The 240,011-nt window shown below is 38.9% G+C and overlaps 5 protein-coding genes, 1 non-coding gene and 2 pseudogenes across 31 annotated transcripts; 7 read left to right on the top strand and 1 right to left on the bottom strand.

Annotated features, from left to right (window-relative positions):
• Positions 1-13,657: 13,657 nt before the first annotated feature.
• On the top strand, positions 13,658-79,814 carry ARID4A (AT-rich interaction domain 4A). Of its 10 annotated transcripts, none has more exons than XM_036435287.2 (25): positions 13,658-13,790; positions 14,914-14,971; positions 16,865-16,975; positions 17,818-17,883; positions 18,832-18,922; positions 28,081-28,160; positions 28,245-28,339; positions 30,103-30,239; positions 34,809-34,884; positions 35,759-35,835; positions 36,720-36,886; positions 52,004-52,076; positions 53,003-53,097; positions 53,245-53,342; positions 53,862-54,093; positions 56,591-56,841; positions 59,695-59,892; positions 60,746-60,810; positions 64,045-64,133; positions 65,202-65,343; positions 67,251-68,387; positions 68,677-68,781; positions 73,463-73,654; positions 74,236-74,382; positions 77,969-79,814. In XM_036435287.2, the coding sequence occupies exons 2-25, from the start codon at positions 14,966-14,968 to the stop codon at positions 78,070-78,072; spliced, it is 3,834 nt and encodes a 1,277-aa protein (XP_036291180.1). In that variant the 5' UTR covers positions 13,658-13,790; positions 14,914-14,965; the 3' UTR covers positions 78,073-79,814. The 10 variants fall into 10 exon arrangements, 9 of the variants coding, with proteins under 9 accessions (XP_036291180.1, XP_045436111.1, XP_045436134.1 ...); XM_045580155.1 differs by having other exon boundaries at positions 13,711-13,790; positions 30,103-30,235; positions 34,805-34,884; XM_045580158.1 differs by lacking the exon at positions 13,658-13,790 and adding an exon at positions 14,652-14,766.
• LOC118709885 lies at positions 19,339-19,446 on the top strand. The gene has a single exon (XR_004985182.1). It is a non-coding gene; the product is annotated as a U6 spliceosomal RNA (small nuclear RNA).
• On the top strand, positions 25,374-27,734 carry LOC118730124 (annotated as a pseudogene).
• A 5,966-nt stretch (positions 79,815-85,780) lies between the features above and the next one.
• On the top strand, positions 85,781-87,274 carry LOC118717402 (annotated as a pseudogene).
• Positions 87,275-87,309: 35 nt separating this feature from the next.
• On the top strand, positions 87,310-88,241 carry LOC118717417 (FUN14 domain-containing protein 2). Its single transcript, XM_036435467.2, has one exon. It carries the CDS (start codon positions 87,357-87,359, stop codon positions 87,798-87,800), a length of 444 nt encoding a protein of 147 aa, XP_036291360.1. The 5' UTR covers positions 87,310-87,356; the 3' UTR covers positions 87,801-88,241.
• Positions 88,242-90,298: 2,057 nt separating this feature from the next.
• TOMM20L (translocase of outer mitochondrial membrane 20 like) lies at positions 90,299-98,953 on the top strand. Of its 2 annotated transcripts, none has more exons than XM_036435460.2 (5): positions 90,299-90,567; positions 90,714-90,757; positions 92,032-92,113; positions 97,696-97,838; positions 98,783-98,953. In XM_036435460.2, the coding sequence occupies exons 1-5, from the start codon at positions 90,432-90,434 to the stop codon at positions 98,834-98,836; spliced, it is 459 nt and encodes a 152-aa protein (XP_036291353.1). In that variant the 5' UTR covers positions 90,299-90,431; the 3' UTR covers positions 98,837-98,953. The 2 variants fall into 2 exon arrangements, with proteins under 2 accessions (XP_036291353.1, XP_045436078.1); XM_045580122.1 differs by adding an exon at positions 92,294-92,376 and having other exon boundaries at positions 97,696-98,953.
• Positions 98,954-98,999: 46 nt separating this feature from the next.
• On the bottom strand, positions 99,000-109,658 carry TIMM9 (translocase of inner mitochondrial membrane 9). Of its 7 annotated transcripts, XM_036435488.2 has the most exons (6): positions 109,377-109,647; positions 108,074-108,103; positions 106,518-106,606; positions 101,776-101,840; positions 100,418-100,513; positions 99,000-99,420 (listed from the first exon to the last, which is right to left on the bottom strand). In XM_036435488.2, exons 4-6 carry the CDS (start codon positions 101,812-101,814, stop codon positions 99,286-99,288), a joined length of 270 nt encoding a protein of 89 aa, XP_036291381.1. In that variant the 5' UTR covers positions 101,815-101,840; positions 106,518-106,606; positions 108,074-108,103; positions 109,377-109,647; the 3' UTR covers positions 99,000-99,285. The 7 variants fall into 7 exon arrangements, with proteins under 7 accessions (XP_036291381.1, XP_036291409.1, XP_045436098.1 ...); XM_036435516.2 differs by lacking the exon at positions 106,518-106,606 and having other exon boundaries at positions 109,377-109,658; XM_045580142.1 differs by lacking the exon at positions 108,074-108,103 and having other exon boundaries at positions 106,518-106,599; positions 109,377-109,648.
• Positions 109,659-110,039: 381 nt separating this feature from the next.
• KIAA0586 (KIAA0586 ortholog) lies at positions 110,040-205,467 on the top strand. Of its 10 annotated transcripts, none has more exons than XM_045580097.1 (31): positions 110,040-110,153; positions 110,623-110,914; positions 111,865-111,935; positions 115,969-116,038; positions 117,002-117,071; positions 119,386-119,560; positions 120,324-120,545; positions 122,546-122,696; positions 124,752-124,919; positions 126,594-126,717; positions 128,481-128,613; positions 129,540-129,757; positions 130,183-130,255; positions 133,038-133,262; positions 134,157-134,331; positions 137,818-138,012; positions 140,925-141,112; positions 143,317-143,427; positions 145,218-145,295; positions 145,511-145,704; positions 148,064-148,182; positions 150,277-150,476; positions 152,961-153,117; positions 153,478-153,697; positions 154,856-155,091; positions 157,690-157,766; positions 159,780-159,914; positions 163,128-163,293; positions 175,868-176,022; positions 181,677-181,785; positions 205,139-205,467. In XM_045580097.1, the coding sequence occupies exons 2-31, from the start codon at positions 110,716-110,718 to the stop codon at positions 205,279-205,281; spliced, it is 4,557 nt and encodes a 1,518-aa protein (XP_045436053.1). In that variant the 5' UTR covers positions 110,040-110,153; positions 110,623-110,715; the 3' UTR covers positions 205,282-205,467. The 10 variants fall into 10 exon arrangements, 9 of the variants coding, with proteins under 9 accessions (XP_045436053.1, XP_045436058.1, XP_036291068.1 ...); XM_045580102.1 differs by having other exon boundaries at positions 110,041-110,192; positions 128,505-128,613; XM_036435175.2 differs by having other exon boundaries at positions 110,041-110,192; positions 157,699-157,766.
• The last annotated feature ends 34,544 nt before the right edge of the window (positions 205,468-240,011 follow it).

Below are 240,011 nucleotides of genomic sequence, written 5' to 3'. Positions count from 1 at the left end.
TGCCAGCAGCCAATGTACAATACATGCCCTTGACCGGAATCGAACCTGGGACCTTTCAGTCCGCAGACTGACGCTCTACCACTGAGCCAAACCGGCTTCGGCAATAAGCAATGGGAAAGATTTTAAAGGAAGGAAAATGGGTGCCACCATCAATTGAATGAAAGACAAATGGAAAACCGAAAAGTCATCAGTAAAATGTTGCATCAACAGCACGAAACAGTCTTTTTTTTTGTATCAAATTGTGACTGGCAATGAAAAATGGATTTATTTTGAGGATCCTAAATGCTTGATCCAGGTCCACCATCAACATCCACTGCAAGGCCAAATAACTTCAAAAGAAGACAATGATCTGCGTTTGGTGGGATCAGGAAGGTGTGGTGTATTATGAGCTTTTAAAACTATGTGAAACCATTAATACTGATTGCTACCAACAACAAATAACCAATTTGAACCATGCTTTGATCATGAAATGACCAGAATGTGCCAGAAGACACGACAAAGTAAATTTGCTTCATGATGATGCACCATCACACACTTTAAACCAGATGAAGACACATTAAAGATCTTGCCTGGGAAGTATTAACCCACCCACTGAATTCACCAGACCTTGCTCTTTCAGATTACTACTTGTTCCGATCGATGGCACACACACTTTCTGAGAAGCACTTGAAAACATACGAAGAGGTGGAAAATTGGGTTTCTGAATGGTTTGCCTCAAAACAAGAAAAGTTCTATTGGGACGGTATCCACAAATGACCTGCAAGATGGGGGAAATGTTTAGCTAGAGATGGACATTACTTTGAATAAAGCACTTCTGATGTTTCTCTTGAAATTACTGTGTTGTCTTTGATTGCAAAATCCGCCATTATTAACCGGTACACCTAGTAAAGACAATAACCTGCTATCTTTAGGAGACTGACTGGTTTGTGAGTAAGCAGGAATCAAGTGAAAGCAGTAAAGAATCAATGCAAACATTTGGATGCCTACAATGTATCACATTGTCAGAAAAAGTACTTTAAAAGGTAACTAAAAAAACAATTACTTCCCCAATGGGAAAAACAGGCATTTTTAAAGGTACAATAGAAATATGTATTATATATACATATACTATATATGCATACTTAACTACAAATGTGTGCTTTGGGAAGGGGGGAAAGATAAATGACAAGATAGGGAATTTGGACAGTTTCCTGAAGATCTGGTAGGATGAGCTCTCTAATTGAAACCAAGTAAAAAGCAATAATTGAAACCAAGTAAAAAGACTAAATCTTTATAAACAGAATTTAGAAGACAGTGGGACTACATCCATTTGGTTCAAAGACCACCTACGAAAGAATCCTCCATAGATTGAATTCACTAGGTCTGAAGTGAATATGTATTTTGAACAAGTAGCCCAAGGAAATGCTTATGAATACACTAAAATTTGAGATTCACCGATTTGGACCCACGTTATTAAAAGGAGATTATGGCAACAGAAACAATTATTTAAAGGGTTTCAACAGATGAAGTTTCTGTTATAAATCAAAATGGAGGATGAAACTGTAGGTCATGATTAGTATTTAGGAAATCTGAATTTTTAAAGAAATACATGTCTCAGAAATGGGAGCACATTCTGAGATGATGAAAAGGGAAAGTATCTGTTAAAAACTTTATAGTAGATGGTTTCAAATATCTTATAAATCAGCATCTGTTCTCTGAAAATTTCCAAAATGCTAGCAAGCCAATAAGGAAGAAATTATATAAGAAATCACATAAGTAGTCAGAGATTTAAAAAATTCCTTATTTTAGTGACAGTTCAAAAAAGAGAAAAATAGCTGACTTAAGGCTGGCTAGGCTAATTCGGTCAAAGAAAATTTTATAGAAATGCTTGGTTCTATGACTGCAAAATCCCCTCAACACAAGATTTCCTTAACAGCAATAGGAGGGGATCAAAGTTTACATTGAAAGTTATATTGTACTGACACATTCTCTTAGCTAATTAGTTTAGTTCATAAAACAAAAACATGACAATTCATCATTTATAACTAAATGTTCTGTTTAATCACTACTTTAATGGCAAGAGTCTTTAAATCATTTACTGCAACCTTTCCTCAAAAGACGTTCTATATTTACAACTTAGTCCATTTCTATTCAAATCATCACTTGACATTTCATCTGTCCCTACTGAAAACAGTAAATGTGGCCAAATGCAGTTTTACATATTTGTAGAGAAAAGTGTACTAGAAATGAACATATTCTTCCTTCACAGGCTATGCAATGATTCATTCACAAACTGAAACATGTTTGATATGGAAAGCCTAAAGGCAAGCTACAGCGTTAGCAAGTCATACGCTAATTATTTCTAACAAGAGTTTCTTTTCCTGGCAACTCTTTCTTTCATAAAACAAAGCCAAATGAAGCTGACAAATATCTTCAAATGTAGACAGGATGTGCCATTCCTACCCCCAATCTCGATATTTGGACAGCTTCCAAACGGAATTTCAGGAGAGATGCTTTAAACATGAAACTCAGGCTCTTTCCCCTAAATGGAAATCTGACAAAACAGGAAGTACTTGGCAGCATAGAGAAGCAAGTTTTGTGGCTTACATATTTACTGGTAGCAGACTAATTCTCTGTGACAGAGTAATAAAATGCAGAACTTCACATTTGAGAGGAAAACAAAAAATATGCGGTGGTTACCAACGTTCCCTTACATTTTAAAGGCCTCAAAGACATCACATGACATATAGAGGAGTAAGAAACAGGAAGATAGCTTTTCTTTTTGTTATGTTTCTTCATATAAACCCCCCCTTCCCAGTCCTAAGCCATCAAAATTACACAAATACTGAAAGCAGTTTTATGACTACATATATAAAGACTAAGAAATACAAAGATTAAAAAAACAAACAAACCTGGTTTGGTTTGTGGGAAGTACTTAGGGGAATTTTTTTTGTTTGTGCTTGCCATAAGATTTGAGGAAAACCTAACTAAAAAATAAAAATGAATATAAATTTCTAAGTGGTACATTAGGATTAGCAGATTCAGTAACACACTACCAAATATACCATAAGCCAACCAAAGGCGGGGGGAAAGAATCCTTCCCCTATGACATCCTCTAGCTACCCTCCTCCACTTATAGAAACTTCACTACAGTGAAATGAATCAATGAACCTGCTATTATTTCAAATATCTGTTTTATTAGCCAATGAAAGCATTTACAACACTTGTTAAATAAAACACTGAAGTAGGTAGGATATAGTCAGGCAGAGTAATGTATCCCAGGTCACAACCAATGAAAGCAGGCTTATGATTATAGCACAGTAAATGTTTTCAAATACAGTGTGCAATCCGACATCACACTGACATACTGTTAAAGTTCTGAGAATGATTAAGCCGAGCACATAATTACTGTTAGCTCTATGCCTGCCTACTATGAGCCAGGTATTTTAACTTATCTCCCTATTTCGTACCATTCCCATTTCTTCTAGAGGCCAAGACCCTATCAATAGTATAGTAAAAAAAGATAAATAAATGTTTTTATAACATCTCTCACCCAGTTCCTATTCTCAGAGTATCCTTAATTTCCTGCCTAGGGACATTATGGCACCATGATAAAAAAATGTACTTGTACACTGAGAGTATGAGTTCAATAACTAATTGAGCCAGTTATTGGCAGCAAATGTACTTTGAGTTCTAGCCAAACTTCACAAATCTAGACCACTAGTGATAAAGATTAGTGATCTATGAAAAACCACTTACTATCAGAAAAACAATCCCTTTGGTAGTTAGACATACTATTTTTTTAAAAAGGGACACACATGCCAAAACCAGTGTGGCTCAGTGGATAGAGCATTGGCCTGTGGACTGAAAGGTCCCAGGTTCAATTCTGGTCAAGGGCATGTACCTTGGTTGCGAGCACATCCCCGGTGGGGGGTGTGCAAGAGGCAGCTGATCAGTGATTCTCTCATCGATGTTTCTAACTCTCTATCCCTCTCTCTTCTTCTCTGTAAAAAATCAATAAAATATATATTTAATAAATAAATAAATAAATAAATAAATAAAAAGGGACACACACACACACACACACGAAAATTCTTGACCTGTGGATAGTAGCCATTATGTTCTACTCCTTACATGTTCTTGAATCCGACCCAATTCCTAAAGTCTCAAGTGATCTCATTTTTAGTAACTGACCAGGCAAGATGTTCCTGGTGTACAAACACTGACAAAGCACATTTTCGCTTGCACACATTTGTCCACTGAATATCATCTTTTAGCTTGCTATACCTTTTAAAACTTTCACTCCATATATACAGGGCCTACGAAGTGCCAAGGCCTGGGATGGGTTTTAAACCTACAAAGATGAATAAGGTATAGTTATCTGCCTGTAAGAATGCCATCAGTAAAGAACATGTAAAAAAAAATGGTTTAAAAAAATGAACAAAATTGAAATGCAACATAGAAAGTGGCAGGAATCTTATAAGAGGAAATATAAAATTCATAGGGACAGATTACCACAGTTACAAAGGTATCATGGAAAGCTTCACTTAAAAAGTAGCGTTTGACCAGGTGTTAATAGGGCAATATTCCAGATAGTGGGAAAAGTATGAGTGAAAACTAATAGCTGGACCCATCCAGACTGGCTCAATTGAGTGTAGCCCTGGGCACCTAAAGGTCCCTGACAGGCCAAATACCTGGGTTGTGGGTTCAATCCCTGGTTGGGGCACGTATGGAGAGCAACATTTTCACTTACATTTGCACACATAAAACTGATCAACATTTTTCTCTCCCCTTCTTCCTATCTTCAAGCATATCTTTGGATTGAGGATTAAAAAAATTAAAAAAAAAGAGCTGGGTAAACACAAAGTGTGTGGAGGGGAGACATGATAGCCTTCATGTGACAAGAGCAAATAATACCTAAAGAGAAGTAAAGTATGAAGAGAGGTTGTGATGACTTTTGGAAAGCTACTGAATGGGAGGCAGAGTCTAGATGCTTTATTTCTGCACATAAATATAATAAAGTATTCTTCTGAAATGTTCTTTGACACACTATTTAACATCTTTATACACACTAACCACAACAATAGTTAATATCTGAGTGCTTCCTAAATACTTGGCATCATTCTAAACACTTCACATGTCTAGTTCATTTAATACTAATCCCAATCCTACCAGGTCAGTTATATTATTATCCCCATTTTACAGATGAAACAGAGAGGTTAAGAAATCTGCTCTAAACTACCCCTTCCAATAAAAACCTGACCACACCCACACATTCTAAAGCTGGAAGTATCTTCTTTGCTATCCCTGAATGACTTTTAAAGCTATCATTCTAATGGATAAGATTTATATCCTGTAAGTAAATGAGAGTTCCCAGAGAAAAGGGGTTAATGTAAGAGAAGCAATTAAAACATACACATATCAGTCATTACAAACTAATGCTGAAATTAATGCACCAATGTTGTATGTTTCTGAATGTATTACTTTTTCCTCAACTTATAAATAGGTTATATCTTTGTAACTCAAAATTAGCATTATGATGGGGAAACTTTTTTATACCTAATTATTTAAATGAGGTAAGAGTCTTAATATAAGTGATAAAGTAGCCCAAAGTTCATAAGGCCATATACTAACCTCAAAAATTTGGTTTTATAAAAACAGATAAAAAAGCCAAATAAAAAAGAAGAAAAAAAAAGTGTTTTGTTTTTTCCCCCTAAAACAAAATTGTAATATTTTCCTTGCTAAATAGCAGAAAACATTTTTTAAAGCCCTAGAAAAAAAGGGGGTGGGGGGAAGGATCATGAGATATTAAATTGGTTAAATTAGGCTCTTTAAAAAAAAAAATATGGTTTATTGATTTCAGAGAGGAAGGAATATAAGAGAAATACCAATGATGAGAGAGAATCATTGATTAGTTGCCTCCTGCATGCCACCCACTTGGGATTGAGCCTACCATATGCCCTGACCAGGAATCAAAAAGTGACCTCCTGGTTCATAGGTTGACACAACCACTTAGGCATGCCAGCTGGCTAGGCTCTTCCTTTTGAAGAACACTCAAAGTTAGTCTACTCCATATTTTCACGTCTAATTGCCAAAGTCCTTCCTTAAATTGAACACTTAAATTTCATCTGTTAAAAGTGCTTCCCAAAAAATAAGACAACAACATACTAAGATGTCATATATTCAAAGAATATTGACTAAACATTCATGTTTCACAGAATTACGTTTCTTTTCTATATTTTGTTAAAATAAAAATAAAACACACCAAACTTAGTCCACGGAGGAAGAGAAAAGATCCGTCAACTCATGTATCTGAATAGCTTTTTAAAAAAGTATCCACATATTTTACAAGATGCTCATTTAACACTACTGTTGTTTTCAATCATGAAAAACTAACCTTTTAATTAAGTTTGAGAATCACCTGGTTTCTCTGCACTTATTTTACTATTAATCTACTTTAACTTTTGTAGTTGACTTTCAAACTCAGAAATAAGAAAGCTCTGATAAAACAACCAAAGTCTAAAGACTAAAACTGAAAGTCAAAGTTCAGAAAGCAGTATCAAGGTCCATCATATATCTTGACCCAATTAGGAATCTCATAGGCATTTTGAGAAAAGGAAGAATAGATGCTTACTGAATAATCCAAGCTCAAACTTGCATGTTTAAAAATTATTTCATCTTTCTTACCAACCAGTAGTCTCTCCTGACTTTCCAAATTAGTTAATGGTACAATCTACTCCTTGCTCTTTAAAATCTTGAGTGTTTTTTCTTCCTTCTTTACTTGTATAATAATTACAGATCAAATGCTGTCAACTCTTTCTCTTGCTCACCGGTTCCTTCCTATTTCTCCAGGTTTTAGTCTAGTTTCATTTTAGGTTGACACAACTGTAACATTATTTTAATTGTCTCCCTTCCTCCAATTCTTGTGTTATTTCTTTAGTTACCTTGGACACTGTATCCAAATAATTTTCTAATAATACATTTTATGTACACCTTAGCCTTCTGTGTCTGTTAAAAAAAAAACCTTCAACAAAAATAACTAAAATTAGCGCCGAAACTGGTTTGGCTCAGTGGTAGAGCGTCCGTCTGCGGACTGAAAGGTCCCAGGTTCGATTTTGGTCAAGGGCATGTACATTGGTTGTGGGCACATCCTCAGTAGGGGGTGTGCAAGAGGCAGCTGGTCGATGTTTCTCGCTCATCGACATTTCTGGCTCTCAATCCCTCTCTCTTCCTCTCTATAAAAATCAATAAAATATATATATTTAAAAACCTAAAAATCAAAAGGGAAGTCTGCATGGAAAAATATCTGCAGCAAATTACTACTAAAAAGTATTTTTTTTAAATATATTTTTATTGATTTATCACAGAGAGGAAGAAGGATAGAGAGCTAAGAAATATCGGCCAGCTGCCTCCTGCACCCCCCCATCAGGGATGTGCCCGTAACCAATGCACATGCCCTTGACTAGAATCGATCCTGGGACCTTTCAGTCCACAGACTGGCTTCTATCCACTGAGCCAAACCGGTTTCGGTGTAAATAGTATTTAATACACTCAAAAGATATTAAAAAAAAAAAAAATCAAGGCTCTATTACATAAAGGGACAGAAGTCTTAAATAGACTAATAATCAGTAAGTAAAAATCAAACCTCACTAGTTAACAACAAAAACATTACAAAGAAAAAGAGAATTTAACAGACTTTTCACCTATTAAATTAGCAAAAACGATTATAATTATAGACTACCCAAAGCTGACAACTAAACTCACAGGGATGGTGAGTAAATTAAAGCTCTTATGGAAAAGAACATGGCAATCTTTCAAGAGTCTTAAAAATATTCATACAATGACCTTTTAAATCAATCCTGAAAGTCAAAAGACAGAAAATATTGTATGCACATAGATGATAATTAGAGCACAATCTTGAAGAACTAGAAACCTAAATATAGACAGGCAACAGAAAAATAAAGTTAAAAGTAAAATAATTTGATGGAATATTTTCAGATATTAAAATTATTACAGAGACTGCATAGTCATGTTGAATGTTAAAGGAAAAACTGAAATAAAAAGTATTCTAAGACTACAGAAGAATATGTGTACAGACCAGGAAAAAAACAACAAAAAACTTTTAGAATTAAATGTTGGGGTAGGATTAAATATGATTCATTTTGGTTTCATTTTGATTTGTAAAATTTGAAAATAAAACAAAAATTAATCACTTTCTGCCCACAACCCAGCTTTCAATGCTCTATACAGGTTCCAAAACCTGTAGAGAGGACAAAAGCACCTGATATAATTCTGATGGCCTCAAACAATTTTCCCAATGTAATCTTCAGCCAGCCATCTTCTCCAAAGTGGTTTACTCACTGTTCCAAATATAGCTTTCCTGACATAATTGTATTCTCAGTCACAACCTCCCATCCACTTAGAATGTCTTCTTCCTTTTTTCTACTTTAATATATTAAATCTCACTAACTTTGAGAAGTCTTCAACAACTAAGTAAATTTCTTTCTGTTCAGTATTATCAATTTTTCCTCTTATAAGCAATTAGATTGACTGAACTGCCATGTTTTAAATCTTTAAAAAGTTTATCTAAATTGAATCTTCTGAAATAACCACTTTTTACTTAGCTTTCACATGTTTAATTTTCTTTCGTTTACTGAAAGTAAACTTCTCACCATGTAGAAATGCCACTAGGTAACCTACATCAGCTTGAATCCAAATCCTAAAATATGCTGTCATTCTAGTTTGAATTATAAATGAAAGAAAACTAGTATCAATGATTCCATGTGTCCATAAAATCACCAGTAACATCTAATAGGGCAAAAGATCAGATAGAAATTGAAAAGGTTACTTTGGTAACAAATAAGCAAATTTTGTAAAACACCACACTCATTAGGAATCATCAAGCAGATTCATTCAACACAGTAATGTTCTACTTCTCTAGATAAGACATTTACAGAAACAACTGTACAGTGAAACAAATCCGACACTTTTCAAACGAAAATCTGTAACAGTAACATGACTGATCTTGATTACTAAAGAATAGTTAAGTGAAATTGCTTACCAGAAACATAATTTTCAACAGGTAGCAAATCTAGGTATTTAAAAACTGGAATGCCTTCCTTCATTTTTCCACAAAATGAAGCTAGAAGACAAAGCCCACATACTCAGAACACAGAAAGTTTTAAAATTTCCATTAAACACACCCACAAAATATTTCTTAACTTCTAAACATTTTTAAGGACAAGATCTCATTTACTTTACCACTTAAAAAAAAATCATGAAAATATTCAGTATTCTGTGATTAAGAATCCAGAAATGAAATCTATGTGAATGGGTAAACAAATCCATTGGATGTTCTAAATTTGTGATTTCAGTCTTAAATACAGTGGGAAGATAATTATATAGCCTCATTGAAACCCCTGGCCAAAAAAATATAACATTTTGCTTTCACAAAAGCTTTTCATCAATAGAAACATAATTAAAAAGTTGACAATTGTGATTTTATAGAAAACATTATTTTATTAATTGGGGCCTGTTGAAATAGGTTAAAAACACACACAATTCCATTACAATTTTCTTTCATTCATACCTAAGAGATAGTCTAGTGACTATTTAGTTAGTTGCCTTCCATTAAGAGATCATAAAATCTTTTTTTTAAATGGAGAAAACAAAATCCTGAATAACTGTTCTTAAGAGTTCTCTAAATCCACATATTAGCAATTACAAATAAATTCAGTATTAAATAAAAAATTTGGAGCATCAAAATTTTTTTGAAGGTTAAGATAGCGTCAGAAGAACATCATGAAAGAATTACTGTTAAAGAAAACCTAAATTAGCTTATTTTACATATTTTGTATACAAAAGTGCATAGAGATTCATAAGAAATAATAACAGAGCATCTATCATGTTTCTGATAGGCAAACACAAGAGTGATTAAAACCTCTGTTGCTTCCCTGTGGAAATACTGTCTCAAACCCAGAAGAGCCAAACAACTGCTAAGTATTGTAAATGTTATGAGAGGCATGCAAAGGGTCCTTCCTTGTAAGGGTACAAAATCACCAAGAGCATAGCATAAGGATGGATAACTTTAGAAAATATAGTATTCTGCTTTCACAAAGGGAAAAGTTACAGGAAACTCTAAAATAGTTCAACTCAACTAACTATAACATAAAAATAATTAGTTAAACTCAACTAAATATACCAAAACAACTTGTTTGTTTTAGCAACCTCTAAATGTCACTTCTGTGTAGCAAAATGTTTCACTGCACACTTAATTTTTAGAGTAAAAAATAAATTAGCTTTAAGAAATTATTCCTAAGGTCCAGCAAAAATTCTCAATTTTACTACATATGTGACTTAAGACTGTAATAATTATACTTGAATAAACAGAAACCCAGGAGAGAAAATTAAAAAAAAAAAATAAAGCTAAAGAAAAAAACAAAATGTAATAAAAAGCAAAAGGACGACCAAAAAATAATCTAAGTGCAGGAAGAGCAAATGCTTTTTGATGGACAGCTGTTCAAGGATTAAAGGCATTAAATACACAATCCCTTTGGTCTTGTATTTCCACTTCCGGGAATTTATTCTAAAGAAATAATCAGGGATATGAAGGGAAATCTTGATGCCTAGAAATTTTAGTCCCAGATGTTAGTTCTTAGCCAAAATCTTGTTACACACACACACACACACACACACACCCCTGGCTATTCAGACACATTGCTGAAATAGGAAACAAGAGATCAGGTTACATGAATTATTGTGCACCTACCTTGCAGAACACTATGCAGCCTTAAAAATGCTTTAAGGTCATCATATTTTCTGTTCCCAATGCTTTCTATAAAGAAAAGAATATGGGTGACAAAATGAGTATGACTGAAACGATTCTTTTTTTTTTTTTATAAATATATTTTATCGATTTTTTACAGAGAGGAAGAGAGAGGGATAGAGAGCTAGAAACATCGATGAGAGAGAATCATCGACCAGCTGCCTCTTGCACACCTCCCACTGGGGATGTGCCCGCAACCAAGGTACATGCCCTTGACCGGAATCGAACCTGGGACCTTTCGGTCTGCAGGCCGACTCTCTATCCATTGAGCCAAACCGGTTTCGGCTGAAATGATTCTTATTTTGTAAAACAAAACCAATGAAAAAGTGAAGTTCCTTGTATAGTATAAACTGTAATTACCTTTTGGTGGAGGGAATACAAAGATCGTGGTGCTCTTCCTTTGGCTTTTCAGTAATTTCCAAATGCCCACTATGTGTTAAGATGTGGAGAGTAACAGCTGAAAGTTGTGTAGTGAAATTTGAGGTGATTACAGCATAGTGTTATAATTTCCTTAAGGAAGAAAGAAAATCACTTGTAAATCATAAAACAATTCATATTAGTCCATGATAAAAATATTAAGTACTTAAAAATCCGGAAATGAGAATCACATGACGGATAGACAAATTCATAAGTATGTCCTAACTTTGATGTTTCATTCTAAAATACCACACCAGAAAAAATTAAAAATAAAATATCACACCTGCCGAAACCGGTTTGGCTCAGTGGATAGAGCATCAGCCTGTGAACTGAGAGGTCCCGGGTTCGATTCCGGTCAAGGCATGTATAATACATTGGTTGCGGGCACATCCCCAGTAGGAGGTGTGCAGGAGGCAGCTGATCGATGTTTCTCTCTCATCGATGTTTCTAACGCTCTATCTCTCACCTTTCCTCTCTGTGAAAAATCAATAAAATATATTTTAAAAATAAATAAAAAAATATCACACCTAATAGCTAATTGTACAGACTCATTTGAACCGTTGACCAAACAAAACAGTTTTCAACTACCATTCTTACATTTTGCTATTTATGGTTTGTGGGGAGGTTTTGGTCCATAGAAAAATTTTCCAGGCAGCCCCCCCAATTTTAAACATTTTTTCAGACATTAAGACTCCCCTCAGTAACATTTCAGGATATCTGTCACGGAGAGGTCCTGCTATATCTTCAGACCAACTGCCAACAATACCCAATAAATTATTAAAACTGAACTATGGTATTCAAAACAGGGGCGGTATCATCACGATCATATAAGAAGCTATCCAGATCGGTGCCACTGGGGCACTCAACAGAAACACCAACATCTATTTCACTTTCTTAGCAATTTCGAGCGAAACCACTGTGCTGGGTGAAACCCTGAGTCGGCTTTCTTCGAACTGCTCTCTGGAGTAAATTTAGTCAACGTGGATTAAGGACGATATTTCCCACTTCCCTAATGATGCCATTCCTCATGACAGCTCGCCATTGAATAGTCCACCACTTTCAAATGTGTTCTTGCTTCATTTAAAATTTTCCAGGCAGCCTCCCCCCCCCAATTTTAAACATTTTTACAGACATTAAGACTCCCATTTTTACAGACATTAATCTCCGAAACGGAGATTTTGCTAAGCGACCAAGACCAATGGCTGCCCTGCACAAGGCCCCCTCCGCAGGCCCTTTGATCCGAGGTGTTTTCTGATCCTGCAAAAAACCGCCGCTGCCGTTTCCTTCCGAAGAGCAGCCTGAGCCTCGTGCAGCAGCTGCCGGCGCCGGGGCAGATCGAGCACGTGAATTCCCCGCATTCCGACCCGAGTGCCTCCTCGCGCGCCGGGCACGCGGAAACACCTGTCCCCGTGCACCCTGTCTTGTGTGTCTAAGAACCTGACCTTCCCCCGTCCTCACTAGGGAGGCGCCCAGAGCCAGGAGCACTTGGCCGAGAGTATGACAGCTCCCCGAAACACGCGTCCCCAAGGGAGGAGCGGTTCGGGGAGCAGCAGAGCCCAGAAAGCCCATCCAGCTCTCCGGAGGAGTCCAAGGACCAGCCCAGAGAAAGACTTCCCCCTCCGCCTCCTGGCGGCGGGAGAGGAAGCCTCGCCCCCTTTCCTCCCGCCTTCTACTTCCCACTCCGCGGCGGCGGCGGGGAGCACTTAGCCATGGCTGCCCTGGCCCCTCCACTTCCGGTGCCGGCGCCGCTAGAGCCGCGCCATCCCCCAGGCGATCGGACCACCGCGGCTTCCAACTGACCTTTTTAAACAGACTTGCGACTCCTCCGACCTTCACCAGGTGTTGTCTCTGGGGAGAACCGCGGACGGGGTACCGCACCGAAAAGAATCTACGGCAGAAAGACTTCGCTGTCCTCTCGCCAGAAACATGAAATGCGATAGACCCGCGGCCACCGCTGCCCAGACAAAATGGCGCCGAGAAGTCGGTTTCGCGCATGCGCCTTTGGGCAGGCCCTGCCCCGCCCCCCCCCCCCCCCCCCCCCCGCAAGTCTCGGCCGCAGCTCGGGTTTCGGTTTCCATGGGACACTCTGCTGCCAATCCTCGCGCGGAACCGCTCTTCCTGACCCCCTCCATGTACCAATCGGTGCTCAGTCAGGCACATCCGGAGTCCTTTCAGCCAATCCGGTGGCGGCCCTGGCTTACTCAATCCCTGGTGCTCCAGTAACGTTAGACCTCGGGGACGGCCAATCAGAAGTGGCAGATGTCCTACCTGCTGTTTTTCGCACCAATCCGTGAAGTTTCAGAGCTCCATCCAATGAGGACGGCAAGGGGGGGAGCGCCAATCGGAAGCTCTTGGGCGTCATGAGCAGCCAATGAGAGTCCGTGTAGGAGCGAGTCTGCTCAACAGCTTGTTATTTGGTGGCTTGTGGCAGTAAATTGGGAGAGTGGGGAACCGGGCGCGGAACTGCCGCCGCCGCCGCGGCCGGGAGTGGTGCTGCCCAGCCGGGGGCCCCGGCGGCCCGAGGGGCGGAGGACTCTGGCACTGACAGCGCGCACTTGACCCGCAGTTGGTAGGTGGGGAGGAGGGACGTGGGGGGTACCCAGCAGCATAGCAGCTGCCGCCGCCGCCGCCGCCGCCGCCCGGGGTCCCGGTGCAGTTAGGAGCTTTGGAGGTGGCGAGCGGGGTGCGGGCTAGCGGTGCGGCGGGCGCTTGGGGAAGGGGCGCGTCGCGGAGCAGCGACAGCAAGTGCGGGAACCGCCGCCGCCTCGGCCGCTGCCCCGGGAAAATGGCTGTGGGGCTGGCCGCGCCGCTAAGTTTGCTCCAAGCGCCGTCCAGAGCGGACTGCTTTCGGGAAGCCGGCCCCCACCCAACTCCGCGGCGCGTCCTTCCCCATGGAGTCGGCGGCCGGACCCGGGGACCCGGGGGGGCCGGGGGCAGGTACCCCTCCGGCCGGGCGGTACAAAAAGTTAAGGCGGGCGCGGGGAGGAGCTCCCCTCCCCTCCCACACTGTCCGGGCCGCCTCCCTCCTCCTCTCCGCCCCCTCGGCCCCCTCCTCCTCGTCCTCCTCCGCGGGGATCCCCGCACCCTCGCGCCTCCCGCTGAAGGAAGGCCTCGGCTCCTTGCCCCGTTTCGGTGAAGAAGCGCTTCTTTTTTTTTTTCCCCCTTACTGACATGGTGCAGAGCGGAGGAAGGAGAGCAATGGCGCCGTGACACTCCGCTGCCGCCACCGCGGGCCGGGGCGGGCCGAGGGGGGCCGAGCGGCGGGGGCGGGGCGCGGGCCGAAGTCGGGTATCCGGCGGGCGGCCGCGCCTATCGGGGACTCCGGTCAGCCCCGCACGGCGCCCCGCCGTCCTCTTCCCGAGCGATCGGTGCTCGGGATCGAGTTGAGCTTTTTTCGGGTCAAAGTAGCGATCGAGGCGGGGGTGGCGCGGAGGGCCGCTGGCGAAGTCCCGGGCGGAGCGGGCGCCGGCCGGCGGGGCTCTCGCTGCCCCGCTGCGCTCCGGCGTCCCAGTGACCCTCCGGGGGACCTTCCCATCCCGCGGTCGGTGGAGGCTCCTGCCCCTCCCCGCTGGCGTTTGTTTACTTTCTTTCCCTGGGTCGTTCCCCCTCCGTGTGTGTGTGTGTGTGTGTGTGTGTGTGTGTGTGTAGACTGATTTCTGGCTTGTCTTTCTCTCCTCCCCGCGCGGCTCTAGCGACGGGAGGACGGAGCTGGTGGAGCTGGAACCCCATAGGTCACCAGTGAAAATGAAGGTAAGTGGAGTCAGCACCAGCTCTGAACCTCGTGCCCAGGACACGCTGCCTGTCCGGAGGCCAGTGCTGTGGAATGTCATTATTATTATTATTTTTTACCTATTGGCCACTCAAGAATTGATTTCTCAACCAGGGCAGCACTTTCTGAAAAAGGAGGACGTGTTGAATGGGTGAGAAATGATCATTTGTGGTCTCAACGCAGTCCGCTCGGCCCATCTCTGAAGCAGCAGCAGCAGCACTTGCGAAAGGCTGCTGCAGCCTTTTCCATTGTTGTCCATGGGGCTAGTATTTTTAAACATTTCCTGTGTTGGCAGCGACCTTTGCAGAAGTAAAGCTTTTTTTGTCCTGCTTTGGTTCTTTGGGGATTTTTGGGGGAAGTTTTTATTCTTCCTCAGTGCCAGTGTGGATTTTTCTAAGGAAAAAAAAAAAATAGGTGGATTGTGGAAGGGAGGTATCATTTTTGTTGGAGGTGGAGTGAAATTTTGTGGCTAAAATACTTGAAGTTGAACCAAAGCTAATAGTTTTCGTTCAGTCGTTATAATAAGTAATTTTAAGCATGTAGCTAACAAAAAAAAAAGACGTATATATTCTTCTGAAGACGACTGATATTGCAAACATCATATGTGATGTTTAAAGGAGAAGAAGGGGATAGCAGTCTGGTGCTGTAGCATTGGATGTTTCAGGTCAGACACTTAGGTACTTGCTAAAAGTATTCTTTTTCAGTTTGCATTACTTGAAAATACACTAACTTTAAGAGGTTCTTGATTTCTTAGTCATTTACTATTTCAGTGTATTAAGCCCTGAAATACAGCATTTTCCTACAGTTTCTCTTACCATATCTTCTTAAAATGACGTTTAATGTTACTTTTTTTTTTTTTAAGGTTACATATAACTTAATATTACTTGGGAAAGCTTACTGGAAAATTAAAATCATTTCCTACTTACAAGTGTGTCTCTTAAGTGTGTGTACACTGTAACTTTTGCTCTTGGCAATGTTGAATCAAACTTGTATGCTTACCTTTTGGAAAAAAAATAGGAAAAATGATAGATTGAAGTAGCAATCACTGTTATTGTCAAGATTAAAATGAATTATAAAATTACATTTCTCACCTATATTATACTAATATAACTCTCAATCTTCTGTTATTCTTTCTAACATACCAAGTAAACTATTGACTTCATAATTGAATTTAATGACTACCTATCTTAGGCCATTGGCTAAAAGTAGATATTTCTAAGTAAAGCTTTTTTATATGCGTGTACCCAAAAGACTACTGTGATAAACTGGTATGCCATCGGTTTATATCTCTGCATTCATCAGACTTAAACCTCTAAAATACAGCTTTTAGCCAATGATTTTTTTCAAATAATGCTTTCCTTATCAAAAGGATTGGCTTCATTTCTTATCTGCACAATTATACTGAACTTGAAAAGATGTTGCCTTTATTTAGCTATATTAATAAGCATATAATTATGTATTGTTGGTATTGATTTTAATAGCATTATCTTTTCATTTGAAAACAAAATTTTCCCGAGACCATAATTTAGTAACAAAGTATTATGAGACTTAATATGCATATATATTTTTTTCTTATTTTTAATTTCTTAAATAAATTTCAGAATTGTTGAAACATTTTGTATCTGGAGGAAAAAATGGTATATTCTAACTGATACTTCCCTGTTTAAATTTAAATGTTTTATGTTATCAGGATATAGTTTATAAAATAAAAGACTGTTAATAAAGTGTTTGCTTTGGGGTATTTTTCAGTTATCACTGTGCTAATAAATAGTGTTACTGTTTTTATTACTTTAAACACAGAACCTTTTAGTGAGACTTGAGATTCGAGTAGGGGAAACAGTAGTGAAATTCACATTTTATGTTCCTTCCATCAGGCGGCTGATGAGCCTGCCTACCTGACAGTGGGAACTGATGTCAGTGCCAAGTACCGAGGTGCCTTCTGTGAGGCAAAAATTAAGACCGTGAAAAGACTGGTGAAAGTTAAGGTAATTTTTTTTTCCTTTTTATGTAACAGCATTACTAACTCTAGATTGAAAATGGTTGGGGAGGAAGGGCATACTTCAAATCAACATTTCATTTATTGAATCATTACTTTGTACAAACACTGTTATACGTAAAACTATAAGCACATTAAGGTTTGAGCAATAACTCAAAATGAGAAGTTATTTCAAAGAGCTTCTATGAAAATACCATGTTCATGATACTTTCTATCATTTGGATGTTTCCTGTTTGTGGCATCATGTTTACTTAGGCTGTAATTTTTTTTTTCATGATGTTCACATTGAGGCAATTTCAAGTGATTATGAGTAATAATACAGTGGGAATTGTGTTTTCAAGATAGCATAAAAATGATCTAGGAAATTTATTTTTAAGATGCTTTTATGACCATAAAAAAACAACATATTATTTGTGTACAATATTTGGAAATATAGAATGTACCTAAGGATTAATACCTATAGTTTACCTCTTAGAAATCCTACTATTAACATTTTTTTGTTTCCTTATGTAATTTTCCTATATAAATGTTTTTAATAATCTTAGTTATAGTTCATTAATTCAGTAAACATTTATTAAGTGCCTATAATATGCATTGACATTTGCTAACTGCTGGGCCTATAGTGATGATGGAGGACTAGAGCCTTCAAGGAGCTCACAGTTAATGAGAGAGACAATAAACATAAATACAAGACAATGTAATAAGTATTATAACAGAAGTAACCACAGGATGCTAAGAGAGCATAGACTAAAGACATTGTTGTTAGAGTATCACCATAAATGTATCGTTTTGAAACTAACGTATGAATTACTGGGCAAAAATATTTTTCAGGTACTCCTGAAACAGGACAATACTACACAGTTGGTGCAAGATGACCAAATAAAAGGTCCTTTAAGAGTATGTATGTTCTACATTTTAAAATATGAAATGATGACTAATTAATTCACACTAACTTATTGAATTTTACATTTGTAGATATAATTTAAAATTTTTAGAATGTTAGAGAACAAAATACAAATGTGATGCTATATAGTTAGTATAAATTATGATAATTCAGTGGCTATGTCCTTAATTTAAGAATGTTAAACATCTTATGGGAGCGTAACTTTTAACATATATAAACATGAGTTTTCAGCCCCCCCCCCCTTTTAATTCTTGTATTTAATGCTTCATTTTGTTTTTTAGGTGGATATATGTATTTAGCTTGCTAAGTAATATACTAATATAACTCTCAATCTTCTGTTATTCTTTCTAACATACCAAGTAAACTATTGACTTCATAATTGAATTTAATAACTACCTATATTAAGTTTTTCATTCATTTCTGGCCATTTGTTTGTATAATCTTTGTTCTGTCAGAATAATATTTTAGTTAATATCTGATATGCAAAGGCTTGGAAGCTGAAAGGTCAACTGGTCCATCTCTCTCTCTCTCTTTAAGTGAAATTTTTATCTAAAAGGTCCTTAAATACAAATGCTGAATCCAGTATTTCTATGAAAGAAATTGAAGCTATTTTTGCTGTGTTGTATGGTTTTTCGGTTCTTACACTCCACAGTTTTCTTAAAGACGTGTTATAGTAAAAAAGTTCTGGTTCTCTTCCTGTATCCTGCAAATTATTTTCTCTTTCTGAGCCACAATTCTCAATGTGTAAAATAGGGGCAATAATAACTTTCTTACATATGACAAAAGGGAGCTCCAATTGCATGGAAAATGTATGAGCACTATTAATGATAAAGATCTAAGCCAATATAAGGTAGAATTATTCTAAGAAGTATTTTTTTACCCAGGTGGTAGTGATTTGGTTTGTTTACATTTGGAAATGAATTTTTCATTTTGTGTTTTAGGTTGGAGCTATTGTTGAAATAAGGACATCCGATGGATCCTTTCAGGAAGCTAGTATCAGCAAGTTGACAGATGCTAGTTGGTATACTGTAGGTAAGTAGTTAAGTAATAATTTAATCCATAGGATTGGATTTGTAGGTTGCATATACCTCTATTTTGTAAATACACTGAATCATTATGTGGCAGAGAAATAAATATTCTTTCTTGTCATTTATCTCTTACAGTAACTTGGCTTTTATAGCTATTTCACCCAAGATTATATGTTCCATATTTTGTTCCATAAGAAAAGTCAATACAACTGAGAATTATAAATAATCAGACTTTTTAACTTTCTGTAATCACAATTAGGATTGCATAATTGCAATCTTTTTTTTGTGTGTGTGTGTGTGTTGCTACCTGTTTTGTATAAGAGTAGTATAGATGTTAATCATGGGAGAGTAGATTCAAGCCTAGGTAATCATAGTTTAATTTTTAAAATATGATACAGTGAGGGTAAGGAAGATATATGTGTGCTAGCTTTGGCAGCACATATACTAAAATTGGAATGATACAGAGAAGATTAGCATGGCCACTGTGCAAGGATGACACGCAAAAAACGAAGAAAAAGATATGTTATTAGTAATATGAATGCACTTTAGCATTCCATACATAACCTTATACTGGTTTTAAAAATTTTAGTGAATAGCAAGTGTCATAATACAAGTAAATTAAAACCTAAATGTAGTGCTTAGATAGTTGCTGTCATTATGTTGATGAGAATGTCAGTAATTAAAATTCCTAAATTTTCTCTCAGTACTTCCAAACTGTACAGTCATGTGGATAACTTCCTTGGTTTTACATGAACATCTATGTCATTGTTTTTTTATGTTAAGTCTTGGTACAAATAGTATAATGACAGTGATGTGGTTTCCTTGTAGAAGAGAAATAGCCCTTAGATTTAATTAGTTGCTTCGGGTAAAAATATTTATCTGCAAGTTGTTCAAAGCTGTGAAGAACATGCTTTGGTTAACAGTTGTACTTCTTGTCCCCTCTCCTACCCTTGTGGCTTCTATTAGTACTAGTAGCAATTTACTGAACCTGACTGGTACTATACTGCTCTTTCCTACCATTTTTATTCTTGGATTTCCTAGAAGTTGGTATTGGTTCACAGTGGTTTCTTATTCTGAACTACGTATTTTTAGGAAGCTTGGTTGTGGCTATTGGTAGATGTTAGAGGTTTAAAAACTAAGCTAATGTTTGCTCTTAGAGATTAAGTAAATACAGTTTTGCTATATTAAATAAGGCAGTGACAAAAATTATAGGAGTTGATGTGTGCAGAATCATGGTAAATTGTATGATGCATGTTCAAATACTAATACTTCATTCTATTTGGTGTCCAATATCAAGAGTATTGCATTCATAGTACTTGTTTGGTTTTATTGATATAATGCTCACACTTTTGCAGAAGCAGTACTCTCCAGGTTTTCACATTCTTGATTTCTAGACCCTAGAATAATCCTTCAATTGGGAATAGCAACCTCTATCCTTTATGTGAAAGGCATTTTAGCATTTCTAAAAACTAGTTGCTATTGAGCATTCTCTATAGTGATTTTCCCATTGGCAATTACAGCATTCTTGTTCTCAAAAGAGTTTAGAATTATAATTACATATAATTCATGTATTGCAATTACTAGTGTACATATGAATCACTTAGTGCTTGTTTAAAAATTGAGCTTTAAGGACTCCAAGTCTTTCTAATTTAGTAGATCAGGAGGTGGCAACCCAAGAATCGTTTTTTTTATATGCATAATGGCTGAATCTAATGTAGCCAGTACATAGGAAAACAAACCACACTTGGAGAAACAGACTTATTCAGGAGAAAAATTAAAAATATTTAAGATCTTTGTATGTGTGAAATGAGATAATTATCTAAAATATTTAAGGCATGAAGAGGCACTATTCACTTAATTGTACTCAATATAGCACTCTACTATAAAGAATGTTTAGGTATTGAAGGATGTAAACTATTGATACATAAAGGATAATTTGAATATAATGAGCTTAATCCATTGTATGCCTTAAGCGTCTGTAAACACAATTAAAGACCTTCCCCACACGCTGCTTGTCTATTTAAAAAAAAAAGTTTTCCCTATGTGGCAGCCCTGACCAACTTTGAAATAATTTTTCCTGAGAATTTTCAGCTGAAAATATTCAAGAAAACCCCAATTGTGAGTAACATGTTTACTTTTATAACATTCATTGCAAATTGATTTTTTAAATTAAATTCAAAATGTGGCGTGTGGGGATGGTTTCGTTTTGGACATGTGGTAGTCAACTAGTTAAGAGAGGCAAAATGAAATGATCTCTTACAGATCATGCCCTTTCTATATTTTTCTTTGATTAAGTATCTACAACCTATTTAATTGCTCTTTTCTGAAAATTTACTTGATTTCTAGTTCATAGGAAAGTGCTGTATAGGTAGAAACAGAAAGTTATACAAAGTATGAATGTTCTTCATTACTATTTATGAGGTCTTGAATTTATGTCAGAGTATTAAAAATCGAAACAAGGCCTAACTGGTTTGGCTCAGTGGATAGAGCATCGGCCTGCGGACTGAAAGGTCCCAGGTTCAATTCCAGTCAAGGGCATGTACCTTGGTTGCAGGCACATCTCCAGTGGGAGGTGTGCAGAGGCAGCTGATTGATGTTTCTTTCTCATTGATGTTTCTAACTCTCTATCCCTCTCCCTTTCTGTAAAAAATCAATAAAATATATCTTAAAACAAAACAAAAAAATCAAAATAAAGGAGGATACCCTACTGCTGGTTTGGATCAGACAGGAGCAATGAGTCAGTGATAGTAACAGATATTAACTTTTCCTGTTATAGCTTAATAACCAATTTCGAAAGAGGTTATAGATCTACTATAACACAATTTTCAAAATCTAATACTACTTTGCCTTCTAATGGTGAACAATAAATAGCTCCAGCTTATGGATTTTTTTGTTTTTTGACCCTTGGAAATACTTCATATCATAAAACAGTGCTACCTAGCATAGTTTATTCATTTGACAGTTCTTTTCCTCGCATTAAAGATAAGGAATTTGTAATGTGTGGAATTGTGTTGTTATATTATGTCATTTCAGGATATCAAAATTTGGAATAGAATTCATATCTACATTTTTTAATATTGCCAATAACTCCTGGTAAATACAACACCTTAATAAGATATTCTAAAGCTACTCCTCTTTTGCTTTTTTTGGGTATGAAAATAACTCATTGATTTGAAAAATAAGGAAAAAAAATTGCTGTTAAATTTAGTAACTTACATATAAAATGTACATATACATTATGTATCAAATTTAACACTAAAACCTATTTGATCATTTATATATTTGTGACAAATTATTTTTTAAGATTCTTAATCTTTTTTCATGCCTTATAGTTATTCTGCACATACATCATATCAGATCTCCATCAGATGGATTTCTAGTTTAGATTAAACTGGTGAATGGACTGGCATTTCTTTTGGAATGTGCTGAAGGCTTATAAGACTTTTAATATAGTTAAAGCCTCTTCTGACAAATGTTATAACCGAAATCAACCACAAAATGTTTTCAAAACTAGGTGGTTATTCCATTGACTAGAAAACTGTAAAAAATGTACTAAACAAAAAATCTCCTATTCAGTCCTGTGATAGGCTTTAACCCATTGTTTAAATGGCCTTTCATGAGACTTAAAATTCCCATATTTTAATCTAATTAGACATTTGAATGTTAATTTCTCAAGTTTATAGATTTCTGAAGTTTAGTTTTGTTTTTGTTTTTTTTAAGAATATATTTTATTGATTTTTTACAGAGAGTAAGGGAGAGATATAGAGAGTTAGAAATGTCGATGAGAGAGAAACATCCACCAGCTGCCTCTTGCACACCCCCTACTGGGGATGTGCCCGCAACCAACGTACATGCCTTTGACTGTAATCAAACCTGGGACCTTTCAGTCCGCAGACCGACGCTCTACCGCTGAGCCAAACCGGTTTCGGAATTCCTGAAGTTTTTGACCATAATTGTTGAAGGACTCAACAAATGATTTTATGAATAACAGAACTATTGACTTTTCCTGGGGTATGCATCTATTTTTAACTTTATAAAGTTTTTACTCCATATGTGAAATATTTTGTTAATCATAACAGCAATACACAGACATAATAATACTTATTTTTCCAAAGCCAGAATTCGTTCATTTTATACCTCTGCTTCATACCTATTTACTATGCATTTTGATCCCTTTTGACTAAATTGTAGCTCATTGATTAACTTTCTGATTCTCAATTTCTTTATCTATAAAAGGAAGGTAATAATTCCTTCTTATAGTGGCTGCTGTGATGGTCAGGACATGGTAGAAACTTAAGTGATAGTTACATAGTGAGTAAATAAAGTTAACTTACTGTTATTTTCTTACTATTTTCCAGCAGCTGGCAGTGTTAGGATAGACTACTATGTATTAAGTAGTTAGATTAGATCCTGGTTGGCTTTTGTTTCTTTGAATTCTAACAGTTTAGGATTAGGCTTTGTATATTTGTTTGCATTGGTATTATTTTGCCTAGAATGAGTAAAGTTAATTGAGAGATTCTCAGCTTTATCCTTTTTCTCAAATTAGGTTTTAGTATTTATAATATAATAACAGATAATACTTTTGTTATATCCTATTGCACTCAATGAATAATCTATTTAAATGCAAGTATAAGAAATTTCGTAGAATTACTAACTTCTAATAGCCTTACGTGGTTTTTTTTTCTCTTGGCTTGCTATAGTATACATCTTAAACTGAAAGAAGCTGAGTTTAAGTATACCATTTACTTATTCACTTATCAAAATGCCAAAGTCACTTTTCAATTCCTACAAATTTTGTGTTCTTTTAAATGATTCTTAGAAGTTATAGAGAAAACTTCTTATAGGTAGAACTTTCATGATTTTGATAATCAGGATATCATGATTAATAGGTCTACCTTGCTGTTGGGTTTTCTAATTGCCTTTCAGAAAAATCTTGAGAAATCACATGGCTTAACAGACTTGTTAAAGTACTCAAATACACAGTTTTTCATAGTTTTATGAATTAAAAGGAAAGTCTTAATACTGTTTCTCTTTGTTTACTTGAAGTGGGAAGGGTCCTATGTAAAGCTGTGAAATTGCTCCATAATCTGCTGTTTAGAAGTTTCTTTGGTTCTTACATTATTTCTACTGATGGTAAATAAAATATGATGGGTGAAATGAACGTTTTTCCCCAAAAATCTGATTTATTGAAAAACAAAAATTAATTATGTTAAACTTGAAATTTCTCATAAAAAGATTTTGACTTGGGCTGTCATTGATTTTAATGATAAAATGGTGAAAGGTTTTGTGGCCTAAATTTAATATTAATTGAACTTACAGTCTCATTTTCCTTCCTTACACCTCCACTTAAATGTGTGTGTCCAGTGTTACCACCTTTGTAATGTAGGCATTAAGGAAAATTGGAACTTTAAGATTTTATTCTTTAGTATCTTATGGATTTTAATATTAATGTGAAGCATTTTTTAAAATTTGGTATGATAAGTTTATGATTTTTGTTGTTGTTTTTTAAAGTATTTTATTGATTTTTTACAGAGAGGAAGGGAAAGGGATGAGAGCTAGAAACATCAATGAGAGAGAAACATCGAGCAGCTGCCTCCTGAACAACCCCTACCAGGGATGTGCCTGCAACCAATGTACATGCCCTTGACCGGAATCGAACCTGGGACCCTTCAGTCCACAGGCTGACACTCTATCCACTGAGCCAAACCGGTTTCAGCATGATTTTGAATTTATAAAGAACAGTGGTTTATTATTAGACTTGACCCCTTATAAATCATAATTTTGATACAAATGTTTGTTTAGAGCACTGTTAAGAATAGATTAATGATGTAATTGTTGGAAGATGCTGTTTTATCCTGTCATTCTGTCTGCCTGCAAGTGGTCATTAATTTCTGCATCACTGACAGTGTATAAACCAGCTATTTTGTGGGATCATTATGGTTCTTTGAATATGTACTTCAGGAGCTGTTAATTATCTCTGTATTGTCTCCTGCATGTAAGAAAATCTAAGCTAAATGTCTTTAGTCTAAGAAAAAGATCTGAATGTGGTAGATAAATAGTGAAGAAGTAGAGTGCTCTTACATAATTGAATTTCTGGCATGAAAAATTAAGTTTATGATTTGAAGGCAAAGTACTAATAAAACAACCTTAAAAAAAAAAAAAAAGGCAGGGATAGCCTGGTCCGGTAGCTTAGTTGGATAAAGCATCATCCTGATATGCCAAAGTTGCGGGTTCCATTCCAGGTCAGAATACATATGAGAATTAACAAATGAAATCTTAAATAAGTGGAACAACAAATCAATGTTTCTCTCTCCCTCTCTTTTTTCTCCTCTATCTCTAAAATCAATTTTAAAAATTTAAATGCAGGATTGTAATTATATAGATAACAAAGTAAAGTATCTATTATTAAATTAAGGTAGTGCAAAATTTTATTAACACTAACCTATTTTGTTAGAATGGAAAAACATCAAGCAGCTTTTTGGCTGCTTCTCGAATCTGTCTGGTTCAGCCTCCTCGCCTCTACTGCAGTCTCCGCCATGTCCACAGGGTGATCCAGAAGACCTATATGGTGTCTGGCTCTGGCTCCAGGGTCTTTAGCAGCTGCTCATACTCCCGTGGGCCTGCCACCCACATCATTTCCTTGGCGTTTTCCTGGGTGGGCAGCAGCTGCCGGGGTTGCCTGGGGTTATGACGGGGCTGAGAGTATGGGGAGCATCATAGTTGTCTAAGTGAACCAGAGCCTGCTGACTCCTCTGAAGCTGGAGGTGGACCCTAATATCTAAGCCGTGTGCAACCAGAGGAGCAGATCAACATCCTCAACAAGTTTGCTTGAAGCCTGGAGCAGTAGAGTAAGATTCTGGAGACCAAATGGAACCTTCTTCAGCAACGGTATACAACTCACATGGACATTGTTTTTGAGAGCTACATCAACAACCTTCAGCAGCAGCTGGTTCGGGAGGAAGAGTTTGGCAACATGCAGGGACTGGTGGAGAACTGGAGGAATAAGTATGAGGATGAGATCAACAAGCACACAGAGATAGAGAATGATTTTTTCCTTACCAAGGAGGTAAGCTTACATGGATGAAGCTTACATGAACAAGGTAGAGCTGGAATCCTGCATGGATGGGCCGACCCTGCCTGATGAGATCAACTTCTACAAGCAACTGTATGAAGAGGAGATTCATAAACTGCAGTCCTAGATCTCTGACACATCTGTGATGCTGTCTGTGGACAACAATTGCTCTCTGGACCTTGATGGAATCATTGTTGAGGTCAACACCCAGTATGAGGACATTGCCAACCGAAGCTGGGCTGAGGCTGAGTTTATGTACCAGATCAAACATAAGGAAATGTTGGCTGGGAAGCATGGGGGTGACCTGCGCTGCACGAAGACCTAGATTTTTGAGCTGAACCAGAACATCAGCGACTCGTGGCTGAGATTGAGGGCCTCAAAGGCCAGAGGGCTTCCCTGAAGGCCGCCATCGCTGATGCCGAGCAGTGTGGGGAGCTGACCATTAAGGATGCTCAGTCCAAAGTGGCTGAGCTGGAGGCTGCTCTTGAGAAACACCAAGCAAGACGTGGCTTGGAAGATGCACAAGTACGAGGAGCTCATGAATGTCAAGCTAGCCCTGAATGTGGAGATCACCATCTACCACAAGCTTCTGGAGGGCAAGGAGAACCAGTTGAAATCTGGAATGCAGAACATGAGCACCCACACCAAGACTACCAGCGGCTACTCAGGCTGATGAACACATCTTATGGAAACCTCAACTATGGTCTGGGCTTCCAGGCCAACTTGGCTCTGGCGGGAGCTCTACCTTCTTCAGCTGCACCAGCTCCTCCAAGACGATGGTGGTTAAGAAGATTGAGACCCATGATGGAAAGCTGGTGTCTGAATCATCTGATGTCCTTCCTAAGTGAATGACTACCAGGGTCTCTCTTGTCCTCCTAGCCTTGGGAAAGGGGCTGTGCAGGGGAGCAGCAGGCACAGGAAGCCCTGAGGCTCAGCCCCAGGCCTAGCTCTCCCTTGAGGTGGGGGAGTTTACTTCCTGGGGGACCCCCTCTTTCCCATGCTCCCAACTAAAAGCCAATCAAGTTTTCCCCAAAAAAATAAAGCCATAGCTGATTCTGCAAACCCTAAAAAAACACATACAATGGAAAAACATCTAAAATTATGAAAAGCAGGTTTAAATCTTAATAATTTTTGTGTGTGTGTGTGTATATATATGTTTACCTGTTCATATGTTATTTTCATAAGTGTACATCCATTTGCTGATATGTCTATACATTTTAAGTGTCTGAAGTAAGGACTCCATTTTATATTTTATTTTATTCATAATAGCTGGACAATCAGGTGTCTTCTGAGAACATTTTCTTTTTATAAGCTTTGTAAGTTTTAGATATTAAAATCAGTACATTTCTGCAAAATGAAACCTATAAAATTATGAAGATAATATAGCTACTTATATGGTAAACGTTAGTTTATTAATTGTTAAATTCTTTGTCCCCATTTCCTTAAAGTGTTTATAAGAAGTGTGATTTTTAAAAATTATAAAGTAAAAACTTTTATGAAAAGTTCCATGTGATTTTGACTTATTTTTGAGAATTTAAAAAAAATTTCAGCCTTTTGATGTTTTCCTTGTTTCAACCTATATGTCTAAACTTCTTACATCCTCTTCTACCAAATAAAAAAGTTGAATCTTATGACTTTAGAATCTACTATGGTAGGTTATCATACAAATAACTAGAAGTAAATAATACAACATCATTATCAGAAGTCAGTTTCTTGAAATTAGAGGTACTCCATTGATAACTTGGAAAAAAAAAAAAACATAACAGGCTAATAACACTCGGTTTTGTAAACCAGGTTTTCATTCATTCTTCTAGGAGTAAAAGCAATTTAATATTTGTGTTTTGACTACACTGCTAATGGTTTAAAAAGGTGACTGGAGACAGTTTAAGCAGTTGGGGACAGCCATTTAACTTGTTTGGTAACTATAAAATGAAAAATGTGCTATGTACATTTTAAAGGGTTTTGAAAAAAATAACAAATTAAGGTTCTTGCAAATATTGTATTTAACCTGAGATAAATAGCAACGATAGCATTCTGTGCAGTTATATTTTATTTGTGAGCATAAATTTTCTCTCTTTTGCTTATTATAGTGTTTGATGATGGTGATGAGAGGACATTGAGACGCACCTCACTTTGCTTAAAAGGAGAGAGACATTTTGCTGAGAGTGAGGTAAGGTGACATGGACTTTTGCAGTTGAACAAAGTATACTCATGTAGAGAAAAATGTGACTTAATTTGTTTGTTTCTTATCCAGACACTTGATCAGCTTCCATTAACAAATCCAGAGCATTTTGGAACTCCAGTAATTGCAAAGAAGACGAACAGAGGAAGGAGGTCCTCTCTTCCTATGTGAGTGTTAACATATACAGTAACATTATAGTAATTATAACATTAAATGACTTTTCTAGGATGGGTAAATTTGTTTGGGTAACCTTTTCATAGCATCTGTATTATGTTAGATATCTATCCTGTGCCAACTTTGTTCTTAATTCTTCCCATTACTTTGTCAGTAATTATCACACTCCTTTTTCAAAGAGGTTATTTTTGTTTTGAATTACATTGCCAAATTCCATAATTGATACAATAATTTTCTTAATTTTAGTGAGACTATGTAATTGTTTGACCTTTTTATTTCAAAAACATTTCAAACTTAAACATTTTAATTTATCTTTCCTTCCTGCTCCCACTCAGGCATACCACACTATTGTCTGTGTCCATGGGCTATGCCTATATGCATACTAGTGGCCCGGCACACGAAATTCACGCACGGGAGGGGGTGTCCCTCAGCTCAGCCTGCACCCTCTCCAATCTGGAACCTCTCTGGGGGTTGTCTAGAGGGATCAGGCCTAAACTGGTGGATGAACAGTCCTCTCACAATCCAGGACCACTGGCTCCTAACTGCTTACCTGCCTGCCTGCCTGATCGCCCCTAACCACTCTGCATGCCAACCTGTTTGCCCCCAATACTTGCCAGCCTTCTCACCCTCAACTGTCCCCCCTGCTTCCCAGCCTGCTCGCCCCCAACTGCCCTCCCCTCTTGGCCTGATTGTCTCTAACTGCCTCTGCCTTGGCCCTGGTACCATGGCTTTGTTTGGAAGGACATCTGGAAGGTCTCCCAGTCTATTATAATTAGCATTTACCTTTTTATTAGTATAGATAAGCTCTTTGGTTAATCTCCTCTAGCTTTCCCCACCCCTCTCAAACTTAAAATTTTAAAGAATATTACAATAAACCTTAATATATTCATAATCTAGTTTCACTAATTGTTAACATTTTTGCCACATCTGCATTGTCATTTTCTCTTTTTATAGATACATATTATAATGTTTTAATTAATAACTTTAATTGGTTGAACTATTTAAGAGGAAGTTGCAAGTGTCATGACCTTTTACCTCTTAAATACTTTACCTAGGACAGAACAAGGATATTTTCTTATATAACCAAAGTATGATTATCAGGATCAGAAATTTAACAGTATAGAATGCTATCTTTGCCTTTATAGCATTCCGTAATTCCAGGATGCAATCTAAGATCATGCATTGCATTTAATTTATATGGTTCTCAAGTCTCTTTTAATCTGGAAAAGTTCCTCATCCCCCTCCCCCCCTTTTTTTGTGTCTTTTCATGACATTTGATACTTTTGAAAAGTACAAGCTAGTCTACTAGTTCTTTGCTATGGGTTTATGTTATTGTTTAGTTATCTAGATAGGTCATCTAAATTACCCCTCAGATCTGTTTTCATAATCTGTCAGAAAATTATAGAGTTCTATTATCTGGCATACATAAAAAAATAGAAGGGACTCTTTTTAAAAATGTGTTTGGCACAGTAAGTTCTTCATGGTGACATAATTAGGCTTTTCTGTCCCAGTGGGTGGCTGGCAGGAGAGCTTAAGTTTGTGTCCTCATTGATCTGGTGAAGTGGACTCAGAGTTACGGTGGACATCTCAGGACAACTACTGTGGGGCTTGGAAGTGTCTAGCTCTTCAATTCAAATAAGAATAAAAAGGGGTAATACAGATTAGAAATTGAGCTGTACGTATTAAATTCACACCTCTCTGACTATATTCAAAGTGGTTTATCTTAAGATTATGATAAAATTATTTCGACTTTTAGTAATGAAGATGAAAAGGAGGAAGAAACTACTGAAGATGAAGATGAAGATAAGAGACGTCTCAATGATGAATTATTAGGAAAAGTTGTAAGTGTGATATCTACTTCTGAGAAGACCGAATGGTATCCTGCTTTGGTAAGTAAGGTTTCTTTCCAAAATTAATCAGCCATTTAACATACTTGTTTTACATGGGGTTTTTTTAAAGCATTTAAGATATTTTTAAAGTATTACACAAATTTAATTTGGACTTCATTGCAAAATTGAGCAATCATGCTCAGATCCCACATACTTCGCTGTCTCTTTTTATTTCCTCTCTTTAATTTTAATTCTTTGTAACCAATCATTAATTGCAGTGGTACTTTTTTTTCTGCCAATGGCCATTTGGATATTTATCACATCATTCGTGGGCCATGCAAAATTATCAACTTAAAAATTAGCCTGGTATATTTGGTCAAACATGTAATTAACTCATTTCTAATGCCTTGGCAGGACCAAACCAAGTGATTTCAAGGGTCTTTTGTGGGCCAAACATTCCCCACCTCTGATTTATTGGAATCTGTCAATTCTTCCTTGAAAACAATGTTAGTGGAGTTTCTTTTTACCCTGTTCCCATTGCCACTTTATACCTGACCTATGGTAAGCTACCTCCTAAGTTCCTTTAACTTGATTATTGAATTTTTAAAATTAATTTTCTAGAAGTAACTTTTTCAGAGATTTAATTATGATAGTCTCATTCTTTAAAAAAACACACGAAACTTTCTTTAAAAAAATTTTTTTTTATTGATTTCAGAGAGGAAGAGAGAGAGATTGTAACATCATGAGAGAATCATTGATCGGTTGCCTCCTAGATGCCCCTGACCAGGGTTCGAGCCCACTTGTGCCTTTGACTGGAATCGATTGTGTGACCCTTCAGTCCACAGGACGACACTCTATCCACTGAGCCAAACTAGCCAGGGCAAAACACACAAAACTTTCACTGGCTGTGCCTGATGGATCAATTCTGCTTTCTTAAATGTTTAAGGCCATCCCTACCTCTTGATTTGTTCCCATTCCCAGTGTAAGCTCTCTACTCAGGTTCTTTCTCAATTTCTCCCTTCCTAAATCACTTCAATCCTCCTAGTCTTCTTAAGTCATTAGTATTTACTGAGGATCTGCAGTGAGGTCAGGTTTGTTCTAAGTTCCTTAGAAGAATGAGAAGTATGAGATTTGCAAAACATTGCCCTCAAGCATCTTACTAAACACATAGTAATGGAAAATTATATAGTAATTTAAAAAAAATTTTGGGCAGACACAGGTCAGGGAGTTACTGGAGAAAAGAAAGTACACTTAGACTTTGGAAATTCATGTCTTAGTAGATAGGATAGTAGAGAAAACTAATATTTGCTTATTCAGGGAAGAAGTGAAAAGAATGGATGGGCAGGAGATTTATTTCATGAGAGGAATCAACAGTATTTGGAAATACCTGTCTCTTCTTTCTCCTCTTCCTATTTCTCTATTCTTAAATAAGTCTTAAGGTCGAACTCAAGTCCTACCTTTTCTGTAATCTCCCCTAAACACTAACATAAATACGCCCTTTTTCTCTGAATTTTGATATTACTTATATTTAATTATTTTGGCACAAAAATGTGTCCCAAATTAAATTAGAATCCTTTAAAAAGCTGAGGCCATTTTTTTTTAAGGGTTTTTTGTGCATATAAATGCATTACTCAATCCCATATAAATGCATTACTCAATCCTGTATAAGGATTTACCATATAGGGGAAAAGTCTGAAAATCCTTTGAATCATTCATTGTGCAGGCAGATAAGTAAATAGGGTTAGATCCGGAATATTCAGGTCATAATTTGCCAAGAGACTTAGAAAAGTAACTATTCAATAGATTTATCCTTTTTCTGGTGATGTACAAAATAAAAGATGAGGAAGATACCAATCTACATTTGGTGATTTTATAGTCTTAATGCAGAAAATGATTTAAGTAACTATACTGATAGTATATGTTTAATATTATAACTTCTTGTCTTGAGAGGTTATATTTATTTAAAGGAAATCCAGAAAGCCATCATAAAGAAGGTACTTTTGAGCTGGGCCTTGAAGGATTTAGAGTTAGTAAGCAGAGCTTCGTTAAAGGATTTAAAGGATACAAGATAATTAAAAGCAGAAAAGCAAGAGGTTTGTTCATGGAACTGTTTAATCTGGGAATTCATTTTGGCTAAATGTTATATGTGAGTAGGGGAATAACAGGAAATAGATTGAGAACATACCCTGGCTGGGTAGCTCAGTTTACTGTAATGTCATCCTGTACACCAAAAGGTTGTGGGTTCAATTCCCAATCAGAGCCCATACCTAGGTTTTGGGTTTGATCCCCAATCAAGGCATGTATGGGAGGCAACCCATTGATGTTTCTCCCTCTCTCTCCCCCTTCTTCTTTCTCAAAATCAATGAAAGCATATCCTTGAGTGAAGATTAAGTTAAAATTAAAAAGATTGGGAAGATAATTTGGATATAGACCAGAAGAGTCTTTAAAAGTTCATCTAAGAAATTTGGACATAATTCTGCACAGTATTTTGCAGAAGAGTGACAGTATTTGAGCTGTGTTTGTAGGAATATTAACAAGGAAGTGGTATGTTGGATGGATTACTGTTAGAAAGACTGGAGGTGGCAGGAACCAATTTGGAGGCCATTAGAATGATTCACAAATGAAGTAATTAAGCTTTGGGCTATGCCTACTCATCCTTCAAGACTCACTTGAATCCTTTGCTGTTACACCTTTTCCATCTCCAGGTTTGGTTGATTCTTCTTCCTAGATGCTTTCGTATTATCCTGAGCCTAGTGGTATCACTGTACTTACCCTCCATTGTGTTCTTTTGTGTATCTTGACCCTTTATTACATAGTTAGCTCTTTGAAGGTAGACACAAATATATTACTATTTTTAAATATTCACCTCTCCTATCTTTTAAAAAAATGTTTTTATTGATCTTTTCTCAGAGAGAGAGGAACAGAGAAACATCAGTTGGTTTTCTCCCATAGTGGAGATCAAACCAGCAACTTTTTGGTGCATGGGATGCTGCTCAGCCAACTGAGCCACACCGGCCAGGGCACAAATATGTTATTACTGTAATAATTACCAGCACCTAACAAACATTTACTTTCTTTTGATATTAAGACAGTTTATTTGACTGCCAAGAATTTTTAATTATCTGGTTATATGTTATTTAATATAATAGCCAATGTGGCTATTAAAGTTTAAATGTAACAATTAAAATGAAATAGAATTAAAAATTTAATCTTTAAGTTGCACTAGTCACATTTTAAGTGATCAGCCCCATGTGGCTCATCGCTACTTATTGGTCAGATATGGAAGATTTTAAAAAAATTTATTTTCTTTCTTATTGATTAAGGTATTACATATGTGTCCTTATACCCCTTTGTTCCCCCAATTCTCCTCCCCCCCACAGATATAGATTTTCATCATTGAATAAGTTTTGTGGATAGTGCTAGATTATAGGAGAGGGGCTAGCTAGGGGTAATAATGAGCAGGTACATGTCAGTAATTTATTGGTAGAGATTAATATTTTAAAAAATGTGAAATGCTATAAAGTACACAGAGACTAGTTATTTACATTTGTTATTTTTTAAGAAATTAAAAAGTTCTTTACTTAGATTTTCTCAGATTTGAGTTAATTACTAAAAGTTGTACATGCCCCAGTAAGAAAGGGAATTTAGATAGGTGCTTATTTCAAAATAGATCCTGATTCAAGTATATTTTTAAAAATTAACTTGCCATGTTTTTATCATATATCATACGTAGTTTATTAATAATTCAATAATTGAGTTATTTAGCTTAGAGTAAGTCCAACACTTTTAAATATTTTGGTGGTCACATTATAATTTATATTTCATTAATCATTTTATAATTAATTAGAGATGTGGTTATATTGAAAGTAAATTAATTAGAAGGTGGCCAGCGGGGTCAGGACTGGGCAAGATGGTCCAAACACATCCTAGAGCCAACCTCCTGCAGTCCCTCCATGGCTGGCAGCACCTAGGGCAGCACGGGGCTCGAAGGGTGTCTGCGGAGTGAGCGGAGTCCCTCTGGCAGGTGGGATCCCTTTGCCTGGCATGCAGGGATTGGGCCAAAACCAGCAGTCTGGAATCCCTTGAGGGATCTAGGAGTGCTAGAGGGCACTCTGCAAAGTTGCTATCACTTGGCAGTTCCTGTGTTGAGTGTCTGCCCTCTGGTGGTCAGTGCACGTCATAGCTACTGGTCCATCTTTTAGGCTTTTATATATATAGGTGACTGGATAAAATAAAATATCTAGAAAACTAATATGTTAAAGAAAAACTATAAGGTTATCTTCTTCTTCTTTTATAAGTAAGTAATAATGGAAGGTATTGATAATGAAGCTCTTTCTTATAAAATACTAGAGGTCTGATGGCAGCATTGGCTTCCCTCTAGCACCCAGGACCAGGGCTTCCCTTCGACTGTCAGCAGGCACCCGAGACCTGAGAATCCCTCTGGCCACCGGCAGGCATCCAGGACTCGGGCTTCCCTGTAGCCCCAGCTTTGTCTGGAAGGTTGTCCAGAAGGACATCCAGTTTAATTAGCATATTATGCTTTTATTATTATAGATAATCCACTTGAGAATATATTCTGTTTTTGAGCAAGGATAATAGGAATCAATGTGTTCTTATTTTTTATTTTAGGTAGTATCTCCCAGTTGTAACGATGACATCACAGTGAGAAAAGACCAGTGTTTAGTTCGATCATTTATCGATTCTAAATTGTGAGTAATGAATCACTTCATACATTGGGAGAAAAAAAATGGAATCACAGTGATAGAAAAGTTTTTAAAAGTTTTTAAAAGTTTAATCACTTCATGAAATGAATTTTTACTTATGTTTTGACTTTATAATATAGGTTATTTTTTACTTAAAAACTATAAAACCTGAATATGTGAGAATAATAGTAATAGTATTTTAAATAAATCATGATATTTTCTCTTTAATTGTAAAAATTCCATAATTTCTATGTACTATTACATGTTATGAACTATGAAATAGTCTTTAAGTAAAATTTATTTACCAGAATAATTATCTTGGCTTTTTTCTGATTAAAAGTCAGATTTTTAGAAACTTTTCTTAACTTCAGCTCTGCTTTGTATCCATAAAAAGATGTAAAATTAAAAAAAAATATGAGTTATAATCTGAAAAATTTAGTGCCATAATATATCTCACAGTGATAAACATAATTTAATACTACCTTCTATTACATTTCTGTTTACTAACCCAAATAGTAAGTTTAAGAAATAATGAAAATCAAAATAGACATTTTTGTCTTCATAAGGAAAACATCATGCTGATAGAGAGTACCTTATGCTGTGTGTAGGAGAGTTGCATAGCTTGAAATATTACAAATGTGAGGCTCTCATTAATATACTTTGAGTATGTGACTCATCAGAATTAAGACACCAGCTTTGCATATGTTACCTCTTACTCTTTATTAAGGATTAAGATATATATGATCCTTTTAAAACATTTTTTGTGCAAAGTAATTACGATTTTAAGGTTTATATTTTTTCTATATATTAACAAGGACTATTTAAATGATGATTTTTATTTAATAATGACTCCTTCCCTTTTCTTCTTTTCTATAATTAGTTATTCTATAGCAAGAAAGGATATCAAGGAAGTGGACATTCTCAATTTGCCTGAATCTGAGCTCTCTGCTAAACCAGGTAAGATAAGGATGAATCAGTGCATTATTTCATGATGTGGCTGTAAGTGGCTAAACAGACTAAAGCAAGACAGACTAATTCTCTGGTGCCTTTTTAACTGTTTAGAGTTAATATCCAGTCTTTTTTTTTTTAAAACCACCATTTTTTTTTATAAGGTTAATTTCTTTTTTTAAGATATATTTTTATTGATTTTTACAGAGAGGAAGAGTGAGGGATAGAGAGTTAGAAACATCAATGAGAGAGAATCATCGATTAACTGCCTCTTGCACACTCCCTACCGGGGATGTGCCCGCAACCAAGGTACATGCCCCTGACCGGAATCAAACCAGGGACCTTTCAGTCCCACAGGCCAACGCACTATCCACTGAGCCAAACCGGTTTCGGCTCCACTCTTATTTGGTGGCTATTTTTTGAATGTCTAGACATTTATAATTTTTAGATGAGGATTACTTTTCATCTTTTACCATTAAGATTTCTTAACAGTACTTTCTAGAGTAATAAACATTAATATGACATTGTAAGTTATAAAAGGTATTCGAGTGTATTGTATTATTTTGTGTGTGTGTGTGTGTGTGTGTGTGTATTGTTTTCAGAGAGGGAGAGAGAGAGAGATAGAAACATCAGTGATGAGAGAATCATTGATTGGCTGCACACCCCCTATTGGGGATCGAGCCTGCTACCCAGGCATGTGCCTTTGACTAGAATCGAACCTGGGGCCCTTCAGTCCGCAGGCCGATTCTCTATCCACTGAGCCAAACCAGGTAGGGCTGTATTGTGTTGTTTTATAAGTTGAATTTGAACCCAGATCTTTTGACTGAATATTAGCCTTTCAGTCATGTTATGCTGATTCTATAACAATTGCTAAAGTGTGTTTTAAATCTTAGGGCTACAGAAAGCAACCATCTTCTTAAAAACTAGAGTTGTTCCTGATAATTGGAAAATGGATATAAGTGAAATCCTTGAGTCATCTAGCAGTGATGATGAAGATGGCCCCCGTGAAGAAAATGAGGAAGAGAAGGAAAAGGAGGCCAAAAAGGAAGAAGAAGAAGTGGTAAGTGAAATTTTGTATTTGTAACACATAAAAACATTTTAATATAGAGGCCTAGTGCATGAGATTTGTTCATGGGGGGAAAGGGGTCCTTCAGCCCGGCCTGTGCCCTCTCGCAGCCTGGGGCTCTCGCATCCCGGGACCCTTTACTCCTTATCACCCGCCTGCAGTGGAGGCAAGAAAGGCTTCTGCCACCCCTGCTGTGCTGGACAGCCATGAGCCAGGCTTCTGGCTGAGTGGCACTCCCCCTGTGGGAGCTCCTGCATTGAGTATCTGCCTCCTGGTGGTCGTTGTGCATAGATTTGTGAATTGGGCTTTTATTATATAGGATACTCTAAAGCAGAGGTTCTCAACCTTCCTAATGCCGCGACCCTATGGGTTTAGGCTCTACAGCAGCAGGGTTGCCTATGACCATGGGAAAACACAGATATTTACATTATGGTTCATAACAGTAGCGAAATTACAGTTATGAAGTAGCAATGAAAATAATTTTGTGGTTGGGGGTCACCACAACATGAGGAACTGTATTAAAGGGTCACAGCATTAGGAAGGTTGAGAACCACTGCTCTAAAGTAAAAGTTATACTTTTGTATTTTTCCCCTCTGTTTAGAGTAGGGTTGGGGAACCTTTTTTCTGTCAAAGGCCATTTGGGTAGTTACAATATCATTTGCAGGCCATACAAGATTATCAACTTAAAGATTAGCCTGCTTATTTGGTGAGACATTTAATTAACTCACCCCTAATGCCTTAGCAGGGCCTAAGAGATTTCAACAGCCTTATTATGGCCTGCGGGCCCAACATTCTGGTTTAGAGTCTCTATTACTTGTTTCTGTCTTCTGGTTCATCTTGATTTAGGGGAGAGGGTTTGTTTGTTTTTTGGCTTCTAGCTTAGTGAGCAAATCAAGACTAATTTTTACCCAGTAAGAGATTACAAAAAAGAACTCTTCAGGTAAATCAAGGGCAGATTTTATTTTTACTTTACTACCTTTCCCAAACAACCAAGAAGTAAAGAAATGTGTGTAGGAGTTACGTGTGTTAACTCATTTAAATGTTTCTATGTGGAGTAACTGGTGTTATCCTATTTTAAAGCAGAGAAAAGTGATGGTCGTAAAGTTAAATAACTTTTCAAGGTGACCCAGGTTAAATGTGGAGAACTAGGATTCGAACCTAAGTCTGGTCTGTCTTAACTTCGAAAACATGACCTCTTTCAGCAATTTAACGGTATCTCTAGGGTAATGGGCATAAAAAAATTCTATCCAAACTGAAAGAAAATTTCTTTTGGCAGTTTGACCGGTCATAGAAAAGATTAATATTATATTTTTGAAGTGCTGATGGCTTTTTTTGTAATTTAATATGTCATTTAGAGTATATAATTGTAGGAAATCATTCATGGAATTCCACATAATTATTTACATGACACTATTTATTCAGAAGTGTTTTATCAAGTGGGATAAATTGTCTAGTGTATTTTTGGTTATTATGAGGTAAAGAGTTTGGGGATAGACAAAGAGAATGAGTTTACTGAAAAGGAAGACCTTCTTTGAGCATGAAAAATATTTGTTTGAAAAATGTGGAATGCTTATTTCTGTTTTATATTTACAAATATGAATTTATGAAATAAAATTAGTACACTTGTATGTGATGAAGAGCATACAACATTTCTCTCCTTTCACTTCTCTGCAGTATTTGGTTTTTTGCACTCTGAAATCAGAATGGCGGTTCATACTTAGAGGCTGCCTACATAGTTGCCATAGTAACATGCTGTTGGTTTTAAGTGAGCATGCTCGGAAAGACAGGAAGGTTTAGCAGAGGCTTGGCAGGTTGCCAATGGAGGTTTGCCAGATGCTTTGAAATGGGCTGTCTTTCTTTTCCTTTCATGTAATGTCTGATTTTTATGTGGAAGAGAATGTAAGTAGTGCTGTATAACCCTGCGGATGCTATGCCCTAAGAGGGAAAGCAAATATTTGCAAGTCAGACTGAAAAATGTTCAGACACTGTACTGATTAAGTAGAAGGGGAATCTAACCATATTGCATTTGAAAGAAAATGCAGCATATAGGTAAGATTTTTTTTTTATATTTAGTTACCATTTTTATTGCCAAAAACGAGGTTAAATAGGAATTGGTGATGTGGCTGATATGGTAGGACTCGTAACCGAGCGTAATTGTTTTTTGTAAAAGAGACAGTAGGAGTCTATTTTTAGAATATCAGAGGATGAAGGCTATTTTTCTGAAACATAAAATAGATTTTGAAATGAAAATGAAGAGGTAGTTTGGCAGAATTAAGAATTTAAAGTCTAAATATTAAATGTGATTTTTGTATTTTATCTGTATTTATAGATTATATGTTTTCAGGATAAATAGGCCACATTTTCAGGGTGTGAACTGTTGCAGTCAGGTTTTGATATTTTTTCTACAATAAATTATTAAGTTAGTGTCTTGTATTGCCAATTATTGAAAAAAGATTAGCCTATTTTTGCTAGTACTTTTAATTGGTATTCCTTTCAGAATGCATTTTCCCTATTCCCCACCCCCCAAAATACCCTGAAATTTTAAACAAAGAGGGGAAAAAGAGCTCTGTTGTAAGATTGGAGAGGATAGCTTTAAAATAGTAAGTAGTGCTCTTATTACAGCTATTAATTTCATAAAATTCATAATGTTTTATTTAAGCTCTGAGTAAATATTAGTAAAAAAGAATGAAGAGCAGAGGCTCTGTCACCTATTGTTTGCAGGTAATAAGTAAAGAAATTAAAAAGGTAAGGACTTTTGTAAGGCTAGCATCTTCTTATAATGTATTATTTAAGTTATGAACCTGCTAAAATTAAGTGAACCAAGATGCTTTTCATGTACTAAAGAAAGCAAAATGTAGGCACTGATTTATATGATTATCATTTAAAATTATTTTTCAAATGGTCATTTTCATAACATACTTTATTGAATTCATTGATAGAAAGTAATTCCTCTTTTTCTCTGGCTATATAGGCAGATTTTCTTGAGTGAGATTTTGATTGCTTTAGAAAAAAAATCAGCTGCAGTTTTGCTCTTGGATTTAAGATTTAGTTGCTGAATCATTCTAACTGGTCTGAACAGTAATTTTAAAAATTGGTATATTGATAAACTGAAAAGCAGTGAATCTATATGTAGCAAAGGGGAAAAAATGGGTATGCTATAAAATGAATTAAAATCTGATAAGCTAGGGCCTACCTGGCTTAGTCATTACAGGCCTTTACTACATAAGTAAGGCTAAGCTGTTGTATTACATTACAGATCATATTTTTCCCCGAAATGCAATTATGGTATGCTTTTTATGAACATTTAATGTTGCTTTCCAATGATCAAAAAGATCTTCTATGACATTCTGTAAACCACTACAATAATACTTCAGCCTCTCATTTGGTGTTTGTAAATTTTATGCAGTAGAATCATACAAGTGTTAGATACTTCTGCAGTGTTCATGGGCAGTGGACATTGTTTTTATATTTCATGCTTTGAGTGTCCTAATACAGCCTTGATAAGGAAACTTGAGATTCCATGACTTTACCATTACTTAAAATTATTTGAATTCCTAAGCATTGGTAGTTTAGGATTCTAGTACGAGAAATATATTTTATACTATCCTGGATGGAAAAAGACTTGAGTGTTTGACAGGAAGTAGATGATACCTATCTTGATGGCTTTAAATTTTAACTCACTGGTAAGTAGAGAATATTTTTGAGGATATTACTTAAATGTCTTTTGCTTAAGAAAGTTTTATATTAAAAATATATTACTGGATTTCCTTTTGAGCTTTGAAATTACTTGGATCTCCATGTAAACATAAAATAATGATGTCAGTTATTTATTTACTCCTGACATATTCACTTTGGATGAATATAGGAGAGTTTTCTAAGCATAAAGTAAATAGGTGATTGCTTAGAAGACTAAATATAAGGGGGAATTTGGTCAGTCTTAGATTCTTTATCCTTTTGGTTTGTTATAGGTAGGCTTATGTGTTGAACCCCTTCAAAAATCTTTTCTGGTTTCACATTTAGTAAAGAAAATTAGAATTAAGTGAATTTTTATAAGAAATGTTCATTTTTGGCTGAAACCAGTTTGGCTCAATGGATAGAGCATCGGCCTGCGGACTGAAAGGTTCCAGGTACAATTCCAGTCAAGGGCATGTACCTTGGTTGCGGGCACATCCCCAGTAGGAGGTGTGCAAGAGGCGGCTGATGGATGTTTCTCTCTCATCGATGTTTCTAACTCTCTGTCTCTCTCTTTCTCTCTGTAAAAATATCAATAAAAAATATATTTTAAAAAGTGTTCATTTATGTTTAGAAGTATTGGTACCCATTTTTCTGATCTTTGCATTATCTAGTGATCACTGTTACATTTAATGCGTAGAATTATATTCCACTATTATTAAATCATAAATGCTTGAATTTTTTATTCATGGAAATTGGAAAGTATTTTAATGTTCTCAGTTTATTCTTGGAGACTTAGTGATTTTTAAAGTAAGATTGTTTACTTAATCCTCACAACAGGATTTTTTATGACTGAGAAAACTTAGATGACAGGTTCTTCACAGAGTTTTAAGAATATTTTCTCTCTTCCTCTAGATTTAAGGTCTATGAAAGCAGTGGTTGTTAAGGTTTTGTTTTGTTCCCTTTTCCCACCAATATAAACATCCACCATCTAGGAACACAGAGCTTGGCACACAGTAAACCTTCATTTAATAGTTTGTGAAAAAATGAATGAGATGTGGGATACCCAATTATCCTAACATATTTCTGTTTGAAAGAAAGTGTTGAAAGATTTGTTGTAAGGTTCTAGAAAGTTCACTTGGAAGGAAACATGGGATAGGTATCTCATTATAGGTTTCCTTTTTTTTTTTATCCTCACCTGAGGATATGTTTATTGATTTTTAGAGAGAGGTGGGGGAGAAGAGAGAAACAAACATCCATGTGAGAGAAAAACATCCATCAACTTCCATACACGTCCCAACTGGGAATTGAACCTCCAACCTTTTGGTGTATGGGATGATGCTCCAACCAACTGAGCCACCTGGCCAGAGCCATAATTTATTTCTTTTATCAGACAGTGCACTCTTTAAGCAATCTCATGTCCTTATTGTGAGTTTATAATTTTTTTTTGGCTTAAGCTAGTTTGAAATAGTTTTCTGTCACTTGCAATAAAAGTTCTTAAATAATGCTCCTCTTTCATATCTTTTTTTTTTTTTAAATATATATTTTATTGATTTTTTTACAGAGGAGAAGAGAGAGGGACAGAGAGTTAGAAACATCGATGAGAGAGAATCATCGATCAGCTGCCTCCTGCACATCGCCCACTGGGGATCTGCCTGCAGCCAAGGTACATGCCCTTGACCGGAATCAAACCTGGGACCCTTCAGTCCGCAGGCCGACACTCTATCCACTGAGGAGCCAAACCGGTTTTGGCCTCTTGTATATCTTGCTTCCACTTATTTCAGTATCTATTGACTAGTCTTTTCCTTCCTGTACCCCTTCAACTCCAATCCATTATCCATAGACATCTTCCTAAAACTTAAATGGTTAAGCTGGGAACCCTTTAATGGCTTTTAGCAGCTAAAGGCTGAAGTTTAGATCTTTTACATTAACCTTTTATAAGTCTGGCCCTTCATGCATGCCCACCTTTTTATTTTCTCCTCCACCATTTTCCTGCAATAGGGAACTTTTTATAGCTTCTCTCACAACCTCTTATGTGTTGCTCAGAAGCTGCTTGTTGTCATGTGTATTACGTTGAGTATCACCTTTGTGCTTCCCATTTGCTTTATTTATATTAAATATAATAGGAAAGTAAAATGAAAGTTTAAAAAACTCAGAAAACAATAAACTATGATTTAAAGGATTCAGTGGAACAAAGAGAGCTCTGGCTAAATTACAGTGGTTGAGTATGACTTATAAATGTTATGTGCATTAACCTTAGTAAGTTCTGGTATTTATTTCAGTTTTTTAAAAAAGCCAGTGAAGTTATTATTTTATGTTTCAAATTTAAAATGTATTCAAAAAAGCATAAGCTGCTACTGGCATTACGTTACTCTTCCAATCCACAGAGCTGTACTTCTTGCAGTGCTCCCAGAGTGGAGCTTTTAGGGCACACGTGTCAAACACAAGGCCCGCGGGCCAAATCCTTGATAGCATGTGAGTTGGTTAACAGCACTGTTAAGGAAAAGATTGTTCCACTCATTTTAAATTCACATTTCTGGTTAACATTGTCAGTTTATGACTGTTCAGTAAACCATTCGGCCCGCGATTTAGGCTGGATTTTAGATTTTGGCCCCTTCTCTGATTGAGTTCGACACCCCTATTTTAGGGTGTTGTCTTAATACCCTCATTTCCCTAACAGAGAGATCTGCCCATGTTAAAGGAGTCCAAGCTCAGCCTCCTTTTCTTGTTAAAGTAATGGGGCATTACAGAGAGATCAAGGGATTATATGAATTGAGGATGTGAGAGAATGTGTGATGGAGTTCCAGGGGTGGAGTGAGAAGGGGAGTAATAGAGAGGAGCAGAGGAGGTGCTGTAGACAGCAGCATGAAGGGTAAACAAAGCTACTGTTGTCCAAAATAACGTTAATTCATAGAAACAGTATTTTGGTATTGAAAAATAAGCATGTATACTAGAATACAAAAAAATGGGGGGGGTGTTATATAATCATTTAATAACTTATTAAGGATACTTGTAGGGGTTCATGAGAGGTGAGATACCCATCAACAAAAAATGTGTACTTCAAACCAATGGACACAAAACTCTGGGGAGGGAGGGGATGTATGAGAGGGAGGGAGGGGGACAAAAAAATAAAAATAAATGTGTACTTCACATACAATACATAGCACAGGGAAACTACAAAGATCAAGTTCAGTTATATCCTTTCCTAATCTGTTATGTGCTAAGAAACTACCCTGACCCCTTCAGTAGAGCTGTGTATAAGTTATATTGGTCTGGGGGCCTTTGTGTAAAGTGTATCATCTTTTACTAAAGTATTTTGATAATTTGGACACTTTCTGTTCACCTTCCTAATTTGTGTTCTGAAGAGTAGAGTTGCTAAGTAAATTAATATCTCAGCAAAAACAAGCTATTACCTTATTAAAAACAAAACAAAACGTGTTCATCTTCCATTTCAAGAAAATGCTTAAAGTTTCTACTTCTCTAGAATTTGTGCCTTTTGTGAGTGAATGATCATTCATTTTTGTCATTAATGTATTTGGGAAAAGAATGAAGTAAATGCTACCCTGTTTCCCCAAAAATAAGACAATATCTTATATTAATTTTTTCTCCCAAAGTTGTGCTAGGTCTTATTTTCGGAGGATGTCTTATTTTTTGGAAAACACGGTAGCAAGTGATTTATGAAACCACCACCTGTGGCCATTCTTGTTTTTCTCTCTATTCTCTGACTCCTGTTACTTTTGTATTATTATTAACTAGAGGCCAGGTGCACAAAATTCGTGCACGGGATGGGGAGGTGTCCCTCGGCCCAGCCTGCACCCTCTCCACACCTAACCTGAATGTCAGACACTGGTGATAAATTGTAAGTAAAATAGGCAATAGGCATGTTTGTAGCATCATAGAACTTACTGATCATTTCTAGTGTTTTGGAACTTTGAGGACTACAACTATGAGTAACTTAACCTAGACTTAAATTAAAAAAATATCAGTATTTCTCTCTCTTTCGTTCAGGGGAGGGGTCACCTTTCCATCATCAGGTGGCAAGACTAATTCAGCATTGATCCTCCTTCTTGTGGACTGCTGTATTAGCTTGCCTTTCCCTTCCAGTCATCAAACTCATTCTTGGCAGAGAACTTTTAAAAACATAAATCTGACCTAAATCTTTTTTAGCTCTCTCAGACCTCACAGCTACCCAGAGTATCCAGTTCTGATTCTCAGCATATATCATCACAAAGTCTTTTCCTCATCACAGTCTCTGCCTTTGCCAGGCTTGAGTTTATGCTGTTTGCTTCTAGCTCCTGGGCTGTCTGCTCATCACATTTGGAGGCTTTTTCTAATATTACCACCATCAGTCCATCCCCAGCAGAATCATTCATTCCCTCCTGTATTTCTTTTCTTTTCTTCTTTTTTTTATTAAGTTATTATATGTGTATTTCTTTATATATTTTACAACACATATAACATTGTATTGAATTGATTTGTTTTACATTTTGATACTCCCTGCCAGACTCAGGGGCAAAATAGAAGATAGCCTGTTTTCTTATCTAATCAAGTACTTTAGAATATTCCCTGACTCATGGTAACTGTCAACAGATGCTTGAACTGAATTTGAAGATACAGAAAATCTTCATAATCTAAAAAATTCATAATCTAGTATTGTAGGTAAATAGATAGCATAACTCTCTGTACTATTCAGTAGTATATATTGATGCCAACTAAGATTGTAAATTTCTTGGAATGATGATCATTGCCATGTCTCTTCTATATCCTTAAGCCCCTTCCCTGCCATTTTACTGGGAGCATAATTACTCTTCACATGTTTGACTAAATGAAGAGAAGAAGGCCCATCAGTAGTCTGGTGGACTCCCTGCCTCCCATCTTTACAACCCTCTCCACTCTAAAACCCCCCATCGAGGAGGAGGGAGATGCTATAGCAAATACCAGCCCCCAAGCAAAAGCCATGAAGGCAGGTTCTTCTAGTTCGAGATGCTTCCTAGCATATGTAGTCTACTTCAAAGTGACTAACAACACAGCTAGTTTCAAAAACAGATTGGGAAAAATTGCTTATTATAAGAGAATAAGCAATTTTAATTTTTGCAAAAGCAATTAGGTAACTTTAAAACTTGCTTCATAGCCTCATCTTTGTGTGTGTGGAAAGTAAATTTCATTTCAAGCAGGCATTTGTTTATAAGTAAAATTATTCATTTACATCTTGTTTTTACACCTGATAATTGCACCTAAACTTAAAAGTTATGGCCATGGTTTCTTATGGAACTTAATATACTTTTGGACATTGACATCCACTGACTTTTAAATCATGTGCATGTAATTCACTAATTTTTACCTATAAAACTACAATATATTCTTGCCCATTGTGGCTCAGTGGTTGAGTGTCGACCTATGTACTAGGAAGTCACTGTTCAATTCCAGGTTAGGGCACATGCCTGGATTGCAGGCTTCATCCCAAGCAGGGGGGGCATGCAGGAGGTAGCAGATTGATGTTGGTTTTTCTCTCTCATCAATAAAAACATATAGGTAGTCCTCAGGTTATGTGGTTAGTCGCCATCTCCCATTTATTAAAAAAAAAAAAGATCCATCATTTTGATGCATGTCATATGTGCTTTATGTTTTTTATTATTTACTTATCACAAGTAAAGGTCAGGAATTGTTTTAAGTTTTTTTTAGTTTCATTTCATTACTGCTGTGTATGCGCTCCATGTGAGTGATGTGGGTGCTTATGTAGGTGGGTTCTGACTTACGGCAAAAATCACGTTACATCGCACTGTAAGGATGGATCTCCGATGTAACCCAAGGACCTACTGTGTGTGTGTGTGTGTGTGTGTGTGTGTGCGCGCGCGCGCCTAAGTGACTGTTATGACTGAGTGACCTGAATGACCAGTTGCTGTGACATGCACTGACCACCAGAGGGGCAGACTCTCAATGCAGGAGTTGCCCCTGGTGGTCAGTGCACTTTCACAGAGGGGGTGCGACTCAGTCAGAAGCTGAGCTCACAGCTGGCAAGCACGCAGGAGCCTCTCCCAACTCTGAGGCAGCAGCAGCAAGCACAACAGGTCGGGATGAGTGTGAGAGACATGGCATCTGCCCCTGCTCGGGCTCCTCCCTGGTCACCTGCCACCTGTCACAGTGCTACATCCCTCTGGGGATGTCCAACTGCCAGTTTAGGCCCAATCCCTGCAGGCCAGGCAGGCATGCAGACTGGTTAGGGCCTAAATCCACAGTCAGACATCCCCCAAGGGGTCCAGATTGCAGAGGGTGCAGGCCAGGCTGAGGGACAACCCCCTCTTCTTACCCCCCCATCCCACCCTGCCTCCCCCAAACCCGGCTACAAATCTGTGCACTGGGCCTCTAGTTTTAAAATATAAAGATTCTTATTTTTGTTTCGTTAATCCTTACCCAAGGATATTTTTCCATTGATTGTTAGAGAGAGTGGACAGGAGTGGGAGAGACATAGAGAAACATCGATGTGAGGGAAACACATCGATTGCCTCCTGCTCACACCCTATCAGGGCTAGGGATCAAGCCTGCAGTTGAGGTACATGTCCTTGATCAAATGAAACCTGAAACCCTTCAGTCCACAGGCCAATGCTCTATCCACTGATCTAAACCAGCTAGAGCTAAAAAGAAAATTCTATCTATACTAGTGAAAGTGTAATATGTTAATTAGACTGGACAGCTGAATGACCTTCCAGATGAAGCTGTGGCAGCAGGGCTGAGGTAAAGGCTGTTAGGGGCAATCAGGCAGGCTGGCAGAGTGGTTAGGAGCCATTAAGCAGGCAGGTGAGCAATTAGGGGCAATCAGGCAGGCAGAGTGGTTAGGGGTGATCAGGCAGGTAGGCAGGCAGGTGAGCAGTTAGGAGCCAGCAGTCCCACATTACGAGAGGGATGTCCGACTGTCATTTAGGCCAGCAGGATCGGGCCTAAACTGGCAGTCGGACATCTCCTGAGGGGTCCCAGATTGTGAGAGAGTGCAGGATGGGCTGAGCCCCTCCCCCCTCCATGCATGAATTTCGTGCACTGGGCCTTTAGTATTCTCAGTAACTAAGAATTTATCAAATGGTTGATAACAACCTTAATAAATACCTAATCTGCAGTTGATGGCTTTGTTTTGTTTACTTGTTTTGGAAGAAACTTTGATTACAAATTAGTGCCTTTTTAAAAAATGGTTTTTACATATTCTGGTCTAGGGGCCCAGTGTACGAATTCATGCACCTTGAAAGGAACTGTGGGTTGAGAGGCTGTGGTGGACAGGGCCAGGTCTCGGCCCATCTACCACACACCCGACTAGCCCCTCCCACCCCGGCCCTCCCCCCCAGTCCCATGTCTGCTGACAACCCCACTCCTGCTCTTCGGCTCCCACATGTTGATGCCGCCAGCCCTGCTTGCACTGCTGATGGTACAGAGTGAGCTGGCGACGGCAGCAGGTGCAAGCGGTGGCTGCTGCCCTATCGCCCCTCAGGAGCAGAGGGAGTTGAAGAAGCCTTGAGGGGTTATGGGGGCTGGTGCCAGTGGCGGCAGCAGATACATACAAGCACTGGGTGAGACCACAGTGTATGGGAGCAAAGAATTTTTAGTAACCACCAGAGGCTCGCCCTAATGACAGCAATTGGCGCCCCACCTTGGTCTGGCTCACCTGCTCACCATCCTGCCACAGCCCACATCCTCCATGTTCCACACTCTGCTATTTGCTGCTGATGCCCACCATGTTCTGACCATACCCCCTGGTGATCAGTGCACATAGCGATCGGTTCGGTTGTTCTGCCACTAGGTCTATTTGCATATTAGGGCGAGATATATATATATATATATATATATGTATATGTATATGTATATGTATATGTATATGTATATGTATGTATATGATGGTTTTATTTGAATTCTGTATAATCATAAATACTGGAAATGAGTTGTTAGCCTGAGGAGAGAATATTGTGATTACAAAGCCCAAGCAAAGCATAGAGCCAGTCTGGCCTAAAGTGTTTTTGTTTCCCCCCCCGCCCCATACTGAAAGTCCTTAAAATTAACATCTGAAATGATTCTTGGCTACTAGATTTCTTTTTTCCTTGAGTTAACTCATTGGCAGGTTTCCCCCCCCCCCCCCCGTTACAGTTAACATTCAGTATTATTTTGTATTAGTTTCATGTGTACAGCATAGTGTTAGGCAGTTGTATTAATAATTTTGCAAAAGCAAGATGTTGTAATTCACATGGGGAAAAATACTATTTTTTTTGGTATATATATTTCTTTTGTAAAATTTACTTTTTACCCTGGCCAATGTTGCTCAATGGATAGAGTGTCAGCCCAAGTACCAAAGGGTTGCAGTTTCACTTCCTGGTCAAGGACATGTATTTGGATTGCAGATTTGATTCCTGGCCACATCTGGGCAATTGTAGGAGTCAGCCAATCAATGTGTGTGTCTCACATCAATGTTTTCTTCCCCTCCCTTTCTCTCTAAAAAAAAAATAAATAAATGGAAAAAATATCTTCAGATGAGGATTAGCAAAATAAAACAATTTATTTTTCAATTACAGTTGACATACAGTATTAAGAACTGCCAATGCTGATTTGAGCATTTATTATTTTTATTATTTTAAAGTTTATTGATTTTTTTTTACACAGAGGAAGGGAAAGGGAAAGGTTTCGGCGATTTGAGCATTTATTAATGACTCCTATTAACTTTGTAAATTGCTATTTTGAGGCTTAGTAGAATTTTGACTTGTTTCTTTATATTGGGTCGGCAGCTAAGTAATTGCGGATTTTTTAAAGAAAATCAAAGACAATTTTTTTATGGAACTAAATAACTTTATTCTGTAATGTATTGCCCATTTTGATCAATGACCTTTTGCCATCTTTCAGACAGCATCATAATTCCACGTTCAAAAAACTTCTGGTTTTTATTAGCAAAAAACTGAATCAGGTACGATTTGACATCATCATCATTATTGAAATTTTTACCATTCAAGGAGTTTTGTAAAGATCGAAACAAAAAGTAATCAGATGGTGCAAGGTCAGGACTATATGGTGGATGTGGCAAAACATCCCAACCAAGCTCCATTAATTTTTGCCGAGTGACCAAAGATGTGTGTGGCCTTGCATTGTCATGATGGAATACAACACCTTTTCGATTTGTCAATTCGGACCACTTTTCTTTAACTGCATTGTTTAATTTCGTTAGTTGTTCAATGTAGACATCAGAATTGATCGTTTGGTTGGGTGGTAAGAGTTCAAAGTAGACAATTCCTTTGTAATCCCACCAAACTGATAACAAAACCTTCTTTTGATGAATATCAGCTTTTGATGTTGTTTGAGTTGGTTCACCTGGCCTGCTCCACGATCTTTTCCGCTTGATATTGTTGTAAACAACCCATTTTTCATCGCCAGTTATCAGTCGTTTTAAAAATGGATCATTTTCATTACGTTTCTTTAGCAAATCGCAGCTGCTAATGCGTTGCGTTAACTGTGATTCTTTCAGTTCGTGAGGAACCCATGTATCGAGTTTTTGAACATAGCCAAGTTGTTTTAAGTGATTTTCAATGCATGTATGTGATACATGAAGCTTCTCTGCAATCTCACGTGTTGTACTGTGACAGTCCAAATTGATTATTGCTTTGATTAGGGCGTCATCAACTTCAACTGGACGACCAGAGTGTTTTTCATCTTTGAGTGAAAAATCACCAGAACGAAATTTGGCAAACCAATTTTGACACTGCCGTTCTTTTAAGGCTTTGTCACCATAAACAGCACATAACTTTTTATGAGCTTGGGATGCGTTTTTCCCTTTGCGGAAATAAAAAAGCAAAATATGACAAAAATGTTCCTTTTGATTTTCCATTTTTCAACGAACGCCAAACGAAAACTACAAAACAGATCAAAAAACTTTTTTTACTGATTAACAGCTGAATAGCCAACTATCAAATAACAAAATGTGTTTTACATTTGTACTACGTCTGCAAACCTAAAAATTCAACTGAAGCCATATGTGTGTGAAACCCGCAATTACTTAGCTGCCGACCCAATATTTGATAAAACTGAAAGAACTCCAATTTATAAATCTTTCTGAATGAATTTTAAATAAGAATGTTCCCACCAAAACCGGTTTGGCTCAGTGGATGGAGCGTTGGCTTGAGGACTGAAAGGTCCCAGGTTTGATTCCAGTCAAGGGCATGTACCATGGTTGTGGGCACATCCCCAGTAGGGAGTGTGTAGGAGTCAGCTGATCGATGTTTCTAGCTCTCTCTCCCTCTCTGTAAAAAATCAATAAAATAAAAATAAAAATGTTCTGAAATACTAGTTTACAAGTAGCCTATCTGAAAAGGGAATATTTTATTGAAACTCATAACCAGTTGTTTTACTAGAGCCAAAAACCTAAGCTGCATAAGAAGAAATGATTAATTTATATAATTAGTAAAAAGTTACACTTTAATAGGTATTTGTAGAAATAGTTGCTTTATCAAGAATGTTTCCATTCATTCCTCTACACCATTTCTCAATGAATGAGCAATTTTTTATTTAGTTTTCTTTCATAAAAAAATGTTCATTGTCTTATTTTCAGGGGTCACAAAGTCAATACAGATGCTAGGCAAATCAGAAAAGCAGGCCAGTGTGATAAGAGGGGAGGATAGAGTCAGGGGCAAAACAATTTATATGACTCATTTAAAGGCTTAAAAAAAATTTTTTATCCTCACCCAAGGGTATGTTTTTATTGATTTGAGAGAGAGGGAGAAACATTAATCTGTTCCTTCTGTAACTGTCTCGATGGATGATGGAGCCGTGACCTTTTGTTGCACCAAAAGATGCTCCAATCAACTGAGCCGCCTGGCCAGGGCAAGGCATTTAAAGTTTTTACAAATATGGTGCTTCCAAACAGAAAATTTTTGCAATGTAATTTTGCAACCTTTGGGTTATATTCATTCAGCAATAACAAAATTTTGATGTTTTTGTGTGGGTTGTTTTTATAATAAATACATTTGTAATTAGTGTGCTCATCTATCAATATATTTGTTACAGGTCACATGATATTATAATAGATTAAAAACAAAACAAAAACCAAGTGAGTTGAAAACACTCTGAGCCCATTTCATTCTTGAGCCTTTTTCTCATGGCTAATTTCTCATGACTAATTCTTAGTCCTTATGGTAATAATACTCAGGGTAGGGTTAGAGTGATAAATGGCATGAAGGGTAGAGATTGATATTTTTTAAATTCTTTTATTTTGAGGGTAAATAATTATATTTTGACAGTTGCGTCAAATCAACTCTATCAAAATATGACTTAAAATCTGGCATTGTAGGATTTTGAGGAAATCCCTATTTCTGCCTTCATTAAAATTTTATCCCCTTACATTGAGTTCACAAAACAACAAAAAGAAGTCGTGTATTTCATCCTACTCATTGTTCTACATATTTGTATATTTTACCTTTACAGCCTGAGGAAGAACTTGATCCTGAAGAGAGGGACAACTTCCTCCAACAGCTTTATAAGTTTATGGAAGACAGAGGTACTTTCATGCTCATTCATTAAAAGAAGTCATTCCTTTTACACTTTTAAATTCTAGGTTTATACATTGTTTTTGTTAGAATCATGGATATATATGGATTTGGATTTAAAGTAATACCTGACAGTAATTAAGTACTTGGTAATAAAAACAATGTTCAAATCTATTTTGAGCAGAAATATATAGGAAAATAGTTTTGATACAATTGGTTTTAGTTTCCTTGGGACTTGTAAAACCAAAACATATAATATTTCGGTAATAAAAAGTTAACAGACATAATGTTAATCTACATACCCATTAACTAACTAATACTGTCTTTGTGGCAAGTAAACTAGCCTGATCCTTGTTCTCAACAAATTAAACGTAATAGGAGATCAGTTCCTATCTAATAGAATAGGATTTCTATTTAGAAGTTAAAAAAAATAAAAGTTTTAGAGTTAGAAGAAATAGAACCCTCAGAAATCATCATAATTCTTGAAGTAACATTAGTTCTGAGAAACCCTTAGGTAAGTTGTCCTGCATACACTGTGGCCTTCAGAAATCATCATTAGGATCACTGCTAACAGTTTTAACATTTGTGTTAAAACAGAGAAAATGGAATCATGGCCTAAAATATACCCTTTACATTGTGTGTATTCTTGCCCAACCTTTTTGAACCAACAACACTATTGGCTACACCTTGTAGTCCTAAGGTTTAATTTAGTTTTACCAATTCAGTGGTAATTAGAGAGGTGATTTTATTATTTGTGGAAGTAAATCTAAGGACTACCACAAGAATATAAACATTTTGTGTTGTCTTACTTAAAAAATTAAGGTTTTTAAATATATCCACTGATTAATGAAATTTGGGAAATTAGAAATTGATAGCTTTTTTACCTTAGTTTTTTCCATTTGATTAAACATTATTTCTACCCTCCATAAAAAAATAGGTACTCCAATCAACAAACCACCTGTTTTGGGCTATAAAGATCTCAATCTCTTCAAACTCTTTAGACTGGTTTATCATCAGGGTGGATGTGACAAAGTAAGTAAGGAAATGAAGACGTTAAATTACCTAATGTTTCACTGTTTTATGTACTTTAGATGATAAAGCACATTTTTGTAACATAGAATATTACTATAAAGATGATCTCCTTTGCAAATGTTAACAAATAAAAACTTAATTTTCCAGATTGATAGTGGTGCTGTATGGAAGCAAATTTATATGGACCTTGGAATTCCTATTTTGAATTCAGCTGCTTCCTACAATGTAAAAACTGCCTATAGAAAGTAAGTAGCATAGTTTACTCATCAAATAATACATATTTACAGGGAATATTTTTCATTTATTTGGTTAACAAATAAAAACATTAAGGTTGGAGAAAGTGTATAAAAAGTTTAGGTTAATAGATTGTGATTGAAAGTTATTTCAGTGCACCAAGTCTGCTATGCTCCATTTTTTGTGTTGTCCTAATTTCCTTTCCAAAATCAGGGATGTAGGCAGCATTTATCTTCTAAAATGATGGTAAATGTTATGGAGCTGAATCTTTTGGGTGAATAACTTTCAGATCAAAACCACAATGACTATGTTCAGTTATCACAAGCTTATATTTTTTAGGAATTTTATTTTATGATCAATGTTTCTGTTTATAATTCTTTTTAAAACACCAATTATTTAGTAATATAGAAAAAGTACTTTACAAAAAGAAAGGCTTGACTTTTACTTTTTAAAAATGTGTGTTTAATAATACAGTAGTCAAGTTAAAAGTAAAGACTAAGATTTATCAAAGAGAAATACTGTTTGTTTAGGTATCTCTATGGTTTTGAAGAGTACTGCCGTTCTGCAAATATTCAGTTCAGAACTATTCACCACCATGAACCAAAAGTAAAAGAGGAAAAAAAAGACTTAGAAGAATCAATGGAAGAGACTCTAAAACTAGACCAAGAAATGCCTTTAGTAGAAGTAAAGAGTGAACCCGAGGAAAATATTGATTCAAACAGTGAAAGTGAAAGAGAAGAAATAGAATTAAAATCTCTACGTGTAAGTACTTAAACTATTTGGTTTATTTAAAAAATTATTTAACATTTTTTATTATGGACTCATTCAGATACATACAAAAATACTCTAATGAACCTAATTTATTTTCCAGTATTTAGTTATGTGTGTTAGCCTGGCTAATCTAGCTATCTCTCTCTAAATATATCACTTATTATCTCTTCTACCTGAGAAATCATTTCTCCTGTTGTTTTCTGTTTTTGTTTAAGTCATTCTCATCTGAGGTCAAATATTTATTGCACATTCCCTCTAATGTTGCTCTTTTTATATGTAACATTTATTCTGTTTAGTATATCTTGTTTCGTTTACCCCTCTCTGCACTAGAATCACACTTCAGGAGAGCAGGGACTAGTGTCTACTCTATTCATTGACAGTTCCCAGACATCTAGAATAGTGCCTGACACAAAATGAGGACTTATTTAATAGTTGTTGCATGAATGAATCTCCTCTTGACAACGCCTGTGCTCCCAACCAGGTGGAGTCTTTTCTCTGTGTTACTCGATAGCATATTGTACAGTGCTTGTGGCCATTTTTTTAATCTGCCTTGTTTTCTAGTCATGTGTACACTGGATTTATCTTCTAACTCTACTCTTCCTCTCCATAACTATAAGTCTTCTATAAGAATTGTCACCTACTGTTTTGGTCATTGATGAATGATGTCTACATAATAGTATTTATTAAAATTTAGGAGAAAGAAAATTTATCACACTATCAAAGTTCAGTTACTATAATACATCTTACTTTTTAGTGAAATCATATCGATGAAAGAGGAGGTTGAAATCACCTTCTCTTTTATTTAACCAGAAACTATTTTCTAAAACTGTCTATTCTGACGGTCATCTAGTAAATGGAATTTTCTAGTGAATTTTAGGAAACATCCAAATTGGTTTGTCTCTCTTCATTTTTTTAATTTTTGAAAATTGTGGCAAGAATGTGTGTTAAGAAATTGTGGTAAATACACATAACAAAATTTATAACCAATATTAAGTTCAGTAGCATTAACTACACGTTTTTGTACAACCATCATCTTCATATCATGTAAAGCATTTATATTGTATTGTATTGTATTGTATTGTATTGTATTGTATTGTATTGTAGAGTCCTGTACTGTAGATGTACCATAAATTTACTTCCTAGAGATTTTTCCCAATTTTTTACTATTATAAGAAGAGCTGCAGTAAATGTGCTTGTAAAAATGTCCTAATGTAGCTGAATATAGAGAGCAGATTTGTGAAACTTGGATTTCAGGGACAAAAGTATATAGACCTAAATTTTAATAGATAATAACTTTCATTCATACATACAAATATTTAAAGGGCATCTGCTATGTGCCAGGCACTGTATAGATCTGAGAATACAAAAGTGAGTATTATCAAGTCCCTGACCTTATGGAATGTAAATTTTAGTTCTTTGTTAAAAGAAAAATAAATTTTTTATTTCTACCTTTGAAGTTTAATACATAGTCAAGAACTAAGGGAAATATTTGTTATACTGAGATATTAATTGTAAAGTGTTTCAGTGGTCCCTAAATTGTTGGTATCTTTTATCCTCACTTTATTCCAAGTAGAGGGGAATCCTGCCAGTGTGCAAAGGTTGACTTGAAGAAGAATTTAGGAAATAATTAAATAGCTCACCAGTTTCATGTTCAGTTGAGTATGCAACAAGAGGTGGAGTAAAAGCTACTGGGGCAGAACAATACAATGCAGGCCCAGTGAACTCTTCAGATATTCATTCAAAGAAATCAGCTCACTTCTGGCCATTGAAGCAAGTCAGTCCTTTTTAAAATGTAGCCATACATAGCTATAGTGAAAATATAAATTTCATTAAAAAACAAACAAAGAATTAGAGACCACAGAGCTTTTTAAAAGTCCATATATAAGTTAGGGGGTTGGTTTATTATTATCAACTTATCTCATTGACATTTAGATGCTGCTTTAAAAACTTCTATTGTAGTCAAGAAACACTAAAAGTGAGATAAATATTGTAATGAACAAAGAACATTTTTAAAAATATATATTTTATTGATTTTTTTTTTACAGAGAAGAAGAGAGAGGGATATAGAGTTAGAAACATTAATGGGAGAGAATCATTGATCAGCTGCCTCCTGCCTACCCCCCACTGGAGATGTGCCTGTAACCAAGGCACATGCCCCTGACCGGAATGGAACCCAGGACCCTTCAGTCCGCAGGCCGATGCTCTATCCACTGAGCCAAACCAGTTTCGGCCATTTTTCTTTTTTAAGTAATCTGTAGCTAAGGATCACTGTAGTCCTGGACATAATTAAGTAATTTACATGAGGTATTATTTTATTTTCAAGAAGAAGAGAAGTATATAGGAGTTTCGTTGTCACTGTTATTGCTCAAGCTAGAGAGATTAGTCATTGCTATGAATGTTTAAAAGCCAACAAACACATTTTCTGTTGTCCAGTTCCTGTCCCCTTTGTAGTGATAGCTATTTTAAAGCTTCTGTACTTTCTATTTAGGGACGAAGGAGAATTGCTCGAGATGCAAATTCTATTAAAAAGGAAATTGAAGAAGAGAAAACAGAAGATAAATTAAAAGATAATGATACAGAAAGTAAGGATGTGAATGATGACTATGAAACTGCAGAGAAAAAAGAAAATGAGCTACTACTGGGGAGAAAAAATACACCAAAGCAAAAGGAGAAGAAAATTAAAAAGCAGGAGGATTCTGACAGAGACTCAGATGAAGAGGAAGAGAAAAACCAAGAGAGGTACAATATCTTATATTTGTTCTCCAGAAGCACCTGTCTGGGGCACGGCAGTGCTCCGTTCCTGCTTAGATATTCAGGTTTGAGGGAATGTTTTCTTATTGGGACTTCCATTCCTCTTGTCTAATGAAGGTGAAACACATTGTGAAGATGATGTGTATCGCCTTTCGGAATTGGAGAATATACTGGTCGCACCATTTTAATAGCACTTGTGCCCTAAACAGTGGCCTCAAAGAAGGCTGCGCCACCCAGTCAAAAGAAAGGTCCTGCAGTTGACAGCAGGGAAGGGAGCTGGAGAAAAATGGAGGAAGTGGACAAGAGGAAACAGCGACAGCAAAAATTCCATTTTAAAAAAGGTACAATGTGGGAAAGCTAACAAACACATGGGTGCACAATACTAGCAGATGTTTCTGTGTGTTAGCTTTATCTAAGACATTTTTCTTTTTCAAGTTATTGTATTAGATTAAGTGGCATGCACCCCTTATTCTTGTTTGGAAAATACATTCTTGCCCCACATCACACCAATAAATTTCAGCCTTTTAATGTCCATCCTGTTTGCTGTTGAGTGAAAACTGTGTTTTCCCCCCCCGTGTATTATATACATGTATGGACTGAATTGACTTAAAAATTACCAATTAGGCAGTTCAGCTAGATCAAAGTAATATCCGACGGTGTTTAGTTGGCCATTTCTGTGTTGTCAAATAGATTTACTAATTTTTATATACTACTAAAAAAAAATTCAGCAACAACAGCATAACACACTTGTAATATAAGCTCGCCTCCATAGTTATTTTTTCATTTATTACATTATATGATGCTGAGTTTTCTAGAAATTTGAATTGTCGAGTAAAATTTGGGAAAAGTAGCCTGCTGTGTTCAACTGGTGGCTGACATCCATCTGAAAGTTAACTGTGGACAAATATTTAGGAAAATAGGAATGACTGCTGAGCGAAGAGGTAATTTTATGATTCAGTACAAATAAGTATGGGAGCTATCACAAATGTGTGTGAATTAGATTAGTGAATAAGGAAAGTTCTGTAGTGAAATATAATTAGGATTAAGAAAAGTGGAAGGAAGTAATTGGAGTCGAGTATTATTGTGTATAATGGTATTTCAAATATTTGGACAAAAATTTAAGCAAGGGTGAACAACTTAAAAAGTGGGGTTTAATTATAGTTTGAAGTTTTGTTAATAAGCAATATAATGTAATATAATGTATAATTAATATAATATCAATATGTATATAAATATATATATATATCCCTATATAAAAGCCTGAGTGACTTGATAGCTATAATGCTCATTGACCACCAGGAGCAGATGCTCAACATAGGAGCTGACGAGTGACAGCAGCTTTGCAGAGTGCCTGCCCTCTTGCTCTCCAGGACCCCTCAGGAGATGTCAGACTGCCAGTTGATCCCCACAGGCCAGGCTGAGGGACCCCACCAGCCAGAGGGACCCCACTCTCTCTGCAAACACCCTTCAAGCTTCAGTGCCACCCCAGGTGTTGCTGACCAGGGAGGGACCATGGGAAGTTGGCTCCAGGGCATGTCCAGCCGCCCAGTCCTGCCCCATGGACCACTTTCTAATTAATTTCCTATCAATGCAAAAATCCGTGCACCAGGCCTCTAGTATAATACAGAAAACACACAATACATATATAAAATATAAATGAGACATATTTTAGAGAAAATTTCAGACATAAATGAAGAACAGTATTTCTTTTTATAAAATTAAATTTGAATATGCAAATCTATATTCTCATTTTGTAGCAGGAATCATGGAAATGGGAGACATATCTGTAGAAATTTGTTTTAAGTAGTTTCTCTCATGGTGTTTGAAATTACCCTTTCAGACTGTAATTGGAAGGTGCCCTTGGAGGAAAAACATTCTCAAGGCAATGGGTTGTCAAAGCTATTTCATGTTAACTGCCCAGTGGTCCTCAAAATAATGCTCTATGTTTATTATAGAGCACAATGCCTTCTCTTAAGCACTTAATAATACTCTTGTGACACTAGAATGGCCTTTGATGCAGATCTCTTTGGAATCCTTGCAGTATTAACACAGGATGATTATTTGTAAAAATATTATTGGACCTCCCAATTTGAATCTCCTTTTACCCGATTATCAAAACAAAGAAAAGCTAATGGGAGATGAATAAAAACAGAAAATATACTGTTTGCACCATTTTAATAGCACTTGTGCTCTAAAGACAAAGATACACATAGCTTTGTTCTCCTCGTGCTATCCCACAGTTTCAATTAGTGACCTGATATTCAAGTATCTATTGTTTCTTTGTTAGGATAGGGAAACCAAAAAATAAAATATAAACTAGTTTAAAAGATCTGGTTACTAAGGTAGATGGCTCTTTTTATTATTTTATCCACCAAAAAGTAGTCTTGCTAAGAACAATTCTAAGTTGAGTAGAAAGCAATAGTAATGTAGATTTAAAAAATTTAGTTGCAGGAAGTTACAGACTACTTTTAGATAATTTTTGAATATAAAGTGACATTTGAGTGTGAATTCCAAAGGCTTTTAGAGCATATTCTTATTTTGTTTAACAAAAGTGATTTATTTGACTCCACATCATCATTTAATTATATTATTGATTGGCCTTTAAAAAGTCTGGATTTACTTTTGGTACAGTGCACCTTTACATAATAAATAAATTCCTTAGTAAGTAGTCCGTTAAAAATCTTCTCCTTCTCCTCCTTCTTCTCCTCCTCCACTGACATGCTATTAAGGTAATATTTAGGTTGTGACTATTGCATATGTTGGATTTTTTTTTTTTTTTTTACATATATTAGTTCTCCATTAAGCTATTAGTAGCATTATCAATGTTACAATTTACTGCAGGGAAGAAACTGAAAGCAAATGTGACTCTGAAGGAGAGGAAGATGAGGAAGATATGGAACCCTGCCTAACAGGAACCAAAGTAAAAGTAAAATATGGACGGGGGAAAACGCAGAAAATCTATGAAGCCAGTATTAAAAGCACTGAAATTGATGATGGAGAAGTTTTATATTTGGTACATTACTATGGTTGGAATGTGAGGTAAGCAAGAAATGTATTTTCTTTCTATTGAAATTTCTTTTCAGAGATTCAAAAAGTTCAAATTAATGTTGTGAAGAGTCATTGCAAATGGTATATGTATATTTACAAAGCACATCTTGTACCCTAATTTTCCAAGATTTCTACTGTTTTACATTCCCATTGTTTTACTAGCCAATGCCTCCAGCCAAAGTTGCCTAGATCATACCTGTAGTTGAACAAGTTGCATATATTACTCATTTGTAGTGAGGAAGAATGTGCAGCATGGAGAGCTGTGAGGCGATTCTGTAAGAGGGTGTTAGATGAAAGCCCAGAGTACCACCTTTGGGGAGAGCCATAGCCCAGGATTCTCTGAGAAAATCCTGCAGGTTTGGGCGAAGAACCAGGCCCATAGCTCCCAACAGTACAAATGGGTTTGTTTATTACATTTATTGGAAATCAAAACTACATTAGGCATTGTAGTAATTCTAAATTGATTACTTTAGAAAAGTGTTAGGAAGGTCTTAGATTTGAACCTCTATTAGGTGATTTGGGGAAGTGTTTTAAGGAAATGGTGCTTTCCTCTAGAGTAGAAGCTGTAAAGACATAGGGCTAATTCTATGATCGGTCATCATAATAAATGTTATCCATAAGAAGGGAAGACTAAACCATTGTTAATGCTGAAATTGGTAAAGAGTCTGTAGTCAGTCAGGAAAAAAAGGAGGTTTGGTCATTTTTGTGGGTTGAACAATGTTCCCGTTTTTTCTGTGTTTACATACCCTTATGGGGGTGGTTTTGTTTTTGGCTTGATTCATCACAGTCATGTTGCAAAACTTACCTGATGTTGATGTTCTGTGAAATTGTTCATGTTCAACAGGAGAACAATGCAATCTAGCTGTATGCCAGATCACCTCTGTAGCAATACCAAGGTCCACCTGATTGCTAGTTTTCTTTCTCCTTTAGAAGGCTTGTGTGTTTAATCTCTCTGCTTGGTCTGTATTCGTTTGGAACCAGAGTGCTCTTACAATAATGCTTGGCACTTAGCAAATGCACAAGTAAATGTTAACTTTTTTTTTTTTTTTTTTTTTTTTTTTTAGTGAGTTAGGTTTCTTTTATCTCACATCATTTTAAATAAGTTTGGGTTTATCATATATAAAATATTATTCAAGTATGGGTTTATTGCATATAAACCTTTTTTTTCCCCCCCTCAAACCAGCTTGTGTATTTCACATTTCTACAAACATTAGAAACAAACCTAGTCTACCTCACTGTTGTATGTACTTGTTGTTCATGGGGAAAGCCTACATTTACCAACTTTGATTCGCTATCTTTGCAGTTATTGCATATTGAAGTCTTCTTTTTTCCTCAGATTCTATTCACTTCAGTCATCTACTCTTATTTATTGTCTTTGTATGTCTGTTCTTCTGTTCTGCTTTCTAGAATTTTCCCTTACTATGATCTCTCTCTTTCAATTGTTTAATGTTTTACTGTATGACCATTCTCACAGACATTTTATTATATGCTGGCATTATTCCTAACTAGTTAAGTCTTTAAATAGTTACTTAACTGGTTACTCACAAGGTTCATGTTTTTCACTGCCCCTTCATACCCCTAAAAGCTGTTATAATTCTAGTGTGCTCATTGACGTAGAGCCACTGTAGTTCCTAGAGAATCTGGTTGGATTTCTAAAATAGGATGGCATGTGAAACTATGAGGGAAATACTAGTCTGAGTTGAGAAACTCTTGGACCACCTTTGGTTGGCATTATTAATGCTGGAAGTGCCTATGTGGCATAGGGTGGTGACCAGAACCTGCTGTCTTCCAGGACAGGCCTGTGCTTGCTGGTTGTCTCATATGTCCTGTGGAATTTTAGAGTTGGGCAGAGACACTTACTTTTTCTTTGTTAGCCCATAACCAGACATATAACCCTTTTAGTATATTTACCAGACTATACTTGGTTTTAGTATTTATCTGTCTTTCAAATCAGACTGCGAGTTGCATAATTGCAAGAGCCTTCCTGCTTTTCTCTATTAGTCTGTACACGAGAGGCCCAGTGCATGAAAATACATGCCCTGGAGTATGTGTGTGTGGGGGGGTCCTCAGCCCGGCTTGCTCCCCTCTCTCAGTCTGGGAGCCCTCAGAGGCAGGAGGCAACACAGTGATCAGGGGAAGGTGACGCCCATCATACCTCTGCTGCTGCCACTGTTGGCAGCGTAAGCCTCGGCCCTGGTTACCTGAGCCCTAAGCGGCTGGGCAGCTGCTATCTGAGGCTTGCCTGTGCCTTGGGCCAGCCCTGGGCAGCTGGGACCTGAAAGAACTGGGCACCTCCATCCTGTGGCTATAGGCACTGCCATCTTTGAGAATGTGGCAGTCAATGAACATATTCCCTCCTATTGACCATGTGTACCACCATCTTTGTGAGGGTGTGACAGTCAATTAGTATATTCCCTCTTTTATTAGATAGGATATTTCCTCATATATACTACCTGGCATGCTAGGTAGGTCCTCAGTAAATGTCCAAATAAATGTATACTTCTAAGTAAGGTCATAATGTACAGATACTTAGCCTGGTAAATGAAGATATGGGATTGGTTCAGGAGAGATTGTTTTCAAACCATAATATAGGTAGTCATGATGCCATATCAACCATAACTTGTGGATATTGGAATCATGTCCTTGCTTTGTATGGTAACTGGGTTGCAAAATGAGGGTATGGTTTCTGTTAACATGACGTAGTTCAAAGCAAGAACTGCCTGTAGTTTTTTGCTTCAGTGTTCAGATTTTGGATTGTGATAGAGTTCTATAAATATCTATATATTTTCATTATGTAAGAACTGTTATTTAATTCTAGAAAGTTTAATTTTTTATTTTGCCCCTGATTAGTAACATGGGCTGACTAATGTTAAAAAGTGTTGCCAATATTAGGGAAAAAGTACGGGTGAAATGAGTTTTCAACTTGAACTAAATAGAATAAACTTATATGAAGGAAATATCGCTAAAAAAAATTCAGTTTTGGAGGTGACATAGTTCAAAATAAAATTTTTTTTTTAATATATTTTTTATTGATTTTATACAGAGAGGAAGGGAGGGAGATAGAGAGTTAGAAACATCGATGAGAGAGAGTCATCGATCAGCTGCCTCTTGCACACCCCCTACTGGGGATATGCCCGCAACCAAGGTACATGCCCTTGACCGGAATTGAACCCGGGTCCCTTCAGTCCCCAAGCCGACGCTCTATCCATTGAGCCAAACCGGTCCCGGCTCAAAATAAAATTTTGTTAGACATACTAGAGGCTGGAGAGAGTTCTGTGAGGAAAAGAGTTAAAAAGGACTTCATAAATGAATCTGGAACTAATCATGTTACAAGTTTGAATTTACTTGACTTATCTTTAAATTATTTGGTCAGTAAAATGAATTCCAGTGCATAAAGTTCAGGTCTGTGGGAGCTGTGGAAAACAAAACAGTTCAAACAGTCTTAAATCTATTTGGAGTTTGCTTGCCTAGCTCTCTTGTCTTATCCTATTAATGGCAGGTATACAGACCATTTAGTACTGTAGCTGGCATATGTTACCAACAAACCAGCCCCTATGCCCTTCACATTTCTGCCAACACTACCCTGTTTCCCCAAAAATAAGACAGTGTCTTATATTAATTTTTGCTCCCAAAGATGCGCTAGGTCTTATTTTCAGGGGCTGTCTTATTTTTCCATGAAGAAGAATATGGTACACATTTATTGTTGAATGAAATAAAGGAAATTTATTACCTGTATATGGTACGGTAGTACGGTAGTTGTCAACACAAACCAGACAAACTGTGAATCCTACAGTATCAAGAATTTACTCATTTATTCAATGACAATCATGACATCATCTTCTGGAACATCATCATAACAATCCAATTCCTGAATTTCCTGGTGAATTTCTTGTGACTCCATTTCTTTCAGAATCAGTGGACCAAATCTGTCATGTTTAGCCTGGGGGGGGTCCTTATTTTCAGGGGGATACCTTATATTTCACTCAGAAGGAAACCTGTAAGTAGGTCTTATTTTCGGAGGATGTCTTATTTTCGGGGAAACACGGTAGAAGCAAAGTCTTCAGTTTATCCCACTTTGCTTTATTTGATGAATATATTTCAAATAAGTTATTATTCTGAATTTTTAAAATATATTCTTTATTTTAAGGTATGATGAATGGGTGAAAGCTGACAGGATAATCTGGCCTTTGGACAAAGGTGGACCAAAGAAAAAACAGAAGAAAAAAACTAAAGTAAGATCATAGATCATATCCTTTATGATAGGCACAGGAATTACTCATATTGTGTGTTTATAAATTTGTTTCCCCACTGTAATAATCATATTGATTCTTTTAAATTAATTGTGATTTTCTCTGTTATAACCCAGAAGCTAAAAATGCAAACACATTAACATGTTGTTTCAGGAAAGGAGAAAAACCAGAGACTCCTAGGACATAGGCATTAAACTCAAATGCCTATATCTGCTATCTGGAAAAGGGATAAAGTAGGACTGATAGTGACCAATAGAAGGACATGTTCCTCATCTAGAGAGGGTAGTACTAACCCTTTTGCAATGGGATCCAGTCAGGGTTGCCAGACTTAAGGATTTTCAACAATAGTACTTTTTAAAATGTAAAATCTGACTTAAAAAAAAAAAATTTACTCCAGGATATATTTTATTGATATTTTAGAGAGAGAGAGGAAGAGGGAGAAAGAAACATGGATGTGAGAGAGAAACATTGATCAGTTGCCTCCTGAACACACCCTGACTGGGGATTGAACCCACAGCCTAGGTATGTACCCTGACCAGGAATCAAATCTACAACATTTTTGGTATACAGGACAACACTTCAACCAACTGAACCACCTGCACAGCTTGAAATCGATTTTTAAATTTTGGAAGTTAACACTAAGTTTTAAAACGTATACTTGTTGGACAGTTGTATCCTTATCCAAACACTGAATTTTCTATCTTTGCTGTGGAGATTCGACTAAAGTTTGTTTTATGGTAGATATTTCTTCTTTTTTTCAGGGAATAGCAAAAAAGAAGGGAGGGAGGTTCCTGAGTAGTTGTATAGCTTTCTAATGCACCAACTCTGACCTTCACAATACAATTGCAGTGTTAGATATTATTGACCATCATATTCATATAATTATAAAATATGGTAGAGAACAATTTGTTTTTAATTATTTGATAAGCACAGATTAGGAAATTAACGTATAAAATAGCTAAACTTTTTGAGTTTTATTTTCCTTGCTGTAGAATGTTCATTTTTCATGAGGAATGTGCTCCTCTCATACTTTTTGTTGTTATTATCCAGAATAAAGAAGACAGTGAAAAAGATGAAAAGAGGGATGAAGAGAGACACAAGTCAAAACGGGGACGACCTCCTTTAAAATCTACCCTTTCATCAAGCATGCCATATGGTTTGTCTAAGATTCCAAACAGTGACGGAAAATCAGGTATAAGAATTGCTTGCAGCAATATGGCAGTCAGCTCACCTTTGTCAAATGGGATGGAAGGTGCTCAGTTTTGAGGAGGACTGATTTTTAAGAAAAAAATATATAAATTAAAAAATGTTGGTTGTCTGAGAGTCATAGAAGATCATCTAAGTTTCTAATTTCATATGCAATTTAAACTAAATTTGATTTGAAGAAAATATTTACTTTAGTATATCATGGTTTCTTAAAACCTAGTGATAGTTTAATTTAAGCATACCTTTTCTTGTCAATATCTTAGAAATACTCTTAATAGAGGATAGGTTGAAAAGATGTGCATCCTACTATGTGCTGCACTATCCTTCAAAGCTTACACCATGTTTCCTGTAATGCAGTGCTATCCCCTAGAATCTTTCAGCAAAGCTGAGACTTTGTTCAAAGAGCACACACTAAAGTGGTATAGACATGTTTTGTGATGAGTGTAGGTGAACATATTTTATTCTGCTTTTACCTTTCCCCCCACTTTTCTATCTTTATGTTTTTCTGTATAACTTAAGAAACATTAAATAGTTGCCTTATATATAAAAATGCTCGTGCCTTCAAGAAAGAGCTATTTTGAACCTACAGTTTTACTGTTAGCCTGTAGAATGCTTGTGTGCCAGTTAGGAAAGGGCATTCTTCCTTCTCTGTACTGCCATCTGCTGGAAGATTGCCATATTAAACAAATGCAACATGTCCACAGAGTGAAAGATCTAAGGTGATATGAGCTGTGCAGTGCATAACCTATAAAACTATAGATAGTAGTCTTGCTAAACTACTTACAAAAGAGGTTATTTTTTTAAAAATTAATCCTCACCCAGCATATTTTCTCTGTTGGTTTTAGAGAGTGGAAAGGAGGGAGAAGGAGAGAGAGAGAGAGAGAGAGAGAGAGAGAGAGAGAGAGAGAGAGAGAAACATCAATGTGAGAAACACATTGATTGGTTGCCTCTTGCACATGCCCCTGACGGGTTGGGGATTGAATCTGCAATCCAGGTACGTCCCCATGACTAGGAATTCAATCTGCAACCCTTCATAATGTGGCTGACGCTCTAACCACGAAGCCACACCATAAGTCTATAATGTATAATATATTTTAACATGAGAACAAATGAATTCTAAATTCTGTATATGGTAAAATCACAAAATAAAACTAGGTATCTTTTTATTTACAAAATACATTTAAGTTTGCCTTTTTGATCTTCTTTACAATATAAACACCATGTGGACAGAATTTTTATATTTTACAGCTCCTATACCAGTGGTCAGCAAACATTAGTCAACAGAGTTCAAACCGCGGTTTGCTGACCACTGTTCCTATATAGTCTTAAAACTATTTTTAAAATTATCTGACTTAGAATGATTTCTTTGTCTCTTAATCAAAATAGTACTTAAATTTTGAGAATTCACATTGCTCATTTTGTATGTCTTTCTTTCCAGAATTATTTTTGGTAGAATGATTAGAGTGTAGGTGAACATATTTTATTCCTAAGGACATAAAATGGCCATCACATTTATTAATCACTACCTACATTAGATCTCAGATCAAACCACTTTGTCATTTCATATCTCAAGTGTCAGTTCTTTGAATTTTCAAAGGAGTATCATAGCCTAAGCATGATAATAGTGCAAATTGCAAAATAGCTCTTTTACAGAATTAAGATAGTAATATTTTCTATGTCATGTATTTTTACATGGAGTTTAACTTGAAACACTTCTCCACACACGTTTTTGGCACAAGTATATGATTTATTTTATATCAGAAATTTTTGTAGGAAGGTATTTAGAGGTACATGAGTAAGGTTTGTGTGTGTTTTTTTGTCTTTGGCAGAATTTTTATTACAAAATTACATTGGTAATTAAAATAGAAACTTTTCTAATATTTCTTCTTGCAGACTCTTGTTCATCTGATAGTGAAACAGAAGACCTTTTAGAAAAGAATTTGATGAATGAAGAACTTTCTCCTGATATTAAAGAAGAACTAGAAAAAAACGAAAATTTAAATGATGATAAACTAGATGAAGAAAATCCAAAGATTGCTGCACATGTATTAAAGGAAAACGATAGGACTCAAATGCAGCCTTTTGAGACTTTGAAATTAGATATTGAAGAGAATGAACAAATAGTACAGATTTTTGGAAATAAAGTGGAACAAACAGAAGAAGTTAAGAAAGAGGCAGAAAAGTCCCCTAAAGGAAAAGGGAGACGAAGCAAGACAAAAGATCTTTCTTTAGAAATTATCAAGATTTCATCATTTAGTCAAGATGAAGCAGGAAATGAATCTCATATAGAAACTCACAGTCTAGAATTTCCTTCGCTAGACAATAAAAACTTTTCTTCTGCTACTAAAGATGAAATTGACCAATGTGCAAAAGAAAAAAAGTTGAAACGGAAAATACTGGGACATTCATCACCAGAGAAAAAAACAAGAATTGAGAATGGAATGGAAATGACAAATAGCATATCTCAAGAAAGGACCAGTGATTGTGTTGCATCTGAGGGAGTGAAAAACTTAAATTTTCAGCAACACTTTGAAATAGAAAATGAAGGAATGCCATCTTTGATAGCAGAGTCAAACAAAGGCATTCAGGAATTGACTAGTGAGAAATTTGATAGTCCAGCTGAAGAAACTGTAAATACTCCACTGAAGGAAGAGGAGGATACAATGCCTCTGATTGGGCCTGAAACCTTGGTTTGCCATGAAGTGGATTTGGATGATCTGGATGAAAAGGACAAGACCAGTGTTGAGGATGTAGTAGTTGAAAGCTCTGAGTCTAACTCTCTTGTTTCTATTCCATCCACCCTACCTCCTGTAGTACAGCATAACTTTTCAGTAGCTTCACCACTTACTCTCAGTCAAGATGAGTCTCGAAGTATAAAAAGTGAGAGTGACATAACCATAGAAGTGGATAGTATTGCTGAAGAATCTCAAGAAGCCCTCTGTGAGAGGGAATCAGCAAATGGATTTGAAGACACCATCGCCTCTGCTGCCTGTAGTATAATTGTTCAAGAAAGAGAGAGCAGAGAGAAGGGTAAGGACTTTACAGGGGGGAAAATCAGCTCGTATATTAAAACCAAGTATTAGTAAATTAAGAGTTTAGGAACTCTGGATTTATAAAATATGTTCCATTTCTTCCACCCTCTCTTCCTTTCCTTTTTTCTGTCCTTCTTTACTCTCTCCATTTCCTTTCCCCTACCCTTTTTTTTAAATGTATGACATTTATATACATGTTGTTATTTTTAACTATGTATTATTCATTTGTACAAGTGAATACATATACTTGTTATTGACTTTTCAAGATCTCTTTCCCTTTTTTTCAGGTCAGAAAAGACCAAGTGAGGGAAACAGTGGATTACTGGCAAAAAAGCAAAAGCGTACTCCAAAGCGAACAAGTGCTGTAGCCAAAAATGAAAAGAATGGAGCAGGTTGGTGCTTTTCAATGCTCAATTCGTTGGCTTGATCATTTGTGTCAATGTAAAAATAAATTTGGTTTATTGTATTCTAAAATAGCAATTTTCCCATTAATTTTTAATCTGAGGTGTTTATCAATTAAAATAGCTGTGATTATTTATTATGCCAACTTGTATTTTTTATGTAAAGCAGTTAAATATTAGAGGAATGTATTTTGGAAACTTGAATAAAAGTTTCTGTAGTTGTACAAGCAGATTAAGTTTACATTTCTGAATGGGATGTTTTTCTTAAATCTAGAAAAGCTAATTGCTAAATGGTTTGGTAATTTTAAAACATAGGGAAATAAAAATCAAGAAAATTAGTTCATATGAATAGATAACATGAAAAACAGACTTCTGTACAATAAGGAATAAAATTAAGTCATAGAATATAGTAGAAATAAACATGGTTGATTTTGACAAATTAAAGTTTTACCTTCAAAACCTGCCTTCATACAAGTCTAAAAGGGATACTCTAAGTTCGTGGTCGGCAAACTGCGGCTCGTGAGCCACATGTGGCTCTTTAGCCCCTTGAGTGTGGCTCTTCCACAAAATACCATGGCCTGGGTGAGTCTATTTTGAAGAAGTTTAAGTTTAAAAAATTTGGCTCTCAAAAGAAATGTCAATCGTTGTACTGTTAATATTTGGTTCTGTTGACTAAAGAGTTTGCCGACCACTGCTCTAGGTTATACTAGATACATGTGCCAAAGAAAGAGCATATAATTTTTTTTTAAATATATTTTATTGATTTTGTACAGAGAGGAAGAGAGAGAGAGTCAGAAACATCGATGAGAGAGAGTCATCGATCAGCCTCCTCCTGCACACCCTCTACTGGGGATATGCCTGCAACCAAAGTACATGCCCTTGACCGGAATCGAACCCGGGTCCCCTCAGTCCCCAAGCCAACGCTCTATCCATTGAGCCAAACTGGTCTCGGCAAGAGCATATAATTTATATAAGGCATTTCAGGTGCTCAGTAGCCTTTATGTGGCTGGACAATACAGGACTTGAGTATAGAGAAAGAGAGATGGGAAATGAGACTAGAAAGGTAGCAGGAATTACAAAGAGAAAATGAGTAACTTTATAGTGGAGAAGACTGGTGGGCACCACCTTAGTTAGATGATCAAAGTGAGCACCACCAATAATGGGACAAATTGAAACTATGTACCATCCGACACAATGCAGTAGTAAGAACATAGCACACATCTGTGATTTCCTCTCAAAGATGCATGACCTGAATGTAATCATGAGAAACGATCAACAAATTCAAACTGTAGGATATTCTATAAAATAATTTCTAAAATTGTCAAGGTCATGAAAATCAAAGAAAGAAGAATTGTTGCAGATTGAAAGGAGACTTGTGAGATGTGACAACTAAATGCAAAGTGTGATTCTCACCTGGAACCTATTGCTATAAAATAGAGAAACTTGTATGGACCTGAGGATTAGACAATAGCAATATATTTGTGTTAATTTCCTGATTTTGATGGTTGAATTTTGGTTCCATAGGAGTGTGGTGGTTTTCAAAACATTTCCTCAAATTTGTTGATACTATTCTCAAGAGACAAAGCTAATTCTCTCCCCTAGAGTGTGGGCTGAATTTAATGACTCACTTCTAACAAAGTGGAAGTGATAGACTACAGCTCTGGAGAATAAGTCATAAAAGGCACCATAAATTCCTCCTTGCTCTCCCTTGGATCACTTTCTCTGGGAGAAGTTAGCTGTCATCCTGTGAGGATACTCAAACAGTCTATGTAGAGGCCCAGGTTGTAAGGAACTGAACATATCCTGCCAACAGCAAGCAGGAAACTGAGGCCTCCTGACAACAGTCATGACATGAGTCACCTGGAAAGCATATCCTCTGGCTCCAGTCAAGTCTTCAGGCACCACAGCTTCAGCTAAAAGCTTGACTGCAATCTTATCAGATCTCCCGGTCCAGACCACACAGCCAAGCTGCTCCCAGAGTCTGACCCTCAGATACTAAACATCTGTTTAATTTAAGATTTAATCTAAGATTTGGTGTAATTTGTCCATGACTATACATAGGAAAATGTTCTTGTTTTTAAAGAAATAAGCACTAAAATACTCAAATATGGTAGGGCAATTAATTTTCAAGTGGGTCAGAAAAACATTTTTTTGACAGCTATACTTATAAATTTTTTGTAAAGTTGAAAATGCTCTCAAAATAAAAGTTAAAAAGATTGAAAAGGAGGAAAGGAGAGGGGTGAGTTTTACTTTTTGGAAAGAATCTTTGGCTTAACTAACTAAGGCAGTGAAGGAAGGAAACAGAATCACTAGAACTCAGTTAACGTTATGAGGAATTAACATATTGAACACAGGAACATTACCAGGTTGTTGTAAGAGTAATTTAGGGATTGTTAAGTTAGAGGACCCAGTATTAGGAAAATTGGGGCCTTGAGCTTAGAAGAAAGTTTGTTTTTAGAAGATAGTTGTCAAAGGAGTGCAAGACAGTGAGATTGCTATAGGAGAACAAAATGAGAAAAAGTAAAGTACAGCATAGGAAATGTTGTAGTACATGTGTGGTGCCAGGTGGGTACTGTAAATATCAGGGGGAACACTTTGTAATGTATATGATTGTCTAGCCATTATGCTGTACTTGAAACTAATACAAAGTAATATTGAATGTAAACTGTGATTGAAAAAAAAAGGAAGAAAAAGGACCAAGAGTATAGTTATGTAAGATATCTCTTTATATGGGTCAGCCAGGAAGAGTAGACTTGAAACTGATCTGAGAGAAATTGAAATCAGTAAACGAATGGGTTTTTGGTTTTTTTAATATATTTTTATTGATTTTTTACAGAAAGGAGGAGAGAGGGATAGAGAGCTAGAAACGTCGATGAGAGAGAAACATCGACCAGCTGCCTCTTACACACCCCCTACTGGGGATGTGCCCGCAACCAATGTACATGCCCTTGACCGGAATCGAACCTGGGACCTTTCAGTCCACAGACCGACGCTCTACCACTGAGCCAAACCGGTTTCGGCAAATGAGTGGTTTTTAAAAAATATTTATATCTTATTGATTTTTTTACAGAGAGGAAGGAAGAGGGATAGAGAACTAGAAACATCGATGAAAGAGAAACATCGACCAGCTGCCTTCTGCAAATCCCCTACTGGGGATGTGCCCTCAACCAATGTACATACCCTTGACCGGAATTGAACCTTGACCCTCTATCTACTGAGCCAAACTGGTTTCGGCTAAACGAGTGGGTTTGAGTAAGAAAGGCGTTCCAAATGCTGTAGAATAGTCAATAAGATTTAAATATATAGTCATTGAATCTGGCCATCATAAGTATTTGGGACTGTAATAATAGCACAGTGATGTGATCAGAAGGTGTGTAAATCAAGGTAACAGAGAATTTCTTTGAAGAAATTTGCCCTTAAAGAGAAGGAAAGAAGTGCTGAGTAAAGGGAAAAGCTTTTTCTCCCTTCCCTCTCTAAGGGTAGGAAACATCTAAGCATGTTGGTAGACCGAGAAAACTTGAAGTTAAATGAAGATGGTGAATTGACATTGGGAATTCCAGAGAAGCTGAAAGTAGATGGTTTTAAGAGTATAGCTAAAGAGATTAGTTTGTCCAGAAATGGTTTTCTTGTTTTGAAGCCAAATGGGCAGCGAGGACATACAGGTAGGGGAGGGGCTGGGAAAATGCCTTTTCATTTGAAAGCAAGGTTTGCTTTTGAGAGAGAATAGGGTGGAAGTAGGGTATAGAGCTTCAGAAATGCAAAATTGAGGGGCAATTCTCATTTGTTATTAAGTGAAAACCAAAAGCATCTCTAATACAGATTAGGTGAGGAGGGATGTAGAGTTTTAAACAAATATCTGCTCACATTTTATTATACATATGTTAAAGACTGTAAATCAAGATCTTTCTTGCCCTACGGATTTGGTTTAGTGGATAGAGCGTCAGCCTGCAGACTGAAGGGTCCCAGGTTCGATTCCAGGCAAGGGCACATGCTTGGGTTGCAGGCTCAATCCCCAGTAGGGGGCATGCAGGAGGCAGCCGATCAATGATTCTCTCTCATATTTCTCTTTCTCCCTCTCCCTTCCTCCATAACAACAAAAAAAAAGTATTGTTTTTTTTTTAATCTATCTTTGTGCATATATATATATATGTATATATATATATACACACACATACATATATATATACATATATATATATACATACATACACACACACACATATATATATATAGTTTCAGTAGGTTTTCTTTATTGATTTTAGAAAGGGGGAGAGAGAAATATCAATGATGAGAGAGAATCATTGATTCTCTTGCATGCCCCGTTCTGGGGGGGTTGAGCCTGCAACCCAAGCATGTGCCCTTGCCTAGAATCGAACCTGGAACCCTTCAGTCCGCAGGCCAACGCTCTATCCACTGAACCAAATTAGATATCTAGTTCATTCTTGTTCAACAACTTTAGCAAAGTACTCAATAGTATATTATTTTTAACTATTTCCCTATAGGTAGACATTTAGATTTTCCTTTAAAAACAAAAAACAAAACAAAAAAACTTTGCACATTGTGTACTTATTTCTATAGGATACCAAAAAGTGTAATTGCTGATTCTGTTGCATATTGATATTTGAGATTTATATATTTTCTAATCTGAGTCAATTTGTTGTTGTTATTATAGGACAAAGTAGTGATAGTGAAGATAACTCAAGTAAATGTACCCCAGTAAAGCATCTTGGTGTATCTAAGCCACAGAAGCTTGCACGATCTCCTGCAAGAATATCCCCTCACATCAAAGATGGAGAAAAAAATAAACACAGAGAAAAACATCTGAATTCATCCCCTAGGACATATAAGTGGAGCTTTCAACTCAGTAAGAAGCTTATAAAAAACTTGAATGTATATTGTAAAGTGGTATATATCTTGAAATGTCAAAATGAGGAATAAATGACTATCAAATTCATTTATTTCAGTTTCCAAATACTGTCTTATCAGTAATCATCATTTGTTACAAATCCATGTCATTTCATAATACTAACTTGTTAACTTTTCACTGAAGGAAAATCTCCAGTTAGGAATAAGACATTATGAATTGATGAAATAATTACCCTTTCTAATATGAAAATAACTAGTAAATGATAAAGCCATCAACATAAAGAAGCTATTTGAATAAATAACTACAATTATAGTTCAGCATTGCTGTGTTTTGATGTTTCTTTTTTTTTAATCATTTAAAATATCAAGTAATGCTTAGTACGGAAATATTGGGCTACATAAAAAAATCTTATTCCTGAAATTAATTAATGTCATCCCTGTTTATAGAGACTTACTAGCACAATATAAATTTTAATAAACTAAAGCTTTTGATGATTTGTAAGTTGGACTTCTGAAGAATTGCCATATTTTTCCTGAAAGAATTATTTTTAAATTCTAATTAACATTTTCCACTCTTAGATGAATTAGATAATATGAACAGTACAGAGAGAATCTCTTTTCTCCAAGAAAAACTACAGGAAATCAGAAAATATTACATGTCTTTAAAGTCTGAAGTTGCAACCATCGACAGGAAGAGAAAAAGATTAAAAAAGAAAGACAGAGAAGGTAATTTGATTATAATTTTTCTTTCCTCTAGTTTTTAATATATAGCCTATATCATCTTAGAAGATATAGGTTTGCCACTCCTTGAATATAGTATACATTTATTAATTGTTGTTTTTAGACTCTTAGTATTTTCTTCTTTGTTGCTGTTGAAATTATTCAACAACTGAATTAATCAGAATGAGACTCTTAAAAGCGACCATGATCTGTTTTACAAAATGTGTGATTTTACTAAATGTGATGGGTTCTCAAGAGTTGACTTGCTTGGAATTCACTCTTTGCACAATATTTTAATGGCTGCCTGTTAATAGGTACTGTATTTGTTATGAGGTTCGCCAGGTTGTTGTGATCATAAGTCATTTCCTAAGCAACTACCACTCTCTCTATAAAAGCCTAAGTGTCCATCGCAAACAAACAGATGACCGAACAGGCTACGTAGGGTGACCAGGTCATCAGGGGGGTCAGTGAGGGGCGACCAAACGACCAAGCAGCAGGCTTCTTGGGTCAACTAGGCCTGCGGGGGGGCAGTTGGGGGTAACCAGGCCAGCAAAGGGGGACAGTGAGGGGTGACCAGATGTGGGGGGGTAGTTAGGGGTGACCAGGCCAGCATGGGGGCCAGTAAGGGGCTACTAGGCTGGCAGAGGGAGATATTGAGGGGTGACCAGGTCGGGGGGGGGGGGACAGTTGGGGGCAACCAGGCTGGCGTGGGGGGTTTGGGGCGACCAGGCCAGTGGGGGGGTGGGGGGAGGGACAGTTGGTGACTAGGCTGGTAGGGGGGCAGTTAGGGATGATCAGGCAGGCAGGTGAGTAGTTAGGAGCCAGTGGTCCAGGATTGTGAGAGGGATATCCCAGATTGGAGGAATTTGTAAAAAGCAGGAATTTGTAAAAAGATGTAATAGAATGGATAGATAGCAAAGCTAAAGAAATCCCAGTAGGAAGTAAAAAAGACAATAGGAAAGAATCAGACATATTCTGAATCATAGGATTTCTAGAAAAAGTACTGAATAAACATAGGAGAAAGTTGTCATCAAAGCAGTATTATAAGAAAGATTTCCAGAACTGAAGGATATGAGATAGATGATTGAAAGGACTCACTGTGACCTCTGTGAAGGAGAGAAAAATACACCAAAGTATGTTATGAAATTTCAGAACCCTATGGATAAAGAGAAGATTCCAAAAGTTTACCATATAAAGGCACATACAAAAAAAAAAAGGGTCTCAGAATGGCATGAGGTTTCTCATGTCACATTTTTTTATTTTTAAATATAATTTTTTGATTTTTTACAGAGAGGAAGAGAGAGGGATAGAGAATTAGAAACATCAATCAGCTGCCTTTTGCACACCCCCTACTGGGGATGTGCCTGCAACCAAGGTACATGCCCTTAATCGGAATCGAACCTGGGACTCTTCAGTCCCCAGGCTGACACTCTATCCACTGAGCTCAACCGGTTTTGGCTGTCACATTTCTTCTTCTTCTTTTTTTTTTTTTTTAATATATTTTATTGATTTTTTTACAGAGAGGAAGGGAGAGAGATAGCTAGAAACGTCAATGAGAGAAACATCGACTAGTTGCCTCTTGCACACCCCCCACCAGTGATGTGCCCACAACCAAGGCACATACCCTTTGACCAGAATCGAACCCAGGACCTTTCAGTCCGCAGACCGACACTCTACCACTTAGCCAAACCTGTTTCGACGGCTGTCACATTTCTTAATGGTAGCACTGGGAACTAGAAGCCAAGCTAAGAAGACAACATGAGATCCAGCAAATATGGAATTCCATGTAGAGAAACAGTAAGGAAAATCTCAGGATGGTGAGGGAAAGCAGTAGGCTGACCATTGCATAGCAGCCCTAGAAAGCAGTACTCCAGGAGCAGGATGGGTCAGGAGAAGCGGGTTCTGGGAGGACTGTTTCTTTAAAAAATAAAAGTAAATTACCTGCACTGAGAGGATTTTTTGCCTACGGCAGAGAGTTAAAGAATGAATTACTGACAGAATGACCTGTATCATATGTGGTCTTGAGTCGTTCTATTCCCAGTGCAATTGCAACAGTTTTTAATTCCTGGAAATATGTTGGAGCAAATGGAAAGGTTGAGATAAAAGGGAAATTATTTCCATGTTTGTCTTTTCTTTACTGTGCTGTAAATAGCAAGAAGTCTTAACAAAATTTTTAAACACAGAAAGAAGGAGAGGGCAAGTTAAATTGAAATTTCTTCAGAGAACCCTCAACACTTTTGAGTTTCCTAAATGTGATATAAGTTTCAGACAATTGATAAGAGTTTCTTTCCCTGTTCTGTTCTCTTAGTTTTTTGTAGTTGAAGTGAGACTTCTATCATACATTTTAAAATTTGTAGTAATGTGTTTGTTATATTGGTAGTACACACACTCTGAGAGACATACTTAAACAACAGTTGAAACTTATTGAATAACTAGCACAAGGATCCATGCTCCAGAAGGTCGCTGCAACCCTCCTGTAGCTTCCCCTGGCTCCCCCTCATAGCTTGCTGCCTGCCCCCTCCTGTAGCTCTCCACCACCTGCTTGTAGTTTGCTGCCCCACCCTCCTGCAGATCCTCGATTCGGTCATTACATGGTTGGATATTAAGCCTCAGGGTGTAATAGATAATTAGCATATTCCTCTTATTATATAGGATGTTCCATAAAGTAAGAACAACTTACCCAACTGGCATCGCTCAGTGATTGAGCATGAACCTATGAACCAGGAAGTTTGCAATTTGACTCCCGGTCAGGGCACATGCCCGGGTTTCGGGTTTGATCCCTAGTAGAGGGGGTACAGGAGGCAGGGTGAATTCCTTCTAGGGACCTTTAAGTAGGGGTTTAAGAGTTTCAGGCCCTTGCTGGGCAGCTCAGTTGGTTAGAGCATCATCTAGATTTGCCAGGATTTCAGGTTCAATTTCAGGTCTGGGCACATACAAGAAGCAACCAATGAGTGCATAAAAAAAGTAGAACAACAAATCAATGTTTCTTTCTTTCTCTCTTCCCCCATTTCCCTCCCTCCCTCTCCCTCCCTCCCTCCCTCCCTCCCTCCCTCCTTCCCTCTCTCTCTCTCTCTCTCTCTCTCTCTCTCTCTCTCAATCAATCAATAACTAATAACAAAGAGGCTCAGGGAATCTTAGGCTTTAAAATCAAAGAGAGCCCTAATCGGTTTGGCTCAGTAGATAGACTGAAAGGTCCCAGGTTCGATTCCAGTCAAGGGCATGTACTTTGGTTGCAGGTACATCCCCAGTAGGGGGTGTGCAGGAGGCAGCTGATCAGTGTTTCTCTCTCATCGATGTTTCTAACTATCCCTCTCCCTTCCTCTCTGTAAAATATCAATAAAATATATTTAAAAAATAAATAAATAAGAGTTTGTCTTTTTAATATTTAAAAATTTATATTGCTTTTTTTTTTATCTGAGTTACTTTACTGACCAGAGACTGATTCTACCCATTTGAGCTGACAGTTTATTCCTACATGCATCATCTAAGAAAACTACAACTGAAGAGAATAATGTTAATTCCTAACTTGCCAGTGACTGGGCATCTTTGCATGATAGTTTTTGAGTCTAATGTAGTCGTTTTGATTCCACAGTGTCTCACGCAGAAGCCTCCATGTCATCTGCTTCATCAGACACTGGAATGAGTCCCTCATCATCATCTCCCCCACAAAATGTACTTCCTGAAGAATGGAGGTGATACTCGTTTCCTCTGCCTTCTCAGCAGTTTGCTGCCATGGACATAAATCCCAAAACTCTGAAATACAACCACAGAAAGCACTCAACTGGCTTGACATTGCTAAGTACCTATATCCTGTTGACCCTTCCAGGCTGGATGGTATCTATTCCCTTCTTTTCTTTTTTCTGTTGCAAAAAATAAGCTGATTAATAACTGAAATTTAGGCAGTCTAATGTATTTGTCATAATTTTTCTTCCATATTTTTTATTTTTTGTGAAGATAGAAAAAGGGCACTTAGCAAATATGAATTTGTATAATAAAGCTTTCAGGTGTTATAGAAATCATAGACAGGCAAGTGCGCATGCTAAACATCAAAACATTATCCAGCTGAATAGTTACTGCTGCACTTTCACTAAGGTGGACTGAACACTTGGTGAGTAGGGGGTTTATGTTGTGTGTTTTTGTTTTTATTGTCGTCGTTGTTTTTTATTTTTGTGGAAGCACTTGCTATGTAGAACTGCCAAAGTATATGTTCAGCAGTGTGCCCAGGTTTAAAGTGTAAATGGGACAAAATAAATTGTGAAAGGAAGTGTAGTTGACTGAAAACTAGTTGTAATAAGTCTTCCACTTTTTATAGTATTTTTGAGCACACAATTATGCAAATATTTTAATGTTTATTAATGTTTACAGTGGAATTGTGAATAAGTTTTCAGTGGACTATCTTATCCCTTGACAAAAATATTTTGTCTTTTTTCTATGTAATTTCAGAGTTTTTATTTTGTTACAAAAAGACAAAAATGAAATATATAACAACAATGAAGTTATTTAACAAGATTTCTAAAGCTGAAATTTTTGTGTAAAATAAGGTATTATCTTGCAACTTGTTAAATATATTTATTCAGACATTGGATGTTGTATTTTTATGTATTTTTTAAAATATTAATAAAATTGAAAAAAAGAAAAATCTAGGTTAATTCACTTTTTGGATGACGTAGCTCTCAGCTGTCCCTCTTACAGGATGCTGCACCAGCAGCTCTGCTTGTATTGAAGGGAGTCTGTCTCAGTCCTTCACACGGTATGATCTATGAATGGGCATCTGGATCACTAAAGTACATCCTCTTTTAGACACTTTGGCAGTCCTAGTATTTAAACTGTTTTGAGGATCAAATTTTTGGTTGCCCTTAAGATACTTTGTCACAGTTTTTATGTTTGCTATTACTGCCGAATGAATTTATATCTCCCAAAGTTGAGATGCAACAACCAAGTAAAGCAATTATGTATGCTATGTCTGTGAATTGTTCCACAGACTGATACATTTTGTAAATAATTCTTCCAAAATCGTGTATTTAAAGCAGTTTTGCCATATACATTATGTAAAAACGTGATTTTTTAAAATCGGTTTTTAAATTCATGTTTGTACATTGAAAGTTTTTTTTTTTAACTTCCTTTCTGTGTTTAATATGCTGTAGAGTAATAACCTAGATGCTCTAGACTGTATATCAGGATCTGATTTACACCAACCAAGTCAGAGCCAAACACTAGTGATGGCATAGCATTACTAAAATCATTGTTTCTTAATTTCATTTTACCACATTGTGAACTTGTGATTCAGAATCCTTCCATTTTCACAGAGAATTAAAAACAAAAAAGTACTCTTGTAAAATGCACCTCTCTGTCTTTTCTTTACAAAGCAGAAGTATTTCAATGTAAAATAAAAATAGAGCTCAGTGGGCAGTATTAATAAAGGCCATGTTTTAAACATAGGCTTTATATATTTAATTTTCATTGAAATGATTGTTGTTTTCCTCTAAACATAGGCTTTATATATTTAATTTTCATTGAAATGATTGTTGTTTTCCTAAGTGCCAGTAACTTACAATTAGAAAGTCAGACTTCGAAAACAAAGCATATTCAATATATTCTTCAATTTTCACAATAAAATTTTTCTAATACCTAATTATAAAATTGAAAAAAGTGTCATTCAAATCCAGTTGGAATTAGGAAGCAACCTTAGATTTAAACATTAGAAATTTTAATAATTTACTTGAATACCAATTCAGTAAATCTGAGATAACTAGTTATCAGATTGGATATTGTCCCTTCTAATTGATATAAATTTGGTATTGAAGTATTGGGACCTTGTTACAGAGAGAAAAATTATAAATTCACTAGAGGCTCAGTGCACGAAATTCGTGCACAGGAGCAGGGGTCTCTTAGCCAGACTATATCCTCCAATCCATGAGCCCTCTTGCAATTCGGGTCTGCTGGCTCCTAACTGCTCACCTGCCTCCCTGCCCGATCCCCCCAAACCTGCTTTGCCTGCCGGCCTGATTGCCCCTAAATGCCCTCCCCTGTCAGCCTCTTCACCCCTAACTGCTTTCCCCTGCTGGCCTCATCACCCTTAACTTCTCTTCCCTGTTGGCCTCATGGTTCCTAACCACCTCTGCTTCTGCCCCCTGTACCATGGCTTTGTCCAGAAGAACATCTGGAAGATTTCCAGTCTAATTAGCATATTTCCCTTGTATTAGTATAGATTGGGTATATGGACACTGTTAAAATTCTTTTATTTGGACCTAGAAAGTCTTATGAAACAAAGTCAATATTGACTAGATATTAAAATTAAAGATAACATAGTAAGTGATTATTGGTTAGGTATTAAATTCAAATATTGGGCATATTTTGAGTTTAGCTTAAACTTTGAGTAAACAGACTTGTATGTGACTAAAAAAGTAAAATTATAGGTACTGTGAGGAGCATGCCCACACCATTCCCTGTCCCTGTCCCTTTCCCTTCCCCACCAGGGCACTTTACCATTTCCTTCCTCACTCCCAAGCTCCAAGGGCCCTTCCTTTACCTCTATAACTTGTTCTTAAGGTCATTTTTTAAAAATATATTTATTGATTTTTTTACAGAGAGGAAGAGAGAGGGATAGAGAGTTAGAAACTGATGAGAAAGAGACATTGATCAGCTGCCTCTTGCACATTCCCTACTGGGGATGTGCCCGCAACCAAGGTACATGCCTTTGACCAGAATCGAACCTGGGACCCTTCAGTCTGCAGGCCGATGCTCTATCCACTGAGCCAAACCAGTTCCGGCTTAAGTTCATTTCTTATACAAATTGCTTCTTCCGCCGAAACCGGTTTGGCTCAGTAGATAGAGCATCGGCCTGCAGACTGAAGGGTCCCAGGTTCGATTCCGGTCAAGGGCATGTACCTTGGTTGCAGGCATATCCCCAGAAAGGGGTGTGCAAGAGGTAGCTGACCGATGATTCTTTCTCATCGATGTTTCTAACTATCCCTCTCTCTTCCTCTCTGTAAAAAAATCAATAAAAAAATATATATATTTTTAAAATTGCTTCTTCCTCTGTGACTTTATAAATATATGTGCTCTTAGTATTTTTTTTAAAAAGGGAAAGTATAAAGACTGTAATATCTAAAATGGAAGGTGCGCCCAATTGGTGTGGCTCAGTGGTTGAGTCAAGAGGTCAATTCCTGGTCAGGTCACATGCCCAAGTTATTGGCTTAATCTCTAGTAGGAGCTGTGCAAGAGGTAGCCAATCAATGCTTCTCTTTTATCGATGTTTCTATCTCCCTCTCTCTAAAAATCAATAAAAACATTTTAAAATATAAATAAAATGGAAGGTGCTGTCCATTAAAATCAAGTACTTTGAGAATTATGGAAATTTCTATTTTAGTATTTCTTTGTGTACTTTTATGGTTGGTTGTTTTGTAGAATTTCTACTTTTCCAGTCCTTCACTAAGGAAGATGTTTGTACATATGTTTGCACAGTGGTCAGCAAACTCAGTCAACAGAGCCAAATATCAACAGTACAACAATTGAAATTTCTTTTGAGAGCCAAATTTTTAAAACAGCTTCTAATACCACTTCAAAATAGACTCAGCCAGGCCGTGGTATTTTGTGGAAGAGCCACACTCAAGAGACCAAAGAGCCACATGTGGCTTGTGAGCCACAGTTTGCTGACCACAGTGTTAGCACATACATACTATGTCTTCTATGAAATTTATTTAAATCATTGAAATCTATATAAATTAGGCTATTAATTTGCCTATATACCTACCTTTCTCATAAATCCTGTAATTTATCATAGCTAGAAACATTGTGAAAATACACCAACTATATTGCCAGAATTCATAATCAACAATTTAATATCTTCAATGTGCCAGGTATTGTGCTAAGGCTCAGGAATCACAATAGTGAACAAGACAGAAAAAAGTTCCTGTATTTTCCTGGAATTTATAATCCGTGAGGTAGATGTTAAACCCTTAATCTATGTAATTCTTACTGCAGGTGTGATAAGCATATAAGGTTTTGGCATGGAATGAGGTAGTAATACAGAGCCCAAGTTTGAAGGCAAAGATGGTCTGGGAAGGCTTTGTAGAGAAAGCAAAAGCCCAGTCACAATTATGAATTTGCTAAGCAAATGGGAGGAGAGACAATAGAGAAAAAAGTGCTCCAAGGACAGGAAGGAGAAGAAATTGGTAGAATAAGTCAGGACAAAAATAGACCTGAAGCCAGGAGCCAGAACTATACAGGCATTGTCCAAACCTGCCCTTGCCCACCTCTGTGTTTTGCTCCTTATGTTCCCCCCATAATTCTGATACTTATTTGCCCAGAGCTATTTCAGCAGCTACTTTTTCCATGAAGTTTTGCTGACTTCTCATTATCACCAGAATATCTCCTTCAATTGGGCTCTGATAGCATTTTCAATCTGTATAATTTTCCTTGACAGCTTCTCTTGTATTATGCTTACTTATGCATGTGTCTTATTATCCTACTAGAAGCCCTGTGCATGAAATTCATGCACAGACCAGGGAGGGTGGGGGTTCCTCAGCCCGGCCTATGCCCTTTCTCAGTCTGGGAACCCTCAGTGGATGTCTGACTGATGGCTTAATCTTTTGAACTTCTAAGCAATCAATTGGACATCCTTAGTGCTGCTATGGAGGTGGGAGAGGGTCCTGCCACTGCTGCTGCACTCAGCAGCCATGCGCCCGGCTTCTGGCTGAGCTGTGCTCCCCTTGTGGAAGTGCACTGACCACCACCTGTGTTGAATGTCTGACCCCTGTTGGTCAGTGCATGTCATAGCGACCAGTCATTCCACCCTTCAGGCGATTGGATATTGGCCTTTTATTATATAGGACTAGAGGCCCAGTGCATGAAATTTGTGTAGAGGAAGGTCTCTGAGCCTGGCCTGCACCCTCTCGTATGCCCTGGCCCCAGCCACTCAGTGCCTGCATATGCAAATTAACCCACCATCTTGTTGGATTAATTTGCATACCCACTCCTGATTGGCTGGTGGGCGTCTTGAAGTTATGGTCAATTAGCATGTTACTCTTTTATTAGTGTGGACTAGATGTTTAGTTTCTTACGTCCTCCTTAGTTATAGTTGTATCTCACAAAGTGCTTGGTCTAGCATCTGTCACAGTAAAAATGTCAAAAATTGGTTTACCACCTTAGCCAGTTTTGCTAAGTGGTTAGAGTGTCAGCCTGAACACTGAAGAACTCGTTTCGAGTCTGGTCAAGGGCACATACCTCAGTTGCAGGCTTGATCCCTGGCCCTCTGGCCCCTACAGGAGGCAATCAATTGATATGTCTCACATTTATGTTTCTTTCTGTTTCTCCCCTTTCTTCCACTTTCTAAAAATCAATGGGAAACAATTATCCTCTTGTGAGGATTAAAAAAAAATGCACACACCAAAAACACACACACTATGTTTACTTATGGTGAGAAAAGTTACTTTTGAATTGTTAGTTTTTTGTTGTTGTTGTTTTTTGTTTTTTACTAATGATCCTTATCTAATAGTTCTTTTCACTAAGATTTGAATATACACTTCACCAAAAAAGACTTAATGATGGCAAATAAGTACTTATAGTGTTCATCAAGAGAATGAAAAGACAAGCCATAAACCAGAAAAAAAAATATTTGTAGAAGATCTAGTAATAATGTTTTAGTCTGTTTGGGCTGCTCTAACAAGAATACTATAAATTGGGGGGCTTATAAACAAACATTTTTTATAATTCTGCATTGTGGGAGGTCAGATCAAGGTGCCAGCATAGTCAGGTCAGGGCCTTCTGAGGGAGAAGGGGCTAGCGAGCTCTGCAGGGTTCTCTTCAAAGGGCACTAATCTCAATCATGAGGGCTCCACCCTCATGATGTAATCATCTCTAAAAAGCCCCACCTTCTTATACCATCAAAGGGATTAAGATTTCAGCATAGAAATTGAGGGAGAAAGGGAACAAAATATACAAAACAAACAACAAAAAAATGCAACAATAAGGAATAATACAATTTAAAAATGGGCCAAAGACAGACACTTCACCAACAAGATAGATCGAAAGTAGGTATGTGAAAAGATGGTCTACATTATATGTCATCAGGAAATTGCAGATTAAAACATACCACTACATACCTATTAGAATGCAAAGATTCAAAACACTAACAATACCAAGTGCTGGTGAGAATGTGAAAAAAAAAGCTCATCTGCCAGTGGAATGCAAAAATGGCACAACCAATTCGAAAGACTGGCTGTATTTTTTTTTTAATAAAATTAAACAATCTTAGCATATGACCCAGTAATCGTGTGTGTGTATGTGTGTATAAATGAGTTGAAAACGTGTCTACACAAAAACCTACACACACATGTTTACAGCAGCTTTATTCATAGTTACTAAAACTTCAAAGCAACCAAGATGTCCCTTCAGTAAGTGGATGAAAAACGTACATCTAGTCAACAGGATATTACCACTAAGAGAAATAAACTATCAAGTCAAGAGAAGACATGGAGGGACTTAAATGCATGTTACTAAGTGAAAGAAGCCAATCTGAAAAGACTAATTACAACATTTTGGCAAAGGCAAAATAATGGAGACAGTACAAAGGCCAGGTTGGGAAAAGGAGAGATTGTATAGATGTAGCAGAGTAAAACTGCTCTGCATAATGTTATTCTGATGGATATATGTAACTATACATTTGTCAAAATATACATATACTAATAAGCAAAGTACCTTCTCGGGAGTTTTATCATTCGCTATGACGTTCACTGGCCATCGGGGTGGCATGGAACAAAAGAAGGCCCTGGCCGGCAGCCTTAAGGCATCGGCTGGTAGCCTGAAGGCCACAGTCGGCCCTGATCGCTGGCCAGGCCTAGGGACCCTACCTGTGCATAAATTTTGTGTACCGGGCCTCTAGTCATTATATATTGCATAACATCAAGAGTGAACCCTAATGGTCCTTAGCCCAGTGGTTCTCAACCTTTCTAATGCCACGACCCTTTAATATAGTTCCTCATGTTGTGGTGACCCCCAACCATTACATTATTTTTGTTGCTACTTCATAACTATAATTTTGCTACTATTAATGAATCGTAATGTAAATGTCTGTATTTTCCGATGGTCTTTCACGACCTACAGGTTCAGATTGGCTGCTTTTGAGCCTAAGACCATGTTATGCAATATATAATGACTTGCTGAAATGCAATATATAATGACTTATGAATCATAATGTAAACATCTGTGTTTTCCGATGGTCTTAGGCGGCTCTGCTAGGTTGAGAACTGCTGCTGTAGAGCCTAAGACCATCGGAAAACACAGATATTTACATTACGATTCATAACAGTAGCAAAATTACAGTTATGAAGTAGCAACACAATTTTATGGTTGGGGGTCACCACAACATGAGGAACTGTATTAAAGGGTCATGGCATTAGAAAAGTTGAGAACCACTTTCTAGCTGGTTTGGCTTAGTGTTGACCTGCAGACCAAAGGGTCCCAGGTTCAGTTCTGGTCCAGGGCATGTATCTTGATTGCAGGCTTCTCCTGACTTGGGCCCTGGTCCTCGTCGGGTCTTCTTCAGGAGGCAACCAATTGATGTGGTTCTCTCATATCGTCATTTCTGTCTTTCCCTTTCTCTTCTACTCTCCCTAAAAATGGAAAAATATCCTTGGGTAAAGATTTTTTTTTTTTTAAAGTGAACCCTAATGTAAATTACAGACCTCTGGTGATAATGACTTGTCAGTGTAGTCTCATTGATTACAAGAAACATGCCACTCTGGGATGGTGGTGGTAGGGGAGGTCGTGTGTGGGATCAGTATTAGGGGGCCCTCCATACTTTCTATTGCACCTAAAACTTCCCTAAAGAATAAGCTCTTCCCTCTTGCAGCCAGCGTGGGAGCGCCAGTGGTCAAAATGAAGTTCAATCCCTTTGTGACTTCGGACCAGAGCAAGAACTGTAAAAGGCATTTCAATGCACCTTCCACATTCGAAGCAAGATTATATTGTTTCCTCTTTCCAAAGAGCTGAGACAAAAGTACAATGTTTTCGATCCATGCCCATCCAAAAGGATGATGAAATTCAGGTTGTTCGAGGACATTACAAAGGGCAGAAAACTGGCAAAGTAGTCCAGGTCTACAGGAAGAAACATCTCATCTACAGTGAATGAGTGCAACGGGAGAAAGCTAATGGTACAACTGCTCATGTGGGCATTCACCCAGCAAGGTGGTTATCACTAGACCGAAGCTGGACAAACACCGCAAAAGGATCCTTGAACGTAAAGGCAAATCTCGCCAAGTAGGACAGGAAAAGGGAAAACATAGGGAAGAAACAATTGTGAAGATGCAGGAATAAGGTAATATTATATACAACTTTCAAAAAAAATAAAAATAAAGACTTTTTAAAAGGTATTCAATATTAGCCATTAGGAAAATGCAAGATAAAACCACAGTGAGAATCCTCTGTATGCCTATTGAAATGCTAACATTGAGGAGGTTGACCATACCAAATGTTGGCAACGTTATGGAGGAACTGGAACTCACATATATTGTTGGTGAGAATGCAAAATGGTTTAATCATTTTAGAAAGATGTTTGACAGTTTGTTTAAAAACTAAACACTCCTAAAACCCTAGATCACTTTTTTGGATTCTTATTACCCAAGTTTAAAAAATAAATAAATAATATAAAAAAAATAAATAAAAACTAAACACTTCTACCATATGACGCAGCTATTTCACCTTCAGGAGTTATTTAAGAGAACGGAAAATATTTTGTCCTTATAAGGACTTGAATACAAATGTTTATAGCAGCTTTATTTATAATAGCAATAAATGAAGCAAGCAATGTTTCCCAACAGATGAATGGGTTAAATACATTGTCTTATATCCATAAAATGAAATGCTACTTACCAATAAAAATGTACTACTGATAAAACAATACAGATTGCTCTCAAATTAAGTATGCTGAGTCGTTTGGCACCGAGCTGCCGCCCATATCATCGCGAGACCAGCTCGCCGAAATGGCCGCGTCCACCCAAGGGCATTTTGAGTCACTGGACCTTGCAGAATATGCTAAGAAGCAGCCATGGTGGCGCAAGCTGTTCGGGCCAGAAACTGGGCCCTCAGCTGAAAAGTACAGCGTCGCAACACAGCTGTTGATCGGAGGGGTCATTGGCTGGTGCACAGGTTTCATCTTCCAGAAGGTTGGAAAGTTGGCTGCAACAGCGGTGGGAGGAGGATTTTTTCTCCTTCAGATTGCAAACCATACTGGCTACATCAAAACTGACTGGCAACGAGTAGAGAAGGACATGAAGAAGGCCAAGGAACAGCTGAAGATCCGCAAGAGCAACCACTTACCCACAGAGGTGAAAAGCAAAGCCGAGGAGATGGCGTCCTTTTTGAAGAAGAACGTTCTAGTGGCTGGTGGATTTTTCGGAGGTTTTCTGCTTGGCATGGCATCCTAAGGAGGACTTCCCGGTTTCCGTTATTTCCGGTTTCTGTACCTAGATCAGCCTCTACACTCCATCATAGGACATTGAGTCTCCTCTTCCTCTTCTCCTGTGCCTTCCTCCCTGCTGTAGCATATCTGAATGGCTTCTATTGGCATCTGTTGATACGAACTGATAATGACTCTACTGTGAGCCTCAAGACAACATCGGAAGAGACAATAGATTACCTATCCTCCCAGAACACTCCCCACTTGACTGAGCTAGAGCATAGGGATGTTCCTTTCCCCCCCACATCAGATTACTTGCTAGCACACAATGCGATATAGCTCACTGCGGAGGATAAGTGGATACTCAAAGGTGCCCAACTTGAATTAGAACAGGAATAACCAGCACATAGATAACCTTAGAACGTGCGGCATGGAAAGGAACTGAATACATTTGCCTTTGAGCGTGAAAGATTTTTAGTGTCTACTTTCTCTTTGAGTTGGCTTTGATTACAGAAAGGGAGATGTTTATAACTGTTACAACTATCCTGACAAACGGTGACATAAACCCTATCATTGAAAAGTTATGGATGTAGAATGAGCTTGTGCTCAACATGTATGATGAACTGAAGATACAGTATTTGGTGGGAAAACCTTGAGGGAAATCATGATACATCATTGGATAATCAGACTTGATGAATGAATTATTTGGGGGCGTTAAGATGTTATCCGGGGATGGGGGTTTCCACCATACAGGATAATGCATCTCATGGCTATTCCCAAAGTGTGATTTATGGTCAAATAAATGACTAGCTGGGGGAAAAAAAAAAAAAAAGTATGCTGAGTGAAAGAAGCCAGACAATAAAAGAATACATATTGTGTGATTCCATTTATAATCTAGAAAGCACAAACTAATCTAGAGTGACAGAAAGCAGGGGATGGTGAGGAAGAATAGAAGAAGGGACTAAAAAGGAGCCTAAAAAACTTCTGAACGTGATGGGTATGAATACTATCTTAATTGTGGGGATGGTTTTAGAGATGTATACATATGTCACAATGTATCAAACTGTACACTTTAAAGTGTACAATTTATTGTATATTATATTCCAATAAAGCTGTTTAAAAGAAAGAGCTATTATCCAGCTTAGAACTATGCTTTGGGGACAATTATTAATGTTTTCTCAATTTGAATAATGACCAAAGCTTTTTAGGAAGTCTGACCACCAATTAGCAAGAGTGGTATCTATGAGAAGAAAAATACACACCATAGAAACTGGCCTTCATATTTTTCAGTCACTTTCCCACATTATCCCTGTGGCAATTTTATTTGAGTGATCTGTTTATTTTTCATCACTGGACTAATTCCCTGGACACCCACCTTGCTCCAGTTTCCCTGCCCCATCCCTCTCCATGTACCATAGAGTGTCTATGAGTTCAGTGGAAATAATGGATGGGAAGGGGCAGAAAGGCAATAGAGTGGTTTTATTGGAAGATAAGACCAGTCAGCCTAGAAAAATACCCTTTGGAACCAGGCTACATCCATCACTAAGATTCTGAACCCAAAACTCTGAGATCACCAGTAACACTGGATGCTTATGCTGTCCTCTGTTTCAGTGTTTACAACCAGGTTTTGACAATAGCTTGAGTTGCCAACTATAAGACTGAGCTAGGAAGAAAAAACATAGAGCAGCGAAGAAAACAATTAACATGCAACAAACATCTGCCAACTCAAACTGTGAGGGCCAAGCTGCTTCTCAGCCCCATTGTAGTCACAGCAGTGATGAGCACCTTGCGATGCACACTCTAGCAATACTATTATATCGTAAGGAGCAGTTGAATAACTTAAAACAATTAAATTATTTCATTCTTTAGGTCCTTGCCTAGCTTATGCCTTTCTCTTTGGCTTAGTTTAAATTCAAAACTCTGGTATTTGGGGTAAGGTCTTACCTTCTTTCTGCTGTGTCAATAAGGCAAAGCATATAGGCTCGCAAGGATCATGGGCGTCAGAGTTGGGTTTGCCATAGGAGCTTTGGCTGTCAGGGTCAGCTCAGCAAATCAACGGTGGTTTTTGTTCTTTGTGTTTTTTTGTTTGTTTTGTTTTGTTTTGTTTTTCCTAGGCTAAATGTCATTGCTTCAAAATCCCCCTTTCTTCCTGTTATTGCGCTCAGGTGGCTGGGTACTTTGGGCTGCTGGGTCCTCTCGGGTGACGGGTACCGCTCATGTTCAGGAGCTCCCTGGGCAGTTCCTTAGGAGATGACCAAAGTGTTGCATCAACTTAAAATTCGCAGGTGAGGGAACACAGTCCTAAGGAGGGAGGGTCCAGTTCCCCAGCTAAACCAGATTGCTGTCATACTGTGATTTGCCGGATTGGGTGGCATGGTAGGCACGGGGACAGCGGTGGGGTGTGTTGGGTAAATGGGGATCCGAATCTGGAGTGTGAACAGAGCTCTGCTGCCCGGTGGCGGTGCGATCTCGCACCCATGGGTGGCCCTCTGGGACCCTTGGTCGCCTCCTCCGTCCCACACCTGTGGCCCTGCGCCCTGGAAGCCCAGCCCGCAGCCGCTGTGGGCGCCGCGCCGACTGACGCCCCCTGCCGGCCGGCCGGGCTCCCGCGCTCGCCGGCCCGCGCCCAACGCTCGGCTCGAGGGACGCCCGCGGCCGGATGCCCTGCGCCCGCAGCCTCCTCGGCCTCCTGGCGGCCCTGGCGGCCTGCGGCGCCGCCGCCTTCCTGGGCTACTGCGTGTACTTCGACTGGAGGCGGCGCGGCGACCCCGCCTTCAAGCGCCGCCTGCGGGACAGTGAGTGCGGCGGCGGCGGCGGCGGCGCGGCCCGGGGGGCGGGGCGGCCCGCGGGCGAGGCGGGGCCCGGAGCCGCCGGTGGAGGGGCCGCGGGCCGCCGGCGCCGGGACGGCTCCCGCCCAGCACGTGCCGCGTTGTCTTTGCAGAAAGAAGAGCTCAGCCCCCGAAGGCGGCCGCACCTGGCGCCCAGGTGAGGTGCTGCAGCGACCCCAGGCGGCGGGACAGGGAACCGCCTCCCCACAGGGCAGGTCCCGGCTGGGATTGGGGTCCCGGCCCCGGTTGGGGTCCCGGCTGGTTCCGGACCCCGCACTTCCCAGCCCTCGTGGCGTTCAGGCTTAGTTTTTAGTGTCGCTTACAAAAGAGAAGGAAGAGCCATTTGAGGCTATGAAAAGGCAGCTATACAATACATTTTGTAGGAACAGGTGTTAAGACAATTTTTTAAATTTTAAATATATTTTGATTTTTTACAGAGAGGAAGAGAGAGGGAGAGAGATAGAAACATCGATGAGAGAGAAACATGGACCAGCTGCCTCTTGCACACCCTCCACTGGGGATGTGCCCGCAACCAAGGTGCATGCCCTTGACCGGAATTGAACCCAGGATCCCCCCAGTCCACAGGCCAACGCTCTATCGGCTAAAAAAAATTTTTTTAAGTATGTTTTTATTGATTTCAGAGAGGAAGGGAGAGGGAGAGGGGACTAGAAACAGCAGGGATGAGAGAATCATTGATCGGCTGCCTCCTGCACGACCCCTATTGGGAATGGAGCCCACAACCCAGGCATGTATCCTGAGCAGGAATCAAACCATGACATCCTGGTTCATCCTGAGCCAGGCCGGCCGGGTGCTCACTCTGCTTTTAAAGACCAGCCCTGGGCATGGTGCCAGTGATGTGACACCCTGTGACCCTGGTCACCTTCATAAACCAAGCTGGCAGCAAACCACAGCGACCTTCTCAACACCAGCTGCACTGCCAGCGCCCCACCACGCTGTGTCCCAGTCAACAGACAATGTTAATACCCCAGGCAAGGAAATAGATATGCAACATACAAAGTAATCTTTGTTATAGTTAATTATAGTAAGATGTCTGATATGTGTACTTAGTAAGCCGAGTAAAATATGGATGAGTTATTACAAGCATCTCAGCCTCATTTGGATATGCCATGTATCTTTTTTCTCTTTTTTTAAAATTTTATTTTATTGTTGACAGTATTACAGATGTCTCCCATTTCCTCCCCCTCTAATCCCTACCACCCAGCCCCTAATCTATTTTCTTTTATGGCCTGAAATCATTATTCCACTTTAAGAAATTGGTTTAAATATTGTAAAGAATAACTGCTTTTGTCATACTTTGAATTTAGAACCTAGGTTTAAGAAGTGCATTTTAAAATAAAAACTAAATAATTTTGATTAGTAAACATATCCGTCACACTCGTTACTCACTGTTAAATATTTTGTGAATCGCAGCTGTGGGATCCAGCAAGGAATGAAAAGTTGCAGGAACTTTTTCTGCAAGAAGTACGAATGGGAGAGCTTTGTCTATCTAGAGGTAAGAACATAAACATTCCTTTGTAGGCAGTTCTTTATGATAATTTGTTCATTTATTGATCAGGACATATACGTTAAGTAATGTAACTAGCTAGATTTGTTAGCCAATGTGCTTCAGTTTAAAGAGAAACGGTCCTAGCATTGTCACTCCATCCCACTTGCCAGCTCCAATGTGTTATAATTAGTGCCCCAGGTTATGTTGCAGTCTTGGAAGTGCCGATGGAGAAGCAAAGCCAAATGCCAGAACACCTCATCTATCACCAGGTAAAAATTGAAGTGAACGAATTTTCCAAATGGTTACTTGTGTGAATCAAAACTTTAAAATTTTTAAATTGCTTTATAAACATTTTCCTGCCTTCTTATTCTTCTAAAAAAATATTTTATTGATTTTTTACAAAGAAGGGAGAGGGATAGAGAGTTAGAAACATCAGCCAGAGAGAAACATTGATCAGCTGCCTTTTGCATACTACCTGCTGGGATGTGCCTGCAACCAAGGTGCATGCCCTTGACCAGAATCAAGCCTGGGGCCCTTCAGCCCGCAGGCCAACACTCCATCCACTGAGCCAACTAGGTCAGGGCCTGCCTTCTTATTCTTAATAGGATACTTATTTAGCCAAAACCGGTTTGGCTCAGTGGGTAGAGCATCGGTCTGCGGACTGAAAGGTCCCAGGTTCGATTCCGGTCAAGGGCATGTACCCTGGTTCCTGGCACATCCCTGGTGTGGGGTGTGCAGGAGGCCAGGTGGTCGATTGTTTCTCTCTCATCGGTGTTTCTAGCTTTCTATCCCTCTCTCTTCCTCTCTGTAAAAAATCAATAACATATATTTTTAAAAAATAGGATACTTTTTTTTTAGGGTAAAGTCATTATGAATATCCATTTTTGTCCCAAAGTATGCCTGTGGGGAATACTTTGCACTTAATGGCCATGACCTATTTTTTGAAATATGATTTATCCCCACCCAATTCCAGATAGATTTGAGAGAAAACACAATATTGTCAGATAAAATGATGGCAGATAATTTCAGTATCATATAAAATATTGTATATGTAATGACCATGTTTTTACTCTGGTGTTGAACCCTGGAAAGAAAAACATTTTTTTCTTGAGCCTTATCAAAGGGAAAAATGATGATACTCAATAAACAAGTATTACACCCATTATGTGTCTTCCTCCTCCCCCCCAAGTATTACGAATTCCACTCCATATCTCAGTACCTGTATTTGTTTTTGCTTCTTTTGATTGTCTTTTCTGAAAAGATTTTGTTTTTCAACCTGCATTTATGAGGATAGCATCCTCCAGGATTTATAAAGACAAAGAGGAAATCAAGATCCTGGACAACTCAGAGCAATACCAAAGATTTTGACTTTAATTGGTGGCTTAAGAACATGCTAAAGGTTTTGAGAAATTAAAAAAATATTGCAGCCACTCAAAATCATTGCACATTAATCATAGTTTAAAATTTCAGTATTTTATTCAGTACTAACCATTTTGGTAGGTTTATAAATGGACTAAAAATATAAGTATGAGTGACAAAATGAATTATTAGAACTGACTTAATGATATAAGCAGGAGTGATTTTACATAAGATAATGAAGTAGAAGTTTTAAGGACCTTCATTTGCATGCGCCTCTTTGAAAGTGCTGGGAGGAGTCCTACCAATTTTGTATTAAAAAATTTTTTTTTCTAATATATTTTATTGATTTTGTACAGAGAGGAAGGGAGAGAGACAGAGAGTTAGAAACATCGATGAGAGAGAGTCATCGATCAACTGCCTCTTGCACACCCCCTACCGGGGATATGCCCGCAACCAAGGTACATGCCCTTGACCAGATTCGAACCCAGGACCCCTCAGTCCCCAAGCTGATGCCTTATCCATTGAGTCAAACTGGTCTCGGCTGTATTCAAAATTTTATATTTTCTTTTTTAATCCTCACTCGAGGATATTTTTCTGTTGATTTTTGGAGAGAGTGGAAGAGGGAAGGACAGAGAGAAACATCGATGTGAGAGAAACACATCAATTTGTTGCCTCCTGCACGTGCTCTGACCAGGGCCCTGGCTGGGGAGGAGCCAGCAACCAAGGTACTTGCCCTTGACTGGAATCGAACCCAGGACTCTTCGGCCAAAGGATGATATTCTATCCACTGAGCAAAACCGGCCAGGGCAAAATTTGTTATTTTCTTAAACAGGGTTTCCCAAATTATATAAACTATGGGCTTCATAAAATCTGAATTAGTCCCTACATATGGATACTCCCTCGATAAAGAGGCAATTAAAATAGAGCTTTTCAGTTTTAACATTTTTCATTTGGGATAGTATAAAATAAATATGGAGAGGACAATTCTGAATATTAAACCAAAAGAAAAAAAAAGTATTTTTTACAATTTATTTTTATTCACCATGTTTAAGAGCTATTGTGTATTAGTTTAGACTGAGATGAATGTTATAGATATTAAGATGATTAAAATGGTAATTGCAAACTTGTGTATTTAATTTTTTCCCTCTCAAAGGGAATAGTTTTAATTCTGTGAACCCCTAAATGGGTTAATGAGCTCTTTAAGGGTTATGTACTTTTACTGTATTTTACTTTTAAAGCAGTTGTCCATCTTGTTTGCTTACTCTTTAAATCCCATTAAACCCCAAGCCAATTAAATCAGAATCTCTGGGGATGGTACCCAAGCATCAGTATTTGTTAAACCTCCTGGTTATTACAATATAAATCCAACACTGAGAACAAGTATTCTAATGTGAGATAACCTTTCACCCAGTTTTCTGTAATCTTTCTCAATTTTTCCCACTCCCCTCTGTACCAACCCCAATTTTCATAACTTTGTAGTCAGGTAGTCTAGTTCTATAGCCATTTCAATTTTGGTTGTGTCTGTTTGGGACCATAGAACCAATGATTTGATTGAATTTAGTGGTTGACTTAACTAATCATGTTGTTTTTGTGTCAAATTAGCTCCATATATCGATATATGAGTCATGTTTTCTTATCCATTCACTCACTTGATGTCTTTTGCTTGGAGCATTTAATCCAATTATGTTTAATGTTATCATTTTAAATGTTTTTATTGATTATATTTATTTATCATAAATCCTTACCTAAGGATATTTCTCCATTGATTATTATTATTTTTTTAATTTAAAAAAATATATTTTATTGATTTTAAACAGAGAGGAAGGGATAGGGATAGAGAGCTAGAAATATCAATGAGTGAGAAACATCGATCAACTGCCTCCTGCACACTTACTATTGGGTATTTGCCCACCATGTACTCCCAAGGTACATGCCCTTGACTGGACTCAAACCTGGGACCTTTGAGTCCATAGGCCAACACTTTATCCGCTGAGCCAAACTGGTTAGGGCTGTTTAATGTTATTATTGATAGGTACTTGTTTATAGCCATTTCTGTTCTTTATGCCTGTGTTCCTTCCTCCCTTTCTTTCTTTCTTTTTTTTTATTGTTTGTTTATTTATTTATTTATTTATTTATTTATTTATAGCATTCCCTTTAACATTTCTTGCATTGTTGACTTGGTAGTGATAAACTCCCTCAGCATTTTTTTTTTTTTTTTTTTGTCTGTGAAGCTCCTGATTTCTCCTTCAATTTTGATTGACAGTCTTGCTGGATAGAGAATTCTTGGATTCAGTCCTTTGCTTTGCATCAGTTTGTATACCTCCTTCCATACCTTTCTAGCTTGATGTGTTTCTGTTGAGAAATCAGTTGATAATCTGATGGGGGATCCTTTGTAGGTAACTCTGTTTCTTTGTTAAGATTCTTTCTTTGCCATTAACATTTGCTATTGTAATTATGACATGTCTTGGTGTGGATCTTTTCAGATTCATCTTGCTTGGGACTCTGTACTTGTGTCAAAACCCCCTCCCTCCTTCCCCCCATATCCAGGACATTTTCTGTTATTATTTCTTCAAATAGATTTTCTAATCCTTGCTGCTCTTCTTGTCCTTCTGGCAGCCCTATTATACATAAGTTACTTTGTTTTATGTTGTCCCAAAGCTCCCTTACGCTCTCCTCCTGCTTTTTATTTTTTCCCCTCCCATTGCTGTTCAGATTGAGCTTGTTTCTCTACTTTATCTTCTACCTCACTAATTTGTCCTCTGCTTCTTCTAGTCTACTGTTGAAATCTTCCATCGTGTTTTGATTGTAGCTATTTCACTTTTGATTTCTTGCTGATTTTTGCATAGATTGTTGATTTTCTCATTCATCTGGTATAGGAACTGTATAACCATTACTCTGAATTATTTTTCTGTTATGTTGCATGCTTCTGTTTCACTTATTTCCTTTCTTGATGACTCCTCATTTTCTTTCCTCTGGAGATTGTATAGTTGTTTTCCCATTCTGATTATCACCAGAAGGTTCAAACATTATTGAGTTGTGTGGGCCTGGGCCGTGTGTAGTGGGAGCTGTGACACCAAGACGTGTGGCTGCTGTGTGTTGGTGGGAGTCACACTAGCCCAGGATCAGAGTCACAGGCACTCAGTGTGGCCTGGTGTGCGCACCAGAATCAGGGACCCTGCCATCGCCATTCTGAAACAGAGACCCTGTTGGCATGTGCCAGGAGCCAGAGTTCCCCTATGCCTGCACCAACAATTGAGTATCAGAGTCTCTGTTGCTTGGTGCAGCCCTGCGCTGAGAATCAGGGTCCCTGTGTGTGCATGCCCCAAGAATTGGAGTCACTTGCTGTCAGTGTGAATGCACTGGGAATCAAAGATCCCAGGCAAGCATGATGAGAAACAGAGTCAAGTCACTGGTGCTCAGTGCTGCCTCTTGTGCAAAGAATCAGGGTCCCCAGTCTGCTTGGGGGACTGGGACGCACAGTAGCACTGTGTCGGCTGGAGGTCCACTCCTGTGCTGGGAAAAACAGACTTTCGTGTGTGCTTGCCCAGAACTGAAGTCAGGTGGTACTGCCACCCTGCATGGGCATGGGGTTTGGTCACCGATTGTGTTGCAGCAAAAGATTCCCAGTGTCCATGCACACACCCAGGCTCAAATTCCTGTAGAGGAGCTGTGGCCCTGTGCGAGGGGCAGGTCTAACAGTTCTTATGTCATTCCAGTGAGCCTGTGAGGAGGGGGATGGGCTCTGTGACTCACAGAAATCTGTGGCCCGGATGTCTGGATTCTTGGCCTCTGTGGGTCTGCAGCTGTGGTGGCAGGTCTCTGTCCCCAGTGGCTTCAAGGTCCTGGTTTGCGTCTGTGACCAGACTGGGTGGTGCTGAGGCCAGGATCCTAGCCTTAAGAAGTTCTATTTTTCAAGACGGCATGGTCTGTGCCCATGTTGGCCATCCCCGGAATATCTGTGGTGGCAGTGGGGCTGTGCCATCTAAGACTGCCCAGTTTGGCAGCCCCTTGGAAGACCTGCAGGATCTGTCCCTCGCTCATACACACACCATACACTCCTCTATCGCTCCCTCCCTCTCTCACACTCTCTCCTATTCTACCTTCCTGCCAGTCATCTTTAGAATCCTCTACTTTTAAAGTTTTAATACTTGGTGCTTTCTCAGTAATTTGTATAATTTATATTTTGAAGAACATTAAAATTTTGCTCTGAACTTACCAATTTGTTTCAGGAGAGCACAGTATGGGGGCTGAACATCTCAGCAATGCCATTTCAATGTCTGGGCAACCACGGGAACTTCTGAAGGTTTTTAAACGCACACTCCCTCCCAAGGTATTTGAGATGCTGTTACACAAAATTCCCCTTATTTGCCAGGTAAGCACTTATTTATCTTTGTAAAATGGGCAGAATAAACAAATTTGGCTTGAATACATAGAAATAGCAAAGTAGATGTGTCAATGGTCCAAAGTTTTAAATGAGTAAAATCTGATTTTTTTTTTTTTTTTGCCTTTCTTGCCTTAAGGTGAAACAAGCTAATTCTTTCATGTTCCTTTGACTATAATGTATTGTATATTTTATTGAGAATTATGTTTCAGCATTTCAATTTTAAAGGTAGCATTGTTAACATTTTATTTGTCTTTGTACTTTCAAAGATACCACAATTATTGACCTACTGTAATGTCCATGGAGTCCTTTAAGTTAAATGGTATTTGTTATTTAAATGACCTAGTGGCTTAAAAATTAGATGTAACATAGAAAACAGTAAATTATCAAAGCAGCACACTTCAACTTTCCATTAGTATGACAAAACATAGATATCACATTGGTAAGTTTAAACATATAGACTAATCAGTGTTTTCTAATGTATAAATTGAGATTGATATCAAATGAAATTCTTTCAGAAGCTAATTATTAATAGGTATTAGTCCACTTACATTTACCAAGCTGCTTGATATGTTTATGGATCAATTAGAATTTCCTAAAAATGCTTGGATTTTAGGACTAGCCATAAGACACTACTTTTAATTTTGGCTCACCCTTTATTACACCGATCACATCGCGGCTGAGAATACACTATGTGTCGTTGGTCTGACTCAGAATCATTCAGGTTGGACTCTCAGCCTTCGAACAAAACACACATTCCACTAGAGCCTAACACTCAACTCACATATCCCCAAGCTCGTCTCAGATGGTTTGTTTCCTGAAAATACATGGAAATGTAGTTAGGATAGGAATGTGTAATGCCCTGTCTGACACTGGAGAGGGGCAAGAAAAGGATCGTGCATTGAAATGATTAGTAACTATTTTGTGTTTACCAGCAATTTGAGGCAGACATGAATGAACAGGAATGCTTGGAAGATGACACTGATTGAAAAACACTTCAACGTATCCACAGTCCAGTGAGAGTACTATAGTATGATATAGCATGAACAACTGCGCAGTGATATTTCCATTTATTTAACTTTTAGAAATAAAAAAACTTTCTATCTTATTCATGATTGAACACATATTTTGCATTAAAATTAATAGTCACAATTGAAGAAACAATGGTTTATTTTTCTAATCAAGTGACTAAGCTCCTGAATCATAAGGCCTCAACAAATGTTGCATCTTACACTTTGATTGGACAATAAGACCTTCTCTTTTGATTATCCCTGGTAAATAGCATTTTTGTTTCTCCAGTGGTTTCTATTTGCCAAACAGTCATGACAGATGGTTAACATGGTGGCTACTGCTTTCAGGGGATTCTAGCAGATGAATCCTCACTTCCAGTGCAAACTATTGGCAGCTTCTAAGGGAAAGTCCAGCTGTCAGGACGTCTCTATCGTGGCTGGCCGAGGAGTCCTGCTTTCGCTGCCAGGGCTTCATTCTGCTGAATATGGTATTCCTGAAATCTCATGGATATCCTCTGCGTCATTTTTAAATATTTCTGTAAGCAATGTTCTGAACAGGTGGTCTAGAAATAAAAAGAGAGAAGATGGAAGAGGCAACACAGAAATATTAATTTTGGGGGGAAAAAATGCATGTATTCTAAAAGACCAACAAGTAGGTACTTTTCTTTGAATATATCTGAGAATTAAGTGGTATTAATAAATAGCAGATGACCATAGCTTTCAACTGTTAATACAAGAGGTATTACATTTTGATACCTATGGGTCACTAGGCACTAAAAACAATGGTAAGTCCCTACTAGCTGGACTAGACTTTCTGCAGGTGTGCTTTAGTATTAACTGAAAGCCTACATTCTCATCCCCTTATTCTGATTATTAAAATGTAGGCCCAGTACAACTTTGTTCCTTTTTAATGAAAAATTCCACTCTTAATATAAATTCTCAAACTTTTACTTTTTTCCTATAAGAATATTACACTTAACATCTATCAAACTATGTCACTTATTTAACAAGTACTTATTCATTGCTGGTTAAAAGTTAAGATCGTGGCATGAATGTTTTCAGTATTCTTCCACTGGAAGAAGTTATATCACTTTCAGCCAATATATGAATGTTTTGATGAGCACGTTAAAAGTTGTAACTTCTAATAGGATTGGGTTTTAAGAGTCTACCTCTGCACTATGAGTGATGAAATTCAAGCTCTAGTTTTTCCAAAGTTATCCTGAATTCTCAGGGTCAGATAGAAAAGCCATGTCAAGTTTCTCAAGGTAGATCATCTTAATTAAAATCTAATTACTAAAACTTTGCAATGGAACAATAACTCAGCAAGCCCCAGGCATTTTCTTTTAGTATGCATTGATTCAATGTGACTATCATATTAAATTTGTCACCATTAAACTCAATGTTATGGGTCCTTGGCTGCTTTAGTTCCTCCAAGCAGTGGAGCATAAAAGGTGGGCAAAGTTCCTGTAATAACTAGGAACAAGCAAAATGCTTAGGGGGATTGCATTTAAGTTGATGATCACAAGCTTAGAGAATCTTTAGTGGGTACCCTTTTCATACCTCTTCAGGTTTTACTTCTCTTGTTGTGAAGTCTTTAACACAATCCAAAAAGCAGGTTTCTGTAAGTTTATTGTAGGTTCCAAGAAATTCTTTAAACTATAAACAAATAAGGCATTTAAAAAAAATTAATAAATCTTTATTGCTCATGATTATTACAATTATTCCTCCCCCCCAATATCTCCCTTCCATCTAGTTTCCATCCTCCCCTGCTCTTACCTCCCCTCATTGTCCTAATCCATAGGTGTAAGATTTTAATCCAGTCTCTTCCTGCACCACCCACACCCCTTTCCCCTGATAATTATCAACCCACTACCTTTCTTTGCCCCTGAAATAAGGTATTTTTAAAAAATATAAACAAATAAGGTGTTAATATTTGGTGTTTTAGAAAACTTTACTTATTGTTGCAAGTATTACAGAAGTCCCTTCATCCCCATCACTGACCCTCTCTCCACCCTGCTCCTGTCCCCCCCTCCCAGGTCTTCCCCGAATTACTGTCTATCCATGGGCTATGCCTGTCTGTACTAATAAAATGGTAATATGCTAATTAGACTGGGTTGACCAGACATCCTCCAGACGGCTGACTTCCTTCTTCCTTTCGGACAAAGCCATGGTGGTGGTGGTGGTGGGGGTGCGGATAACACAGAGGCAGTTAGCAGCGATTAGGCTGGCAGGGGAGCAAGCAGTTAGGGGCAATCAGGCTGGTGGGACAGCAAGCAGTTAGGGGTGAGATCAGGCTGGTGAGGGAGCGCACACAGTTGAGGGCAAGATCAGGCAGGTGGGAGAGCAAGCAGTTAGGAGTGAGATCAGGCCGGCAGGGGAGGGCAGTTGGGAGTGATCAGGCCGTCAGGGGAGTGGTTAGGTGGCAGGCAGGCAGGCAGATGAGCAGTTAGGAGCCAGTGGTCCGTACTGTGAGAAGTATGTCCAAGGGGTCCCAGATTGGAGAGGATACAGGCCGGGCTGAGTGACACCCCACCTCCCCGCTGTGCATGAATTTCGTGCAACAGGCCTCTAATAGGTATATAAGTTCACTGGTTAATATTTGTCTTTTAAAACAAAAATGTTCTGAAAATTAACTGAAGTTTGTATTTTAGGTGAAATGTCCTATAATATTTGAAGTCAAACTTTTGCTAACTCAAATGGGTATACTGTGATCTATGTAATATGAGCTACAAAATATAATCAGATTTTCTCATTTAATACTCTTTCCTGGATTACCTGAAAAATAAATATTCTTCATTTTATTTCCAAATTTGGAAATGAAGTATAAACCATTATTTTGTGAGATCACTAACATGGTTGCATTCAACAGTGCCTTAAATTTTTTGCCAAATGCCTTTTCCTTAATTATAATACCTTACCTGTTTTATCTGATCAGATTCTGGAATTTGTGCAGCCATATTCTTTCAGTACCTTTATTAGTCACCTGATTTAAAAATAAAAAACGTTTGTCAACCTATAAACAAATATTTTATTTAAAAAATGTTTTTTATTGACTTTAGAGAGAGAGGAAAAGAGAGGGAGAAAGAAACATCAGTGTGAGAAACATCGCTTTATCATCTGCTTCCTGTATACTCCCTACTGGGAACTGAGCCCAAAACCTGGGCATAAGCCCTGATTGGGAATTGAACCAATGAATTTTTGGTACATGGGATGATGCTCAACCAATTGAACTACATGGGCTATAAATAAATGTTTTTAGGCTTCTTGAAGAGTTAGGTAATCAAAACAAGAATAGTTTATGAAATAGAATTAAAACAAGCTTACCTGAAATACCACATTATTCACATTTTATCAATTTCTAACCATATATGTAATTATATGCCAATCCTACAGTTTCCCACATCATTAATGACAACAGAACCATAAAGCTTAGATTTTTTAATGCTATTACCTATGGGACCCAAAGACCTTGTCTATCTAAATCTTTAGTGTGTTCCTTTTTTTTTTTTTTTTTTTGGGGGGGGGTGTTAATACTCGCCTGAGAAAATTTTTTCCATTGATTTTGAGAGAGAACAGAAAGGAGGTTGAGGGAGGAGGAGGAGGAGGGGGAGGAGGAGGAGGAGGGGAGAGAGAGAGACAGAGAGACCAATGTGAGAGAGAAACACATGGATTGGCCTCCACCCCGACAGAAATTGCAACCTAGGTACATGCCTGCCCTTGGGTGGGAATGGAACCAGAGACCCTTCTGTCCAAGGGCCTACACTCTAACCACTGAGTGGCTAAATCTCCAGTTTTAAGATGATTTGCCCTGCTACTTTGCAAAAAAGCTACTTATTAAAATCCCTTTCCTGGCCGAAACCAGCTTGGCTTGGTGGATAGAGAGTCGGTCTGAGGACTGAAGGGTTCAGTTCTGGTCAAGGGCATATACCTTGGTTGCGGGCACATCCCCAGTAAGGGGTGTGCAGGAGGCAGTTGACTGATGTTTCTAGCTTTCTATCCCTCTCTGTAAAAAAAAAAAAAATCAAAAAAAAAAAAATCAATTACTCACACACACACAAACACACAAAATAAAGTCATTCCTAGCAGGATTTTTCTTTTTAAAGGAATCTGAAATTTATTTTTCAGTTAATCCTCACCTGAGGATATTTTTCCATTGATTTTTAAGGAGAGTGGGAGAGAGGGAAAGACCGAAAGAAACATCAATGTGAGAGAAACATTGAGTGGTTGCTTCCTGCACCAGCCCTGACCAGAGCCCGGGCTGGGGAGAAGCCTGCAACCACGGTAAGTGCCCTTGACAGGAATCCAACCCAAGAACCTTTGGTCCGCAGACTGATGCTCCATTCACTGAGCCAAACCAGCTAGGGCCCTAGTAGGATTCTAAGGGAAACCAAGAGATTTCTGTTGTCTTCTGTAAGTACTCAAGTTAACTATTCCATTGGTTGCTAATGTAACACTGACCTGTGCTACTAATGATCCTTTTACCTTCTCTATGCAAATGGAGAGTACTATTAATTGTTAACAAACACCATCCTAACTTATAAATCAATAACCCAAATGAAAGATACTCAGAGTTCTAATATACTTTGAAAGGAAGTTACAGGAGTTGTGAAGTCTGAAATTAAAAAAGGGCAATCACTGTAACAGAAACTTTTAAGCATATGATACTTATGATCTAACTTGGGGGCAACAGAGAAGTGAAGATAAGGAAGTCAAAAGCCTTTCTGAATTCCTGGGATTTTCACAGATCCTAAATGGAGGCCCCTGGCTTAGTTAATCCATATATAAGAATGTATCACATTATTTATGCTACCTGGCTAGTTCTAAAATGGAAAACATCTCATATAATATAAAAGATTTGTATAAAATAAGACTGTTTAAAATAGAAATTAAACAGCATGTAAAGAATAAGCATATACAATCTTGTACATGTAGACTAAAAGGATTTTTATGTATTATATTTAGCTTTGAATTTCCTAATAACCAATGCAAAAAAAGTAAACTAGATGTGTAAGTCATTCTTATTGACTCATTATTATTTGAAGTGGCTCTGTAAAGCATGTTTTCATGAAACTAGGAAATTCAAAGAGCTATTATCATGAAAAAAAAAATAACATTCTCATTTGATTAACGAATATAATTGATGGTAATTCCATTCTAGTATTTCCAACCCTGTATACACCTTCCACTCTTTTGCATTTATTCTTCTTTCCTCTTCTTTTTTTTTGAAATATCCTATAAGTTAGTGAGGATACAATCCATACTTATAGAACATTTGACCCAATACCACAGAAGATACATTTTTATCAAGTGCCCAATGAAACAATATCCTGGGTCATAAAACTAGCCTCAACAAATTTAAAATAATTTAAATCATTCTAAGTGTGTTCTCTGACCACAAATGAATCAATCTAGAAATGATTAACAGAAAGAGAACAGGCCAATTTCCAAACATCTGGAAAATAAACAATAAATTTCTAAATAATCCATGGGTCAAAGAGGAAGTCTCAAGGGGGAAAAAAAATCAGTGAACTGAATGAACCGAAAACACAACATACCAAAATTTGTGTTAAAAGAACTACATCAGTGCCAAGAGAACAATTTAAAGCATTAAATTCATATATTGGAAAAAAAGAAACCTCTCAAATCAAAGATCTAAACTCTTACCTAAAGCACCAAGAAAAGGAGCTAAATAAACTCAAAGCATGTAGACAGAAATAATAGAGCAGAAAAAATAAAAATGAAAACATAGCCCTGGCTGATGTGGCTCAGTTGGTTGAGTGTCGTTCTATGAACTGATCAATACCCCGTTAGGGCATATGCCCGGATGCAGGCTCAATGCACAGTAGGGGGCGTGCAGGAGTCAGCCGATCCATGCTTCTAGCTCATAAATATTTCTCTCTCTCTCTCTCAAATCAATAAAAACATACTTTAAAAAAGTGAAAACTTAAAAGCAAAAAACAATAATAAAACAAAGAGTTGGTTCTTTAAAAAGACTATCATTATCAAAATGAAACTTATCACTATAGACCCTGCAGATGTCAAAAGTATAATGAATTTACTATTATCCTGATATCAAAACCAGACAAAGGCAGTACATAAAACTAAAGAAATGTCCCTCATAAAATAGACCTATAGGTCCTTAACAAAGTAATAGCAGATTGGTATTACTCTGCTGTCCTCTACTTGCCTTTTAGTATACCTAACTAATGGTGACAAATGATGGTTATTTGATAAGACATAGATAAGAAGTGTCCCAATAGTGTTGGTATGAATCTTCTTTATTTATAATTATTTTCTTGGCATTATATATATTTTTAAAATATATTTTTATTGATTTCAGAGAGGAAGGGAGAGGGAGAGAGAGATAGAAGCATCAATGATGAGAGAGAATCAGTGACTGGCTGCCTCCTCAGGTTTGAGCCTGAAACCCGGGCATGTGTCCTTGACCGGAATCGAACCCAGGACCCTTCAATCCACAGGCCAATGCCCTATCTACCGGGCCAAACCAGCTAGGGCTTCTTGCCATTATCTTTTTTTTTTTTTTTTTTTTTTAATATATTTTATTGATTTTTTACAGAAAGAAAGGGAGAGAGAGATAGAGAGCTAGAAACGTCGATGAGAGAGAAACATCGACCAGCTGCCTCTTGCACACCTCCTACCGGGGATGTGCCCGCAACCAATGTACATGTCCCTGACCGGAATCGAACCTGGGACCCTTCAGTCCACAGACCGACGCTCTACCACTGAGCCAAACTGGTTTCGGCACCATTATCTGTTAATGTAAAGTTCTTAATAGTATATATCTCCTTAAAATGAAATAAAGTTTTATCATATTATAAAAATAATGCAATCTATTTCTTGAGAATTTGGAAAATAAAAGAGAAATACTCTACTCAAAAACCACTAAGTTAACATTATGGTTTTCTTTTCTCTAGAATCATTCCATTATAAACTTTTCAAATATTGTCCCAGATCTACAATTGAACTCAAGAGCTAACAGTCAGCAATTTTCACAAGTCTGCCTAAATCTCTAAAGTTCTTTTCTATAGTCATAAATAAAGGCATACCATTTCATTGTGATTTGCTTTATTGCATTTTTTTACAAATTGAAGGAAAGACCCTCCACCAGCAAAAAGATTATGACTCCTATGGCGGTGGTTTAGAAATGAAACCGCAATCTCTGAAGTATATCTCTATCAAGATCATGGCATACATAACTTCAGGCAGCTGTTCCTAGGAAATCCTAGAGGTGATTGATTTGCAAATTTGCCTGCTATCTGGTGTCTCTAAAGTCTTTCATCCTTCTCTTATACAGTTATTTAATCATAAATTATTCTGATTGACAAACTCCAACAAGCCAAGCAAATTACTGATAGTGAAAACAGGCAGCAGCAATGTTGCTGCCCTTTTATTTGGTCCTAGTTTCCAGATATTACAGCAAATGTTTGTTATTATAGAGGCAAACATCCACTGAGGAGTTTACCTTTCAATTATACCCCTGAGAGCTGGAGATGGAGGGAAGGGGTAAGAGTTCCAGAATCTCTGGCTTAGTTCTAGGGAATGATACAGCAATGTTATTTTTTTTTGCTAAGCACAAATATATCATAAAACCAGGTAAGTTAAGAGTAAAAGGAGATCTTATCAGTCATCAAGCTCAAACCTTTTCTGATGCATGAGTTTCCTTTCTGTTCTGGAAAAGTAGTTGTCCAACTTTTGCTTGAATGTCTCCAGTGAGGCCTTATTTCTTATCTGAAAAAATGATGGTATTACAATGACTGGGGAGACCTCTTCAAGCTCTAATAGTTTATTTGAGAAGTCTAAACTTCTGTTGGCTAAATCATTTTTAAAAAGCTTCTTCCTTAGATTTACTGTGATCATTTTGCAACACATACTGATATGGCATCATTATACCGTACATCTGAAACTAACAAAGAAAGAAAAAAAAGCCTCTTTCTTTTTCAATATGTGAAATTTAGTTTCCTCATTCTGAGGTTACAAGTCTTTAGCATATATTATTACCATATATATATTAAGAAATACATAACATTCTGCCCTAGCCAGGTGGCTCAGTTGGTTGGAAAATGATCGAGTGCACCAAAAGGTTACAAGTTTGATCTATGTTTGGGGTGTGTATAGGAGGGGGTGGGGCAATTTATCCCTGTTTCTTTCTTTCCCACCCTTCCTCTCTCTTTTTAAAATAAATAAAAATATATCCTTGGGTAAGGATTAATAAACAAACAAATATAAAATCCTTTTCTTTCCAGATAGTAAGTATGTCCAGGTGAACATCACAGAACAAGCAATTCCCAGAAATTTCCGAATATTAAAAAGAAATTAACAGACTAACCAGGATATGATGGAAGAGATGCCCACATTTCTGTTTTAGAATCATATGCAGATTTGTATCAGGCCTGAAGCCAAATTTCTAACTCTGTTAAAATAGTTAAAGCAAATGATTCTTCTGATGTCTTCGGCCTGTATCACTAACACAGTACTTATATTATTGTACTGGTCACTGGTCCCCTTGTGATTCAGGCAAGGGTCACAAATTGATCATAAAACCAGTAGGTGATAGGTTCCTGGGAAATAGGATATATTCATGCTCTCAAAACATCTCCACAGGTTACAAAAGGAAAACTGTCCTTCTATATTGTAATGATCTGGCCGTCACCACCTCATCAAGTGATTATATCTAGCATCATCTCTGTGGTATTCTCCCCAAAATGGATGATCTGACTCTGATCATGAGGGAATAATTAGGAAAAGCCACCATAAGGGACAATTTGTAAGACTAGAGGTCTTTAAAAAAGAAAAGAAAAAAAAGTCATGCCCGTCATGAATCAGGTCACGGTTCAATTCCTGGTCAGGGCACATGCCTGGGTTGTGGTCTTGATCCCCAGTAGGGGGCGTGCAGGAGGCAGTTGATCAAGGATTCTCATCACTGATGATTCTATCTCTCTGAAATCAATCAATAAAAAAGATCATAAAGAAAAGGGGTAGAGGGCTGTTCTAGATTAGGACACTAAGGGGTCATGACAACTAAACACAGCGTGTGAACTTTGGATCCTGAATTAAAAAGAAACATTTTTGAGTTAAAAAAGACATTCTAGGGACATGTTATCATTTTAGGTGTAATAATCTTATCCTTGGCTATGTGACAGATTGTTCTTAAGGTGATTCATGCTGAAGAAATTAAAGGTCATGTCTGCAATTTACTTGCAAATGGTTCAGCAAAAGAGTAGTTATCTATGTATATATAGAGAGAATGGAAAATAAGACAGCAAATAAGTAAAAATGTTAACAATATTATAACAATCAAAAAAGAACAACAATCTTGTGAACTCTATTTTTTGTTCCAGGGCTATCAGTGTCTTTTATTTGATAGGGCAGATGTTTAAACTGATCTGAACTAACTTGTTTGGTTGATAGGCTTTAACAGGACTCCCTTTACTTTAGATTATCCGCAGGAGGTTTAGTAAGTTCACGTCTGAGTAAATGGCAACCCATTAATCAGAGCAAAAAATTCTTGCTACACCACACCACTCCCACAAAAATTCTTTGGAATGATTACTGTCTATTGCTTTCGGGTTTAAAGGTTGGCCACAAGACTTTACAGCATAATCCGCTGAGCACTGGGCTCAATGGGGGGAGGGGTGCCAAGACTTCTTGGGTTTCAACCCAATTCAACTTGTAATGACTGCTTATGGTCACACGTTAGAGGCTAGAGGGGAAAGGTTACTTTATTTCATATCCAAGTTACATTTAGAAAATAAGGGAATTAGAAATAAGGGAAAATCATCTGCAAAGCTCTGACACTGTCACTTTATCTTTTAATTTTCCCCTAAAACAAACTGTGAACGAGCAGGCACTACGTGTGAGCCTGGTAATGAAAAGGGAAATGTAACTGGAATAAGACATAATTTGCAAAGACTAATTAAAGGTTCTTCAAAGCCAAGACCCTAAGGTCCCTTTTAAATACTAGGATTTCTCCTATGAAAGCTGAGTTGTAAAATTTTTTTTTTTAAGTAAAGTGTTGTTTAGCTTTTACATCAGATTACATTGGCTTTGATTAATCTTTTTTCCTAAAGCCCCTAGTATTGCCTAAAGGGAAACGTCTAAGTAGCGCGTCCTTGAAAAACGAGCAGATCAGATAAAGGTGCTGGGTCTGGTTCTGTGTCCAGGGAGGATTGTTCGGTTCAAGGGGGGGGGCCTCCTACCTGTTAGCTCAAGGTCAAGTTACAGCCTAACTCACTGTCGCAGCACAAGACCCCGACTGCTCAAGCCCAGTTTGGAGTGCCTCGGAGCCTCGAACTACGACCCTCGCCCCGGTGACACGGCCGTCGGGCAGGAGGTCTCAGACCCGCCCTGGGAAAGCAGGACCCGCTGCCCGGCTCCGCAGCCCCCCGCAGCCCGCGGAGACCCGGCGGCCTCATTCAGGGACCCGCCGCCTTTCCGGAGCGTGGCCTGCCGCCCCCCGCCCGGGAACCCGGGATTCTGAGGGCAGAGAAAGAGATCATACTTAAGCACAGGCTCTCGCTTCCGACAACAGTGCGAGGCTGGGGGGACTGCGCTGCCAGTGGAGTCCGGGGGCGGAGGGTCGGGGTCACGGCGGGTGCCGCCGCCGCTGGATGCAGAACACGTGGGAGCGGTGATGTCAAATAGCCCTTAGACCCTTTGACGCCGATTCGTTACGACGAGGGGAACTTGAAAGAAAAAAAAAAACCGATAGGACCTTATAACTTCGAAACCCTCTGAGAATTAATTTTTTGGATTGTCTCTTTTAGACAATGCTTCCTATTCTCGATTTCCTCGCCGCGTCTAACCTGAATCTGCCGAAACTGTTTGAAAGACTAATTTACTTTGCGTCCCTAACGGTCTCCAGGAGCTACGCTGTAAACATTCCCTCATGAGTGCGAGTGGTGTTCGTTCGGGAGCGCTGCAGGTGTTCAATGAGTCTCTCGGGTTTTATCCAATATTTAAATCCTTTGGGGCAATGTACTGCCTTTAAGCAATTCACACCCGTTTTAAGCCTTATACGTTCGTTTTAAGCCTTTTACGTTCGTTTTAAGCCTTTTACGTTCGGGCTTTTGTTTCCACCCGGAAAGGGACGGCGGAGCACCCGGGAGCGTTTAGCCTTGTGATTGGCTGTTTTGCACACTGTTCTAGGAGCGCATGCGTGTTGTCTCTCAGGGGGCGGGCTGACAAGGAAGTGGGTGTTGACCCGCGGGCAACTGAAGGTGTGGTCCGAGTAGACCTGTGGCTGTGAGGCTGCCCCGCGTTCTGGAGGCTCGGAGGCGTGAGTTTAGGTGTCCGGCGTTTGCAACCGGAGGGATATGTAAGACTCATTGGCTGAATAATGCTATTAAGCTTCTTAGGTGGGGAATTAGAGAAAGAAAAAAAAAAGCATTTGGGTTTTACCTGCTTGACTTCCTCCGCCCAGCAAATCTTAACTCCGCCTCTGCATCTGTTTGATTTTTGTCTCGCCGGCTCTCGGGCTGGAGAATGCACGGTTGTTATGGTTATACAATCATTTTATCTCCAGTTTAAGATCCATGGCCTGGTGCATTTGTAGACTGAGTGGGATTAATAGGTAAAAATGTTCTAATCTTTATGCTGCATTAAGTACCAAAATTAAAATTGCTAGCTTTGTGTGTAGTCTGTTTAGACGTTGTTTAAAAGTGGATGAATGCATATTTCAGAATCACCTGAAATTCACGTTTTCCTTATTATACTCCCCCGCGCCTCTTACCCCACCTCCTCCCCAGTCTTCAAAGCGGTGAAAATTTTGTTCTGAAGTTTTATGGACCCAGAAGCAAGTTCTGCTGTAGAATTTCGAGACTAGTGTTGTTGCCAGTAATATGAAAGGGCCCGAGTTTAGCCCGGAAAAGAAAAGAAGGGTTAAAATACCAGCGAAGAGGCTGCGTGAGGTGGTTTCTCCAAACCAGGGAGATAATTTGGCTTCGCTGAGAGAAGAGGTGTCCTGTGTTCCTCCAGCGAGGTCTGCAAACAAACATCTTCCTCTCAGAACGGGGACCTGCTTGAATGGAACGTTACGTGGTATGTGATTCCCACATAGTTTTCAACTGTTGATTTTTGTAAATTTTAAGTTTTGTTTTTATTGCACTTTTTTGGGGTGTGTGTGTTTCAAAGCGTAAAGGATTTTTGATGTTTAAATCCACAAACGTGAGATATGTTTAGCTTGTACGGGTGTCAAAAACTCATGGTGTTCCCCGGGAAAATGGCCAGGCATAGCCTGCATCCAATAGTATTAAATAGATAAAATGAATAAAACTGGAACATTTCCTATTGTGTTTTTTCTTTGTGTGGCTTTTGTATACTCTTCCAGTTCCATCTGTGATGGGCATACATAATTGTATGCTGAGCTTATTTTTCACTACTAGGGCTTTTTACCAAATACTTTACTTTCTGTTTGGATTATGATAGTTTGGTGTAGTAGAAAAACACAGCTTCTGCCATTTGATGCTTTCATATTTTAATTCACTTAACCTGTATGGACCTCAGTGAAAATGAAGATAACATTTGCTTTATCCAATTCATGGTTAATTGTAAGGATTAAGTTAATGGATATATGTGCAAAAACAAACAAAAAAATGCTTTTATAATGTTGCTGTTTGGTTGGTACAGCATATCACATGCCTGCTGTTAAATAGGGCTTTTATATACATACGGTATTTTATTCATGGCAAGTGATTCTGCCCTAGTTTGTCCAAATCTAACAGAATAATGATATACTTAAAACCATTTTATACTTATCTCACTTGCTTGTTAATATTGACCCATATTTTCCAAGATATGAGTTGTAAAAATCTCATTTTTCTTTTCTTTCTTTCTTTATTTTTTTTTGCGTGAAATGTGGCTTCCAATTTGGGTCTTGCATTCATATGGAGTTTATATATTCTAGTAGCTCTTGAGTCATACCTGTACAGTTTCTACATGTAATGTTCTGATTTGAAAAATCACTAAAATTAATTTCTTTGTTTTGGTAGGTTCATCAGACTTAGCTTCAGCTAGAAATGATTACCAGCCTCCATTAGAAACACCCCCTGTGTCAGAAAGTGTAAGCAAAAGGATTCTTAATTATGCTGATGTTGAAATTTTCAGTATTGTTAAATAATGTATTCTTAAGTTGTGTTTGATTAGCAGCGAGCCTTGTTTTTAAATTTCACTTACCAAGAGAAATGTTTGACATATAACAATGGTGATTTAAGTAGTGTTTGAGACATTAAGGAAAAAGCCTTCCATAGAATAAAAAATATCCATTAGTAAGATAATGACCTCGGAAAGAAATAGTGTAATTGAAAAAAAACAGCTCTGCTATTATCTAAGGAAAAGGTATTCTAAACAAGGGACATTATGTAAAGGTAAGAAACAATAACAACATAAAAAATGTGAGTGTGATTATACATCAGACAGACTATTGTGAGGTCTTTTGTGGGTATTTTCTTGAGGGGTCTCTAAAAAAAAAAAAATGAAAATTTCATGTTAAGCTTTTTATAGTGCTAACAATCTTTGATAATAAATATAATGTTTTGCCAAAACTGGTTTGGCTCAGTGGATAGAGCACATGTGTCAAACACAAGGCCCGCGGGCCAAATCCGATCCACCAGGCCTTGCAATGTGGCCCGCACCGCGCTGTCATCACTGCACTCCGCTGCGTTTCCATCACAATGACAGTTTATGACTGTTCAGTAAACCATTCGGCCCGCGATTTAGGCTGGATTTTAGATTTTGGCCCCTTCTCTGATTGAGTTCGACACCCCTAGGATAGAGCATCAACCTGCAGACTGAAAGGTCCCAGGTTCGATTTCGGTCAAGGGCATGTACCTTGGTTGCCCGCACATCCCCAGTAGGGGTGTGCAGGAGACAGCTGATTGATGGTTCTCTCTCATTGATGTTTCTAACTTTTTATCCCTTTCCTTTCCTCTCTGTAAAAAATCAATAAAATATATTAAAATAAATAAATAAATAAATAAAATGTTTTGGTGATGTAGTCTATTTAGATTTTGACCAGTAATCATAATGTTGACCTATGTATTGTCAATTTAATAAGTCTATAAGAGAGAGTTTCACAATATTTTGGGATTTCTCCCCCCTCTGTTTTTATTTTTTTTCCTTTTTATTGACTTTATTGAGATGACATGTTAACAAAACTATACAGGTTTCAGGTGCACAATTCCACAACACGTCATCTGTACATGGTGTTGTGTATCTACCACCTCATGTCAAGTCTCAGTCCATCACCATTTATCCCCCGTGTAACTTCCTTCACCCCTACTTCTCCCACAGTCACCACATAGTTGTTTGTGTCCTTAAGTTTTTTGACAATATTTTGAAAATTGAGGCTGGTAAACTAAAAATTAAATTGAAGCTATTGTCAATTTTTTCAAAAACTCACAGTAAAAAAAGGTATAATTATGCACCATACTTGATTCCTGAGCAAATGTCTAGCCTTTGGGTTGGTGTTTTCTGTTTCTTTTTTGAGCAGGCCTTATTTAATGATTAATGCTATTTGAATTTATTTATTTATTTATTTATTTATTTAAATCAATCTTTATTGTTCATATTATTACAAAGGTTCCTCATTTCTTCCTCCCTCCACCAGGTTACCACCCCACCCTTTTCCCCCTCCTCATCCCCCATTGTCCTCATCCATAGGTGCACAGTTTATGTTCAGTCTCTTTCTCCCTCCCTTTCCCCAATAGTAAATCCCTTTTCAGATAGTAAATCAGTTACTTAGCATTTTCTCATATCAATAATACCTCCACATGCCCAATGATACACTTCACACAAAAGACATTTCCAAATAGGTCAACCAGCCTCATCAAGGCCCCACCCAAGGCACTCACAGATCAACACCCCAGCACTATACTAACTCGACACATCTAGATCTAAGCCTTCATCACTTGATTCAGCAGACCCTCAAGTTCCCGCAAAAGTTTCCAGCCATGTCTGAGAGGCAGCCGTGGGGCAGGGACAGGCGAGGAGCGAGCTGTTCCGGGCCCGGCTGCTCCAGGCCTGGCCTCTGTTGCTCTGGTTCATTCCACAATCAGCTGCTCCGGGTCTGGCCACTGCCGCTCCCGACATAGTTGCTCTAGATTTGGCTGCTGCTGCTCCAGGCCTGGCCGCACCCTACCCGGCTGCTTCGGGCCCGGCCACTCCGGGCCTGGCCGCTCCCAGCCTGGCAGCTGCTGCTCCGGGCCTGGCCGCTCCCAGCCTGGCAGCCGCTGCTCTGGGCCTGGCCACTCCACTATTTGAATTTCATTATCTAAATAATTTTCTGAATGAATGGAAAATTATTTATGTATGTTTGAAGATAAATGGGTAACATTTGTCATGAGGATGATCAGGCAGGATTCCGTTGCATTTAATATGGGCTCACAGCTTGTTTTGTGTAGATTTATCTAATGCAACGTATGCAAACAAACCTAGTTCATTATCATTTTATCATGAACACAAACTGCCATCTCTCTGCATCATGTTTTGGTTTCATAAATGAGTACTAAGATTATAGTGTGGATTGACTTGGCCATGCTATTTTAATTGGAAAACTGAAGGAGTTTGTTCCCGATGTGTTCACATTTATAAATGCTCCTATTTATACCTTTTCCTCCCTCCTACCTGAAGATAAGATGTTCCTTTTCCTGTTTGGGGCTAATTCTTACATATATATAGAAAGAAAATAAAAACTTAAAAAAATTCATTGTAGAAAATACAAAAAGAAAAAAGAACTTGCATGACTTAAAAACAATAACTGTTAACATTTTGAGAGTTTTTCCCCCCTATCTGTGAATATTGTGAAATGGGACCATATTATTTTATAACTAAGTAGCATTAAGGATATTTTTTTCTAAGTAGTAATAAGAATATTTTTCTGTCATTTTTTTCTAGAAACTTTCAAAGGGTTTATAGAATTTAATTGTATGTATGTACCATTATTTATTCATATTCCTATCATTTGACATTAAATTTTTTCTTTAATTTTTATAATGTAAACCATGTGATGAACATTCTGCTGTATATCATGGTGTATATCCTTAAGATTAATTTCTAGATGTAAAATTATTAGATCAACGGACATGCACACTTCTGAATATTTCTAAATTGCCTCCAGAAAGAGTTTATCAATATATATTCTCTCCATTAAGGTCATTACTAGAATTATCTCCCCATTTATTAATACTGAGCATTAAAATTAAAAAGTCTTTGCCATTTTACATGTAAAAGGCATCTCATCCTTTTATTTTCTATTTTATTATTAATGAATTAGAAATTTTTAAAATGTATGTGGCCATCTATACTTATTCTTTTATGAATTACATATTGATGTGCTATGCTTTTTCTTACCAATTTGTAGGAGTTGTTTATATTAATTTCCCAGATGCTTCTGTATTATTACCTGTTTCAATTGCTTTTTGGGGGGGAAGTTAACACTTGTTATTACTCAAGAGCCTGGATCAGTTTTCTTTTATGATTTTCTCTTTTCTGATGTAGCAGAAAAAAAGAAAAGGTGTGTCTAAGGCAAGTGAATAGAGCATTGAATGAATCTAGTACTTTAAAAAAGTCATGGTGACTTAGCCATGAATATAATCTACAGATGAAGTTGCACATGTGAACAGAAAGCTATTTGTCAGTAGGTATGGCTTATATAGAGAAGCCTTCTGATACCACATTATGAGCTCAGTGATGAATGTTTTGGTAAATTTTTTATTTTGTGCCATGAACTGGCCATCCTTATGTTCTCTATCAGACTCACTGTGTATGAGATTTTCACATTTAACTATAGCAACTGAGATGCTACACAACTTGCTCTGCTAGAAGTGGCAAATTGAGATATGAGTGAATTTCAGGGCCATAGTTGCTTGCTTATTAATTTACTCATTCACTCGTCTGACAGGTTACTACTCATTCAACAAATCCTTGAGTAGCTTCAAGGTATCTAAGCATTCTGGTGGTGATGGGAATTAAATATATAAAGCGTATAGTCCTGCGCTCCCAAAATATAGCAGTGACATGGCTAGCAAATAGTACTTGATAAGTAATAAATCATAACATTTATTTAGCCTTTTATTTCTTCCTTTCGTATTCCAAAGGATTTTTCTAAAGATGTTGCAGTGAAAGGGTTTCCTTTGGATAAAATAGAAGAGAACAAGAGACAAAAAGGTAAAAGGATACATTTGATTTTTTTTAAAATTGTGGTCAAATATACATATCTTAAAATTTACAATTTTTACCATTTTTAAGCAAACAGTTCTGTGGCATTAAGTACATTCACATGTTGTGAAGCTGTCACCACCATCCATCTCCAGAATTTTGTCATCTTCCTCAACTGAACTTGTGTATTACCCACTAACCCCAGCTCTCCATTCCCCCCTCTCTCTAACCCCTGGCAGCTGCCATTCTACTTGCCGTCTCTGTGAATTGCACTAGACCTCAGATAAATGGAATCATACTTGACCTTTTGTGATTGATTTATTTCAGTTAGCATGTCTTCATGGTTCATCCATGTTGGAACATGTATCGGAATTTTCTTTTAAGAATAGAGTTTTATATTTTTAATATATTCATTGAGTTTTAGACATTCATTAAACAACCTAATAGTTTTTTCTTATTAATTTTATTTTAATTAAATTTTTTTCCTTCTAAATTAAGCTATTAATAGAATCTCAAAAACTCCAGAAAAGGGTTTGCAATGGTAAAGGTAATTTTATTACTACCAACCTATTGTATAGGTTTGGTACTAGAAACCTGCTTATAAATTCTGAATTCAAGGTTTGGATAGTCTTTGATAAGATAGTAGATTAAAGTGGTGCTTTGAAAAATTTATTTAATGATGCCTTTTTTTAAAAGTTGATTTGATTTTATTTTAAACAGAGTTTGATTAAAAATTCCTAATTTGGCCCCAGGTATTGTTTTTGTTTGTTTTGATAATATTTTTTTCCATAGGGCCTCAGGTTATGACTACTGACATTTAATCATTTGTGTCTTGCCTTTTTAAAATTGTGAAATCCTGTTGCTGAATTCTTAAATATTCTTTCAGTTTAAAAAGGTGCTTTATTTAGTAGCTTATTAAAATTTAACAAATTTTCAGAAATCTGAAGTATATTTTTGTTTTTTATTTTGCAGCAAATGACATCTTTATTTCCCAGTACACCACGGGACAGAAAGATGCTCTCAGAGCAATTTTAAAACAAAAGTAAGTTGCACTTACAGAAAATAGGTGGGCCACTTCTTGTTTTTATATGGTTCTCTAAAATCAGTTTTACTTTATAGTTTGGATACAGGAAAAACTTTTTCGATGTGTGAAATATATGTTTGTCAGTATGTTTAAAGCATTGTTCATGGTTGCCTTGGCCGGTTTGTCTCAATGGATAGAGCATTGGGGTATGCAGGAAGCAGCTGATCGATGTTTCTCTCTCATCAATGTTTCTAACTCTTTATCCCACTCCCTTCCTCTCTGTAAAAAATAAAAATATATATATTAAAAAAAAATAAAGCATTGTTCATGGTACTTAGCACATATATTCAATAGCTGTTAGCAGTCATTATAGAAGAGGTACTGTTCAAAGTACTTTATGTGATTTAACTCATTTTATACTCACAAAATCCAATGAAATGCATTCTATTACTATCCCAATTTTACAGAATTCGATTTTATAGATGAGGAAACCGAGGCACAGAGAGATTGATTTTTCCCTATGTCATTTAGCAAAGTAGACACTCGGCTGGAATTCAAACACAGCAGCCAGGCTTTCGAGCCTATGGTCTTAATCACATCGCTATCCTACTTACAGCAGAGGCCAAGGAGTTCCAAATACACAGTGGTTATCGTTTACCATCGGAGGATATGCAGACTCAGGTTGCTTAGAACTTAGTTGGGGAGAGTAATTAGAGCTCAAAGGAAACAGCATTGCATTCAATATATTATTAAGCTGCCCTGTATAGACATTTAAACCATAGCATGGCTGTTAGGTCTCAATTGTGTGATATAGGCAGTAAATGCAAAAGGAGTTAATGAAAGGAGAGATCAAGAAGAAGTATTATGAGGACAAGCTTATTTAAAAAGGTAAGGCTGATGTTGGATCTTACAGAAGAAGGTTATAATAAGTGGGTAGAGCTGGTTGAGAGAACAGAGAGTGTGTGGGGGTGGTGTGGTACAGTGAGTGAGGAGCGGACTCCAGGGAGTTGTTTGTGAAGTGATAGGAGTGCACAGAGGAAGCTAGGGCAGGGCCAATGCGTGAACTATATGGAAGGCCAGCCAGAAGAAATTTGCCAATTTAGTTGCTATAAGGAACAGTTTTAGATTTTTTAATGGTGGAGAAATACGTGTGGGGAGTATTTAAAAATTTATTGATTTCAGAGAGGAAGGGAGAAGGAGAGAGAAATAGAAACATCAATGATGAGAGAGAATCATTGATCGGCTGCCTCCTGCACACCCCCTACTGGGGATTGAGCAACCCAGGCATATGTCCTAGGCCAGAATTGAACCTGGGACCTTTCAGTCCTCAGGCTGATGCTCTATCTACTGAGCCAAGCTGGCTAGGGCATGTGTGGGAAGTTTTTAAGCAAGTCAGAACTGGAAGAATAAAAATAGTTGGCAAGAGGCGATGAAATGTTTCACTGGAGCGGGAGAAGTAATAAGGGAGAAGTGTTCTCAGCGAGGAGGCTCGGTGTCCTGGGAAGATCTCTAGGAATCAGATCCTAACGGCTGCTTACTAGTCATGTGACTTGGATAAATTAAGTCCTCTGTGGAACTCAGTTTCTTCATTGTAGCATTAGGAGATTAGGGTGGATGGCCTGTTGGGTTCTCCCAGCTTTTGTGGTTCTGTGACACTATTCCTGCAATTGTGATGAAATAATTGACACAATTTGATGACTCATGTGGTTATGAGAAGGTTAAGCGGAGAATGGAGAGTCAAGATAACTTCAACATTTTGAGACAGAGGAAAATCATGCTCTTAGTAGAAATGAGGAAATATCAGAGAGGAGTAAGTTGGAGAGCTGCCCTATGCCTTCTTTACAAATCAAGGGGGGCCCGAAACCGGTTTGGCTCAGTGGATAGAGCGTCGGCCTGCGGACTGGGGTGTCCCAGGTTCGGTTCCGGTTGGGGGCATGTGCCTTGGTTTCGGGCACATCCCCAGTAGGTATGCAAGAGGCAGCTGATCGATGTTTCTCTCTCTCATCAATGTTTCTCTCTATCCCTCTCCCTTCCTCTCTGTAAAAAATCAGTAAAATTAAAAAAAAAATCAAGGGGGAAAATCCAGCAGCTGGGGCTGGGGCTCATTCCTGCCGATTTACTTGTTTGTTTGTTTGTTTGTTCTTACTAGGGAGTCTTTGTTTTTTACAATGGGTTGTGTCATTGTCATCTTTAGGCCAAATATAGAGCGAAGTAAATATATATTTTTTAAAAACCAAGAAAAAAATACTCTCAGCAGATTACCACTTAGGTATTTCTTGAAATGGTTCAAGGTAGCTTACTGAATATATTTTTATTCCTTTTTTATTTACAGAGCTCAGAGCATGCCTGTTTTTAAGGAAGTAAAGGTACAGCTTTTAGAGGATACAGGTACAGAAAAGGACACTGTTGCTCAGGAGCCTAGAACTTCACCCCGTGGCATTGACTCAGCTACCACTGTGGCTGCAGCAACTGCCGCCGCCATTGCAACGGCAGCTCCACTGATAAAAGTATATTTTTCTCCCCAGATATTCATTCATTCCTAACTACTTTGTAAAATGGGAAAGTATTTATTAGAAACTGATTCTATAAATGGTTGTGTTCAACTCTAGGCTAGGGACATGCTAGTTGCTCTCCATTTGAAAGAGTTTTCTTGTTTGTGGTGATATATTACCTCCCAGGCATTGTGAGACCCCCTTCATTACTGTGAAAATGCTAGATAACCCGGGACTTTCCCAGTTTTAGCACCAAAGATATCTCATCTTGGGAACCCCTCAGCCCCGAGCAACCTGGGATACTCGGCCATCCTTATGTTAGAGCTGGAAGGGACTTTAGAAATCATCTCTGCCACAGCTCGTAATGGGAGAACTGAGAAACGGGTCAGAGTAGCACAAGGTTCCAGAGTTAATAGGTGGCAGAGCCGAGACTAGAACTCCAGGCTGCTGACCTCACTCAGCCTGAGGCGGATGAAGTATCAACAGCTATTCTGTTTTGGTATTTCCTTCCTTATAATTCCCAATTAAGCATTTTATTTCTGGTATTATAAAAATTGTGTGGCAGATATGGTATTTTTTTTATGAAGAGAAAATATCTATTTAAAGATAATACGTTGTGCCTTTTATTTCTTTGATTATAAAAATAAAGGCATCAAATCATGAGAGATTTCAAGGATAAAAATCTGGTTTGGTCATTTCTCAATACCAATTGCTTTAAAGAACATTTTCAGTAATGGGGCATATTTTTAAAATATCTTTTGATTTTCTTTTGCCATAGGTGCAGAGTGATTTGGAAGCAAAGGTCCATTCTGTTACAGAATTACTCAATAAGTTACAGGAGACTGATAAACAATTACAACGTGTTACAGAGCAGCAAGCAAGCCTTCAGAATAAACATGAGAACCAACATTGTCATGATCATGAAAAGCAAATGAATGTGTTTATGGAGCAGCACATTAGGCATCTTGAGAAACTACAAAAACAACAAATAGATATTCAGGTATCTATAACAAAGCCAGTACACATCCCATGGTCCTTTATCCCTTGGATTTCTAAGCTAATGTTCATTGGTTATTTTTTAAATATATATATTTTATTGATTTTTTACAGAGAGGAAGAGAGCGGGATAGAGAGTTAGAAACATCGATGAGAGAGAAACATCAATCAGCTGCCTCCTGCACACCCCCTACTGGGGATGTATCCGCAAGCAAGGTACATGCCCTTGACCGGAATTGAACCTGGGACCCTTCAGTCCGAAGGCCGATGCTCTATCCACTGAGCCAACCGGTTTCGGCTGTTCATTGGTTATTGCAATAGCTCATTAGATTGTAAGAGTTTTAGTTCTTAAATAATGATTGCTCATCATTCTTCCCTTCTATGTGGAGAACTCTGTACTTTCTAGTTCAAATGTCACTAGTTCTGTAAGACCTTATAGTTGGCTTCTCCTTTTGTGGTATTTCTGTTCATGCCATTTTAAAAATGCTCATATCCCATTGCAGTTATTTCTTACATCAGTGTTTGTTAGTCTGGGAATGTTCATCAGAATCACTTGGAGAGCTTTATAAAAATAGACATGCTCTACCTCTCAAGATTCTGGGACAGCAGGTATGAGAAATCGAAAGCTCTCCAACTGATGCACACGCTTGGATGAGAACCATCCAGAATACATATTGCTTCTGCAATTAATTACAGGTTTGAACATTGTTCAGTGTCTTGATTCAAAACACACTAAATGATTCCTTTCTCTGAAGTCAATAAAATATTTTTTTAAAGTAAAATAAAAATAAAAATAAGTTATCCTCATAAGAAGCTGATTGTATAGTTTTTTATTTATTGTGGAATTTCCAGGTTTTGGGATAATATCCAGAATTCAGGTACATAACATACTTTTTTTTTTTAATGAGTAAGTGACCAGCATTATAAATGCATTGATTTTATTTTACTTTTTCTCTAATTCAAGTGCCACTTTAAAACTTAAAAAATTAAATTAAAATACATTTAGAAGAATATGCAAAAATAAGTTTATTATAGCTTCACAAAGTGAACACCAATATACTGTAATTCTTAAGACTTTTTTTATATATAAAGTATAGTTATCTTTTTAAAAAAATATTTTTATTGATTTCAGAGAGGGAGAGAGAGATAGAAACATCAGTGGTGAGAGAGAATCATTGATGGCTGACTCCTGCATGCACCCTCCTAGGGATCAAGTCCACAACCAGGGCATTTGCCCTTGACTGGAATTGAACTCAGGACCCTTCAGTCTGTAGGCCGAGGCTCTATCCCCTGTCTGTAGGCCGATGCTTTACTCACTGAACCAAACCAGCTAGTTTGACTTCTTAATAGAATTTGTCTTGAGCTCTCATGTGGTTGACAATACTATTTTTATTGGATGATTATGGGCATCCAATTTTAGGTTTTTCTTTACTTGGCATAAAACCTCTTTTGAAGTCAGTTTTATAAGGTAAGATATTTTTACATTTTAGATATTTTAATAAATAATGCTGAAAACAGTTACCACTGTACTTTCCACTTATATATAAGTACATATATTATTGCTGCTACTAAATATGGCTGCTATTTAAATGCTTACTAGCAATGGTCTTAATCTTTTACTTCAAACAAAATCATCCAGAATACAAATGATGAGATGTTTTGTTTTTAAATTATCTGTTTGAAGTAGAAGTCCCCTTTCTTCAGGTTGTCTCCTGGCCTATTTCAGTGTCCCCTGAGCCATCTCTAAATGAAAAGGAAGAAGCTGCGGTTTATCATGGATGAATACAAATTCAAGGTCACACCGCAGAGCCAGGCTGAATCTAGGCTTTGTGATACTATATCCTTCCAGTGGTAGCTGCTGCAGTGGATCCTTTATGTCATGTGTTTACTTCCACTGTTATTAGGTCTAATGAATGGTTTTAAGTCCTCTCATAAATTTCAATGCATTTTGTCTCCTCACTCTTTCAAATGATATTTAAAATCGATAAAGCAATTTTCTTCTAGACTCATTTCATCAGCGCTGCGCTCAAGACTAGTAGTTCTCAGCCTGTCACTGGGCCTCCCAGAGCAGCGGAGCACTGGCCCGTCAAACTGGACCGTTCTAACCCTGGTGGCGGTGACCTAGCTTCACAGAGCACGTTTGGTTGCAAACAAGGTAAAACAAATGTAATCCTCCATGAATTAAAAATGTCAGCTCTAAATTTTCTTTGTGGTATATTATTGAGTTGTAGAAGATTAAGCCTTTGCTTTATAAAATTACTAGTACTTTTTGTAGGTTGTGCAACTTTTAGGTCATTTGGAAACTTGATCATGCCCTTTTTTGTTTTAATCAATAACCTTCATAAATTGTCAGAAGCACTTACAAATGTAGAAAAATTTTACTTATCTAGTATCAGGCTTGCTTATAATCAATTCTCCAGGTCTCTGGCAAACTGAGCATTTAGTATTTTTTTTTTTTTTTCTGTCAGGAGAGAAACCACCTGAGTATAATTATAAACGATTTCTAAGTATTTTCAAAGAGTTAGTAATGTAAGGCTGTCTATCTTAATAGGACTTTAAAAATCTCTGTTTATAATAATAGATGAATACATAGCTTATTTGTATTAAACCTTTGGAATTTAAAATAAATGAATAAATGTGTTCCAAATTATTGATATTTGAATAATGAATTAATGAAAATCAAGGGCTGTTCCTTTAATGATATACAGACACTTGTACAATATCCCCAATCTTTGATTTGTTAGAACATTGTTTTATTACATTCATATTAACCAGTTAACTGCTATGATATTTTGGATTTAACTGAAAAAGGTCTGCTCTTGCATCTATAGACGCTATGGTGTACAAATGGTTAAAGATTCCTTATAGTTGTTAGTGCTTTACGTTTTACAACAAATGAGTGGTCCTGAAAAAACTATTGTGAAGTGAGATGATGCTATTTTTAAGTTGTGAAGAGAGGAAGAGGAAGCACAGAAATGTTATGACTTGCTTGATCAAGGTCATCTGGCTTGAGAGTGTCAGAGCTACTGCCAGAACTCAGGTTTCAGTATGACCCACCCATGTGCTTTATTTTTCTTCTTTCAAAATATATTTTTATTGATTTCAGAGAGGAAGGGAGAAGGAGAGAGAGAAACATCAGTGATGAGAGAGAATCATTGATGGGCTGCCTTCTGTACACCCCACACTGGGGATTGAGCCTGCAAACCAGGCATATACCCTAATTGGGAATGGAACCATGACTTCCTGGTTCATAGGTCAATGTTCAATCACTGAGCCATGCTGTCTGGGCCCATGTGTTTTTCTATAAAAGTAGATACTTGTTTCATCCTCAATTCTGGAAAAATAGTTGCTCATAATTTTGTGTTTTTTCAGACTTGAGTTTTAAAGGAAGATGATTTTTTTTTAAATTTTATTGATAGTGTACTGAATTGTTTTTTTGTGTGTATTTTAGTGACAGTAATTTTTTTTTAAATGAGTAAAATAAAAATTCAAATTAAACTACATTTTTCTATGTTTTTTTCTAGGGCATATATCATTTTTAAGTCCTTGTAGTTGCAGCAAAAAAAATAATTTTATACTTCTACTTCACTAGCATACTGAAAGTATTTCCCATGTTTACATAATTACTAGAGGCCCGATGCATGAAATTTGTGCAAGAGCAGGCCTTCCTTCCCCCCGGCTGCGGACACTGGCTTCCCTCTGGCACCTGGGACCCGGCTTCCCTCTGGCTGCCAGCAGGCATCCGGGATCTGGCTTCCCTCACAGCCGGGAAGGTCATCCCAAAGGACATCCGGTCTAGTTAGCATATCACACTTTTATTATTATAGATTTTAATAATATTTATTTTTAATGATTGAAGGATAGTCTGTTGAGTGTTTAGTACTTCCTATACTTAATACCAAATGGTCTTATCAGTTTTTATTGCCATGAGCAGTGTCTGGCTATGCCATTTTCACGATAGCACTGAATATGATCATATTTATTTTTTTCTTATTTATTAGCTGTATATATAAAATATATATATATATATATATATATATATATATATTGTTGATTTCTTTTGATTTCTAGTGAGGATGAAGTTATTTCTATATAGTTGTTAATAATTAGTATATCTTTTATAATTTTGGTTTTATTTTTAAAATATGGGGAAAGGTAAAACTACAATATCAAGTTTCTTAAAAATAAGTTAAATTTATTTTCTTTTAAGCACCTTCAAGAGAGGTTGAAGATATAGGTTTTGATGAACAGAAATCTCCTTTGGAGACACCAGCACCTCGAAAGTTTGCTCCTATACCTGTTTCAAAAGATGATAAAATATCAAAGAGGGAAAATCCTGCAGAAGAAAAAGAAAATATGGAGATATCGGATCGTGCAGGTAATAAAGAAATTATTATTAGCACCTACTCCTTCTGTTAGGAACAGATTTCCACGCAATATTTATAGTTTTCTAATGAGCTAAAGAAACTAAAGTGAGCTGTCAATTTTTAATATTTTTCTTTAAATGATAAAGGGTATGTTAAGCTAGTTTAGATTCTTTGTAGAAGGAGTTGGAGATATACACTTATGATTATATTTTGATTGTCTTCTATAGTTATTTAACCTTTCCTGAACAAATTTTGCTTTTAATAAAAAATAATGCACTGCTAATCATTTCAGAGCATCTTTTCTTATTTTTAGGTGTGAGTTTCAATAATAAAACTCAAGAGAAATTTAACATTTGTTACTGTGTTCAGTTGGAAAAAATGTTCATATATTAACTTTTATAAATGACCTGAAATAATTTAGACCCTTAAATATACTAGTATTCTTTACGAAAAGTAAATGAACATGTTAAGTATAAATTTATATCTTAAATGTATTTAAGTCCTGTCTTGAACACATTTGAGGAGCTTTAAGGAATTTAAAAAAATAATAAAATCTTTAAAAAACCAAGTTCACCAAAATAAGGTTGCTATGCTGTCTCATTAAAGATGAAACTAAAGAGAAGATTCAAGTAATAGTTGCTATGAAGAAAAACTTCTCTTTCAAATTCCTTTTTTCTGTAATAAAAATAAAGTTGGCCTGAACGTTAGCTTTATTTGATGAATGTATTATATTTATAGTCTACATTGTAGAGTGAATTGAGTTGATCACCATCTTAAGAAGCTAATTTAGTATAAATATGTGTGAAATCCTATATAATAAAGAGTTAATATGCAAATGGTCATCACGCCCTCATGCTTTCAAGGCTCAGACACTCAAAAAGGGACCAGACAGGTACAAATGAGCTCACAAGAGAGGAATGGGAACCAGCCAGGCACAAAAGAGCTCGTGGGAGAGTAATGGGGACCAGCCAGGCTGCGGCCTGAGAGAGGGACAAGCTGCCAGCCCCATGGTGCCAGTCTCCAACAGCTGGGGCTGTGGCCCAGGAGAGGGACAAGCCATATGCCCCGTGGTCCCCTGCAGCTGCAACTGGCCTGGGCGAAGCCAGCCCGGGTCCTGGGTGCCTGTGGCCAGCTAGAGGGAGGGAAGCCTATGTCCTGGGTGCCTATGACTGGCTGGAGGAGGGAATCCTGGGTTCCAGTTGTGGAGTGAGGCAGAGGTGATTAGGAGTGATCAGCCAGTAGGGGAGCAGTCAGGGGCGATCAGACAAGCAGGCAGAGGGGTTAGGAGCCAGCAGTCCTGGATTGTGAGAGGCAATTGGACATCTCCTGAGAGGTCCCAGATTGGAGAGGGGGCAGGCTTGGCTGAGGAACTCTCCCCTGCCCTGGGCACGAATTTTGTGCACTGGGCCTCAAGTATATAAAACAGTGTTTCCCAAACTTTTGACATGTGTACCCCTTCTGTAATTTTCGTAATGTTGAGTACCCCTTATACTCATGAGAACGTAGAATTAGGCACAGCTAAGCACGGTGCAGTGCATATCCCCACCAAACTCTGGTGCAACGTGTACCCCCACCAAACTCTTCCCATTCCCCTGGGGGAACGCGTACCACACTTTGGGAAACACTGATATAAAAGAAGAATGAAGTAGTACTTGAAAAATGATACTATATTTTTCTTATTGTAGGAACTATAAAGCTATTGGAACAAATTTTGAATAAGCAAGATTCTTTGACAAGAATAAGTGAATCTTCAGACAAAACCTCACTAACTGGGACAAAAATAGGATGGAATCCTGAAAGGAAAGACAGGTAAAAACAAGGGATTAGAATAAAAGCTAGATTGAAAAGAGTGTTCACATTTCTCAAGTTTCTTTACTAATTTTTGTAATTATTTTACATTGCTTTAAAAAATCATCTTAGACTTACATGCTATTTTCTGCTGCTAATGTATATCCCCCTTTTCTGTACTATAATTACAAAATGAGTATATTTAATTTTCTAAAAATATAAATCTCTATTCTTTGTCATATGCAGCAAATCTCTATTTTGTTAGCTAAAATCTACTAATGATTAGAAAGAGATTTCCTTAACTATAATACTTTGAATGATTAAGTCTCCCTCTCTTTGCCAAGGTGTGTGTGTGTGTGTGTGTGTGTGTGTGTGTGTGTGTGTGTGTGTTGGGGCACTCCTTTAGTCTCTGGCAGTTTTATTGATTTTTTACAGAGAGGAAGGGAGAGGGATAGAGTTAGAAACATTGATCAGCTGCTTCTGCACACCCCCTACTGGGGATGTACCCGCAACCAAGGTACATGCCCTCAACTGGAATTGAATCCGGGACCCTTCAGTCCACAGGCCGACACTCTATCCACTGAGCCAAACCAGTTTTGGCAGCTCTGGCAATTTTTAAGTCTCGGTTAGTCTTAACTTCCTGCTTGCACAGAGCTTCAGTTAAGCCAGATGTGAGAGATTAGTTCCTTCTCAGGTCTTTCTTAGGTATGCATACATAGCCCTGTACGTGCAGATGACCTTCTAGATCCCCAGTATTGTGTTGGAACTTTTTAAAAACATAATGGACATTTCATTCCTCAGATTTTTAGTTTATTGGCAACCCTCTTGTTCACCTCAACTGATATGGCCATCTCAGGCAGCTGAGATGTTAGACAATTGCCACTATTTTTGAAAAAATGACCTGGGGACAGTGTTTCTCACTGAGCTGGCTCTGAGGCAAATCAAATAAAGAGAAACCCTGTGAATGGGACTTGCTCAGGGGCTCTAAACCTGCTTCTCCCTCTTTAGTGGTTTTGATGCTATTGGTTTTCAGGGGGTACTACAGAGTTGTGGAAAGGGTTTGGGGGAATGGGGCATGTTAAAAATGCCACAAAAATGCCTTAGCAGGTTTGGTTCAATGGATAGAGTGTCGGCCTGCAGACCGAAGGGTCTCGAGTTCGATTTCAATCAAGGGCACATATCTTGGTTGCAGGCTCCTCCCCAGTCCAGGCCCCGGTTGGGACTTGTGCAGGAGGCAGCCACTTGATGTGTTTCTCTCACATCAGTGTTTCTTTCTGTCTTTCCCTCTCTCTTCTCTCCCCCAAAATCAATGGAAAAGCCTCCTCGGGTGATGATTAACAACAACAATAAAAAGCCACAAATCTTCCTGTTCTTACTTAGAATTATCCATTTTCTTGATTAATGTTTCTCAGGTTTTGAAAGCCTTTGTTTAATTTCCAGAGTTCTGAAAAAGCTGTTCTTGACCATTTTTGCAACTGTTCTCTTTGCTCTTAAGAGGATTTTTAGACTCTCTTACTCAACCATTCTAAGAGTGTTTCTACACGTTAGCTTCTTCAAACTAAAACCTTTCCTGCTCTTTTTCTGTTATGCGTAAACCAGTCTGGTCTGAGTAATTTTGTCTCTTGTGATATTTTGTATTATGTATGTTTAATCATATGATTGACTAACTTCACTGTCCAGTTTTAATAGAACACTATTTAGAATTCATATAGCTAAGAATGTATATAATCAGATATTTTCTGAATTTGATAATTTAGGAAACTTTATTTTTAAATCTTTTATAGCATTGCTACTCTGTTCTCTCAAAGATTTCCTTCCTGTGAAGAAATAGATGCAGCTAAGGTGACCGTGCAGACGTCTGATAATGCTCTTCATGATCTTGGCCAAAAAAGGAAAGAAACAAATGGCTTATTCCAGGTAAAGTGGCAACAAGATACTAAAATTGATAATTAGCAAAGATAAAAATTATGAAGAAATAGAAAAGTTATCAAGGCAGAAAGCAAGAGTAAATATGAAGACAAAGCACTGAAAAAAATACATGTTTTTCCAGTCTGTTCTCTGTGAAATTTTTTTTCCAGAAGCCTTCACTGATTTCTGCTTCTTGCTCTGTGGCTGGGATGGAGCCACATGGCCCTGTCTAGCTTTACAGCTTCTATTGGAGAGGAAGGAAGTGGGAGGGAAAACCATGGGTGAACCCTTGTTTATCCAGTTCATAAGGTCTGCCATGCCTACCTAGAGCCAACCCTTTTCTCGTTTTGATTTAGCTTACTTCAGATACAGTTTTTATTGGCCACTGTATTGCCTACCACTCCTATGGGCATCTCAGCTCTGTTTCACTTAACATACACATTAGTACCTCTAAATGGAAAGAAACCTTAATCGCCAAGTATTCTTTTAAAACTCTGAAATTTGGCAAATTGATCCCTTATAATGAACTAGAGGCCCCATGCACGAAATTTGTGCAGTGGGCGGGGGTTGAGGGGTGCCCCTCAGCCCAGGCCCCCTCACATTCAGGAGCCCTGGGGGTTGGGGAGGGGATGTCTGACTGCCATGAAAGTGGGAAAGGCCCCAGTGGCTGGCTTCTGGCTGAGCTGCGATCCCCCTTTGGGAGTGTACTGACCACCAGGGGGCAGCTCCTGTGTTGAGCGTCTGTCCCCTGGTGGTCAGTGTGCATCACAGCAACCAGTTGTTCCACCGTTTAGTCAATTTGCATATTAGCCTTTTATTATATAGGATTGGCATAGTATTGTATATGGCCCCAACTATAATAAGAGCTCTTATTTGGAATAAAATAATTAATATGAGGTTTACATGGTGACATTTTTGCCCTTTTTTCTTTTAAGCCAAAAGAATCTCTGCTTATGTCGAGGCTTGCTGATTTTCCACAGAACTCCATTAAGCTTCAAACGACCAGTACGAGGTCCATATTGAAAGAAGCTGAGAAGATTTTGAGAAGAGTACAGAACAATAAAAAAGTACTTGACGAAAACCTGGAAGCTATTATTCATGCAAAGGATGGAACTGCCATGTATTCGCTTATAAGTGCTTTATCTAGCAACAGGTAAGACAGGATGTTGTTATCCTAAGGTTATTTATGAAACCACAGTGTACAGCCTTTCTTATTTTTTTTCTAAGCTCTTTATTTTGTGTGATATGTTTTAATCATTAGAAAAGGTTTTTTATTTCCTTTGATGATATGGGCTTATGATGGAGTTCAATTTGGATTTATAAAAGTTACTATTACTTTTACAAATGTGACTGTTCCCTTTACTTTTGCTTCTCTTAGGTACATATCTTCTGAGATTTATATATACTTTACAAATACACTTCTGTTTGATGAAAACTAATAACATTGTTTTTTTTCTTTTTGGATGAAGGATATTGGGCTACACAGTGGATTCAAAACTATGTAAGAGATCTGATCCAGGTTCTATTCTCAAGACATTAAATGCTAATAAAGAGAAAATTCTTTATTCTCTTTTGTAGAGAGATATCAGAGAAGATTCGGATCAAAAAGACAGTGGATGAGTGGATTAAAGCTATTTCTGCAGAAATTCAGGTAGATTTTTTGGGAAAAAAATAGAATTAATTCCCAGGAGATAACATTGTTTTCCAATTTATAAGTATACTAGCAGTCCAGTGCACAAAATCTGTGTACTCGGAGGTGGGGGTCCCTCAGCCTTACTGCACCCTCTTGCAGTCCGGGAGCCCTCAGGGGATGTCCAACTGATGGGGAGCAGGCCTAAGCCATCAGTCGGACATCCTTAGCGCTGCCACAGAGTCCGGAGAGGCTCCCACCACCACTGCTGCTGCACTAGCCAGCCATGAGCCCGGCTTCTGGCTGAGCAGCACTCCCCCTGTGGGAACACACTGATCTCCAGGGGCAGCTCCTGCATTGAGAATCTGCCCCCTGGTGGTCAGTGCCTGTCATAGTGACTGGTCATTCTACTGTTTGGTCAATTTGCATATTAGTCTTTTATTATATAAGATGTCTTATTATGGGCAAGGCCTCTAGTTCAATTTTTTTTAGATACTTAGAGGGAGGGGCAGAATTTTCACTTGAGCCTGAAGCTAAAATTACCCTTAGCTCAAAAATCTTCATACCACTGAGACACATCTTGGTGAGGCTCATTCTGAACCCCCACTGTTATACTATGTGTATAAGTATCTTTAGTGAAAGGAACCTTTTTAAAAATATATATATATTTTATTGATTTTTCACAGAGAGGAAGGGAGAGGAATAGAGAGCTAGAAACATCGATGAGGGAGAATCATCGACTAGTTGCCTCCTGCACAACCCCCACTGGGGATGTGCCCACAACCAAAGTACATGCCCTTGACCGGAATTGAACCTGGGACCTTTCAGTCCGCAGATCGACGCTCTATCCACTGAGCCAAACCGGTTTCGGCAGGAACCTTTTATTATGTTACAATGACTAACTTTATCTCATGAGTTGTGTTTTGGTTTTCATTATTCACGCAGCAATTTCAGCATTTCTTCAATATTTACCAATTTACAAAATTGGCATATCTTTTATTTTATTTTCTCTAAATCTTTCTAGATTTTTATGTATTAGATAGGAATAGCCTGAACACAGACAATAGTCTGACGAAGGCCTGGAAGGGGTGGGTGCAGGGAGGAGGAGATCAATGAGAAGAAAAAAAAACTAAAAGGGACACCTGTAATACTTTCAACAATAAAGATCCATTTTAAATAAAGGAAATATCTTAGTTGAAAAGTTTTATGTGAAATAATATAAGTAATTGCTCTACACTGTACTTTATATTCTCAGTGCCGCTCAAAGAGATATTAATTGACCATATGTTTACTTAATATTAATTGACTCAATGTTCACTGACTGCAGGACTGACTTCCACCATGCCGACTCAGCACTGACTGCCATGGGGGCTGCAATGAGACCCTGCTTTTCTCTCCGGGCCTAATTGCAGCCCCCTGGGCTGACTTCTGGTATTCAGTCGAGGCTTCGGTCATTTTGGTCATTACAGATGCTGGCTCTTTATATATGTAGATACTTATTCTCAAAATATCCCTTATATATAACTCCACTTATAATTCTTAATTTCACTATATTTATTTAATAGTAAGTTTCATTTTACTTAAGTGCTTTATCTCATAAATTATATTATGGCTCTTTTCTGGAAAATTGTTGGATAATAACTAATAATAGAATATGAATATTTGAAAGAAAATCTAGCAGAAGCATTTTGAAAAGAAAGAAGTATACTTTAAAAAATGTTTCAAAACAGCAGCTTTAGAAGCATTCGGCTACCAAAGTAAAAATACCAGTTATTTAAAGGGAAAATACTCTACAGGATTTCTCAGGTTACTGATTTTACAGAAGTCAGTTCCAGATGGGAAAATTTCCCCCTTAGTTACATCCGCAGGGTGTCTTTAGACATTAGCATTGCAAAATTTAAGAGGTTTTTTTTTTTTTTAATTAAATTTATTGGGCTGACATTGGTTAATAAAATTATATAGGTTTCAAATGTACAGTTCTATAATATATCATTTGTATATTGCATTGTGTGTTCACGAACTCAAGTCTAGAGAGTTATTTTTATTAGGGGGTAGGTAATTTAAAGAAAAGTCTTAAAATTTTATATATTTGAGGAAGTAGAACTAGACAGAGTAGCCTTGTTATTTTTATCTTGGGGTGCAAAGTGTTTTATTCCTAATTGTAAGGTGTGCATATATGTTTATTCACAGTGGCAGCAAGATGAAGTGTCAGTTCAGTTTCCTCAGCAATAAATACTGAAATATATTTTTGCACGTTGTTGTTTATGATTATATATTTCTAATGTGGTTGTAAAGAATTTATATCATACTAGCTATTATCTGATGTACCAGAAAAAAGCTGAACTAAGAGTATGCAGACAATTATCAATATATGTCACTATTACTATGGATTCCATATAGAATGTTTGTTGAAACCTTCAAGCAACTTTAACTTATATTTATTTCAGAGTTTTCTTACAAAGTTGTTTACTTTTGAAACTTACTTTGTAATTTAACTTTTGAACAATTTCTCCAGTCATATAGATCAAACATTAAAGAGTTCTAAAATGAAAAGTTACCCTCCTACCCCTGTATCTCATCTGATATTTTTCATTAGCCCTGCTCCATAAGACACCAATCTTCTTAGTGTTTTGTTCATTCTTCCTGAGAATTTTTATTCATATGTAAACCAATATTATTTGTCTATAAAGCATTAAAAACTGCTAAACTATATTTTTATAGCAGAAAAATACAAACTTTAATGTTTTTGAAAGCATTAATATTTGGATAGATTTTAAGTAATTTTAATTTTGATTACGTTAAGGATGAACTGGCAAAAAAGGATGAACAAAAGAGATTTGATCAGAAGAATCAACGGACCAAGAAAGCTCAGAATATGAGTAAAGATACTAAATCCAATAAGCAAGACAAAACAGTAAATAATTCTGTAATCCCAAGAAAACATGGTCAAAACCAAAAAGAGGAGCATTTTAAAAACCCACCTATGAGGAGCATGCCTGCTTCAAGCTTACAGAAAGAGAGAAAAGAAGTAAGATCCTACTCTGGTTATGTGCCATAAATGTTGCATTAAAACAAATTATTTCCTTTAAGATAATAATTATGAAAATGTTTTAAAAATATGAAGGACTATTCAAGTGTAAACTAATTTTAAACTATTGATATTTAGGGTTTTGAATATCCATAATGTGGAAGACACTGCATAAAATACATAATTCCTTCCTGAGATCTCACACTTAGAATCAGTTTTTTAGATCATCTAGTCCAAAAATTAGAAATTTATGGTACTAAAAATTGTATTTCTTCATTGTGTGTGTATATATGTATAGTGTTTGTTTATTTTCAGTTTAACAAATGTATGTTTAGTGCCTAGTGATTGGTGAGGCATAGTAGTAGGTATTGTGGATGAAATGTTTTGGCTGCTCTATCAAGGCTCTAACTTTCTTAATGCCAGACACGGATTTGGGGGCACATTAATAAAGCATCTAACTCAAAGGTTAACACTTAGTAGATGCTCAATAAATGCTGCCTTTCTGTGTACTATTTAGGTTATGATTAAAGGTAGGATCAGAAATGTAGAAAATCATTAAAGACTTATATTATTGTATCGATACTTGAGTGTAATATGTAAAATGTGTTTAAACTTTACTTTTTGGTGCTGAAAGTATTCCTAGTAGAGTAAGAACCTTCATGTTTCTTAGGTGAATGATTTATATATTTAATTTTCATGCTTTTAATAACTTTAAAATTTTAAAACTATAGATTGAAAACTATATCCAGAATTTAAGAACCATTTAAAATAAAGGACTTTTCTGATGTGATCATTGTTACTATAGTACTTAAGCTTGCAAAAAGAGGCTTTAGGAACCTGAGATAAGTGTTTGATAAGTATTTGTTGATGAGATCAATACATTTGTATACTTAGGGTTATTTGAAAGCAACCACAGCAATACAAGATGAAGATTATATGTTACAAATTTATGGAAAACCAATTTATCAGTGCCATCGCAGCACTCTTAAAAAAGGGCCATATCTCAGATTTAATTCTCCATCTGCTAAGTCCAAACCACAGAGACCAAAAGTAATAGAACGGGTTAAAGGTAAGAAACCTCATGTTTCGTGGTAAACCTCCTTTTTTATGGTATCAGTTTTATGTTAAGTTTAATTTTTGCTTTTTATTTATTACTTATAAATACAGTTCAAATTATACAATGTTTTAGGGATGGAAAAACAATTCCAAGCGAGTGGGAAATAATAGATCTGATTTAAGGCACAAGATAGGAGTAAGTGGAGAAAAATATAGAATTATTATCTATACTAATAAAAGGGTAATATGTTAATTAGACCAGACATCTTCTGGACATCCATCCGGATGTCTTTCCAGACAAAGCCATGGAGACAGAGGCGGTTAGGGACAATCAGGCAGGCAGGGGAGAGCAGTTAGGGCGACCAGGCTGGCAGGGGAGGGCAGCTGTGGTTAAGGGCGATCAGGCAGGCAGGCAAAGGAGGTTAGGGGTGATCAGGCAGGTAGAGGAGCAGTTAGGGACATCAGGCAGGCAGGTAGAATGGTTAGGGTTGATTAGGCAGGCAGGAAGGTGAGTGGTTAGAAGCCAAGCGGTCCTGGATTGTGAGAGGGATGTCCGACTGCCAGTTTAGGCCTGATTCCACAGGGGTTCTGGATTAGAGAGGGTGCAGGCCGGTTGAGGGACTCCCCCCCTTGCACAAACTTTGTGCACTGGGCCTCTAGTCTTCAGATAAAACATGATAAAATTTGCATTTGTGAGTTGAACCTGGAACAATTTATTTTTTTTATTTTTTATTTTTTATTTATTTATTTTAAATATTTTATTGATTTTGTACAGAGAGGAAGGGAGAGAGATAGAGAGTTAGAAACATCGATGAGAGAGAGTCATCGATCAGTTGCCTCCTGCACACCCCCCACTGGGGATATGCCCGCAACCAAGGTACATGCCCTTGACCGGAATCGAACCCGGGTCCCTTCAGTCCCCAAGCCGAGGCTCTATCCATTGAGCTAAACTGGTCTCGGCTGAACCTGGAACAATTTAAATTAAAATTTAGGGAAAGTAGACATTTCCTTGAAGGTCTTGGTCCATCATGTTCTTTGTGAACAGAAAGATCAGCCATATGTTGTATATTATCATAAAAATGCTAAGGGGGCCCTGGCTGGTGTGGCTCAGTTGTTTGAGTGTTGTCTCATGCACTGATAGGTTGCCAGTTCGATTCCTGGTCAGGGCTCATGCCCAGTTAGTGACTCGATCCCCCAGTAAGGAGGAGTGCAGGAGACAGCTGATCAATGTTTCTAAACTCTCATCGGATGTTTCTCTCTCTCTCCCTGTATCTTTCTCTCTTAAAAAAAAAGAAAGAAAATCAGAGCCTGGTGGTGGTGTACAGTGGTTGAGCATCAACCCATGAACCAGGAAGTCACAATTTGATTCCCAGTCAGGGCACATGCCTGGGTTGCAGGCTCAATCCCCAGTAGAGGGCATGTTGTCAGTAATTCTCGCTCATCATTGATGTTTCTATCTCTCTCTCTAAAATCAATAACATTTAAAAAAAAATTAATGAAAACAATATTTTTTAAAATCACCTTTAAAAAAATTCTCATGGGCACTTTTGCTGTTCTCAAAGAGCCATAGGTAGCAAAAGTGAAGAAAAAAAAAAACTTGTTTATTTTGTACACAACTAAAAATATCTTCACATCATAGTATGGTTTGACTCTCAGACATCATATCACTAATATATTTAAATATAACTCATATATGTTGAGCCTGTTGATCTTGTTACATTTTTAAATTCCTTGTACTTTAGCAGTGTAAGCCACTTTGGCAATATAGATACCTACTCAGTCTTCTTTCTTGTTCTTTCTGGAAGTTGGAGCTTTGGCTGGTGCTCTAGTTTTCCTTCTATTTCATTTCTAAGAGTTGAGGGATTATATAAGCACGTCAGTTTATCTCGAAACCCTACTGAAGTTATTGAGGGTGAAGCATGTAGGTGATATTTACCCTAGTGTTTCCTTTTGTTTATTGGAACTTTTCTATTATATGTGGGGTTTTAAAAGCCTTTGCAAAAAAGAACTTGAGTTTTTAAAATACTTTCAAACTTAAAAATAACTTTGTTAAGCAACCCTTTTAATGCTAGAAGTGACTGAGAATCTGTGGACACATGCTCATCCTTAGACCTTCACGCCGGATGTCTCCTCTTCCTGAAGAGCTTCCCCCTTCGATCTTTACACGGCTCCTCTCTCAGTTCTTTCCATCTCTGCGCTGGGATGTTAGCTCCTTGGAGAAGTTTACCCTCACCATCCTATCCAAAATTGTCTTCCATCCCTTTAGATCCCCTTACCTGCCTTATCGTTCTTTATAGCACTTTTCACTGTCTGCTGTTCAATTGTTTACTGATTGTTTTACTTGTTAGACTGTAAGCTCATGACTAAGTTGGTTTATTCAGAGCTGTGCTGCCTGTGTCTGCAGTGATACAAAACACATATTAAAGGCTTTGAAAATATATTTTAAATAAATACTCAAGACAAATATTTATTCAAATGGAATGAATACTAGAGAACAGGATGAAAAAAAATAAAGTCAGTGGTAATGAAATTTTCTTTCTGGGATCATGAAACTTTATTTAAAAATCTAGATTTATAAAATTACTCAGATATTACAAGTAAAAATGTAGTAAAATCAGGAATTGATTTAGCAAATAGTTCGTTTTCCTTTATAATTTTACTTTTCTTCACTTTTCTCATATTCCCTTTATCTTCTCCAAAGAGACAGATGACCAAATTTCTAATTCTTTAAGAACTGAGAATTTACAGTCTCTACAGATTTATTTTATAGGAATAGATATGTATATTAATATCTACAAATATTCTTCCAAATCTTTATTGAACATTTTTTCCTAATCCTTGCATCTATTCTGTCATAGTAGTTATATACGTTGTTACTTATATTCTGGGATTGAAAAACCATGGTCTGGAAATCAGTTGCCTGTTTTTATTTTTATTTTATTTATTATTTTTAATATATATATATATTTTTTTAAAATATATTTTTATTGATTTCAGAGAGGAAGGGAGAAGAGAGAGATAGAAACATCAGTGATGAGAGAATCATTGATTGGCTGCCTCCTGCAAGCCCCCTAACTGGGGATTGAGCCCATAACCCAGGTATGTGCCTTTGACTGGAATTGAACCCAGGACTCTTCAGTCCACAGGCTGGTGCTGAGCCAAACCAACGAGGGATCAGTTGCCTGTTTTTATAAATAAAGTTTTATTACAGCATAACTCTGCTTTACTTATGTATTGTCTATAGCTGCTTTCATGCTACAATGGCAGAGTTGAGATGTTGCAATTGAGATGACATGGCCCATGAGACTAAAATACTTATTACCTGGCCTTTTAATAAAAAGATTTTCACCCCCTGGTTTAAATGCTACTTCTTTTTGGAGCACTGTAACCATATATAGAATGAGATTTTTCTGTGAAAAAGAGTTGTGTATTTCTAGATGGGTGGATAGTGGCTGTTCAAACAATATTTAAAAATATCTGCCATTGGTGATTATTACAGGCACTAAAGTAAAGTCAATAAGAACACAAACTGACTTTTATGCAACAAAACCCAAGAAGATAGATTCTAAACTGCAACAATCCATTGCTACACTGTCTCCTGGGGATCAGCAGTATTTGTTCAGCCCAAGCAGAGAAATGCCTACTCTTTCAGGTACACTGGAAGGTCATCTAATTCCTATGGCGATTCTCTTAGGTAAGATCTACAGAACATATGGGTAAATTTAAAATTCATATTAGCATTAGCAGAACTTATAGAATGGTGCTGACATGATAGTTATGAATGTCATAACTTTTCTCTTATGTGTTGTTTACTAGGTGTACCGGTTAATAATGCAGACTTTTTTCAATAGATGGATTTACACATATGTTGATATATATGTGTTTTGATATGTATGTTATTTTGTTGTATTGACAACAACCTTCAAAGCTTCATATGTCAAATTTGCTGAAGGTGTTAACATTATAGATATTTTTACACTTAAAAATGTCAAGTTTCAGAAAAAGAGCATTTGCGTTTTAATTCATTATTTTGAAGAAAAGTACTGCTGAATATTTCTAGAAGCTTATGGTAAACATGCTCCTTCTCAAGATACTTGTGAATACTGGTTTAAAAGTGATGATTTCGATGTGAAAGACAAAGATGCCCAGGTCAACCAAAAAAGTTTGAAGACCAATAATTACAAGCATTATTGGATGAAGGTGTATGTCAAACTCAAAAAACAACTTGCATAAAGATTAAATGTTGCTCAGCAAACAATTTCTGATCATTTACAAGCAATGGGGAAAGATTTTAAAGGAAGGAAAATGGATGCCATATCAACTGAACAAAAGACAAATGGAATACCGAAAAGTCATCAGTAAAATGTTACTTCAACACCACAAAAGAAAGTCTTTTTTACATTGAATTGTGACTGGTGATGAAAAGTGGATTTATTTTGAGGATCCCAAATGCCCAAAATCATGGGTTGATCCAGGTCCACCATTAATATTGACTGCAAGGCCAAATCGCTTCGGAAAGAAGACAATGCTCTGTGTTTGGGGGTATCAGGAAGGTATGGTGTATTATGAACTTCTAAAACCAGATGGAACTGTTAGTACTGATAGCTACCGACAACAAATAATCAATTTGAACCATACTTTGATCGTGAAATGACCAGAATGTGCCAGAAGACTCGGCAAAGTAATTTTGCTTCATGATGACGCACCATCACACACTTCAAAACCAGTTAAAGACACATTAAAAGATCTTGCCTGGAAGTATTAACCCGCCCACTATATTCACCAGACCTTGCTCCTTCAGATTACTACTTGTTCTGATCGATGGCACGCGCACTCTGAGCAGCACTTCAAAACATATGAAGAAGTGGAAAATTGGGTCTCTAAATCGTTTGCCTCAAAACAAGTAAAGTTCTATTGGGACAGTATCCACAAATTACCTGAAAGATGGAGAAATCTGTAGCTAGCGATGGATATTGCTTTGAATAAAGCACTTCTGATGTTTCTCTTGAAATTATCATGTTTTCTTTTATTACAAAATCTGCTATTATTAACCAGTACACCTGGAATATTTGTGGGTAGGGCCTCAGAATGTCTCTGATATGATGAATTCTGCTCACAGGAAATATTGTTTTGGTATTTATAATACATTGCTGTAGATTAAATGAAATTTTAAGATTGTTTAGATATCATAGACATTCATAAAAATTAAAGAATTCAAGAATTTTGACTGGTTTAATATCATCATGTGTTAGGGAAATACTTTAAAGTATCTTTTATGTCATGTGAACTAGGTTGTTATAAGTAAACTAGTGTGGCTGTATATTCTAAGCCAACAGTTGATTATTTATTTATTTGAGGTCTCGGGCTCATCATTGTAAAAACTGATAAAATAATTTAGCTATTTTTCTCTTTTAGTCTCATTACTATTCTTACTTGATTTTTATGAATGATTTAAATATGGATGTTTTTCAACATCAGATAATTTTTTATATTTGATATTATGGGTTAATGACATGTTAGTTTGGTGGCTAAGATCTGTTCAAACATACCTTCTACTGATATGATACTAAAACTTAAAAAGTACTTACTGTGTGCCAGGTACAGATGTAAGCACTTTACATATGTTAACTGCTTTAATCCACCCATAAAACACAGCAACTTACCAGTTTCATAGATGAAGAAACCAAGGCACAAAGGAGTTAGGTAATTTGTCAAAGGCTACATAGCTAGAATGGAGCCAAGATTCAAACCCAGGTAATCTGGCTTTATTTAAAGTCTTTGTTTTTTTTATTTTATTTTAATTTTTATTAAATTTCAGAGAGGACAGGAGAGGGAGAGATAGAAATATCAGTGATGAGAGAGAATCATTGATTGGCCGCCTCCTGCATGCCTCCTACTGGGGATCAAGCCCACAACCCGGGCATGTGCTCTTGACCGAAATTGAACCTGGGACTCTTCAGCCTGCAGGCCAATGCTCTATCCACTGAGCCAAACCAGCTAGGGCTAGGGTTTATGATTTTAATGAGTGCTGTGTACCATAACAAGTGGGACTTCTGAACTGAAAGCTAACGAGTTTTTGACAGTTATGATAATCACCAAATATAGTTGGCCTGCATGCTGTTTATTGGTGGTCAAATATTGGTATTTTGTTGTTGGTTTTATTTCTGTCCATTGTTGCTCTATGAAGATTTGAGAATAAAAATAATACAGTATAACACATTATACTTTAGTTGTGGCTTTGGCACTTAGAAACATTTATAATCTTTGACAAATTATAAGTTTCTAAACCTCTGTTTCCTCAATTGTAAAGTTATTAATACCTCATAGGCTTATATTGAGGGTTAAATTAGATAGTGTGTGTAAAGTGTTTAATACATGTGAATGCCAAATAAATGTTGGTCATTGTTAAAAGGATGATATGGTCATTGTTAAATGACCAAATAAATTAATTGGTGATGCTAGAGGGAAAGGTGATTGCAGATGGTGCTTTTCTTTCATATGAGAATATAGCTTTAAAGATCTAAGTTGTATATTGTATTTCCCTCCTCGCTCCCCCCTTTTTTTTTTCCGAAATGGTTGACTCATTTTCTCCTCCAAACGTTTTAGGACAAACGCAAAGTAATAGTGATTCCATGCCACCTGCTAGAGCAATTGTAAACAAGCCACACCCTGTAACAGTGACTACTTCTATTCCTCCATCCTCTCGAAAACCAGGAACTGGAGTAAAGAAACCTAACATAGCAGTCGTAGAAGTGAAGTCGGAGAAAAAGGACCCTCCTCAGCTCGCTGTACAGGTATTCCAGGACACATGAACAGAAGTTTTTCAGGAAAAAAATGTTGGCTTAACTTTAGTACTTAAAATCTATTATAGTGTTCATGAAAACTTTGCTTTTATCATGGGTCTTTTCTTTAAAACTGTGGTGGTAATGTGATGTTTCTTTCCTTGCTTTGCATACTTTAAGATACCTTTTCTAAGCCAATGGCTCATATCCAGATGGCTTGATGATATCCCAGAGGGAATGATTGAACAATATATTGTAACTATTATAGTTTTAAAAATACAGTGTTGGTGACTTATTAATTCATCAGTCTATATTCAAACATACTAGAGGTCCAGTGCACGAATTCTTGCATAGATGAGGTCTGGCCGGCCTAGCCAGGCCAGTGGGGAGAAGGGCCACGGGGGGTTGGCCAGCCAGCCCTGCCCAGATTGGGGTGTTGGAGGCCGATCAGAGCCCAGATCAGGCTGGTTGGTTGCTGCAGTGTGCATCATAGCCACTGGTTGTTCTGGTTGTACCACCGTTCCAGTCACTGGGCTTTGATATATATTAAAAAAATATATATATATAGATATAGGAAGATTTGAATAGAGAAAGAACTTACATGTGAAGATTCAGCATTCAATTAGTCAATTCTCCTCAGTTTAATGTATAATAAGTGAAATTGTAATTTAAAAAAACATGACTTTTTTAATAAACTTGAACTTTAGGATCATTTTGATATTTGAAGGAGCAAAGGGTTTAGAAAAGTTTGTTTTGGTACTGGTCCTTTATAAAAGTATTTCAGAAATTGTGTTGGTTAATTAAAATATAATATAGGATGGATAAATCAGTTGAGACATAGGATTCTTATAAAAAAATATGTATTATAATTGGTTAGCAATGTGGAAAATGGATCAGTTTTAGACTCTAAAATTCCTGCTGTGTATAGCAAATGAGTTCCAAGCAGGCAATAGGCTAATGTGTAACTACAAAGTATAAAAATAGGAAGAATTAGAAGATAATTGCATGAAATCTTTATAGAAGTTGAAGCTAAGTTTGAATATGAGATAAGAAAACTTAGAAATAATATAAAAATACATTTGAATCTATAAAATCTAAAACTATAAATATATAATAAATTTCTAAATAAAAAGGAAAATCACATATAGTGACAACATATGAAAGGAATACGCTAGAAAGAATTAATTTTTAAATATTTTAAAATATAAAAACCTCCATAAATTAATAAAACATAGATACAAATCCAGAAATATTCAAAGAACATGAGTAAGATTCTAGGGAAGCAGAAATATAATTTATTATCAAACAATTTAAATCTTGCTAGTTACCCAGATAATACAAATTAAAATAATATGCCTCCATTTAAAAACTATTATTGCTGAAGGAGTTAAATTGGGTAAAGGTTGGGTAAAACTTATAATTGATCACCTTTTTTGATGTTGTAAATAGAGCTTATTTGGATTGCATTTTGGTAGTAATTACCAAGAATCTTAAATATTCACACCCTGTGGCTCAAGAATTTAATCTAGTATCTGGCTATCTAGTATAAGGATATAATTCAAAATTTAGGAAATAAACCCTATATATATTAAGAAGTTTTTTGTAGTGATCTATAATAATGATAGTATAATATGCTAATTAGACTGGACATCCTTTCTGAGGACCTTCGGGACAAAGCCTGGGCTGTGAGGTAAGCCCAGGTCTCGGGTGCCAGAGGGAAGCCGGTGCTGGCAGCCAGGGGAAGGAAGGCCTACTCTGCACAAATTTGGTGCATCAGGCTCCTAGTATACATGTAATAGTAGAAGTATTAGGAGTATCCTAAATGTTTGCCAACAGGAAAGTGGTTAATAGTAAAGGCATGTGCATTTGTTGAAATATTCTTCAGTCCTTTAAAATATAATTATGAAGTCTATATGGAAGCAAGGTAAGATGTTTATGACTTAATTACATTGAAAACTCAGGAATGAAATTATTGTATATTTTGTCTACATATAAGTGGCTAGTAAAAGGAATAGTGAAAATGAAGCTTTCTTAAGATAGTAGGATTTTGTAGTTTCCCTTTATTTTCCAAATTTTGTAAATTACCCTTTCATAATTAAAAAATTATTTTCCATTGACTTTGCAATAAAAAGTTAATTATATATTATTGATATATAGATATTAAGTATTTAAGTCAAAATGATGATCTGAAAACTACAAGTTGTATTCTTTTATAGGTATTACCCAGTGTAGATATTGACAGCATTTCAAATGTCAGCATTGATGTCAGTCCATCTCTGCCGAGTCCCAAACAAGCATCTCCTCCTCCTCTGAACACCTGGATACAGGTATTGTTCAGAAATTTATTCTATAGTTTTAAGTAATGTTTCACTATAGATTTTAACTAATGTTATTCCCTGCGAAGTCTTTCATTATCATTATAATTTATTATAATAATTTAGGTTTTAAGGAGAAGATTCAGAATGAATCTGGAATTGCTTATGAACTTGAAAATGAAACTTTAAGATTCTTACATTTACGGTATATATATTTTGAAAGTGATAATAATTAGTGATAACTTTCTGGTCACATAAGTTGTAATACTCTCATATGTAAAGAAGTTTTTTCTCTTCAGAGGAGAATCTCAATTTAAATGGGAACTAAGTATAATTTTTCTGAATGTGAATTTTCTAATGATTGGAGTTTATGTTTTGGGATATTATTTTATCATTGTACTATTGACATGATGCACAAATATGCATTTCTTCCAAGTATTTATTTGCTGCTAAGTAATGAAGTTATGACTCTACTACAACACATCCAAATTGCATTGTAATTTTCCTCATGTTTTCATCTATTGTAAGCAAATTTGGTCCTCAAGTATATAGTCTTTTCTTTTCTTTTTTTTTTTTAATCTTTATTAAAAGTATTACAGATGCCCCCTTTTTCCTCCCCATGGACTCCTCCACTCCGCCCCCGGCCTTCACCACACTATTGTCTGTGTCTGTGGGGTATACCTATATGCATTTAAATTCTTTGGTTAATCTTTCCTTCCTCCACCTCTTCTCTCTGAGATTTGTCAGTCTATTCCATGCTTCTATAAAAATACATTCTTCTTCTTCTTCTTCTTCTTCTTCTTCTTCTTCTTCTTCTTCTTCTTCTTTTTTTTTTAAAATAAGAATACATTCTTTTATTTTGAGTTTTTTTTGTTTTTTGTTTTTTTTTTTTAATTAAGGTATATGTGTACATATCTTACCATTGTATAAGAATATATTCTTAAGGAAAGGGAGAAAATTTTCCATAATCAGAAATAGTAAAATAGAATTGAACCTAAATGTATTTGTGTCTAATTTAATTTTTTCATTAGTATTATTTTTCCACCAGAAGTTTATTAGAACGTATATGATTACAAATAATAATTTTCTGACTCTTTATTCTTCAGCTCTCAGGAGGCTATTTGTGGTTTTAGGTAACTAGGTTACTTACAGGGAGGCCTATAAACTAAATTTGTAAAATAACTATTTTTTAAAATTTTTGATTCTGTATCTGTCTTTTTGTGAGTTTGTGTGTGTATACTTATATATCTACATATACAAGCACTGTATCTTAACTCTAGGAGAGAAATCACAATCATACCAACTTAATGGAATCCTTGACAGAAAAACTTATATTTAATTTTTTATGACTATTGAAATGAGAACCTGATGGCTTTGGGACTATCTTAGATTTTTTTTGTGTGTGGAGGAGTTGATGTTTAAAAATATATAGTGTTGTTGATTTCAGAGAGGAAGGGAGAGGGAGAGATAGAAACATCAGTGATGAGAGAGAATCATTGATTACCTGCTTCCTACATGTTCCCTACTGGGGATCAAGCCTGAAACCTGGGCATGTGCCCTGACTGGGAATCTTAACCATAACCTCCTGGTTCATAGGTTGACGCTCAACCACTGAGCCACACAGGACGGTGGCCACTGTCTTGGATTTCATTTACAAATGAAATAAATTCTGAACAGGATGTTAAAATTTAAAAAATAGGCCTATTTATTATAAGCTTATGTTATGGGTAGAAATATGGTAAACAATGTATAAATTAAAAAGACAATAAACACAACAAAATCTTTCTAAAATGCTTTCTTAGACTCCAGAATTAACGAAGGTAGATGAAGAGGTGAAGTTTCCAGGAACTAACTTTGATGAAGTAATTGATGTCATACAGGTAACAGATCTGGAAATCATTTTCTACCAATATTTTTCCATATGATAGACAAATTGTGTATGTAAATAATGTGATCAAATGAATTGAAATGCCATTGATTAATTTCGAAGTATTGGGTAAGTTAATTCATCTATATAAGTTCCTTGCCTCTACTTGTCACTCAGCAATGTTGAACTGATACATGAATATAATAATTTTGTTTTTATTATTACCAGGAAGAGGAAAAATGTGATGAAATTCCAGAATATTCTGAACCAATTCTGGAGTTTAATAGAAGCGTTAAAGTTGCTTCTACAAAATATAATGGTCCTCCATTTCCACCAGTTGCTTCTGCTTTTCATCCCACTGCTGATATTCTGGATAAAGTAATTCAGAGAAAAGAAACCTTGGAAAGTAGTTTAATTCAGTGGTAAGTTTACAGAGGCATTGGTGTTAATAGAACTATAGTAGCAAATATAGTATAAATGGAAAGTATTGAGTTTTGGTTGAAAATCTTTCTTGTCTCCTTTCATTTATTAAATTTTGTTCCTTTGCTATAGTCATTGGAAACTATTTGATGTGATACTTAGTGTGTAACTAATTGTTAGAAGAATTATTTTTGTCCTGGAATACTTGTACTTAGACTGTCTATTGCTAAGTAAAAAAGCCTTAAAAATGTACACGTTCTTCAATCCAGTGATTCACTTCCAAAAACTTATCCTAAGGAAATTATAGTTCTGCCACTAGGCCATAGCTTACTTAGCAGCTATAGTGCTTATTACAAATAAGGCACTGTTCTGTTTGTTACTTATATAAACTTATGAACTTACTTTATCCCTGTGAGAAACCTTAAGGAAGTTATGGAATAAACTAAACTGAATATTAATACAGTTATCAAGATTAGATTTAGAAAAACATTTAGTCATGTGGAAATAGATCATTTATACACTGGTACATAAACTAAGCAGGATTCTAATGATTTAACCATCTATAATAATACCGTGTTTCCCCGAAAATAAGACATCCTCCGAAAATAAGACCTAGCGCATGGAAAGATAAGACAACCCCTGAAAATAAGACCTAGCGCAACTTTGGGAGAAAAAAATTAATATGAGACACTGTCTTATTTTCGGGGAAACAGGGTAAAAGGGTAATATGCTAATTAGACCAGATGTCTTCCAGACATCATTCCAAATGTCCTTCCTGACGAAGCCGGGGCCGGAGGGCAGCCAGCCTGGGTCCCGGGTGCCTGCTGGTGGCCAGAGGAGGGAAGTAGTCCAAGTCCCAGGTATTGGAGGGAAGCTGGTGCCAGCAGCTGGGGGAAGGAAGGCCTACTCTTGCATGAATTTCTGTGCATTGGGCCTCTAGTAGTTCATAAGAACTCACTCCAAAATAAATGGACATGTGGAATAAAAAGGAAAATTAGATTCCAAATTGTTAACTGTGTTTATCCTTGAATCTGGGATTATGAGGGAGCCTTGCCTGTTTTAAAAGTTTTTAATATGTTTTATGGTGTTTTGAAAATGAGCATCTATTACTTGTATAATTAAAAAAATATTTTTATTGATTTCAGAGAGAGTAAGAGTCAAGGTATATATAGAAATATCAATGATGAGAGAGAATCATTGATTGGCTGCACTCTGCACACCCCCTACTGGGGATGAGCCCGTAACCTGGGCATGTGCCCTTGATTGGAATCGAACCTGGGACCCTTCAGTCTGCAGACCGATGCTCTATCCATTGAGCCAAACTAGCCAGGGCATATAATAATTTTTAATCGTGTATTGGCTGTTTTTATATAAAGAAGCAATATCCTATTTCATTCCATCCCCCACCCCCTCCTCCTCCTTCTTTTTCTCCTTTCTAACAATGACTTTGGAAATAAATTACCTTTTTTTTAAGAGGAAAACTACCTATCTATATTGCAGTCTATATATTTACTAAAGGCCTGGTGCATGAAATTTGTGCACGGGGTGGGGGAGGTGGGGTTCCTAGCCCAGCCAGCACTTTCTCCAATCCAGGACCCTTTGGGGGATGTCTGACTGCCAGATGTCCCTCTTAACAATCCGGGTCTGCTGGCTCCTAACTGCCTGCCTGCCTGAACACCCCTAACTGTCCCCGCCTTGCTGGCCTGGTTGCCCCAACTGGCCCCCCCTCTGGCCTGATCACCCCCAGCTGCCCCCCCCCCCCTCGCCAGCCTCGTTACTCCCTATTGCCCCCCTTGCCAGCCTGGTTGCCCCACACAGCCTGCTGTTTAGTCGTTTGGTCGTCCCTCACTAACCCCCTTGCTGGCCTTGTCACCTCATGAAGCCTGCTGTTTGGTCATTACTGTTACTGTGACGGTGTCCTGGACAGTTTGTATATTCCTCTATTATTAGTATAGATTCCTTGTAGAGAGAGTAGCTGGACTTTTTTTCCAGCTCTGATCTTGTGTGGTTTTATATCCATGCTTTTTGAGTAGAGAACCTAACATTTTAAGTGCATGATATGCTAGGTATAGTTGCCCTAAACCTTCTTATGAATTTATGAGGTCTGTTAAACTCTTTAGACTAATCTGAAAGATTTTAATTTGATGTAATGAATTATCTTCCACATGGAGATCTATTTCATGTGGTTTATTTTGCTAGGGGATACACATGATTGTTTCTTCTTCTAGATTCAGCTTTTAGAATGACTGCTTTCATATGTAAATGTTTGTGCTTATGGCTAGAGGTTATTTTTAAGGGTAGTATTTATAACATTTTCTACATTTCAGTCAAATTTAGGAATCCTTAACTTTTATCCCCTAGGGTAGAACAAGAAATAATGTCAAGAATTATCTCTGGGCTCTTTCCAATCCAACAACAGGCCATGGCTAATGTCAGTGTTTCAGCCAGTGAGGCAAGTGAGCCATTGAATTCTGACATTGGTAAGTGAAATGGAATCTCTTTAATTTTTTTTGTTATTAAAAGACAAAACTTTCAGGTCATTGTGGATTTACATATTCTAGAAGTCAGGTATTCTTTGCCTGACAAAAGATAAGCTCTTTCTATATCAGTTCCCAGATCTCTGTAGTGGAGGTTAGTTCTCTCTCACCTTATTTCATTTTGCAACATTCAGATGATTATAACATCCTCTATTCCTCCCACCCCAAATCCGTTATTTCCAAAGGGTTATATATAGCACTTTGATTATATCTTTGATATAGTAACTTTTGCATTGTATTGTGATTGGTTTACATATCTGTCTCACTTACTAGATTATAAATTACTCAGGATTAAAGATGTTTCTCCTTTAGTGCTTAGCCCTTGACTAACATTTAAGAGTTTATGTGGTCATTGAATGACTAAAGGTGCCTCTTTCTAATGGAACCCACATCATTCACAGAGGTTATTTTTAAGGGTAGTATTTTCAAGGGTAGTATTCCTCCTTCCTTCTCTTCTTTTTCCTCCTCTTTTCTCCTCCTTCTTTTATCTCCTCCCCCCTCTTCCTCTTTTCTTTCCCCTCATTCTGCAAGTGCTTTTTTGAGATATAGCTTATTTGCCATAAAACTCACCAATTCTAAGTGTCCAGTTTGATGAGTTTTAATAAACACAGCTATATATTAGCCACAGGATCATGATATTGAAAAACATTTCCATCATCCCGAAAAGTTCCATCATACCACTTTGCAGTCAATTCCTAACCCTACAGCTGGGGATTGAGCCTGCAACCTGGGCATATGCCTTGACTGGGTACCGAATTATGATCTCCTGCTTCCTAGATCAACGCTCAACCACTGAACCAACCCAGCCTCGCAGAAATTGGTATTTTTCTCTATGAAAATCTTAAAATTTTCAAATTGGCTATTTATATCCTGTTCTCTGTAAAACCATGTGCATTTGCTTTGTTTTGCCTGTTTGGGTAGTGCTTTTGTGCTTTCTGGCAGAGATGTTCTGAGTTTGGTCATGCCCAAATAATGAATTATGGGAATGAAAAAGGAGACATGTCAACACATAATTACTTATCCCTCAACAAGACACCTATACCCACTTTTTAGGGATTTCTGGGTATTGCTGCCATAGTTGTACTAATTAATAGCATGCTCTTTTGAGAGGTCATGTCTCCATCAAGTCATATAGATCATTGTTTATATGTTTTGCACACAAAGCTCTAGAAATATAGCCACTTTAAGTCTAGTAAAATCAGTTGTTAAAATTTCACTGGATTTTCTGCACATTCATATGAGTTAAAAATACAATATATTTGGAAAATTAATATACCTGTGGAGCTTCTGATATCAAGCACCTAAACTGTAAATGTTAGTATTGAAACTACAATAGAAGGAAGGTAGGTTTGTCTTCATGTTTATAAAGCAGCTGCCATTTCTCTGAGGTTTCCCCACAGTCATTGCATCCTTGTATTTTGCAAGGCTTATATAATATTATAGTTAAGAAAAGGGATTCCTGTGACCTCTTTTTGGAAATATGGATTGTTTTCAGATAGAACATTTAATGTGGTTGTAAATCCTTTTTATCACTAAGTGCTATAGTAGGGAAGAGGCCACATACGTAAATTTTCATTGGTATGTTTTCCTTCCCTTTTTTGTTTGCTTAGAGAGATGTGCATTGCTAAGTTATCTTATTCTTCTTCATAATAAGTAGGTTATCTATTTTCATTTTTATTTCCCCTCCCATCCTCTTGTACACATATGTTTGCATCTCTAAAATTTTAAGAATTGCCAAAACTGGTGTGGCTCAGTGGGTAGAGCATCAGCCTGCGGACTGAAAGGTCCCGGGTTCGATTCCGGTCAAGGGCATGTACCTTGGTTGTGGGCACATCCCCAGTGAGGGGTGTGCAAGAGGCAGCTGATCAATGATTCTCTCTCATCAATGTTTCTAGCTCTCTATCCCTCTCTCCTCTCTGTAAAATATCAATAAAATATATTTTAAAAAAAATAAAAAAAAATAAAATTTTAAGAATTAAAGTTTGGATTGCAAACATGTTTCTTGCCCACTTACTCTGAAATTCTTTCACTTTGCAGTGGAAGGAACAAGTGCTGGTGTCCTCCAGCTTTTTGTTGATGCTGGGGTTCCTGTGAGCTCAGATATGATTAGTCATTTTGTGAATGAAGCTCTTGCCGAGACCATTGCTGTCATGCTGGGTGACAGAGAAGTAAAGAAGCAAGATCTTGTCGCTGCAGGTGTTGCTGAGGATGTTTTAACAAGTGAAACATGCCTGCCGGTAAGTGTGACTCTCCTTTCATAACTTGGGTTCCGGGGGAATTTTTGATACATTTATTAAAGAAAAGTAAAATGGACAAAGTTTATTTTTGTTTTTAAATTTATCTTTATTCAAAATATTACAGATGTTTTCTCATTTCCCCCATTGACCTCCTCTACCCTGCTCCCATCCCCTCCCCAGGCCTTCACTGAAAATAAGCAAATTTTAAACTGGGTATCATAAAATTACAGTTTGTGGTGGAGATTAATTGATTGTTGTTATGATTACAGTAACATTTCCCCAGCATTTTGCTTTAAAACCTTTTAAATTCATAGAAAAATTAAACATATGAGACAGTGAACATAAATCTATCTGTTTTTATGTTCTGTTTCTTTAAAAATCATTTGAAAGTTGCAGATACCCTGACACTTGTAAAAGCATCAGCAGTATCTTCCAAGAACAAGACACTTTCTTACATAACCAAAATACTATTGTTACTGAACTAAAGGGGTTTGTCTGCCTGCATACATCAAGGCCCAGTTAAAGGCAAACAGGAGTTTGCAGCCAAGAAAGTAAAGGCTTATATTTAAGGAAATGGTGCCATGCCCAGAGTCACAGGTGGCGCTCATGCTCAAAGACCTGGCTCCCCCATGGCTTCTGGGGGGTGGGTTGTAAAGGGGACTAAGAGGTTAGGGTCTTGATCTCTGTGGACTGTCAGCACTAGGGTAGGGGCTAGTTGATAATTGCATCTGGTCCTGATGTCAGCCATGGTATTACTTTGTCTAATTTTGCAAGGATGAGGTCCGTAGGTCATTCTGGAGCTGAGACTGAGGCCTAGATGTTATCTGTAGTTTGGAACTCTGTCTCTGTGGTCAACAGAGTTGAGGCTTTGTTCCTAAGATTATTTGATGCCACTGTCCCCCAGAACATCATGACGGCTTGATGATTAAGGGAGTGGAGGTGCAAGGGAAGGAGAGGCAGGTGAGTTAGGAAACTCTTAGGCTGGACAAGGCCAGTTTGAATCAAAAGGAAAGAAGGTGAAAAGATCATATTAAAGAAGTGAAGTTTCTGCTAGGTCACAGCATCATCAGACCCTCACAATTTGACATTGATATGTTAATACTATGTAATATTATCATGCATGTGGACATGTCCAGGCAAGTTACACACAAGGAAGATATACAAATGGTCCCTCTACATATAAAAAGATGGTCAGTCTCACTGATGATAAGAAAAATGTCACTGAAATTTTATTTTTCCTGAAGAGTAACATTGAAAGTTTGATAATGCCATTGTTCAGCAAACCTTGGGGAAAATGGGAATTCTCCACAGTGTTAGAGTAAAATAATAACCCTACAGAGAGAAATTTGGCAAGATGTATTCAAATTAAAAAGGCAATTAGCCCTTTAACTGTTCAGTCCCACTAGTGGAAATTTAATAATCTATGCATATGAAATGCCTTAAGACAAGTTATAGTTAGTAACTCTGGGGAAGGGAACTAGGTAGATAGGGCATGGCTAAGAAGGAGACCTAATTTTCACTGTCATCCTTTTATACCTTTTGAATTTTGAAACATTTTAATGATTATCTACTTAACAAATAGATTTCAAACTGTGTAATTTTTTTCTTTCCCAGTATTTTTCATCTCCATATTGTCTTTATTTGATCTTCCCTACTTCTTATCCTTTTATTGCTTTTTTAAAAAAAATATTTATTGTTGAAAGTATTACATATGTCCCTTCCCCCTCCTCCTATTGACTCCTTCTAGCCCCCTCCACCCGCTCCCCCCCCCCCCCCCCCCCCAGCCTTCACCACCCTATTGTCTGTGTCCATGGGTTATGCCTATATGCATGCAAGTTCTTTGGTTAATCTCTTCTCACTCACCCACTCTGCCCTACCCCTCTCCCTCCTGCCTTCCTCTGAGATTCCAGTCTGTTCCTTGCATCCATATCTCTGAATCTGTTTTGTTCATTAGATTCCACATATGAGTGAGATCATGTGATAACTTGTCTTTCTCTGACTGGCTTATTTTGCTTAGCATAATAGTCTTCAGGTCTCTCCATGCTGTTTCAAAGGGTAAGAGATCCTTCTTTTTTACTGCTGGATAGTATTCCATGGTGAAAATGTATTTCCCTTGCTTTTTATAAGCAATTTTCTTTTGTTTAAAAGGCTGATTTTTGATATCTTGTCAGTTAAAATTCTTTCTGTACATGGTCTATCCAGGTTGTGTTTGGGTTTGATATGCAGCTGTGTTTGTTTAATCTTCTCCATATTAGGAGAGGCAGCCTCGATTTCTTTGGGGCCTATATCAGAGGGAGAGCTATTCACAGGCTAGTCTTGAAACTAAATAGCTTAGATGTTTAAGAGCCAGGGTATTTAGGGCTCTCCCCTCCCCATCCATTTAAAATCTATCTAATCTCTGAATAAGCTCATTTCACTTTTTAAAATTACCTTTGCTTGGGTGATTATAAGCACCATTTATCTTATTTTGTTAATTTATTTTAGGCAAGAGTATGTACCCCAGTGGCTACCCCACAGCCAACTCCTCCTCACTCACCTTCACCTCCTAAGGAGCACGTGTTGGTGAAAACTCCAGATTCTTCTCCCTGTGATTCAGATCATGATACAGATTATCCTGTGAAAGAAATATTTGTTGAGAAAGGTACCTTATTTCTATAATTTAGTTTTAACTTTAGAAACTATGAAATAATATTCCATGGTTTGTATGTTTCATAGATTAGTATATGGATGCATATTGTTTACTAGGTTTTAGTAAATTACTTTTCCTTGCATGGGAACCAATAAATTGGTTGCCACTTTTAAAAATATATAACCTAATAGGCACTTACACTACTATAAGTTCATGGTAGTGTTAAAAGTGATGTCTTTTCAAGGTTATTTTCTTTGGGAAATTTTCCAATAGTAGCTATTGTCATATTCTGGGATTTCTGAAACAATATATCTTGCTTTCCTATGGAGTTGTTTTATCTTTTCTTTCTTTTTTTTTAAAAAAAATCTTCAGGAAAGGACATGCCTGCTGCCACACTTGTTAATACTCCAACAGTTACCCCTGCTACTTCACCTCCTCCTGCAGCTGCTCTTACCCCAACTTCGTCAGAGATTTCCATTGATAAATTGAAGATATCAAGCTCAGAGCTTCCCAAGCCATGGGGTGATGGCGACCTGCCATTGGAAGAAGAGAATCCTAACTCTCCCCATGAAGAACTTCACCCAAGAGCTATGTAAAGATAACACTTTCACTTCTAGTAACTGTACATTTCCTCTTTAGTTGACTTACATGACTCATTGAAAACATCAGAAAGGATAAGTGAAGTTTTATAAATCACAAGCTACTTTAACTAGAGGCCCAATGCACGAAATTCATGCAAGGGGCTCAGCCCTTGCAGCCCCGGTTTCGTCCGGAAGGTCGTTCGGCTGTCCGGTCTAATAGCATATTATACTTTTATTATTATAGGTAGAAAGAATGTCAGAAATTTTAAGTTTTCAAAATTTTTACCAAATTTATACCTTCTGTTCTCTCTCTCTCTCTCTCTCTCTCTCTCTCTCTCTCTCTCTCTCTCTTTTAGCATTTTTTGGAGACCCTGAAATAAAGATTTCTATCATCCTATTAATAAAAGAGTAATATGCAAATTGTCCATCACTCCAACACAAGATGGCTGCCCTCATGTGGTCAAAGATGGCTGCTCTTATGTGGACACAAGATGGCTAGCAGGGGAGGGCAGTTGTGGGCAATCAGGCCAGCAGGGGAGGGCAGTTGGGGCAACCAGGCCTGCAAGGGAGGACAGTTAGGGATGACGAGGTCAGCAGGGGAGGGCAGTTAGGGGCAATCGGGCCAGCAGGGGAGCAGTTAGGTATCTATCAGCCTGGCAGGGGAGTGATTAGGGAGTGATCAGGCTGACAGGCAGAAGCATTTAGGGGCAATCAGGCAGACAGGCATGAGAGCGGTTGAGAGCCAACAGTTCTGGATTGTGAGAGGGATATCCAACTGCCCATTTAGGACCTGATATCCAAAGGGGTCCCAGATTGGAGAGGGTGCAGGCTGGGCTGAGGGACACTACCCTACCCCTGTGCACGAATTTTGTGCACTGAGCCTCTAGCATTGTTAATAAAATAGAAAATGATTTCCTACCCCCCGCCAGTGTGAATATTTACTAGACTAAGTTGACATTGTAGTACAATATATCTCCATGTAGATTTATTTTGTGGATGGTAGAACTTTCAAGATGGTTTATGGTTAGAGCATGAAAACAATCTTGGAAAAATAAATCTTGTCAATTATAATAGAAATATGTAGCTAAAGGAGTCATAGTCTTTGAATATCACAATTAATTAGGTCTTCAGTGACCTAATAGGTTCAAAATATGTCTTTTTCTTCTTAGTGTAATGTCTGTGGCCAAAGATGAGGAACCTCAGAGTATGGATTTCCCTCCTCAACCTGTTCCTCCGAAGCCAGTTCCTGTGATGCCGCCTCCTGCTGGCACCAAAGCCCTATCCCCCGAACAAATGCTAAGTTCTGATACCTCAACAATAGAGAGCACCTTGAGCACTGAACCTGAAAGACACATCTCTGAAGGAGAGCTTCTGTGTAACTATGGTCAAAGGGCAGCTCCCAAGAGTACGTTAACTTGTATAAACTGATTCCACTGGTTAGATTATGGTAATTCCTAGCTAATATTTGGATGTTGATAATTCCTAAGCTATAGTACCTATGTTAAAAGTGTTTTTACTTAATTCTCAAGATTTAAGTAAAAAGAATATGGACTCTGCAAGTGAACAATTCTGGGCTTTAACCTTAGAAAGTGAAATCTCCCTCATAAATCCAGAATTAATATCACTCCTAATAGTTTCGGGTCTTCCCTTCCAGTCTTTCATTTTCTGTGCATATATAGAAACAAAATATAAAGTGCCCCCCCCCCCCCGCAAAAATGCATACATACACTTTGAATAATTATAAAGCCAGTGTTTATTAAAATACATTTCATTGTCAAAATTGAGCTATCAACTGTTAAAGTGGTATATATTTTTTTGGGGAGAATACCCTGTATATTTGTATGTGTATGTGTTTTTTATTTTTAGAAGTAAGATATACTAGCCCTAACTGGTTTGGCTCAGTGAATAGAGTGTTGGCCTGTGGACTGAAGGGTCCCAGGTTTGATTCTGGTCAAGGGCACTTGCCTGGGTTGCGGCTCCCCAGTAGTGGGCGTGCAGGGTTGCGGGAAGCAGTCAATCACTGATTCTCTCTCATCATTGGTGTTTCTATCTCTTCTTCTCTGAAATCAATAAAAATATATTAAATGTTTAAAAATAAGGTATAGTACACATATTATTTTGAAACCTGAATATTTTAACATAATAACATATTGTATACATCTTTTTATGACAATACATAGAGTTCTACTTCTTTTTTTTTAAATCCTTACCTGAGGATTTTTTTCATTCATTTCTAGGGAGGAGAGAGAGAGAAGAGAGAGAGAGAGAGAGAGAGAGAGAGAGAGAGAGAGAGAGAGAGAGAAACATCAACATGAGAGAGACATATCAATTGGTTGCCTCTTTTATGTGCCCCAACTGGGAAACCTGCAATTTAGTTATGTTTGCTTGACTGGGCATCAGATCCAAGACCCTTTGGTTTTTAGGCTGATGATCTGTATGCCTAGGTTTCTCTCCCTATTTCTTCTTCTCATTCCAACAGTTCCTTTAGCATTTCTTGTAATGCTGGCCTGGTGGTGACGTACTCCTTTAGCCTTTTTATTTATTTATTTATTTTTGGTCTGGGAAGCTCTTTATTTGACCGTCTATTTTTTGAATGATAGCCTTGCTGGATATAGCAATCTTGGTTTCAGATCCTTGCTTTCCATTATCTTGAGTACTCCATGTCATTCCCTTCTGGCCTGTAGAGTTTCTGATGAGAAATCAGGTGTCAGCCTTGTGGGAGCCCCTTTGTAGGTAACAGTTTGCTTTTCTCTTGCTTCCTTTATGATTCACTCTTTGTCTTTAAATTTGGGGATTTTAATTATGACATGTCTGGATGTGGGCCGGTTTGGGTTCTTCTTGCTTGGGGAATCTCTGTGCCTCCTGAACTTGTGTGACTTTTTCCTTTGCCATGCTATGGAAGTTTTCTGCCATTATTTCTTCAAACACGTTCCCTATCCCCTCCCTCCCTTTCTGCCTCTCGCACACCTGTTATCTGAATAGTGTTTCATTTCACATTGTCCCACAGCTTCCTTAAGCTGTCCTCCTGCTTTTTAACTGTTTCTTTCTTTTTGGTTCTCTGATTGAATGATTTTTTTCAACCCTGTCTTCTAATTCACTGATTCGATCCTCAGCTTCCCCAAATCTGCTGTGTATTCCTTCCAATGTGTTCTTTCTTTGTGCTATGCTATTCTTTATTTCTATTTTCATATTTACTATATCTTTTCTGCTAGTGAGTATCTTTACCATCGTTATTCTGAACTCTATACCAGATCAACTTCTTACCTTCATTTCATTTATCTCTTCTTCTGGAGAATTCCCTTGTTCTTTCATTTGTGGTTTGTTTTTTTTGTTTCCTCATTTTGGCTGCCTGTTTGGGTTTGTGACTCTGTATTAGGTGTTATATGCCACTCAGTCTTTAATGCAGGACAGTGTCAAATGCTGTTTCTGACTAATTAGATCCTCAACAATCTAACCACTGAGAAAAACCAGCCAAGGCTTCATTTTTTTCTTTTTAGTGGCTGTGTAGTTTATTAACCCAGTGCCATAGTGGTAGGCATTTTGATTGTTTTGTGTTTCCGTATTATACTTAACTCTCCAATGACCATCATTGCACTTATCTGATAACTTCCTTAGAATACATGCCTAGAAGTAGAATTGCTAAGTCAAAATATGCACGGTAAAATAGTGATACATTGCCAACATGTTTTCCAGAAAGGTTAATCAGTTTTTAATTTTAACCAGGTTTTAATTACATCAGTAGTGTATAGGAGTGCCTCTTTCTTAATTTAATATTTATAGATTTTTAATTTCTGACAAGTTGGTAGGTGAAACAAAAATTCAGCTTTGTTACTATACAGTGTACTTTTAAAAAAAGAGGTGAGAGTAACTTGTGATTTATTACCTATGAACTGTGCCAGTATTTTCTTTGTGTAAGTTTTAAATGTAATGTTCTGTAGCTTTATGTTCAGATTATTAGAGTTATGTTTCTTCTTTTTCTAAACTTTTATGTTTTAATTTCTAGTTCTGGGAGACATAGGACTATATATGACAAACCTAAGTGATAGCTTATCCAGCACGCTACATGATGCCCATGATATGGTAAGAAATGACTGACTCATATTGACTTCTGATATCTGACATGAAGGTGAACTTACTGCTACTGATCAGGATTTTTTCCTCAAATATTTGAGTCATAAACATAAAATGTAATGTAGTGCCCATAAAGGAATTTGCTTTCTTGCACATCTCAGTGTTATAATTGTGAGAAAGAGAAGAAAATCATTAAGTTCTTTGGCTCCAGTAGTTGAAAAATACACAGTTAATGTAATTAGGTAATGAAAATTTAGCTTTGCAAATTATTACCCGAGTATGTTGCCCTCACAATACTTCAGGCAGAACCTTAACAGCTTAAACTGCTGTTTTGTAATACTTTTGTTATTTTTTCCTAAACATGATCATAATTCTTTGTGCTAAAAATAATTGACTTCAGGATGTTTTGTAAAACATACTAAAATAAGGCCCAAGGACACTAGCTCTTCCTAGTTACCATCTAGTTCTATAAAAAAAAAGAAGATGGAATTTACAAATTTTATTTTTATTGACATAACTTGATAATATGAAGTCTTAAATAAGATATCTTTATTTTCAGAGAAGCATTATACTCACATTTGGCCTACTTAATGTGTCACTATCTCATCTTTTTTTGTTGTTGTTGTTAATCCTCACCTGAGGATATTTTTCCATTGATTTTTCGGAAGAGTGGGAGAGAGAAACATCCATTGGTTGCTTTCTGCATGAGCCCTAACCAGGGCCCTGGCTGGGGAGGAGTCTGCAACCAAAGTACATGCCCTTAATTGGAATTGAACCCAGGACCCTTTGGTCCACAGGCTCTATCCACTGAGCCAAACCGACGAGGGCTCACTATGTCATCTTTATCCATTCATAGAACTTGATCATAGTGCCAAAGCCTGTTTAAGTTTGTTCTAAGTAAATAACTAAACTAGAACTAAATGATACCATCTTTCTTTTTCTATATTTGAAAATAAATTCTAATTTTGATATTTTTACTAAGCCTAAATCAGATATACTACAAATTCAGAATAAAGTCAAATGCAGAAGTACAGTCTTGAAGAAATGGGAATAACTCACGTAACAATAGACATCTATCTGTATACAGCTGGGGAATAAGGACTTGTAATCCAGAGTTAATAAACTTTATTTCATGAGAAATAAAATACCTAAGTAAAAAACTATTAATGGAATTTAATATCATAGTAATACTTGCATTTGCAAGGGAATCCAGTTTCTTTGACTCCTAGGCCCACGTTTCTGGGATAGTTCTATTTTGAGGCACCATGAAGCCTACGCGGGGTGTTCCAATGAGGGCTTTCCATTACCTGCTCCCTAGCCGAGTACCAGAGGTCAGGGCAAAGGCAAAGTCGAAGGTCTTAGGTGCCTTAATCTGAAGTTGTTCATTCTTTTTTTTTTTTTTTTAATATATTTTATTGATTTTTTACAGAGAAGAAGGGAGAGATAAAAAGAGCTAGAAACGTCGATGAGAGAGAAACATCGACCAGCTGCCTCTTGCACACCCCCTACTGGGGATGTGCCCGCAACTCAGGTACATGCCCTTGACCGGAATCGAACCTGGGACCTTTCAGTCCGCAGACTAATGCTCTATCCATTGAGCCAAACCGGTTTAGGCTAAAGTTGTTCATTCTTGCTTGTAGTCCAGGTTATAGCAGAACTACAGCGCTTTGCCTGTGTACTGCACAAACATGCAGTAGGAAATTGAACCAAAATAGAAAACATTTGTGAATCATTGTAACTCAGTCATATGACAGGGGATTTTAATTTTCATGTTTTTATAATAAATGTCCAGTTTAAATGTAGACAGATTACTGAATATTATTATTTATATTTGAGTCAAATATAAAGGGTTTTTAGTCGAATGGGAATGAGAACTAAATGAAAATAAAAAGTCCATCTTTTTTCCATAAAGTACTAAATGACCATTCTCATGGTAATTAGTTCTATTAATCATAAACTGAGAAAAATGCAGTTGTTTGATAAAAATTTTTGTTGTGTTAATTGTCTCTGTGTTTCATTTAGGAAGATGATCCTCCCAGTGAAGCACAAGTGATTAGAATGCCCCATAAAGTATGTCATGGAGATGTAATTTTTAATCTTCTTGCTAAACAAAACCAGGAATCAGTAGTTCCACAGCAAGGTGTCTGTCATTCAGAGGTACTTTTTAATCTTCATGGTGTTTTTTCTTCTTCTTTTTGGTTAGATCCACATACAGAAAAAAATAACAAAATATTCATGTTTTTAGTTAGTGCATGCTAATACTTCAGCTTATTCAGGGACGGTCCTTGTAGTAACTTTAACCTGGAACATAGAGTTATCCAGTTTTACAGCACAGGAATTTGGGCCTTCTGTTCCAACCCCCTTGTTCTACAGCAGAAAAAGCTGAAGCCTTTTCCACAACCATTTATTGAGTACCTACTATGTGTCAGACATAAACTTGAAAAAGATAAAAAGATGAGATAGGACTCTTACCTAAAAGTAGCTGAGAGTCGTATAGAAGACAAATAGTTACTGTACAGTGCAATAACTGGTCATATAGCTGAATTTACAAGTATATATGAATTCAGAGGAAGAAAAACTGCTTGAAGTTTGATAACCCTTTATACAGGATATGCTATTGATGGAGTTTTTTTAAAGACCCAATAGGACTTTTCTAGACAGCAGTGAAGGGGAAGGACATTTTGAAGCCAAAATAGCATGTGTTAAGGGATAAGAGCCAAGAAAGATTAGGGCATGTTTAGAAAGGGTTGAAAACCTCAGTGTGGCTAGAGCTGTAGATAGGTCAGTCTGCAGAAATAGGTTGAACCAGATAATCATCAAGAACCTTTTAGGCTATGGGAAGGTTTGGGCACTGGGAAGCCCATTAAGATATTTTTGGGCAAGGAGGTCACAAACTAAGGTATTTAGGAAGGAACATGGAGGTGTTTAAGATAGTCCTGGGGTTTGGAGGGAAGAGGGTGAAGGAACAAATGCCCATGGGGTCCTGGTCAGATTTCACCTGTAACTTTTCACCCCCGTTGGGCCTTCATGCTTCCTGATGTTTCTCTAGGCTACTAGTGTCTCAGCCTGGGTTGTTGCCAAGGGTGAAAGGGGCAAACACTCTGTGTGTAAGGGGCAAGCACTGGTGGTCTCAAAGTTAATGAGGCAAAGAAGCAAGTGCTTTGCTCTAGTCATTCCTCTCACTGACCCCGTCCGCCTCCCTCCTCCTCAGGATGCAGCCCCTTTCTTCCCACACACAGCAGGTCGAGTTAGCTGTAGTCTTTCCCAGTGGTTTTCACAGTTTTACTTAGCTTTCAGAGCCCATGGTTTCTCCTCATTTCCGTAGTTACACTAAGGTGTTTTTGGGATAGGGAGCTGGGCAGCCTTTGTTAGTATGTAGTCCGGGCCAAGCCAGACGCCCAGAGGTGGGAAGTTCATCCTTCCCAGATCTTTTTCTAAGACTCTAAGCATATTTGTGGACCTGCATGTGTAGAATTCTGAGGTATGTTTATGTAGCATTCTGCCACCTGTTTTAAAAATGTTAAATACCTATAAATTCTGAAGATCTACCATTTCTTTTCATCTATCATAGAGTATACCATAATTTAATTATCCTGTTGAAGGATTTTTAGATTGGTTTCACTCTTTTTCTATTTAAATTATAATAAGAAGAAAATTGTTTTTTCTCTGATGAGGAATTGTGTCCGTAGATCAGATAATGGGGGTGGAATTGCTGGTTCAAAAGGTAGAAGCATTGATTATTTCAGTAAGTACTAATACATTGCTTTCTAACTACAAGTCTCTTTTCTCATTATGACACATGGTGTTCTAAATCTTAAGTTTCGCCAGTCTTATGAACAGTTACATTTGTCATATTTTCATATGTGTACAAAACTATTAAGTATTTGTTTTGTTTGTAATAATCTATTTATGTGTTAAAATACTGCTTTGGTAAGAAAATAGTGGCTTTTCTTTGTGCTTATAACTACTTGCCCAAAGGGAGCTTGAGGTCAGCAAGAACAGTCACATGGCAAAATTGCAATTTGTACATTTATGTAGTTGGGCTAGGTGCATTAATTACTGTAGATTACAGACAACATAACTTAGAATTACGTGAGTCTAAGCTTTGAGTATAATACAAAAATCATACTTATGCTACAACAGCATTTTGTGAATAGGCAAGCTGAGTCCTCAGTAGGGTTGTAGAGTACTGAGGTGTCAGCAATCACAAGTACCCTAGGGAAATTGATTCAAATAAAAAAGGTGGTGTATTTGGCACAATATTTTATATGGTAGTGACAGAGTAATATAGGCACTGTGAAATATTTCTAATTTCTAGAGAAAATGTATTTGCCATCAATCTAAACTTAAGAGTCTTCAAGGATTTCATATTAATTGCAGAAAAATCCTTTTCTATTTAAAGGATGTGAGGCAATTGGTGTTCCTAAAGAAAAGTCAGATTAGAGAGTAAGGGGAGATAGACATGCATATAGAAGAATGAGGGAAAGTTGTAGAAAATCTTGAATGCTGAGCTAAGAAGTTAGGTTTTATTTGTAGACAGTAGACTCATCAAAGATGTTTCAGTAGTGATTTCATATATTCTAGTAAAAAAAAAAAGCACTTGGTTAAAATTAAACTGCTTTTAAATGAGAAATTGAAGAACTTTTAGATATTGGAATTTTTATTCAGCTCTTGAGTAATAAACTTAATAATTGGAATATCTCCAGGTCACAAAATGTGGTAATGATTAGATAACTAATTTTTAATACAGAAAGAAAATAGAAGTCCTAGTTTTTTATTTATTTCATATATTTGACAAAAATATTTGTACTTTTTTAACTTTTATACTTTCCCAGGGAAATAACTTTATTAAATATGGTAGTCTTCTTTAATCGGCATACTTATAAAAATGGAAATTTTTTACATATGAGGGTAAAATCTTTTATCATTTAAGGAATATTCTCCTTATCAGCTGTTTAAAAAGTTTACATTAATAATTTTAGACAATTTTTATTAATGAAGAATGAGAGACAAATTTTCTATTCTAATTTTAACTTTTGTGAATAGTATATAATATTTTAGTATTTAGTGTTTTAAATAATAAAAATTTTCTGTGTTTTATTGATATCTAATTTGAAGGTTGGAAAAATAGATAATGGTTATTTAACTTCATAAAAAACAAGATTAAAATGAAAGCCTATGGCTAGATGCCTCATTAAACTAACTTTTTAAACTTGTCTTTCATGTTGTGTGTATGTGGTGTAATAAGCACTTTCTAAAATACCTTTAAGTAGTCAAGTGGTATGGATCACACATGGTGTCTGACAAATATTTCCTGTTTTGACTTGATTTTAATATAATGGTTTTAACCATTGTTTCTACCTTTCACAGGACTTGGAAAGCAGTCTGGGTGAAAGACAAAGGCCTAGGCTCACAGCAACAGCAGAGAACTTACTGGGGCATCCTGTCTGCAAGCAACAGCCTGTCGCTAATGCAGAGTCTTGGCATCAAAAAAGTACTCTTAAGCCTTTATCTCAGCAATTTGACACAGTTACAGGTACACACCAGGATATTGCTGCTTGATGTATCGTCTGTTAGAACATTCACTTTGAATCCCATCATACTTGTTCTGTACAGTTTTTGTGCCGAATGCTGTGGTCCATTTGTATTATAATCCATAGTAGTAGTAGTCCTAATCTGAGTTGAGAGAAGCATAACTATTTTCAGGTGGGGGCTTGCAAAATTCCTTTATTAAAAAGGGTCTTCTTTTCTTTTTTTTCTTCTTTTTTTAAAATATATATTTTATTGATTTTTTACAGAGAGGAGGAGAGAAGGATAGAGAGCTAGAAACGTCGATGAGAGAGAAACATCAACCAGCTGCCTCCTGCACACTCCCCACCGGAGATGTGCCCGCAACCAATGTACATGCCCTTGACCGGAATCGAACCTGGGACCCTTCAGTCCGCAGGCCGACGCCCCACCACTGAGCCAAACCGGCTTCGGCGGGTCTTCTTAATTGAAAAGTTTGGTAACAACTTTTTCTATTTCTATAGTAGTGTTTTTCAAAAAGTGATCCTTTTATCAGTTGGTACATGAACCATTTTGGTTATATGCCTCTGTACACTAAAAAATTTTTAATAGTCATATATTTATTTTAATATATACTGAAAGAGTATAACTAGCACATCAAAGCTGTGATCTAACAGATTTTATTCAGGACAGGTTAAGTTAGATGATACTGTAGAAATTCACTCTTTTTGCTGTATGAATTTCCAGCTCAGTGCTAAGTGTGCTCAGGACTATTTTAGAACTTCACTAATGAAACTCTCTGTTGTAGCACTTTGAGATAAGAACAGACCAGAGAACACCAATCACTACCATAGTTGATTTTCGTTATCTGCAGGACTTACATTCTACAGAGTCACCAGGAACACTGAATTAGCGAATACAGAATGGTTGCTCTTAGGGAAAATACAGATGTAGCTTCCTATTAACCTCTGATCATAACATTTTTGTCAGTTACCCAATACATCACCTTATTTTATATGTGGTTTTTTTAATTTAAAAAATTTATTTAATATGTATTGTTGGCTTGTTAGAATTGAACTCAGAGCCAACAGCACTGTAATTCAACCTGAACGAAGCTTATTTACATACATTTTTTTTCTGTAAGGCCCATTGCAGACTCCTTGCACTTAGCCTATGGCTAGATGTCTCACTAAGTGCTAGAAGCGCGTTAGCGCTCTGCTTGGGGCCACTTTAAACAGCAGAATCAACCAACAAAATGTACAGAAATGTGAAAAACATGTCACTAAATAGACAGTATTGTTTACAATAGAAGTGCTGAGATAAAGTAGAGCAAGCATTGTGTTCAACCTTAGCTGGTAAAGGGTTTGTAGGGTGATTCAGGATTTTTGCTTCTCTGTATATGTGCACATATGACTGTGAAAATGCTGCAAGTATTGATTTTGACTGACAGCTAAATTTCATGAAGTAGGCAAATTTGCAAACATGGAGTCTTCGAATCAATGAGGATCATCTGTTTTCTCATTTAACTGATTTTTCCATTCTCATTCATGCATTCTCTTAAGTGAAGATACTTCTGGAGGTGTGCATATTTTCTAGAAAACTGAATGGGAAAGGCCTGGAGTTAGAAAAACATTGGAATAGAGTATTTAAAGTTTTCACTTTATATTGAGTGAACACATTATATTTGAAGAAATCCAAGACAGTTTTCCTTGGAATTATCATTTTGTGCACATAGTGAGCATGAAATGTTTTATGTTCTTTTAAAATTGGATTCAAAATTAGTACGATAGTGACATTTTTATCCTATCTGTGTGGCTTGCAATTAAGCAGAATTGACACTAGATGGCTCTCACAGACCACTTGAGAGATGATAGGTACTTTAGAGCGACTGGGTGCTTGCTTGTTCAGTTGTTCTAAAATAAAATCTACGAGAGCATTTTCCATTCAGACCCTCCTTGTACCTGTGGTTTCATCTAGCAGATTATCTACAGTATAGTGTACATACAGGTCACTATAAGTATTTGTTTAAATTAATTGGAAAAAATAAGTAATGTGGCATAACATATGATTGAGTGTATAGATGAAGCATTATAGTAGAATGACTAAGAAATGGAGCTTTTGGAGTTCAGATATCAGTTTGAATTCTAGTTCTGGGTATTTCATGGCAAATAACTTAATATCTCTGAGCCCAGGTTTCTTAATCTATCAAATTAGGGGTAATATTGTATATTAGTTATCTATTGCTATGTAACATATTACTCAACAGTTTAGCAGCTGAAGAGCAAACAGTATTATCACACACAATTCTGAAAGCATGAACCTGGGCGGGGCTTGGGTGGCTCTCAGGATCTCTCATGAGGTTGCAGTCAAGCTGTTGGCTGGTGCTGAGGACATCTCAAGGTTTCAGTTGGGGTGGAGGATCCGTTTTCCACGCTCGCTCACGTGGCTGCTGCCAGAGGCCTCAGTTCCTCACTACAGGAACCTTTCTGTAGAGCTGCCAATGGCACAGAAGCTGGCTTCCTGCACACTGGCTGCTCTGAGGGAAAGCGAGCAAACAAGATGGAAACTACCATGTCTCAGAAGTGACATGCCATTGCTTATGGCACATTCTAGCAGTAACCCAGACCAATCCTAGAATGACACAGGAGGGGACGACATAAATGCACAGATACCAGCAGTACGGATCCGGGGGCATCTTGGAGGGTGGTTATTGTAAATAGAATCCACAGAATAAATTTACTATGGGTAGTAAGTGACAATGCATATGAAGCCTTGAGCACAGTGCTTGGCACATGATAAGTGTTACTCTCATTAATAATAACTGGAGTATTGCCAAAACCACTCCAGCATTTTATGCTTCCAGAGTGAGACAAAGTTCAAAATGTCAGTCTGTAAGCTCATTGAAGGTACCAGATACCCTGCCTGCAGGTACCACTTTTCCCCCACAGAGGGGTTTATCGTAGTCGCTTGCAATGACTTGGGTCCAGTTCACTTCCAGAAATATGTTGAATAACCTGAGACCAGCACCTGAATCTGAGATCCTCTCTGCTCCTCTCCCAGGGGCACTGGTGCTGGGTCTTCCTGGCGCACACCTGACTGTGGACATGGGGTAAAGCCCGAGTGAAATGGGAGCTACCAATAATTCATTAATCCTTTCAGTGTTGCTGAGCTGGAATCTTATTATTCTGCTTCAATAAAAAACAAAGCTCTGCCGAATTAAATCATAAACCAAAAAAAAATAATAATAATAATAACTGGAGTATGTAAAAATACTTTCTTATATGTACTAGTACTTAATAGAATCAGAAATTATCCACAGTTGCCTAAAAGGAATGTGCCTATAGAGTTAATTTGTTTTGAGTATTTTGTTACATAATGGTTACTATAGAAGAATGAATCCTGAGTAATCGTCATTTTTGCTGGTGGCATATCTCATGCCTTTTATATCAATTTTTAATAACTTTGCTTATAGCATAAGGTGACCAGATGTCCCACTTTTTAGCAATTTGTTCCGGATCCCGTGGCGTTTTAAAAAAGTCCTGATTTTTGGAAAGATTGTTAAAAATCGGGACTGTCCCGCCAAAAGCGGGACGTCTGGTCACCTTATTATAGCATCTCATCTGTTTTTACTTTGCTTCTTCCTATCTCTGCTCATTTTCATAAAGCGTCCTATTTGCAGTCCATAGTCCACTACCACTGTTTCTAATTCTTAGGCTCTTGGATTGAGTAACAAAAAGATGCAAAATAAGCTTTGAAGAGTTATCTTGGGAATCCTAAAATGTATACTGTATTTTGAACAAGTTGTGAAGATTCTTGGATTTTACTACCAATTGCATTTCTTTATTTACTCAGAAAACTTGTATTGAATACCTACTGTATACCTGGTACTATAATAGTACTGTATTAGGCACTTGAAGTACAGAGATGGTAGACATCTGCTCTCAAGGAAGTTTACACATTAGTAGAGGAGAAATACAAGAAAGACTTTAACTATAATATTGCGTGATTGGTATGATAACACAGACTGCTATGAGCACAGAGGAGGGACTCAGCCACATGTTGCATCTCAGAGGTTTCCACACGAGTCAAACTGAATCTTAGAGAATTAGCCAGATGGGGAAGCATGATGAGCATGTTCCAGTTTGTTCATTTATTCATTCAGAAAATATCCTTCGAGTGCTTGCTATTCTCTAAGCACATTCTAGGTGCTAGGAATATAAACCCGGGTAAGGCTATGCCCATAAAGAGTTTTTCTCTAGTAGAGGTAGCAGATGAGAAGACAAGAACATGCCATACCTTATTGTATTATTGTAAAGAAGTCCATCTGGGATGCGGGTACAGTTCAATTGTACCCTTGGAGGACAATCGAGAAAGACCTCATACAGGAGGGGAGGCATGCCTGGAATGAGCTCTCTAATATGAGTAGATGTTTGCCATGTAGTAAGTGAGAAGCAACCTTTCAAGCAGAATATGTAATGAGACAAGGGATTAAAGTTGAAAAATAAGAAAACTTAGGGAAATATGGCTTTATCAATTAATTAAAGTTTAGGATTCAATGGGATTGGAGCAGTGAATGGAAACCAGGTCCTAAAAACCCTGAGTGACATATCAAGTAGTTTCTGGATTTACTCTAAGATGGTAGGGATCCATTTGTGTGCAAAATGGAAAATCATGCCAATCTTACTCTATTCCCATGGAAAATTCAGTCTTGAATTTCTACCAATTCTTAATGTTTTATAATCCATGAAGGATTATAAGTAAATGAGTGATTTAATCATATTCTCCTTTTATTTAGCAAGATCATCTGAGGTGCCATGAGATGGATAGATTGGAGAGGATTAAGACTGGAGGCAAGGAGCTGATTAGACAGCTATTAAAGGAAACCGGGTGAGACACTATTCAGAGCAGGGGTGTATATAAAAAGGGAGATTTGAGTGACAATTGAGAAGGAAAATGGACAGTTTTAAGAAATCTTCGAGTTTCTGGCTAGAATGATTGGATAGATGGTATTTTCATTCACAGAGAGGAAAGAAATATGGAGGAAGGACAGATTTAGGAAGAAATAAGATGAGTAAGGTTTTAGGATGAGTGGAATTTGAAGCACCTTAGGGTTGGAATAATCTACTGGACATGCCAGACCCAAAGCTGCTGCTGGCACTGGCAGTTTCAAGTGGACTTAGTCTTCTCTGAAAGTCTACCATGTTGCTTTGTCATAGCAATGAGATTATAGAAAAGTAAAAATAGGGATTGTAAGTTAATGAATTTGACTTGAGTGAAATAATACTTGAAGCATCTCTCTTACAAAATGTAAAATTTACATTGTACCAACAGGACACCCACACACAATGAGCATACTTTTTATTTTATTTTATTTACTTATTTTTTTGTTCTTTTTAAAATTTATTGAAATGTTTAACAATTTAGAAATATATGTAAGAGTTACAGATCAAAGAAAAAGGAACTTTTCATCTCTGATAATGACAATGAGTGAATGTGAGGCTGGGACCATCCATTCCCATCTGCAGGTTAGGAGAATCAGCAAAAGGGTAGACTCTAAGTAGTGTTCTGCACGTAATTAGTAATTTAGTAATTAGTTATGTTTACCATGATACATCTTAGGTTGGTTGTTATGCATATTTGGTAGTAATCAGGAACAAGAAAATTTGGGGATTATGAAAATGTTCGTTTTCCAGGACTATGATCATATATGTATACATACACACATTCAGGGATATATGTGTGTAAAAATACATTCGATTATGCCCTTTAAATATGTGCAGTTTATCAATTAAACTTTAATAAGCATCAGTTAGCCTCCAATAAAATTGCTTTGAAAAAACTCTTTGATATTGGGAGGAAACCATCAACCAGCTGTGTCTCCTTGACCAATTCAGACTGGATTCCTCTCATTTCAGCTGCTTCCTCTTATCTGCTGCAGGACAAGGCTCAGGACAAGTCCGACTACTCTGCCGCCATCTTGTCTCCTATTTTTTGAATTTTAAAATGCTACAATAATGTGTATATTTTATTTTTCTCATCACCATTTATGCCCTCTTCACCTCAACACTCCCCTCCCCATACTTCTTAGAAGTGACACTGCAAATTCAGCATTTTTATGATTTCTGTCATGAAACTCTTTCCTGGCCCCTTATCTCTGGGTTAGAGACCCACCGTGTGTTCTCTGTGCGGCCTTCTAATGTTGCCGGCCTAATGTTACTCTTATCACTCTGATTTGTAATCTCACTTGAGGGTAAAGACTTTATCTTGCTCACTGTCATATCCCTGTCACTAGCAGAGTATGTAGCACCTTTTGCATAGTCAGTAAACGTATACTAAATGAGAGGGTATTGTATAAGCTGAAAGCTATTATGTACTTTTAATGTGTTAGGGGAAATGTTTGATTATATTACTTTCTGGGTTCTACATTTATTTTTTTTTATTTTTATTTTTATTTTTTTTATTAACATGTACATTGTATCCTTTTGATTTTTTCTTTATACCCTTATATTGTATTATCCACATATAATCCTATATAACAAAAGGCTAATACGCAGATCAACCAAATGGTGAACCAACCAGTTGCTATCACGCACACTGATCACCAGGGGGCAAACACTCATTGCAGGAGCTGGCCCCTGATGGTCAGTGCGCTCCCACAAGGGGAGTGCTACTCAGCCAGCAGCCCTGAGCTGGGCTCACAGCTGGCATGTGCAGCAGCGGGAGCGGAGCCTCTCCCACCTCTATAGCAGAGCTAAGCATTTCTTACTGCTGGCTTAGGCTCATTCCCCCAAGGACATCCCCCGAGGGCTCCCAGACTGCGAGAGGGCATAGGCCAAGCTGAGGGACCTCAGCCGTATGCATATTGGGGGTGACCAGGCAGGCAGGCAGAGGCAGTTAGGGGTGATCAGGCAGGCAGGGGAGCAGTTAGGGGCATTAGGCAGTCATGCAGGTGAGTGGTTTGGAGCCAGGGGTGGATCGGGCCTAAACCGGCAGGTAGACACCCCACCCAGGGGTCCTGGATTGGAGAGGGTGCAGGCCAGGCTGACCTCTCCTCCATGCACAAATTTTGTGCACTGGGCTTCTAGTTTTACATAAAAACAAAATGTGATTATATCATACGTTACTTTAAGTTGCAGACTTTTTTAAATGGCCTCCATCCACTCTCCTCACATTTTAGGTAACTCATATTAAGATTCTGATATGTAAACGTCTTTTTTTTCTAACACATATATATAACTATATGCATACACACAAGTATGATATATATGATAGGTATGTAAAATGTATGTGTGTGTGTGGTTATTTTACAAGTTGAGGTCATATCTTGCTCCTTTGCCTGCATTTTGTTTTTACTCAGTAAACTCTGTGGAAATTACTTCAGGTCAACTGATATTGCTTAAGTTCATTCTTTTTTTTTCTTTTTTCTTTTTTTTAAAATATATTTTATTGATTTTATACAGAGAGGAAGGGAGAGAGATAGAGAGTTAGAAACATTGATGAGAGAGTGTCATCGATCAGCTGCCTCTTGCACACCCCTTACTGGGGATATGCCCGCAACCAAGGTACATGCCCTTGACCGGAATCGAACCCGGGACCCTTCAGTCCCCAAGCCGACGCTCTATCCATTGAGCCAAACCGGTCCCGGCAAGTTCATTCTTTTAAATAATTGCAAAAAGCATGCCAGTGTGGATTTTCAATAATTTATTCAGTCATTGCTTTGTTGGTGGATATGTATTTTATTAGCATTTCTCCTCACTATAAATAATGCTAGAGTATATATCCATAGACATGTATCCTAACATATTGTTGCATTTTATATTTATGGAATAGTTTCCCAGGAATAGTTACTAGGTCCAAGGGCAAATATATTTTTAATTTTAAAACAGATATGCCAAGTTGCTGTCTTAAAATCAAACAAATTTATTTTTATCTGTAATTTATTAGAAACCTTTTCCTTCATCTCTTCCAGAAATTGTGTTTATTACTCTTTTTATCTGTGTTATTTCAGATATAAATATATGTTTCTGACTGCTGTTGCATTTATATGTCTTTTCATGTTTTGCTGTTGCGTTTATATGTCTTTTCATGTTTGCTGGCCATGTGGATTTGCTCTTCTATAAATTACTTACTTAATATCTTTCCCCATATGTTAGATTCTAAAAATTTTTGTAACTTTTCTATAGTTTACATGTTTTCTTTCATCTGTATTACAAATTCCTTTTGACAAATTTATACTTTGTTGGCATTATTTGTGTTCTTTTTTGCATACGATCTATAATTTTTTTGTATAGTTATTTGGTTTTTTTGGTGTTTTTATAGCTTGATTTGGTTTCCCCTAACACAAGCTTATGCCTATAGTCTCCTAGATTTTTTAAAAAAGATTTCCATTATTTAGTATATATTTATATTTAAGTCTATCTGGAATTTATTTTTGCAAATGATGTAAAGTAGAAGTCAGTGTGATTTTCCTCCAGATAAATAGCCAATCATGTCAGCATCAATTATTATGTAAGCTATTTTTTCCTACTGAGTGACAATATTAACCAATTTTTATATTAAATGCCCATAGATATAGGACTATTTTTTGGATTCTTTATTCTAGATCTAAAACATTCTTTATGATCTAAAATATATTCCAACTGAAACCGGTTTAGCTCAGAGCGTCGGTCTGCGGACTGAAAGGTCCCAGGTTCGATTCCGGTCAAGAGCATGTACATTGGTTGTGGGCACATCCCCAGGAGGCAGCTGGTCGATGATTCTCTCTCATCAATGTTTCTAGCTCTCTTTCCCTCTTCCTTCCTTTCTGTGAAAAATCAAGAAAATATATTAAAAAAATAAATAAAAAAAATATATTCCATTATTGTGTCTTTATGACACATTCTAATTATCTGATAGGACAAATTTCCCTTATTAACATAATTTTTATACTTTTATTGGCAATTCTCGGGTATTTATTCTTCCATATAAACTCTAAATTTTTTTAAAAATACATATTTTATTGATTTTTTTACAGAGAGGAAGGGAGAGAGATAGAGTTGGAAACATCAATGAGAGAGAAACATTGATTAACTGCCTCATGCACACTCCACACTGGGGATGTGCCTGCAACCAAGGCACATGCCATTGACCGGAATTGAACCTGGGACCTTTCAGTCCACAGGCTGACGCTCTATTTACTGATCCAAACCGGTTCCGGCTAAACTCTAAATTTTTTAAAATAAAAAATCATCCTAATTGGAATTGTACTAATTTACATATTAATATTGGGAGAAATGACATTTTTATGGTATATTTTACTATTCAGATTTTATTTTATGTTCTTCCATAAAATTTCCTAATTTTATTCATATGGGTTCTATGCCTTTTAAATAATTTTATTCTTAATTATTTTATAGTTCTGGTCACAAAGTAAAGAATTATTTTTCCATTTTTATGTGTGTATTGTTATAGAGAAAAACCAATGATTTTTACATATTTATCTAGTATCCAATCACATTATCAAACTCTCTTATTAATTCTAATAGAGTTTTCCCCCCTCACTAGAGTTTCTTGGTTATAACCGTATGATCAGCACAAAGTTTTTAATCTCTTTTTTTAAAAACATTATATATGCTAATTATTTTATCTTAAGTCATTTTCTAGTCTTAAGAAAGTGTTGGAAAAGTGACATAAGAATAGAAAAAAAGCATGATGGGTAAAAGGGACCCTTAGAAGGCCGGGCAGGAATAATAGTTACTCTAAATGATGGATATTATTACCATTATTTAAATCAATCTTATGTTATTCTAGATAATTAACTAAAAATAAAATAGGTAATAATGTTGAGAAATTGTTTCGTACAGATTGAATATCAGAAAGATATTGTATGTTTTTTGCTTTAAGCAAAATCCAGCTAAAAACATAAAGTATCAGAGGGTGATTGTTTGCTTAACCTATGAAATTGTGAACAGACTTTAAATGGAAAATATCTATTGGATCTTTAAAATATTATTTCACTTAAAACAGTTTAGTGTATATAATGTTTCATGTCTACAGGTTGGGACAAAAGTAGGTTTACAGTTATTCATATGGAAAATAATACAATAACTAATAAGTAACACAAGAATAAATTGTGTTTCATTTATTCACAGTTATAATCCTACTAGGGGCCCAGTGCATGAATTCATGCACCTTGAACTGTGGGCTGTGAGGCTGCCGTGGGCACAGGGGCGGGTCTCAGTCCATCCTCCGTGCCCCTGCCACGCCCCTCCCGCCGTGACCCCTGGCCCCCACTCTGCTGGCAGCCCGTTCCTGCTGTCGCTGCTCCTATGCACTGACAGCACTGGCCTGTTTGCACCCGCTGAAGGTGTGGAGCACCAGTAGTGGGTGCGAGGAGGGCCAGCGCTGTCAGCGGGTGTGAGCGGCAACTGCTGCCCCCATCACCCCTCAGGAGCAGGGGGAGGTGGAGAAGCTCTCAGGGGCGGTCAGGGCCAGCAGCTGCTGCTTATAGCAGCTGATGGCACCGAGCGATCAGGCCCCAGCGCTGGGCGCCGGCAGTGGGTGCGAGAGGTGGCTACCAGCCCGATTGCCTCTCAGGAGCTGGGGGAGGTGGAGAAGCCCTGAGGAGCGATTGGGACTGGCACCGGGCACCAGCATCAGGTGTGAGCGGTGGCTGTGGCGCCAGCAGCTGGTGTGAGCGGGGTAGACACCGGCAGCAGATACGAGAACTGGGCAGGACCACAGCGTGTGGGAGCAGAGAATTTTCCATAACCATCGGAGGTTTCACCCCATAACAGCGACTGGTGCCCCGCCTTGGTCTGGCACCCTGCTCACCTGCTCCATCATCCCACCTTGGCCATTGCCCTCCATGTTCCACGCTCTGCCGCCTACTGCCAACATCCGTCATGTTCCATGCGCACCCCCTGGTGGTCAGCACATGTCATTGCGACCAGTTCTGTTCTGCCATTCAGTCTATTTGCATATTAGGGTTTTATGTATATATATTTTTGCCTCACTCTGTATTTCAGTTGATTAAAATGAAATAGATTATACTGTGATGTATTTAAAAGGTGGCCATTATTAAGGAAAAGCCAGATTTTTCTTAGAAATATATTAGCAAAAATGTGAAATAAAGAATAGTGACTAGGAGTTGGAAGATAGGGATTTTAATGTCTTTGTACCTTTTACTAGCTCTCTGAGTTTTGGACAGTTGACTTTCCTGAGCTTTAGCTTTGTCACTGAAAGGAGTTGTAATATTATTTGAACCGCCTAGCTGACTTTAATGATTTTGAGATTCAAATTAAATGAGATAGTGTATATGATAGTGCTTATAGTATCCTATATAAAATAAAAGGCTAATATGTAAATCAACCAAGTGACCAAACAACCGGATGCTATGATGCGCACTGACCACTAGGGGTAGACACTCAATGCAGGAGATTCCCCCTGGTGATCATTGCACTCCCACAGGGGATTGCTGCTCAGCCAGAAGCTGGGCTCATGGCTGGCAAGTGCAGTAGTAATGGCGTGAGCCTGTCCAACCTCTGCAGTAGCGCTAAGGATATCTTATGGCTCAAGCCTGCTCCACCAGGCATTAATTTTGTACACTGGGCCACTAGTTAAGTGTAATATAACTGTACAGTGATATTAGATAAATAATACGTTTTATTGCTTGTATTGTCTTCTGTGTTTCGTTTTGTTTTGTTAATTCTCACCTGAGGATATTTTTCATTGATTTTTTTAGAGAGAGTGGAAGAGAGAGGGAAAGACAGAAACATTAATGTGAGAGAAACACATCAATTGGCTGCCTCCTACACAAGTCCCAAGCAGGGATTGGGCCAGGAGGAGCCTGCAACCAAGGTATGTGCTTTTGACCAGAATCAAATCTGGGACCCTTTGGTCTGTAGGCCTATACTATCCACTGAGCAAACTGGCTAGGGCTCTTATTATCTTCTTTTTATTGATTTGATTGAGATTCCATTTGCATAAGGAAAAGAGGAACTCATTCATTTGAAGGAAAATATTTACAGAACAGAGCTAAGCAATTTCTAGTCAAGAAATTGCCCCTTGCTTCAAAGACTATATTTTAGATAGAAAATATTGTATTGACTTTTCTGATAGAAAGGTAGGCTGAAGTGTTAAGGTTTGGGTGAGACTGCATGAGCAACTTGTTGATTGGAACCTTAGAATATTCCATAGATTTGTTTGAACAGAGGCACTTTTTGTATTCTCTATGAGCACTGGTTTTAATTGCAGCAAAGGCTTGGTACCAAGTGTTTGGTTGCTACTTCTAATTCTGCAGGTAAAAATATTGATAATTTTGCCAAAGCCAGTTTGGCTCAGTGGATAGAGCATTGGTCTGTGGACTGAAAGGGCCCAGGTTCGATTCCGGTCAAGGGCATGTACTTTGATTGCAGGCACATCCCCAGTAACGGGTGTGCAGGAGGCAGCTTATCGATGTTTCTCTCTCATCGATGTTTCTAGCTTTCTATCCCTCGCTTTTCCTCTCTGTAAAAAAATCAATAAAATATATTTTAAAAATATTGATAATTTTAGCCAATTATTTATTCTGTATCTAAGAAAAATTAATTTATTTTACTTTTTGTTTACATATTTGATAACAGGTGGTGGTTTTGAAGATGCATGTGTAAGTCATGGTCCAATGAGTTTGAAAGAATTGGGGTTGCAGCCAGATGCTCTCTTTGCTCTTCCCACAACGCGTCCAACGGCACAAGAAAATTATGTTAAATTAGCAGCAGCAGCTGGAGATTTTCCTCAGGTAACCAATCAGTAGCACTTGTATTTTATTTAAAGTGAAAATAGTTACACTGAAAAATAGGATAATTACTCTCCAAGAGGAACAAAATGCTCAAGTTATTAAGTATAGTTTTATGTCTGTGTGATAGCGATGGATAGCTCATTGTGGGTTAATTTACTTAGTATTCATTGCGTAGTGTTGTAGCATGGTATGATGTTGAGGGTGAAAGCCAAATATATGTAAAGATTGTTTATATAACACTACTATGTAGGTATTAACAACCTGTGATGATTAATAATGAATAAGTTAATAATGAATAAATATTTGTTAATAACTTCTCTATAAAATAAAAATAGTTTTGACCTTGGGTTAGACAAAAATGACACCAGAAACATTATCCATGAAAGTAAAAGTTAATAAATTGATTTTATCAAAAATAAGAACTTTGGTTCTTCAAGACACACTGTTAAGAGAATGCATACACTGAGGAAAAATACTTGCCAATCACTTATCTTATAAAAGGCTTAGCCGAAACCGGTTTGGCTCAGCAGTAGAGAGTTGGTCTGCGGACTGAAAGGTCCCAGGTTCAATTCCGGTCAAGGGCATGTACGTTGGTTGTGGGCACATCCCCAGTAGGGGGTGTGCAAGAGGCAGCTGGTCGATGTTTCTCTCTCATCGACATTTCTAACTATCTCTCTCCCTTCCTCTCTGTAAAACAACAATAAAATATATTAAAAAAAAAAAAAAAGGCTTATATCCAGAACATGTGAGGAACAGAATTCAATATTAAGTTTTCCCTGGCTGGGTGGCTCATTTGGTTGGAGCTTATCTGTATATCAAAGGGTTGTAGGTTCAATTTCTTGTCAGGGCACATACCTAGGTTGCAGGTTTTATCTCAGTTGGGGTGCATATAGGAGGCAACCAGTGTATGTTTCTCACATGCCCACATTGATGTTGATATCCCTCTCTCTCTTTTTCTCTCTCTTTTTCTCTTTCTTTTTCTCTTTCCTTCCCCCTTTTCTCCCTCTCCTTCTTCCCTCCCTCTCTCCCTACAAATCAATGGAAAAAATATCCTTGGGTGAGGATTAACACACACAAATATATGTATATATACTGAGTGGCCAGATTATTATGATCACTGAATGCATAATAATCTGGCCACTCAGTGTATATTCTATATAATAAAAGGCTAATATGCAAATTGTCCCCTCGATCAGGAGTTTGACCAGCAGGCAGGCTGGCCAACCACCCATGTCCCTTCTCCCTGGCCAGACTGGCGGACCCCACCCATGCATGAATTCATGCACCGGGGCCTCTAAAACACACACACACACACACACACACACACACACACACACAAACACACAAACTCTGAGTGGCCAGATTATTATGTGCTCAGAGATCATAATAATCTAGCCACTCAGTGTATATATCAATAAAACATACTCTTAGGTGAGGATAATGGAAGGAAGGGAGAAAGGGAGAGAGAGGGGGGAGGAAACAATCTATTGTATTAAAAAGTAGATCAAGTATTTGGAAAGATAGCTTACCCAAAGAAGACATACTGATGGCAAGTAAGCACATAAAAAGAATCTCAGTATTATTAATCATTAGGAAAATGCTGACACCACAAAGAAATATTATCATTTAATTTAAATTTTATATTTTCAATTACAGTTAACATTCATTATTACTTTGTAGTTTTAGGTATATAGCATGGTGGTTAGACAACTATATACTTTACCAAGTGTTCCCCTGATATTTTCAGTACCCACCGGGCACCATACATATGGTTATTGACTATTCCCTTGGTTCTACTTTATATCCCTGTGACTATTTGGAACTTCCAGTTTGTACTTTTAAATCCCTTTTTTTTTTTTTTACCCACTCCTCCAACCCCCTTGTCCTCTGGTAACCATCAGTTTGTTCTCTGTATCTATGAGTCTGTTTCTATTTTGTTTGTTTATTCTGCTCTTTAGATTCTACATCTAAATGAAATCACAAGGTATTTGTCTTTCTTTGACTTACTTCACTTAACATAATACCCTCTAGGTCCGTCTATAATATGGCAAATTGTAAGATTTCATTCTTTTTGTATGTCCAAGTAATATTTCGTTGGATACCACAATTGTTTTATCTACTTGTCTGTTGATGGTTTGCTTCCAAATCTTGACTATTTAAAATAACACTCCAGTGAACATGAGGGTGCATATATTCTTTTTAAAAATATATTTGTTTATTGTTGATAGTATTACAAATGTCTCCCACTCCCTGCCCCCCTTTATTCCCTCCTCCCAGCTCCTACCCCCTGCCAGGTCTTTACCCCCTATTGCCTGTGTCCATGGGCTATGCATATCTATATTAATAAAAGAGTAATATGCTAATTAGACTGGACGTCTTCCAGATGACCTTCTGGACAAAGCCACGGTGGCGGGGCCAAGGCAGAGGCAGTTAGGCGTGATTAGGCTGGCAGGGGAGGGCAGTTAGGGTGATCAGGACAGCACGAGTTTTGTGCACTGGGCCTCTAGTAAGTATATAAGTTATTTGATTTATCTGTTCTCGTCCCCCAACCCCCACACCTAAGTATGTCAATCTGTTCCATTCTTCCATGCTTCGGGTCTTTTTTTGTTGGTCAATTCATTTTGTTCATTAATTCCACAAATAAGTTAGATCCTGTGATATTTATCTTTCTCAGATTGTCTTATTTCACTCATAATAGTCTCCAGGTCCATCCATGTTGACCCAAAGGGTAAGAGATACCTTTTTTTTTTTTACTGCTGCATGTATACCATTATATAAATGTCCCACAGTTGTTGTTTTTTAATCTATTCATCTATCGATGGGCACTTGGGCTGTTTCTAGATCTTAGCTATTGTAAATAATGCTGCTATGAACATAGGGGTGCATATATTCTTTCTGATTGGTGTTTTGTAGTTTTTAGGATATATTCCCAAAAGTGGGATCACTGGATCAAACGGAATGCATATATTCTTTTGAATTAGTTTTTTTGGTTTCTTTAGATATATTTCCAGAAGTGGGATCGCTGGGTCATAAGGCAGTTCCATTTTTAATTTTTTGAGGAAACTCCATACTGTTTTCCACAATGGCTGCACCAGACTTCATTCCTACCAACAGTGCATGAGGGTTCCCTTTTCTCTACATTATCACCACACTTGTTTGATTTATTGATGATAGGCATTCTGGCAGGTGTGAGATAATATCTCACTGTGTTGTATGTGTTTTTTTTGTTTTGTTTTGTTTTGTTTTATTAATCCTTACCTGAGGATATTTTCCCATTGATGTTTTAGAGAGAATGGAAGGGAGGGGAAGAGACAGAGAGAAAAACATGTATGTGAGATACACATCAATTGGTTGCCTCCCTCATGCACCACAACCAGGGCCAGCGATCAAGCTTGCAACCAAGGTATGTGCCCTTGATCAGAATCAAACCCAGGACCCTTCAGTCCACAGGCCAGTGCTCTATCCACTGAACCCAACTGATGAGGGCTTATTTAGTTTTAATTTGCATCTCTCTGGCGATTAGTGATGTTGAACATTTTGTCATATGTTTGTTGAGCATGCCTATTTGGGTCCTGTACCCAAAATAGTCTTTCTAAATTTAGGATATTAACCTCTTATTAAATGTATCATTGGTGAATATCTTCTTCCATTCAATATGTTGGTCTCACAAATACTATTACACACCCATTAGAATATCTAAAATTAAAAAGACTGACATGCCAAGTGTTGGTGAGGATGTGGAACAATTGAACTCTTATACAGTGGTGGTTGGAATATGAAACGATTCAACCACTTTAGAAAAGTGGCAATTGCTTAAAAAAAAGTGAAACATACACCGACCATATGACCCAGACATTTCGCTCCTAGGTATATATTTACCCACGAGCATCTAAAACATATGACTGCACAAAGACTTGTACATGAATGGTCATTGCAACTTGACTTGGAGAAGCTTCAAATTGGAAACAAAACAAACATGAATCAATTGGTGATTCTACAAATTGGGTATAACCTATTCAATGGAATACTTCTCACCAATAAAAAGCAATGAACTATTGAAACATAGAGTAGCATGGATGATTCTCACAGAAGTTATGTTGAGGGGAAAAAACCAGACCCTCTTTACAAATGTGCATACTCTGATATCATTTATTTAAAATTCTAGAAAATACTAACTAATCAATAGTAATGGTAGGAAATGCAAAACATATCAGAAAACCTCTGAGATTAATGGATATGTTCATTTCCTTATGTTGATTGTGGTGATGGTTTCATGGGTATACATGTATGCCAACACTTAGCAAGTTGTATACTTTAGATATGTGAAGATCATTGTCTATCAATTATACATCAATAAAACTGTTTAAAAAAAATAAAAGAATGATTCATTTCCCTTAATTGTTGGCCTATTTTAAAATAAAACTCTGGAATGTTACCAGAATGGGCCTTAGTAATTCATTTGTGAGATTTAACAGAGAGGTATGGCTAATAATAACAGCACACTTACAGTGCTTATTCTGCTGGATGCTGTTCTAAGTTTTTACACATTTAATCCTTATAATTCATTTAATTCTTATAACAACCTAATGAGTTAGTTATTATCATCCCCATTTTACGAATGAGGAAATTGAAGTCTGAGGGGTTAATAACTTGCCCAACAGCCAAGTTTGAACACAAAGCATTTTAGCTCCACAATACTCAGCTCTTAGTCACTGTGGTTAAGGACAGGAGCCAATTAGCGATGGTCTAAGCTGAAGCAATCAGAGTACCCAGGGAAGCACACATTATATGTATATTTCCTTCAAGGCAGAAACCTACATGACTAATGGCTCTAAGCACCAAAGACCAAGTTAAAGCTTGTTGTTACTACTGCAAGTCTAAAGTTACTTTTATTTGAAGGTAAATAGGTGCCTGCCAGAGCTGGGGTGGTTACATTTGAGTTCATGTGGACAGGTGTTTCAGATTCTTCTCTGCTTGTATTTGTTGATAAAAATTTAAAGGCATCTTTCTGAGTTCCTGTCAAAGTGTTTCTGATAGTTTTCAGGGACTCATTTAAAAGTAGGCTCAGAAACTAGGATGGGGAGAAAGAAAATGGCTCAAGTCATTAACAGTTAGTGATGTGTGATTGTGAAGGGATTTATGACTGCTGTAAATTTCAAATTTGATTTGGATATAGGTGAGGAGGAGAGATGGTGGGGTTTATTGTGGAATGTATATTTCTTGAATGGTAAAGGAGGATAACAACATTCTCGCACATTTGAGAATTAAATGATATTACTATATATTAAAGCTCTTTGAAATTTGCAGTGCAGCATGCAAATTTTATTTGGGAGAGTTTACATCTCTCCAGATTAAGCTCTTATCCTGTCTAAATCCACATGTGCATATATCTAAAATAGTTTGATTTCTAAGTAGCTCTGAATTTCCTATTAGAAACAGACAAATTATTTGAATATTTGAAATCTGTGTATATATTATCCACAAATCTTTTTTAAAAATTTATTTGCATTATTTTTTTAGTAACATTTGGCAATTAGAAGGCATGTATAACATTCAAATTTTATGTAATAAACTCCTAACAAAATTTAATTGCTCAAATTATTTTAAAGTAACTTTAAAAATAATACTGTGACTTCATGTCTTAAATTCTTTAGTACCAACAAAAGCAAGACCAAGATGTTAAGCAAGTTGAACACAAGCCAGCACAAACTCGTATAATACGTGTGAGAAGTAAATCTGACATTTCACTTTCAGAGCAACAAGGTAAGATTCATTTTCTTGTAATAATATAGTTTGATACTTATCTGATATTGAACAAATATATAATGAGAATTCTTTACTTTTATATACATCTAATCTCTAGATTTGCTTTTTCTCATTTAGTCCATTGGGATAAGGAATCTGGCATCATATTTGATGTTATATTTGTTAGTTCTTTTTACCAATAAACTCTATTTCTAGTGGATTTAAAAAAAACTTTCTGGTAATTTTTTCCTTTAATGTTACCTTTTGATTCTTTTTAAAAAATATATATATATTATTGATTTTTAAAAGAGAGAGAGGGAGAAAGATAGAGAGCTAGAAACGTCAATGAGAAAGAAACATCAACCAGCTGCCTCCTGCACACCCCCTACCGGGGATGTGCCCACCACCAAGGTACATGCCGTTGACCGGAATCGAACCTGGGACCTTTCAGTCCTCAGACCAACGCTCTACCACTGAGCCAAACCGGCTTCGGCTGATTCTTGTACAATTGATGAAGACGGGGGTATGGCTGTTAAGGTGCTTTATAAAGGCTACTTAGTATTGTGTATGGATGCTGATCAAATACCACTTAAAAAACAGGATTTTCATGTTAAATGCTATTATATGGATGAACTTTTCTGTATTGTTGTTTGATTATCAAAATTGTGTGGTTAAACATTAATTCTATAACCTGTATCATGATATTTTGATCTTGTCTTTATGTTCCTGTAAGGCTGTTGGCCTTTCGTGTGCCTTCTTGATTCTTACGCATTTAAATTTTATATAACCTAAATTGTGAGATTTGGCAGTAGAACTTAAGATTTATGATTAAAACTTTCTATTCACAATCCAGGAAGAAGTATTAGGAATACGTTAAGCAGTGGAATGTTTTTCTTTGTTTTTACAATTGTGTTTTGTAATCTCATTTATTGAGTGACAATGTAGTTGCAATATAGCTATGCATTTGGCATTTGGGGAGAACTTAAATTAAGAGCCACCAAGGTATTTATTAAGGTCATGCTATATGAGGTTTAGATTTTTACTTTTTGTTTGTTTTCTGTTCCTCTCTTGCTCCAACTTGTCAGAACTTTACCCTCCCGACTTCTTTTTAACCTAACCCTGGTATAATAGTGGTAATAACGTATTTTAGACTCCTATGAAAAATTGCCTATAAAACTTTTCTCATGGTATTTAAAAATTAATCATGTCAGTATATAGAGCAAATGAATGTTCCTAACATAATATCAGGACTGACTTGATCTCCTTCTACTGATTACTGTTACTATCCATGGCCAATGACTTGACATTTAATTTCGCTTTTAAAAATTATAAATGAATTTTATCACTTTTGGGGATGTTATATGTAATAAAATCATTTTTATCAGCTGATAGGAAAGTATCTTTGTTTGTAAATATCTCTCTTTAGGGAAGTGACATTGTCTTTGTTTCATAAATATGAATGTCTGACCACAAGATGGCAATAGTAAATTTTTTGTTGACTTAGAAAATTTCACTAAATAATGTCCAGTTAACATTCAGGAAGTCAATAAAAATCATAAGAAGAATAAGAGAAACCAAGGTGTTACTAGTAGGAAGAAGTTTTATTTAGAAAGAGTTTAATATAATGGACTTAATATGTGTGAATTTTTAAATTTAATTTTTCATCTAATACAGAAGTTAGAAGAGCAGACCTGTGTCAGCTTTGACTAAGACAAATACCCAGTAAGCATTTTAAATATAAGCCAAGTGTTTCACTTTATAATTGAAACATATCTCCATCCTGAATATTTTTAAATAATATAATTGCCTTGTCAAATACAGTCAGTTATGACTTTATTTCCATAAAATTTTTAAAATTTATTTTTTATTTGATGAAACTCTGAGACATTGCCTAATGTTTCAGAGAATAGGAGAGTCAGAGTGGCAGAATAATTCTTTAGGGCAAGCAAGTCAAACTCATAGCCCGTGAGCCACATGTGACCCACAATGAATATGTTTGTGGCCCAGCCAATATAACAGTGTGAGCAGTTATTTACAGTTTGAAAGGAAATAATCTCTTGTCAGATCCAGAATTACTGACATTCACTTTGGGTCAGTTTTTAAAGTAATCACTGCCAACAAGACTTCCTCTGAAGTGGGAAAGATAGTAGCAGAGAAGAGATGCCAAGTGTCAGGAAGAAAATATTAATTTTATCATTGCTCTTTCTTCTTTTTTTATACTATACTTTTGAAATAAACCTATGTTTCTATGAAAATTAAAGCTTTTGTTTTTTTGAAGCCCACATAAACTTAAACTTTGTTTATCTGGCCTGTGTTAGCCTTTGAGTTTGACATGCTGGCTTTAGGGTCTTCAGGCCTTTGGGTGACCTTGAAGGGATTCAATGTCAATGCTATCTCATACAGAGGCCTTGAAGATAATAAAGGAAATTCACCTTATTACAAGGGAATTAAACCCACATCTTGTCTGACAGTTAAAAGCTCCTAAGAATACATGGACCCCAAATTATGGCTGTTTCATGGAAAAGTATGTATTTCACTTTGAATGAATAACCTACATATATAAAAGCATAATATGCAAATCGACTGGATAGCAGAACCACTGGTTGGCTATGACACGCAGTAACCACCAGGGACAGATGCTCAATGCAGGAGCTGCCCCCAGCCTGCAGGCCCTGATTGCCTGATGAGAAATGGGGAACCAGGGATGGGTGGTGGCAGATGCAGACAGTGCTGGGGCCCCGATCACCCAACCAGTTGCCTCACACACAGAGGGTGACTGGTGGCAGCAGGGAGTGGGGCCGGAGAGTGGGTGGGAATGGCCAACCTGTTGGTTCCTCCACCCAGCCAACAGGCTCTGATTGCCCAATGGGGAACCAGGAACTGGGGGTTCGTGGCAGCTGATGCGGGTGGCGCTGGGTACTCAATTACCTGGGTGACAGGCGATGATTGGCAGGAGTAGGGCCAGCTGCCAGCAGCCAGGGAAGATTGGCCCTCATCGCAGGCCTAGGGTCCTAACTGTGCAGGAATTTCTCACACCTGGCTGATTGTCCTATATAATAAAAGGCTAATATGCAAATCGACCAAACTGCAGAACTACCAGTTGCTATGACATGCACTGAGACCAGGGGACAGATGCTCAATGCAGGAGCTACCTCCTGGTGGTCAGTGTGCTCCTACACAGGGAGCATTACTTAGTCAGAAGCCAGGCTCAAGGCTGGTGGGTGCGGTGGTGGTGGTGGGAGCCTTTCCTGCCTCTGCTGTGGGCAGGTGGTAAGGAGTGAGGGGTCCTGGACTGCGAGAGCCCCGGACTGCGAGAGGGATGTCTGACTGCCAGCTTAGGCCTGATCCCTGAAGGATCCTGGACTGTGAGAGGGTGCAGGTGGGGGTGAGGGAACCTCCCCACCGCCCCCTCCTCCCCAATGCACCAGGCCTCTAGTATTTTTATCAAACATATCTTCAATGTATTAATAATATAAGTTGCATATTTAGGTGTTAATTTAAGAACACATTCCATTCAAGCTAAAAGTCTGGAACATTTATGCTTTATAATTTATTGTTAACTAGAAGCAAAGAAAAAGAAGATAGTCTATGTGCTAATAAGTCTAAAGCACTTGATAGAAACATTCCTGTTTTAAAAATAAATTTTTAGACTTTAGAAAAGATTGGTCAGTTCAAAACTTATCCTTGCTGGCACATTCAATAAACTAATGTGTAATCAACCCAGTCAGTTCAATAAATATTAATTGAGCCCTCTCCACACACGATACTTCTAAGTCTCAAAGCCTTTGCATGGTATCTTCCCACCTGGAGTTTCCTTCTTATCCCATATCTACCAACTTCTTAATCTTCAAAATTCAGCTCTAAGTCCTTACTGAGCTTCCTGTTGAAAAAAAATGACTTATTCATCTTTAAACCCACCCCTAGTATTTTTGTGCCCTGAACACAGTCATAACCTTAGCAATAGTGTCTATTTACTGAAACCTTGCTATTATTATCTTGCTATTATTAGCAATAGTGTTATTATCTCATTTATTTCTTACAGTAAACCTTGCTATTATTAGCAATAGTGTTATCTCATTTATTTCTTACAATACCATGCCATAGAGGTAGGTGTATTCCCATTTTTATTTTTTTTATTATTTACTTATTTGTATACCCATTTTTAAAGAGAGAAGTTTTGCCGGAACCGGTTTGGCTCAGTGGATAGAGCGTCGGCCTGTGAACTGAAAGGTCCCAGGTTGATTCCGGTCAAGGGCATGTACCTTGGTTGCAGGCACATCCCCAGTGGGGGACGAGCAGGATGCAGCTGATCGATGTTACACTCTCATCTATGTTTCTAACTCTCTATCCCTCTCCCTCTCTGTAAAAAATCAATTAAAATATATTTAAAAAATAAATAGAAGTTTCTGAAAGCTTGAAAATTTGGGATTTAAGCCCCTACTACATGTGTGCAAAGCTGATGATGATCTTTTCCTTGTTTTATGTCATTTTTCTAAGTTCTTTACTAGTTTGATCATGCTCTACTCAAATACATCATTCATAGGACAGAACGCAATCACTGCCAAGTGTGATAGATCTGTTTTTTTCCCCTGAACCCACATTGGTGAAACCTTACATTAGTCAAATGTTTTACAGCTGACAAGGAACCTCTCTCATTTCATAGCTTTCATTTTCACAGCAAACTTGTATGTAAAGATTTTTTTAGTATTGTTTTATTATACAGACGAGAAAACAGAGGCTCATGGATCTTATGTAACCTCCCTGCTCTTTGCTTGTCTTCGTGTCCACAGAAGTTATTAGGAACTGTTGCTCAATAGTGTGGTTTTCAGTATTCTAATAAAACTGGCCAAGCTTTATTTCAGTGACTTGATATCAAACTAAGTTTTCTACCTGTTGTGATTGTGCAGTTAATTTTTTAAGCACAATATCATTCAACCTAAATAGTATCCTGAGAAGTTTCTCAACTGTTCTTCCTCTATTCATTTTTGATCCTCTATTACCTATTATCCACCCAGAGTAATCTTTTAAAAATATGAATCAGATCACATGACTTCTTGTTTACAACCCTCCAAGACTTTGTTTTGTACCAGAATAAAAGCTCAGACTCCTCACAATGACCTGAAAGGATCTGCATTAACTAGCCCTGTCGTCTCTGAAATTATATCAGGGTCAACTTTTGAGGTAAAAACTTGTTAAATGCAGTTTCTTGTGTGTGTGTGTTTTTTTTTCCTTATAAAATTTATGGTACTCCATTAGGTTAGTATCTTTATATATACAGTATATATAAACACCCTTAAAAGCAGAAATGGGGAATTTCTGCAGAAGGGCATGAATAACTATCAACATGCCTAATAATTGGAATGATACAACTCAATATTTTTCAGAGTTAACCCAGAGTCTAAGAGATAATTTACTAATAAATCCAAGATAAACTACTTTTCTTAAGCATTTTGTGAGTTGATTTCATGTGTTGAAAAAACTTTTAACAGAATTGATTCACTGATGAGTGATGTATTCTTAATTCTTCTTATATAAGACTTTAAAAACACTTTTAAAATGTTTTTCTTTTCCTGCTTTTTACATGGTAATTAGCTTACAGTAGCAGAAACTGATTTCTTGGATTTGATCATTACAGTTAAAATGCTCGGTTATTCAGCACTGTTGCCACAAATTAATTTAGACTTTAAAAAAGTATGTGTGAGTGTGTGTGTGCGCATGTGCAACCGAGTGCAGAGGGAAAATACCTGTGGCTGAAAATGCTTATGAGGGTATCAACCTACACAACAAGTCGTTATTCCGTTTCTGCTTTTCTGGGTTACTTCAGAATTACTTTGCAAGGGGGGAAGATCTAATGCAGTGAGAGAGATGTAATTATTTGGCTTCAGTTTCTAGGGTGGAAGAGTCAGTGAAAATAATGTGGACAGTGCAGCAAATGCAAATTGGGAAGCATTTGTTCATGGACTATAATAATTTTCAGTTTCATAGATATATGTCTTCTCTTTTTAAAAAAAATATTGATTTTTTTACAGAGAGGAAGGGAGAGAGATAGAGAGCTAGAAACATCGATGAGAGAGAAACATCGACCAGTTGCCTCTTGCACACCCCCTGCCGGGGATGTGCCTGCAACCAATGTACATGCCCCCGACCGGAATCGAACCTGGGACCTTTCAGTCCGCAAACCGATGCTCTACCCACTGAGCCAAACCGGTTTCGGCTGTCTTCTCTTTTAACAAACCTAATTATTATTTATTATTATTATAAAAGAGCAAAAGGAAACAGGATGAAATGTATTTAGTTACAAAATATGTTCAGATAGTGTGTGTGCATGAAAATGCTTTTGTTTTCAGAGTTTCTTTAATGGCTCCTCGGGCACCACCTAAGAATGGTGGCTACCAACGGAAGGTTTCTTGGGTGAATTTTTCACATTCGTGGTAACATGCAGAGGCCCAAAGTGTGATAGGGTTTCCGGTGGAAGAAATTCATTTACCTGAGAATTATTTTAAGCTAGGATGCTATTTACTTTCTTTTAAAATAGTAAAACAAATCACTCTGTTGTGGAGTACATACTTACAAGCCTTTAAGTGAAACATTACCGTCAATATTTACCTTAAAACCCACTTGTTAATCTTTGTTATACTTGTCAGCTCATAGGGAGAGTAACTTTGTCATGTGATGAGCCTCACACAGTAAGTAAGGCTGTGGAGAACCCTGGCACTTTTTCTTATGAATATAGTTGCAGTAATATGTCCTACCTAATGAATTTAAAAACATAAAAATTATTAGGTAGAAATGTGGTTCCCAGAAACGTGTGATTATTGCCTTTCATGCCCGTCTGCCTGCGTTAAAACAAATCAGACATAGGAAGTCCCGGAAATATTATGTTGGATATTTTCTAATGACCATGTCAGCATGATCAATCATTCTCTCAATTCGCCAGTTTCCTGAAATAGCTTAGCCTGTGTTCGTGGCACTTTGCAGGAAGCAGCACCAAATTAGTCTCCATGTCCCCGTATATTTTTCACAAAAAATCCATATTGTCTGAATGAAATATTTGTCGCTGGCAAAAGGCCTGTGCACCAAACTACAATTAATGAACACAAGAATTAGAAATCAAAACTTTGTTTAGTCTGAGGAAAAACAATTCTTTAAACTGTAACCACATGGCTGTTTCTTGTTTGCATCAACTCTGGGTGACTGTTATTGTCTTCTGCGAATTCTCTGGGGCAGGGGCCTGACTTTGTTGAATGAGCCAATTGTTTTCCTTTGTGTTGCCCATCTAGTAAGTTCCCATCTGGTTTGTATCAGACTGTTTTCACAGCCAACAACTGCTGCCTTCTCCATATCCTGACACTTCAGGGCCCCACGCTATCAAAGCACTGCTGCGCCGGCCTCGCTGGCAGGGCCTCTGCAGCTGCGCCTCACAGCTTGGAGCTATTACCCGGAGCACGGGGAACGTAGAACTTGGACTGGCCCCTATTCCCATTGGTGTCGTGTGTACAGTGAACAGAAATCCACCCTCGCCTCCCCACCCCCTCACCCCGAAACTCTCTATTCAACAGAAAAATCTTTAAGGCTCGAATGTTAGGATATGGGCTGGTGGTGCTCTTATTTTCTAGTGGCTTCCTGTATTTGAAAGCTCATTTTTCATTCTTTCACTCTTTTTCAAAAGTGAACAGGTCTGGCCTTGGTGAAGTGAACTGGTCACTGTGCCACATTGAATTCTTGTTTCCACGTTTAGTCAGAAATGGCTAGATTTCTGGAAAAGCCCACCGTAAAAGCTATACAAATAATTCAGTGTGTTTTTAGTAATCGTCCCAGGCCATAACCTGAATGAAATGTTTATGTTGAAGAAAGATTTCCTTCTCTGAAATTGGATTTTTTTGTGTGTGGATGGTAGAGGCACTTAGGTTCAAACTGCTTGGTAGCTATTAGGGAGTTTCTTTGCCTTCAGCTTTGTTTGCTATCAAATGTCATTTATAAGAATGTGATAATAGTGGTCTCCTCTAATAACTGTGGCCTCTGGTAATTAAAGTTATAGGAGTTATTGTTGAAGAAGAGTTAAAGTTGGGCTTATTTATTTTTATTTTATAAATATATATATTTTATTGATTTCAGAGAGGAAGGGAGAGAGAGAAATAGAAACAGCAGTGATGAGAGAAATCATTGATCAGCTGCCTCCTGCACATCCGCTACCAGAGATAGAATCTGAAAACAGTGCATGCGCCCTGACCAGGCCTCAAACCGCGCCCTCCTGGTTTATAGGCTGACATTCAACCACTGAGCCACACTGGAAGGGCAAAGTTGAGTGTATATATAGTTATATCATTGCTTTTTTATAGACATGAACTGAAATAGCTAACTTTTTATGCACCAAAAATAAGGAATTAAATGCCTTTTATAGAATGTATTACTATTTTATAAATATTATGCTTTATAATATTAATAAAGGGCTTTCAAGATTAGTTAAAATGATAGTAATTTGTGCTTTTAATTTGAGTAGCTAATTGTTTCAGAGCATCAAGAACCCTAATGAGAGTCAAACTAGAGTTACAATGACAAAAGTTCACCTTCCTCTTCTGAATAATTTCAGTTCACTGGTATTTCAAGATTTTAAGAAAAGAAATAGAAAGGAATTTGTCTTTGTAGTTAACAGTATGGTCTGTGACTTAGCAATAGCCATTCACTTGATATTAAAGTCTGTCTAATAAGTAAGGTTAGTTATGTGGCTATTTTAATCATTAGAAAGCACTTCAAAATGTGTACACACTTTGAATCATTATAAAAGCAAAGTTTATTAAAATACATTTCATCTTCAAAATATAATAAAAGCAGATGTTAAAGTGTGTATACACTTTTTTGGGACACACTATATAAAGGAGTCACCTTTTCATTGCTGAAACTAATTTATTGTTTTTTCCCCCTCAATATAATATTTTTATGGAAGTGTAATATACTGAAATGCACACTTAAGAGTATTATAGCTGAAAGAATTTTCAAAAACGAAGCAACTTGTATAACTCACAGCCAGCTCCCTTACGCGCCCTCCCGTTCCCTTTCAATCACAACCTCACCCTCGCCGGGTTAACCACTGTCCTGCCTTAAAACAGCATAGATTAGTTCTCTGGTTTCTGTACTTTGAATAAATAAAATCACGTGAAATGTAAGTCTTCTTTCATGAGGCAAACCTATTGTATTTTTTAAGGTTCTTTTCATTTTCAAACCGTTAGGGCATGCTTTTATAGATAATTATCCGGGAGGAATTTATTTTAGTACTGTGTCACGCAGGAAGTGTACTGTAGATAAAGCTGTCTACTAAAACATCGGGTCTCTCAGCTCTCAACCAAATTTTAATGCTGGAATGTCCCTCCAGACATTCCTGCCCCTAAAAGGCAGGAACTCTCTTTGTCATAACACCACACAGCAATACATTCAAGCACTTAAATGGTTTTTAAATGAGCTTTTGTAATTAAATCTACACTATTCAAATAAATCATGGTCTGCATTCTGGATAGGGTAGCTCACTATTTTCTGAATTATCAATCAGCTTCGTGGCAGTTGAATGTAAGCTTTTATGCTGCCACCATACTGTTTCTGACAATGCTGTTATTGGAGGGAGCCAATGAGTAACTTAATTGACTTAAACATATTAACTTCTTTTTCTATATTTTAACTATCTCAGTATTTACAGCATTACTTTTTTGTCAGTGAACTCAAATTAGTATAAAAGATGCAGCTATTCTGAATCCTATTACATATTAGATTTCTCCTTATTAGATTTTGTTACAAATTCTGGACATCATCTATTTAAAATCTCTTGTGAGTTGAAAAATTCATGTTTGGGAGTCTTTGTCCTTATATTCTTTTATATATATATATATATGTGTGTGTGTGTGTGTGTATGTGTGTGTGTGTATATATATATATATATATATATATATATATATATATATATATAATAAATCTTTATTGTTTGGATTATTACAGGTGTTCCTCTTTCCTCCCTCTTTCCCCATAGTTCCCCTCCACATGATCCCCAACTCCACCCCATACCCTCTGTCTTCATCTGTAGGTGTAAGATTCTTGTCCAATCTCTTCCCTCACCCCCTGAGAACTGTTAGTCCAATCCCTATGTCCCTGATTCCATTATATTCACTAGTCCATTTTTTTCTTCAGATTTTTTATTCACTTGATTTTTAGGTTCGCTTGTTGGTAGGTATGTATTTTATGTCTTTTTGTTGTTCATAATTTTTACCTTTACTTTTTTCTTCTTCTTCCTCTCCTTAAAGAATACCCTTCAGCATTTCATGAAATTCTGGTTTGGTGTTGATGAACTCCTTTAACTTTTTCTTGTCTGTGAAGCTCTTTATCTGACCTTCAATTCTGAATGATAGCTTTGCTGTGTAGAGTTATCTTGGTTGTAGGTTCTTGTTGTTCATCATTTTGAATATTTCTTGCCACTACCTTCTGGCCTGCATAGTTTGTGTTGAGAAATCAGCTGACAGTCGTATGGGTACTCCCTTGTAGGTAACTAGCTGTTTTTCTCCTGTTGCTTGTAAGATTCTCTTTGTCTTTTGCCCTTGGCATTTTAATTATGATGTTTCTTGGTGTGTCCCTCCTTGGATTCCTCTTGTTTGGGGTTCTGTATGCTTCCTGAACTTGTAAGTCTATTTCTTTTACCAGGTAGGGAAAGTTTTCTGTCATTATTTCTTCCATTAAGCCTTCAATATTCTGCTCGCTCTCCTCTGGCACTCCAAAAATCAGATGTTGGTACACTTTAAGCCGTCCCAGAGGCTCCTTACACTGTTGTCACACTTTTGGATTCTTCTTTCTTTCTACCTCTCTGGTTGGGTAATTTTTTCTTCCTTATATTCCAGATCTTTGGTTTGATTTTTGGGGTACGTTGATCTATAGTTGAGTTTCTGTATATTCTTTATTTCAGAGATTGTATGCTTAATTTCTGACTGGTCCTTTTCAATTTTTTGGTATTCTCTTTAAGGTCCTTGAAGGTCTCACCAAGCTTCTTGGAGGTCTCATCAAGTTTCTCAAAGATTTTTAGAAGATTCTTGAGTAATCTTATAAACGTGATTCTGAACTGTGTGCCATCCATTAGTTTATTCTCCTCCATCTCTCCCATTCATGTCATGCTTCTGTGTTTCCTCATTTTGGCCATCTCCCTGTGTTGATAGAGTGGCTTTATGTGGTTGTTGACCTACAGGGGTCAGTGGCTCAGCTTCCCCAATCACCTGAGGTGGTCGCTTTTGCTATATCCCTTTGTGGGCTTAGTGCAGAGTCTTGGTGTAATTAAGCCTTGATTGCTGTTGGTATACTGAAGGAATTGACCTCCAGGCCAATTGTTTGTGAGGATCCGCTGTGTCTATAAAGGAAGAACTGCTGCACTGGAGACACACCTTGTTTCAGTGGGGCTTTGGTGCTCATTGAGAAGGTATCCCTAATGTGTCACTTATGGATGTAAGGGATTGAAACAGCACTAGAACTCTGGTTTCTGGGTCTCAATGAGGTGCAGTTCAGCTACTGTCTGAGGCCAGTATTGTCGCAGAAGCTACAGCGAGAGCTATAGTCCTGTCCTCCTTGGATCTGTTTGCCCCAGATTGCAATTTTGCTAAACTGCAACAGAGAGGGCCATTCATATGCAAAGTCCGCTGCTTGGAGCTTGGATGTGTTGTGAGGGCGGAGTCTTAGGGTGGAGTCTCAGGGTGTCAGTAGGCCGGGGCGTGGCTAACAGCAATGGCCGCCTGGCCGCCTCTCAGATGGTGTCCCCGCCTCTCCCCGCATCTCACACCACAGCACAGCAAACAATCTCAGCTCTGCAAGCAAGCCAGCCCCACTTTCTGACCCGATGGCAGACAGTCTAGCCTCTCCCCAGAAACTGGATTTCAGAGAGATTGGGTGCTTGTCTGTCTTCGGATTGAAGAAAGCACCGCCCTCCGCGCACAGGGATCCTCTGCCAACCCATAGCGCGTCCTCGCCCCGCCTACCTCAGTTTTTCAGCGCTTGTGCCCTGGATTCTCCTCTTTCTCATGAAGGGCTTCCTCTCAGCCAGCTTCCGTTTGGTTTTTGGGAGATAGACGTTTATTTTATAGTTTTTCCTTGGACTTGTGCCCGGCGGCCGTTTAGGTGTGTTCACCCAGCGCCGCCATCTTCCTTCGATCTGTAGTATTTTCTTTTTCTGTCCTTATATTCTTATTTTGCAGCTAACAGCTTTATAATACCATACAGGTTTAAGAAGTGACCCGTAAAGGATTTGTAAAGCAATGACATAGCGGTTTGCAGGTTTAAGTATCACTGTGAGAGCTCTGAGAGCTCTGCCTGCAGTGGCTCTGCGTTCCCATTCTTGCATTCTGTCTCCAAACCCAGTCACTTGTGTTTATTTTGTTGTGTCTTGAAATATTTAAGTAAAAGTTGACACATTCGCCCTTTGTGGTAAAAGTAAAAGGATAAATTATATTCATGGGTAATTTATGACTCAATTTTTGTTCATATTACCCACTCTGAAATTTCCTAGAAATTTCTAGGTCAAATATTTAGATATTTTCTCTTCTGATCCTTTGACTTGAATATCAGTGAGTATTAGGTTTCTTCAGTTTTGAACAACAGGGTGAGGTAGTGTAAGAAACAACAGATTTGATAAGCAGTTTTCAGATCATGTTGGCCAAGATGTAGGTTGTGTTTGCTACTTTAATTCTCACCTGCAGAGCCCAGTACTCACCATTCCATCACCCAGCAAGTCAGAATTATGAGTCAGCTACTTGTTACAAGAATAAATGACAGTAGTCACTGATATTGACATAATAGCTTTTTTCATTCTGTTAAGAGAAATCAAGATGCTCCTCCAATTTTGGTAGAGGTGAATGTTGTTTATAACAACAGGAACAATCTATTATATATATCTATATATAAAACCCTAATGTGCAAATAGACCAAATGGTAGAAAAACTGAACTATTGGTCTCTGTGACGTGCGCTGACAACCAAGCGGATGCACGGAACAGGGTGAGCGTCTGCTGTTGGCTGTGCCAGGATGGTGAGCAGGTGAGCAGGGATGCCAGACACTATCATCGGGACGAGCCTCTGGTAGTTACTGAAAATTCTTTGCTCCTGCGTGCTGCGGTCCCCCAGGGCTACCACCTGCTGCTGGGGCCAGCCCTACTTGTACCCACTGCTGGCACCTGGTGCCGATCCTGGTCACTCAGTGCTGTGCATGCAGGGGCTGCCGGGCCATATCGCCCTTGAGGGCTTCTCCCCCTCCCCCTGCCCCTGAGAGACAATCAGGGCAGCAGTTGTCACTCGCACCTACTGCTGGTGCTGGCCCCAGTCACTCCGCGCCATCAGTAGGTGCGAGTGGGGCTGGCACTGTCAACGCATGGGAGCGGTGGAGGGAGTGGGGCTGCTGGCAGAAGGGACCAGGGCTGCAGTGGGAGGGGCCAGGTGAGGGCGCGGAGAATGGGCCAAGACCCGCTCCTGTGCTCACCGCAGCGTAGCGGCCCACAGTTCCTTTTAAGGTGCCGAATTTGTGCACTTAGTCCTTAGCAATATATAATAGCTACTATCTTTGTATACTTCCTAATGTAATGCATTCTGCTAAGATCTTCAATCAATCCATTTGTTAGGTAATAGTCTCATTTTATACTTGAGAATCTGAGGCTCAGCAAGGTTACATACTTTGCCCAAAGTCACATCCTATATAATAAAAGCCTAATACTAGCATGATAAGTATCCAGTCCTCTGGTTGGCCATTCAACCAATCAAAGAGTAATATGCTAATGATATGCTAAGGCCACTCAACTGCTTGCTATGATGTGCACTAACCACCTGGGGACAGATGCTCCGACCGGTAGGTTAGCTTGCTGCTGGGGTCCAGCTGATCGGGTCTGAGAGAGATGGACAGGGCATGCCCTGGAGCCCTCCCGTGACCACTCCCTGGCTGGCCAACCTCCCACATCCTTCCCTGGCCCCGATTGTGCACTGGTAGAGTTGCTTGGTCTGGCCTGCTCCCTCTCGCAATCAAGGACCCCCTTGGGGAATGTTGGAGAGCCGGTTTCTGCCCAATCTCACTCAATGCAGGAGCTGCCCCCTGGTGGTCAGTATGCTCCCACAGGGGGAGCACCACTCAGCCAGAAGCCGGGCTCATGGCTGGCGAGCGCAACAGTGGTGATGGTTGCCTCTCCCTCATCTGCGTCAGCACTAAGGATGTCCAACTGACGGCTTGGGGGGAGCAGGCTTAAGCCATCAGTTGGACATCCCTCAAGGGCTCCCAGCCTGCGAGAAGGTGCAAGTTGGGCTGAGGGACACCCCTCCCTCCTGCAGTGCACAAATTCCTTGCACTGGGCCTCTAGTAACTAATAAAAAAATGGCAGAGCTGGGATTTCTTATTAGTCCAAGTCCAACTCAGAAAGCAAAAGCTTTACTCTTAAACACCCTATCTCCTTCCTTGATCATTTTTTTTTATATATATATTTTATTGATTTTGTACAGAGAGAAAGGAAGAGAGATAGAGAGTTAGAAACATCGATGAGAGAGAGTCATCGATCAGCTGCCTCTTGCACACCCCCTACTGGGGATATGCCCGCAACCAAGGTACATGCCCTTGACCGGAATCGAACCTGGGACCCTTCAGTCCCCAAGCCGACGCTCTATCCATTGAGCCAAACCGGTCTCGGCCTTCCTTGATCATTTTAAAAGAAAGTATTAGAGATCATTTCTGATTGTTCTTACGGTGCTCAGTATCTGAAGACACATTTTAGCAGAAGAATATGAAAAAGTTAGGAGGTGGAGAAGAACTGTATGCTGTGACTTGCAGTCCCTACTACTAATTGTGACATTGATTTCTTTGTCAGTAACCTTTCTGAATTGTGACTTCTTTATTAATAGGATAAGAAACTTTGTAAAGTCCCTTTTAGCTCTATTGCTATAATATGTGATCAGTATTTATTCCTTTTTCTTTTTTAAGCAAAAAGTCTCCTTGTCAAAATTATTTTGAAAAAATTGCCTAACAAGAATGATTATTGTTGTTTTGTCAATGGGAAAAGCTAGAAAATAATCATAGGCTAAATAACAATAAAACTACCATTATCGAGTGCCTACTTTCTAGGTACAGCTCTACGTTAGTTACATACATCATTTTTGTTAATGATCATCAGAAACCTGTGAAACAGAAGAGTAAACTGAAGCACACAGTGGTGGTATTTCAGGTCTCGCAGCCAGTTCGTGTTGGCACTGAGAGTTGCATTCAGGCAGCTTAGCTTCTGAGTTTGTGCTCTTAGCTACCTACCAACTTACAGCTAATATAGTGTTTGATTATTATTTACTTGCAATTTTTTTGGTCATATAAACCATAGTATAAAATAAATTGTTTTTTCCCCTAAAAGCTAATCTATAAAAGATCACAGGATGGTATCTCTTTTTGACATAAAGGTTTCAGAAACATTGATCTGCTGGGTATTTCTTGAGCAACTCTATGCAAAGAACTGAATTTTGGGGGAAATGAAGTGGTAAAATAGAGGGAAACCATTTATTTTCTTGTCCTTTAAGTAAACCCAGCATTACAATAATTTTACTTCAACCTATGAAGTGGTTTAATGGAGACCTAAAAGTAAAAACAGATTTGATATTTCAATTTAGATGTTTTTACTAATGCAATTTTGTGTGATACAAAAAGATGACCTTAGTGTGTTTTGGTTTAAAGTAATGAAATAGTTGTAACTTTCTTGAGCTAAAAAAAAATTTTAATGAAACATTCTTTTTTTTATTACAAATAAAATGGAGTGTATAAAATTTACATTTAGGTTTTTATGAATTTAGAAGAGTGTTTCACTGTAGCAGCAGCTCCCTTTGGGGATACACCCGGAGCACAGGCGTATCAGAATAGAAGGGAGCCCTTGTTAGTGTGAAAAGTCCCCAATGTGATTCAGACTTTCCCTTCTCTCTACCCCAAACTGGTTTAGAAGGGGTTTCATAGTACCTTTACACAAAGCCATCCAAGTATAAAGTATAGCACCTTTTTAAAGAGAATAAAACAGAAGGTCATAGAACAAGAAGAGGAAAAGAAAAATCACCCAGCATAGCATTGGAGTTACACAAGTGGAAACATTAGCAGATAGAAATGATATAATTTTAAAAGGCAGAGAGCTCAGTTGGGTGTTAGCCTTTGAAATCTCTTATATCTTGGGTGGAACAGGAGCAGTTGGAAGATTTGCTGACTATTCTCATAATGCTCTGTGTTCATTTTGTCTTTCCAATAAAAGAGGATTGAGATAATGTCCTGCTCCTCTTTTCGGTCTTCACAACACCTAGTGTAATAATGATGGGTACGTAAAAGGAACTTAATTTTTTTAAGCTGAACCTTGCATAGTCTGAACGTTCTCTTCCTTAGTTTGCACCCCGTTTTGTTTAGTATGAAAAGGAATGATGTTGCTCATTTATTACCTTAACACAATGCATACGCTTGAATTCTGGGCTTGGAGGCAGCCGCCTCAGAGAAGACTGCTACTTACTTGCTACAGATAAATGGTTCTTCAGTGGAAGGGGCCTCTAAGGTGGTCCCGATACCCATTTCACGATTGTCCTTCAGGACCTGAAAGGTAACTCAGGTAAGCGCAGGGGCCAGGCAGACATGGCTGTCCCTTTGCAACTCAGAAACTTAGAGGCATTCTGGGAAGTGAGGTCATAGGTAGTGTCTCACAGTAACATCATAGTGAACACTTATAATGAATTTAAAGATTAAAAAAACACACAAAAAAACCCGAAACCGGTTTGGCTCAGTGGATAGAGCGTTGACTTGCGGACTGAAAGGTCCCAGGTTCGATTCAGGTCAAGGGCATGTACCTTGGTTGCGGGCACATCCCTGGTAGGGGATGTGCAGGAGGCAGGTGGTCGATGTTTCTCTCTCACCGATGTTTCTAACTCTCTATCCCTCTCTCTTCCTCTCTGTTAAAAAAAAAAAAAAAAAAAAAAAATCAATAAAATATATATTAAAAAAAAAAACAGTATCAAAGTTGGATGTTCTGTTTTGGTCTATTTGCAGATTATAAATATACTAGAGGCCTGGTGCATGAAATTCATGCACTTGGAGGAGGGTCCCTCAGCCCTGCCTGCACCCTCTCACAATCCGGGAGCCCTTGGGGGATGTCCTACTGATGGCTTAGGCCCACTTCCACTCCCGCCCTGGACTAAGCCACAGTCAGACATCCTTAGCGCCGCTACAGAGGCAGGAGAGGCTCCTGCCACCACCACTGCGCTTGCCAGCTCAGAATGGGGCTCCCCCTGTGGGAGTGCACTGACCACCAGGTGGCAGCTCCTGCATTGAGTATCTGCCCCTTGGTGCTCAGTGCATGTCATAGCGAGCTGTCATTCTGCCTTTTGGTCAATTTGCATATTAGCCTTTTATTATATAGGATAAGTAAACTGTATTTGCCCACAATCTTACTCTTATAAAACTATTTTCCTCTAAAACTGTTATTTTTAAGCTTTTATTTCTTCATTGAACTATATTGCATTTTAATTTCTAAACATTTAATTTTGATGTTTTCTATAGTATAACTACAGTAGTTTAACATTACGTTTGTCTCCAGTGAGAATACATTGCTTAATTTAATGAACTATGTAATGTTCAAAATCACATTCATTTAATTATCTTCTTTTAAATCCACCTGAAATTTGTGTGAAATAAAAGAAGCTTGAGAGATGACCTATGCCTTAGAGAAAATCAGAAAATACTGGTTATGCCATATTATGACTTTATTCCAAATCATTCTGCTCTAAGAATTTGTTCAAAACAGTGGTTATTGATGCTTTTCAGAGCATGGATTGACAGCATGCTGTCAACAGGAGCTAATGCCTTTGGCCTGAGGACTGTGTGTACTACAGGCTTCTCTCTCCAGTTATTTAACATTTCTCTACTTCATAGTTTTCTAACCATAAAGAGAGTTTCCCTCAGCCTGTTTCATTTTAATGTTAAAATTTGGCTTCTGTTGAACAGTGTAGGGCTCTTTTGTGCTCCCTGACAACTTTATTGGTTGTTTCACATAGATTGTGTTAGGCAGCATGTCCCAGGCTGGCTTTTTGTGTCCTAAGCTGCTTTTTGTGATTATTAAATCCTTAAGTAAAAATATTTGTGAAAACTTTTAACCTTGGTATACATGGCCTGTGGGTTGCTTTTACTTAATACAAATTGTGAATTCTCTTCTGGTCTTTTGCTTCCCCCTTCTCCTAATCTTTGCTGCATAAAGATAGTAATCTATTAGGTAAAGTATTATTTTATTGACAGTCATTAAAGTCCAGCTGTTTAACTTCCTTCTTTATATTACAGCCACTGTATTAGGCTTCTGTTTACCTGGTTTTATGAGACAACTGTGAGGAGTGTATTTGGTTTGTGTTCTTTTTAGCGAATAGAAATGAATCGTGATTATTTCTATGCTTAACTGATTTTCTTATGCAAAAAAATTTGTTAACTGTAGCTTCACCAGGTGCTATAGGTCTCGGACACATTGAGCCCAATCTGTCCCTTACATCTCATTTACGGGGATAATTTTTACTTTGAAACTTGTTGGACTTGGGAGCTGTTCCTTTTTTTTCATTTCCCTGCAATTTGTTTTTCTCAATAATAAACATAGTAGAGATAGTAATTCTTTTTTCCCCCCCAAATTATAAGAGAAGTTTCTTTAGAAAGTTACAGAGGAAGTAGAGGTAAGCCAGCTGGGCTGCGTAGATGCAGGAAATATGTTACGGGAGCAAAAGAAGGGTTCTTGGAGCTTAGGAGAGGGAAAGGCAAAGGCAATACACCTGGGTGAGTAAGGGGAGGGAAAGGCTCCTGGAGGGAGAGCGAGCCCAGTTTATTATTTGCCTAAATATCTACAATACCAACGCTCCCCATGTAGAGAACTCCCTTCAGGCACTACGCTCAATGCTCCGGAAGTTAGGGGACAGAAAAAATTTATCATTTCCCCTGGAAAGTTTATAAAATGTTGAATTAAAAGGCTGCAGGTGTGGTATTCAGAGCTCCGAGGACAGCACTTGAGATAATTCCATCTGGGGGAGGTTATTTGTTGGGACAGGACAGTGTTTAAACTTTGAAGTCAGTTTTAAACAAAGTGAAGCAGCTGGAACCTGGCATAAGAAGAAACGAATCTTTCACATTAACTCTTGCTTTTTTAGAGGAAAAAGAATCGGAGTTGTTTTTACAGGTGCCGATGCATTTATTCTTCCTATAGGAAGAATTTTATCTTAAATTATAAATTTTAAAAGAAGCATTTGTCAACTCGGAAAACAGAAGCGATAGTAAACTTAAAAATGTAATGGGGTTTATGTCTAAGTATATTTTGGGATGAGACTATACTAACATATTAAATCACTTTTAAACATGAAAGCAAGGATAGAAATGTTTAATAGTGACTAATTCTGGAAAGCAAGGCAGATAAAATATTACATACTAAACATCAAGTGACCAGGCACCTTCTCCATAAAGACATAGTGTTTTTCTCACGCACTGACGCTATAACTCTGCAAACTCCGCAGGGCCGGGTTAAGTATGTGAGGAGAATTGGATGCAGCAGGAGAGTTTAGCAGCTGCTTAAACAAGGAATTAAAGCAAGAGGAGATGCGTCCAGGGTGGACAGGAAAAATACTTCAAGAACTCAATAAAACACAGCTGAAATATTGTTACATTTTCAAAGACAGCTGGGAAGTGATTGCAATTGCTGGCACTCAGGGCTGATTCTAAAGACCAGATCTGGTCAGCCTGGAATCTAAGCAAGCTGTTAGTCATGAGGAACCCCAGACTCGAGGTGGAAACCAGTCAGTTCAGGTTCAGCCATCATTGCGAGGCCTGGCATTATGCTACAACTCTGTAGCATGCAGAGATAAACAAGACACAGTCGCTGACCTTGTGTAGCCCACATTTAACAGGAACAACAGACCCACAGCAAAAAATAACAGGAGATGAGGTCACAGATACTTACTGTGCATCTACTGTACTGGTCACTCAGAAGACAATGACTGCAGGTCCCAGCCCATGCTCTTACGGAGTGTACTAGCCTGTGGAAGTGACAGGTACATAACTAATTACAGTGCAGTTTGGTAACTGCTGTCATAGAGCTGCCTTTGGAAAAGAAGGCATCCACAATGAACAGGAGAGTTATTTTGCCATTACTGCTGGAAAAATAACTCATCGGTCTGTGGTAGCCTTTAAGGCAATGATTCTTTTTTTTTTTTAAATATATATTTTATTGATTTTTTACAGAGAGGAAGGGAGAGAGATAGCTAGAAACGTCGATGAGAGAGAAACATCGACCAGCTGCCTCCTGCACACCCCCCACCGAGGATGTGCCCGCAACCAAGGTACATGCCCTTGACCAGAATCGAACCTGGGACCTTTCAATGAGCCAAACCGGTTTCAGCTAAGGCAATGATTCTTAAGTATTTGGGGCTTCAGACCCCTTTAAGACATCAATAGCTATGCCCATCTGTCTCCCTCCTCAATTGTACTTTTACATGAAAATAGTTTGCATACTGTGTCAGGGTATTCGCAGATCCTGCTTGTCCATCCATGAAATATGGGTTAAGAACCTTCATGTACTTAGATGAAAAGGTTGCAGGTTCGATTTTTTGGCAGGGCACACCTAGGTTTCAGGTTTGGTCCCAGTTGAGGTACACACAGGAGGCAACAGATCAGTGTTTCTCAAATCAGTGTTTCTCCCTCCCTTCCTCTCTCTCTAAAACCAATAGACATATTCTCAGGTGAGGAATAATAGTAATAAAAAGACCATTATATTTCTTTCCTTTTTAATTTTATTTTTAAATGTGCAGTTTATAAGAAACTAGTCTTTATCTGCATGTAGAAAACACAAAAACCTGGCAATTTAAAGTACTTTTATCTACTCGTCTCATAGAAGAATACCACAAATTCACATATGTAGCTTGTGCCACATGCAATTATCTGCTTGTTTAATGTTGTTTTACGAGAGAAGACTTTGTTTGAATTTCTCGAAGTTAGCAAATGACAGAGATATTCTAGTAATAATAGGTGTTACCAAGTATTTGAAGATTACTATAGTCAGAATGTAAGGCCCAATGATGAAATTGAATTATCTAAATTGAAAAACCTTTTCAAAAGTTATGTATATTTTTAAAAAATTATACAGATAATATACAGGCAAAAATCTTAAATGGACATTTTAAATCTTTATATTACTTAGAATAAATTAGTTTTAGCTTTTCTGTTCCTTTGTCTTGTAAATCCAATATCAGAGAACAGAAAGCATAACATTTCTTAATACATTTTAAATATTTGTAAAGCCTAAAAAATTTGAACTTCAGATTTCAAATGTCTACAAAGTATATGAAAGTACATCTCAGGAAGCTTCACGCTCATGGTTTCCCTCAGTGGCATCTCAGCCTCCTAGTAAACGCACACCAGGCTAAATGACATACTGCAAACCCATTGAATGGAGAAATGGTCTCTTTAAAAAATAAAAACCTGAAAACAGCTGTTGAAACAATTACATCATAGAGTAATGACATGACTTTGGAAATTTTGAAAGTCAAATTCAAAAGCATCAGACTGTATTTACTATAGGTAGAAAATTTGTTTGCTTTACTGATGGTTTGTTAAGACAGTTTGTCTTTTCCTTAAAAAAAATTTTTTTGAAACTGTAAAGGGCCAGCCGAAACTGGTTTGGCTCAATGGATAGAGCGTCAGCTTGGGGACTGAGAGGTCCCGGGTTTGATTCTGGTCAAGGGCATATATCTTGGTTGCGGGCATATCCCCGGTAGGGGGTGTGCAAGAGGCAGCTGATTGATGACTCTCTCTCATCGATGTTTCTAGCTCTCTATCTCTCTCCCTTCCTTTCTGTACAAAATCAATAAAAATATATTTAAAAAAAGAAACTGTAAAGGACCATAACTGGATGGGAATGTACTTTTTGCCTGTTAACAGGAATGAAAATGATGCTCTAAAAAAAATGTTCTCAGTCTAAAAATGTCTCTTTTAAAGTTCTTAAAACTGTGTCTGTTTTAGCTTATGGAGATGAATACTTCATAAAGTTTTCCCCCGAAATGTACATTGTGAAACAATTTTAGGTAAAATAGTGTATTTTATTCACATAATTGGTTGTTTAAAAACAATTACTAGAGTTAAAAGTAACACAATTACTTGGAGGCCTTCTAGAGCTGCGGGGGTTTGCTTAGTGCGTTTTCTGGAAACAGGCTTTCCCTTTCTGAAGCAGCTACCTTTTGTGGCCCACCCTGAGGGTCATCGCCTCTGGGGATAGTTCCTCTCCAGTTACATAAAAGGAACAGAAGCTCCTATAAAGAGCTCATCTATTCTGAGTGCTTTCCCTGTGCCAGCGCCATACAAAACACTCCCTGTGCCTATTCCATTTAGTGTTCACAGAGCCCTCTGAGGTAGGTAGTTATCTTTATTTTATAGGTGGGGAAACTAGGGTTTAGGGAAGTTAATGACTTTCCCAAAGCCTCTTGTCACTCACTTAAAAAAAAAATATATATATATAGATATATAGATATATATATATATATATATATATATATATATATATATATATATATATATATGGCACATCATCTCCTGACATTCTTTACGTTTATTTCCTTACTTGTTTCTCATTTGCTCCTATACCCTACTGGAATATGATGCCAGTGATATTGGAGCCTTTGTCTTGTTCACGGATGAAATTTCCAGAGTCTAGAACAGTGCCTGGCACATAATAGGTGCTCAGTTGATATTTGCTGAGTAAATCGATGGATAAGTCCAGCTGCCCAGCTCTATTATATTCCAGAATTCATGCTCTCTCCCAACTCCCAACCTTCCCCCCTTTCCCCCCCCAAATAACTCTCTCTCTCTCTCTCTCTCTCTCTCTCTCTCTCTCTCTCTCTCTCTCTTTTTATGATTTTCTTCTGTTGTTAATCCTCACTTGATATTTTCCCATTGACTTTTAGAGACAGTGGGAGGGAGAGGGAAAGGCAGAGAGAATCATCGATGTGAGAGACACATCTATTGGTTGTCTCCTGCACACATCCCGATCAGGGCCCGGAACCCATAACTAAGGTGTGTGCGCTTGACTGGAATTGAATCCAGGACCCTTTAGTCTGTGGGATGATGCTCTCTCCACTGAGCCAAACCAGCTAAGGCTCAACCCACTCTTTATATGATATGAATGCACATAAGCATTCATATCATATACTTTTAAAATGTTCTCTCTGTGACAAGTTCTGAGCACCTTGAGAGAAGAAATTACCTCGTATGCAGTCCTTGTTTTGACCCCCTGTGTTATTTAGCAAAGTTTAAAGCATGTGATACTCAGGCTACATCTGTTTAGCTGAACAACTTTCTCCTCTTACAGGCAGTAAAGCAGGAGCACCCTTCACTAGTCAGAGGTCACCCACCAAAATGTCTGTGAGGCTGCCCTCGGCGAACCCGGAGGACTGCCCTTCATCCCCGAGCATCCAGGGGGACTCGGAGTCCTCGGAAGTAGACACCTTCTGAGCGGGAGTGAGAACCACGACAGTACTTGTGCCACTGGTTTTGAGGTCATTTTTGTCTGAAATAAAACCATCTCTCACACTGTTTTGGTATTGAGCGTATTCTGAAAACTTATTTCTAAACTTTTATTAAAGTGAAAAGCATGATTTGAGTAGGTAAAATTTTTAAATAAAGTATTTGAAATGTAAATCATTGTGAATGTGGCTGTGAATTATTTCTTAGAATCCTGAGGCACCGCAGAATACTGGAAAGGGCATGTGTGACTTCTCTCATCCAAACATTTGTTCTACAGATATAATTATTTGTACATACAATAGTTATGAAATTATGTTGGTCAGGATCTTTCATTCCAAAATTTTTAAAAATAATTTTTATTGATTTCAGAGAGGCAGGGAGAAGGAGAGAGATAGATAATATCAGTGATGAGAGAGAATCATTGATCAGCTGCCTCCTGCATGCCCCCCACTGGGGATGGAGCCTACAACCTGGTCATGTGCCCTGACTGGGAATCAAACCATGACCACCTGGGTCATAAGTGGATACTCAACCACTAAGCCATGCCAGCTGGGCCCAAATTTTTTATAACAGTAAATAATTAGAATCAATCTAATGCCTATCAGTAAGGGAGTAATTTTTGAAAAGTGATGATAAAGCTATACAATGAAATACCATGGTGATACAAAAAAGAATCTAAAAGTGTTTATGGGTTGATATGGAATTATCTCTAAGATATATATACATATTTAAAAAATATGTTTTTTATTGATCTATACATATTTATAGAGAGAGAAGAAGGGAGAGGGAGGGAGGGAGGGTGGGAGGAAGAGAGAGAGAGAGAGAGAGAGAGAGAGAGAGAGAGGGAGAGAGGGAGAGAGAGAGCATCAATGAGAAACATCAATTAGATGTCCCTACTAGGGATCAAGCCCGAAACCTGGGCATGTACCCTGACCTGGAATCAAACCACTGACCTCTTGGTGCATTGGATGACACTTAACCAAGCCACACTGGCCAGGGCTCTGAGATATATTATTAAAATGAAAAAGCCATATACAAGAAGTGTGTAAATTACACTATCACTGTTTAAAATGGACTACAGAGGAATCAAATATATGGTGTGTACACACATACAGGGTGGGGTAAAGTAGGCTTACAGTTGTATGGGAAGTAGTTTATTCTTGTATTATTTATTGTATTAGTTTCCACATGAACAACCGGACACCTGCTTTTGTTCCATGCTGAATATGCTTGAATAGATATATTTGCTTGTGTGTGCATTAAGTATCTTTAGGAAGATAAGAAACTGCTAACTTGTCTCCAGGACTGAGGGGCAGGTCTGTGGTCGGCAAACTGTGGCTCTGTGAGCCACATGCGGCTTGCGGGCCGTGGTTCGCTGCTCTGTTGACTAATGAGTTTGCCGACCGCTGCGCTAGGTGATCGGAGTCAAGGATGACCACAGCTATTGTGTATTTGAAGTACAGTTGTAACAGGAAAAGTTATGAATGCATTCAGTTTTAAAATATATATTAGGTCTACCTTAGAAAGCTTTATACTTTGTAAAAAAACTGTGAAATGAGACTGGATTACTTTTCAAAGTATCGATATATTATCATTAATATAAGAAAGAAAATAAAAGCATGGCTTTGTAATCGGCACACGTGGGTTCTTATTCCAGTGTCTTCACCTACGTGCTCTTGTTAGAGGCAAATGAAGCCCTCCTTCGTGCTGCCTGGGTAAGTGGGTTTCCTAATTAGTTGGCAGGATGGGGATTATCAATAATGTTGGGTGGCACCCAGCACAGTGCCTGGCACCAGATAAGCGCTCAGTGAGTGGTGGGTGTCTTTATCTTGAGGGATTTGGGCATCTCCCATCAGAGGTGTAAGTACATGAGAAGGGCAGCCTGTCTTTAGCACAATCACTTTCCTTTCACTCCTGAAGTTCAAGCCCACAGTGACTATTGTCTTTTGACTTAGCTCGGTCTTTTTCTTGGTTCTTTAGTGAGTCTCAGCCCTGAGTGCACTTTAGAACGGGCTGCTTTAAAAGTGCCTGGGGTCCAGACCCAGCGCTCTGATTTACTGACCTGGAGGGGGGCCCAGGCGCTGGTATTGAAAAAGGAGAAAGACCTTCTGGAGGCGATTTTAATGTCCATTTGAGGTTGAGAATTACTGAAGAGCGATTTAGACTTCCTTAAGCTTCTAGCAAGGCCCGCTGCCTGGAGAACTTCAGAAGAGTCTGAGGATGTCTTCTGACTGAAGATAGAAGCTGCTCACACTTAGGGAAGCAGAAACGTGCCCGCCTTCCTCACGTCCCTCTGCCCGCTCCTCCCTCCGGAAGTCTGGCTCCCTGAATGCTCCAGGGTGCGTCAGGCCTCTCTTTCTTTGCTGTGGCCCGTGGACAGGTCTGCTTGTCACGGTTCCCATTTGAAAAGTAGAACAAAATGCCATTGTGTAGATCGTAATTTGTTTTCGTGTTCATCTACAACTCCATGGACAGGGGAAGGCTGGGGAACATTTTAAAAAAAATATATTTTATTGATTTTCCTCAGAGAGGAAGGGAGAGGGATAGAGAGCCAGAATCGTCGATGAGAGAGAAAAATCGATTAATTGCCTCCTGCACACCCCTCTCCGGGGATGTGCCCGCAACCAGTGTACATGCCCTTGACTGGAGTCGAACTTGGGACCCTCCACTCCGCAGACTGACGCTCTATCCACTGAGCCAAACCGGTGTCGGCGGGAAACATTTCTGAGTGCTGCTTCATTTTAAACAGCATCTCCTCCCACCCCCACCCCTATTTCTGGTTTGCAGAGCTTTTTCTGGTTTTGAAAAAAAATTCTCAATTTTAGTGAAAGCATTTTTTAAAATCTTTATTGAAATTTGTTGTTAGTCTCCCCTCCTGCCCCCACAGCCATGGTAAACCTGCCTTTTTTAGTTTGGGGACAGAAGTATAATCTTTGATTTATTTCACTACTGAGCGCTTGAACTTTTAAAAATTTTTTTGGTGTCTGCTCATCAGTACTTTGTTTTATAGAATTATTTCTGGCCGGAGTTACTTCTTTTCTGCCAATCACCTCAACCCTTTTGGAATAGAACTGTGTGTGTAAAAGTAAATTAAATACCATTTTTATGTTATAAGCTTAACAATTTTTTAAATTTAATTTTATAATTTGTAACTTCTGGAATGAACTATACATAAGATATGCTATTAAGAGGTAGACTCTATCAAGATTTAGGCTGTTACAGAAATTGGTCACGGGGAACTAAGTAAAGCATAGGAAATGCCGTCAATAATACTGTGATATCTATGTATGGTGCCAGTTGGGGTTCTGGAAATATTGAGGGGAACAATAAAGTATACGATTGCAACCACTAAGCTATACACCCAATACATAATAAAAATAAAAAGACTAAGGCTATTACTATTAGTGGGTATCAAGCATTCAAAAAGTTCCTTTGGGAGAAAGGATCCAAGTTGGCTGCTCAGGTAGACACCTAGCCGCAGCAGCACACAACAATTTCAATGGAATACAACTAAAATGTAGAGTGGACATTGCCCAGAGCTACAGGTAGTCGACTGACTGAAAATTCTACAACAAGAAGGAAAGAGAAAACCAGAAGGAAAATCAGAGGAGCTGAAAAAAGACTAAGGTACGGAGATATGGTGCGCTCCTGCACGCGTGCGCGCGCGGAGAGGACGCAGCCGGAGAGGAGGAGAAGGCTGGGTGCTGCCTGGCGTTCCCTAGCAGGAAGGAAATAAAACCCCCGGCCTGGGCTGAACCCCCAAACCGATAGTGCTGAGCCCCAGTTATGGGCCAGATCCTGGGGACCCAGGCTCCGGCAGGGGGAGACGGGGCTGTGAGGCGGAATCCCAGGGAAGCGGCGAAAAGCAGGGCCCCCGGAGTCGTGCACATTGCGCGCAGAGGACGGAATGTTGACTCTGATGCTGGATTGCCCTAGCGGGAAGAAAAAAAGCCTCCGGCGGTGCTGACCCCCAGTCCAGACTGCTCTGAACCCCAGTTCTAGGCCAATCCCTGGGGACCCAGGCTTAAGCAGAGGGAGACGGGGCTGTGAGGTGGAGTCCCAGGGGAGCGGCGAAAAGCAGAGCCCCCGAAGTCGCGCACATTGCGCGCCGAGGACAGAATGTTGACTCTGATGCTGTAATGCCCTGGCGGGAAGAAACAAAACCTCCTGCGGTGCTGAGCCCCACTCCCGACTGCCCTGAACTCCAGTTCTAGGCCAATCCCCCAGAGGGAGACGGGGCTGTGAGGTGGAGTCCTGGGGGAGTGGCGAAAATCGGAGCCCCCGAAGTCGCGCACATTATACGCAGAGGACAGTCTGTTGACTCTGATGCTAGACTCTCCCAGCGGGAAGGAGAAAAAAAAGCTCCAGACTGGAGGAACGCGATGAGGAGAAGGACCCCTGCCAGACACCGGCCAGCCGGGCGCCAGCAAGGAGCCGGGCAACGGGGTCCTGAGGCGGGGGTGCCCCTGAGCCTTCGACCGCTGAGTGTGGGCAATGGAGCCGAGGCCGGGGGCTGCTTCCTGGGTGGCGGTGCCTACACTGGCAACAGGCTGAAGCAGTGCAGGGGCCCGCAGAGAACAAAGGGGTGCCACAGGCCAACCTGCTGAGCTTCCAGGACAAGGAGAAAGAAACTGAAGAAGTTTTCAATGTGAAGAAATCAAGTGAGAGCAAAAGATAGTAAAATTACTTAGGAGGGAATACAAAAAAGATCTTGAAAAATCAAAGACTAAGTCAGAATTCAACTCAGCAGCCAACATTGCAACATAAATGCGTTGTTTTTTTTTTTTAAAAAAAAAAAAAAAAAAAAAGGACAGAATGTTGGAACAGCGGCGGCCAGGCCTAGAGTGGCCAGGCACAAAGGGCAATGGCAGCCGGGCCTGGAGCAGCAACAGCCAGGCCCCAGAGCAGCAGCAGCCAGGTCCAGAGCAGCAACAGCCAGCACTGGAGCAGCCAGACCTGGGGCAGTGGCAGCCAGGCCTGAGGCAGAGGCGGCCAAGCCCAGGGTGGCCAGTCCAGGAACACCCAGACCCGGAGTGGCCGGGTCGGGAGCAGCCAGGCCCAGAACAGCAGTGGCCAAGCCCGGAGCATCCAGGTCGGGAGCTGCCAGGCTTGGAGCAGCCGGGTCGGGTGCGGCCAGGCCTGGAGCAGCGGCTGCCAGGCTCGGAGTGGCCGGGTCGGGTGCAGCCAGGCCCGGAGCAGCGGCTGCCAGGCTGGGAGCGGCCAGGCCCGGAGCAGCCGGGTTGGGTGCAGCCAGGCCCGGAACAGCAGCTGCCAGGCTGGGAGCGGCCAGGCCCAGAGCAGCCGGGCCCGGAGCAGCTGGGCCCAGAGCAGCCGGGTTGGGTGCGGCCAGGCCTGGAGCAGCGGCTGCCAGGCTGGGAGCGGCCAGGCCCGGAGCAGCAACAGCCAAGCCCAGAGCAACCAGGTCGGGAGCGGCAGTGGCCAGACCTGGAGCAGCTGGTTGTGGAACGGACCAGAGCAACAGAGGCCAGGCCTGGAGCAGCCAGGCCCGGAATAGCTCGCTCCTCGCCTGCCCCCACCCCAAGGCTGCCTCTCAGACATGGCTGGAAACTTTTGCGGGAACTTGAGGGTCTGCTGAATCAAGTGATGAAGGCTTAGATCTGGATGTGTTGAGTTAGTATAGCGCTGGGGTGTTGATCTGTGAGTGCCTTGTGTGGGGCCTGGATGAGGTTGGTTGACCTATCTGGAAATGTCTTTTGTGTGAAGTGTATCTTTGGGCATGTGGAGGTATTATTGATATGAGAAAATGCTAAGTAACTGATTTACTATCTGAAAAGGGATTTACTATTGGGGAAAGGGAGGGAGGAAGAGACTGAACATAAACTGTGCACCTATGGATAAGGACAATGGGGGATAGGGAGAGGGCGGAGGGTGGGGTGGGAACCTGGTGGAGGGGGGAAGAAATGAGGAACCTTTGTAATATCAATAATATGAACAATAAAGATTGATTTTTAAAAAATGTTCCTTTGGTATAAATTATAAAATAAATGTGCACATTAACAGAATAATTAAATAAATGTTTTTATTTTCATGAGATGATTACTTCAATTTCAGTAAATTTCTTATCACTTGCATATTTCTGGTATTTCAAGTTTTCTTTTTAAATGCTAAACATTTTTAGACCAGTTTAATTTTTTTAATAAAAAACTTACTATTTTTGTATAAAATAGCATTTCTTAGTTCATGGTGGATTACCATCCCCAATCCAAGGTTAATTTTATAATTGAAGCATCTTTTTAAAAAAGTTCTGATGTTATGATAGGTGAGTAACTTGAACATTCATAATGGAGAGTGGAATCCTTAGGATTGCTGTGATGTTACTGAGATGATACCCACTAAAGTGCACTCTTATATACCATCCTATATAATAAAGAGCTAATATGCTAATTAGACTGGACAGTGGAACGACCTTCTGGAATGACCAGTGGGCAGGGCCACAGTGCAGCCGGCTATGATGGACCGAGGCAGCTAGGGCTGTGAGGGCTGAGCCCCTTGCACGAATTTCATGCATTGGGCCTCTAGTAACATATAAGTGTATCTGTTCGACAAAACTTAACTCTGAAGCACGTTGGGCATACAGTGTGGTGTGGACACTTATGGGCCAGATGGGGTAGTCCTTCTCCCCTATTGGTCATCTGCTCCTCCTAGAGAAGGTTGACCACAAGGAATTCTGTCTCTTCCCAGTATAGAACCATCATTTGGCCATGAAATATCAGTTTCATAGTAATTTTAAAGACTCCCTTAGAGATGCATTGAGGGAAGGGCAAATTATTAAAGTGGCAAGTTTGGCTCTCTTTACAATTTAGAAAATTCAGGAGGCCAGTTTTTCATTTACCCTATTTTATGCCCAGAGACTAGATTCCGAGTCTCACACTGTCAACACTTTGAGTGTACTGAGCCTATGTCTGGGTGTTTTTAAGATTTTTTTTTCTTTTTGTACCGAAATGTTTACCTAGAAACAATAGGAAATATTAGCCAGCGTGCAGATGTCCACTTGTGAGGCTGATAAATATTGTGTAAAGTTATGGGATGGTCCATTAATTACCAAGAGAGCAAGCAAATCAAAGTCTTTTGCTGGTTCTTTATAGTGTGAATGGTCTCATTTATAACTTCAGCCACAGTGAGGGGTAAGTTACTGACACAGCTCTTAAATACAGGGACCTAACCAAGGTAGAAACCCACAAGCAAGTCAATAGATCCTCTCACTTCTCCTGGGATGTCACTCCTATGAGACTTCTGAGGAGACCCAGATGGTGAGACTGCACAGGGTTTAATATCTTTAAAGAGCTGGTAAGGAGTCCCAGGAACAGTTCTTGGTATACACAGATGTCACAGATAATGGACAGGCCTGTGTGCACACTGATATGCTCTATATGTAAAGAGTTGAAAGTGTATATCTTTTCCCTTGAGTTATTATGACAAACGGTGATAACTATTTCAATTGACATTTTTGTAGCCACCTTTTCTCGAACAAAGACTTTTTTTTTCTACAAGTTTTTACTTTAGGAGGAATATTAAGTTATAATGTAGGAGATACACTGAGTGACCAGATTATTATGATCTCTGAACGCATAATAATCTGGCCACTCAGTGTATATCCTATATAATAAAAGGCTAATATACAAATTGTCCCCTCAACCAGGAGTTCAACCAACAGACAGGCTGGTCAACTGCCTATATCCCCACCCTCTGCTCAGGCTGGCCGGATCCCACCCATGCATGAATTCATGCACTGGGGCCTCTAATACACACACACACACACACACACACACACACACACACACACACACACACTGAATGGCCAGATTATTATGCATTCAGAGATCAAAATAATCTCGCCACTCAGTGTATATATACCATTGGGATAGTTGTATAGGATTCCTTGATAAACATGGCAACTGTTTTTATTTCCTTTGGTTGTATTCCTCAATAATTACATGGGTTTGGAAAGTACCATAGACATCCAGGATTACTTTAAAAGGTGATGGGGTTGATTTTTCTCTGTGGATAAATATATTAGCTGCCTGTAATTCTATGTAATTATAACAACTAGTATCTGGGTCAAGAGATATTGGTTGTACTAGGTTATTGAAGAGCTGTTCGGGTCTTAATCTTGATGGGGTGGTTTGTTAGCCTTAAGAGGTATTCCCATCATTTGAGTGACCCCAAGGGTTGGGAAAGGGCAACAGGCCCAGCAAGAGGTCAGTTGGCAGTTGAAGCCATGGTCTGACTCATAGAAACAAGGTAGGGGAAATATGTTTTTTTTGTTTTGTTTATTTTTTTTCTTCAGAAAGTGGAGAGGAAAAAATGAAGAAAAGGAGTCATAGAAAACAGAAGGAAAACAACAGCCCATATTACACATTAAAACTCTTACAAGGAAATCAATGGTAGTTGACGGCCTCCTTTACACACCCAGTGGTTGCTGGCTGTTGACAGGGCAATGGAAGTAACTGGGCCATGTGTCTAGTCATCTAGCAGTCTAACTCAAGGTCATTTACATGACACTGGGTGAGGGTTCCTAAGAGCACAGGAGAGAGCAAGCACCCATGTGCAAGCAGTTTTCAAGTCTCTGCTGAAGTCATGCTAATGCCTTGTAGACCACAGCAAGTCTCATAACCATGCCCAGACTCGAAGAGTTGAGAAACAGACTCCCATCTCTTGATGGAAAGATCTGCAAAGTCAAATGCAAAGGAGCATGCAGATGCGATGGGAAGAACTGTCACCATTTTTGCAGTTAAATATGTACTGAAATCTCTCCTAGTGAACCTGGTCACTGAGCTAGAAGTCAAACGAAGGTTTGGATGATGTCTTTTTTGGGACGGTGGCTTCTACGTGTTGGGCATAGAGTGAACTAGATTAGCTTCTGGCAGTATTTAACTTGATCTTCATGCAGCAAAATATAGTAGTTGGTGGAGTGAGGCCTAATCATTATATGATGTCCCAGGGAGAAAATGTGTATGGTCTGAGGAAGTGATCATGTGGCCGTTAACACCAGTGACAAAACATTAAGCTAAGGCAGGTTAAGGATTTCTGGTAGTTTAGACTCAGAGTCAGCAAATTTTTTCAGTACAAGACCAGGTAGTAAATATATAGGCTTTCCAGGCCACATATGGTCTCTGCCACATATTCCATATCTCCTTGTTTTTTAAACAAACTATATATATATATATATATATATATATATATATATATATATATATATATATATATATATATATATATATATGAAGTTTGTGGACCACATGAAAACAGCCTACAGGCCAGATTTTCCCCAGGGCTGTAGTTTGCCAACCCTGATCGGGACACTCTTAGCTTCACTGTCTCATTTCTCCTTTCCTGAATGGAGAGTGAGTTTCTGAGTTAGGAGAGATGCCTGGCAGAGTTCCTGTAGGACTGAAAACAGTCACGGGAGAGGATTCCCTGTGCCGGGAACACATCTAGCAATGTCTACTCTGTCACATCTATAGCTTTTCATTATCCTGAAAACTTGCAGACTGCTGACGATGTGTCGTGACAGCCCAAAGACCTGGATAGCTGTATCAAATCCATTTGTAAATGTTCCAAGGGCCTTGAGAAGGAGTTTCTGTATTTTGCCTTCTCAGGTTTACCTGGGTTACCTCGATATAGGTGAGACATGATTCTATCACTTCTTGGTCAGATTTTGAACATTTCTATTTTTGTGTATTTATCTACTGTGGAACTTGATTGGATTCAAGATGCAAAACATCATGGGGCTATTTAATCAGCAGCCATTGGCTGGGTTGTGTTATTTTTGAGCAGCTGTCAGGAGATTTGTCAGAACCTGTCTTTATGGAGAAAACGCTCCTGTAATTGCCAAGACTGTTTTTGGAGGTTGGACCGGTGATTCTGAGCCAGCTATAGCCAGTATAAATCGAGCCAATTTCCCTTCCACAGTTGGTGGGGGAGAAGTGAATGTGGTAGAACTCGTTTCGGGGGTAACGGAAGCTGCTTGTTTAGCGTGTGAGTGGGAAGGGCATCCCATTGATTTCTGGGGCAATGTCCTGTCTGTGAGTTTCTGCCTTAACGGAAAGGCATTTTTCAACCTCGAGCCACTTTTAGTGAATCATTAATATCTTCACCAGTTCTGATCAGGGTACCATCAGAAGTCAAAACTTCCCTTTGTGTCCATAGCATCCCAAAGTTATGCACAATTCCAAATTCACACCTACTATCTGCTTAATATTTTCTTTCTTTTTAAAAAAATATATTTTATTGATTTTTTTTACAGAGAGGAAGAGAGAGGGATAGAGAGTTAGAAACATCGATGAGAGAGAATCATCAGTCAGCTGCCTCTTGCACACCCCCTACTGGGGTTGTGCCTGCAACCACGGTACATGCCCTTGACCGGGATCGAACCTGGGACCTTTCAGTCTGTAGGCCGATGCTCCATCCATTGAGCCAAACCGGTTTCAGCAATATTTTTCTGTCTCTCTCTCTCTCTCTCCCTCTCTCCCCCTCTCCCTCCTTCTCTCCCCACCCACCTTTTTTTTTTTTTTGCCAGAGTGCAAAGTCAAGTCAGCGCGATTAGTTCATCCACTTGGGCAGATTGAACACAAGGCAAAAGTGCAGGTTTGGTGGCTCATGCACAATGGTTACAGAGTATCCTGCACAGGAGATGCCTTGTCATGTTTAAGGAAAGACCCATCTAAAAGTAGTATTCGCCCGGCCTGCATGGCTCAGTGGTTGAGTGTTGACCTATGAACCAGGAGGTCACGGTTCAATTCCCAGTCAGGGCACATGTCAGGTTGTTGTCTTGATTCCCAGTGCAGGGCATGCAGGAGGCAGCCGATCAATGACTCTCTCTCATTATTGATGTTTCTGTCTCTCTCTCCCACTCCCTTCCTCTCTGAAGTAAATAAAAATATAAGTTACAAAAATAATAAATAAAATAAAAATAGTATTAAATAAGGATTGACTAAGATTTGACCCGGGCGTTCTTAGTTTTTTACTAAAGTACATTATTTTATACAGAAAAGGACTGACGATAAAGAGTGCAGGGAATTTTTACGTATTCCTGTGTAAATCCCTTCCAGGTAGAAATAGAACATTTCCTAGCACCTCAGAAGGTTCCTTTGTGCCCCCTTCCTGGGCAGAACACAGCCCTCCTTGTCAGAGGTAACCACCACTCCCCCTTCTATCGCCATCGGTTAGTTTTGCTTCTTGAATTTCACCTAAATGGAAGCATATAGTCAATTTCTTTTTTGGCTTCTTGTGTGCAATGTAATTTCTGTGAGATCCATATGTGTTTTTGCATATATCAAATTGTTTGCTATTTTTATTGCCATGTAGCATTACGTTGTATAAATATTCCACAATGAATTTACGCATTCTATTATTGCTGGACATTTGCATTGTTGCCACTCTTTGTTATGAATGAGGCCGCTAAGAATATTACTGTATATTTATTCTGGTGGACAGATGCGCTGAATTCTCTTGGGTATATTTCTGGGCAATTTGGTAGCTTCTGGGCATATGTTTAGCTTTAGTAGGACCTACACATTTTTAATCCCCAGGGTACCATTCGCTACACACCATGGATTTCCCCCAGAAGGGGAAGTAAGTGGTGGGATTCAGATGGGAATGATGTTCAATTGTGATGTGCCGTGTGGACAGTAGAAGGATTTCCTAACCAGCGCGGCAGCTGACAAAGGAAAGCTGACAAAGAGTGTTTCCTGGAAGTGTCAGGGGTTGTACAGCATGTGGAATGCAGGGTTAGTGCCGGAGCAAGCACTGTTCAGCCTGGGGCAGGAGCTTTGATCAGTTAGCCACCGCGCCCCCCATGCAGGCAGGGTGGGCATGCTGTAGCTACCAGATCAAGAGATCTGTTCAGCTGGGCAACAGGCTTCTGGTTTGGACCCTGTCCGCTGAATTAACACGCCTATTAGGCAGCCTTGTCTTTCCTGGACATGAGAGAGATGGCTCTGGCAGTTAGGGACATGAGAAACGTGGTGTCGCTGTGGGAGACTTCTGTAGCCTCCCCAGGGAACGGCTCTGGAATCGTGTCTTAATAAGCTATTGGAAGGGCAATCCTGAAAACCCTCTCTCTCAATTGTCCTTGAGTTTGGGGCCTTGAATGTAAGGGATAGTTTCTATTTTGGAGGAGGATAGAGAGTAGATCTGCCTGTAGACAAATTATGACCAAAAATATGGAGTCTCTAAATTTGTTATTTTTTAAATTATGCGGTTAGAAATGTTCAATTATGTACACCAAAATTGTGTTGAGTTATAACTTTTTTCTAAGATACTTTGTCTCTTTTCTTGCCAATTTTCTGAAGAGATATTTGAAGTCTCCCTGTGAATGACTTGTGAACTGCCTGTTGTCCTAGAGTGGATTCTCATGGGAAAGTCCAATGATTCAGATCGTTTATTTGGACATTCAGAAAAATATGAGGGTGGGTCCTCAAGTACCATGTTTTTTACACACAAAGCAAGCAAGCAAGCACCAACTCTCCTTAACTCCTGGCTATTAAAGAAGGCTGCATGTATATCCACTGCCATAAAATATAGACTCGCAGGGAAATGGAGGACAAGATAGTATTTGGGTAAGAACATAATGAATCAAAGAATCCTAGTGCCACTAAGTTCTCAGAGGTCTGAAACACACGGGGAGCACTTCCCTCTAACAATGCAAGCACTGTCAGGTCTGGACTCGTAGGAGTAGCCCATGTTCTGAAGAGAGGGGGAGGGGATTGAATATGAGATCTGGCCAAGCTTGAGTAAATGTTGGGGAGAAATTTATAAGGATCTATTTAAATCTTAATGGGGTCAGCATTCATAAGCCCAGCCTTTCGCCTTTGGATGTGGTTCCTGTTCTTAAGCCACGGCCCTTCTAGGATTTCAGTGGAATGTTCTGATTGTTTACCAAGCCCCTCTATATTGGAGGGGCGTGAATCCTCAACTGTCTTCCCAGTGTTGGGCAACTGTTGACATCTCTACTCAGCATTTCCAGGCTTCCAGCTGTTGCTTTCTACTGAGTTCCTTGGCTTTTTCACCCGACACATGTGCAGCGCAGGAGTCAGCTAAGGATCTGAACGTCTGTGTGCAAATATTCGGGCTCCAGCCCAGGGCTCCCTTCTCTAGAGTTTCCCTGCTCCATTCTCAGCCTCTCAGGCCCAGGGCCTGGATTCCAATTCTGACTTTTAGGCCAACAAGACGATCCCTTTGCTGGAGAGCCTCGGTAGATTTGTAGAAGGTGCATCATTATATCTTCTCTTTCATGGCGTGTGTATTGCAGTAACACTAATCAGTAATGAGAAAGCGTATGTACGATTATTTTTTCCTTCAGAGGCACAATCAATGAGCCATGTGCATCGGGAAGGGCCCTGGGTCTATGGGGATCTCAACACATGTGTTTTCCTTCGTTCAAGGTATGAATATCCTCTTGTTCGTGCCTGCTTTTGGTCCCTCTCCAGTGGTTTTATATTTTGTCTAGAAATTTGTAATTGTTATTGGCAGGAAGGTTAGTCTGTTATAAATGCCATTACTGGAAGCTGGAATTGGAGAGGCAATAAAATGGTGAGGGAGAGGTGGCCACACCTTCATTTTAAACATTCTCCTTTTTCCTTCACCGTGAACCTTTCCACGATGGCACTTGTCTAGAAAGGCCCTGGAAGCCAGTCAGTACAAAAGAAGGAACAGAATAGATGGCCAAGACGGAGGGTGGCTCAAGAATTTGGAGAAGATGACTCCCCTTTGCGTGTACACTTCCTCTCCGCAGTGATATCCTAAGTTTACAGGAGTAGCTGTGGACCATGGATAAGGTGACCAGATTTTAACATTGGTAAAGCGGGACACCATTCACACATAAAATGGCTTTCAAAGTCTCAACACTTAATTGTGATTTTTCTGATGTCCACACTTCATTTACCGTAGAAAACAATGCGTTCAGTCGCAGCATTAGTTCCTGGTAAGGACAGCGCGTATTCCACAATTCTAACAACTGATCAACAATGCGAACTTTGATAGGCAGTTCTCAATAATCAGTTCTCAACAATTATTTGTTATTATTAAAGTTTAACATTATAAAATTAACAAAAATAATATAAAACTCATATCCTGGCTAAATAGCCACATGGCCGCCAAAAACCGTATATTCCCTTCCCGTTCTCCCACTGTTCCCTAGCTTGTCGTGCATTCTTTCCAAAAATCGGGACTTTTTTAAAACACCGCGGGACGCGGGACAAATTGTTAAAAATCGGGTCTGTCCCGCCAAAAGCGGGACATCCAGTCACTTTAACCGTGGAACAACTAAGATGCATAGGCCCCACTCCACACCCACCGCACTCGCAGCTGGTGAAGGGCCCGGGGGATGCTGTCGGTTCGCCGGCACCGGGACCCGTTTCTAGAAGAGGCCGGCCTCCGCTGTGTCTTGAGTGACCAGGTGAATGGATGCATTTGCCCACCGGCAAGGGGAGCTCATTCCCACCAGGGGAGGCTGCTGCCGCTTCCACAGGCTGGGCACCCCGAGTTGCTGAGGACTTGTCCCGTGCTCCCACGCTGGGGAAAGGATCAGCCAGCATGTCTTTTGACAGTGACATCTGATGCCTTGCTTCATGGGAAAGAGTTCAGGAACAGCCAAGAAGTCTGAAGTGCATTGAGAATGTGTTAACGGGGAGGTGTCCTGTTAGGTTTCTCAATCTCTAACAGTCTTGAAATTTGTCTATCCTCGTTCCAGTTTCTAGGCTCCTGGAAAAAAAAAAAGAAAAGAAAAAAAGAAAAAGAAAAAGAAAAAAAAGGCCTTTTATTGTCCTGCATCTGTCACTTAAATTCAGGAAACAAACCTCACTTATCTCTCGAAGTGTTCTACTTGGATCAAGAAGCAGCCGAACGTAAATGCTTTCTGATGCCTGAAAAATAACCCCCAGACGTCCCGTTCTAAAATGGCTTTGAAATCCTCCCCCTTTAATAAGAGTCCTGCTCCTTTGGGAGGATGAATTTTTAAGAGGGAATAATCTGGTTCTTGGCATCAGCCTCAGGCCCCTTTGCCGTTAACTGTTGTAAACAGAGCTCTTGCTTGAAGGGAACACACGTCAAGTTTCAGGGACGCTGGACTTCCAACCAGAAAAGGGACACGTGCTTCCCAGTGAATCCATAGCCTCATTCTGTGACCGCACCGGAGGCCCTGGGCCCAGGACAGGGAGACCCTCCTGGGAGGGCTGACAGGGGATGGCAGGGTGTGGTTCCCATCCTCCAAGGGCTAGAGAGGGCTGGAGTTGTCCCTCGGTAGATTTGTAGAAGGTGCATCATTACATCTTCTCTTTTATGGCGTGTGTATTGCAGTAACACTGATCAGTAATGAGAAAGCGTGTGTATGATGATTTTTTCCTTCAGAGGCACAATCAATGAGCCATGGTTTCATGTTTAGTTGTTTTTTCTTCTTTTTCTCACTACACATTCACACCTGGATTTCCTCTGTTCCAGTGCAACTTCCTGTGAAGCACTGAGGATGATTTTTAAAGAAAGAGTGAATATAATACGTAGCACATAGTCCTTTAATAACACAAACATTTTTGATACTTATTAGTTATAATTATATACACCAATTTGGAGCCCTGTGAAACCATGGATTGTATAAACAGAGCTTGAATTGGTACTTCTTTCCCACCTATTTTTTCCAATAGAACAATTAGGTAAAAGAGGATAACTATTCAGAAACTTTATCAACATATTTTCCTTTTTTAAATATTTATAATTGATAGTATTACAGATGTCTCCCATTTCTCTCCCCCCCTCCCTTTTCTCCCTATATTTTCTTTTTTAGGTTAGACTTTTCTAAAGTCTTTGCACAGCATTTTGTTTGATTTGATCATCCGTGTAGGGTGGAGAACTGATTAAGAGAAGTGAGGTGGATTTGAAATATTTTGGGCAACCAAAGAATCTTGAACGTGCACTTTAAATTCAAATTGCATCCATCCTTTTCACATCTCTAGGAACATCACGTTTCATGAAAAGGCCCTAAATTCCCTGTTTTTATGGGCTTCTCCCTTAATCCTCCCCTAGAATGCTAGCTATGCTCCTCCTCTGGAGACTACATTAGGTGCATCTTGAATTCATTTCTCAGAACATAAGAAATCTTTCTCTTCCCCCTATGCTGTCAGTACCATTTATATTTTAAACGAAAGGCGACCCCTCTCCTGAAGGAGGACCTCTATCTTTCTTTGGGGATTATCTAAACAACGTCACGTGTCCTCTTTTCTCTGTTCCATCTTCACACGAGAAAGCATAAATCATGGGACCCAGCAAATAAACACAATTGACATGTTATTTCTCTCTCCATAGAGACATCAGTTCTTTAATCTCCCATTTCTTGCGAGCAGGCCTACTTTGGAGGATCGAAACCCTAATGCATACACAATGGTATTCTGTAAGGAAGAAAGAAAACTCTAATGGGCCCGCATGTTAGAGAAATTTAATGTAACATGACTACATGAATGCCTCGTGCTGCTTTCGCTTCTCTCATCCTGGTTGGCTGTAAAAGCCAGAAAGCATTCCTGCTGAAAGGCAGAGAGAGCAGCTAGCTCAGGGGAAAGTCTTGCCGTCAAGTGCTGGCAGTGCTCGGTGCCAAGAGCCTGAAACTTTCTTTCAAGCGTGATGTTTCATTGTTAAGGTTTTATAAGAAGCTTTAACCTGTTAAGAAAAGGGTGACTGAGACATCGGGGAGGGGGGGAGGGAGAGGAAAGCAGCCGTTTCGCCCCATTCATTCTTCTCTAGTATAAACAAGGTATTAGACTAATGCTTTCTTGGCATAACACGAAACTCTGCACTCACAAAAGAGGTGCAATTAACGCTCACCTGGCCTCAGAGGTCTTCTTTCCATCAAAGATAAACCCTAATGATGGGCACTCGGTGGCCAAGACTGGCCAGCACTTTTCATTGGAACAGAGAACAGTTGTGCCAAAATAAAAGTCATTCGACAGACTGGAGGAAGCCTAAGGGAGGAGTGGTGGGGGTAGGGTTGGAGGGGGGGCTTCTTTATGTATCTGTTTCAGGGGTGAGCCCCTGGGATAGGGGGTTGCTTGTGTATATGTCAGGTTTGTGAACTTCTCAGGACAATCCAGGGGTTTCTTTTGGAATCTGAATCAGGAAGACCAGGAGTTTGAGGGAACCCACTGGATTGCTGTCTTGGGAATATAAAGGTCTCTCTGGTTTACCACCCCATGAGTCAGTTCTGTTTAATCAGTTTGCCCGGGAGAGCTTGGAAATTGCTTTGTAAAAGAAGACATGGGTAAATAAACAATCAAATAAGCGATTTCTGGAGCCCCTGAAAATGTCATTAGAGAATTTAGTGTAGATGAAAGGGAAATATGCCGCTTCTTCAAGGTTCCCAGACTCGACTGTATGTTAAATACTAATATAACTTTGTCCAGGATGAAGGCATGTTTCTTAGCGACCATCCTACCTGTGGGCAGGAATCTAGAAGTAAACATTAATAGGACAAATTTTACACAGCGGAAGAGACATTATGTGTGGAGCTATTGGTGGCAGGCACGCTGCCACTTTCATAAAGTCTCATTTTAAGCATCCGCCAATACTTTATGAGATCACACATAGTTTTCTTTTAATGATGTGTTAAGTTCTAAAGTATCCCGTTAGTAACCTGTTTCTGAAGTCGGTTTCCTAAGGGCAGGACAAGGCAGTCAGTCCAGGATAGGGAGTCCCACTGGGGGTGGAGCCCTCTGAGGTCAGGTGGGAGGGACATCTGCTGGGGGCAAAGTCAGTTGTAAATAAAGGTGAGGTTTCTGTGCAGGAGGAGGGAGGAGACACAAAACTCTCCAAAGCTCTTGCAAAGCGTCGTTTCTCACTGCAACCAGGGGGTTCTGGGAAGGAAATGGTGATTAGTACAAAGGCTGCAGGGCGTCTGGTAATTAACATTTTATTTATATTTTTACTTGATTAGTGTGTGTTCATCCATTTAGCTTCATGAGAGCAGGGACTCCTTGTCTATGAGATCTAAAATGCTGCCCAGGCTTGCAATCATTTGACCTCCTTTCTTTTTTTCCGTCATTATCCAAGGCATTTCCTTGGAAAAATATGTCTACTGTCTTTCCAAAAGAAACTCCCCCCGCGTGGCCACCCACACTCCCCACATTGCCATGTCTGCCCAGGGCATGGGTGTGATGCTGGCTCCGGCACACACAGGCCTGCAGCAGCACGAACGAGGTCGGGAAGTACGGGCCCTCTGAGCTTTGGGGGCTCTGCGTCTCATCTCCTCCAACTTAGGGAACCCTACCCCCTGAGCAAATCCAGAAGTGGTACCTCTCAGCCCTAGTGAATATCCCTGTTGTTTTGGCTGACCAATTTTTACTGCCAAGAAAGGTAAACATCCTTACCTTGTTCCGGGACCGATGGGTACACTGTGAAAACAAAACGCAGAAATGAGCACCAGCATTTGGTCTTTATCCTAGGGATCTTTCTCATTAAAAAAAAATTTTTTTAAATTGATTTTTAGAGGAAGGGAGAGAGATAGAAATATTCATGAGAGAGGAACATTAACGATTGACTGCCTCCTCCATGCCCCCTACTGGGGATTGAGCCTGAAACATGGACATGTACCCTGACCAGGAATCAAACCAGTGACCTCTTGGTTCCTGGGTTGACACTGAACTGCTGAGCCACAGAGGCTGGGCCCCTTCTCATTAAAATAAAATAAAATAAAATAAAATAAAATAAATAAAATAAAATAAAATAAAATAAAATAAAATAAATAAAAATAAAATAAAATAAAATAAAATAAAAAAATAAAATAATAAATAAAATATAAAATAATAAAATAAAATAAAATAAAATAAAATTATTGAGTTTTAGAGAGTGGAGTGAGAGAGAGAGAAACACTGATGTGAGAGAAACACATCAATCGAGCTACCTCCTGCATGTCCTCTACCTGAGATTGAATCCACAACCTGGGCATGTGCCCTGACCGGGAATCAAACCAGTGACCTTCAGTGCACGGGACAATGCCCAACCAGCTGAGCCTCACTGACCATGGCCCCTGTCATTCTTTTTTTTTTCTTTTAAATATATTTATTGATTTTTTTACAGAGAGGAGGGGAGAGGGATAGAGAGCTAGAAACATCGATGAGAGAGAAACATTGATCAGCTGTCTCCTGCACATTCCTCACTGAGTATGTGCCCACAACCAAGGCACATGCTCTTGACTGGAATCAAACCTGGGACCCTTCAGTCCGCAAACTCACACTCTATCCACTGAGCCAAACCGGCTAGGGCCTCCTGTCATTTTTGTCAGCACTGACGCTCTGCCAGGCGATTCCATTTCAAAAAAGGAAGCAGACTGTGTTTGTTTTGTTTGTGGCAGGGGAGAGTCAATAAGGAGACAGTATTCACAGAGAAGAAACAGAGCACATCCCGTTGGTCCAGTTTTTACCTGGTGTCCATGCGCCCCCCTTCTGTAACTTCATCAGAGTTTGCTTTTCAGCATCTTTGTATTCATAACCCATCCCTTCAACAAGTGATATCCATCTATTTTTTATAAGTGAATGACTTCTGGTTTTATAATTTGGCTCTTAATATTTGGCAACTAAATGAGAAACCCAGGGCAGGCCTCCCTCCTCTGAATGTGTCACTAGGGGATGGACTTCCTTTTTCAGAGACCCTTGTCAAGAGACCTTTTAACAATTACTCATCTTAAAATGCACTTAAAACATTTCAAGTAGCTGCGTGTATCCATGTGTACATGTGCACACGCTCATACACATTAGTTTTACTAATGGTGAGGCAGCTTTAAAGCAAAGGCAATGAGATCTTTTCATTCCTCCCAGACTGTGGTCCAAGGTGAATACATTAACTGTAGAGCTTGGGATTTACCTAATGGTTTTCAGAAGCCAGCTCCATAGCTTTGATTAATGCAGCCTCATAATACCAATGATGTGTGCCCTGGTAAATCATTAGGACATTTTCCCCTGGTAATATATTAGAGCCATACGTTACAGGCTACCGTGGCCCAGGTGATATATTGCTTAGGGAAAAACACACCCAATCACCTAAAGGCCGTGGTGTGCGCACTTGTGTGGTTAAGCCTGGCTGCCTTTTTGTGGAGCCTGTTTGTGGCATTGAGAGTGTTCAGAAAACTTGTTTGTTCCCCCAGTACCAAAGAAATGCTCTTCAAACGTGCTTGGTTCCTTTGTTCCAAAGGTACAAAACTCTGTTCAAGTACAAATCCTTGCGGAAAATGTTGAACCCAGGTTAAAGTATGGATTTCAGAATCCCCACAATTGGTGGGTTTGAGTTTTGGCTCTCTCCTGTGATGAGATATGTGGTCTTGAGTACGTCTGTCATTTATACTTTCAGCAAAATGGGAGCATATGTGCATGTGTGCGTGCGTGCGTGTGTTATATCTCATGGAGAGGATGAACTGAGATCATGTATATAAAGTGAAAAGCCGAGTGCATGGCCGCTGAGTCATAATAAGTAGTAGCAACTATGAATGTGTCAGCAGGGACTCCTGACCAGCATTTCTGTGACCAACTTGGACTCTTTATTGCTTTGTTTTGAGCTGCTTTGAGTGACTAGGTTCATATCGAAGTCAAGGTTAATGATCCAGGTAATGCCTCCCATTGGAAATCACGTGGCAGAGTTGCAGGGCAGTGCAAGCAGTGGGCCCGGCAGGCCCTGTCCTCCTCAGGCCGCCCCCTCGCCAGTGAAGCCAGCTCAGCTCTGCAGTTCCAGCACAGACCGGCCTCTGCTCTCAGGAGAGAGGAAGGACCGAGCGTCCTTGCTCTTGTCTTGTGCTTTTGGCTCTCGGTGCTGGAGGTAATAGAAAAATATGGAACTGGAGAGACAGCTCCCCCCCCACCACCCCCACCCCCACCCCCACCCCCGTCCACCATGTTAAGCTAAAATAATTCCGTTCCCAGCATCCCAGGTAATCTCTGCCAAACTTCGGTTCCAAGTGAGGCTGCACTGGTCTGATCTCTCAATCAACAAAATCCGTTGTTATCTTTTAGAAAATGTCCCACTTCGGTTGTTATCAAAATCTATCTGTGCCCCATGTTAACTACTGTGGGGGGAAATTACATTTATTGCACCTGCAACATAGCAATAATAACACAAGTAAGGGCTTTTTCTGTCATTTCACCAGCCTGACATTCTGTTTTCATTTTTCTAGAATCTTTCCCCAGCTCTCCAACCTATCCATACATAATTCAGAGGTATGATCATTAATCTATATTAATTTTATTAGAGAAGTAATACATGAATATAAATGCACTGTAGAAATTCAAAACTAGAATTCTATACAGCTAACGGTAAAAGTCTCCATTACCTCACTTAAACCAGTTTGTGTTTTGTTATAATTGAAGGGTTTTTTTTTAATGACATCATCCACAAGTGTTGTCTGTAACTTCCTTTTAGTCACTTCATGAATTTTAGAGAGAACTTTCCTTGTCAGTACCTAAATCAACTGTTACAGCCTGCTCTTTCTCACTTAACATTTTTACAAAAGTTTCTTCATATTGCCAACTATTTTCAAAGGTATCATTTTGAGCAATGAGCACGAGTGTAATGAGACCACGTGGCTTATTTATGGGACATAAAACCATTTATCCACAAAGGCCTATCCCAGGTGAGCAGTGTTTATTTGATACCGAGTTTGTTAGCGAATCATAGAACAATTCAATGGAAAGAGAGCCAGCCTGCACCCATTTTACAGATGAGGCAGCTGAAGCCTCTCCCCGCTTCTTCCAGAATGGAGCACAGGATGAAGAGCATCTTTCAAATCTGAGGATCCGGAGCACATGCTAAGAAAGGGCCTGGGTCGCCGGTGACTTCCGTGGGCAGCTGTATCAGCTCTGGGCTGCCTCCATCTGGACTTCTTATTACGTGAGAAAAATAACCCTCTACTTGGTTTAGTCACTGTAGCAGGGTTTCTGTCACATGCAGCCAACACCCCCCTAACTGATACAGCTGTGTTCCCTCATTCTCATACCCAATCACCAAGCGTTTATGGAGTTCCAGTCGTGTGCCCGCAAAGTTCCAACTCTGCACTCAACAGCAGCAGCCAGCATCCATGGGACGCCCACTGCTTACCGCGCAGTGCTTGTGCGATGAGCTCTACATGTCTTCTCCCCTGGCCTTCACAGTAACCCTCTAACGGAGGTCTTCTGATCCGCATTTTACAGACGAGGAACCTAAAACTCAGAGATGAAGGGACCCGCTCCCATCCCGGGAGCCCCAAAGCCGCTCGCTCTCTCACCTCCCTGCCGCAGACTGTGCCCACTGAGCTTTTAGGGAATGAGAGCCTGACACGTTTTTGTGCAAGACGCTAAATAATGTGAGAAGCTAAAATAACAACGTTTACCACTACACTGTGACGTAGGTATGATCGTTTTCATTTTCCAATGAGTTTCAGAGGGACCACGTGACCTCCATGCAGTTCATTCAGTCTGACCAACCTGGATCGGGCGCCGGGTGCTGGAGCTTTGCTGGCGTTTGCAGCACAGCCCGGCTCGCGGGAGCCCCGGAGGGAGGCCAGACTTTGCTGGAGCCGAGCAGTTGTGGCGGCTGTGTTTTCTCCGGCTGGCATCAATTACTTTCTGTTAGAATATTCCAGATGGGCTGTTTTCTATGAAATCCCGAGGGAGAATCCCGGAGTTGAGGTTCTCGGGGGGAAGGGAAGGGAGGAAACTGGCAAGAGAGACTGTTTGCAAGGGCTGGTCTCCCGTCTCCCCAACCCAGGTACAGAATAATCAACTGCCACGGAGCACCTTCTACTTGTTAATTGTTAGTTCCTCCCAACCAGGCCAGGAGAGTGAGGAAAGGGCAGCCTTTGCCACGTGATTGCGGGCAGATTTGTTTACCAGATCAAAGCTGGGGGAATGGAAACTTGGGGGGGTGGGAGGGAGGGCGGTGCCATGGAGCGGTGCCCACAGCAGCGCTGACTTGGCTGAATGCTCTCCTCTGTGCGCTGGAGCCGAGCCGCACCACCTGGAAATGCCGTGTCCTTTGGGACGTGTCGCAGGGGGAACTGGCCCTGGAGCCGCTCAGGGGTTCCAGGAGTGTTTACAGAGTGAGGCTGCTGGTCCAGTGCCCTCCTCAGCAGTGGAGCAGGCATCTCCGGCTTCTGAAGGGAAAGTGACATGCGCTGGGTTCCTCTAACATGTGTGTAGCTCATGTAGAAACGATTAGCATTTCCTGGTGATACACTTTCTCAAGGGCTCTCGACATGCCTTATGGTTTCTAAGGAAATACGGGATCTGTACTGGTATGGACTGTGTGTTTGGGTTGCCCCCAAATTCCTATGTTGAAATTCTAATCCCCAAAGAGGATAGTAATAGGAAAATACTCAGGCTTTGGTAGGAGGGAGAGGGAGTAATTAGGGTTAAGATTAGGCCATGAGAGTGGGTCCTTATGATGGGATTAGAGCCCTTATAAAAAGAGGGCTCTAATCTTGACTCTGTGTGAGTGTGTTTGTGCCAAGGAAAGCGAGTGAGGGCATACCCGATAGAGCAGTGTTTCCCAACCTTCTCTCATGATGAGAATCACCTGGTGGAGTTGTTAAAACACAGATTCCTGAATCCCAACTAAGAAGTGCTAAACTAGAATTTTTGAGAACATATAGGTAAATTGCATACCTAACTTAGTGCTCTGTATATAAAATCTGTCTTAGAGCACTAGTTAAGTATACAATTTTACCTATATGTTCCCAAAAATTCTAGTTTAGCACTTCTTAGTTGGGATTCAGGAATCTGTGTTTTAACAACTCCACCAGGTGATTCTCATCATGAGAGAAGGTTGGGAAACACTGCGATAGAGGACTTTCACCTTGGACTCCCAGTCTCCGGAAGAGTGGGAAATACGTCTCCATTGTTTAACCACCCAGTCTCTGATCTTCTGTTATAGCAGCCCGAGTCTTAGCCGAGACAGGCACTGCACCAGATTTACAGAGAGCCCACAGAAGCACAGTTTGGCCATTGGACAACTCGGAGTCAGGGAAAACCCACCACACACACACACACACACACATGTAACCATGAATTCAACTTGGAAAATACTGTTGTTGATCCACGATTGGTTGAACCTGCAGATGTGAAATCAGCAGGTACAAAAGGCCAACGGTATTTATTGAAAAATATCCACATGTGAGAGGACCTATGCCGAAGTGCAAACCCAGGCTGCTCAAAGGCCAACTGCACTTCAAAACATTAATTATAAACGTGGAGCACAGGAGCAGGAAGGAGGCTCCACACACGGACATCTTGCTCATCGCCGAGGAGGGGAGCTGGGCGAGAAGGGGTCCGGGAGGACTTTCTCTTTAAATGTATTGTTTGAATCTCTCCTTATAATGAGCTCTCTAATTAAAAGACATTTTCTAAAAGAAAAAAATTCCTTAACATAATACATCTTAAAAGTGGTTCTTGCATTCCGTTATTTCAAACTGTGAGTTCCTCATAAATCCTTTAAAAGAACAACTCATAATAATACCATGTCTTGGAAAAGCAATGTGTTCAATGACAAATAGTTTGGGATTAGAATTCCCTTCTCACATGGAGGTTGTTTGCCCTGGGAATGAGCAGATAATGCTTGGCAAACAGCGGTTAAATGGTTTGTGATTGCCTAGAGCCCGAGGAGGAGCAGTCCCGATGCATGCCTGGTGCTGTTATTCATCTACCTTTCCTCTTCTGCCTGCTCTGCAAATGCCAACCGCTTCACTCTCAGGAGTGATATGAGTCAGCTCTGACTGCCGTTGTCACTTGAGGTATGGAGAGGTTCCGGGGATTTTTCACTATAATTTCTGGGTTGACTTAGCAGTCAGTGGGACGGTCAGGGGCTGGGAGACACCATCTGTTTGATCACCAACCAGATACCCTTTGTGTTCTATGACCAGGGTGCCTGCTTCTGGGCCATGCTTGGCACATGGGCATCTTTAGTGAGGCTAGATGTCTCTGTGCCAGAGCCCTGCCTCCTTTGGCCCTCTATGGTAAAGGGTTTTACAAAAACCTTCCTCATTCTTCTTGAGAATTTTACCTTCCATAACATTCGCCCTCTGTTTCCTCCAGCCACCTGCCAGAGGCGCTGCGACCAGTGTGTTATTACGAGGGACAGCAACTTCAGGGAAACATGACCCCTGGGGGCACAATGTATCTGGCCTGGGAGAATGAAATACTGAGAGGAAGCCGTAGCTATGGGCTTACCTGAGAGCAATGACCTTGGGGGGGAAAAATAGTCACTCTTGAAAAAATGGGGACCCTAGCAGGTATGTGTATGGAGTTGTTATAAGAGATATGGCTCCTGTGGAGCATGAGGCCGCCAAGCCAGGGAGGATCACGTGGTCTCCTGCACTGAGCCCTGGAAACACCAAGGAGAAGAGCCCATGGGGAGCCATGTGTGGTTGACTGTGGTTTGTGCATCTGAGTGTTCAGTTGCGTTTAAGAAGCCGCAGGCGTGGGCCTTGTAGCTTCTGCCTTGGTCTCCTGGAACCTTTGTATGGGGAATCTCACCACCACCTAGAGTAGGGGTGTCGAACTCAATCAGAGAAGGGGCCAAAATCTAAAATCCAGCCTAAATCGCGGGCCGAATGGTTTACTGAACAGTCATAAACTGTCATTGTGATGGAAACGCAGTGGAGTGCAGTGATGACAGCGCGGTGCGGGCCACATTGCAAGGCCTGGCGGGACGGATTTGGCCCACGGGCCTTGTGTTTGACACATGTGACCTAGAAGGACTAACTGTTCTGAGCGCACCGTTCTGTGAGGAAGCCTCGTTCTGTGAGGAAGCCTCGTTCTGCGATGAAGCCTCGTTCTGCGAGGAAGCCTCGGCTAGCCACAGTGGAGGGGGCATGACGAGAGACACCTGCCCAGTCCCAGCTGTTCCAGCCTTCCCAGCGTAGAATCCAGACAGGCAAATAAAACACTATCTGGGAGGCTATTACAGCCTTAGCAGACACGGTGAGGAGCCATACTGATATTGTAACACATATACAGGCCCAGTGCTTATACTCAACATGTACAAGTAACCCTTATAACTCAATAACAAGGAAACAAAATCTAATTTGAAACAGCAAAATAACTGAACAGTTCACAATAGAGCATCTATGAATGGCCAATAAACTCCTAGGGAAATGCTCAACATCATTAGCCATCAGGGAGATGAAAATTAAAACCACAACGACATAGCACTTCACACCCATTTGTTACGTGGTCCAGAGAGTAGACTCTGGGGTTAAATCGATCTGAGTGTGAACCTCGGCTCAGTCCCTTACTGATTGTGCGGCCTTGGCAAGCTACTTAGCTTCTCTGTACCTTAGTTACATCTTCTGTAAAATGGGAATAATAATAATAGTACAATATTTATTCTACAGGGCAGTGGTTGGCAAACTCATTAGTCAACAGAGCCAAATATCAACAGTATAAAGATTGAAATTTATTTTGAGAGCTGAAAGCTGATTTCTGTGCATGGGCCATGAAGTTCCAATCACACTGTACGTGCATGCCCACACGTGGTATATTTTGTGGAATAGCTACATTCAAGGGGCCAAAGAGCTGCATGTGGCTCATGAGCCGCAGTTTGCCGACCACTGCTATAGGGCAAGCTGGACTGAATCACATGTGCTGGTCTGAGTTTGAAGACTGGTGAGGTTTGGTTTTAATTATTTTCACTTTTGTGTATTGTCTGACCAGTTAGAAAGTAGAGTGCATTGTTGTTTACAGAAACTGAAAACTACAGTACCTTTTATTTATTTTTTGTTAATCCTCACCTGAGGATATTTTTCCATTGATTTTTTTAAGAGAGAACAGAAGGGAGTTAGGCAGGGAGAGGATAAGAGAGAGAAACATGGATGTAAGAAGGACACATTGATTGGTTGCCTCCCACGTGGGGCTGGGGATCAAACCTACAACCTAGGTACCTTGACCAGAATCAAACCAGCAACCCTTTGGTGTGAGGGCTGACACTCTAACCACTGAGCAACACTGGCCAGGGCCTCTCTGCCACATTTAGTGCTTTGTTTCTTGGTCCAAGATGATGGTCGAGGTCCAACCACCATTTCAGAGTTCTAGACAGAGAAACTGAAAAAGGGAGAAAGGGTACATGTCAGCAACTTTTCTTCTTTTAAGTAGCTGTCCTGTAAATCCCAATCTATAATAATAAAAGTGTAATATGCTAATTAGGCTTGACAGCTGAACAACCTTCCAGATGTCATTCCAGATGGCCTTCCAGAGGAAGCCATGGTGGCGAGGCTGAAGTAGAAGTGGATAGGGGCAATCAGGTAGGCAGGCGAGCAGTTAGGAGTGATCAGGCAGGCATGCAAACAGGCCAGTAGTTAGGAGCCAGTAGTCCTGGATTGTGAGAGGCATGTTGACTGCCAGTTTGGGCCTGATCCTGCAGCGGGGTCGGGCCTAAACTGGTAGTCGGACATCCCCAAAGGGGTCCCTGCTTGTGAGAGGGTATAGGCTGGGCTGAGAACCACCCCTCCCTCCCGGGCCACCATGCATGGATGTTGTGCCCTGGACCTCTAGTCAATAATATTTGCTTACCTGCCATTGGAGCTGAGTTGCATGACCCTTCTTGGCTAGAATGCAGACTAGGAAATGTAGTCTTTTAGCTAGAACATTTCCATCCCAAATGAGATTAGGATTCTGATACCAAGAGAGAAGGAAGGAATTGTTGTGGAAACGTGCAGTCCCCGCCACGTGACTGCATCAGCCAACCTGCAGTGTAAAGTGTATGCACATGGTGCAGAGTCAGGATTCTCCTGAGAAACAGAACCATGGGATGAAGAGATTCATTTTAAAGAATTGGCCCATGCAATTGTGCGGGCAAGCAAATCCAACATCTGAAGGAAGAGTTGTCATATCCCGGGAAGAACTGTTATTGCAGCTCCAATCCAAAGGCAGGCAGGACAAAGAATTCCTTCTTCCTTGGGAGATCGCAATCTTTTCTCTGGGGCCCTCAACTGATTGGATGAGGCCCACCCACACTATGGAGGGTACTCTGCTTTACTCAAGGTCTACTGACCTGAATGGGAATCACCTCTAAAAAATTACCCAAATTCACAGCAACATCTAGACTGGTGTTGGAGTGCATGACCTCGCCAAGCTGACAGATAAAATTAGCCATTACACACGGTCACAGGTACAAGCAGGTTTGACTGCCTGTGCCTCTGTGTCTAGGGGGACTTCAGCGATAGGAAGTTCAGTGAATTCACCAGCCTGGAGGAACGGACAGATCAGGTGAGCCAGCGCCTTGGGGGTTCAGGATGCGGGAGAAATTTCATGCACAGGGGCCACCTTGTTCGCATGGAAAGCTGCTTTTGTGTCAGTCACAAGACCTAGTGACTTCCACATTTTATTTCTTACCGACTCCTGAGGCCTGAGCACACTTTCAGTGCTAAGTCAGGGCCGCTAGGAACTGCCTGTGGATCCTGTCAACTCTCTCACACTAAACTCCGCAGCTCAGGGCCTGCCACAGGCTGGGGGCTCAACAATGCCGCATGGGAAAGCTCTCATTCCTTACAAATATCTGATGGAAACTCCCCTGTCCTTCCCTGCATATTTCTTCTTTTAAACACACCTGGTTTCAGTCTCGGCTCTTTGTAACCTTGACTGTACATTGTCTTTTTGGAGGAGGTGGGGGTGTGGGGTGGGGTGGGCATAGGGGTGGGGAGGGGGGGTAACAGGAAGGCATTAGAGTGCTTTCTTCTTTAAAAAAATATTTTATTGATTTTTTACAGAGAGGAAGAGAGAGGGATAGAGAGTTAGAAACATCAATGAGAGAGAATCATCGATCAGCTGCCTCCTGCACACCCCCCACTGGGGATGTGCCCGCAACCAAGGTACATGCCCTTGACTGGAATCGAACCCTGGACCTTTCAGTTCGCAGGCCGATGCTCTATCCACTGAGCCAAACCATCTTCGGCCGCTTTCTCCTTTAACAGGTGTTAGTGGGCCGTGGAGCTAACGGCAGACTTTAAACTGGGACACTCTATGTGGAAGCTGAATAATAGAAGCACCTAACTCGCTGGGTGGAGGGGAGAATGCCGTTTTCCCAGGAGCATCTCTTCTGCGGGTGAGCACTTTCCTCCACTGCTGAGCGGGTGAGGTCTGCTGTGGCGACAGCTCACTTCTCAGACGACACGACTGGAGCGACACGACTGGAGCAAAACCAGGTCAGAGGCGGGGTGGGAGGGGAGGGCTTGGTGTTTAGTAGGGGGTGATAGTCTGTGGCTGAATGGTATGCTTACTAAAGTTTCCCCCAAATCACTCACGTGTGAAGTCCAAGATAGAGGTAATGGGGTCAAACTAGAAAGAGGTCATTATAATGTCCTGGCGATTTGACTGGTGACTTCTTCTCACTCTCTTATGCGGACTAAGTACGTCTTATATTAATGGGGAGGGATAGTGGCCTAGGGTGGGATGGGAGGAATGCATTTCAGAAATTAAACAAATTATATATGTGTATCTCTCCAATTTGAAACTTGCCTTGGTTTCATAGCCCAGCTGCAGAAGGCCACCCAATTAGTTAAGAAGAAAAAGGGGTTTGAGATCATGGCTGGTTATTACATGTGGACAAAAATAGAGGAAATAGCTACAATTGCTTTGCCAGGGGAGTCCAACCCTGCATTAGACTAAAAAAAGGCATCCTGTAGCATCAGGCGACTTGCAAAGATGGAATAAGGGAGCTGCCTTCTTTGCACATCTGTTAAGAACATCTGGCCCTGGCACAAGCCCTGGTCACTTCCTCAGTTAGTTGGTGGCCTACAAATTGAAAATGAGGCAAACCCTCCAGCTGTCAGGCTCGTCTGGAGAATAGCGCGGTGGTGCAACCGCCCAGGCCGAGCGCGAGAGCAGCTGGCGCATTTGTGCGGTTGCCCACGACTCTGCTGCTGAGCTCACCCCCGACCTCAGACTTAAAAGACAGCGGCTCCTGCAGACTCAGGTGCTGGCCTCAGCAAGCAGCGCACCGCCCGCCTGCTCCAAAGGCGTTCACCGTGAGATCAGGGCGACGTCAGGGAGACGCACACCCTCCGCCGCTCCACCTCTTGGTGGTACTGGGTGAGTGAAGAGATGTGCCCTGGGATAGGTTGTATTTTCCAAAGATGGCCACAGTGTCCCTTATCCCACATGCTCTTCTGCGGTTGCCATCAAGAGACAGAGTCCCGTTGCCCTGCCCTTGGCTAAGGTGACCAGATGTCCCGCTTTTGGCGGGACAGTCCCGATTTTAACAATTTGTCCCGCGTCCCACGGCGTTTTGGACCAGGTGATTGGCCAGTTCTGGCACCGACTCCCCAGGCCCCTGCCTCCCACACAACCCATGATTTCCTGCCCAGCACCCAAAGGAGACATATTGTTAAAAATTGGGACCGTCCCGTCTGGTCACCTTAGTCTAAGCTGGCCACGGTGCTCACTTACAGCCAGGGACAGCCGCGGAGGTGATGCCGGGGCCTCCTGAGTGGAGGCTGAGACGGCCACGCTCCTGCCTCCTGCCCTGTGGACCGGCCTCCGAGGGGCTCTCTCTCAGAGCCAGCCCCGCGCTTTGGGGCCTGCAGCACAGAGAGAGTACACACGGGCGCGCTCCTGTTGACAGTCCCGTGGAGGCTGGCCTTTGGGTTGTTTCGGGCGAGGCACAGGACACGGAGCGGAGAAGCCTGCAGCCGGTTCCAGCCCCACAAGGGGTCTTCCCGCCGAGGCCACCAGACATCATGCAACAGACACAATTCATCCCTGGGGCGCCCCATCCAAATTCCTGACCCACTGAAGCTGCGAGCACTGTCAAATGGCTGTTTTATTCTCCTACGTTTGGGATGGTTTGTTACACAGTAGCAGATAATCAAAGCATTCCCAGAAGAGTATTTTGGGGCGAATCTGAATGCCATGAATGAGCAGCTCCTCTCCTACTCCCAGCCTCCCCGACCACACACACACACACACACACACACACACACACACACGCACCCCGGCCCGGGATCCTCTTCTGCGTGCCCAGCACCACATTACACAATGTGCACTTTGTGAAGACGGGCAGCCTACCCCTCGCTCCCCTGTGTGGGCACTGGGGAAAGGTCTGCTCCTCATGGGCCATGCAGCCCTGCCCCACAGCACGCAGCCTGGAAGGCCACGTGCGAGGTTCAACCTCCTCCCAGTTCAACCGCCTTCCCAACCAGTGTCTGAACTGCACAGCTGTACACAGCGGCCCTGGAGAAGTACAAGTTCAAGTGTCTCTCCTCCAGGAATGTACATTCTCACTGATGTTATAAAATACTAGAGGCCTGGTGCACGAAATTCATGCAGGGGTGGGGTCAGGCCTAAATGGGCAGTCAGACATCCCTCTCACAATCCAGGACTGCTGGCTCCCAATTGCTCACCTGCCCGCCTTTCTGATTGCTCCTAACCACTTCTGCCTGCCAGCCTGATCACCCCCTAACCATTCCTCTGGCAGCCTAATTGATGCCTAACTGCTCCCCTGCCAGCCTGTTTGCTCCTAACTGCCATCCCCTGTAGGCCTGGTCCCCCGCAACTGCCCTTGCCTGCAGGGTTGATCACCTCCAACTGCCCTCCCTTGCAGGCCTGGTCCCTCACAACTGCCCTCCCCTGCTTGCCATCTTGTGATGGCCATCTTGTGTTCACATGGGGGCAGGATTTTTGATCACATGGGGGCAGCCATCTTGTGTGTTGGAGTAATGGTCAATTTGCATATTATTTTATTAGATAGGATGTGTAGTTGAAGGTACAAAGGTGTCCAATGCTGGATCATGTGATAACACCAACTTCAGAAAGAATGTTGTAGAAATAAGAAGAACCAAGGGGTTGTAGAAAGAGCCCTGAGTTTTTAAAGAGGAGCTCTGGGGAGGAGAGCGGGGCTAAGCCATGGCCTGCCACCAGCTCGCTGGGTCGCTTGGTGCTTGGGAACAGGCACCTGAGTTTTGGGGGGACTTCCATGTCCCTCACCCGGGGAAGGAAGACGTTGGTCTAATTGGTGCTTTGCAAACATTTTCATTCAGGTGCCTGTACAGCAGAGTGGGTGTGAGGGCTTAGTCTGAAATAGCTGCCAAAAGATGGACTCAAAAACTACATGCACATTTTATTTGTCCACATGGCTGTCTCCACATGGCCTTTAGTTTCCAGGGGGTTAAAAAAAAAGCATCTTAAAAAAAAAAAGCTCCCCAACCACCATATTTAAAATAGCACAGCTCCTTCACCACTACCAGGCCCTGTCTGTGGCTTAAAGATGGCCACAGATTCTTTGATACTCCTCCTGCGAGGAGACAGGGTCTCTGTCCACTTAAATGTAGGCAGGTCCTGTGGTGGCTTTGAGCAATGAATAGGGCAGATGTGGTGCTGGGACCATTTCCAGGCTCAGGCCTTAAAGGACTGGCAACTTCTACTCCCTGCCTCTTAGAACAATTTCTCTGGGAGGTCCTGGACTTGATTCCTTGAGGTCACCATGCTGAGGTGACCATGGGTAGGCGCTTCAGCCAACAGTGTCTAGGGAGCCCCCTACTACTCCCCACCGAGGCTCCAGGTGCATCAGCAATGCCATCCTGGCTTCTCAAAACTGGTCCATCTGGCAGGAGATGTCACTGAGTAGAAGGATGGCCCAATGAAGCCCTTCCAGGATGTCTGGCCCACAAAATTGTGAGATAAAATAGAACAATTCATATTCCAAACCACTCCTCTAGTAACTAATAAAAAATGACAGAGTCCTTTGGGTCTGGGAGGCTCCTTATAATACACTAGAGGCATGGTGCACAAAATTCGTGCACTCAAGGGGGTCCCTTAGCCCGGCCTGCGCCCTCTTGCAGTCCGGGAGCCCTCTGGGGATGTCTGACTGCTGGCTTAGGCCATCTCCCGGTCAGATATCCTTAGCATTGTCGTGGAGGCAGGAGAGGCTCCCACCACCACTGTTGTGCTCGCCAGCCATGAGCCTGGCTTCTGGCTGAGCGGTGCTTCCCCTGTGACCACCAGGAGGCAGCTCCTGCATTGAGTGTCTGCCCCCTGGTGGTCAGTGTGAGTCATAGTGACTAGTCATTCCACCATTCAGTCTATTTGCATATTAGCCTTTTATTATATAGGACTAGAGGCCCAGTGCACGGATTCATGTCGGGGTGGGGTCCCTTGGTATATAGCCTGCGAGGATTGGGCCAAAACCTGCAGTCCAATGCTGCTTGCAGCTCCTGCCTTCTGCTCCCACTCATCCCAGCCTCACTGCACCTGCCTCAGGCTTGCACCCAATCAGTCCCAATTGGGAGAAGCTCATGCCCCCACAGCAGCGCTCACCAGCTGTGAGCACTGTGTCTGGTGCCCTCCTGAGGAGAATGCCCTGTGGGATCGGGTTGAAAATGCTCTTTGACATCCCCTAAGAGATCCTGGATTGCAAGAGGGTGTAGGCCAGGCCAAGGGACCCCATTGGTGCATGATCAGGGAAGGGACTGAGGAAGAGCTCCAGGGCATGTCCGGGCCCCGTCTCACCCAGTCTGGTCATGGCTAATCGGGGCTGGCCAGCTGGAGAGGATATGGGAGATTGGCCATCCGGGGAGGGACAGCAGGAGGGCTCCAGGGCATGTCCGGCCCTTCTTGCTCAGTCTGATCAGCCGGACCCTAGCAGCATCTGGGGTTGGAGCATCTGTCCCCTGGTGGTCAGTGCATATCATAGCGGCTGGTCAACCAGTTGACTGTCTGCCTCCTGGTGGTCAGTGACATCATAGTGAGCGGTTGAGCGGCCTTAGCATATCATTAGCATATTATGCTTTGATTGGTTGAACAGCTAACTGCTCACTGGATGTCCTGTATAATAGGCTTTTATTATATTCCCCTTGTGTGTATTCTCTGACTTAAATTGATTTCTGTTACTTACAAACCAAAATCTCCTAACAAACATCCCTCCATGTTTGTTTTAATATGGTCTTTTAAATGACTTAGTATCAGAAAAAAATAGCAAAAACATTTTCTAGGGATTTCAGGTAATTTGGAAGGGTGAGGCACGTTAGGTCTGTGTAGCCTGAAAACATGTATGTGACGTTTGGCTCCCACAGTTTGTCTTCTCAGAGTTACAGTCTGCTGAGAAGTAGGTCACAATATAACTGTGGGTTCAAATAGCAACAGATTCCTTCTTCATTCACTTATAATCTGAGGTAGAGCATGGCAATGGAAAAGACGCTTAGAACTGACACGGTGCACAGCTCCACATCCGAGGAAATTTTGCTTAACTGCAATTTCTTCTGATATGGTCAGTTTTGGGGAGAGGGGAAGTCTGATTTGAGATAGTATCCTTTACTGTGTCAAAGAAACAATGGCCAAAGAACGTTTTTGCGAACAAGGATGATTTACAGTGTTAATTTTTATCTTGCCAGTTCTCCTGAAATTTTTATCACACCTAAAGGACCTAATGGTCTCCAACGACTTGTCATCCCCACCATCAATACTTGATGGCTTTTCAGACGTCATTTTCCTCACAATGGCAGCCACCTTCTGTGCAGGGAAAAGGTTTATAATCCGCCTTCCCCCCTGGCAGGGAGGGCAGTGGCCTCACCTTGGCTCAGTCCTCCGCCACATCCCGTCCCCCGCCCCCTTCTGTGGGAGGTACTCGCATGCTTGGATTGAATAGTGAATTCATTCACCGTGTCTGCGTTTTTCCTCTTTGTTTTAATTTTTTTCCCCCCTTGATGAAGATACATAATCATTCAACTCTGGGTCTGTATTCTGCCTGCACCTTTTCTTGGGGACATCAGCCTA

Source organism: Pipistrellus kuhlii, unplaced genomic scaffold, assembly GCF_014108245.1.
Source record: "Pipistrellus kuhlii isolate mPipKuh1 unplaced genomic scaffold, mPipKuh1.p scaffold_m20_p_1, whole genome shotgun sequence".
Taxonomy (NCBI): Eukaryota; Metazoa; Chordata; class Mammalia; order Chiroptera; family Vespertilionidae; genus Pipistrellus; species Pipistrellus kuhlii.
This window is presented reverse-complemented; position numbering and strand designations above follow the sequence as displayed.

What these genes read in the sequence shown, in the direction of transcription:
- ARID4A (XM_036435287.2), top strand. An exon ending in AAATAAAAGGTCCTTTAAGA is followed by an intron (nt 17,884 to 18,831) that starts GTATGTATGTTC and finishes TTTGTGTTTTAG; the next exon opens with GTTGGAGCTATTGTTGAAAT. An exon ending in AACAGAAGAAAAAAACTAAA is followed by an intron (nt 64,134 to 65,201) that starts GTAAGATCATAG and finishes GTTATTATCCAG; the next exon opens with AATAAAGAAGACAGTGAAAA.
- LOC118717417 (XM_036435467.2), top strand. Translation starts at nt 87,357, where the DNA reads ATGGCCGCGTCCACCCAAGGGCATTTTGAGTCACTGGACCTTGCAGAA.
- TOMM20L (XM_036435460.2), top strand. Translation starts at nt 90,432, where the DNA reads ATGCCCTGCGCCCGCAGCCTCCTCGGCCTCCTGGCGGCCCTGGCGGCC. An exon ending in CAAGCGCCGCCTGCGGGACA is followed by an intron (nt 90,568 to 90,713) that starts GTGAGTGCGGCG and finishes TTGTCTTTGCAG; the next exon opens with AAAGAAGAGCTCAGCCCCCG. An exon ending in CGGCCGCACCTGGCGCCCAG is followed by an intron (nt 90,758 to 92,031) that starts GTGAGGTGCTGC and finishes TGTGAATCGCAG; the next exon opens with CTGTGGGATCCAGCAAGGAA.
- TIMM9 (XM_036435516.2), bottom strand. Translation starts at nt 101,814, where the DNA reads ATGGCTGCACAAATTCCAGAATCTGATCAGATAAAACAG. An exon ending in AATCTGATCAGATAAAACAG is followed by an intron (nt 100,514 to 101,775) that starts GTAAGGTATTAT and finishes ATTTGTTTATAG; the next exon opens with TTTAAAGAATTTCTTGGAAC. An exon ending in GAGAAGTAAAACCTGAAGAG is followed by an intron (nt 99,421 to 100,417) that starts GTATGAAAAGGG and finishes TTTTATTTCTAG; the next exon opens with ACCACCTGTTCAGAACATTG.
- KIAA0586 (XM_045580097.1), top strand. Translation starts at nt 110,716, where the DNA reads ATGAAAGGGCCCGAGTTTAGCCCGGAAAAGAAAAGAAGGGTTAAAATA. An exon ending in CACGTTTGGTTGCAAACAAG is followed by an intron (nt 122,697 to 124,751) that starts GTAAAACAAATG and finishes TTTTCTTTTAAG; the next exon opens with CACCTTCAAGAGAGGTTGAA. An exon ending in AGAAATATTTGTTGAGAAAG is followed by an intron (nt 153,118 to 153,477) that starts GTACCTTATTTC and finishes AAAAATCTTCAG; the next exon opens with GAAAGGACATGCCTGCTGCC.